Source organism: Manacus candei, unplaced genomic scaffold, assembly GCF_025592945.1.
Source record: "Manacus candei isolate 608988 ecotype Guabito, Panama unplaced genomic scaffold, ASM2559294v1 h1tg000008l, whole genome shotgun sequence".
Taxonomy (NCBI): Eukaryota; Metazoa; Chordata; class Aves; order Passeriformes; family Pipridae; genus Manacus; species Manacus candei.
In genome coordinates, this window is record NW_026138056.1 from 10,143,336 (window position 1) to 10,360,203 (window position 216,868).

The 216,868-nt window shown below is 39.4% G+C and overlaps 3 protein-coding genes and 2 long non-coding RNA genes across 15 annotated transcripts; 2 read left to right on the forward strand and 3 right to left on the reverse strand.

Moving 5' to 3' along the window:
* Nucleotides 1-5,527: 5,527 nt before the first annotated feature.
* On the forward strand, nt 5,528-142,878 carry GREB1L (GREB1 like retinoic acid receptor coactivator). 6 transcript variants are annotated; one of them, XM_051774617.1, is made up of 34 exons: nt 5,528-5,734; nt 64,134-64,236; nt 79,751-79,922; nt 80,183-80,380; nt 87,879-88,055; nt 92,099-92,275; nt 94,174-94,296; nt 97,422-97,556; nt 99,410-99,547; nt 99,884-100,003; nt 102,111-102,248; nt 104,008-104,193; nt 109,927-110,253; nt 111,067-111,195; nt 111,794-111,928; nt 114,257-114,454; nt 115,897-116,077; nt 117,489-117,681; nt 119,069-119,202; nt 120,572-120,911; nt 123,024-123,139; nt 123,506-123,750; nt 124,759-125,321; nt 125,807-125,909; nt 128,805-128,960; nt 129,164-129,303; nt 131,060-131,221; nt 131,521-131,728; nt 132,409-132,574; nt 133,535-133,762; nt 135,185-135,326; nt 136,422-136,622; nt 138,370-138,508; nt 140,119-142,878. In XM_051774617.1, the coding sequence occupies exons 3-34, from the start codon at nt 79,754-79,756 to the stop codon at nt 140,280-140,282; spliced, it is 5,931 nt and encodes a 1,976-aa protein (XP_051630577.1). In that variant the 5' UTR covers nt 5,528-5,734; nt 64,134-64,236; nt 79,751-79,753; the 3' UTR covers nt 140,283-142,878. The 6 variants fall into 6 exon arrangements, with proteins under 6 accessions (XP_051630577.1, XP_051630586.1, XP_051630593.1 ...); XM_051774626.1 differs by having other exon boundaries at nt 131,524-131,728; XM_051774633.1 differs by having other exon boundaries at nt 79,751-79,910.
* On the reverse strand, nt 40,864-53,039 carry LOC127465179 (uncharacterized). The gene is made up of 3 exons (XR_007901909.1): nt 49,852-53,039; nt 45,082-45,154; nt 40,864-43,224 (listed from the first exon to the last, which is right to left on the reverse strand). It is a non-coding gene; the product is annotated as an uncharacterized LOC127465179 (long non-coding RNA).
* Nucleotides 142,879-143,518: 640 nt separating the features above from the next.
* Nucleotides 143,519-175,639, reverse strand: ESCO1 (establishment of sister chromatid cohesion N-acetyltransferase 1). Of its 4 annotated transcripts, XR_007901522.1 has the most exons (13): nt 175,517-175,638; nt 173,114-173,215; nt 172,772-172,970; nt 170,839-172,210; nt 170,075-170,186; nt 168,837-168,900; nt 166,655-166,769; nt 157,303-157,434; nt 150,682-150,771; nt 148,070-148,213; nt 147,068-147,248; nt 145,529-145,691; nt 144,402-144,513 (listed from the first exon to the last, which is right to left on the reverse strand). XR_007901522.1 is itself a non-coding variant. In XM_051775149.1 (12 exons), exons 3-12 carry the CDS (start codon nt 172,966-172,968, stop codon nt 144,366-144,368), a joined length of 2,562 nt encoding a protein of 853 aa, XP_051631109.1. In that variant the 5' UTR covers nt 172,969-172,970; nt 173,114-173,215; nt 175,517-175,638; the 3' UTR covers nt 143,519-144,365. The 4 variants fall into 4 exon arrangements, 2 of the variants coding, with proteins under 2 accessions (XP_051631109.1, XP_051631120.1); XM_051775149.1 differs by lacking the exon at nt 145,529-145,691 and having other exon boundaries at nt 143,519-144,513; nt 147,061-147,248; XM_051775160.1 differs by lacking the exons at nt 145,529-145,691; nt 150,682-150,771 and having other exon boundaries at nt 143,519-144,513; nt 147,061-147,248.
* A 6,271-nt stretch (nt 175,640-181,910) lies between these two features.
* Nucleotides 181,911-206,443, reverse strand: ABHD3 (abhydrolase domain containing 3, phospholipase). 3 transcript variants are annotated; one of them, XM_051775283.1, is made up of 9 exons: nt 205,898-206,443; nt 204,179-204,342; nt 201,652-201,834; nt 199,873-199,918; nt 196,959-197,071; nt 193,106-193,279; nt 192,397-192,445; nt 192,147-192,312; nt 181,911-184,020 (listed from the first exon to the last, which is right to left on the reverse strand). In XM_051775283.1, the coding sequence occupies exons 1-9, from the start codon at nt 206,426-206,428 to the stop codon at nt 183,842-183,844; spliced, it is 1,605 nt and encodes a 534-aa protein (XP_051631243.1). In that variant the 5' UTR covers nt 206,429-206,443; the 3' UTR covers nt 181,911-183,841. The 3 variants fall into 3 exon arrangements, with proteins under 3 accessions (XP_051631243.1, XP_051631253.1, XP_051631249.1); XM_051775289.1 differs by lacking the exon at nt 181,911-184,020 and adding an exon at nt 184,027-191,146; XM_051775293.1 differs by lacking the exon at nt 201,652-201,834.
* LOC127465220 (uncharacterized) lies at nt 206,442-208,439 on the forward strand. The gene is made up of 2 exons (XR_007901948.1): nt 206,442-207,060; nt 207,828-208,439. It is a non-coding gene; the product is annotated as an uncharacterized LOC127465220 (long non-coding RNA).
* The last annotated feature ends 8,429 nt before the right edge of the window (nt 208,440-216,868 follow it).

Consider the following 216,868-nt stretch of genomic DNA (forward strand, 5'->3'; position numbering starts at 1 on the left):
CTCTAGGCTATAAAATAATTTTATTAGATTATGTGTTTGGCAATGGAGAAGTCATTTAGGCATAAAGGCTCTAAGTTTCTGCAGTGTCTCTGAGGAGTCAACCCATGGTGAAAAATCCAGAGTAGAGCTGAGTATTTTATCAAATAGTCAGTATTATGCATACTTTTCCATTTTGTTGAGATTGTTTTTTCATATGCTCTTACACTTTAAAAAAAATTACTCCTTCCAATTACACACAATTATCTAAGTAGCTGTGGCAAAATTATTAATTTTTTTTTTCAAATAATATTTCCTGATGAACAAAAGACTAGCCTATATCTAGATATCCATGAGGGGAGAAAGGAGTCATCAGATCTATGTACCTCATGAGTGTTGTATCTATGCATTCAAAGATACATGGAAATTCTTTATAATCTAGGCAAAGTGAACAAATCCAACTACAATCAGAAAACTCTTCTTGAATGATTTCAAGCAATCTGTCACCACACTTTTGATTTTCCTTTTAAAAGTGATGGGAGTATTGATAACATTTTGTTATATAGTAAAAAATCAGTATGTATCTTCCCACTGAAAGAGGTCAAAACGGATTGTGCTAATTCCATAGTGTATAAAAACCATGCTCCAGTCATAAAACCTGAATTCATGTTGTATAATTAATTTACATCAGACACATTCAAAAGTAATGCACAGATTAGTTAATAAAAATGATTCAACTGAAAAATAAGTGAATTCTGAAAATGAAATATGAAATAAAAATTTGTACAAGAAAAAAGAAAACATGAAAACATAATAACTATGCAGATGGTCAGCTTTGACAAGTGGTAGCTTACAGGGTTTTCCTTAACAGAGAATATACTTTTTCACAGTAGATCTGATAGTACTTAATAGAGGGTGTCCTCTTACACTTACCTGAAACAAAATTGAATGTAACAAATTATTTAGAAAATTATAAAGAGAAACACTGTTACAGCCTCTCATGCAGCACAGATACACAGGTGCCAAAAAGTTCTTCCTGTTCAAAGTATGCCTTTGATTTAGGCAGGGTAGCGCATTTTCCCTTTAGCTGGAATACAGGCTGCTGTTAAGGACAGGTTTCTTAGCAAAGGAAATGACATCTTATTGTGTCTTGCATGATGGATGATGTACAGTTGCATACGCCTGTCACTGACCATGTACTTATGCTGAATTTCCAGAAAAGCCTGCTGATGAGTTGCTCAATTTCCATGGAGTGAGTAACGGAAAGATAAAGCAAGTATGTTCTTGGGTTGTAAGAAACACTCCTGTCTCTTTCCTCTTACTGTGCACCATCAAATTTTTTTTGTAGTAAGTGCGCTAAATATTCATACTAAAAACACCGATGACGAAATATGGATTTCAAAAATATTTCTGTAAAAGAATAGAGATAAGAAAGCTTATATATGATGACATTAGAATTACAGAATCAGGAGGTCTGAATCAGATCTGAATTCAGTTCGTAGTTCTGCCCTCAGACTGTCTGCATTAGAAACATCCAATTTTATGTACTTTGGCTCCCCATCTCCAGCACTGCATCTTATTTAATCCTATCCACCTGTTTCATGCATTTAGAATAAACGTTTTTTAGGAAATAACTAATTTCATAGATGCCTAGACATTAAATAGACCGAATAGAACTTTACAATATTACAAGTAGGGAAAGGATAATTCACATCACAGTAATAAAAGGATAAAGTATAGTGAATCTTAAAAAATCATGGGTGATTCATACAGAAGGATGAAAGTTATTTGGAAGGCTCAAACCAGAATTACCCATCAGGATGGTGGGATTCACTTTAGCCCCAGAAAAAGAAGTTAAAGTCTGCAATCAGATTTTAACAATGACAACACCAGGTCTGTGGAATTCAGATGCTTGATTCAGGCAAAGTTTAACACTAAAGGTTTGATAGGCTGGATCAAATAAAATATTGATATTAATGTTTCTAGGACAGAAATTACTGGGTTTAGTATGTATGAAATCAGTAATTAACGAACAACAAGAAATTAAAGCAGAGAGTTCTCTTGTGGGACTATTTGTTTATATTTGTTTATGTTTTTGAAACCTAATTTCTGAGGTTGGACACATCAGATTATCTGTGAGTATTTAAATGTAGCAGGCATGACAACTATAAATACAAGCTGGAGTTCAGAGAATGATCTAAGATGAACTGACAACCTTCACTTGCAGGAGAAAAAAAAGTTGAAATCTGTTAGGAAGTTTGCCTTCGTGGCTTGGAAGTGGGAAACGGTCAATTCCTACTATCCACAGTATTTAGAACACTATATCCTGAAGGACCTGATCTCTGTTGCTCTCAAAACCAGAAAATACGAAAAAAGTGAAGAGACTTTCATTTGAAGACAGAGTGAAATGCAATACACAATGAAGGCTCAAGACTCAATGATGCCTATCAACTTCTGTAGTTCCACTGGTGGCCCATCAATCTTTGCACAAAGTGTAGTATCATATAATATTCTTATTTAGTCCTTTACAACAGAATATAGGTGATGGTATCTTGCCTTGTGAATATGAAAATGGCCAAAACCCAACCTATGATCAACAACTTTCTTCTGTGTTGCCTAGTCAGTGATCAGAAAATGCTGTTTGCTAAACCAGGTGCTTTTTTTGATGCTGCCTCTTTACCACAGTATTAATTGACCTTGCTTCCCAAAGTGAACCTCTAATTGCTGTGTGACTGCATGACTGCTGTCAATAATTCCTACTGATTGATTCCAACTGCTCACTGCTTGAAGTTGTGCTTTCTTGTTCTCTCAAATGTTCTTTTGTTCTCAATGCCTGTATGTTTCCCAAACTGTGTGGTCTCTTCTTTATTTCACTCCAGCAGCTGCTTTGGCATTCTGCATCTTCTGTTTCAGATACTTGAATGGCTCCACACATTTGTGTTGTGAATATCATGGCTTCAAACCCTGAAAGACTTTTATGTCCCTAAATGTTCTTGTTACAGATTTTATCCTGCCATCTGATGTGCAATATGGCCCACAGATGGTACAGATGAAACTACCCTAAAAGCTGTAAATGTTGGTAGTCAAAATAGAAAGTTAGAAGAAAACATATAATTAATCTCTTCCTTTTTGAAAAAAGCCAAAAAAATAAGTCCAAATAGGAAAAGAGTTACTGCATTAAAGCTATGAGAATAATTCTCACTCATTTGGTAGATAACTCTAATTAAAATCAAAGAGTTTGAAATTTCAAGGGAAATCTAGACTGCAATTACTGGGATCAATCTAGATATAACTAAGTAATCTGGGTTAGAATTATCATATGCTATAGTAGGTGTTATACAGGTACCTTATATACTTTCAAATCTCTCGCTAACCTTTAACAGTAATAACAGTTACTGTCTAAATCTGTCAGAGTCCCATGGCAACATTATCTCAAAGAACTGATATTGCTTAACTCTGTTATATTTTGCAGAGTATCAGTATTGGAGTTGACATACACAGCAAACACGTATATCACTTAGAACTGACAAAGTGACAAAGTTTGATCCTAATGCCTGGCCTGACCTGTCTCTTAAACTCTGCTTCAACCAAACTTCTAGCTTCCTGTTGTTAAGAGTCATATTCTTAGCAACTTTATAAATACAGATACCAAGATGGTTAGGCTAATGGAGGTAGCATGTCTTTAGGTGATCCATAGCTGAAGCCCAGCCTTAAGCATTCAAGAATGTAATTAGCCCAGTCAAAGCCAACTGATGTAGCTATTCACATAAAAATGGCATGATCTCAGAATCAAAGTAGCCAAACGACCTAGTTGCAATGCTTTATTTTGGAGATATCTTGGTTTTTGAGAAGAACTGTGACATGACAATAAACATAAGAAAATTCTGGAGCTCATGGTTATGGCCAAGAGTGTGATTAATGCAGAAAAAGGCGAAGTTTGTTTAACGTTCAAAACCATCTATGTTGTCTATTAGACACCCATTTCTCATTTATGGACTGAGCAGCATTACTGCAGTGCCACACTGTTACTGTGCCGTCTCTGCTTTCTCAGAATCACAGAATATTCTGTGTTGGAAGGGACCCACAAGGATCATCGAGTCCAACTCTTAAGTGAATGGCCCATACAGGGATCAAACCCATAACCTTGGCGCTATTAGCACCATGCTCTAACTACTGAGCTACCTCCAAGAGGTGTGGACAGTTTTTCCCCTTCCACCTTTTAATGGGAAGTCTCATTATGTCTAGTAATAAGAACAGTCACTTTGTGAGTGCTGGATGGATGCTGGAACTTAATATTTTAACCAGCAAGTACAAAAGAAAAGGATGTGAGAAAAGTACTGGACATTTTTTCTCAGTGTCACACTGCAGCAGGTTCCTGTCAAAGAAAATGAACAACACTACCACTTTTTTGTCACTCTACTTTTTGGTTTTTTTCCTCAGCTGTTGAGGCAGAAAGATAGGACACTTCATAGGATTGAGCCCTACGGTCCCAAGAGATAAAAAAGGCTTTTTGAAAGGCTCTCAAGAAATATGTCCTTTGAAAAGTGAAAAAGAGAGGAAATGGTTCATATAGTCACTTAATCAAGGGTAAAAGGAAGAAATGCAAAAGCATTTTTTCCCCAGTTCAATGGATGTTTATCCTCAGAGCATCCGGTCGTATTTCTAGCCTCCTTCCCATGCTCCTGATAAGTCTGAGCTTCATCTTTACACACACTAAGAATCCAAACCCACTGCTTCCCCACACACTCGGGCTCCATTTACAGCTGTAAATGTTCCAGATCCTTCTGTTTCCCTTCCCTCTGACACACTTGGATCCTCTCATCTTTACCCACCTTTCTTTGAGCCCTATTCAATTAAATATCGGACACAAGTATAGTCAGAGCACCCTTCTCCATTTTGTCTCCAGCATCCTCCTAGCATGCTAGGCCCCATCGGCTTCTACTTCACCACTCCTAGACCAGCTCCATTGCTAACTAAACTCAAACTCAACATAAGGGTATCCCCCTGCCCAAATTTCAGCTCTGCCCACAGCCCTGAGGAGCCCTCACCACAGGGCAATCTCTCACAGGGCAGAGCAGATGGCACTCCCAGTGCCATCTACTGCTGCCCCAGCCACCGAGCCATGCTGGACATCCGACAGGGTTTTGATGCTTCCCAGCTTGGCTCCCCTCTGTGCAGGGCCTCGTCCCTTCCTTACCAGACTAGAACCACCCCAGTTCGCTCTCTCCTCACCGAGCCCCGGCTGTCACGTCCCGGGGCCTCACTGCTCTCCACCTGCCTTCTCCACTAACTCGCGTCCGCACCAGGGCCCGTTCCATCACTTCAGTCCCCGGCACGACGCGGGAGCCTCCCCTCCCAGCCCCGCCGCCCTGGGCCACGGCCTGGATCGCCGCTGGACACTCCCGCACCTCAGCACCGCGCCCGCCGCCCCCCGACCCCTCTGCTCCTGCTGTCAGAGCAGGAGGGGCGGCACCTGCGGGTCCGCCCCATTCTCCTCCCCTCCCCTCCTCCCGCCGAGAGAGAGAGAGAGAGAAACCGAGACCCGGAGGGAGGGAGGGAGACGGTGGCACCGAAGGCGCCGGGCGGGACTGCCTGAGCGCAGTGCTCGGTGTGCGGGGAGGGAGGGGGAAATTAAAAAAAAATAATAATAAAAAAATTAAAACATTTAAATTTAAAAAAAAAAAAAAAAGAAAAGAAGAAGAAGTGAGGGAGGGGTAGAAGGAGAGCGCTTCAACTTTTTCTCTCTCTGTCCAGCAAGGTAAGGGAGCGGCGCGGGGCTTTGCTTCGCCTTCTCGCCGGTTTCTGTGAGGGCACAAAGGTAGCGGGTCGGGCGGCGGCGGCTCCGCTCGCCGGGTCGCGCTCGGTGTTGTCACCCCGCGGGGCGCAGCGGCGGCACCGGTGGGCTGCGGGCTGCCAGCGGCACCGCGGGCAGCGCCCTTGTCACCGCCGGGCTGCGGGCGCCCACCCCCGGACGGGCTCCAGCCCTTTGTTACCGGCGTTTTGGTCCGGGGCCGGGGGAGACAAGACCCCGAGCCCACGGGGTAGGGTGGGGATGGGAGAGCCTTGGCCGGGGGGCTGTGGGAGCAAAGCAGGCGCTGTGGGCGGACGGGCGGCGGGCAGCCGAGCCCGGGGGCGGGCGCGGGGGGTGCAGGTGGCTGTGGCGGAGAGCGGGCGGGCGGCGAGCTCTCTCCTCAGCCCGGCGCTGCCGTCCCCGCCGCCGCCGGCAGAGGGGGCTCGGCCGCCTCGCCCTCCGCGCCCGCGGAGCCTTCGCCCGGCGTGAGGCGAGCCGGCCGTGGGCGGCCCGCGGGATGGGGTGTTTGGGGGCACTGCTGGACGTGGGCAGGCTGGTTTTGAGGAGGAGAGGTCTCCTTCCCGGCCGTGGGGGGCTGTCCGTATGGCGAAGGGGCGGCGGTGTCCCCTGGGTACGCGGCAGCCCAACGGGGGTCGGCCGCCCCTCGGGCCGTGTCACCGGCGGCCCGCTGGTGATGCTTTCACCGCGGTGGCGGCCGGTCGGCAAGGCTTATTTGCTGCTGGGAAGTAAAGATAGAGGGGGAAGAAGCGCCCAGGATGGAGCCGGCTCCCCGCGGCAGCTGACAGATGTACGCAGGGGCCGTGAGGTACCGCTGGCGTCTGGCCCTTCCCTCCCGGCGCTTCCCCGGGCTTTTCCGAAACCTCCGAAAGACGAAAACTTCGCGTGAACCATAGGATTTCGGCCAGCCCAGCGGGTGGGCCGAGGGTTGCTGTTTGTTTAGGCCCCAAGCCTGCAAATATTTATCCGTATTCTGAAATTTAGCAATTATCAATTGTCAGATGTGTTTGAAGTGCAGGAGACTCCTTAAGTTAGCCGATGGAAAAATACTTCCCGTGTCTGCTGCTTGTCAGCGTGTTTGCTTTAAATACTCTGAAGTTACAAACTTTTCTACATAATTCCATTTGATTTTCTTTGAAACAGTGGCTCTTCCAGCTTTTCCACTGACTGATATTTTAAGTATTAGTGAAATAATATTTCGTATTCTTCTTACTTCACTAATACCTTGTTACAAAGAGCTTTTTAAAAGACTGAAATAAAAGGCTGTTGAGAAGAAAGTGCTGTCTCTTATTTCCTGAGTAGGAATAACTGAAGCTTTATTTATTTATTTACCTTTATTACCGTTGTTTTAGCTGAGAGTGAAGCAAATAGGTGCATATTTCAGTTGTGGGTATAGTTACACATATGACTTCTGAGAAGACATCTAAGGCTTTCCACACTTTTAAATACTGTAATGCACACTTAAATTTGGTTTTTGTTAAAGGATATACCCTCTAAAAGAAACAAGAGTGTGTCTTATACTGATTGAAAAATTTATTACATGTGTGCTAGTGGGATTAAAAAAGCAATCTTTGCAAATATTAAACCTTATCCTGAAGAATATGTTTGTGAATAGGACAAAAGCACTTATGGAACTGGTGGATTAACTTTTTAAATACCCTTTTGCAAAGGAATAAGGATTTGTGAGGATTCTGAGAGCTGTTGAGAAATATTTAGTTATTTCTTATTTTTAGCATTTGTAGATTTTGAACATGTGCCTACTTTTTCTTATGTATTCTTGAGTATTTACAACAAAATGCTCAAGAAAGTCGATGAATAATGTTCAAAATGTGCTTACCTGTTTAAAGGGTTGGGGCCCAAACCCCGAAAGTTATCTGTTAGTACGTGTAACAAATACTGTGTATGTTTTTGCTTACTATTGGTACTGTTCGTACAAAACAAATTTTTGGCTAAGGTGTTTAACAGAAAAAAGAAACTTAATTGTAAAATCCAGTTTGTACATACTAGGAATTTTTATTAGTTGGGTTTGGCTGTAGATAATGTAACAATTAGAATTTGTGAGGGGGTTTTTTGGTAAGGCAGTTTTTAAGCTCAGGATATAATACTAAAGGAAATAAGCAGTACTAGACAACCGGATTACCAAGATTTACTGGGATAATTAAAATATGTGAAGTTTAAGATCTCATGAGGGCATCACAGATGAAAGGAGAGGTGATCTGACCGTGTGAAAAGTTTGTCTAGAATTCAAAAAAGCACATTTGGTTCAAGGTCTTCTTAAACTCATAGCTATTGGCATTGATATTTGGCAGTTCAACAAGTCATGTCCAAAGTATTTTGCAGATACAAGGGAAAAGAAAACTTGGAGTGTAATTTAGGACAGTCTAATTAGTTGCTATGGGATATAGAGAATGAAACAATCCTTTAAGGGAAATCTGTACTGTGAAGCCTATCAAATTATGAATACTGGGCTGTTTATTCAATGTAAAACTAGATTCAATATAATGTCAAAAATATACTCTAGGAAATCTTATCATTGAAAGCTAAAAAAAAAATTTAAATGCATTTCTCTCTAATTTTCACTATTTCTAGGAAATTTGGAGTGGGCATAGGACTGTAAGGATTTTACTTTCGGTGGTGTAACCGATTTTGTAGTACCTTTCATTTTAAGCATTTTAGACTCGTTTAAAAAGTACTTTTATGCTTTGTGTGGTTCTGTACCATATGTTTTGTATTTAATTCTTTGAATGACTACTGAAGTGCAGCCAACTTTGGGTGAATGTGGCAACTGTTAACTAGCGCTTAGCAACAGTGCACAATAATCAAGACGGGAAGTGAGAAGAATACCGTGTCTAATTGAAACTACAGGGGGCATTTAGCTAGGTAGGACGTAATTAACAAAACATGGAGCTTGGACATGATATTAAGGCATCACGTCTTGACTTGTAAAAAAGGACTGTGAAATCATTAAGGTAAAAAATATCTCAGATTTTTGGCTTTGTGACTCAGATGGATAGCCCCTTTGAGATGTGTGTGTTTTTCCTATTCCTGCATAATCATTTCTTGCATGCAATGCAGAAGACTCATTTTCTTTTGCTTCTGAAACAGAATTGTGAGAAGGATGACTGTTGGGAAGACCAACAAATGAAGGAGTAATAAGCTGTGACATTCTGACAATCATGTCTTTTAGAGAATTAGTCCTGTGAACTAGAGTTCATTAGATATAGTAAGCAATTAAGATATCTCTAATATTCTGGAACAGATTACAGTGGCAGTCATAAAACAACACTAAATTTTTACAATTAATGTGTTATTTTCTCTGAGAATAATTGATTTTCTGCAAATCCTGTCTTGTCATTATTTTCCTTAAAGTGTTGAGAAAAGTATTGCTTGTAAGAATATGTTTCGAAAACACTTTTGCCTAATGTAACTTCAGTTTTATTTATTTAAAAATTCCAAACCTGATCATTTTGTTTCATGCTATTTTCTGTGTGGAGATACATTCATAGACCAGTTTTATATCTTGTATATCCCAAATACGTTTTATTTCTAAGAACTCTGAAAATATCCTTGTATAATAAGGAGGGAACTACTAAGTTAAGTTTCAGTGAGTCATTGCAAAGGCTTATCTGCAACTGTGAGCAGGGCTAGTATAGCCTCTGTTAATGGATTTGAACTTGTGGGTAGGTAGTAGAGATGACCCAAAACCAAGGAGCCATTCTGTGAAGATGCTTGCAGTGGCAAACAATCAAGTAACATTAGATTCTTAATAATTAAATAGGATAATTAATGTTTTTATCATCCAGAAGAAAAAATACGGAGTGTATATTGGAGGAACATGTGGATGACAGTGTTTTTAATCACTGCGGGAACAGCCAGATTTTGTACACTGTTTTTGTTGGCTTGGAAGTAACAAATGGAACTATGGAGTTCTTATAGAAATGACAGACTGGATTGATGGGCCGAGGCCAACTGTATGAGGTTTAATCAGGCAAAGTGCCTAGTCCTGCACTTGGGTCACAACAACCCCATGCGGCGCTACAGCTTTGGAAAGAATGGCTGGAAAGCTGCCTGGTGGAAAAGGACCTGGGGGTGCTGGTCAACAGCAGCTGAACATGAGCCAGCAGTTTGCCCAGGTGGCCAACAAGGCCAATGACATCCTGGCTTGTATCAGAAATAATGTGGCCAGCAGGACTAGGGTAGTGATTGTCCCCTTGTACTCAGCACTTGTGAGGCTGCACCTTGAATCCTGTGTTCGGTTTTGGGACCCTCACTACAAGAAGGCCATTGAGGTACTGGAGCGTGTCCAGAGAATGGAAATGAAACTGGTGAAGAGTCTGGAGCACCAGTCTTGTGAGGAATGGATGAGAGAGGTGGGATTACTTAGCCTGAAGAAAAGGAGGCTCAGGAGGGACCACCTCACCCTCTACAACTACCTGAAAGGAGGTCATGGTGAGATGGGGGTCAATCTCTTTTGCCAGCTGACAAGATATAGGACAAGAGGAAATATTCTCATGTTCTACCAGGGAAGATTTAGGTTGGATATTGGGGAAAATTTCTCCATGGAATGGGCTGTTAAGCATCGTTAACAGACTGTAAGGGAAGTGGTGGATTCACCATTCCTGGAGGTATTTAGAAGATGTGTAGATGTGACACTTAGGGACATGGTTTATTTGTGGACTTGGCAGTGTTGGGTTAATGGTTAGACTCAATGATCGTAAAGGTCTTTTTCAGCCTAAATGATTCTGTGATGTTAAAATGTGGTTTAGTTTGGATGACTCCTGAAGCCTTGTCAGATGGTTTCTGTTGTCTTGCTCTGTCACACAGTAATGTCACAACTTGTGTGAAATATTTTTGGGACATGAGAGGCCATAAAGGACTGTGTAAATCACGGCTTTCATTGAATTGTATTTAATGTAATTCTCACTGAGTTAACATTAAGTTCCATGGCACTTCAGAGGTTTAAGAAAAAAAAACATAGATCTGAAAATTTTGCATCATATACTGTCAAATGCTTTGGTTAATTTGCATTTAAATTCTTTTTTTAGCAGTTATACTTCACTAGATAATAAAATATTCATAAAATACAAAAGCTAGGAACAACCATATGTTGCGACATAAAAATCACAGGAAGAGTAAAATCGTAGTGAGCAACCTAAGTCAATATGACAAGATCTGATAGAAACCTTCAATTAATACTCCTCATGTAAAGTTTTGGAGAGGTTATTTTGAGGTAGTTTTTCGAACTGATGGAGCTATGAACAGCAAAACAGTGTGGGCAGACCTAAGATACTGTTACTTAAGAGATTACCAGACATCTGTTGCATTGGTTCCGTCAACAAGCCTGGAGTGACTGGTTTTATAAAATGCTGTGCAGAGATCCTTCTGTTCTGTCTCCTATCTCCATCATTGTATGTAATTAGCTCTTTTCAAGACCCTTGGCATGATCTTACCAGAGCACTTTGAAGCAAGTGAACAAGTTGGTTACTGAATGTAACTGCGGTCTGAAATACCCCCTATTAATAGTGGTTTTTTTCTTTTTTAAATGAAGACTTATCTGTACATCTCACCAAAAGTAATAGGACCTCCCTAGAACATAAAGTGTGAAATTGTTACTTCGATGGCTGACTATTTTCAGCTGTTGAACATTTTACTAGTACTTCTGTCTTTTGCACTGAGTTCTGCTGCACATCCCTCTGCAGCACTGATTTCTCTGTTGAATGGCGTGTACAGCTCCAAAACTTCAGAGGAATAAGTAGCTTTCTTTGGAAGACCATGTTTTTCTATAGAGCCATACTAATTTTACATTTGGGTTCATAAAAAAGTATTAGTGTGAATAAGAAACACTTTTTTCCTCTTACGCTCTATGTATTTGAGAGATATTAGGATTTGGCCCTGCCCCTTTCTTTTACAATGCTACCTCCAACTTCAAAACTTGCTAAGGAGAATTTTTCTGGGAGTTTGATAGTTAAAATATGCTTTTAATTTGGTAGAATTCTCTTTCATACCCCCTTTTATTTCTAGCTACCTTTTAAAAGATAGAGATGGTTCACATGCAATTGTAATGCCAATGCTCAGTGAGACTGTGTGTACTCAGTTGTATGGTCCCTTGTTGTGTTATCAGTCGAGAGTAATTGAGTAAGTAGAGTGCTTGGAAATTGCTGTGTGCCTGATCCTCCACAATCTTCCTAGTAAAGAGGAAATAATCACTTCTTTAGAAAGCAAAGTGTGTCACACTATTCTGGCCTTAGTGAGATCTAAGCTCTTTGGAGCTTTCTCCATCATACCCCCTTCAGAGAGATGCTGTACTGGTAAGGGAGAGCAGATCCAAAAAGTTGAGTTCAGCTGCTTCTGGTGATGTAAGGAATCTGGGCAACTACTTCTTTACACAGGCATCACTGGTGAAATGGGGACATTCACAGCAGTTTTATGAGCATTATTGTTGCCTACCCATGCTACTGATGTCACAGAATGAAGAGCATCTGTGAGAAAACCTCATCTTGATGACTGTCAGTTCAGGATTTGCAGAGAGCCAAGTGCTCCATTTCCTGTCCTGAGCCTTGTGTCCTTCTACTGCTGATTCAGTATTTTGTTGCTGTTAGTTCTCTACTTACTATCTCCTTGGTGATACTGTGTGGTTGTAGCATGTTTTACAGTGTACGATTGCATCTCAGTTTTGCCATTCAGGAGAACAAGCTCTACTTTTACTGCTACAGATGATCCTGCCTCATTGATCATCTCCCTGTGGCTTGCCAGGAAGCCTCCCAAATACTGCATTGCTTTGGAGCATTAGGTGGCTTTATTCTCCTGCCCTTTTACACTTTCAGTCCACTTGGAGAACAGCTGTTTCATAGAGGAAGCTAAATCTTGTAATTTCTTTAAACCACTTACATAGAATCAAATTCTTAATGCAACTAGGTGATTCCTTTGAGAAGACTGGGAAGTAGGTCTTGACCTACAACAGTGCACTGCACCAAGAAGAGGGAAACAACTTCCTGCCAGTCATATTGTATGTGACATTTAAGAACATGGTTGTTTCCTACTCTCATAAAAATACTTTCAAATATTTATTTGTAGATGAAATGTTAAGACATTATTACTCTTCCTAATCTTAGTCTCTTAAAGGGAAATTTCTGACTGTGAGAACAGTAAGAAATTAGGTGGATTAGCCAAGTGATCAGTGCCATCCCACAGAGGAGCAATTTTGAAGAAAAACCTAAGGAGAAGGGAGGGAAAGGCAAAGCCATCCAAGAAGACTTTAATGCCTTGGATAGAGACACACAGAACTACCAATGGGGTATTTAAAGCAGAAGTTCAGAGTGAAAAATGTGCATCTCCTCACAGTCCTTTTTGCAGCAGTTTCAGCAAATTTTGGAGGTTAGTTCCTGCCATTTTTTTTTTCATTAGGAGAGTCAGCACGTGGTTTCCAAGACTCTTGAGGAGGATGAAGAGGACTTGCCTGCCGCATTGTTATTTCACCTTTTTCCTCCAAGTCCACAACCATGGTTACAGCAGATATGGGAGGCAAGGAGGATTTCAAGGACAGGAAGATTAAAATATTAGCTGTTACAAGTTTTTGTGTCAAGAGCTATGGAATATTTTCTATGAAATTACAGGACATTTAAACATACAGAGGTTTTTTTTGTTTATAGCATTAACTTAGTAATGTTTTTCTTTCTTACTGTATGCCTGTGAGTGTTTTGGGTGCTACATGGGAAAATACATGGGCAGTTGTCTCCTCCAGAAACCTTCCAAACTGTAGGTTTGACAAACTAGAGAGGATAGTGTGTATATTTGTACATGTACACATACATGTATGTGTATATATGAAAGAGAAATGGACATGCTGGCATCTAATATCACACTGGTCAAGTATCTTAATGGGTCTTTAAACGATTCTTTTTCTTTAATGATTGATTGGCTGAGATGGTTTATAGTGGTCTGAACTCTAATATTGTGTTCACACTTTGCCTTTATAGTCCAGAAGTTGTTAGTGTATAGTAGATGTGCCATTAATAATGTTATTAAAAACAGTATGCCTTGGAAGATCTTAAACAAAGACCATCACAAAAAAAACCCCACTTTAATTTTAAACAGCAGATGTGACCTTGTGGCAGAAAAGCCTGAGAAGGAAGGAAAAATAAAAGGCATTCTTCTGGCTGCTCTCAGATATCATAATGAACAGTGTCTGCTTGCTGACTGTCCAGCTTGGTTGTTTTATTGAGAGATGCCTGGTGACTGTGCAGATGGATGCTCAGTTTTCATTTACAGCAAAACTGGCTGGCTTTCTGTCAAGCTTGGCTTTGGGGTGATTCCAATTGTCATGTGGATTTGGTGTAGAAAGAGGGAGGCTGTATTTGAGATAGGGGTTAAGCACTCCCCTAGACAGTACAGTGTAGGTTTTCAGCTCCATTTGCTGTCACTGTAGTAAATCCATTTCTGATTATGTGCTAAGTCCAGACAGATTAACTGCTGAGTTGAACTTGTGAAGTTGCATGTGTGTGTTGCCAGAGTTCCTTCTGCTGAAAAAGGCAGATCTACATAACCTGTAGGTTCAGAACAGTTGAAAATTCATCCTAACATTGTTGCTTTGATGTCTGATTGAAAGCAAAACAAACAAACAAACAAACAAATGAACAAAAGAACCAGGTTTGCATCACTGTGTTTAAAGGATGCTGTCCCAACAGTGTTATAAATAAGAATTGGACCTGGGACTTATTTCAGTAAAAGACCGTATTCTTCCAGATGCTTTTCAATTGAATTTTCCTGTGAAAGTGGGCTCAACTTTGAATTCAACAACATGCAGTTTAGGCTTCTAAGGCTGAAAAAGAGAGGAGAATGCAACAGATGCTGCATAGTTTTGATACTTCTGATGTCTGATGATACTGGTATCATAAGCTTGTGTTCTCTGTTCTGATTCACTGTGTAAACAAGTACGGCATGAACCTCAGTGTATAACCTTGACATGGCTGGATCTTTGCTTTGTAGGTCCCAGTGGTTTGTCCAAATTGCAAAAACTGTATATTGAGAAACAGATAAAGTATTTGCATTGATAAAACATTTAATTTTCTTTGAGAAAAACTGTTTTGTGCCTCAGCCTTTTTATTTCAAGAAAGAGACCTTTAGTTCTTGTTTCATTGTAGTCTGAGAACTACTGAGAATCTCACATTTAGATTTGACAGGATAATAAGTCAAAACTATCAGTGCAGATCAGCCATGAACCAAAATACACCAGAATAGTGTGTTGATTTCCAATGTGGCCCTGCGAAACTATGAGGTTGGACTGGTTGATCTTCAGAGGTCCCTTCCAACCTGAAGTATTCTGTGATTTTTGTTGTTTGTTGTAAAGTGGGGCAGTACAAAACCCATAAAACTTGGCAGTGTTCCCTATTGGTAAGATACAAATTCCTGAGACAATTCATCTGGCACAGTGATTTTGCAAAGATACTCAAGGAATTGGCTAGTGGCAGCATGAACTGTTTTGATAACCTGCTTCCCACTGTCTTCCTTCTGGTCATTTTTCCACTGTGTGCCAGATGTGCTTTCTGTATACTGTCAGAAATTAATGCTGATTGCAGATCCAGTCGCACACATCAGTGGAGGGGCCCTCTGAGTTCTGCTGCTGACAGCTCTCTGCTGGTCTTGTCATGTTAGTTGATGGCAACACAGAAATGGTCTGGTGATTGAGGCATTGCTGGGCACATGTTAATAGGAAGGCTGCAAAGCTTGAGTGATTCTGTAAGAGGTTGTTTGGCCTGTCTGGGATGGAAGATTGAGCATCAAAGGGTAATAACAATACCTGGTAGATTGACATTGTTACATTGTCTAAAATCTGTCTGTCTAGATTATTGCTCATAATCGAATATTTTACTCTACAAAAACTTGAAATAAGCCCAGTATTATTACTTTTAAACCTTTTTCAGGACTAAAATAAAGCATGCATTAAAAGGAGATATTTGTTTGTTATTTCAATCAATTGCTTCTACTTCTTATTTTGTTAATTGGTGAGGTTTGGGAACTGGAGTTCTCAATGACATGCCCTTGAGCATCTTTCTGATAATTGAGTTGCATGTGTGTCCATATGTTTTATATTTCTGGACATAGTGGTTCTTATGTGATGATTCACTGTGTGGGTAGCAGTTTTGCTCTAGCTGAACATGCTCCATGTGTAGAGGAAAAACAGCCAAGTGTGGAAAGAAGAGGGTTGTGCTTTTTGGTTCCAGTTATGAAGAGAGGAATAGAGTCCGGATGATAACATACCTTTTCGTGCTCCAAATGATTATCTGAATAAATTGTGGGGAATTGAGGTTTTACAAAAAAACGCAGCAAGAGGGAAAGAACTAGAAATTGGCAACTGCATGTTGAATGTTCTTTGAAAAACTCCATCTTAGGAAGAAGTTGACTGGCAAGTTAACAAGGGTCAGAAAGCATATCTGTTTTATGATTCATAACTAATCCTTTGCCCCAAGGACAGAAAGTGTATTTGAGACCATATGCCTGGAAGGAGGTTGGCCTCAGGATAAATTAAAACAAATCTGTCCTACCTGTTCCAAAGTGCAGTTCATGTTGAGAGGGACTGATAAATTTCTCCTTAAAAAATGCATGTTGAAAATGACGTCTATTCTGTGTGTTGTCACAATGTCTTTCAATCTGGAATAAATCACGTAAACTGTGTTTCTTTCAGCCAGTGTGCAAATATAAGAGAATACACAGGTGAATCTTATGTCCATACTGTCATTTTGTGTGCCAGGAAAAATAGCCCCAAACTATGAATACATAAGGAGAAAATAGTTTTAAGAGAAAGGGCCTCTTTTGAAATAGGTTGATATCAAAATGGTGAGTAAACAGTTAAATGCAATGTCACCATAGAGCCTCATGAAGGATAATGTTCAGATTGAGATTTTCTTTGTTTTGGAAATGAGGCTGGCAATGTTCTATTTGCAGTTATTACTGACTTACCTATCCCTGATCTTTTGTAATTCCTTCTCTGTTTCTACAGATAAACTTATTTTTACTTAGCAGAAGTTTTAACTGAGGATCACTGTTCTTTATCATTCTATTCCTATTCCTAGGAGAGGAGGACTATTATGATTTTAATAAGATTTTTTTATTCAATTCATGTTTGGGTCCCACTTCTGCTACTACTGAATTACTTGTTATTGAGAAAACATGTTTTTGTACCTTTAGCTTAAGCTTGATATGTCTGACCAGAGCAAGTCAGAGGTAACTGAAAAATATTCTCATGTTCTGAACACAACCAATTGCTATTATGTTCCATGGCAAAAAAGATGGGGATTTGTTTGGATCACTTACAGAGACATGCTTTTTTTTACTGAAGAATGGCTTAGTTCAAGGTAAAAAGTCAAGTTAAAGTTAATACAATAATAGACTGAGTTAGAAGACCTAGAGTTCTGAACTAGCAGTTCAAGAGCTAGAGAATCTAAAGAAAATCTTTTGTGATTTTTCTAAAAGAAAATCTTTTGTGATTTTTCTAAAAGAAAATCTTTTGTGATTTTTCTAAGAAAAAGATACTGGAAAGCAGGTTTCTCAAACCTCATTTAATAGAATCATGGAATTATTGAGGGAAATTTGAGGTAAACTTGTGTCCCTTTACATTTCAACCAAAAAATGTGCAATGTATCGAGGGATTCCATCTTGGCCAAGGAATAAGGAAGTTTCTTTGGTCACTGAAAAGCATGACAGTTTACTTAAGAGGGGAAATGGAAACAACCTTCCTTTCCCATCTTAGGTGGTTATCTCTCTCTTACCATGGCAGAGCAGGGTAAAGGACATACATGTGAATGTAAGAGAAAAAGCCTATTCTAAAACTGTGATAAATGCTTATGCAAGATTACAATGTAGATTTTTCTCCTGGATAATGGTCTATATACTAGCATGTAAAGAGTATGGGGCTTTTGTTGCCATGGTACATTTCGTGCCATTTACACTGATGTTCAAAAGAAACAAACCCCTTGTATTCCGTAATTCATTTAATGTTTACGAGAAATTACTAACATGCATTAGAGAAGCATTGTAGGTCCATGTCTTATTTAGTCCAATTCTGACTGTGTTAGAAAAACAAGTATATTTATTCCTGAAGAACTCTGGGATAACTATCATTGCCTACCTGATCGGAGAGACTAATTTTGGTAAAGAATTGGATTTCAGCTACAGGTCTCTTGCTAAGCTGTGAAGAGGCCAGGAAAAACAGCTGTAAAAATGTTGATGTTGGCCATGAATTTACATAAATAACAACTTGCTTTCCTTTGAATGCGCAGGGTGATATTACAATGTGGACTTGGGTCTGCAGAAGATCTTGTTGCTTCTGCATTCTGCCACTGAGAAATGGCACATGGCTTCTACATGCCTCAGTTTCCCTATCTCTAAACCAAGGGCGGTGTTTGTCCTGGGAGCTTTTGAAGCACTATATGACAGTAATGATTTGCTCTATGGCTGAGCCTAAAGGGTTCTGAGTTCAAGTCTCCTGGTCAGATTTATGCTTCTGTCAGTAAGCTTTAGATCTCAAGGAACAAATTTTGTTCTTGTCATACGTACAAACAGTTATTTTGCTTTTATGTTCAAACCTTCTGTTTAATTTCAATCAACTTAATTTCAGTTAATTGAATTTAAACATCACAGTCTCCAGTTTCCCTGTGAGAACTGTTTGCCATTTGTAGAGAGCCAGGGCAGAGTCTCCACTGAGGTGGCTTTGCAGTGAAATGGATTCAAAAGTCCAAGGCCCGTCCAAGGCCCTTGGTCAGTTCAGCAGCCCGTGGCCAAGGCTCTGTTTACCCACCACCGAGGTGCTAAGGGGTATCTGTGTTGGTGTTACAGGAGCGTATGAAATACCCAGTGAAAATAGCCTAGGCTGTGCCTCGCAGTAGGTCTTCAGCTGGTTAAAGCAGGTAATAGCTGAGGAGAGAGTAAATAAAGCCTTTGCAGACCGCATGCTGTCACAACCTTTCCCCTCCCCCCATACCCTCTCTCCTTTTTTTTTTTTCTTTTATTGGCCATATGTTTTAGTAGTCTAAGTATGTGTCAGTGGTAATCCAGGCTCTGCGCTTTTAAAGGATGATTACCCAGTTTGTTGCCCAAGTGAGACTTTTTCTTCCTCTTAATTTTTGTGAGGGTTGTAATTGTAAACCTTTCTTTTTTTTTAATTTTGTTGCAGATTGCTCTTTGTATGGCTAAATTTAACTCCATCTGTTTTTGCAGACTGCTGGTCTGTTTCCAGTTTGTATGATAGGGGGGGTCAAGCAAACTGATTTGTTCTCTGGATGCTAATCTGAATTTCAGAGGCGCTGTCCTTCACCCCCGGGCTCTGTTCCCCTCCCCCTCTTCCCTGCTTTCTGCACACAGCCTCTTCGGGTCTCTTTCTCCCCTCCATTCCCCACCACACTTCTTTCTTCCCCAGCCTTCCAGAACAGTAAATTTTGATTACCCTTTCCTACTCTTCCCATACTCCAATTGTCACTTAAGGTGGTTGATGTACTAGATAATTAATCCTCTGAAAATTCTAATGGTTTGAAAGTCCTCTGGTCTGTATGCTATATTAAAGATACCACAGTGCTTTTTTTTGGGAATTAAGTTTTATGGATTTTTAGGAGTTACAGCAAGTACAGCGTTTCATGATGATTTTTAAAAAATGATAACCTCTCTTGTCAGGGTGTGATGAGGGTCTGTTGGTTTTATATAAAACAGTCATCGAGAATTCCCCTCTTTGGGGAGTCATTTCTCAGGTCTCCAGTGAACCTTGGCCGAACACAGAGGGGTTTCTAACTAGCATCGGATCCCTGCTTGTAACCCAGCTTCAGGGTAGCTCTCATGGCATGGTTACAGTTAACCTCCTTTTTGCCTTAAAAAAGAGAAATATGTCTAGCGGGCATGCAGAAACACGTTGTCGTCACAGGGAATAAACCCTCCTACCTGTTATGTGGAAAATAAACAAACCCACAAACGTACTGCCCTACTAGATTGAAATGTATGTGTGTTGGGGAGGAGGGGAATAATACGTAGGAAAAGATTTATGCCTTCCTTTGGGCTGTTGCTTGGTAACAGAAAATGCCTCTTAAGCCTATTTTTGGAGAGGGGAGGGGTGAAACTTGATTCAGTGACCATCTGTCCCAAGCTGGTTGATTTCCTGTTGAGCTCTCCTTTGTTTCTGTCAAACAATTGATTCTTACCCTTTACAGATAAGAGTACTGTTGGTGACATTGCCCTGAATCAGCAGGTTGGCTTGTGGCAACCAAAAAACAGACCTATTAATTTTAATTTTCTTTTTTTAATGTTTAAGGGATTTTGGTTTTTCTGAGGCTACTAACTGTGGTTTTACTGGGGTTTATTTATCTATGTTGTGGTTTGGGTCTTTGGTTTTTGTTTTCTTTCCTCTTGGGAAATGCCTGCATTAGAGAAGGCAAGTGTAATAAATGTAATTGAAATGTTTTTAAAGAAGACATAATAAGACATTTTTTCAGCCTGAAATTGTTGGGAAAAAGCAGCCATGGTTTTGAGCCCATTAAACCTTGTGATGGTGGGGGGGAGCAGAAGTTAATTGAAGTTACTATTGAAGAAATCCCCACTGTTTCTGTGAAAACAAAACCCAGATTCTTAATTACAAATGGAATATTTGCTATTGTTCTTGCTTAATTGTCAGAAAATCATTCTCTGTTTGAGTACCTCCTGATGTTTGCTTAGTGGTAGGGTGATCAGTAGATTTGAATTCAGATTAGTTTTAAGTCATCTGTTTTTTTAATGTTGCAGAAGCCCATATTTTTCCACAAAAGCAAGAGTGTTTTATGCATGCAAGGTACAAGGTGCACGCACATGCAAATCTCTGTGTCCTCTGTAGCTGTGATTGTTTATTAAGCATTCTGGTACTATTATCTCCCCTGCCCTGAATTTCAGCATTCAGAGAAGCAGTTCATAGTTCCAAGTATCTGATAAGGGAAAATAAGGCATATGTGACACAAGGAGACAGGTAATATCTACCAAAAGATAGTGAAGTTCCCCAGTGAAACAGGAAAATGATGGTCACTGTTATTTCCTTCAGTCAGTGAAACTCTTTCCAGGAGCATTTACACAATGCTGTGTTATGGAGGAGTGTGAGAAGGAAAGACCTTCCATACAAATGTCTTGGCATCTTACAAGTCTTTGCTTATTTGAGTTTAGCCTACTTGTCACTCAGAAGATGAAATTTGGAGGTAATTCCCAAAAGTCACTTCACAGTCTTGAAGGTGTTAGAAAAGTTAATTTCCTTTTCTCTTCTATTTTTCCCACATGCTTTCCAGATTGCTTTCCACAGGCAGGAGAGCTGTTGTCTGCAGCTTTCCAGCACAGTCCTGGATGTATGTGGGATTCAGCTCTTTTTGAATTTGATGGCAAAGTCCCTACTGAACATTCATTTTGTGAAGTGTTGGGTCAGGGATACTTGTCAGATTTTCATCCTATTAAGAGAAAGTTGCATCTGTGATTTGACTTAATAAGGAAGGTTCATGTGAAACCACATGAACGAGAACGAGCCTGTGTGACAGTGCTGTGGCTCGCTGGTTGATCAGCCCTTGCATCCTCCTTGTTGGTTGCCCATTTCCTCATCCCACCCTCAGCCTTTTCCCCCTATTTTGCTGCTTTTTGTTTGGCATATGCTGGGATTTGGCAGAGGAACTTATCCACTTAAAAAATGATTTCTTTTTCTAGGTTGCTTTTTAGAGCGGTGAATCCCTTGATCTAGTGCAGTGTAACACAATAGGGTGGAAGTGATCAGTACTGAGTAGATTTTGTTTTTTCCCAAATCATTAATGTCAAATATACTGTGAAGTCTTTTTAAACATGCATCCTCTGTTAGGTAGAGAAATCCTACTTTGGGATTGGTTTGGAAATTTTGTAAACTGGACAAGTGTACAGACATCGCTTCTGTAAAATTAATTGAATGTTCATATGTGCTACTTTTTACCCTTCTTTTGGTAGAAAGTGATAGGTACCACCAACATGCCTTTTGGGTATTTTCAGTCTGTTCTGAAATTACACTGAGATCAAAAAATCACTTGTAGAACTAGTGCCAACTAGGTTGATGTTGGCCTGGGAGCTTAAACTTGGCAGTGAAGGAACTGTTCTGAACTGGTTTGAGTACTGATTAAATTCTATTTCTTCCTGCAGAATGAGTTTCTGTAAGATGGGGAAAAAACCCCAAGAACTTGGGAATTTTATTTCAGGTTTGAAAACCCTGTTCTAGATATTTAGAACACGTTTTTGTATCTGGCAGAGAGAAACTGATGAGTGTTTGTTCTGATCCAGGTTTTTTCTATTCCCGTAAAAGAGCATTACTAAGGTGTATAGCTCAAGTTGTAGGGAACTGACAAAAAGTCCAGTTCTTTCAGCATCTGGGGAAAGCAGCTGAGTTCATGGTGTGTGTAGATGACAGAGCAGTGAGAATACAGGCCTGCACTTATCTTTGTGCTTTCTCTGCTTGGGTTGTACTGTACTTCTCCCATTAGAACAGGTCTGGTGTGTCCTCTGTTCCCAGATAAAAGCATCTACAGATCTGCCAGTCAGAAGGCATAGCACCTGTGGCTTGCTTTACAGACAGGAGGGCAGTAATTCTAGAAAGGGAGGTCTGTACAAGACTGGCATCTGCTTGCATTCACCTTCTCGTGTTGCTGCTACAAGGATGGAATTATTTATGTGTATTTTTTCCCTTCTGAATGCAGTCAACCAGAGGCAGAGGAACTTTATTCAGTGTCAGGGTGCTGGGCAGGGGTTTTCTTTTGGGAAGGGTAGGACAGGGGTAGGGTCATGATAACTGCTTTTCATGTATGCTCTTCACGGATGTCATTGTTACAATGTTCCTATTGCAGTTCTGACCCAGCCTCCATTTACAGAACTGGCATCTGTGTCATCCTTAATACCAGTTTGAGAAATCTTCCTCTCCTGTGATAAAAAGGCCTGTTTGTGGTTTGCAGGACAAAGTTTGGGCACTGTAGCAATGTTACTCTTTTCACCCCAGCCCACATCCCCAACTCCAAAATCACCTGCATCAAAGCCGAAAATGCCAAGCTTCCCTTCTTGTAGGAAGGTCTGGCCATCAGCACCACTGACAGGCTTTCCAGGGAATAAGTGCAAAGCAAAGGTTTTCAGGGAACCCTCTGTTTCCAACAAATAGCTTTCTGAAGCCACGAAGTTGAAACTTTGACTTTGGGGGAAAAAAACCAAAACAAACCCAAACACACGTCCTCCCTGGAGTTACATGGCCGACTATGTCACAGTCCATTACAACCTCTTCTGTGTTAGAAGTTACTGCTCAGGTAAACACTCACCTTTAGAAGAGCTCAGGGCCTTGTGCGTACTGGGCTGCTCTCATCCTTTAATCTTTGCTTTATGTTGAGTTGGCTACTGGCTCATCTGCTCTACTTAGGTCACTTCTGGAAGCTTTATTTACTTTTCACCCTCTAGAAGTGTGTTGCAGAAGAACAGTTGTTATGGTCCCTTCTGCCCTGTGGTCTTCCAGTCCTCTAATGTGCCTATTGGATAATTGCTGTGGGTGATGGGACTGATTAGTAGTTGGCAGCACTCTCTGTAAAAGATTGAAATTTCTGGGGTTGTTTGTGACTGCTGCTTTAGCTGTTTTTTCATCTTCTGCATTGAAGAAGTGGGATTCAGGGAGACTGTTCATGATGGTTAGACAAAATGGACTGATTTTAAGTTAACTTTGGTTCCATTTCTACTTCTTCACTGGAGAATCTTTCTGGGTGTAGATACTGCTGGGAGAGAATCTGCCTTCTTCCTTGCTGGAGGAACCCTTTCAACAGCTGGCCAAGCAGTGGCAAGCAAACCAACTCTGCTCAGGTTGGCAGTCAAGGCTATGCCAGGCCAGACAGAAACTGTGTGTGCCACCAGTCTTAAAGAAATGAAGCAAGATGGGGTAGATTACAGGGAAGCTTGGAAAGAAATTTTTTTATTATATATGCAGACTCATGCCTGGTTTTAATAATATTCTGAATTTTGTTTGTATACTAAAGAAATTAATTTAAATAAATCTTTTTAGGAAACTTTTTTTTTATTTCTTAGAACTTATCATTTCCTCTCACATCCTTTCCTCCTAAGAAATGTTTTATGGTTGTGCTTATTTTTCCTCGTTGCCTCAGAGAACTGAGCCACCAAAAAAAACCCGAGCAGGTGGTTGACCAGAAAGCTGGACTTCTGAGGCCTAAGCTAACGTCTCAAAACCTGGGATGGCCTTGCTTCTGTATATGTCTGAATAAAATGTTCTGTTTTGTAACCTGCTGGCTCATTGCTGTTATGGATGTCCTTGCAATTGTGGACATGAGCTTGTTTCCCACTCAGGCACTCAGGAATGGGGAACAGCAACTCCTTCATATATATATATGTACAAAATGTTTGAGTGTATCATGCAGAAAGTGTTCTTCCATATATAAAATACATATATATTCCATATATAGTAACTGATTTGGTTTAATCTAGATATTCGGTTTAACTTGGAAGTTGCAGTTGCCTGGAGATACACTGCTGTTTTGCTCTATAAGCAGTACTTTGAGGGTGTAACTTTGGTGTTTATTAATGATGATATTAATATGATTAATATGATCAGTATGATCCAATGTAGTGTAAAAAAAAAAAAAGACAATCTGGACTACTGCATGTGAAACAAGTGTTGCCACAGTGTGATACTACTTTATATATGTATGTAAATGACTGCAGAAAACTGCAAATATGTGGAGGCTGTAGCTCTTGCATATATCAATGCTGTCCTGGAATGGTAATTTCTGTGAATGGAAAAGAAATACTTTATCAGTTGAAAAAGAAGTGAACCAATGTAAGGCAAGGTAAGGCTAGTATCTCTGAACTACAGTCTTTTTGATGTAAGTATTTTTGTCATCACATGATGACCAAGTAGGCCATTATTTTTACTTTTTTTTTTCTTTTTTTAATCCCCTCCTGAGCAAAAGTATGTTCTTTTCCTTCCCTACTGTTTTCCTCACAAGTTTGAGTTTCTTGCTCATTTTTCCAACGGTTTTAACTGGAGCTTTTTTCCAGATTGTTTTCCCAAGTGACTAGATAACAGCAAAGAGTAAGGGGATGGACCTAAAATTAAGCCAGCTAAAGCCAGCAGTTGGGAGATCTTTGTTCTGTTCTATCTTGGCCACAAGACTCCCAACAGACATTGATGGGGGTGGGGCATGGATCTCAATTCTTTATCTTCAATTTCTTTTCCTCCTCTATGAGTAAAGTGTAATGAACATAATGAACTTAAATGAACAGCTAAATTCTACTTAGTGTTAGTGTTGAATTAACATACTTCATAAAGCCTGTAAATAAACTGTGGGTTTATGAAAATATCCTGGGAAGATATGTTGACTTTTTATATTTCTTGCAGTATGCTTGTTTAAAGTGAATTAAGTCCCATGAAAGTGGCTCTTCATTTTACTCTTCTTTTTGGAATGCAATTTATTAGTGATATCCAGAGGGGTCAGCAGCATAAATGATGTTTGTTTCGAGGCTTGTTGGGTGCAAAGGAGGGGGGTTCATAGCGAAAAGACCTGTTTTGTTTGGTGTGGCTGATCAGGAGTGAGGCTGGAATTGCTCATAGTTGTCATTCAGGTTTTGTTTCAAAGTCCAAGGACCTACTGGGAAAAACAAAAAGCTAATGAAAGCTGACTGTATTTCAACTCAAACCCTGTGGAATCCAGAATGATGTCCTGACACTCCTCGTATTCTTATTCTCCTGCATTCCCATGGTTACTAAGGTAACAGGTTTTTAGAGGCTTTACATCTTCATTGTCAAGTATTTGCTACACTTATTGTTGCTGTTTGCAGATTAGGGCAATTTAAAGAATGCCTTTTGAAATGGGGACCAAAAAATACAAAAAGAAATATAGTAGAAATAGATGTAATTAATCAATTACCTTCTCTTGTTTAAATTTTCACTGCTACTTATCAGAAGCTACATACAAAATGTCACACTGGTTTAGTGCTGGGATTTTAGGCATGGGAAAATGCTTTTTTAAGGCATGTCCATTACAGAACTCTGAATACAGATGTGAGGAGTACCAGATGTGACTTAGTGCCTTTTCTGACAAGAGAATCATGGATAAATTGAAGTTTGTATTTGCATCAGGGTATTGCCTCTCTGCTTATAGTACATATGAGACAGTTACTTGAGTCTTGTAAGCTCTGTTACTGCATCTATGAAATCGTACTTTAAAAATTAAGCATCTGGGGAAAATTAGGAAATGATGTTTTCTAACAAAATTTGGCAGAACTCTTGTAGTCAAACAGACATATTGATGCTCCTCTGTGTCGATTTAGCTCAAGCAGAAACGTGATTGTTCACATCTTCCCTGGAAAACTTTTTTATAGAGGAGATAGTCAGACTTGTAAATATATTCCAGGAATATGACATTTGATTTAGTACCTGCTGGCTTCTTGAAAGTTAGTGTGTTGCTGCAGCAAACATCTTTGGCATCTGTGCTAGGAGAACTGTTTTTTAAAAAATTGGTGTAAATGTTGACTCTTGAATGTAGTGAGGTCTTTACATCACCATAATTTGTGCTGTGTGGCAGAGTTATGGTATGTAATGAGTCCTTTTTGCCTGACAGAAACGAAATGTTTCTAGTTGAGAATAATCCTGCCAGACCAAATATAGGTGTTGTTCTCCCTGTGTGTCTTTGAAATTAGTCTGTTGTCATATAATCCAGAGCCCTTTACTGGACAAACCCACGTAGTGGGTGAGATCCCCATGCTGCCGAAATAAATCACCACCAGTGTTCCTGCTGTCTTTAATGAGGCAAGACTGAGAGTATGCCCTTAGATTACTTTCTTTATAAAAGTAAGTTGTATAATACAACTTTATTGCTGCTCATTTGCAGCTAAATACAGTTTCTTTGGAGTCACAAGCAGGAGGGGCCCTGTTGAGCACCATTTTATTACAGTTTTGCAGATGCTGCTGACAGTGGTTTGTGCTTAGCCAGGCAAGTATTTACCCACGTTGGTTACGACTCTCACTACACCCAATATCAGCGAGAGGCAACTTTCTTGAGGAAGGCAACACTTATGAGGCCAGTGTGCAGACAAGTACAGGGCAGATTACCCCAGAAAAAGAGAGGTAACAGATGGGTGGCTGACGCCACAGGGGTGAAGCCAAATGCAGACTGAATTACTCCCTGCAATGAAGGACAGAAGGTGCTTGGCACGCATCTCTCACAAATTATCATTTTTAGGTGTTTGTAGGGAAGCCTTTAATTTGATTAGGTCCTTTTCTTAACAGTTCTGCACTTGTGGTCGTTACATTGCCCTGGGCAGAGATGTGATTTGACATCAAAATGTCTGTCAATATTTAGCTTTATAATAAGCTGTTTATAATAAGATTTAAATCTTCCTGATACATACAAAACACTGAATGAAGGAATGTATATGCATGTATGAAAATATGGATACTTCTGTGAGGTCACAGCAGGAAAAGTCATCTTCTATCTCACTTAAAAATGTGTACAATGCATAAGAGAAATAGGGTATGCAACTCAAAAAAATTATGCCGTGTGCATAGAATTATAATTGTTTATTAAATTTTGAATTTTGTTTTCAGGATTCTTTTCAAACTTTTTTAAACCTGTTGTCACACAGTGCTTCTTTTATTTCAGTATCCTGAAGGTTGTAGAACAAGAGGGAAAACAAATTCTTTATACCTTGTGAAGCTTTTGAGAACCAAACCTGCTAGTATTCAATGTGTTGTAAGCTTACTAGGGGTGCTTGTAAATTCCTTAGTTGAAAAAAAAAAAGTCACTAAAGCGTAAGCTTTTTAAGGACAGACTTGAATGTGGAAGGGTCCACAAGAACTTGTTTTTTTTAAAAAAAATAAACCAGAAAATTCAGACTGCTCTTTCACAAACTTGAAATAATCATTGAAAGTTAATGTGGAAGGAGACTCTAGTATCCCTCCGGTAGAATTTTTCCATTCTGTAATTTGTACCTTCCTTTCCTGTTGGAGCAGGGATGAACACCCACTCGTCTCTAAGGTGCAGAGCCCTCAGAGCCCTTCAGAGGAGTCCAGAGGGGGCCTCCACTATAGGGAGCAGGGAGGGTATCAGAGTACTTTGTGTATGCTTTGGCATTCCAACTATAACCAAATATAATTTAAAAGTTGTACCTGAAGGAATCCTTGCACTTTGTGAATGAAAACCAACCTTGCTCCTTCCTTTTTCTGCTACACCATCCTAAAAGCAGGAGCAAGTCTTGCACAAAAATGTGGTTTTTAATGTATTTTTTTTCTTTGATTCTACCTCTTCTTGTAATTTTAGCATGATTTTTATCCCTTTTGGTCAGCTTTTTCCATTATGTTTTTAATTTCTTCTGAAAACTTCTCTTTCATGATAATCTTAAGAAAGGAGTCTATCCAACAGAAACCTTTCTCTTCAAAATAATTGTTTTGGACAAACTGAAATATGTTAATACAATCATATGAAAGTTAAACTTCCATGAATCATTTGGGACATGGTCTTGCCTTCAACATGCTGGTCACTGAGATTCCAGGACATTCTACTAAGTGCTTCGTAAGCAAGGGTGCCAGCCTTGACAGTGAATTTGAGATCAGAATTTTGCAACTTTGATTTAATTTTTTTGCTGAAATCTGTTGTTTGTTGTTGGGGTTTTGTTGGTTTTAGTTTTGTTTTTTTTTTTTAATGGATGATGTTCGAATGGCCTTATTTTTAAATAGCAGTCAAAAGGATTTAGTTGTTACATACCTTTAGATCTTTCAATATCCTTTAGTGGGGTAGAGTGAAAACAGAGAAAACAGGTGTTTGGGTTTTTTTTCATATAGTTGGGCTGTTAAAAGCAAACTAAACTTTGACTTGACTTAGCTGTTTGCATTCTTACATATCGCATGCATTTCTTCAGTTCTTTTAAAAGATTTTGAAAACTGGAAGTATGGGTAGAACCAACAAGATGAATTAGTTGCTGGAATGTTTAGTGTGTGCCAAGTTCAAACAAGGGAATAATTTTTATTCTTTGTGGATAAAAAAACCCTAATGCTTTAGCGGGCATATGATTTCTAGATTAATAGCACACTATGAAGCAGGTACAGGTTATAAATTTGCATAATCTGGACAAGATGCAAATTCTGTTCTACTGACCCATCAGGCAGCCTAGCAGTTTGTTCACATTAACAAAGATGGCTGATGAAGAGGCACAGACATTACAGGATCAAGCTATAAACTTCATTTCTGGTGCACTGGCAGCTCTTGAAAATGTTTTTTGTTGGCAAACAGGAAAGCTATTGCAGTGTAAATTAGTGTTTTGTCTTGCAGAGAGGGAATGAAATGTAAGAATATTCTTTGGGTTTTGATGAAGTGGTTTTCTCTGGGACAGCAGAACAGAGAAATAATTGATGAACCCTTTTAAGGCTGCATGATTTTAACCACTTTATATCTTCTTAAAGCAGCCTGAGATGAACACCATTTGCTGTAAGAAACAGCGATTGAATAAGATGGGGGGGCTCTCCTCAATAACTACATAAAAGAGGGATCGATAACAACCAGTACAAAACTATTCTTTTCTCATCCACTTTCTTTCCTATAAACTGACTTCGTGGAATTTCTACACACAGCCCTTGTAATGAGATGGTCTGTGGACTCACAAAGTGTAGAGCAGATTTCCTTTTCACCCTGAACATGCATTGCCCAGGGTGGCTTTGCAATCTGCATCCTTGGAGATTTTCAACGCTTGACTGGGCAAAGCCTTGAGCCGCCAGGTTTGCTGTCACAGCTGATCCTGCTGTTAGTAGGAGGCTGGAATAGAGACCTTCTGACATCCATCCCTACCTGAATTATTCTTCTGTTATTGCTTCTACAATTCTGTTATTGCTTCTGTTGCGGTTCTGCAAGCAATGGTCTTGGATCTTCAGCGTAGTAACGTTGGAGTGGATTAGAATTGGAATGACCCAATGTTATTGGTGGGACAGAATTTCTGTGTATTGTGAAGGATCTTTGTAAAGTATTAAAGTTTTGGGAAAATTCTTGAGGAATGTCCCATTTTTTGACATGGTAGCTCTCAAGTCTGAGTGGAAAAACTGTAGACCATTTAGTAGATATAAAGTAAATTATTTGTTGAGTACCCTCCTCTCTGACATTTAGTGTTATAATAGGAAAATTATTATAATGTCTCATTTATTCTGACTATCCAAACTTAATGTATCCAGTGATAATTATATAGACAATTTTAGTAATATTTGCATTAACCTATTAATCTTTTTCATCATTGAGTATGTGGAGGGCTACAGCTTCTGATTAGACAGATATTGCTTGAACAACCTGAAAGGAGGAAAATTTGCTCTTTTTCAGCTTTGTTTCACAAAACTAAAATTCTCATAAGGCCAAATAAGTACAAAAGATTTGTTGTAGCTAACTTTGGTTTGTAGCAAGGGATACAGTGGAAAGCAGAAGGCCAAAGGGGTTGTCTTCCATCTGTGCTGAAGATGCAAAGTCATGCTATCTATAGGAAAAGAGAGATGACATTGCCCTTTAGCCTGGACTTAATGTAGGTCAGTTGGGTCACCAGATGACATGACTTTAATGGCCAAACTGCTTTTAACAATTGCCTTGGGCAGTGTTTAATTTCACTGATCTTTGCCAGCCTTTGGCAGAAGAGAGAGGAAAAATCCACCTTATCTTCTGTTTTTCACACGGTGATGGTTTAATCCTCTTTTGTACTGAAATTTCTCTAATGAAACCTACTACCTAGTGCACACTTTCTTGTTATAGTTAAACATAGCATTGGTTTGTATGAAATTTTAGAATGAGTTGCCTGTGAGGTTTCTTAGTGTTCTTGGGCTGTTCAGCTACCATATGCAGAATTTCTAGTCTGCTTAGGACGACCTATGGTTTATTATCTCTGTTTCACATGCAGCATCTTCCTTCTCGCTGCAAAGCACTGCAACAGAATCACTCACATACCATAACAGCAGAAGAGGAAGGATAGAGCTGATTTCAGATTGTTCTACTACTTTTCCATCCTGATGATGGACCGGGAATATACAATGTCTCTTTCTGAAATACCTCAGTATATATCTTAGAAAGTGCATGAGTGTGTGTCAGTTTTGTATAGATAGGGTGAATGGGCTATTGCTCAGAAACAATGTCTCAAGGTTGTAATGGAGAGTGCTATTAACATACTAGCTTAATGGCCTGTAATGGCGTGGGGGGAAAGACAAAGGAAAGCAAATGTTAAGAGTCATTGGGGGGGAAAAAAGGAAACCAAAGCAAAAAAAATGATTATACCATGCACATGCATCTTTAGTATACCTACATCTTGAAGGTCGTTTGCAGTTTGTCTACTTCCTCTTGTTTCTTCAGTAACAGATATTAAAATTTGAAAAAATTAGGAGAAAGAAAATAAGGTGATCCAAGTGCTCTTATGTAGGGAACAACTACACTGACTAGACTACAGCCTGGGAGTAAGACATTTGAGGTCCATAAAATACTGTGGGGCAGAAGAGAATAGCTGTTGATGTCTTCTGGAGAGAAAGAACTGAGGAGCATCAATTGAAATTATCAGGTGCCATGCTGAATGCAAATAAAATGTGATAACTGCCAGTGTGAGGTGGGTTGTGGCACACCTTTCTCTGGACTGTGCTGGATAAATTTATGGTTGCTGTTAAATGAGCCTTGAGCTGCAGATCAGTGCAGACTGGGAGAACATTTTGGGTTCTTATTACTGCAGGCACATCACCGAGTCTGTATTATTCTCTGAAGATCTGTTGTTGGCCATTGTGACTTAGGGAAAGCAGCTTGTGGTTTGACACACCACGTCTGTTTTTAGGTTGTTCCAACCACCCTTTTGCTCTTCTTTGATTGCTGTGGGACACTGGGTTGGATGAGGTGGGCTGCAGTAAATGTTCCCATTCTGTCCTTTGCTCACAGTGCATTTTCTGCAGGCAGTGAGCCAGATGAAGCAGCATATGGGTTTCTTTTCTGCACCATATTGGTTTTATAGGTAATAAAACTAAATATTAACAAGCAATTCCAGGAGTGCCAGAATTGAAGAAGCCCGGTTTCCTATAGATTTGGATTTTTTTGATTTATGAACTCTAATTTAAAATGTTTTCCATATTTGGAATGTTGCTAGGATCAGCCCTTCCAGCACCTTGCTTTTGTACTGCTGTTACCTGTAGCTGAGACATGGTTGAATGTCCTGCCTAACTGGCTAAGTTTCCTCTTCAATATTGAGAGGCTGAAATATCTTTCAAACCTCTGTTCCTCTGTCTCATTTGCATGGAATTTTGTGTTTAAGGGGTGCTTGACAGAAAACATGTAATATGAGCCATGTTTCTCTTGGAAACCAGACAAAATGAAATAGTACAAAATAAATAAAAATAATATGAATAAGCCAAATAATCCTTCATCTTGCCCCAAAGTAGTAATAATATAGTCCAAAAAGTCCCGTGAGTATCAAAAGTAGATTAATTATAATCTTCCTAAAGTTTTGAGTGTAATACAGGTTAGCTTCAGTGCTCATGGCTGTGCACAGGAACAGCGGGGTGTGAGTGTGACATCCAGTTTTTCTTACATTATTTAGTAAGCGACATGCATGCTGTGTTCTTGCTGGTTGTTAACAGCATGCGAATTATGAGGCCAAAGGGGTCTTCCTCATGACAATGGCTAATGTTTGCAGAAATGCAAAGGTCACCATCATGACTACTTTTTTTTAATGCCAACTGGATACCAATGACAATTACTGAACTAGATAGATCTTAAAGGGTCAGTTTATTGACTTACCTTCCCTGCTTTGTGAGGGGTGATGAAGTCAATGCAACTGTCTGACTTCTGGGCTGTGCCAGTTTGAGTTTGGCTCTGGATGGTTTTCCTTCATATTTCTGTGAAAAATAGGTGCTACTGGCTCACTAGCTTTATTTTTCTGTGAGATGCTACTTGATTAGCAATATTATTACCATCTTTAAAAGAGAGAAAAAAATCAACTTCTTAAAACACATTTTGTGCTTTTGAGATAACTTTCTTTTCCTTCTAACCTGTAGTTTAAACTTTAATGGAGAAAAGAATGGTAGTTTTTTACTTCCAGACTATGTGTATTAATGGTGACTGTCATATTTTTGAAAAATAATTTTTAAATCAAATTTCAATATTGACATCTTTGAGGTAAGATAAGACATTGAAAACAAAGCTCTTTACTTACCCTTGGCTGAAAATATATTCGTTTTTAAACATACATGGTGTGTTTGGAGGGAATTGCAGCTGTGGGCCATGTGGCCATGGGTTGTAGCTTCTCTATCCCAGCTCAAAATTGAATGTCCATGAACTTCAAATTGATTCTGAACCAATTCCTCTGTAATACAATGACCTTACATCTGCGGGGTGTTGGAAGTCTGCACTGCACACTGAAGTGTGTTTAGTCACCCCTTGTGATGATTAAAAATTAGAAATGGAGACACAAAAGCCATTATTTGTCTCTTTGGAAATCATACTTTCCAATTACTGTACTGGGTGCTTTTCTGGAGTAGTAAAATACTAAACTAGTATTTTGAGAGAGGGCAGGTCACGCATCAGGAAGCTGAGTCACAGCTGGAGTGAATACAGCACTAGGAAGTATCTTCCTTAATAGCCTGAGAAAACAAGAGCTATTAGATGACCTAATCTTTTTAATGTGAAACTTTTGCTCTTGTGACTTTATTTTCCTAGTTGCCAAGATTAAGTGTGGAGGTCATCTTCCCCCTCCCCCCACCCCCTTACACAGGAAAGTTTCGTAAGTGTAGAGATGATTAGTTTGAACCTTGCCTGAATTTGTGGCCTTCTGATGCAGGTGTGGTAGGTGGATGGTGGATGTGATACTAGAAAGTAATTTTATCGTTTTACAAAACTGTTGATTTATTACTGAAAAGAGGAACTTCTCTTTATGATGAGAATCTTTGTCTTGAAAGAAGCTGGAAATTATGCAGTCAATGACTTTGTGTTTGGTAATAGCAAATCCATATGAACTTTGAAGTTAAAGGAGTTGGTCTAAAGCCAGATATATCAATGAGATAGTCAAGTGTAAGCTTAAAAGTTCTTGTTTGAATCTTCTTGGAAGCTGGAGGGTAGTGGTGACAAGATGAAGGTTAAAAGTCTTGCTGAGATTAAAATTGGCAGTGAAGAAAGAGTGACTTTTAGAAACAAATGAGGAGAAATAGCAAATACTTTTGGACAAATTATTTTATTGTATTGTTTTAAGTAACTATAGATGAAATTTTTAACGTAATCTGCTGAGATTTGCAAGTGGTTTCTGTTACACAATTTGCTATTCCAGTGCTTTACCAGGCTTCAGTCATTTGTGTGAAACTTGGGCTTGTTAAACAGCTGTTGCAGACTAGTTTTCCCCCTTATTTCAGGTTGAAGTAGTAGGCAGTTTTTAGCATCAGATACACACGTGGAGCAATTGCTTTGTTGACAGAAGGGAAGATATTAGGAAAATGTTGCTCTTGCTTCTTTTTTTTTTTCCAACATCCTTGCTGTCTAATTATTTTGTACTTGGCAGGAGTAGATTTAATCTCAAGATTGCATCTTTGCTGTCCCTTCAGAAGTCAGCCAAAGCTATCTCAGTTAAGAGCCAAAACTTCTAGTTTATTCATGCTCAGAAACTTGCTAGTGCTTCACTGCTAAAATTCGGCCTCCCCCATGGTTCTGTTACAGCTTGTAGCTGTACAACATTTAGTCATACTCCCTGATCGTTGCAACCCCTCTGAAGATCAGGCACTGAAACTGAGGGGGTTTTTAGGGTTGATGTTGTGCGTGTGGCTGTGTGTGACTTTACTGGTTGGATTTCGGCAATGTGCAGGGGGAAGCTACTTGGCTTATATGGTGGGGAAATGGAAATAATCATGGGAGGAGTAAAGAAGGAGGCTGGGAAAGATAGGGAAGCTTGGAGTGAAGCATGTAGAACAAATTGAGAAGCAGATTGGACTGGCCATAAAAGAATCTGAGGGCTTGCACATATTAGAAGAAACCAAGATAGGCTTCATGAGGAGGAAGTGTATGAGAATCAGAAATGGAAGTGAAGGGGCATTAAAGGCAAAGGTGGGCAATGACACTGAGAATATGTTGGCAAGGAGCCTGAGAACCACTGAGGTGAGGAAAAAAGATGTGATGAAACAAAATGTTTCTGACAAATTCATATACAAATATGGGATGTGGTTTGTAAGGAGTCTTTGGATGATGGGAGAGAGTTGCTGTGCTGGGATAAAACTTTAGGAGTGGGATGAAAATCCTATGGGATGATGAGAATTAACCTAGTATGGGCTAGTAACATGACTCAGATTAGAGAAAGGAACTAGTCTGGAGTTGGACAAAACAGCTGGGAGCAGAGTAATATGTTTCCCCAGAAGTTTCTCCATTGTAATGCCTAAAATAGAACTAGAGGTTTTTTTAACATTGTTGCTTTTCTGCTGTGTGTTGACCCTGACTGGAAAGCAGATGCCCACCAAAACCACTCTATCACTCCCCTACTCAGCTGGACAGGAGAGAGAAAATACGGCAAAAGGCTTGTGGGTGGAGATAAGGACAAGGGGAGAGATCACTTACCCATTACCTTCATGGGCAAAACAGACTCAACTCGGGTAACTTAGTTTCAATTTATTACCAGTCGAATCAGAGTAGGTTAATAAGAAAGGAAACCATCCTTTTCCAGCATTCCCATGTTCTGGTGCAGAGTTTGAGTCCAGCCTCAGCCCAGTCTATGGGCTTTGATGCATACTCTGGCACACCAGCACTTCCCACGTTCCACATCACAGCCTGGCATCCACATACCTGCTTTGTCCTCAAAATTATTGTGTTTTTACTTCTTTGGTCTCTGACTTTGTGTTTTCCTGACCCTGACCATGACCTGTTTGTATTCCAGCAGCAGCCTGACCCAACCACTAAGCCAAACCCACTCATGTCCTAGCCACAGCAATATGTGATCACATTGCTGTGAGTATCTGTGGGGATAATTAAGCCCCAGATGGGGGGAGGAGGTGGGCATTGGTGAAGACAAGCAGCACTGCCGGTATTCCTACAGATCAGTGAGAACCCTGTGGTGTTCACTTTTCCCATGTCTACTTTGCAAATGGGAGCAAGAAAGGTCTTTGGAGCTCCTCCCCTCAAGTCACAGTGCTCCATGGGGAACACCGGCAACGAGGCAAGACCCTGTCAGTCAAAAGATTTATGATATTTACTGACAGTATACATTTGGTTTGTGTGGAAAGGTTTTGGTGGTGGAGGGGTACAGGGGTGACTTCTGTGAGAAGCTGCTAGAAGCTTCCCCTGTGTTCAGCAGAGCCAATGCCAGCTGACTCCAGCAGACCAGCTGCTGATCAAGGCCGACATCAGTGACCGCAGTGGCGTCTCTGGGATAACAGAGCTCAGAAGGGGAAAAAGTTGCTGTGCAACAGCAAGTTAAGTCAGAGAGAGGACTGAGGATATGTGAAAGAACTCTGCGGGCACCACGGTCAGTGAAGAAGTAGGAGAAGGAAGGAGGTGCTCCAGGCTCTGGAGCAGACATTGCCCTGCAGCCTGTAGTGCAGACCATGGTGAGGCAGGCTGTGCCTCTGAAGACCATGAAGGTCCAGAGCTCAGCAGATATCCACCTGCAGGCCATGGAGGACCCAACACAGGCGGAGGGAGGTGCCCAAAGGAGGCTGTGACCCCATGGAAAGCCCGCACTGGAGCAGGCTCCTGGTAGGACTTATGGCCCCATGGAGAGAGAAGCTCAGGCCAGAGCAGGTCTTCTGTCAAGACTTGTGACCCCATAAAGGACCCACGCTGAAGCAGTCTGTTCCTGAAGGACTGCACCCTGTGAAAGGGACTCTATGGTGGAACAGAGGAAGAGTGTGAGAAGTCCCACCTGAAGGAGGAAGGAATGGCAAAGACAATGAGTGATGAGCTGACAGTGCTGCTGGAGGGCGGGGAGGAGGGAGAGAAATCAGGAATGAAGTTGAGTCCAGGAAGAAGGGAGGGGTGCAGTGAAGGTGCCTAGGTTTCACTCTGTAAGGAGACTGTGCCACAAATGTGTTTGTAGTGTGTGGTGGTACCCTCGTGTTGTTCTGAGTATAGCAGGTACACTGGCACAGAGGGAAGAAAAATACTGTTATGGTGAAATCACATTCTGAGCTGTGATTTTACAGAGTTTACTGAAGAAGGTCCTGAGAGCACTGTTAGGAGACTAAAATCAGCTTTCTGGGAAACAGGTAAAGCTCTAAATTATTACAATGTACACTCAACTGTTTCAGAAAATCAGAATTTCTAAATTTTTGTTGAGGAAAAGGAGGTGTGCCTGAAAGATGATCTGAAATGTTAAAAGAAAAAAAAAAGTAGTTAGTGAGCTTTCATGTAGGTGAAACCAATCTCACTTACGAGGGCTAACCAGCCCCTCGCTTTCATGACTGTAAGAACACCCATTTGATCTCAGCTGCTGGGAACAGAAAGTAGCTTAACAATTAGTGTGGGATGGGCTCATCTGTGGGTGGCATGTGAGGTAATAACAGCTATTGCTGAGGAGAAAATTCATGCCTAGTTATCTAGGCTGTTTTATTTTTACCACCACTGTCAGAGTCAGTGGACCAGAGTCCTGGCTGGTAGACTCACTTGTCGCTCCAGTTTAGCCATGATGGAGTGAGTGTAGGATTTTGAATCTGAATTTCTATGGGACTACGGCTCAAACAAATCAAGCGGCTTGCAGTGTCTTCTGAAAGGGGGAAACTTGGATAGAACTAAGCTCAAAGACTTGTATAAATAAATACTGATGTGCAGTTCTTTAGCTGTGGTGAATTCTGTTGAAATATTTAGTGTTAATTCAGTCCTGTGTGTGGAAGGGGAGGAAGTAGGAAAAAAAGTGACTTGATGTTCCTTCAGATTGTCTTAATGTCTAACATGGTCAGAGGATTTTCAGTGGTTTTCACAGTACACCTTGGGTCACAGGAGATGCATAATTATTTGATTTGATTTAATTTTGTTTTCCATCCCTTAAACTTAATCATTGTCATTGGATAGTTTTTTGCTTGTTTTGTTCAATTTTGTTCAATTTTGTTCAATTTTGTTCAATTTTGTTCAAGCACACACAAGGTGCTTTCCTACAATTTGTTTCACAAAACTGGATGATGTTCTGGTGTATGGACTTTAAAATTTTCTGGGTTTAGGGTGAGATTGCCTTAAAAATGTAATCTCTTGCCAGTATGTCAGATAGAATCTGAGAGGCATTTCTATGTTAAATACAGTAAAATTCATCGAGGGAATATTTGAAAATAAAGCAATTTCTTTTCTTTTCTTCTCTTCCCAACCCCACTCTCAGCACTCTAGAGAAAGTCTATTAATGTATAAAGCTTCATTGTTCTTTCAGGGCTGTATTTGGTCATATTGTCAATTGTGAAGGGACACATCAAACCCTACAATTTTTATTTCTTTTTTGTACTTAGTGTGTCCATCTCTCCATGGAGAGAGCATAGAGTGTTGCACAGGATGGGATAGGGAAGGTAAACAGGGCTAAGGGAAAATGGAGTGCTTGATTAAATAAAATTTACTTTTCTTTTTTTAAAGCCTGAATCTTTATTTCATATTTTGTGTAACACTGGATTTAGAGGAACATTCAAAAAAAGTAAAAGAGAATCCATTCCCTAGGTTGTAAAAAAAAAAAAAAAAAAAAAAAAAAAAAAAGTGCAGTCTGCTAGGCAGCAGTCACAGGAAATGGTAGCAATTTTTTTGAGCCTACACTCATACACAATATAATAAGGTTCCAATAACGGTAAAATTTACTCAAATATTCAGTATTACTTAGAAAACTGCCAATCCACAAATTTCTTAAGTATGAAAATGTGTAGTTGATGATGCTGTTACTTGTTGTATCTCTCCCTCCCCCTGCCCTTTGATTTACGAATAACTCTGATTCTCTTGAAAATTTTCTTCCTACCCCACCCAACAACTGCTTTATAGCTGACAAAAATAAGCCATTTCCTAACCTTATCCTCTACCTATAGAGGTCATAAAAATTGCTAATGGAAACGCTGTTGCCTTCTGTTGTGTGATTCTAATAGGAAACGGATCACTGCAATTTATGGGGTACTTACCCTTTTCGGTACATGATGAATGGCTCACTTCAAATGATGTTTCGTCATTGATTTCTTAGTATTTATCAGCAGAAACGACAGAGCAGGAAGAACAGCATTTAAACATGAAGTTGATTTTGAAGATGTCGTCTTTTCACTACGGTGTGAATTCATGGCAATATAGCATTTGCTGTAGTAGAGCAGCGAAAGAAGTGAAGTCAGTTCTTTACATTACTCTTAAGATTAGGTCTCTAAACCTACTTTTTGTTATGCTGTATTAGCTTTCTTGCCTGTTCTTTGGTAGGGAGAGTAAGAGGCTTACTCTATGTATAGGTTTTCCTCACACTGCCTATTTGTTGCCATGTTCTTGAGAAAGTACATGTGATATTTGTATGTGAGTAGTCTTTTTGTCTATGTTGTCAGGCTCTTTGAGATATTTACATTTAATTCACATGAAAATCTATATGCAAATAAATTCCATGTGATATTTAGCAGATAACTCTGAAATATTTGTATTGCTGTGGCTTTGTTTTATTTTACTGCATGGGAGTACATGAAGTATTAGAAGAATCCCTCTGAATCTGCTCAGTTTCTCTCTATTTGGGCTGGATTGACTCAAAATGAAAACTATCACTTCAGTTTCTTCAGTGTCCATACAACCTTTTTCTCTGTGTGTTGCTATATGAATCACTGGGCAAGACCACATGTAACAAAGCTGGATGAGGGGCAGATACAGTCCTTCAAAACATGTTGGTTTTTTGTTTTGTTTTTTTTTTAATTGCAAAGAGTAGAAAATTGATACATCCCCTTGCCAAGTAGGATGGCTTGTTTTATTTTAGAAGGATATTGCAGTTTTGCTGCTTATAAAACTGGCTTAAATGTCATTGACTTGACAATCTTTAAATACTGCAAATGGTTATAGCTCTGCAGTAAATAAAGTTTTCATCTTCTTTAAATGATAGTGTTAAAACTTGTTTGCATTCTTCATTTTCAGTGAGTCCAATGTTAGCTAGCAAAAATAAGGTTATGTTGGTTAGAGATAAAAGCATGGAATTTCAAAAGTCACTTTGGTAGCTACTACTGCAATTAGGTTTACTTTTAAATGGATATAAATGGACATTTATTTTTTAAAAAGGCCCTATGTGAAACCATTGAGATAAAATGTACCTATTCCGGAGAACTTGTAATAATTTTAACTTTCACTATGCAACAGCAAATCTGTGCATCATTTTGTTACATTATTTATCTGTTTCTTGAGATTTGTAATTTTAACTTTGCTATTTTCTTTCTTACTGTAGTGTGCTTTACAGATTTTTTGTTTCAACCCATGATGCAAACAGTGCCAGTGAAGAATAAACTCTGCTGACTTTGAAGCCTCTGCAGTTTCCATTTTTTTCTCTTTTTCTGAGAACTGTTGCATAAATCTGCAAACAAGCAATCAGGCTGCATGCAGATGATTGACAAAGAATATTTCATATTGTCTACTTCCATTGCTAAGCATTATAAATTGGCCTTCAAATGTCTCTAGTGTAAACATGCTGGATGTCGAATGAAAACAAGTGAAGACTATCATACCTTTCAGATCATATTTGCTCTGAAATGGGCTTCATATAAAGCATAAATTCTTTCTAAATGAGAAAGCACTTTTCTTTAAAAACATCACTTCCAACTGTCCTTTCCAAAATTAGTATTTTCAAATGTTCTGTGCTTAACTTTGACAGCTTTTTCATGTCACACTGCAATTACTTCTAAAGAAAGAGCTCTGAGATTTTTGTGAGATGTCTCACATAAAAGAACAACAAAGAAAATATTTACAGGCTTTGCAGACCACTAGATAATATGTTAATTCTTATTCTGGGCTAAAAGTTGTCTTACAAAGGGTTGCCTCCATTTCTGTGGTGTTCAAGTGGAGCCACTACAGTTAGTGATTAATCTGTGCTCCCTTTGGAAGAGTATTAATTGGTTGGACACTGAGTAATGTGTGATCGTGTGAAGAATAGGTGCAGTTTTAGATCTTTGTAATATTGGAACTTAAAAGATAATTGGAACTATATCTTTGAAACACGAAAATATTATCTAACTTGTTAGAAGGCAAGGAATAAACTATATTCTTTACCTTGGGTATGTGTAAGGATATGGGTGGAGAAAGGGAAGGAAAAAATATAGTTGGTTTTCTCTACTGTACTTTATCTCAGTGAAAAACAACCATAATTCCTTTCAACATATCTGCTTTTCTTTGTAACTTAGTGTTGAGTGGCAGAGAACAAAATGTACTTTTTGAAGATAGGAGTGTTCTAAATGTTCATGATGAGAACAACATGGACTGAACAAGCACAAATCATTCAGACACCGCTTTAGACTTCATATGTTGAATTTAAGTGACTTAAAATTGGGCCGAAGTAATAATCTAAAAATACATGGAACTTTTTTTTTCTAAATCCAGCTTTTAGAATTTATGTTCTTACTGTATATCAAACAGCTGTTGATGACAAGTCTCGAAGTGACTGGCCCAAATCTGAGTTTGATAGTATTTTGGGATGAACTGTTCCCAGTCTAAACCAGCCTTGTCTCTGACAATGATAAACATCTATATCTACAGTGTTGGTTTTTGCTCTTGCTGGTGGCATGGCCTGCGTTGAAAATCTGCTGTCTAGAGACCCTGACGTCTTGGTGCAGCTAGACAACAGCATCTGAATCCTGATAGGCACAGAGCTGCAATGGGCACATTTCTAAGGTTGGAACGATACTGGTTTTGAATAGTGTGAGTTGCTGGAAGATCTGTCAGGAAATTTCAAAACAAGTGGAATACAATAAAACTTTGACAGAATTTTAATAAAGTTACAATGGCTAAAGATGTTCAAACCAATTTAGCTTGTATTTCTACCTTTTTATTTTCTACCTCACATTGTCAGTATGTGAATGGTAGAACTGATTACAAAATACATGGTGTAGGTTCATGAAGTATTTTAGCAATGCTACCCAATTCTTTCATTACCTTTGCAGTAACTTTTGACAGAGTTTCACGGAAATGTAGGCCTCACTGAAAATATTTACCTGAATTATTAAAATAATGTATAGCTAATAATAGTCTTATGAGAACTTTGGATATGATTTTGATTTTCTGTATTCAAATAACTTGTATAAATCACCTTCAATTATAAATCAGTAGTTTGTAGAGAACTTTGAAAAACATTTGTATTACATTGCTGTTTGTCTTTTAGAGGATCGGTGAGAGAGACTCTTGTAATTGAGAGGAATCGTGTTTTCATCAGTAATTCTACTGGGGGGTTATTTTTGGTTTGTTTTTTTTTTTTTTTGTGGGGAGAGAAATTAAATGGGTGATTAATAAGGCTATGTTCTCTCTAAAAGCAACTATACTTTACTACTGGTCATGGTTGAAAGTCTTATTTAAAGTAATTTATAAAGCACTGGGTTTGTTTTTTTTTTCATTCAAACTGAATATTTGAGGAGAAGCTTCTGTTGTAAATAAGAATTGCGTGTTGCTTTGAGTTCCAAAGGGGCAGGTTTCATTTAGTCAATGCTGGCTGTGTACCACAGAAGAGCACTCCACTGGGCTTCCTTTATCAGGTACCAGGTTCTGCATTGCCAGAAGGTGCAGCTGTGGCTGTAAGCAAAAAGTCAGAGGAACTGCATTAGACAGTGCTACCTTGCAGTTTGTTCCTTGCTACTTAGTGCTGTTAAATAAATATTGACTAGATTAGACCTGTTATATGTGCTGGGCTTTTATCTGTTTATTCTATGCCTTGCGTTTTCTTTCTGTGTTGCTTTCTGCTGTATCTGAAACAAGTATTAGTTGTTTAGTAACTACAAGTATTAGTAACTTGTAGTTTCCCAACTTTTTTTTTTTTGTGGACAATCAAAACTCCTGGCATATAAATGAGTTGGCAAAGAAAAAAAAGTTGCACAACCTGTCATGAAACTTCATCACTCTCACTCACCTTTAGTACAGAAATACATGTTGTTTCCAAAAATGCAAGCTAACAAGTATTTGCATATTTAGTACTCACAGACATGACTTTTATTTTTGTGTATGAGAACTGTAATCATAAACTCTATAAAATTCTCTGCTTGGGTAAAGTTGATAGCAGCTTCTTGTCCACTAGTATAGGGATGGAGAGTCATGTCCTTTGCTCTATGAAAGGAAACAATTGGTAGCATCCCACAAACAGATGACTGGTGAAACCCCCTTAAAGGGGTCAAGGTGGAAAAGCTGTCAGTCAAAATACTCTTTTTCAGTAATCTGAGTCATTTACCTTCAGGATGGAGCTTCCCACTGGAGTCAGCTTTCCCTTTAATGCCATTCCAGAGACAGACACATAGCTCCTGGTGTTAATAGGACTGCACCTCCATCTATCTGCAATTCAGCCATCAGGATGGGAAGAAGTACTTGATCTGGTTAAAACTTGTCGTGGTGCTCTAAATCATGACTTAGAGCCTTAAGCAAGCCAGAAAGTACTAGTGGAGGTTGTTAATAAAGAAGGAAGCAAAGATTCTATCAATAGCTTTTTCTTCACTGAGATAACTTGGTTGCCCAACTGCCCTTTGGTCTTCTCTTGCATGCTGTAATATATGAAGAATACACCTCACTGTGTTATGTGCTTTATACTCTGTTTGGGCCTGGCCAGGCTGGCCCTGCAGTCAGCTTCACAGCTATTGGGGAGGCTTTCTGCTGGAGCTCCTTGCTTTGGCTGGTCTAAGAGACTGTGGGACACTGCCACAGTGGGCTACTGCTGTTTTACTGGACTGCACCTTCCAACCATGTCCAGCCGATAGCAGCTATCCTCTGTTCAGCGCTCTGCCGTGGGGTAAAGGCACACCTCGTGCCATACCTAAATGCTTCTACTGATTAAAAATTATCGTGCTCTACCTTGGATGAGCTTGTAGTGGGGAAGCCTGATGTATGTTTGGGTCACTGGTATTAATCACCTTATATATTTTCTAGCAGAAGGATTTGATTAACAAATAATATTCTATTCACAATGGAATATTTTTCTGTCAGCGCCAGAGATTAACTATCCCACGTAAATCCCTAGCATGGCACTGAAATTATTTTTGTATCATATATCACAGCATCTATTTGTAAGCCAAATGAGCCTCATTATTCCAAAAAAATTCCTTATTTCTAGTGAAGAGCACCTTGAAATGCCTAAGAGGAATTTAGAATGGTGAGAAAAATGTTTGTACTCACTGTTGTGACTATTACTTCCAAGAAGAAACCCTCAACATCTCTGCTCCATGAATTTGCTTTAAATGAATGTACATATACTAACAATCTTCTATTTAATATGTACAGGGAGAAAGCATCAGTAACAAACGGACTGCCTTCTTTATAGTAGCAGTTTACTGTAAGGCATTTACAGTATGTAAATGTCCTGATCCATTCTACCACTGAATAGAAACCCCACGAACAGGGTATTTCTACATGTGTTTTTTTCTTCAGTTCAGTGCAAAGGTACCCAACCCTGTCTGTTTAGAGAAGTATTGAACTTCGATAGACATTGACCCAAGATAGCAGGAGCTCCGTGTGAGCTATCCAGTCCACTGCTCAGAACACACTGCCCCACAAAGCTGCCTGCAGCTGTGGGTGGGCTCTTTCTGGTTCTTAAGCTGCCTCCTCCCTCCCCGATATCTTTGCTCTGCATGTGCTGGGAAGATACAGCCTGGTTTGGGCTGTATGTCAGCTGCATGCTATGTTAACAAAAGAAAGAGATTCAATGGTGCATCTTATCTTTGCAGGAGCTGCTGCAGGTCCCAGTGCTCTCCCATTCTACCACTGGGGGGGAACTACTCCTTTACTTTCAGGCATGTAATGTAAAATTCATCATTCAGATACTGAAATTGTTATATTTTTTGTTAAACTTCACCTCTGACTGCCAGACCTCTAGCTTGCTTTTGGTTTTTGCAAAAAGGAAGGGGAATAGAGACCTGTTAGATGAATAGTGCTCGCAATTCTTGCATAGTTGAAATCTCATTGAAATTATTCTTTGCAGTGCTCAGATGATCTTTAATGCCCCTATCTAGTTCCTGTGATCCAGTAATACTCTATATTGTGGCAATAAACACAGCAAATTTTTGCCACTGACTTGACAACAGAGAGAGGGAGTGTTCAGCTTAGGAGTAGAGAGCTTTTATGGCAGAAAGCTCTGTGATCTCCTCTGCTCTGGGGAATTCACCTTTGGCTGGCCCAGGCATTTGCAAGGCTGCAACTTACCATTTATTGATCCACATTTTTTCCCCTCTCTAGTTCTGACTCAGCATTTCCAATCGTAAGGCAATGTGTGGGACTGCAATTCAGAAAAAAGCATCATTATTTCTGAGAGCAAACAAGGTGGCCTGGGTATGAATGAAAGCAACTATTTTGGCAGCTCATACTGGAGGAGAGGGAAAGAAAAGGAGAGACAGTCTTATATTTATTTTCACATCCCTTAAATGAAGATCTGCATTAGTGGTGCTTGACATCTGGATCGGAGAATAGCCTCAAATTTTGCACCCTGAGGTCCCCATATTCCTTTTGTTTCCTTTAGCCTTGTGTTCCACAGCCCTTTGTTCATGCTTGCCTTTCCTCTGGACTCAGATTGCTTAGCCTTGTGCCTCATCAACCCCAATTTAGTCCCTTCCAGTTTAGAAAGTCCACTTTCCTCTTTAGCAACATTCAGCAGAGACCCCCTTGCTTCTCCCACCTGCGACCCTTTTGCCTCCCAACAGGAATCCTCTCTGCATTTAAGCACAGGTCTTTGGATTTGGATGGTTCTGTTCACTCATGCCAGTGTTCCCCATCTCTGCTTTATGTATCATGTCCCAAGGACCAGGAGTTCTGTTGATTCCTGCAGCCAGATTGGGAAACAGCTTGAGGAAAAGTAGGAGACTGCAGATGGCTGTTCCTACTGCTGCCTTAACATCTGCAAGAATAAAATGCCAGTAAAGAGACAGGGAGATCTTTCTCTGGGTTGTGGCCTAGTCTTTTTGGCAGAAAGAACAAGTAGTTTTTTACATTTGCTGACAAACAATATTTAACTCCAGCTCCAGCCTAGTTGGTATCCCTTGGAATTTTGTGCAGTTTATGACAAGAACACCGTGTTCGCTTTTTGAATGGCTAATTTTACTCACAGAGATAAATGCTGGTAGTTTTTCTGGTGTAACTGAATGAAAGAAGACTGCTTGGAGAACCGGTCTGGGCCAGGTAGCACAGGGAGTTATTTCTTTGGAGGGGTAAGTCCTGAATGAAATAGTCAAGGTCATAGTGGTGTAGCTACACCCAGAGTTACCAAGTTCCTGTGACTTGGATGAAGGTGTTTTTCTTGGCAACTTCAGTAAAAGAGCACTGGCTCTCGTATGCCTTTGCCTTGGTTGTTACGTTGGTGAGGTAGAGGCCTGTAGAGTCTGTGGTCTAATTTAGTTCTTGGTCATCTATTTCAAATAATGAGTCAGACTTGCCCTGTCTGGCAGCAGTTCACAGAGTGCCATGCCCTGGTCCTCTCTGACCTGAAATGGTTCATGACCAGCAATTATCAAAGAATTAGAGCTTTGAAAGGAGTGATTAACAGAATTTGCACCCTCTCTGTGAGTGCAGAAAATAACTAAGTGAACATATAATCATGCCCAAATATTTTGCTAATCTCTTTTTGGGAAGGTGAGGAAGATGACTGGAAAGAAACTACAAAAGAAATGTAAATGTATACAATGTGTATGTAAGAAAAATATCTATATATTTTTTGAAATTTGCATATGAAGTATCTTTGTGAGAGGCATGCAAAATCTTCTTTACATCGGGACCCCTGCACTTTGGTTACACCAAATTGGCATCCTCAAAGATGTGTCAAAACTGCAGAGTTTGATGGGTTTTGCAGTATGTAGTATCCTCCTTTTAGAAGCCATTTTATAATGTTTTCCCCTTAGAAACTGAAATTCCTCACAATTTAACAGTCAAATATATTAGAACTTGGGGAAAGTAAGGAAAGAGGAGGAAATTTCAACTGCATTATAACAAAAAATGCCTTTATTTTGTTTAATTTGAAATACCTAGCAGGCCCAGAACTGGGAGAGAGGGGAAATCTATGATCCTGCTCACAAGGAAGAGTGAGAAGCAACCGTAATTCAATTCGCAAAGCATAATATATGCAAAACTTTTTTCCTTAACTTTTTTTACTCTTTCAGTGCACATTAATGCTGACTATCTCTACAAATTGTCTGTATTTTAAATCAGATCAGTGTAATTAGCTAACTTTACTTATTAGCTTGAGCTGACTCTAGTGGTACAATGGTTGAATTGGTTGCCATTATACTTGTTAAACTGCTGTAAAGTAAGATTCTAACAATGGGTTCCTACACTTAAATAGCACTGTGAGCACTGGTGCCCTATCAATCAGCCAGACCTTTCCCTCCTGCTGTCTGCTCTGATAGACAGTTCTGCTGATGTGGGGACTCTGGAAGAAGAGATCAGGAAGAAGGGATGATGGATAAAGACCATCTCCTGTCTTGGGAGGAAATCAGAAAAATCCTTCCTTTGACTATCAACAAGCTGCTTTGTCAACGTGTCAGAAGATTAATTATGCTCATGCAAGAAGCGAGAGCGACTGTTTCTCCCCCCTGGTTTTGACGTAATGGGGTGGCATTCTTCTGAACTGTGGCAGAGAATTGCAAAGAAAGAGGCTTAAGAGATTTCAGTCCCCTAACATCACTGTCCCATAAGCGTTTCTAAAGCTCTTAGGCATACATGCATGGTACTGTGAAGTTCTGCCAGTAATTGATTAATCAAAGTGTTTGTTTCAAGTGCAGTATGGACTTGATCTCCTGAAACATTTGGTGCCAACCGCTGTTAAAGTCTGTCAGCATTACGGGTAGTTAGGGTTCTTTGTAAAGAACAAACCTTCAATGAAAACAGATGCAGAAAACATTTCCACAGCATAACTGTGAATGTGAAAACACATAACCACTCATTATTTTTTGAAGTTTATAAATCAATAAAAGGGAAAATCTCCAGTAAGTGTTTGGAGTATTTTATATTGAAACTGAGCAAATCTGCTCCATGTTTTCTTTTACTCTTCATACTTTTTTACATTTTTTAATAAATTAAGTATAAAGCATAATAAAAAATTAATGATCTTACATTTTTAATTAATCTTTTGATGAATAAATTAAATGTGCTAATGAATTCTGACCAGATTAGGTTGAGGTAAAAAACAAAAAGTGTTTTTTCTTAGAAAAAAATATAAATCAGACACTTTAAGAGAAACACTGTTTCAAATATGAGGCTGTTTTGACTTAGCCACTCGATATCTTCAAAAACTCTCTAAATCTTGAACAAACTGTCATTAAAAGGACTCCTTCCATTTGGCCTGATCTTTCTGACTTAATCCCATGCTCAAATGGAGAGCATTTTTTTGTAATCTGCTGATTTGACATAATTTTGGGTTTTTTTCTTGAAAGGATCAAGTTTTGAGTTCATAAAAGGGAGAGTTAAAGAGCCACATCAGTTCATTGGTTTAGTTTCTTTGAAATAGTTTTTTCTGGTTTTAATGTTTGAAATGCTAAACTATCAATGGGGGGTTGAGGGGTTTTTTGTGCTTCTGTGCAGCCTTCCTTGAGATTAATATCACTTTAAGATATGTTGAACTCTGATACGTTGTTGTTGAAACTGTAACAAACCCAAACATTTTGAACATGGATGTGCCTGACCTTGAAATGCTGCTGATAAAAGCTAATGCTGTTAAATTGCATGCCAAATTAACCCTCATTTCCAAATGCTTTGTGTGTGTGTTTCCTGTAGGATAGGCTTTGATCCTGCCAAGCAACACTTCTTTTACAATCAGTTATTTTTTAATGAAGGAAAATCAATGAACGAGTTTCAGTACCTGATTTCAGCAGTAGTGAAATGAAATGTTTTCTTTTGTATCCTTCTACCACTATGCTTTGTCTACCGTATCAGATGTCTGACATGATATAGTGTTTTTGTGTAGGGGTAATGATGATTTTCAGCTTAAAACTTTATTTTCACATGTGTAAACCTCATCAAGGATTACAAGTTCATGTGAGAAAGGCACAGGAAACTGGCTAATGGAGTAGGCAAGAAATACTTTCTGAAGCAGTCGTTTTGTTTTTTTTTTTTAAATCTTACTGAGGCTTAGCATCAATAAAGACAGGTTTTGATCTAAATCAAGATAAAAAAATGTTATTTGCCTCACAAATACTTTTTCCTTGAAGTATGCAGATTCACACGTAGCAGTTGTCCATTTTGGAGCACACTTGGTACTGTTTTGTGTTTGTTTTCAATTCAGAGGTTATGTTACAGGGACATGTGCCTGTACAATCTACATTTTTTTCATTTGCATCTTTTGAGAAGTATGGACTTGGTATGGATTTAATGTCCCTTTTTGGACCAGCAGGCCTGTGTAACTCAGATGGTGTAAACTCCCACTGAAATTAGAAAACAGGCATGAGCAGAAACCACTCACATATAGACACTGGCTTTTTGCTTGATTTTATCTGCTGAGGACCTAGAGTGTTCTCATTTAAAATGAAAGTGCATCTTTTTATCCTCTGACAAATGAACTGCCATCTGCATAAATTCATTTGAAGGGGACATTATCTTCCTGTGTGAACTTTGGTGGGAAGTGCTTGCAGGCCATAAAGTGAATCATTAGTCTCCCTGGGCTGGAGCTGATATCTTGGCCTCTCTCTCTGGCATCTCCTTCAGGATGTTTAGCTCCTGGTCCTCCCTCCTCTGTCCTTTCTCTGCTACTGTGTCTGGGCCACACTGTCAGCTGGACCCATTCTTGTGCCCACCCACCTGCCCAGGCCAGGACTGTGTCCTCTGTAAGGCCTCTGTAGCAGCATTACTCTTTCTTTTGGAGAGGGAAATACCACTATCCAAGCTTTCACCTTCCATCTTCACCATATCAGGAATGCGTTCGCTGGACTGGGCAAACTTATGCCTGGTCTGTGTGAAAATTGTTTTCTGAGCCTGTCATCTTGACTGTGTTACCTTTTCTTTTGCATTCCTCTGCCAGCATGTTCTTGACTTTATAGCATTGGACCTAAGCTCTTTATCTTTTCTTTCAGGGCCCTCAAAAAAAAAAAAAAAAACCCTGGGGGTTGTTTCTCTCCATTATCTGCCCCTTGTGTTCCCTTGTTATTGAGATGTCAGCCCCAGGACCCAATCTGCCTAATGGGACAGATGCAGCTGTCCTTGATCTAGGGCCAGCCCCACACCAGTGAGCCCTGCTGGGTCTCAGCTCCCTGGTGCGAGGTGCTCTTCCATCTGATGAGGCATTTTGGCTGCAGTAGTGAAAGTATGGCTGGATGGAGCCATCTCAGCCAGCTCCCGAGCCAGGGTGGATGGGCCTTCTCCAAGCCAGAGGTGGCCAGTTGCTGTGCAGGCACCAGCTCTGCTCTGGGATGAGCTTTTTTTCCACCCTGGCTCTGACCTGACCTTACTGCTGTCAGACAGAGCCACTCAAATGTCTCTGCTCTGTGGTCCCACTCTCCGGAGTTGAATTTTTCTGTTACCCAGTGTATTCCAGCACCTGCTTCTACGTGGGGTAACTGTATTCCCCTGTGAAGCACATTGTCTCGTGTGGATCCTTTGGAAAGGAGCCAATCTGTAGGTCAGGGTATTGACTTTCCTAGTATGAATACTCTCAACTCCAAGGCAACACAAACCATTACAAAAGTATATTGTGCTTCATGTACATGCTTTGGTGCAGGTGTTTGACCATTTTAGAGAATCCAGGGGGTGGGGAGGTGTGAAGGGTTGGGAGTGAGCAAGTCCAGAGCAAGAAGACTTTGGATTTTCCAAAGGCTCTGTTTTGTTTGTGAGCTTTTAAAGCAGCATCCCCTTTCCACTCTAAATACAAGAATTAATGTTCCTTCAGTAAACCTTGATGCACAATTGTTTCTTTATGCAAGCCCACATTGCTTTCCACCTACTTTGAAGGACCCTGGGTTTACCTCCAGGAAAAACCAGAGGCAAGGTTTCTAGTTTGTGCCTAATGGTGGGGGTTTGCAGTGGTGAATGGAAATGAGGGGAGGCCTTCCCTCTCAAGCAGCAATGGATACAGACTGTGGGCAAGTGGATTGCTCATGGCAGTGCTGAGGGGGTGTCTGGAGGTCCAGTCCAGCTCCTGCTCTTAAGAGGTCTGCTGCCAGCATTCGTATTAAAATTAATTTTAGAGGAGAATGAAAAAGGTGATAGGGTATAACCAAAGGTATTGCTGTATTATAACTGAGAGAACCTTAGGAAATGCTAGTAGTTAGAGGAAAAGGTGATGGATTTGTTTTTGCCACTTTTTAGCAGCATTTCTCTGAGAATTTAAGAGAAAATGAATTCTGTTGAAGTGACCTTTTTTTCACCTCATACTGGCTCTCGAAAAGCCTGTGCTCCCGGAGCCGTCCACACAAACACTTACACAACTAATGAAAAATCCAAGTGCACATGCTCCAAGGGATACTTAAGCATCTCTAAAAAAGATTCTTGTTGCTGCTATTATGTTAGAGGGCAGTAGTTCCTAAGGAAAATTGATTTTTCTTCCCCATTTTAATACCTTCCAAATGCTTTTAATCTGACCATAAGGAAAATGTGAGAAGTTCTAAATAACTAACTAGAGGCTTTTTGAAGCCAGGAATATCTCTGTTGTTCTCCTTTTGCATATGTTTTCCTGCCACTAAGGGCTTTGTTAAAACTTAAAAATAATATTTAGAAAGTGATAAGGTATCTGATCTTGCTCAGTCCTGTACTTTTCTGTAGAAATTCAGTGTAATTGAAGATGCTACTTTTTCATTTTAAATTTGAGTGTACAACAGATAAATGTGAGCTTCGAAAGAGGCTGTTCTGGAAAGGAAGTAATTTGAGAAAAATGGGCAACTTAGTAATTTTTTTTTTTAGCTTTCCTTTTAGCACAAAGTGTTCTTGTTACACTTGCTGACCTAGTTGTCTTAGTGTTCTTTCAGAGTGTACTTATTTTCTCTTTGGTTTTTTTATTTCTATATTCTTGGAGGAGTAAGGTACAGCAGTTGCCTTCTACCTGACAGTAGATCAGTCATATTTCCTAAATGAGACAATTTCTGTCTAATACTATTTTATTTTTTTGAAAAACGAGAACCTATTCTGTCTTGACAGATTAATGGCTGTGAATGACACCTTGCAATAAAATCAGCATTTTGGCACTGTCCCTGTTGGGTCTTTTGTATTTACAGGGGAGGAATCCTTGATCACCAGGTTGTTTTCTGTGCAAACACTGGGAGAATGCTGGGACCAACAAGGTTGAGCTGACCTTATGTGCTGGCCTGTTCCCTGCCACTGACTGTCATGTTTCAAAGGTTAAACTAACTGTGGATGAAATGTAATCAGTAGTGCCCTGGATCCTTTCCAGAGCTCACTGGAGGAGTGCAATAACCGGCATTGTTAGCTCTGGGAGAGCAAGAGACAGAGGTCATTACCTGTGTGCGTCTGAGCATGAGGAACCAACTGCCTTTCCTGCTACCTCCCACATATGTTTACTTAAATCTTATCTGGAATTGTTATCCAGCTGACCCCTGCTTTTTTAAAAAATACATCTGTTTATTCTTCGTACACTGTAATTTTCATCTTTCTGTTGCTTTCAGACTTTCTGTGAGAAAAATGTTTTTCTCTCAAATCCTGTCATTAGATGGGATTTGAATCAATACCTGGGGAAGCAGAAAAGGCTGAAAGAAAGTATTGCTGTGTTTTTAGATGACAGTCCAACCTGGACCAGGATAAACCAGACACTACCCTTAAGACAGAGATGTACTGCACCAGCAGAGGAAAGATGATCTCAGTAAATTTTTCTTCCTTTGCTAGTGGGTAGCTAGGAGGAAAAGAGCTGGTATAATAGAAAGCTGGCAAGGGACAGAGCAAGCGTGGGAGGAGAAGGTGAAACAGAAGCACTGAAGCAAAGATAGCAACTCTGAGAATTGATTTCCTGTTTCTTTCTATACTCAACCACTCATTTTCTCCAACTCCATGTCTCATTTGTGGAGAACTTTCAGTCCTCGGCATTCAGATCTGCAGCAGGAGTCTGTTCTCAGCATGAGATAAAAAGGCTTTCTGAAAGGCATCAGAAGCATGTAGCATATGGAGGGGAAGTACTGCTTGTTGTCACATTAGGGACGTTGAAGCCAGTATTTTTTCTGCCTATTTAGTTTTTACACAACCTGCCCTCTGAAAATGTCTGTACAATAGCAATAGACTTAAGTGAGGAACAAAAAAAATGTCTTCCTTTTGCATTCTGTGGAAAGATTCTTACTCCATCAAAGCATGTTGTTTTCTTTATAGATCAATGTATGACCTTGAAAACCAATACATTTAGCAGAAATGGAGACTTTTCCCTTGAAAGAAGAGGGAGGCAGACTTCCGTTTCAGAGCTAATCAGACTTTAAAGACCTGTATTATTTTAATATATGTTTTTGTATACATTCCTGATTGTTGTGCTATAATCAACTGGTGGGAATATAAATGCCTTTTCCAGGATCTTTCTGTATTGGTTTTTCAGTTTATGCTGTAGTTTCTAAAGAAACCCTGACAAAAACAGGGACCTGTACCAGTTTATGGGAAAGTCAGCTCTGTTTGGAGTAGCTCGGTATAAGTTGGTTATGATGTTGTGAGAAGAAAATGCCATTATCCTCCCTAGTCCACCTTTATCAGACTCTCTCAGGTTTGTAATCACAAGCAGAGAGAGCTCTGGTGTTTCTATCAGTTTTCCTCTCCTGCACTTCAAGAGTAGAATGATCTTTTCCTTATTCTTGAGTCTTCATGAGATCTCTCTACTTCAGTGTGTGTGAGAGAGGACAAGGTGTTCTCTTTCTATTTACATTTCTTGTGAAATTCTTATTGTTGAAAGGCTTTTTCTTCCCTTGAACATTTTTTTCCTTCATACCAGAGCACTGGATAATGGGAAAAACTGAGTAAAAGTACTAGCAACTGTCTTATCCTTGTGAATCCTGAGCAGTATTATTTCCTAGTCCTGAGTCTTTAATTTATCTTTCTCTATGCTAGATTTCTTTTTAATTATTCAAAGAACAGCTTGGTTTCTCCACCAGCCTTTAGGTAAAACGCTTCAATGTCTGCTTTTGTAAATATTCCTGGACTTTTAGCATGACAAGCTGTGTCTGGATTAGGCATAATTTCTGTATGAATAGTTTCTACTCTACTGACACAACTATTCTAATGTTGAATATTTGCTCAAGTACATTACTTCAGGGAACTCTGTGGGCATTGTGAAAGTCTTGATATAGAGAGCTTTTCAACAAAATCAGTTTTGATATGACAGAAGATGTAGGCCCAAACTGCAGTCACAGATGTTATAGATCAGCATGAGTAGTGAAGATGTCCGGATCTGTTTGTGGTTTTCCTATCAGGTCTATAAGGACCCCATCAATTTTCCAGTGCATGTGGAGGTCTTCTTTCTAGGGACCTTCTGTCAACTCTGCTGAATGTCCTTACGAACAAGAAACCAGTTTCCTCCACTTCCCAAGTGTTCAGTCAACTGCATAGAACTGGGTCCATGGCAATCCCAGTAAAGGGAAGACTTGTGCTTGCTCCTGTGTAAAAATAACTAGAAATCCTCAAAGAGAGAAAAACATTTTGGGAAGGCCAGGCCCCACTGTATCTTTATGCACAAGCACCAGCCATTAAGCAGGACGCCCTGGAAGAGTTTCTGTTTTGTTGGAATATTGTAGTGATGAGGGAACCCAGCCAACAAAACTGGAAATAGCCTTGCTTGAAAAAGCCCTTTGTAACTGAAAAACAAGGTCTGCTTGGATTAAATATTTAAAGATTTTTTTCAATATTCTGAACTGATCAGCTTCTTTATTTAGAGTGCTCTGACATTTTTGTTAGAAAGATACTGTGAAAAATCTCTAACCATAATCTAACTGTTCGTGACTAACAACCATGTTGTTTTCTCTTTGTGATATAAAGGCCAACTGCATTGAAGCAGATCACTGTATGTGATTACTAGCTGCATCCATCTTTGTAATCAGGCTGGCAAATTGTTATAAATACAAACATTTAAGGGTTTCTCTGAATGGTGACAGGCTGAATCTCCTCAGTACAAGGATTCAAGATGAGCCTGATGTTCAACAGTATCTTGTGCTTCCCCTCCATGCAGATTTACACAGCATGTCTGTTTGCACATTTTGGCCACAAGTCATATCTCTTTTTGAAATCTCCTTCCTTCTTGATTCTGTTCCTCACACCTTTCAGTGCATTTTCCTTCTGTGAATTTATGAAGGCATGTTTGTGTGTGAGTGCTGTTTTGGAAAAGAAGTTATCTTTAAAAGAACAGTAATAGAGAGAGGCTTCTACTCTATTTTCTCTCCATCCACCTTTGTACCCCTGGACATGTATGCAGCAAAAATACTAGGAGCATTATGGATACCATAGTGGTACTCCAGAGCATACTGGTTTGGAACCAGGGGAAAAACACATGTGCACAGAATCTACTTTATATCAGTGAACTTCTGGGCTCTAATGTGAGTATATTGGTACAGATGTCCTTGGAGATGTCCATAGTCTATAACTAGAGGTCTGCATTATGTCTTTCCCCTTTCAGATGTGTTTAATGGCTTTGTATTTTAAGAAGTCACCAAGTAGAAGAAGGTGTTTGCAAAACTTTTTAGCAAGATTTTGGAGTCAGTGTATACCATATATTTGTATTTGGACACAGCTGTAGGTTGTCCTTTTGTGCTGTCCCAATCAGACTCTGTTGAGCTGTTTTTCTGGGTATATTTTCTCTGCACTTGTCACTGACAAGAATCAGCTCTGGATGCATATGCTTCATATGTGAAATCCCATCCTTGCTGAAGCTAGCAGCTTTAGTTGCTGTATGTGTGCAAAAACCAGGGAAGAAACGTTGTGTTGCACCAAGGCCTGTTTCCTCGTGTGTCAGGTTTCTGCGCTGTGTGCTAGCAACAGGAGATGCAAGGAGCACAGCTAGCAAGCTGAAATGCTCCCCCTGTGCCTCAGCGTTCCTCAGAAATTTCTTCTAGCTCATGGATATTTCACAGCAGGACAATTTACTGTCCCGTGAAGAAAGGTTTTGCGTATATAGAATTCTTAATTGTCTAAGACAAAATTGTAGCAGATTTTCCAATTTTAGCCTGGAAAGTTTTGACTTCTCTCTCTCTAGTGTCTGCATATTCTTATGGACTTTTGTGTCTGAGTTTTGCAGTTTGGTCCTCTTGATTATAGTATAACTAGACTTGTTTCAGGAAAAAAATCCTGTTTTAAGCTTCTGATAAGGAATATAATACGATCCTTTCTTTTCCCATATTGAGCGTGAGACATACATGGGAGGAGATGGGGACTGTGGGGAGAATGCAACTTTTTTGTGTAATTACATAAGAATTACACATAATATGTGTGTTCTCTGCGTGAGACTTTTAAATACAGATAAAACTAACGAATCTTCTTTTTGTCAAACCTAGCAATATGTGTTAAGTCATCTAACTGAAATCTGTACAACAGATGTAAAAATCATTATCAGACCTTTAAAATGTCATAAAGATTCAAAGACAAAGAGGCCAGTTTGCCTCTTTAAATTATATTGCGTTCAGGGATGTGTTATTTCAGGAGCTTTTCCAAGACATTGCACTGTCACAGCTTCATTGCTTCAAATGTCACTTCAAGTAGGAGCAGTTTTTATAGCTACACAGTAAACTCAAGATGGTTTAATGGAAATGATTTCTTCATGTGTCAAAATGACCCCTTTGTTTCTCATTTTACTCTTTTGTTGCCTGCAGCTAATCTGGTTTTTGGGTTATCAGATCTAAGCATCTTACAATGCTGACTCTAGCAGCGGCATTCAGCTGGAATGCTGCCTTTTGTTTACTGGTTTCACCAGGCCTCCAGTGCTTTCTTTGGTCATCTGGTGGCTCCACTAATGTGATTTGCACTCCCAGGCTCTGCAGGTAGTCGTGGGCTTTTAAAGGGAATTAGTGGAAAGCCTGCCACCCTGGTTGCTAATGAATCCACAGGGTATTTCTTGTTTGTGTTTTGTTTTTCCAGATTCTTGTGGAGTTTTTTTTTGTTTTGTTTGTTTGGGTTGTTTTTTGGGGTTTTTTTTGTGGATTTATTCAATTTTTCTCCTCTCTGCTTGGACTTCAGTTTCTGAAGTCGATTTACCTGGCTGTGGTGTGGTGATACTCATTTTGCTTTAAATGGAAGTACCAAATCCTATTATCAGAGTATCCATTTGAGGTTTTCTCAGGAATTGTAAATAAGTATGGAAAAAATAGAGGGCTACACAAATACTCAAAACTTATTTGTTGCAATAAATGATACACAAAGCTTGTTCTTGGTAATAGTGGATGTGGTAAAAAGAGACAAATCTCCACCTTCATGAAAATTCTTACTATTAAAATAGCAAATGTTGGCATACATAGGGAAGTTGAAGTGTTTTGCTGATGAGGCTCTCGTTGGAATAATGAATTTTTGCAAGCACATCAGGAATAGAAGCAAGTTTATAAATGCCCTCAGCACGGTCTTATAAATTTGAGCCAGTGAAGGACAGTCAAATAAATAGCCTATTACAGTTTTTGCAAAAAACCAAGTTATACTGGAGGAGTTTTTTTATTATGAAAAGTGTATATACAAAAGAGGATATATACTCAAAACATCTGCTCTCTTTCTGAAGCAGAGGAGAGTTTCAGACTCTGAGGAGTTAAGTTGAGTAACATGTCAGATGCTGAGTAAGATGCCATTCCTTCTTACATCCACAACCTCTTACTGAAGTATCCTTGTGGATTTGAGTGGGGATTAATAGAGTCATTAGGGTGGTTTTTTTTTTTCAGATTAGTCCTGCAGTTTTGTTAGGGCCAGTATTTGGCTTGCACAAAAACAAGCACAATGTCAATGTTTTTAAAGCTTCAAAGTAGTCTAATTAAGACTCAATCTACAGTGGCAGGATGTCCATATTTTTATGTTTTCAAAAACGATTTTTCATCCATTTCTGTTGTTTTAGAATTGAAGATACCAGATCTGTGACAAAAGCAAAATCTGAATGGGACTTTTTGGAAATAAATGTGCCCTTTCCATGCAAAAATAGATAATATAATTCTTACTCTTATTTACCTTGAGAGCAAATCTATCTGTTTACCCAAGTCTGAAGAATTTAGACTGATAAGAGTTGTGTCACTGATATATTGCTTATAGGGTTGGGTCTTAAGAGTAGAAGAAAGCTTTAGAAAAACTGAATTACAAAGGTGTGTTTCAGTGCTCGCTTTGTGCTGTTCTGGGATGTTGGTGCTGAGGATTTATCTGTGCTGTTTGGAGGAGGTGTATGTTTAATTTATATATGTGTGTTTATGTTTTTAGCATATTTACTGAATATCACAGCACTAAATTCTGTTCAAGAATGTCAAGTTCCTGAATTGGTGTTTTTACTTCAGAAAAAATAATTTTGAAATTCAGGTGTAGGGGTTTTAATAGTGGACATATAAAACAAGAGTATATCGATTGAGTTTTACTAGGCTGACAGCAGGACTGAAGGTCCTTGTGACCCAGAAGTTTGTGACCCATGAAATCTCCATTTTCCTTCTATTGGTAATGTATCTTGATGTACAGAGGACTGCAAAATGCATCCTGGGTGACCTAACACATTGATTATCTACAAACAGAAAATTATTTTGGGCTTATTGCTAAAAATGTGTTTGATACTAGTAAATATAAGGGATAGGTTTAAATTAGATTGTTTAAACAAGTATTTCCTCAGCAAAAATTCACTAAGGCAAGAGCTAATCCTTACAGATATGAATAAAATTTGCCATATTTTCCTTTAAAATACTGATTTTAGATGCTCAACCATTTTGCTGATTCAGCTTCATCAGCTTGCGTGCCAGTCCACAAAAATCAAAATTTCACTCTGTAAATGGTACTTACATCAGATTGAAGAAGATGAAGGGCAGTAAGGAATTGGGCAGAGTTATTTCTAAAAGGAGCAAATATCCAAGGTTCCTGAAAAGAAGCCTATAGCACACAGGCACACCAGCAGGCAGATTTTACAGCTCTGTCCAGAGCACAGAAGGAAGATAAATCATTGCCATCCCCCTCTCATTTTTGAAATGGTTCAACCCTGGGGTTTAGCTGAAGGACTTAAAGAGTTTTTGAAGTGCAAATAGACTGGTGAAGGGTAAACCTTTTCAGAGTTTCATTTAGATGGATTTTTTTTTTTCTATGTGGATTTCTGGCACCAGCTGAGATCTGGAAAGCCACAGGATTTTTTTTGTTTTTGATCAATCAAGCAAGCAGAACTTGCCATGGGGGTGTACATTCTCTGCATACATATTGATCCTATTGTGTTTAAAAGTAGTTAATTTAATCGGGGCTTTTTGAAACCTTCCCTGGTAAAACTTGCATTAATGAAGCTGTCATTTCAAGGTCATGTTTCAGTGTCAATAACTTAATGGTAATGACAGAAGTTACCTGTAAGTTTAGTATCAATATTTCAGTTATTCCATGATAAAATTGCATTGAATGAGGACTGATTTCATATACATGCGTGTGAAAATGTTTGACTTAACTGCAAAATGTTACTTTCATTAAATGAGAGATTTTCAAAGCAGTCTGGAGCTCCTAAACACATTAACACCAACAGTTGTGTTACTATTCACTGCTGTTTGGATCAGTACCCTTGGCCTGCCCTATTCCATAGGGAGTTTGACTCCAATAACCTATTTTACACCTTGTCTCTTCTAGCAAAATGGTTGTAATGTCGGAGTTTTTATTTAGGGCTCTTTCTGGTAGTTTTGGCCTTTTACCTCACATTTTGTTTTATTTAAAAGCAGCAGCATGCAGAAGACGGATTGCATATTAACTATAAACACTTCTCTCTACTGGGATAAATATTTGGAGATCCAGCCATGTACATCCATGGCTGGATGTAAGATAAGAAGCCTATTTGAGTGCAGAGTACAGATTTTATAAGGCAGGATGCAGTTTACTACTTTTTCCATCCATATCTGATGCCAAGATCTTCAAGTATTTTGAATGAAAGCATTATATATTTTCAAGAGTTTTTCCTGTGAGGATGTGAAGTGCGGACTTTATTTCTGATTTGTTTGGGTTGGAAGGAGTTTCAGGAAGTTTTTCTGGGCATCATGACACTCAAAGTACAGCAGAGTTGGTGGCGAAAACTGGATTCAGATACCATGGCAGAATGTGCCTATACATCTCCCAAACTCAGTCTTCTCACTGCTTTTCTTCTTGGTAGTTGCAGTGTGCCTTGGACTCTGACATTTGCCGAGTACTGGAATTCCAGGGTGATGTGTGACTGAGCAGGCTGGCACATGAGGTGGAAAGCAGAGTCTTGCACACAACTCTTTCAATCATGTATCAATAATGGTCTTCTGTAGAGTTTCCTATTTGTGTTTTCCCCAATTGAATGATATTTTATCAAAGATTTCAGTGTCAGATCACTCAGTGGCTCAGAGAGGAACTCTAAAGGTGGTGTGAGGTCCAGAGTTGGGATTCTCTTTAGGAAGGACCAAACTGGTTGTTAGTTTATTTTCCTTATATTGGATGTCCAAAATGGTACAGTGTGGGAAAATAGCCTATATCTAAAAATGGTGTATTTTTACCTTACTTCTGTATTTACTCTGGTGGTTTGATGTTGTCTGTGCTATGACAGCGCAATAGAAAGAATCCACATCAGAATAGGGACCTAAAATCGTGACATATCACAAATTAATAAATATGGCTAAATACAATCAATAAATAAGGCTTAAGAAGTCCATGTTGTGATTTTTCTCGGACTTTACACTGAACAGAAGATGTTTGGTTAACAGGCCCCCTATCTTGGTCTTTGTTTTACAACTCTAGCTTTTATGTCACATGCTGTCAATCTCATGTACTGTAATGATGGTTATTAACGATGGTTATTTCCTGTAGTGTTTGAAAACTGAACATGAGATGCTGTTTAAAGCTTTACTGAGAGACAAGGGAATTCTTTGCATCTCACTGCAAAGAAGGGATGTCACTTCTGTGGTGTCACTTTTGTGAGCATGTTACTGGGAGAAGTTAATATCACGTTTCCTTTGTTGAGTAAGAGTTTTCTAGCAACAGCCAGGACTCTTCTCACTTCAACAAGTCCCATTCCACCAACTGTATAGAGAATTTCTGGACATATTTCAAGTCAGCAATCTTAGTTCAATCCTATTAGGCATAGAGGGCAGATTTTCATTTAGAAACAGACATTGTTCTGTAGATGGATATGTGGGTGTTGGCTGGAAAATCCATCATTCAAATTTAAATTTTTTCTAACTGATATGTGCTCAAATGTCAAAACACTGAGGGGCTGTTACCTGCAGATTGCAGATTTATCAAGCAGCTGTGACATTAAAGTAATCTTACTCTGGTTACTGTATGTATTTGTCAAGGGCACAGACTTGCATGATGATTCTGAATTCCTGTGGAATTTAACTGAGCAACAGCTGGTCTGTAGGATGTGCAGATTTTAACAAGGTAACGTCTGTGTTTTGTTGAAGGGCTTGTGTGACCTTCTACTGAAACTGTTCCAAAGGGCCTTCTTCCTCCATTCAAGTCTGTGGGATCCCAAAATAATTTTTGTGTGAAATTTCTCCATTCTCTCTGAGCCTCTTGATTTTATCATGGGTAAATTCTACAAAATTCTTCAATGGGGTATTAGGAAAAAAAAAAAAAAGGAAAATAAAAAGGCCATCAACACCACTGACTGCAGCTCAGGACAGAAAGGATACTATTTTTGGCCTTTAATTGTGTCAGATTCCTTTTCTCCACAGTTGTTGGTTTCGTTTGGTTTGGTTTGGTGTTTTTTTTGGTTTGGTTTCATTTGTTTTGGTTTTTTTTCCACTTGGGAGACGTTTATGGTGCCGTGTCTGGCAGGATAACCGTGTCTTAGGGTTGAAGTTGTATTTCTTCCCGAGTTCTTAGAGGTGATGTTATCTTTTGTTCACTCAACAGTATGGTCCTTCCTGAGAGCAACTGTCACTTTAGGCACTGTAAGATGGATGAGTCTCAAGTGAACTGCTAGTTGAAGCAAATGGTGAAAATAAGAAAAGACAAGGGGGTTGGGGATCTTCAGAGGGGACAGACAACAAGGAAGCACTGTTAGAAATCAAAAGTAAGCCAGACGGTAGTGGAAGAACGAGCCAAGATGTTAGCAGATCATACGTTAGCAGATTCTGCAGGTCTTGCAAATGAAGATTGGTGGCTGACAAATTCTGAAGAGAACTTCTGCATCTTGACAAAAATGCAGTTGGTTTGTTTCCTTCTTCATTTGTAAATAAGAAAGGATCAGAAGGAGATGATCTGAACATCAGATGAAGAAATTTGGGTTTTTTTGTTGCATTGTATTGTAAGGTTAGGACAAAGTAATCAGGAAAAGGATTAGTGATATTTTGTGTATCTTAAGTATTAGGTGACAATCTGTCCATTTTGAATGGGCATGTAACAGTATAAAACCAAAGCAGCATATCAACAGTTTAGTTTTTGGAAAAAAAAGTAAACTTAAAATTTGTAGCTGATGGTGTTTCAGAAGGTACTTAATGTTTTTAAAGATTCACTGCATCTCTGATGCAGCTGAACTAATTGAGTTAGACTTTTTAACAGAATGAAAGTGGTGTAAAAAAGCCCACATGTAAACCCTGAGAAAACTCCCTCGAATCCACTGACAAGCAGGTCCTTACCCCCCACCCCCAAGCTGAGCAAAGGTCTGTGTTTGCAAAAGCAGCCGGCAAAGGACAAAAGGCACTTACAGCCCAGTGTGTGTCAAGGTTTGGGAAGGGTCCAGGAGGATCTTGGCTTGAAAAATTATTTTGTCACACTGTTGGCATTGGTCCATAAGGGGAAGCACTGGTTGAAAGGCGAAGAAATTAAGATGATTAGAAGCTTTAAAGCTTCACAAATGGTAGAGTATCTCTCTTCTCAATGGATGTAAATAATAGATGAAAGACTGAGAGTGACAACAAAGGATCAGGGCCTTTAAGAGAATGTGTGCAGCCTGAATAGAGGTCTGTGGCCTAGGGCCAAAGGTCTTAGCTTTGAGTGTAATTAGAAGAAAATACAAAAATGTCATTACTAGCAGGTGAAATGTTCAGCACGTGTCTGAAAAATACCAATTTCAGAGCCAGGAGCTGTTGGAATTGGATTACTGACATTCTGCAATCGTTGGAGTCTCTGCAGAGCCCTACAGTTGGGTGGGGAGCTGCGTGTGTTAACCTTGTTGGCCATCTGTGATGGGTTCACTGTTAGCGGGGGTGCACAGGGCGGGGCAGCATCGCTGCTCCCTGCCAATAGAGTTGTTTAGCGTCTTTCTTCAGAACGCCACAGTCCTACCTGAAACCTTGCCTGAGCCAGAGGTTATAGCTGCCCTCCTAAACAGACTGATTTTTGGAAATGAGACGAAGGGGAGGAAGCTTAAAGGCCTTTAATTTTAAAACCTGGAGTTTGAATTCTAGGTGTACAGCTGCGTTCTGGTTTTGACAGTGGGCCTGTGGCTGTAGTCCCAGCAGTAAACCCTTAAAATCCCATTTGTGAGCAACAGAGAAAATTCCTTTAAATCTTTTGTCAAAATATGGTCTGTTTCTATTGAGGAATCAAACAAGTTTGTCTGCCTAAGAAAGTTTTGTCGAAGTCCAGTCAATGATAACTTAATTTAAACCTTTTTTTATGTTAATTACTATTCTGTACAGTTTAGGCAATACTCTCCTGCCTGCTATACCATTTTTGCCACTCCTTGGGGTATTTCTGGTGTATTTTCTTTTAAAACCTGCAATTTCTATTAGCTATGTTTTCACTTCAATACTTTTATGGAAAGTCAGATAGAAGAGCAAACAGCCAAATCAGATTTAATTTTGAACACTAATCTCCAAGGTAGATAACTCCTCACCCATTTAGTTTGCTTCTTTTTAAATGAGTAGTAAAATAATTACTTCTATTTTATAATCTTTTTCTAAATATTTCTGCAACAGTTAATTTTCTCATATTAATGTGCTAAATTCCTAATCTGTCATAGTGACGACTGCAGTGCCAAAAATGTGCAAATTCTGTGATAAGCTTGTACTTCTGGTAGAATATAGAGAAGCAACCAAGCATTTTCAACCAAGTATTCCTATAAAGAAAAAAGTGCTTTTTGAAGTGGTTGGCCCTCCTTTCCCTACCCCAGTTCAATTTTCACCCTAAACCAGGTTTCCACAGGCAGGTTTTGTTGGCTTGTTATAAACTATATGCTGGCATGAGTAATTCTAATTTTTTTCTCCCTTTTTATTTTTCAGGTGTTCTGGAGTTTTAAACGACTTTGCAGCAAGGCTTCACAAACTCTTAGCTGCATCCTTTAATCATGACTGCATTTCAGATAGGTTAAAAGGAATCTGAGAGGTACAGTACTTACACTTCCTTATAGGCAATAAGTTGTGTGTTTGTGTTTCATTTCCATTAACTGCCTTTTAGGAACAATGTGGACTGTAAATAATGAATTTATTTTTGCTTAAAGCATATAAAAGATCCAAGTTCTTAAAAAAAAATCTTGAAATCCAATTCATGTAATTGAACAGCTTTCACCAGAGAGAGCTGATTTGTGCTTCCATTTTTTCTTATGTATTCACAATGAGGTAAATTTCTTTATTTAATGACAGTTCTTTTGAAGCTGTAACAATTTTCTTCTGCTGTTTTACTTAGAGGCTCTGCAAATACCTAAGTCACTAGCTAAATATATGCTTTATGCTCTTGGAGGGTGAATGTTTGTTTGTTTATTTGTCCTCTCAAAGGGTTTAAAACAAATGGGAAGAAGAATGCAGATCTTTGTAATGATTGGGATAGATTTGTGCTTCCAACTGAGATTCTCACACGTCTTCTTTTTCCTGACTTCTACAAGGGGGGAGGCTTGTCTCAGTACACAATATTGGGCTCACATAGTTTCTTGTTGCATTTAAATAGCCAGCGTACCCAGAAGGCTGAAGATCTATTCCTGCTTTATGACCTGTTGTATCCCTGGGGCAAGGGCAGCCCTGAGCGGAGCAAGCGGGTCATGGCCACAGCCCGGGTTCTGAGTGGCGCTTGTGGGTTCCCAAAACCTGCCTGCCTGGCAACATCTGGAATATGGTATAAGTCTGGAAGAGGGGGGAACCTCTAGGATCTTGCTTCGCCAGGTGCTAGGAGGAAGCAACATTAGCCTTTTTGATAGGGGGGAGGCAGATTCTGTGGCCCTGAAGTTAGGCTAAACAATTGCAGAGGTCAAAGGACAGCTGAGTGCGGTCAATGAGACACCCTGGGGTGTATTTTGTTACTTAGTAAAAGGAGCAGCATCCTAAAACCCTAAAGGATTCTCTTGAAAATCTGTGTTGTGAAAAGGTTTTATGAGTCTGATGGCAAAAAGTGCTGATTTAGCTAAGGAATGCTTGCTTTTGTCTAAATGAAAGGCTAATCCTCACCAAATGTTGGCAGCTATTATAGTGCAGTCAATGCGGGTCTGAAAGGACAGTTAGAGTAGAAGTGTACTTTGGGAATCTCAAATGTTTATCATTTTAATGGCTCTGAAAAGATTTCTGAGCTTTTACCTTTTATCCTAAAATTTATACCATGAGCAAAATATTTCAAAAAGTAAAAAGTAAAATCTTCATTTATGATTTAAAAAGCTGCTCCTTATGGAGCTGCACCTGCCCAGTTATTCTATATTCCCTGATAAATTTGCTTTTGATTTTCAGAGTATTGCCTGGCTCAAACTGTAATCTACTGATTACAGTTATTTTAATCTACTGATACTTAGTAATTGTTTAAAAGAGAGTGTGGGTTTTTTCTGGTCTTGAGTAATTTTTGCTGTTCTTGTTTCAGTGCTCACAAAAAAAACCCAACAAAAAAACCCAAACCAAAAACCAAACCAAAAAAACAGAAAAGAATAGGTTTGGGGTAATTAATTCCTATAATTTGTTTAGCATTATCTTTCTTTAAAAGGACAGCTTATTAACACTTAACATTTGTCATAGAAACAGATAAGAAATCAATGTCAGAGCCAAGACCTTGTAAATAACCCGCAAGGAAATGTAATAATGGCTGTCTTCACCACAGAGTTGGTGGGGGAAGGACTGGGCATGTGGCAGAAAAGGTTCAGTGCTTTTTGTTTTCCTTTGAAAGGGGGGGTTGCTGCAAGGCACAGCCCGGGGCCTCCGAGTCTTTGGCCTTACTGTCTTACGCAAACACTCATTGTTGTTTAGGAAGAAAAAGGTGCTTGGGAGCCAGCAGTGGTGCCGTTTTTATAGTGACTAACCCGGGGTTTCATCATGATCTTTAAAAGGACTCTATAACAAGAGTGAAAAAGAAAGGGGTGGAGGAAAAGGAGCAAAAAAGTTGACAAGTAGGTTTGGTTTATTTTTGAAGGAAACCTGCTTGCTGTAAAACCTATAGCTCCTTGTTGAGCTTAATTTTTAAACTCTTCAGAAGTACTCTAACAGATGCTTAGCATTGATTTACATCAAGGTTAAGGCACCTTTAAACAAATAAAGTTGGGAATGGATAAACCTACTAAAATACAAATCGTCTATTAAACAGAGAAGATGTTTGTATAGCATTCAGGTTACTACAAAACTGACACATGTCTTGAAATTCTCCTGATAACCCCTTCTAAACTCATCAGGAAATGATAGCATGTGTGTTTGAGGGGTACACAAGGGAGCAGCCAGATAGGATAGAGATGGAAGGTCAGGCCATAACTTTGACTTTCTAGGCTTCAGCTTCATGCTTGTGCAATAAGGCAATAACAGATGAAGAAAGGACTAAGGTGATATACTTATCAATGAGGTTGGACTAGCATTTGCTATAGAAATTCAATGAGATGTCTCTTTGAGCCTATTTTTAGCTTTATCCCTGTAGATAATGACTATCATATTTTACATATATATCTATATAAAATTAAGGGCTATATAAAATAAACTGTCCAATAAAACTGCTTAGATAAGTACATATTGTGCTATAATTCTTAATTTTATTTGCAATTCCAGAATTTAACTACTTAAAGTATGTAAAATTAATTTATATGGGTTTTTAAGATTTTTTTACTCGTTTACCAGAAAAAAAATGTTCTGTATCTATGAAGTGTTTATTTATCTGGTGTTTGGTTGGTTTTTTTCCTTTCAAGTGGATTGTAGCCCACAGGGACAGCTTTATGCATAAAATTTATAACCTGCTGTGGCAACAGTCACAGAGAAATATTTTGAGCCCTAGTTTCTTGAGTATCAGGATTTACTGGAAGTTTTATATGCATGCTGTCAAGAATGCATAGAAAATGTGAATTTTTTGTGTTGCTGACTCATTAAACCACAATAGCAGCTTTGGGAATCAGGATTGCCTCTGCTAGCATGTAAATTAAGTTGCAGGTAAATTAAGCTCAGCCTGTAAACAACATTAATACTTTTGGGAGAAAAGAAAGTAGAGAAGCACATATAATGTCTACAAGAAGTCAAGGATTTTATGATTATAACCCCCATATGATCAAAACTCCCATACACAATTTTTCTGGATGGCTGATGAGTTGCATCACAGCAGAAGATAAGCATTAGAAATAGAAAATTACTTTCTTCTCCTACTAAGTGTTAATAGTATGTCATTTTGAATTTTTGCATTTCTGTTTGGAGTAAAGATAAAGGTGGGGCTCTTTTTTTGACGTAAATGGCATTATAAAAATGTCTTTTGTGGACGTTTATCCTACAAATACATTTTGGGATTCCTAAGTATCTAGAAAATGTAGTTTGAATGTCAAAACTCTTCTTTTTAGATATATCCTTGAAAATGATGTTCCAGTTTTGTTCTGTTGATTACCCGTTCCTTGCAAATTTCATCCTAACTAAAATCTGGGATGTTGCAGAAGGCCCAGTAATGATGTGCATCTGTGATCTCAAACGGGGTTGCCTCTGGTAATTTCAGAGATTCTGGGCAGAGCTTTGTTTATTTTATAGAGGAATTTGTGGTATTCTGGGGAGGGGAGAAAGTAGAGTCAGCTTTGACACATGACAAACACATGTTGTGGAAAAGAAAGAACTCTACAAAGCACTCCACACTTGGAAGTTCATTTCCACTAAAATTATGTATGAGAAGTTCGTTGGTTTTTCAAATAGAAATTCTATGAGCAGTTTAGATACTGTTTCTCAGCAGCAGAGAAGTTGCAAAAAATGTCCGAATTGTATTAAATTGACATTACTTGTAGGTTTAAGCTGATAGTTATGGTTTTGACCAGCGCAGGGTTTGTACACTGCTTTGCTTTTTGCATAGAAATGACCATGAAAGCAGCTGGCTTTGCTGTGTTGGGTTTTTTTCTTGTCACTGCATCATGGGCTAAAAGTGACTGCAGAAGAACAGTGTTACATATGCCTCTCTGTCTAGAGACTACATGGAAACTTCAGATAAGAAAATACTTGTTTGTTCCTTTCTAAAACATATGTAGAGTTCAAAAGAGCAGAAACATGATCATTTTGACTTATTTGAAGATGGTGTTTTTGGAAGAGCTGTGCAGGAATGTGCTCTGAGTAGACTTGATAGACATTTTGACACAACCCTCTGCAAAAGAAGAGGGTCTCGTTTCCACCTTTGCTGGTTCCTTTTTAGGGATGATGGTTTCCAAGCCTTGTAAACTAAAGAAGATTTATCTTTCAGGCTTTCCTTGTTTTCAGACAGGGCTCTAGGGAGGAAAACAGTAATTTTTCAGAGAATGTGAGGAACGAACAACTTACCTAACCTTCTATCCAAGTGCATTAGTGAAGGCTAGTTTGATTACTTAAGACTGACTTTATTTCACCTTGATTTAATTTTATTTTTCAATCTAGAAATCTGTGTTAGGGATTTGTTTAATAATCTTCCTGCAGAGGGAGAGGAACAAAAGTTGATGGTGCTTTTGGCAGGACTATGCACTTTACAGATGAGGGAAATGACATGTGAGAGGCATTTGGATGCAGGGTGTTATCTTTTATACAGAATCATGGATGCACTCTGACTGCAGAGACCATTTTTTTTCCTTTTTTTTTTTTTAATTGGTAACCCTGAAATTACTTTCAGGTTGCGTATTTGAAGAACTACCATGGTACATCTCCAACTCTGCCAGCTTTGGGATGGGGAAAAAATTACTTGTAGCAAAATAAAAGGTTGAAGTTAACAAAGTTTTACTCCAGTGTTTCATTTTTGCCCTATTATAGCTGTCAAAAACCAGAACATGCACCAGATAAAATGAATTCTGTGGAAAAAGAAATTACTAAGTGGATATTCCTGAAGAATTGGGTCATCTTTGTTTGGAAAGTTTTAAGAGCTAATATAATCTGTATTACCATTATGCCTATTATTCAAAAAGATTTATTTTTATTAGCGTCAGTTAGTACATGCTTTTAGAGTTGAGAGTTTTCAGAACAAGTAACATCTCTGCAAAATTAATAGCAATTCATTTATATTGCTTGCAGTAAAATTTTCTTTGCCTCTCCTATTTAGTAGCACTTTCACATGAAAAAACTTTAAAAGAGAAGAACATGGGGAAAACACCTTTATTGCAGACATAGATACCTAGGATGATCTTTATTAAGAATTTTCTTGTTAATGCTCTACTTTAAAGTCTGATGTTGAGATGTGTCAGAATGGATTACATTTTAGCTTCTATTTTCTGTATCTTAGTGGTGAATTTTTTGCTGCTTTCCTATCAAATAGCATCACCTTGGTTAAAAAACTTTAAAAATGTCAAGCATAAATTCCTATATAAATGGTAGCTTGTGCCTGCAATATATAAATAGCATAAGCTATGATGTTTAAAACTTAAATTTTGGCATCCTAGTGGCCCAGGAATTTACAGTAATTTAGTTACATGGTTTGCTAAGCCATAATGCACAGTCCTAATCCACAGTCCTATTGAAAACAACACCAGGCAGGTGAATATGTGCTTACAGTACTGAGTGGTGAAGGAACTACAGGAGAAGCAGTTAGAGAGAATTTGCAGGGAAAAAAATGAACACAAAGAAGTTGAGCAGACTCAGTGGTTGGAAATTACTTTAATATCATTAGCTTCATATGGTGGTCTTTGTTAGTCCAGTCGTGTTGAAGATTTGGTCAGAAAATTCATTGAGAAAGCATTCAAAGTGTGCTTGGGATTGTAGGTGAAGTGCTCATCTTCTACATACCCAGACCACATATGCTTAATAGGTCATCATCCCTTTCTTTTTCATGAGCAGTGCCAATTGAGATGCCATTATAATGCTCCTTTTTATGGCATTATATGGCTCTTTTGAAACACTGGTAACTTCCCCTGTCACTTTCTCAAGATAAAAGCAACCCCTCAGGAAACAAACAAACAAACAAATCCAAAAAATAATTCATAACAGCAATTAGGGATAATTACCAGCATTAAAATGGTTGACAAGTATGGGCTTGTGTTTCATATTTAGAAAGTTATAGTAAGACTATTCAGTGAGCTTCCCAGTCATAGAAATTATTTTTCTTAAAATGGTGTAATATTAAACAATGTTCCATTGAAAGAAACTTTAAATCTCCATTGAAAACAAAGCTTTAAATCAACTGATGCATCTGAGACGATATAGTTTACTTTATAGATTATTGTAAACTACATAAATAGATTTTGTCTCTAATACTTCTGAATATTTTTTTTTAATTGGTAATGTAATTGTTAGCTAATAGCTTGCAGTAAGATCTGTGTATTAACAGAGTATGTGTTGTCAGCGAATGACTGTACAAGTATGTATGAAAAGTATATAAAAATAGTAAAGTTTCAATAAAAATATGTTGGATTTGGGAACAGTTACCAATTTTGAATACATTATTTGGGAAACAACTTTGGGCTTATGTTATAACGTTAACTGCTTATATACTACATTAATTTTATCTTTTGTGTTATTAAGAGTGATAGCTGAATGAATTCATGGAATCACAGAATAGATTGCGTTGGAAGAGACCTTAAAGATCACGTAGTTCCAGCCCTCCTGCCTTGGGCAGGGACACCTTACACTAGAGCAGGTTGCTCAGAGCCCCATCCAGCCTGGCCTTGAACATTTTCAGGAATGGGGCATCCACAGCTTCTCTGAGCAACCTGTTTCAGTGCCTCACCACCTTCATAGTGAAGAATTTCTTCCTAATGTCTAACCTAACTCTATCCTCTTTCAGTTTAAAGCCACTCCTTGTTTTATCACTTCATACCCTTGTAAAAGTCCCTCTCGAACTTTCTTCTATGCCCCTTTAGGGTGCTGGGCCTTGAGCCTTCTCCAGAATGAACAGCTTCAACTCTCTCAGTCTTTTCTCACAGTAGAAGTGCTTCAGGCCTCTGATCTTCATAGCCCTCCTCTGGACTTGATCCACAAGGTCCATATCTTTTCTGTGTTGGGGGCTCCAGAACTGGACACACTTCTCCAGGTGGAGTCTCACAAGGGTAAAGGAGAAGGGCCGATTCACCTCCTTCGACCTGCAGACTGTGCTTCTTTTGATGCAGCCCAGGATACAGTTGGCTTTCTGGGCTGTGAGAGCACGTGACTGGGTCGTGCTGAGCTTCTTGTCCACCAAAATTTCCAGATGCTTCTCCTTGTGGGCACTTTCAATCCATTCTTCACCCAGCCTGTGTTTGTCTGGGTTTACCCCAATCCATGTGCAGGAACTTACACTTGACCTTGTTGAATGTCATGAGGTTTGCATGGAATCACCTCTCAAGTCTGTTGAGGTCCCTTTGGATGACATCCTTTTCCACCATGGTAACCCCATTGTAGGGTTACCTTCTACCAATGTAGAAGGTCACCAAATTTCAGACACAATTTGCCCTAAGTGAAGCCATGTTGGTTGTCACCGGTCACCTCCTTATTTTCCATGTGCCTGTTTCCAGGAGGATCTGCTCTCTGATCTTGCTGGGAGCAGAGGTGGTTCAAATGCATAACTACCTGTCTGTGCTAACATGCTAAGTTGTTAGAAGAATAACTAAGTGCAAAATCAAAATTACACAGTAAAAATATGCCTTGACCCTACAGCTAGGATTAAGGACCATTACTGATTTGGTTGTATTGCACTGACATTAATAATGTGGTGAACAGTCATATTGATTTAGGGCAGAGAACATAAGTGGAGAAAGCTATGTATGAGCATGCATGTTTTAAGGAAGCAGGCTGAGATTTTCAACAGTGCTCCTTAGTGATTTTTTTGTGCAGTCAGAATAGGCTAAATCCACATAATTAACTCCTGAAAGCTTTTATATCATGAAGGATATAGACCTATACATGTAAGGTTTGTAGTTCACTATATAATCTTCTCATTCTTAGTTATATACTAATGAACATTTCTTTTTGTGTTACTGGCAATTCAATTTTTGTTAAGGCTTCTATTCTTTCATTACCTTTATGATCAGACAGTTACTTTTTGCATTGTCTACAACCCTGTATCTTTGACATTTCGATGATAACAGTAGGGGATGCAATGGGAGAAAACTAAAAAGGATATATATTTTTTAATACTATAAATACAAAATATGGTTTATTTATGGTTTCTAATTAAGTTCCTTTTTTCATAGTAGGAAGGCAGAGGAGGAATAATTAGGTAAATGTTATATTCACAAAAGCTTGGGATGGAGGGGAGGGTTGTGTAAATAGGTGTGAGTGAGTGAATGAGAGTGTAAAAGAGACAGTATTAATGTATGGGTGCGTGTTACTGGTGACAGAACATATAGTGCCTTTTTACACACAAATGCTCATTTGCATAAGTCAGCCTTTGCCCATGAAAACGAGCTATGCATTTAAAATAGTCATCAGAAAACATTCCTTTTTTCAAGTACCACACCAAATGGTATCAGCTACAGTTTTGCTCCATTAATGTTCCAGTCTCTTTATAGTATTTTTTTCATGTAGTTCACCATATCCAGGCAGGCATATATTACTTTAAATGCTTCTAGCATAGCATCATTTATTCACAGAAACTAGTTTTCCATAATTTTTATGTATTGTCTAGTCAATGTAGGTGAGTTTACATACATGAAGTAGTGAGGTCATGTGTTTTCTTTCATCTGCTTATTGTATCTGTTTTCTGAGGAAAGGGCATCAAATGAAGTTTGGCACACTCTTAATCTTAAATCATCTCAGTCCTCGCTAGAGGAATGTGTTGAGCATCCCCAGTGCACAGACTACACTGTTCCATAAGAGTTCAACATACGTGGAATCTTTTTTTCTGAGTGAGAGCCATAACCTGGAAAAAAGTAAAGCAAGGTCTTTACAGTTCTTCTCACAAAGTCTCATGTGCACCAATCTTGTCAAATGACTTCGAGCTCCATTTTGGGGATAAGAAGAGCTGACTTCTGGGTTTTAGATTTATGTAGTTTGATTCTAACTATACAGACTTAACTCTAAAATAGTGTTTTAAAACCTCAGGCTTCGAAAAAGATCACAGCTAAAGATTCTGAGAGGGTATTATCAGAACATTTAAAAGATGAAGGAATATGCACTATGTTAGGCAATAAACACAAGTGCTGACCTTGTAACTTAAAAATATTGAGCTGCCATTTTGTAAAACTTGAGCTTAACTTGCTCAACTTGAGCTTAACTTTTGTACCATTGCACCTCTCAATATATTTTTTGATTCTATGATTCTATGATTTTGTGATCACTGCTAGTTTATTCTGCGAAACTAAAAACCTCCTAGATCACTGATTTTTTAAAAATGTAATCCAGACTTCATTTTTGTAGTATTTGGGGGTGCTTCAAAATTGATGGCTACATTAATATAAATTCAACTTAGTAACACCATCCTGTATTCAGGTGTTAATTTTACCTCTATTACGTTTATTGTTTTGTGAGCTGTGTCTGAGGACTGTGGGAATAGTCTTGGTGTGGAAGGGATGGAGCAATACGAGCATAGCAGCCTCCATGTTAACACCACTTTTGATTTGCTTTCTGTTTCATATTGTGGGCAAACAGCTGCCCTGTTCCACCATCCTGCATGTAGCTCTGTTTTGTATGCATTTGTCTCTCTCTCTCCAAGAAAATTGTCCAAATTCCAGATTATCTGATGTAATACTCCAAGTACAGATACTATTGAACAGTAAGAGGAAGAACCTTGTCAGGAAAAATAGGTGTTCTTGATCTTTCCCATTCCTCTGACATAGCAGTGGCAACATCTGACTGAAAGAGGAGGTTCTAAATTGTATTGGATGCTAACAATATTTTCTTCAAAATAAAATGAAAAATAAAAATGAAAGGAAACTGCACTGTAAATAGAGTCAATGCAAACTACTAATTCATTTTTCTTGAAAGATGTCGTGAACGAGTTATTTGTCACTTGCAACATAAGATTGTAAGCTCTTTTAAAGTTGAGTGTAAATATCCCTAACCAAGACAAAAGCAGGGTCAGAATCTCAGGATCTTGAAAGGACTGGGGGGAAGGAAGGGATCTTACAAAGGCTGTGAGATAATGGACCTGTTAAGGAGACTACTCCATCTTGCAGTCTTGTATTGACTCACACATAGGTCTTCTCCACTGAATGTCACAGTTAATGCTGTACATGGACTTCTGACTTTGAAGTCTACACTTGCAATTAGCGTATACATTTGGTTTTGTCATTATTAATTGACATCCTTTCTGCTACGTGCATGTTCATGATACATCCTAGTGATGCTCTAATGGGAAAAATAATACTACCAGAAACTGAATGAGAGTGATGTAAAAAATAAAAAATGCTAGTTGTACCTGAAGCAACCAGTTTTCAAACAATTCTACAGTGCAAAGAGATGCCTGGTCTCTCTTTGCCTGAGATAACCCTTTCAGATACAGGAGCTATGCTGGGCCCAGCAGTGCCTTTGTGAAGGAACTTGCTTTCTTTTCCTTTGAAGAGAAACTTTCCTGTGGGGTTAGGCCAGATCAGAAGCCAGATTATGTGTTTTGGAGGACACAATTACATTATTAGGTTAAACACAAAGTAAGGACTTGATAGAGCTGACTTAATGGAGGGTGTTTGCATCAGATTCATCATTCACTATCAGGTAATTGTGAAATTGCTTTAAGCCATAACAACAACACTCACCCCCTCCCTCATCCTCCAGTTCAGTTCCTCTCCTTTAAAGTCTCTGGGGTCATGACCCACCTGGAGGCCAAATATGTGGTATCTGGTGTACTGAATGATCTGATTATATTTTTACTAGTAGAGCCTTCAACTCAGTGTGCAGTTCTGGCTCCGAAGAGTTACTGAGTAACAATCCACTTTTCAGGGGTTACTTTTTTTTTTTGTATGTATGTAAATTATCATAGTCACCTATTTTCTTAATTAGAAGTGGGTAGTGTTTACTGTACCAGTCTGCTGGACCTAGGCTCTGGTTCTTCTTGAGTATTCTGTGTCACGTTTCTGCATACATCTCTTGAAACCTGGATGACCACAGGGAACAAGATTATTTGCTTGAATTGCTAAGGTTTTGTTGTAAATTCAGCTTCCGGGTTTGAACAAATGATCAGAATTTCCTTGGGTCTTTCACTGCACAGTTAAGTGATGCAGTATTAAAATCAATCCTCTTTGAAATTTTGCTTTCGTTACTTCCATTTCTGTCTGCTTTGATGGAAGCTCACAGTAATCGTAGTTTTGCTTTCCAGAGTGAATGCCCATATTAGTTTTTTTATTAAAAGCTATAGCATGGATACTTTTTTACTTGTGGTCAGTAAATGATTGCCTTGTTCAAATATCTTTGTAAGGAGACAGACTGAGATGTGAGGGCTGCCTTCCAGCTCTGTTGTAAGGCAGCTCTCACTCTAGCAAATCTCCTCTAGTTCAGTGATGGGCCACTGCAAAGAAGACTTGAAGTGGGATTGGGAAATTATCTTTGAAGAAGCATAGCAGTAGTGGAGATGTGTTGGGTGGTAATCGGGAGGCCTTAGTAGCTGAATCATTGCAGAGAAGTACCCTGAGTTATGATAGAGCCTGGAGGTGCAGGTGATCTAAATTTTAGGAAATTCTCCTATTGTTATTTTATGTTCTACTGCAGATTTAATTCTGAAATTTCTCTGTTTTAATAGTGTCTTCTAATCTCCATAGTAAGTTTTAAGGAAATTAAATAAAAATTGTCTGTATAGAGTGGCAAATTTGGTGAGGTAGAGGGGAGGCCTGAGAGTGGCCGTTACCAACTTGAACTTCCTTCCTTGTTATGGTGGTGGGGAAGGAGAAGGTATAGCAGCTAAATTCATACATACTTTGTGTATACTAAGATTCTGTGGAGTTCAATCCAAAACAGACCTCAAAAGGTTGCCAAGAGAAGTAGGCAACTTAAGAATTATGCTGGTATCTTTCCAGTTGTGCAGGTTAAAAAAAGAGAGGGTTGGAATATGGTATTACAGATGTGCAGATTGCTCATTGCTGGGAATCTAATGAGCTCTGTTCCGAGCTAGCTGCAATTAGTGCACATGTAGATATGGAAAAAATTATTTACCCTCATACCAAACCTCCTGCCCATTAGAAATCTCTCAGTGCATGAAGATAGGCTCCAGCACAGTTTGGTGCAATATTGGTGGGTATAGGACAGTGGACATGAGGGTGAGCACTGATGTGTCAGTACTGATAGCATAAAAACAGGCGTGTGAGATCGGGGAGGAGCTGCTGAGTCAAGTCCAGCTCCGTTTTCTCTCAGACACTGCATCAGATTGTCTCAACTGCATTCAACCATGGAATGTGAAGATATTTAAGAAAAACTTTCCTTAATTTCACTCTAGAAAGCAGCAGGGGTTGGTTTATTTGTTTCATTTTTACTAAACGACCTCATATAGGAATGTTGGATAGACGAATTATTTGGATAACTTTTAACAATGAGCATTAATTTAGTTATGTTAAATAATTGGGTTTGGTCACATTTAAATGTAGATATGGCAGATACATGTCTTAATAATAGAAATGGATTTTTCCTCTCCCTTCAAATTCCCCCAATTTATTTTTCCTTCAGACTCTTTGCTGCCTCCTCAAGCCCCCTCAAGCACATTTGAACATGTTTTAAACATATTCTGCTCTGCTATCTCCCCTGCTGCTGCTGAGGTGTGCTCACTGGGAGCTGCCTCCCGTTTGCACAGGGAGGAGGAAACTGAGGAGACTGAAGCACTTCCTGGTTGCACCAGGCATTTAGGGATAGAATCAAAAGCAGAAACACTAAAGTGTTACTACCTTGAATTGGTGCTCCTGGCTTTTGGGGAGGCTGGGTCAAAGTGGCTCTACCTGAACTAGGCAGTAGCTCAACCTGAACCAGGCAGCAGCTCACCGTTGGAGGGTCCTGCCACCTCCTCTCCCCTGCAGAACGAGAGCCCCCTACTCTCCCCCGCTCCCCAGCTCCCTTGAACTCCAAATGAGGCCAGCTGCCCTAATGGCCTCAGGCGGTGTTAGGAAATCAGCTGGCCCATGCTGTTCTCCAGGGCTCCCAGCTTCCTCTGCCACACAGCAGGATCTGGGACCACTCTGCCCTCTGGTACCTCTGCCTGCCCCATCTTGCATAAGCATATCCCCGACAAGCCTTCCTCCTGCTCTGCTTCCATGCTGCAGGGACAAGAGCTCACACAGGTTGTGGTTCTTGAGCTTTTCTTTACTTGACCTTTCCACCTACAACCTTGTTTTCTCATGGCAAGCTAGAAACATCCTACAGTGATTTTAACCAGCTTTCTCAGGCAAATCTGCGACAATCCCCATCCACAGGCAAATCTCCTTCTACAGATTCCAGGGAGGCAAATTAAATAGTCTTGGCTCACCAGCCTTTGTGCTGTGTGCATCCTATGTTTTATTAATAGTTTCCTGTCAAAATGAAAATTGTTGTCATGGATTGTATACAACACGTAGCTTGTAGAAAACATGGAGGATGAACAGACTGCAGGCAGATGATATGCTGTGGAAATTCTGATTCTTAAAGATTGATTAATTTTTATTATGGTATTTTAACTAAAGTCTTTTCACTTGAGTACATTCCTGAAAATTTAAGCACATCATAACTGACATAAATAGCACAGAAACGAGATTTTATGGCATGAAATTTGTTGATATAATAGTTTGTTGTGATTTCACTGACATTTATGGAAGTATCACTGATTTCAGTAAAATCAGGATTTCAGTCACTTAGCTGATTTTTATTAATTCTTTGTTCAAAGGCATCTGACAGGCTTTAGTGTACTGCAACCTTAATGCTGCTTCAACATAACTTTTCCCTACTTCACTTTGTAGTTATGTGTTTGTACACAGTCCCTACCATTTCCAAATTTAGTGAAAATTTATAGAAGAAAAAAGGGAATCTACTTTTCTTAAGTACTTTATTGCTGAAATGGCAGAATATATCATGTTAAGAAATTGTGTTTGTCTTGTATTGTCTCTGGTTGGGTTAGGGAATTGCAGTTGCTGTAAAATTTATTAAAAACCAGTTTAAGTGAGAGATAGGGAATTATTTTCCTGAAGTTGCATAAAGTCTCTGACTGAACAGGGAACTGAGCCTCTCTTCCAGGTTAGAGGTGAGGAATTAGATTTGTTTTGTGTCTATGTATCCAGTAGAATAGCAATATTTAGCTCTTAAATATTTGTCTCTACCAACAGATCTGAAATGCTGCTGGAAGTGGCTGTCATAATTATTGCCCTTTTCCAGTTGCTCAAGGCCCTGAGGACCTTGAGCAACTGAGTGATAAAGCAGAAGTGGAGCTGTAGGTATTCAAAATGCCAGATTATCTTCTTGACCAAGGTCTCTTCCTGGTCAGGGCTAGGTGACATCTAGTGAAGGGAAGTACAAAGATAATGTTATAAGGCTTTGTACTTTTCTATCTATTGATTTAGCTGGGAAAAACTTTGTTGAAATAAATTTCTCAGATAGTACAGTTTTGTATTCAGAATATTGAAAAATGTTAGATTACTGTTCTTTGGAACAAATGTCATATGGTATAACGATCTAGTAAACTGGAAAATTTCAGGTTTCAGTGAGTCTCTCTTAGCTCATTCTAAAACCTTCCATGACCATCCTGTTACTAAATGTTTACATTTATGTGTCTGCATCCTAGTGCTGGGTGCAAAAATACAGCAGTCAGTGGGCTGTGTAATGTCATCCAAGGAGAAGAAATGATCTGTTTGTACTTGAATATTTAATGAAGTTCATAAATTCATCATTGATATAAACAGAAATATTAATCATTAAAGCAGATATTTAAGAGATTGCTATCACTATACTAGTGTAAAGCATAATTTAAAATAAAGACACTTCACTGTATTTGTTGCATATGGTTTAGAAGTTATTTATTTCTCTTTTTTTACTTACATCCTTTGTTGTAAGAGTATGATTAGGTCCTTTGATGGATCAGACTACATGTAAATCATAGTGTTATACTGAAGACAAGAGGTGAAGACTCTGAAAGGACAGAGACTGACCTTCCACGTAATTTCAGTTAATATTAACAAGATCAAAAATTCAAGTTATTGGATGTCTCTGTGTATTGCTTCTCTACAGATGATGGCATACTGACAAGTAAAATCATGTAAATGCACTGTTTGACAACAAGTGATGAAGTCCAACTTGATTTTTTAAATTTTCTTTTCTGTGTGTATTATTGTGCCCCTCTGTATCCTACTCTGAATACCCTAAAAAAACCCTGATAATAATGATTTTATCTACCCTCCGTTAATTTTTATACCAGGCGGGTTCCTGAGGGTGTTGAGAGGCCATGTATGAAAAGACACTGAGCAGTGTGTTGGAAATGTGCTAAAAGCTTATTGGAACAGAAGGAGAGATTGAGAGAGAAATATGGATACGTAATACTAGTTAGAGGTGTTGTTTTCATAGCATATTTTCTTGCAAACTTTATATCACTGACACGATGGAAGACAGTAAGACCTCATTCTTCATTTGTGAATTGTGTATACCCTTTCCCATCCCCTTATCAGCTGTTTCCTCTGTGTTTTTAGATCATGGGGAATTCATATGCAGGGCAACTAAAATCTGCCCGTTTTGAAGAAGCTCTTCATAACTCCATAGAAGCTTCTCTGAGATGTAGCAGCGTTGTCCCCCGACCAATCTTCTCACAGCTATACCTGGATCCTGACCAGCCTCCTTTCTTGCCGGAAGGTAACCATGAAAGTATGGCACATTTCAGTTGTTTTTCTCTGTGTGAAAAGGGGGGGGATGCGTTTTAGTTTGTTTTTTCTTGGAAAAAAAAAAAAAAAAACCAAAACTGCACAAAAGTTAAATTTGTGACACAAAATCTGAATCTGGGGCATCATTAAGGAGAAAAAACAGCATGCTGGTTATTTTAAAAGGAGATAAATGCAAGTACTGTTGAAAAGTTTAATTTATTTTTTTTTACCTAGCTTTTGTTCTTTTTTATTTTTCTTCTTCAGATGTGAAGCCAAAGGTGGAGGAGTTGGATAAAGAGTTAGTACATCGCTATTCACAAAATGGAAACCTGGACTTTTCTACCAACCAAACTGTTAATGAAATGGAAGATGAAGACGAGGATGAAGATATGTCAGATTCAAGTAGTCCACCAATCCCATATTCGCAAAAACCTGCCCCGGAAGGGTCTTGCACTACTGATGGTTGGTATCCTTTTTTTTTAATTGTACGATCTTTACAACTAATTGTAATTATAATGTGCACTCTCTACGGTTAGAAACTCTTAAGCTAGAAGGTCTGAAAATACAGTTTATAGTCAAAGCCTTAAATCTGATGGGATATGGATTAGAAGGACTTGTTTCAGGACATAAAGCGTAATTTGTTATTTGAAAGCAGTGTCTAGGACTGGCTGTGGCCCTTCATTAGTTTCTGAAAGCCCTTTATTTTCTGTGGTTATTGTTGGTTTACTGTCCTCAAAGAGGTTACCTAAGTTGGCGTCAGTATGGCTGGTTCTCAATCTATGCCTAAATTATTCTCAGAAACATTGGCAAAGCTGGATTTAGTTACTTCCATGGGCAGAAGGAAGAGTTTGGAAAAAGAAAATGGAGAAAAAGCTTGCTGTACTTTGTGCTGCCAAGGTAATAAGAGCGGTTGGTAGCGGAAACTTGTCTGTTTTGTCTTCCCCATATGCTTGTTGCCCATTGCTTGCTTACCTTGAACTGACCTGATTATTGCTCAAGATGAGCAAAATTGTTGACAATACTATATTTTTTTTTGTTTTAAATTGTTAAAGAAAGGGTCAGATCATTATGCATATACCTAGTTGGACAAAGTAAAATTGATGTAATCAGTTTACCTTATCCTATAATTGTTCTATTCTGAAGATTTAACTTCCTCATAGAAGGAAGATCTAGTTGTATTTATTAGATGTGTTTCTCATAAAAACATCCCCCTGCTCCCTTCAGACACTTGAAAACGAGCATCTGTTCCCACCAGGTCCAAAAGCCTTTCTTGACATTTTATTCAATATACCCCTAAATCGTGGAATTCCTTGTGCAGAGTACATCGAAAGTTGTAATTTGTAAAATGGTTTCGTACCTTGCTGAAGCGCATGGTTATATGCAGTGATAGAAGTAAGAACTCATCAATGGTAATTCTTTGACATTTTTGGAGGGGAGAGAGAAGGAGAAAGCATGAAATTATGTATTCCTAGAAAGGTGTTCTCATTTGAGGACAAGTATCAGTCAAATCTACAAAATCTCCTGTGCAGAGCAGGAATAGTACCTTTGCCACCTCTGCTCAGGATTGTTTTGTTCAGCTGCTCTTTCTGACGGGGCACTGCAAGGAGGTCCTCAGCTCTCATGGCAGTGCAGACTTCTCTCCTGTGGCTGCATATTGCATATCACAACACTATGCCCAGTTACATTAATATATGCTCAACTATATATATATATGTAATATTAAGCTTTTTAGCATGTCCTGGAAAATCTGACCTTCCAGCGGGACTTCTGTGCTCTGATTTTTATCTATCAGTCTTTTATTATCAAAGCACTCTAGAAGAAAGTTTCCTGTGTTACATCTCCAGAATTTCAGGATTGTTCTTTATTCATTGTTAAGGTTACCATTCTGAATTTACAAAATCTGCCTTGCTCTTCAGTGTTGTCAAGGGCCTGATTTAAGAAAGCAGTGGTTTTGTATACGTTTTTTTCCAAATACTGCTAGTGATCTGTGAGAACAGTTTTACATAAGTGCTTGAAACACACAGGTTTCCAAACATTGACACTGCAGACCGTATCTCAGCAAGATAATTATCTGATAGCTCATCTTTCATTGCATGAATATGCCCTTCCAGAGATGTAAGACAGGATCACTGCCATTGTTTACGTCCCTTATCTCAGTTATCTAATTGGAAAGATAAATAATATTATGAAAATATTAAAGAATATTGATATAATAATTGAATTCACTGTGCTTGGATACTTTAAAATAAGCTTGTATTTAATTGCTTATCCAAGAGCAAAATATTGGTACTAGAACCTGCAGTTCATAGCTCTGGTGGCTGTAAAACCCATCTCCCACCTTTTAGCGCAGATGGGGTGAAGTCTTTTTTTCCTTTAAGGTATTTCTGCTGTTTGATTTTCCTGAGTTCAGGATGTGTGCCATAACCATCGTATTATTTTCTGTGGTGACCTGTTCTGTTATTCGGATGGCTTTGTCAGTCACATGGGTGCAGAAAGTAGAACTTAATGTCTTCATTTGTGGGTTAAAAAAATAAGTGCCTCAAAAGTGACAGTTTGTTTGAGGATCCTTCTCAGCTGGTGACTATATTAGATCCCTTAATTCTCTTTAGCCCATTGGAAAGAGCAACTGCATTTGCCACTTGCCTTACTACTAGTCATACAAGGAATTCACTTATTTTCAGGGACTTTTTTTTTTTTCTGCTCAACACAAACTTCTATAACTAACTTACACCTTCCATGAAAAGAGAATTTCAAGAAAAATAATTCTTCCTTTTCGTACAGGTACCTCAAAATAGGCAGCGAAATAATACAAGCAGCTGTTCTGAACCACTTGCTTGCTGTAGCTTTAAAAGAAGCTGTTTCTAATTTGTGGAATAACATTTTATGCAAGCTGTGGGAAGCAAAATAGTATCACCTTCCTTTTGTTAGTAAATCCTCAATTTATCTGATGCTTAAAGAAAGGCCAAGGTAGTTTCCGAAGCAATTAGGTAAGCAGGTACTTAACACCTGATCAGTTACTGTGAGGTTACAATGGCGAGTGACAGTGACCCGTAATTCGTATGTAATTCTTGGAAGCTAATTCCTTATGCAAATACCCCTTTATTACAGTGCAACAACGGGCTGGTACCCCGCATGGAAACCTCTTCTTGTAATGGTGGGGAAAGGGAGGATATACACAAATTTAATTTTTAAGAAGATTTCAACACTTCTGGGTGTTGAGAGATGTGGGGATACATTTGCATTTTCAGAAAGATGGGACTGGATTACTTTATATGAAGTGAAGTTAGAGAATGCAAATGTGCTTCTCAGAAGCAAAAACTAGTTAGTGAATTTTCCTTCAAAGAAATGCAGATAATGTCTGTAAAAACCATTATGATTGTGGTTGTTTGGTGACTGCTCTTGGTATTTGCAAATCTTTAATCAGAATATAAGTGCCTGTTATTCATTTGAAACAAAGCTGATATCCTGTGAGAAGACGATTTATTTTTTTTAATGGAGCAACTCAGCTTTGGGCTTTTGCTTTTTACTATTACATGTCAATAAAAAAATCTCATAAAGGGAAGTTGGTTTGGTTTAGTGGCTCATGAGTTTTCTCCTCTTTGTGCTTGGATGTCCATAAACAATACACAAGTAAATGCAACACTAAAGTGCCATTCTTTCTTCTTAGGAGTTGGAGGTGTTAGTGCTGTTGACTTAGAAATTTAGCACAATTATAAATGAATATTTATGAAATGTAAATGGATTTTGCATGTTCTAAGTGTTAAAAATGGACAATACAAGTTCTGCTAGTGCTGAGGCACTGTGTCTTGTCTTTCCTAATGTGGAAATGGTTATTTCTAACAGATAATTAACTATCAATGCGAAATCTTGCAAAACAGGAAAGTAAATAATGTTGAGGCCTCAGTGTTGCTTGCTAGTTAGAAAAAGACAGAGAGAGGGATTAATCCCCCCTTTCTCTCCCCACAGTCAGTTACTTGCTTCCAAATCAATGTGTTTTGGGTGGAATTTTGTCAATCAGTTTCAAAAAGCAGCAGAAACCTAAAAAAATTCTTTTCAGCCCTAAAAACCAAGGGAAAGAATGATAATGAAGGTTCTTGAAATGTACCATCTGCGTGTCTTTGAAGGAAAATTCAAGACTTCTACTGCACAGAAGCAGATTTGCATCCTGTTCATATCTACTGATGGAAGTAAGCCCCAGCTGTACCTGGCCAAGCTCTGTAGACCTCCCTGCTTCTCTTGTGGCAGCTGTTGACTAAACAAGAGAAGAGCTCATGGAGGCTCTGAGGGTCTGTCTGTGCTATGTCTCTCACCTCTCGGGATAACTTTCCCTCTGCAGAAGGGGAGCCAGAGGAAAGAGTTCAGTGTCAACCCTGTTTCTTGTCATGTTCCCTCAGAAAACAAGCTTTTGGCAGTCACCTGTGAACTCTGAGCTGGTAGCTGCTTTTTGCTGGTGCTGGCAGAGAGGTAGAGATCCTAAAAGTAATGAGTTTCAGCAAGATTTGTGAAGTTCAGGAGCTGGTTGTATGACATCAGTGTCCCCAGATATAAGGCCCCTCTGGCAGAAAAGTAATTATAACTCTCACACAGTGTGAACATTACAGAGGCATATGCTGGCCTGCCAATCTCTCATGCATACCTCTCTGATCCAGAGATGTCGCCAACAGCAAAGCAGAGGAGGATGCCAAAGGAGATTGTGCAAGGAGGAAGGGGAGCATGGAAGGAGTCTGAGAACAGTCTGGGTAAAGTAAAAGATGATGCAGAGGGTAAATCTCAGGTATTGTTTGCAGATTAGGTAGGATGCAGCATTTCTACAGCACAGTCCTCCATATCCTAAATGATGGGAAATATGTAATATGTTCAGATCTACAGCCTCTCAGATAAGAAGCTGCTGTTTCTATGATAGCAGACTGAGATACATCATCTTGTTTCAGTGGCTACTGCTAAGATGTTACTGAGTAAAGCTTGTAAACTTGTTAAGATGTTGTGGTACCTTTCTTAGGGTTTTTCTGTAGCTTTTCTCCTGAGGACTCAATGCAGAATGGTGATGTGCAGCTGTTCAAGTGTAGCTGAAGTTGTTTTGCTTCTAGACTGGATAATAACTGAGTCTTTGCCTCCATCTCAGATGTTGTGGAGCACTGCTTAACTTCACTGGAACATCAAAAGAGGGCACAAAAGGGTGTCCTCTTGGGACACCCCAAGAGGCTCTAAGCTTCTTACATGATATATGGTATTCAACCTTCTCAGTGTTGTGTGCTCCTTCTGAAAGCAAGTCTCTATTGACACATAATAACATTGATGACCAAAATCTTGCTTTCTTTGGTGTCCTAGTATTGCTATTGCTAACAATTCATTCAAAAGCCTCTTACTGGTCACTGTTTGTGCTTCTGGGCATTTCCTGAATGTTTTTAGGTAGAGGCAGAGCTAGAAACTCATTGTGTAAAAGCACAGTTTTCAATCTGTCTTGAAATGTTATTGCACTTGCTGTTTCATAATACTTATCTACAGATTTCCTGTTTGCCCACATTGTCAGCAGTGGGTTTCTATTTTAAATCTAGATGTAGAGGGGTATTTTCTAAGCACGTCAACTACTTAGATTTCACTGAATGCCTAAAAATTTAAGGTCAGTTTTGAAAATTCGGGACATAATACCAAAATGGCATAAACATTTGAATAAGCAATTTTTATTTTGAATGTGAGGGAGTTTTTTTTCCTAGGTTTATCTCTAACAGTTTCTTCTAAATTACATTGAAAAGTCTACATAATATTTAGCCTCGTACCTAACCTTCTATTTGATCAAGGTCAGTGTGCTTTTAAAGAATATACCTTAAAAAGAATTTACACAGAAAAATCAAATGGCATCTAATCAGAAAAGAATAAATTTTACTTTAAATATGCTGGTTTAATACCTTCCCCCTAAAACATTTCTCAGTGACAAGTTATTGTTATAATCCTTTGATTCATACATGAAAACTTCAGGCGCTTCATTTTAATTCATTGGCTGGAGAAAGGAATGTGTGAGGGGAGAATCCAAGACAACTTTCAGCTCAAATGAGCTGCTGCTGGAACTGAGCTGATTGAAGAATTGACAAAACTATTCAGCCAAGAACTGGTTCAACAGACTCTGGGTGTAGGCACAGGACTGAACCTGTATTGGACCCTGTTTTCAGCAAGCTGCTGCTTGCCAAGAGATTCATGCTAGCTGCTTCTGTACTTTCTACTTTGCACATGCTCTGTACCTGGTATAGTTTTGAGATAAAACCAAAGAACATTAACTTTCATAATTTTTGAAGAAGTTTTAAACTAAGTTTTAGCACATGAGCAGTGCAGACATACGTATTAATAATGGGTGAGGAGGCTCTTGGTTAAGTTGTGATCACATTGTGTTACCAGATGCTTAGGCAGTGTCTTTCTCCAGTGATTTGGTTTTGGGTTTTTTTTCCCTTAAAATTTCTGTGTTGAGTGAGGACTACATGAATAATATTTTCAGTTAAGTGTAAGTAATATATATATTGATCATCAAAGTCTTAATAGATTTTGCAGTAATCTCAAATTTAGTTTGATGTGTTTGCTTTTAACAGTAATATTGATTATTGTGATTATGATTTCCTTAATTTTGAAATACTGATTCATGCAGATATATACATGTGTTGTCTACATTATGGTATTTCTATGGTTGTAGCAGAAGAGAGGTGGTCAGTGGGTAAATGTGTGATGCCTTTGGATATCCTGAAACATGGGGAGGAATCTGCCAGCTGCTGCTGGGAAATGTGTGAGGCCAGACTGTAGCACTGATCTTACAGCTGGAGAAGTGTGAATTGGAGGAGAACACAACAAAAGAGTCTAGTTGTTCATAAAACTTGGTAGTACTTTCATTGACTTTTGCCTAAGGGAAATTAGAAAGCCTAGAAATCATACCCATTCCTGTGGAGGAAGTCACATGACTGTTGCTTTCACTCACACCTGTCCTTTCCTTTCTTGAGAGTAGAAATTACTCAATAAACTTGATAAGATGGAGTTTTACAAAAAAGTGGAATGTGATTTTGATCCTTGTAAGTCCAGTGTTGAAACTAATGGAAGAGTCTTTGAATGTTATTGTAAATTACTTAGTCAAAAAAAATCTAACTTTGCAGTTCATTTTGGTTTGAGCAAAAGATTGGACCAGCTGGACACCCAGAAGTCCTGCAATTGCACTAAGTTGTCCCATTCAACCTACCCAGCTCACTCTGAGTCCTGAGCTCCCAGGGGCCCCACTGGGGTGCTGAACAGTGCTCTGGGCTGCCTTGCTATGTTTTTTGTGTGACCCAGCCTGCTACCTGTTCATTGCAGGATGTAGAACAGCAGATGCTTGCTCAGGTCCCCAGTCTTGCCCGTGTCTGCTGCTGGCTTTAGCTCTACATTGACTAGAAGCACAAGGGCCAACCTCACGTCCCTATTTCATGTTCATATGTGTATTTGGGTGGGGAAAAACCTAACTGGAGACTTGGAAGTCATGCAGTCCACTGAGACTTCAGGAGACTTAGTTGAAGACTTAGAAAAAAACATGGTGTACATCTCTAAAACCAGTGAATTCATCTTTTATTTGCTGGAATTTCATAAATTTTTATCATTCCTTTGTATTACTTACTGGTGTTTATTTATTGATGCCAGCCTGTTACAAGCAAGAAAGACAGCATTGTTTCTCTTGAAAAGGCTGTAAACTAGTGTTTGGACACTTAAATATCTTCTCTGCTTGTATATGTTCAGGATCTCTTTAAAATAATTTTATCTATTGTCTCTGAAACCCTGAGCTAGTAGATCTGATGAGATGTTATCTGAATTTCCTCTATTTCCCTTGAAAAGGGTATATTAAAATTCCCAGTTACAGCATCCATTTGTGAAGTCCCATTTGCTTTTTTAACTGATAAAAAGAAGAAAGTGAAATCTTTTGAAGAGTTATCATTTGTTTTGCTTTGTTTTATAGGTTTTTGTCAAGCGGGCAAGGATTTACGGTTAGTATCTCTATGCATGGAGCAAATCGATATCCCAGCAGGCTTCCTGTTAGTAGGAGCCAAATCTCCCAACCTTCCTGAGCACATTCTAGTCTGCGCTGTTGACAAGCGGTTTTTGCCAGATGATCATGGAAAAAATGCACTTTTAGGTAAGAGATTTTTTTTTCTTTGTACTGTAATAATTCAGAGAAAAAAGTCAGTTCAAAATTATCCAAAGTAATTTCAGCTAATAACCTTCTATTAGAAATAGTTGAGGAGAGGAGCGATATCATTAAATTAAATCTGTAGATGAACCCGCCTTAAAAACCCATTTTAAAACAAGTCCCTAATTCCACAATTAACCACAATTGATATCTCAATGATTTCTTTGTGGGCAGAAGTCAATTGCAACCCTGGCATTCTAAATGTGAACTATCCATATACTCTATCTCTACTGAAGCTTACAGCTTTTTCCTTTTAGAAGAAATATGCTCATGCAAGTATTGAAGATGAACTATCAATTTGTTTGTGGATTAAGGGATGAATTCTGCCCTTGGCTCCACTGGGAACATTGTTCTTAGTAGGACCTTTGAGAGTAATTTGCTTCTCAACATCCAATACATAAGGAAAAAAACCCCACCAATTATGTCGTGATCGGTTACATTTATGAGCTTTAAAATTTTAATACAAGAATGCTTCTTGGTGATTGAAGACAGGCATATGTGCACCTAGATTTCTTGCTGGGTCACAGCTGGTACACATCTGAACAGGCTAGTAAAAGTGATTTAATGTATTTTGGCTCCTTTAACCTGTTTTGAATTTACTCTCTCATTTCCCCCTCCAGTCATTGTGCTACCTAGAATATATTCAGAAAGACCTTTCAACAGGAAAGAAAATACAGCAAAAGATAAATACTCTGATTTAACTACACTGCTCAAAATCTGGTCCAGGGCAGCAATTCTTTGCGTAGCTATAGAAAACACCTTGGTTTTGTTACTTTAGTGTTATTTCTCCCTTAAATCTATTTACTATGCTACTACACACTGTAACCCTTGGACTTATGGCAGAAATCCCACAGGCCTGAGTTAGATAGAAGCTGTAATGTGATGTCCCCTCACTGGGTACGGCTGGGGATGTTGAATTATAGAATCATAGAATCAGCTGGTTTGGAAGGGACCTCTGAGATCATCAAGTCCAACACTTGATCCACTACCACCGTGGTTACTAGACCGTGTCACTAAGTGCCACATCCAGTCTTATCTTAAAAACCTCCAGGGATGGAGAATCCACCATTTCCCTGGGCAGCCTATTCCAATGTCTGATTACCTTCTCTGTAAAGAAATTCTTTCTAATATCTAACCTAAACCTCCCCTGGCACAGTTTAAGACCATGCCCTCTTGTCTTACTGAGAGCTGTCTGGGAGAAAGACCAACCCCCACCTGGCTGCAACCTCCTTTCAGGTAGTTGTAGAGAGTGAGGAGGTCTCCCCTGAGCCTCCTCTTTTCCAGGCTGAACAGCCCCAGCTCACTCAGCCTCTCCTCATAGGACTTGTGCTCGAGTCCCTTCACCAGCCTTGTTGCTCTTCTCTGGACCTGTTCCAGCACCTCAATATCCTTCCTGAACTGAGGGCCCAGAACTGGACCCAGTACTCCAAGTGTGGCCTCACCAGTGCTGAGTACAGGAGGAGAGTCACTTCCCTGGACCTGTTGGCCACACTGTACCTGATCCAGGCCAGGATGCCATTGGCCTTCTTGGCCACCTGGGCACATTGGTGGCTCATGTTCAGCTTCCTGTCAATCCAAACTCCCAGGTCCCTCTGTCTGGCTGCTCTCCAGCCACTCTGTGCCCAGCCTGTAGCGCTGCATGGGGTTGTTGTGGCCAAAGTGCAGGACCCAGCACTTGGCCTTGTTGAACCTCATCCCGTTGGAATCAGCCCAACTCTCCAGCCTGTCCAGGTCCCTCTGCAAAGCCCTCCTGCCTTCCAGCTGATTGACAGTCCCCCAACTTGGTGTCATCTGCAAATTTGCTGATAGTAGACTCAATCCCCTCATCTGGATCATCAAAAAAGGTATTAAACAGAACTGGGCCCAACACTGATCCCTGGGGGACACCACTAGTGACCGGCTGCCAACTGGATGCAGCCCCATTCACCACCACTCTCTGGGCCCGGCCCTCCAGCCAGTTCCTAACTCATCACAGAGTGCCCCTGTCCAAGCCATGGGCTACCAGCTTTTCCAGGAGTATGCTATGGGAGATGGTGTCAAAGGCTTTGCTGAAGTCCAGATAGACCACATCCACAGCCTTCCCCTCAAGCATCAGGCGGGTCACCTGGTCATAAAAGGAGATCAGGTTGGTCAGACAGGACCTGCTTTTCCTAAATCTGTGCTGGCTGGGTCTGATCCCTTTTCCATCCTAGAGGTGCTGTGTGATTGCACTTAGGATAATCTGCTCCATAAGGATACTCCATACGGGATCATGGGGTACTCTGGTGTATACTTCCAGGATTCAGAGGAGCTTCTCTCATGAGTAGGGGAAGTGTCGGGAGTTGATCAATAAGAACTACCTGATAGTCTGGTAGATGGTGTTTAGTCTGGTTAAATGCGGTACTACTTTCTTTGTTGCTACCTTCCCCATGCCCCAGCTTTTTATCCACCTACCATCTCTGGTATAATTTGATAATGAGCCTAGTGACTTACACCTCTGGCATTGCTGATGTTATGTATTTAAATGCCTCTAGGCTTTTGTAACTGGTACCTGTGAGCAAAGAACTGACTCAGTAGCTCTGTGAGACCCTGATAACTATTTCTAACAAGTATGGAGATGCAGTAGTAGCTCCTGTGGGTTACAAGGGAGAAGGGAAAGAATGATTCAGTCCAAGGAGAAACTGGATGAAGAAATCTGCTTCTTGGCACCCTCATCCAAGATGATAATGAAGCCTAGTAAGGCAAAAAACAATTGCCTAATTAATGAGAGTTTTATGGAAAATGCATTTTGTCAAAAACACTGAATATCTTTTTCATAAAACAATGCGTGTGGCTAACAGGTGAGTGTAGGAACCAGTGTTCTCCAAGGTGCTTGGCCCTATGGAAATAATGATAGTAGCGAGGATAAAAAACTGATTCTGTTACAGATCTTGAACTGATTCGTAAATGGAGAAGAACCCCAAACAAACAAAACTAAAGCATTTTCATGAGGGAATCTAATCTGCTAGCACTATTATAAATCATTATTGATGTTTCACAGAGAATATTTCTTCATTAAGGGTTGAAAGAAATTCAGAGATGAGTAGAATGGCAAGTAAGCCAGAGGAGTTTAATTGTTAAACATTAGGTAATAGAGGGCTGATTCAAACAACAAAGGTTTTAAGGCAGACTCATTTCAGAATATGCTCTGTGCTTTGTTCTATGAAATTTTAGACTGGTGCCCTCTATATGCAACATTCCCATTAACATAGCTGTGAATGGCACTGGAAAACAATGATGCTTAGAATGCTTAGTCTGGATTTTATCCTCCAGACCGTAACTCAAAATTGCATCCCTTTCTGTGAAACCATCTTGGAAATACAGCAGAAAAGCCGTCTTCTGCCTTTGTTGCTAAATTTGTTACTTTCATGGGAGGTCATATGTTTTTAAAACTATTCTGAAGCACTCCTAACTTTAGCCATGAAAATCTTGATATCAAATGATTGCTTTTAAGACTTTTATAAAATGTAAGGTCCAACTTACTTGGAAAATGCTTTGTGTAAGGAGAAAATTTATTAGAGGTTGATTTCAGTCACATGAAGTTACTGCTATGGATTAGCCACTGTTTTGAGACACATGCATGCAGTTTGGAACCCATTGTTTTTTTATGTAGAAAAAATGTCTATTTTTTTATCCTCGTGAAAATTTCCTAGCCTGGCATCATAGCTCTCCCCCTGCCAAGTAATTATTCTTCTCTGCACTGTGTGGAGTGGAAAATTTGTGGTAGGATTCTGTCATAAGTTAGTATGCCCCAGAAAGATGGAGGAGTTTCAGAAAAACTAAGACTAAAATCTGGCTCTCTTTGGCCTCTTCCTGACACACATGTGCTGTGCAGGGTGTCTACAGCAGCTGTCTGACTGAAGGCCTCCAGTCACTTTGAACTAGATGTGCAGGTAGGTTAAATGGCCTTATCCCTAGCAGATAGTACAAGACATTTAATCTGTATGTAATCTTCTGCTTCACTCTCCCAGGATTTTCCGGGAATTGTATAGGCTGTGGAGAAAGAGGATTTCGGTACTTCACGGAATTTTCCAACCATATCAACCTGAAGTTGACTACTCAACCAAAGAAGCAGAAGCACTTAAAGTACTACCTAGTAAGAAGCTCCCAAGGCGTACTGTCAAAGGGACCCCTTATTTGCTGGAAAGGTAATAAAGGCACCCATTCAGTTAGGGGTTTTTTTTATATTATTGGTGGGATGTTGAATGAAAAATTGAAAGTTGCTGCTGAAAATGTATGCATTCAAAACTAACTGCTGAAGGAAAAATTCTCCCTGTTTTCACTGAAGTCTGGATTTTGCCAAAGAGGTTTATTTAAGTCTTAATAGTAGCCATGCAATTGTAAAAGTTCTTCTTCCATCTCCTATACTTTCAATGGGAGCCCTACATTTGCCTGTCTTAGGCTATGTAGTCATCTTTGTAGAATAAATAAGGTTATTCAATCAGATGATTCTTTTATGTGCCTGAAGCAAGGTGACTCACAGCCAGAGCTGCAACATTGGTTTTCCACTGATATTCATCTTAGCAGGTGCAATTCAATCTGTCTAATGCCTGAGGATAAGTAGCATGCCATAAGATTAAGAAAGTTCAGGTCACTGATCTCAGGGAAAGAAAAGACTTGCATGCTCCTGCCATTTACAGTGTTTTACACTTGGGCTTACCCTCTACCAGAGCAGCCTGTGCAATATTGTCACGTGCTAAAGAGATTGCATTTGTGACCCCAAGGCAAGGTAGCCATGGGGTCTCTTGTTGGAGGATGTAGGTATTTGGAGCGAGAGCCATGAAAAGACTCAAGGAGAGAATGGTTTACCTACTTGTCTGCTAAGCTGGTTTGTATGCAGACTCCTGACTTTCTCAGCTGTGGTCTCACTCAGTAAAAGACAGAGTTTGATCTGTTCCCTGTTGTTCCAAAAAGGTTGATGTGAGGAGAGGAGAAGCTCCACAGGAGGATTGACAGATATCTGAAGAGTCACATCCTCATGTGAATAGCAGCATGACACCAGAAAGAGATGGTTATCACCAAGCTGTATGAGTGATTATAGTTTGGATCAGTTAGTGGTTCAAAGCGAGCCTGCCTTCAGCTTCTTTTCTCTGTTACAAGTATAATTTACTATTGCTTTAGAATGGATGTGGTTTTTCAACCGCATTTTTCACAAAAATGACATAAATATTTAATTTGGTAGCGAAGTTCCAAATACAGAAAAATAAAACCTTATTTTACTTTTGCAGTTGGATTTCATATGTGTCCTGGTAAGTGCAGTCAGGAGTAATGCATATGTGGGAGAAGCAGATACTGTTTTCACTTTTGGTCATATGCTAATCCCAACTGTTCTGGGGTCCCATGAAAGTCTGGAAAATCAACCAAGAATCAGCCTCATGGGCATTATTTTGATAGGTTCTATCCACATATTGCTATCACCCATCTGGTAACCTTTTACCTGTTACTTCCATTATAGGTCTAATTAGAAGAAGAGAAATCCTTTTAAACACCCCCTTCTCTTCAAACAAAACCTGATTAGGTCTCAGCTTTAAAAATGGATTAATGTGTGATTTTCAAGGTGACTTTCTCCTCCTCCAGATCAGTTTTCATACAGACAGACACTCACAGCACTGAGATCTCCCTGAAGGTTTGTGGAGACCTACTAGGAATCTGGGTTTCAGCACAATTTCTCCTTTTAAAGGGCAACATATGACAGTTTGTATACAGGTTGTGCCACAGAAGTCGCTGAGTGTTTCCTGGGACATCTCCAATACCTTTCAAATCTCTTGGAAGCTGCGAAATGAGGGCTCTTGCCATTTTGAAGCATCTGGTCTGTATTTGTTTGGCCCTCTGAGTGGCCCCCAGGGAAGTTTTCTTAATTAGAAGACAAAGTTGACTAAACTGCAAGATCCCTGTTTTCATTGAATGCTGCCATTTGCCGCTGTTTGTTGTACGTGCTGTGTGTACGCTTCTAACATTTTGTCACCTTTTGCCACCGCGTTGCTGAACTTTGCTAGAACTGGAAGGCAGGCCTTGTTAATATGTACTGTAGCTGCTTCATTTGCAGAATGTAGAAGCAGGCAATCATCTGCTGCTAGCCTCTCTGCTAAACCAAATTCTTCGGTGTCACCGTCCACGACCCCAGAGGGTGGATCAGCTAATGGATACAAATCAGGGTTCACTCAGACAGGTAGGAGCTGAAAGTGCTGTAAAGATAACCATTGGGGGTGGTAAGTTACCTCAGATATTGGTGGTTCAGGGATGCTGTAAACAACTGGGTATTTACCTCAAGCCATGTGTAGATTACAGTGGGGGCGATGCCTTTCAAAATTTGCTTTGGGAAAGATTAAGACCAGGTGAGGCTGAAGGTTAGCTTAGTCCTCATAACAACTGTTGGTTTAAAAGTATCAGATGATATTTTGATTAATTTATTTGATTCTGTGCCTCCCTGTGTTTCTTTCATTAATTTTTTTGTGGCTCCTAAAAAAACTTGAATTACACGTTTATAAGGAGGTGTTTACTTAGTATGTAGTCTAGGCTATTTATCTTGAGAAGGAAAATAATCTCCTTTTGGGGCTAGGGGAGCAGATTTTAGTTTATTTACTTGCTTATTTCTTTATTAAATTTTATTACACACAAAAGTGTACTTACGACAGCAATTTCCCCGTACGCATACAGTGGTTTTGTGTTATATGAGCTATCGTGTCTCACAACTATTCTGGAAAGCTCTTCATCATATACTTAAACAAGGAGAAACTATAAAATCAAACAGACATTGACAAAGAAGCAGCATCTTAATTTTGTGTATATATTTATTTATTGTGAATAGCCAAGGTGCTTTTCTTTGAGCTTTTTTTTTCCTCATTGCTTTATTGCAGCTTCATCTATGCTCTTGTATGTTTTTGTGTCTGTCTGTACTATTTCTTGAAAAATTAAAAACAGGAAAAAACTTCCTGTTAATTGATATGTATGTCCCAGAACATTTATTTCTCTAGAGGAGTATGAAATGCAGATATAAAATAATATAGTTAAAATAGTTTTTCCACTTAGAAAGTATGTTAAAAGGAATAACAAACAAAAGCTGAACATTCTTATGAAATTTTAATCACTGATTAGTATGTTCAGAGGCCCTTTCCCCAGGTGTCTCTGTTTAGGAAGCTATATGCTTTAGACTTTGATTAAAATTAAATGAGAGTGTTGTTTAAACACATCTGCATTTCATTGCATGATGCCTTGGCTTCCAGATCCTGGCATGAGAACCTATTTATTTGAAACTACAAGTAATCTAATATTTGCACAACTTTGTCATCTATTGTACCTGCCAAGTTAATAGATACACCTTTTATATACTGCTTTCTCCTTATCACTCCCTGTGATTTTCAGTCTGCTTGGTGTTTCTGTGTGTCACTGTTTGTACTCTTAGGTCATGCTTGTCACAATCTTTTCATCTCCTTCTACTGTTATCTTCTAGTGAAGATAATGCTACATTACATAAACATGAATCCCCTGTGTCTGGAAGAAGGGGGAAGAGCACCTTTTTTTCAGTGGCATGAATTCTGACATGTGTCACCTATGATGGAGGAGGTCTGACTTTTTCACTGCTAGGCTCTGCATAGCTCTTTGTACTTGAGTTTGCTTCTTGGTTGTTTTAAAACAGCACTTTTTATTAGCAGGTTGTTTTCTGACATAGTTTTCAGTTCATTGTCGACTCATACCCCTTTCTTCCTTAAAAATGGTGTAAATATTTCTGGTTTCTGCCCTTGTAAACGACCAGTTCTAGAAGATACCTGTAGGTAGACAGTTATGGGCACACAGTAACAAAAATTCAGTTTTAGGCAGACACGTGAGAGGGAAAACTTCAATTCAGGTGTTAAAAGGGTGTCAAGCAACTAGAAACAAGGTTTTACAACAGAAAGATGAAGAATTTTAATAACTGGTAGGACTACAAGTCCTGTTTAGGTACCGGTGTGGTGTTTAAACATATACCAGCCACATCTGCACTCATAGATAAAATTTCAAGAAAACATATTAGAACCAGAGATAGGAAAAAAAAACATGACTTTAACACTACATATTTGCTACCTCTTATTTAATGACAGACCAGTGTTTTCCTCCAAAGCTCCTGCCCTGGTGGTCTATTTTGTTAGCCACTCAGCATATTTCCTGTGAACATGGACAAGATTTTCTGATGGTGGAGCAGCAGCAGAGGCTTCTGTGTTTGTTCCTCATCTCAGTTACTCTGCCTGGCAAAGCAGACCTTCCTCTCCACCCTCCTTCCCCAAATGGTGTATGGCCTGAGGTTGAATGTATTTGGCAGATCAAGTTGGCCTTTGTCTTCTGTTTTCTTTAGCTGGCTGTTTTACTAGGATTTTGTAGGTGAACTTAGCCTATGTTGCCTACTTGTTGCAAACTACTTTCTGGACAGATGCTGAGTTAATATTCTTTAGCTCCAGTTATAAAAATTTGGATTTGTCAGTGCATCAGCATCTGAATGTCAAAATTTTCTTGAAGTAAATTGTGAATATGAAATGCTTAATGTTAAAGTAGTGGCCTGCATGCTGAGAGGTTTGGAATCAGTTCTGATTTATGGGTTTACACTGGACAAGTATTAAAATTTGTTTGTTCTTCAGTTTATCCTTCTATAAAATAAGGTTTATAATTTTTAGCCTTGGTAAAGTGCTCTATGGAGTTGTCATTTGTTAATTCATGCAAAGTGTTTGGGCTCAAATACCCTTCATTTTTAGCCAGATTTATAAATGGGCATACACTTTTCATAGCTTTATAGACAGTAGTGCTTTAAGGAGGCTGTGGTTTTGGATCTGGTTTTTTCTGCCCCATGTCAAGCTCAGCTATGTCTGACAGATGCAGTAGCTTGTTCTTTAAAATATGAGGTAATGGAGATTCCATAACCTCTTTAGGGCAACTTATTCCAGTGCTTTTTCTCTATGCTTGCTGGTGGCAAGTTACATAAGCTCTTTGTCTTAGCTTTCTCATGTGAAACATGGGATAAATGTGTTTACTTGCCTATCCCACAAGGTTATTTTGAGGAGCAAAATTAATGAAAAATATTGTGGAAGAGATCAATCATGGGTTCAGTAGATTATAAGATTCTATATAAACACCCAGTTAAATGTTTGTTACAACTCCTAAAAGATAGCAATGCATAGTAATTTCTTAGGAGTGTAAAAAAGTTGTTTGCATTACGTGCAGAGACGAGTTTAGATAAATGCATATGACTGCTCATGTGTATATAATAAATGTTATATATATGTGTATATAGTTTTTCATAATTAATCGAACAACTTCTATTCTCAGATTCTTCAGTATTCAGTCCAGCAAAATCATCTTCTGCTGTTAACTTAAGTGGAACGCAAGACCAATCCCGAAACAAGAACATTGTGAAACCTCTAGCTCTGTCAGTTCAGCTTGTAGGAAAGACATTTACTGCAGGTATGGCTTTGCTTTCCACAGAGAAAGACAAGGGAATGATCAGCTTAACAGTCAAGAAAGGAGAGTGTCATCTTTTTGGTGGAAAAGAGAAAGGAAAACATTCACTAGCATCCCGCAGAACTCTCATGTCTTGCAGTCTTTGGCACAGACATTTTTGCAGTTATTACTGTCCCCACACTGGGGCCACACCTAGGCTTTCAGATTTGGCATTCTGGTAAGGGTGCATGTGATATCCCTCTTTGCGCTTCCTAAGACATGTAAGAGAGCATAAATTTTACCTCTTGATATCACACTGATTCTTGCCTTAGTAATTGAGAGCTGTGTGTAGTTCTGCATTTCTAACAACTGTAGTTCTCCAACATACATTTAGTGGAATTTAATCTCATTTAGAGGAGCTTTAATATCTCTGCTGTTTTAATTACTTATTTCTGTATTTTGTGTTTAATGAATTAGAACATTCAGCTGTGGCAACTAAATCCCTCGCTGACACTGTTGTAATATTCTGATTGTTTTTTACTTTCACTGGTTAGCCCTTTAAGCAATGAAAGAAAAAATCGTCATATTTATTACAGGGCAGTATGCTTGAATAAGAATATATATCAATTTATTTGGTTTATATATGCACATGAGCATTACATTTTATACATGATGTATTACATCTGCTATTTAATACAACATACACTGTTATGGTGCATAATATTATGTTGTATCTAATGAGTCATTCTTTGTGTAAAATACCCTTTCCCCCTCCATATCTATGTAAGTGAATTTATTTTGCGCTGAAATTTCTTCCCACCATTTCAACCACTTCTGTGACTGACCCATGTCCCCCATATCTGTCCATACTGAATTGTTGACTCAGAGTACAAATGGGAGCTACAACAGGCAAGTGAGGTTATTCATGTTTTGTAATTGGCAACCTGAGAATCTTGTGCCCAAATTTATTTGGATGTTTGCAGCTGGAGAGTTCCACGTGGTGTTGTTTTAAGCCAAATAACACTTCCTGTTGCAGCTGACATCAGCAAGCTGCTACATCGTCTCCTGATGTTGCTCCTGGAATATGCTCTTGGTAGCTAAATCCTTGTGGAACTGGCAGATAACAGCAAAGGGGTCCATGTCTGCTCTATGCAGTTTATTCCATTTTTTTTCTTCTGCAAAAAGTAGGTTCTGAAAAAGAGTGAGAAGGAGCTCAGATGAGAGAAGGTAGCTTCTTGTAATCCTTTGATGTTACAGTTTCATTTCAAGGCCTGGATGTAGAGGGTCTTGCCAGTCCTTGCTGGGACTGGAGGATCATCTTAGGCAGAGGTAGCAAAATTAAGCGTGGTTTGCCTCAGCAATGCTCAGACCATGTATACTTTATGGCAAACTGCCCTGTCTTCCCTGCACACTGTCCTTTGCTAAAGCATCAGATGAGAGCCCTGTTGTGTAACACACTCCGTGTGGATGACTGGGGAAAAAAGGTACACCAAAGTGGCTTAAAAATCTTTACAAACTGAATTCGTGATATGTATTTTTTGAAATTTTCAGTGTCTAAAAGAAATGTATCATGAACTTCTCGATAATTTTTTGTGCGTGTAATGTCCTATTTAATTTTGGTGGGATTTGTTTTGGATTTTTTATTTTCCCCACCTATCCTCCTCACCGAGAAATCTGCACGCCCCGTTTCAGGGCTAGGACTTTTCAGCCTGCCCCCAAATGTTTCTCTGCCAAGTGCGCTTCATGCTTTCCCTGGAGTATGTTTCTTTCAGTCGTGCATCGTGCCCCGTTCTTTTGTGTCTGCATGTGGCTGTATTATTTTGTTTGTTTTCAAGAGTGTCTCAAGCCATGCACTCTCTGTATTTTATTATACTCAGCTCCTCTTTCACTGCGTGCCACTGATGTTGCTAATGGAAACGCTAATGGAGGAAGAAATAACGTATTGAGTTCTACAGTCTCCCGGCCAATGCCTCACTCGACATCTCCAAGTCCTGGCTGTGCAGCTGGAGACCAAGGTAAAGAAAACCTCTCTGTTCTTTTATTCTAAGCTGCATTGGATGTTGAGCCTGAAATTTGTGATTTTGTTGTTCTTCCCATCATAGCTGTTCCTACCATTCAGTCTTTACAGATCCATTTGCTTTTTGGCATGACCATTAATGATAATGCTGGAATTTTTAACACAGGTAACGATAATTTTCACATCATAGTCTGGCTTTGTGTAAATCTAGGTATGAACCTCTGGTGGTCTGTGATGTGACTCCAACTCAACACCAATGTGAAATGGAAATGTGGACTGGAATTTGGTCATTTGGGAGGATGGGGTTTAGTTTAAATTTCTGCTCTCCTTCCAGCATCAATGTCCAGTACTGGACCACCAAAGAAACGTCACCGGGGATGGTCTCCTGGGTCCCCAGTCCCACCTCCTGGTTTAGCAGTACCTGTTCCTACAATTCGACCTTCAACGAGAACAGGTAAAACTTGAATAATACTCAGATGTCATTTGTTAAAATGTGTTCTCAGCCAGACAAGTAACACTCTGCTGTGTTTCAAGCGTTGTACAGCAAACATAACTGAACTTGTTGAAGTAGTTAAGGGCACCATGGAGAGATTTTCAGATGCCCCAGAAAAGCACACATGTTGCCTGGTCCTTGTTGTTGTAATCTAAGATGGGACACAGGGAAAGTAAAACTATTGGGGGAGAGAGAGGAAAGGAAGATGCAAATAATATTGTTAAAATCCAAGGCTAAAAAGAAATCCAAAGTTCCCCAGCTGTAATTCAGTTGTTCTAAAACTGTGCAGGTGTATGGATATATGAATATATTTCAAGGATTTTCATTAGCCTTCACCTTGGATGTTATGTCTCAGTCTGGTGTGGCATGCTACAGAAACCGTACACTCTGTTTCTGCACAGGAAAAACAGCTTTATATAATTTTGGCCTAACGAAGGACGCTGATGTCCACTAGGTCATCTTCATTTAAAAGCACAAAGTGAACCCAAATGTTTGTTGTGCATGGAAAAGCTGTAGGAGGGGTATATAACATCATGACATGAAATAGAATTAATTACAGGTACTCACCAATATCCATGTCGGTACCTCTTTATACATAATTGTTAATAAAACTGTTCATTATTTGAATACTTTTCAGTTCATAGAATCATAGAATCATAGAATTAGCTGGGTTGGAAGGGACCTCTGAGATCATCAAGTCCAACCCTTGATCCACTACCACCGTGGTTACTAGACCATGGCACTAAGTGCCACATCCAGTCTCTTTTTAAAAATCTCCAGGGACGGAGAATCCACTACTTCCCTGGGCAGCCCATTGCAATGTCTGATTACCCTCTCTGTAAAGAAATTCTTTCTAATATCTAACCTAAACCTCCCCTGGCACAACTTGAGACCATGCCCTCTTGTCTTGCTGATAGTTGCCTGGGAAAAGAGACCAACCCCCACCTGGCTACAATCTCCTTTCAGGGAGTTGTAGAGAGTGAGGAGGTCTCCCCTGAGCCTCCTCTTCTCCAGTTGTGAGATTCAGCACACTTTGTAAAAGGGATTAAAAAGTTACTTATTCTTACCTCTATAGAGTGAGAGAATAAATATCCAAGGAAGTAGAAGAGCCAATATGCACAATGTATTTTAACTCTGCTTTGTAGAGCTTGGTTTTGAGATATTTTGGAATTGTTTTCAGAGATATTCATCATAGGAAGAAGGATTACATGGTAGTGTAACCCTGTCTACCCGAACACCTCAAATAACAGCTTTTATCAGTTTCTAGCTTCAGAAACCTGCTGCAAATACATGATATAAGGCAATCTCCCCCTTTGTCTTGAGTTTGTCTTGAGTTTGTCTCCACTAACCTTCTACCTCTGTTGTGTACTCCATTTTCCATGAGTTTTTAGTAGTGGTTTTTTTCTGTTGGATAAACAAGTTCCCCTGGTAAAACATATGCATTCAGTCATTCTGCCTTTGATGCTTTTCTGTTGATGGTGTTGTTTGAAAAAACCACCAAATGAAGCCTGAGAAACTTGTGAAGCAGACCTTACTTTGAAACCTGATTAAAGATTATGAAATTCTTGCACTTTGTTTCTTTTTACTTAGGAAAGCTGCTCATGCTCTTTTGTGAGTAAAGCCTGATTTTTATTCTTGTAGCAACTATCTAAGGACAGCTTTGAGATTTTGTTTTTACTTTCCTTATCTACATGTATTCCTGGTCAGAATTCGGAACAGTTTCTTCCCCTGTGTTGAGAGGCAGTATTGGGGGGTGACCTACATCTTAGAGGTGCCCTTTTGGTTTAGTACTTGGCTTTGTTTAAAGATGCATATTCAAACCTGTGTTTTCCTCTCTCATTCTCACCAACAATACAGTGGTCAGAAAAAGTTTTATTTTAGGAATGGGGATACAGGAGGATATAGGCTCTTAATTTAAATTGCTTAAAACTATAGCAGGAAATGCAGAGACCATTTGAATTTTATTACAGTTAGTGATTTGTGGTAATTTTTTTCTTATTTGTTCATACGGCCAAATCACAGTATGAGCCTTTTAGTAATGGAAGTTTCTCTTTTCTTTATTTTATAGAGCCTCTTTTGTCAGTCCCAGTTCCTCAATCCATGTTAACTGGAATTTTACAGCCTCAACCCATCCCAGCAGGGGAGACTGTAATAGTTCCTGAAAACCTGCTGAATAACTCAGGAGTTAGACCAGTGATTCTGATAGGTAAGTCTTATGCTGTGGATGAGATGCTGCATTTTGTGCTAATACATACTCCTTAGGAGAAAGAGGGGTTTTAAATTCCTTTTTGTTGGTTCTGGCATTCAGTACAATACAAAGTCAGTTTGTTGCAGATAGTTTTCTTTGGTTACTCAACATTTAAAACTGAGAGTCAGGTGATTTCTGGAGACCTGATTTGCAAACAGGTCACAACTAGGTCAAATCTGTGCAGAACCACTGGCCAAATCAAGGTTTTATACAAATAAAATTTTTGTCAAATTCAAGAATAGAAATATTTCCAAGTAATGAAAATAACTTTCTGGTATAAACAACTTATAAACCAAGTAAATATTTCCTGCAGCATTTATAGTCCAGATCTTGAAGTCCCAGGATTTTACGTGAGAACCAGAAAATTGATTTGGACTGACTAAACAGAAATAAATCATACTAGATTTTTGTCATTTATAGTCCATACTTCTTGTAAGCAATTGAGATAACAGATCAGGCTTCAGGCTTTTAAAATCCTTTAGCTGTATAAAGTACACTTTTAACCCTTAGAAAGATGTTGTTTTTACTTTAAAAGTATGATTTGTAATGCCAGTATTCCTTTCAACCTTAACTATATGGGTATACTATGTAAAAAAATTTTGATGAGTGATTTTTTTTTTTTTACTCTAAATTTCTTCTCGGTCCAGTATAGTACAGATGGTTGTATAAAGTAGCTTCAGTGTTAACAGAACATGCTTATCAATACAGTCCATGGAAAAATTTAGCATTCCTGAAGAAATGGAGAAGTTCTCCAAGTCCTCACTTGCACAGATAATTCTAATACAATTCCTGGAGAATTAACGGGGCCATCTACACTAGTAAATTTGTCAAGGATGGGGTTACACTTCTGGTTTGTTTTGCTTAGTGTTGTTTTCTGGAAGCCAATTTTAAAGCTCTAGCATGGTGCTTTAATGGTTTTCAGAGAAACATTTCCTTATTAAAGATGAGGGTGCCTGCAGCCATCAGCCTAAGTGCAAATTGAATGCAGCCCTTAGGCTCTTGGAGAGCTGCCAGTAAGTCCTCAGTTAGGCTAAATGTTAGTGGCCCTGAAAAACAGTGTCCTATAAATAGTACAGAACCAGATGTACCCAAATGGATGGATTTGGCAAAATCTCCGTGGAAATTTTTTTTTAAAATGAAAAACATTTTGAAGGAAAAGATGAGTTAACCTGTGCCCATGTGCTCTACCTTACAGAATAGCATGTTTAGTTGTTGATGTTTGTTTAACCTGTTTATGAAAACAGAATGGAAAGATGGCAAAAAAGTGAAATCAATCACAGCAATACCACAGTGGCTGAATCAATGCTAATGTGACTTATGCTGCTTTTATAATGTTAAGATCAATATACTTTTGCTTTCATTGATTTTTCTTCTTTGAGCACTATATTATGGAGAATCTGTATTTAAAGGTCAGAATAAGACCCAAACAGATAATATTCTCATCTGTATTCAGATAACAATAATTATTATCTTGCTGGCATGCAGTCAGTGTTAGTTCTTGCAATCTATGTGATCACTTGTTGTAAAAGACAGCGAAGAATCCCTAGCCTATCTCATTTATTTTATAAGCAATTATAATGCCAAGAACAGCTATTGATGCAATATGTTTTACCAGACAACATTAAGGAAAAGTTTGGAAATGCAACATTGTGCAAGATTTCATACAGTGGCAAATTTCGTGAATTTCTGGGGGCTTTTTTGTTTCTTTTTTTCATAGGTTATGGCACTTTACCTTATTTCTATGGGAATGTTGGTGATATTGTTGTAAGTCCCTTGCTGGTGAATTGCTACAAGATTCCACAACTGGAAAACAAGGATTTGGATCTCTTGGGTTTGTCCAGCAGTCAGCTTCTAAGTGTGGAGAATATGATACTCCTAACTATTCAATATCTTGTCCAGCTAGGTAAGCAATTTGTCATAAGCACTTGGTTTTATTTGTAATAATCCGTTTATTCTCCATACCGTCTTTCTGTCCCCTTCAGGGCCAATTTTCTGGCTACTTTTGTGGCTGGAAGAGGTTAAGTGGCTCCATCTAGCGTGTGTGACTTTGCTACTTTATTCCTCAGATCGAAGAAGCAAAGTGAATTTAAAGGCTGATACCGCTTCTGCTCTCCATATGGGGATTGACCAGGTCACCTTTGTGAAATGGATTTGCAATGCAGATAACTCATTTGCTTAGGGTATCAAACCATCAGTTATCACAGCCCCTTCTAAGGACACTCGGTCTGTTTTATTCAGTTTTGTGACAAATGCTGGCAGATGTGTGATCGTTGTCATTGTTTTGGTGACAGCACTGTTTACATGAAAACCACATTTGTTATTCAGACTAAAGCAAGTGACTCAGTGAATATCTCATTCTTGTAAATGTTTTTGAAATGGACTCTTTGCAAGTTTGAGAGCAAACCAGCAAACCACATTTTCTTTCTCTTATTGCAGGCCCAGACATTTTCCTCTACCTTAAAGTAAAAAGAGCAGTGGTAACAGTAAGGTTTTAGGAGTTAATAATGCAAGATAGTGTTGGGAAACTTCCATGGCAGTCTCAGTCTTAACTTTTGTATTTAAAAAGATGCTACTTACCATGGAGGACTGTGAAATGACTTTTGTGAAGAGCATGCTGCATCTGTAATAGCTAATGGTGTGAAATATGCAGATGTTTCAAAAGCAGCACAACTGGTCATAACCTTACGATTTGGGGAACAAATGTGCTCTGTGCAAGTTTCACCCATGAGTTTTTATGCCTTACTGCAGTACTGTAACAGACAGGAAGGAAGCCACGTTCTGTGTTGTAATACTCTCTAAGCGACATGGTAGTTTTATTTATCATTCTCTGTCTCAATAGTCCAGTGGATGCCATGTTAGAACTGACAGAGGGTTTATTTTTTACACACTGAATGTTTTTCTGTTGCTCTTCTCTCGGTGGGCCTAAATCTCTAATTTGAGGTTTCAATCTCTGTTTGTAGGGCCTGCATGTTTAAACCAGCTGCTTCACACAGTTCTGGATTGATACAGGCAGCTTGCAAATTTCCTTCAGAGGAGCATGTACCAAACTGATATAGCATGTCCAATTAAAAACAAACTATTTCTTGAAACTTATGAGTCAGTGAACCACATTCCATGAGCAAGTCTAACCTTAGATGGATGCAGCAAGTCTATACTTGCTGCAAACTAGAGCAGGCTTCATGCAAAGCTTCTGAAGCTGAGCTGTGTCTAGTGAGCACTATGCCTTCAGCATAAAGCAGTTCCCTTATTAGCAGGTGTTTAGTTTGGCTTTTGTTCTTAACTGTGCAAAGCTGAATAGTTTTTCATTTGACCTAATGTGGAAATGGGTGCCAGCACTGTAAGATGAAAGGACCTAACAAGGAGAAAAGTAAAAACATTCTGCAGAGCATGGGGATGAAAACATGTTGCTGGTTTGAATATTGCTGTAAACTTAAAACTGTTGGAGCTGTGACAGCTGTACTGAACTGTAGCCTTTGTCCCATTTTATTACATCAAAGCAGATTAAAGATGATTGGAGGGCAGCCAGCTTCAAAAGTTTTTGATGAGAAGAAGAGAGCAATACACACGTAAATTAACATTTATTCATGTGAGCCTCTTTTTTTTCTTGAGAAAATAGGACTAAAATATTTGGGTTTTTTTCCAGAGTATATTGCGAAAGAGTAAGCTAAAAGCAAAGATAAAAAAGCAGGCAAAAGGATGATAGTCAGTCTTGCCTAATTTTTTCAGATCTTACTACTTCTACGAAATATGTTTGCAGATGACTGTGATCGTAGATCATAATAATACTATTTGTGAAAATGCTCCTTTTTTGAAAAAAAAGACATAGCTGAGAATTCCTTTCATTTTTCATGTAAAATTGTGACATTATTGTAGGATGATGCTGTTGTGTTTTCAGAAATCAGCTGAGCAACTCATGATATTACAAATCAAAGCAAACAAAATAAATGCATTTCTGATGCTTTAGACCTTTTATGAAGACTATACACAGTTAAAGCTGTGATTGCAAGCCATACCATTTCTATAAATAAATTCCACTGACTGTGATAAAGGAATAAGCAATAAAAGATAAAGAGATGTGTTTAAAATTAGTGGTTTTCTTAGTCTGCCTTCTGGACTTATTTGGATTTCACATTTGTTATCTTTGGCAGCATTCATGGTGAAGTATTCTCAAAGGTTTTTTTTTATCATCAAAATGTCCATATTTGCAGTTTGGGTTACATTTTATCATCTGTAATCATCAGCTTTTTACTATTGCACCACCATTTCTACAAACACAGTCTATGCAGTGCTAAGGTCTGTGTTTTGGTTTTTCAGGAAGTTTCTGGACCTTCAGTTATACCACCTGTGTAGAATTACAAAATCATTCTCCCTCTTCTCTTGTTGTGGCACATTTGAATCACTTTGACTGTACATGTTGTATGTTGTGACACTCAGAGGTTTTTTGTAGTTTTAATATCTAAATGTATGCCCAGACTCAAAGCAAGAACAAGTCTCTACTTTCAGTGGAAGGGATGGTCAGACACTCAAAGCAAGAGCTTATTCCAGGAATTCTCCTGGTCTGAGATGGTTGGAGGAGTAGTGAACTGTGAAGTTTGTCTACGCAGAAATGTGTGTCATCCAGAAATGGATGATGCTTCAATATGTTGACTTAAACTGTACAGAATCATAGCACAGAATCATAGCAGCACAGAATAACTTAGGCTGAAAAAACTTTAAGGTCAGTGAGTCTGACTGTTAACCCAGCACTGCCAAATTCTCCACTAAACCATGGCCCCAAGTGCCACATCCACATGCCTTCTAAACACCTCCAGGGATGGTGACTCAACCACTTCCCTGGGCAGCCTGTTCCCATGCCTGACCACTCTTTCAGTGAAAAAATTTTTCCTAATATCCAACATAAACCTCCCCTGGCACAACTTGATGCCTTCTCCATCCGTCCTGTCACTTGTTATCTGGAAAAAGAGACCAACCCCCACCTGGCTACAGCCTCCTTTCAGGTAGTTGTAGAGAGCCTCCTTTTCTCTAGCCTACAAAAACCTCAGCTCCCTCAGCTGCTCCTCATAAGACTTGTGCTCCAGACCTTTCACCAGCTACGTTGCCCTTTTCTGAACCCACCTCATCAGCTCAGTGTCTTTCTTGTAGTGAAGGGCCCAAAACTGAACACAGGATTTGAGGTGCAGCCTCACCAGTGCTGATTAAAAGGGGACAATCGCTACGCTAGTCCTGCTGGCCACACTATTTCTGATCCAAACCAGGATGTCATTGGCCTTCTTGGCCACCTTGGAACACTGCTGGCTCATGTTCAGCTGCTGTTGACCAGCACCCCCTGGTCCTTTTCTGCTGGGCAGCTTTCCAGCCACTCTTCCCAAGGCTGTAGTGCTGCATGGGGTTGTTGTGACCCAAGGGCAGGACTCGGCGCTTTAGTTTGTTGAACCTCGTACAAGTTGGCCTTAGCCCATTGATCCAGCCTGTCCAGATTCCTCTGCAGAGCTTTCCTATCCTGTAGCGGATCAACACTCCCACGCAACTTGGTGTCACCCACAAATTGCCTAATGGTGCACTCACACAGAATCACGAATATTCTGAGTTGGAAGGGTCCTACAAGGATCACTGAGTCTAACTCTTAAGGGAATGGCCCATTGGCATTCACTGCTAACTTGGCATTTTTAGCACTATGCACTGACACATTGAGCTAGTCTCACTTGATCTGCTTGTCCAGACCATCAATTAAACAGACTGGCCCAAACACTGAGCCCTGGAGAACACCACTTGTGATAGGACACCAACTGGATGTAACTCAGATATTAATATTTTATGGTATTGTTTACTTTGCAGTTTTGTTTTTTGAGGTCAAGATTATCATTTGTGTACTCATTTCTATAGAGAAGCTTCCATGTTCCTTTTTAACTTTGACAGATATGTTTTTTAACCTTGACATATATTTTTTTAAGAAACTGTTCACAATCAATATCAATATCTATCATTTTGTCTTCCATCTTATCTGATATTAGTTGCGTTATTTTTCTGGATAGTTGTAGAGAAAGACTGCCATGACCCAAGTGTGGTATTAAACACTTCACTAATTTCACAATATTTCCTTATCAGTGTCTTTCTGATAGCTAGCTGTTTTTAAGTTTTTCTCATATAAATAATCTGAGGGAAATTCTGTGTGTTCCCATACAGAGAATCTGTCTTATCATTCATACAATTATTTTAATGTTCTTGGATTCATTTAATATTCTTGGACCCTTGTGTCTAAAAGCCTGTCTCTTACATAGCCTCCCTCAATCAACACAAGCTTGCTTTTATTTCTCTTTATTTCCCCTCACATTTTCATGGGTTGAGATGCAGATAAACTTCATTTCTGCAGAGGAACATTTTTCTCTGCCAATAAACGTCTAATTTTTTCTATTTTAATATCTTCAAAGACCTAGAATGCATGTTTTCTTAGAAGGGAAAAGAAAATATATTTCCTAAAAAGAGAACTCTAAAGAGAGAATTATGCCCATGCTGTGTTAAATTGGACTCTTCAGAATTTTTCAGTTTGCATCAAAAATGAAAACAACCTTGCATTTACAAGTCTATAGTTGTCCTATGATAATCGGATGGTGACACTTTCCATATGTTACTTCTCAAAAAGGCAAAATGACAACGGGCAGCAGTTTTTACAAATTCTGTTATTTACCCACAGCCTGCTTCTCACACAACCTTTCTGTTTCCTGCCTTGAAAGAAAACATAAAACCTAAACCAGCATTTCACATATCTCTGGTATTTAAGACCCCCCTGCCCCATTTTGTCATAGAAAAACAAGCTGCTGAAGTGTGAAGTTGCCTCCTTTCGCACTGATATGAGATCTTAGCAATTTAAGCTATAGTTACTTTTTACTCTGTGTTCATGAATGTTTTTATCTGTTCCTGAGTATCTTTTACAATGAGACAAATTTTACTGAGCAAAATTTTAATTGAAATTGAGTTGGAGGACTGATGCTAAAATCGGAAATCTTGTATTTCTGTTTTCCAATTCAAGTTCACAATATAGTTTACAAAGTCTGGGGAATGTAAAGATCTAAAGTTGCATATTCTTCTTTATGTTGATGTTTGAAGATTTGCTAAATGAATTCACTTTAGCTAAAGAAGAGGTTAAACATGTTTATTTGCAACCATGCTTAGCTGATTAGTATGCATGATGAGAAAAACCAAAGCAAAGACCACTTGACAGGCTTTGTCCTGCTGCACGGTTGTGATTAGCCTACAAGTATAAGCATTTGTGTTTTCTGCTGTAAAAACATATGGCTGCAGGATTAATCCTTCTGTTCCAGGCAAAAGGCACATATTTTCCCACTCCCTTGTTCATCCCACCACTTTCTGAATGCAGGAAAGCTAGGAGTAAGATGGAATACTTCACTGTTAATTAAAAAAAAAAAAAAAAGGCGATGGTGGGAGAGAGTGGCTTCTAAAATGAAAAACCAAGAATAAACTATGGGGTTAGATATCCATTGAGTAGTGAGTGTTTTTTTAAAATATAAAAAATGTGGTTGAAGGAGCTTTTCAGATCAAGACAGACCTGTGATTATTCCTGGTTCAATAACATTTTGATATGAGATACCGTTCTTCTGTTTGTTTGTTTTCAATGTAGGTCCTGACCAGATACCCCTGAGGGAAGAATTTGAGCAGATCATGTTGAAAGCTATGCAGGAGTTCACTCTGAGAGAGCGATCCTTGCAAATGAGCGCACAGTGTATCTCTGTGTCACCAGGTCAACTCCCTTGGCTTGCCAGGTTAATCGCTAGCGTGTCTCGGGACCTCGTGCATGTGGTTGTTACCCAGAATTCCCTGGCAGAGGGCATCTCGGAGACCTTGAGGTCTCTCAATGAAATGAAACATCAGCAAAAGCTACCAGATTATGTAGTTGCCATTTGTGCATCAAAGATAAGAGGAAATGAGTTCTGTGTAGTAGTTCTAGGTGAGTATATTTGCAGATTGCTTGCGATGCCAAATTAATTTTCTCAATTTATTGATCCAGTTTTTAAATCCCTTTTGTTCTTTTTGTTCTCCTTTGTGTTGTTACACTGCAATGTCACAGTTTATTGTTTCTCCATCAAAACCTGGAGTACTGATGTCCGTGAGGATCTAGAAAAATATATTTATGCTACTCATCGCTGCTCTTTGAATGGCCTGAGACTTTGTTTGTGTGATTACGTTAGAAAATACCTTGAAGTGACCCAGTGACAAAATAGTTGGTTTGTCTTTGTTTTGTGGAACAGCTGTGATATTGTACGTGGCAGAGTCTTCTGCAGACTGCTGTAAAACAGAACATGCATTTTATCCTTTCTATCACCTTGATTTTAAATTCTGCATTGGTGACTGGCTCTGATGTTTGTGCGTGCATGAATGTGTCTTCACGGAAGTGAATTTTGTCTAGTCATCTTTCCTTTGTAGGCAGATGAATCAATAATGCCAATTTTTTACTTTTTTAACTTTTTTCCCCCCACACTAGGGATAATTGCTTTTTCATATTTACCCTGAATCATATCATTTGTCACACAAGCATACAAAATGATGGGCAACAGTTTGCAAAGAGCGCGCTAAAGTTATAGCAACTAATTCATCAGTCACTAGTGAAGTAGACTTGAGACTACTCTCCCAGTCTTCTGGGTAAAGGCAGCAGAGATCCATGACTGAAGATCAGAGTGGCCCACATTTCTAGGATGAAAAGGTTGTACTGACAGTACACTATATTAAGGTTTACTCTCACTTTTTTCCCCTTCTTCTCCAGGTCAATATCAATCTCGGGCACTTGCAGAAAGCATGCTTACCACCAGTGAATTTTTAAAAGAGATCAGTTATGAGCTCATCACAGGGAAAGTTAGTTTCCTGGCATCACATTTCAAAAATACATCTTTAGGTGAGTGGTTCTAAGAAACAGAAGTTCTAGCCAAGACAGTCATGTCATTAGGGTTGGTGTGTCTCCCGTCCAGCAGTTAAAATGCACTGAATACAGCTCTGCCCTCTCCATCGAGAGCATTCTTTCCTTCTCTCCATTCCCTGTGTGTAAAGGAGTGCTTGTCTCCTTCACTTGTGTAGTGCCAGTTACTAATCCTGTAGCAAAATATTTTTAAGAGTTTCTGCTCTTGAATGTGATGGCAGGGCACCCATGAGTGCACAAGTTTTTAGCAAGGGTTTAGAGATTGTTTTATAATGTGTGTTTTTTTATAATCATCAGTTGTTATCAGTAGCTGTAAAGGCACAGAGCTGAAACTATTAAGCTGTGGTTCCTTTTTTTTTTTGGAATTAATTCAACCAGCAAATCAGTAAATTGGAGTAAAGAGAAAAATATTTTCCCTCCATCTCTTCCCTGTATCTCCTCTCTTCCGTGTACCTCTACTCCCTTGCCCCCTCACAGATTTGACATCAGCCATGTGAGAACAGCTGTGTGTGTAATGTTCTATGTCCTTTGTCTGAATTGACTTCCAGATAATTTGGTGTTACTGATTCTGATCTAGGTGATGATTTGGACAAACTGCTGGAGAAGATGCTACAGCAGCGAGGGGAAAGTGTCATTATACCTTTTAATGGAGATGTTAGCGAGTGTGTGTCATCTCAGGAGGCGATTGCCATGGTTTCTACACAAGAACCAGGTAATTTCTCTTACGTGCAAGATGTGAAATAAGTGAGTAGCTTGTTAAATGTCAAAAGGCATACACCTCAGGGATACACCTCAGAAGAATCTAAGGGCATAATTGCAGTCATTGTGTCAATCTTAAAATACTAATACTGCCAGCTGAATGTAGCAATACAACAGTCTCTCAGACAGAAAATCTCTGTAATAACCTTCAGCAACTTTTTTTTTTTTTTTAATAATTCCTAAGATAAAATATGCTATCTTCTGTTAGATGTTAGGCAGAGTAGAGATGTTTCTTTGTTACAGTGTGGATTAGTCTCACCCTTTTGCACCCAGAAGAATGTAACCTTGAGTTTGAGGCAGAGGGGAACTGTGTTCATGACCTGATCTCCCAGGTGTCCTCCTGCTTCTTAACTTTTGATACTCCTCACTTTCTGCATGTAAAATGGTAATACACACTACAGACTTGTGCTCTGGGGCTTAAACTTTTAGGGAATGTGTTTTAAGATCTTGGACTGAACATGCTAGGCAAGCATAATCTATAATTTGTTGACCTGTGTCTTATTCCACCTAATATGATGAGATGCTAAGGTGCAAAAGACGAGCTAGGATTTCTTGTCTAAAAATGCTTATTATAATTTCTCCATTTCAGAATTATTTAATTATTCAGAGTTTTAACCGTACTTTCCTTTTCGTATCACAGAAATGGTAAAAGATGCACTGAGCTGTTGTGAACACTGAAATCCTTTTAGGTCTAGTATCAAAGAAAATTCGTCCTCCAGTAAAGCCTTTTTTCATATTTTTTTTTGTTTATATTAGTTAGCTTAAATTCATCAGCTCAGTGCTAGGTCTGAATGAAAGCAAAATGGTTCATAGTCTCCACATGGATCAGGAGATCCAATTAGAAGGGCTGCCAGTTACTTTGATCTGGCACCCGCAGAAGGACAAATCTTGAGCTTCCTCACAGGATTAATTTGAAGGGAGAATTATCTTTAGATTCTGAGAGTATTTTTTCTTTTTACTGTTTGCTTTTATTAAAATCTTTATATTTTCTCAAACAATTATTCTGAGTTAGTTTTGTCTTTAAAATATGGCTGTACAATGTTTGAAGCCACTGAGAGTCTGTCTGAACAAAAAAAAAAGGAGAAGTAAGTCTCCTAGGCAGCGAGATGAATCTTTCTCCCATAGCAGATGTACTGAAATGGACACTGAGGCAGGTTTGAGCAGGAGATAAGTATGTGCATATGCACACACAAACACATGTGTCTATGTAAAACTAACATAGTAGAAAAAATTACTTAAAAAAACCTGTAATGCCATTATAGGATTTAATTTAGTAATCTGCAGTTCGAAAATATTCAGTGGTTAATGAAACATGGACTGTTGGGCATAGAATTTACCTAATGGAAATACTGTAATGGAAAATGCTTTTAATTATGAGGAAACAAGAGTGCTCTGGTGCGTCCCTCAGTTCTCTGCATGTAGTGTTATACTGACATTTATTTAAGTATAAATAAATCTGAGACTAAAATTTTGTTAAAAGTCAAGGAACATCCAAAGAAATAAATGCTCCCCTCCCCCAATAATTGAGATATATTGCCTAGTTGTATTGTTCATTTTCCCCTCACAGCATGTATCACTACCAGTCAGTACACAGACATATGGCTATCTTAGTCATGGCTTAGAGTGGGGCTCCGTACTTTAGAGAAGAGATGATGTACAAATGAACTTGCAACAGACCTGCTGTCTTGGTAGAGTCTTTTTGGCAGGATTATCAGCATAGGCTTGGTTTCCTCAGATTAATAGCTGTGCTGGCTCCCAGCCCATTGTGCCCAGAGCACAGCAGCCTCAGCACCATGGCTGGTTTTCCCAGCAGGATTGATGGAGGGAAGCTCCTGAAAGAGAACTGCAAGTTTCAGGAGAATATTAGAGCGCTCTCTCTCTCTGTTTTTATTTGTGTACACATGTACATCTTTATATATATATATGGATGCATATTATGTATGCGTTGGTTCATTTAATGGAATGCTTTTCACTACGTTGGTATTAAGGCTTTCTTGGGTTGCATTGTTAAAAATCCTCGAAACACTCAGGGCATTTTAAAAAACAAGCAGTGCTGTACTTTAGGTCATCTCATATATTACCACATTTTAATCAAAGAAAGAAAGTTGACATTTGTGATCTGGACCCACCTCTCCAGTGTTGAGATTTATTCTGGTGAGTGGTTATTTTTTTCTCATAGTAGAGGGTGGGCTGTTTGGAGGGTCATGTTTACTGGGGGGATGGGAAAGTAAACATGTTTCTTGTTGTGTTTTGTTTTCTTTTTCAAACGAACACACTCCAGATTTGGATGTTGATACCTTCCAAATTTACCAGCCACAACTTACAGTTGCCAGAAAGCTCTTGTCCCAGGTTTGTGCTATAGCAGACAGTGGCAATCAGAGCCTGGATCTGGGCCACTTCAGCAAAGTGGACTTCATCGTTATAGTTCCCCGTTCCGAAGTCCTGGTGCAGCAGACCCTTCAACGTATTCGACAATCAGGTAAAAAGGGAGGGGAAAGAGACTGATAAACTAAAATATGTGATGTTATTAAATCACAGCTGGTATAAATGGGTTTGTATAAATGTATTTTGCATGTCCAGTATTAGCTTCATTAGTTGGTGTAATTGATGAATTCTAAACATCTTCCTTTCTTAAGAGAGGGGTCCAAGGTGTACCATGTAAGTGTCAAAAGAAAGTGCCGTATTCATGGAAATCTAAGGAATGTATGACCTGGAGAAGCATTAGCAAATGCCACTGTTCAGGTCTTTTATCTCCTAGAGCTGTTAGTGCTATTTGTTCTAGGTACACATTTGTGCATACGCTCTCGTATGTATTGGCACAGATGTATGTGCAAGAAGCTCTTTTATGAGTTCAATAAATGCCTGAGTGATACATGCAAATTGGCACACAATAACTGGCATCCTGGTTCAGATGGTGATTTTTCCTGTCTGGGCTTCTGTGTCAGGCCATGACTGGTGCCAAATGTTTCCAGAGAAAGAACAGGTTATGTTCCTCCTGAGAATGACCTCTGTCATCCACTCTGTTAGTGACTGACATGTTGAGATAAGCATAAGATTTTCTCTGTGGAGAAAATTACTGTCTAACAAAACTAGGAACTATCTGTGTAAATATTTGGACCTTTGTTCCATTCCTTGTTTCTTCAGACATTGTACTTAATTTGCTGTTACACACTAAACCAGAGGTTTTCTGGTATCTATTTGCAGGTTTTCACATCTACTTTATTTTATTTTTTTAAATGAATGAGTTTTATTTTACTTTTTTTGAAACTATTTTTTGAAATCATTAAGACACTGGAAAATACATCAGTAACTCAAATTTCAGAGTAGTCTGTTGCTACTTTAATTTAAATGCCATTCAAGGTTGTATAGATTATATCATACCTACTTTTTGAATATGATGGCAATATAGCATTACAAAGACTGCTAAAGAGTAGTTGTATTGACACAAATGTTGCAGAGAAATGCATGAGAGCATGAAAAATATTATATGATACTAGCGAGAGCCAGTTTTATATAAATTTATGATTTTTGCAAAGGAAAGGTCAGGATAACTTCTTCTGACTCAAACAGTATTAATATATGAGCTAAATGTGGGCAGGTTTAGCCTAGGGTCATGGAGCATAGCCAACTGAGTGCTGCTCTGGAAATCTTTGTGGAGGCCTGATTTTTTCCCCCCCTTTTTTGGTAAGGTGGTTTTTAAAGGTCTTCAGGCACTTTTTGGAGGAAATCCAGAAGCCAAGAAGTGCATTTCGGCCTCCACTGGGAGTGAAAATGAATTTAGATAATCATCTCATTACTAGGGCTTATCAATGGTTTGGCTAAATCCTGATATTGGCAGACCAAGTGGCAACCTGCCATTGACCCTTCATTTTTGGATGCACTCAAAGGAAAAGTTTTTTGTTGTATTCTTATTTTTCACAGGTGTCCTTGTGGACTTGGGTCTAGAAGACAATGGAACAGCATATCAGAAAGCCGAGAAATATGTGGTTCGTCTAGACAATGAAATTCAAACAAAATTTGAAGTTTTCATGAGACGAGTGAAGCAAAATCCCTATACACTCTTCGTGCTGGTTCATGACAATGCCCACGTGGATTTAACAAGGTAGCTGCTTCAATCTACCAAAGGAAAACCTTCCTCTCCCAGTGTCTTCAGTTAGGTTTTTCAAAAGACCGACCATCTTAGACACCCAATGCTTTCTCTAGGCATTTTTAAGGCGTTTTGTGCCTTAAAATTGGAAATAATCTTTTTTGTTTGCCCATGATATTTGCTAACTAATTCTGATTCAGATGAAGACAGGTGAGACTAGTTTCAGATTACTGGATCCCTAACAAGACTGTTTGTAGGAGTATGTGCTATGGTACTGAAGTCAGGAAAAAGGGTTGAATTTTTCAACTTGCTTTGTTGTTCTTGTCTTTTGTTCCTATTCCTCTCCTTTTTCTGTTTTCAAACCCAAATGTCTCCCGTGTTCACAAGCTGATCATGCTTTAATTCATGTTTTTATACTTGATGATAGTGTTGCGTGCAATATAAGGAGACTTAGAGAGATTTAACTCTTTTCATTGTATGAAAGATGCCATATGCCATAGGTACTGTAAGAAAAGGATTTTAAAAAACAGCTGTACTGAATTTGGCCAGCTTTAGGTCTAAACACAACACGTACACATTGCAGAGACATTTCTTCACACTGAATCACAACCTTACCTTGGAAGAAGAAAGAAATAAATAAAGCTAATTATTCTGCTCTTTTTCCATGTGTAAGCTTAGGAGAATAATCTTAATGTGATTCAAACACAGCATGTAAGGTTATGGGATTCATTTCAATATCAGAGATAGTGGAAGATATTCCTGCCCATGACAGAGGGCTTGGAACTAGGTGATCTTTAAGGTCCCTTCCAACCCAAACCATTCCATAGTTCTATAATAAACAAAATAATGTCCTTGAAGGACAGCTGAAAATAGACAAAAGCAAGCTGATTTTCCCCATCACATTTTTGTTACTGTCTTTGCTGTACTCTGAATTTGGAAGTCCTGAATATATCCTGGAAGTGAAGGTAGGTCCAGGAGCTGGAAATCAGGACATCAGACTTTTAGGTTTCCCAGTCTTAGAGAAATTTGTTGTTTCAGGCTGGGAAAGCCACTGGATTTTGTAAAATCAGTACTATACCTCCACAGCTCATGGAACAGTGTTTTTCAGTGAAAGGGAGTTCATCACCTTTGGCTTACTTTTGGTTTCCTCCATCTGATGCTTTTTTAAACTGGCACACTAATCTACCTTCTCATTGTTGGCAGATTTTGATCCTTTGTTTAGGTGTTTGTTGGGTTTTTTTCCTTCTGTTGCCTGAGTCTACCCACAGAGAATGCTCAAATGGTTTTTGACACCTTTTACCCTTACAAAGAGATTTTTTGAGCTGTGATTCTCAGTGGCATGGTTGATCAGAGATTTTTCTGCAGGAAGAGAGGATTGAATCTCAGGATGTCAGTAAGGCAATTCTTTGCATTCTTATTTCTGCAGTGCCATTTCAAGTTCCCTGTCACATGGTGAGCCTAATCATGGTCTGGCTGATAGAGTTATTAATTGCAGGGAGGTGCTTGAAGCATTCAACCTCCTTGTTCTTCAGGTCAGCTCTTTTCCTTATGCCTTGCAAACTCAGCAGTCCAGGATCAGTTCTAGCAATGAGGTACATTGGATACAATCTGACACTGTGGTAAGTGCTCGTTAATTTTAACTGTGAATTTTAATGTGGACTTCACACCTACCAGAAACTAGAAGATGTGTGTTTTAGGGGAGAGCTCCTCCTCTGCTGGAGTTTATTCTCTCAGATTCCAGATGCACAGGCCTGGAACACTGGTGGTAGAGGCAGCACTGACATGTAGGACCAGGAGATACACATCTTTGTCCAGTCACATAAGATGAGACCCTACTTTCTGTGCTTTGGTCAGACAAAGCTATGTGGACTTGCCATAAAGCTCTGGAGCTGGCTTTCCCTTTTCAGGCAGTCTGACTTTTGACTGTAAGCTCTGTGTCACACAACCTGTCAAGTCTGCTCATTATCTTTCTGGTACTAATAAAAGTTGTGTGCTAGGTTAACAAGTTTTGGTGTAGTGGGTGCTGTCATTATGCAGAGGAGAAAACCTGTTGGATATTCTGCACCATTAACTTCTTTTATAATTTCAACTAGCTGATTTTGAGGATATTTTGGCTAAATCTGCATAAAAATAGCTTTTTTTCCTATTTCTTGTTTGGGATATTTATATCAAATTTGACTTTACTGTGTTGAGTGGACCACTGGTTTCTGCAAAGTGTATTAAAGTGATAGCTGTAAAAAAATAGTTAAAGTAAAACCAGGGAGTGAATGAATATTTTAAATTTGGGTTTTGGTTGATTTGGTTAATATACGCGATGAGGTGGCCTTCTGTAAAATGGTCTAGACAATTTTTTGTTTCCCAAAAGTAAAAAATCAACAACTTTCAGTCTTCTGAAAAAAAGGGGAGACTGTATGCGATTATTCATTCCTAGAAGTTACTGCTGATGTAAATGCACCAGAGAACATGCTGTGCTTCCAACAAAGACCTCATGAAATTTGAGACACAAATATTCTGTCTTTCTGATAGCTGTCTGCAGATTTACATTCCAGGAAAAAAATTATTAGTTTCTGGTTGCCATTAGAGGTGTATAGAATATGAAAATCAGGAACAACTTTGGAAATTAATAATCCTTCTCTTTTCAGGTTCTGCTTTAAATAGAAATGAGATGACAGTTGTCAGTAGATATAAAGCCTGAGTTAGGGAGTCAGAAAATAATTAGTAGGGTTCTAGAAAGCCCCTGCAGTCACAGGTAGGAGATATGTTGAAAAATTTGCAAGGAGCAACGTCTATCTTTGCTAGCCATAGACAAATAATAAGCTAAGTAAAAAAAAAATTACGTTTTATTATATTCTTTGAAACAAATACATAGCATCACTAAGGCAGAATGGATAAAAGGAAAGGCTACTTTTGTTTGGGTTTGCTTTCCACCTATTTTTTTAAAATTAGACAAGAAATTAAATTTGTACCTGTTTTCCTTATATTTTTTACTATTTGTGTATGGAACAGGATGATGCAGCAAGTGAAGACAAGCTATACTTTGGTTTGAATGAATACAGCAAATCCCTCCAGTGGGGAGTCACAAGTCCCCTTTTGAGATGTGATGAAACCTTTGAAAAAATGGTCAACACACTTTTAGAAAGGTAAATAGTAACGTGGGAACTTGAGATTCTGCTTATTTGGGATCTTAGATATCTTTATGAACCCCATCACAGGGGATGAAGACATGATGACCTTTGACACTGATCCTGGAATCCATGAATTATGTGCAATTTTTATTTTAGTGACAAATTTAGTGCTGTTGAAGAAGGAGGGGATATCCTTCATTTCTTTAGACAAGAGATTGGGCCTGTTCAGCAGCAATATGGGCTCAGCTGTGCTACTCTCCTCTTTTGGCTAAGCCCTGCCTATGCTGAGAAGGTACTAGAGGTCTCATAACTCACCATTTCTGGTGTCTCTCTTGTTGGGACTGCTAACACACTTGGCAGTGGTGGCCCAGGTGAGGCACATAATTTCAAAAATGTCATTTTTGTTATTTCACTGATTGGCTATGATTTTAGTCCCTGCAGCTCAGAGCTTGTTAGTACCCTGCAATTGCCTGAACAAGCTACTTTCCTGGCATATCTCCAAGATATAATTTCAGTGCGCACATTACAGGACTGAAGGAAACACTGTCATTTCCAGCAGTGTGGAGTTAATCAGCTCTGCATATCAGCAGGACAGATCCCTTTGATCTGTAGTTCTCATATCTTGATATTGTAACTGTAACAGGGTTGTTCTGTCTACAATATCTACAATACTGCTTTTCCTATTTTAATTAGATCAACATAATAATTATAAATATACCTATATTTATTAAGTAAAATACAATATCAAATGTGTTAAATTTGCAACATAAATAAATAATTAAGCACACCATTAAAATTTATTATTATCTAAAAATATGAAAGTAATTAATATGATGAGTAATAATAATAATAAGGTCAGTTCTTTAGGCTTCTAGTATTTCTGGTCAAATCCAACAGAATTGGTCACAATGACTGTTTCTGTTCTTAAAATGTGGATGGGAGAAAGGGTGAAGGAGGATTTGTGTATGTACAAATAACAATATGAGATTAGGATGAGAGTAGAAATTGATGGCAGGATATGTTTTTGTGTCACAGTTTATCAATTTAGCCTCTGTTTTTAAGAAACTGGGCTATTCTGTCTGAGTGGGTGAGCCACTCAAGCTTACAAGCTGAAAACATTGCAGACATTTTTGTATAATAAGAAAGGCTCCATTTGTTTTAGTTGCAGAAGTGCAGTGGATACTTTTATGGCAGGAAGAGTAAAAAGTGTTTTAAAAATATACTGATTTAATGACTGGCTTATGGTGTCCAAAGTGAATTACTGTACCTACTGGTTAACACAACACGAAACTTTCTTCAAAGCCATGAGGTCCTGGGCTTTGGCTGATTTTTAGACATTACTGTGATTTTGTGTGTGCTAATGTAGAGCTGTATCTCCTCAAAGGTACCCCCGGCTGCACAGCATGGTGATTCGCTGCTACCTTCTCATTCAGCAGTATTCCCAAGCTCTGATGGCTCTCACCACAATGGCATCACTGAGAGATCACAGCACGCCCGAAACGCTCAGCATAATGGATGACCTTATCACTTCTCCAGGAAAGGATAAGAATGGCTGTGGCCACATGCTTGTCATTAGGGTGCCATCGGTGCAGCTGGCCATGCTGGCCAAGGAGAGGTTACAAGAAGTAAGAGACAAGTTGGGACTGCAGTATCGTTTTGAGATCCTCCTTGGGAATCCTGCCTCAGAGCTTACTGTTGCGAAACACTTCGTGACACGGCTGAAGGTAGGCAGAACCTGAATATTTGCTTGTATGCTCACTGTGGTCATCTGACTGTTGTAATTGCTTTGTGTTTATTCCCACATGTTTATAGGTTAATTATTCTATAGGAAAAGGATGTGTGTCCTGTATCTGTCTCTGTTGAATGTATTTCTGTACTTTTGAGCATAAGTGATACAGAAACTTGGAACAAACCTGAATTGTTACTGGTCCATGGAGTCAAACACCAGATGTTATCTCACTTCTTAAAGTTGAATAACAGCATGCATCAGATAGGGTTCATCTCTGAAAGCAGAGCTCAGATGTCTGTAGGTAAACTAACTATTTCCACCAACTTATCTGTCTGCCCAGTGTGTCTGTTATCTGCTCTGTCCATCCATCTTCTGCCCTTCTGATAACTGGTAAAGTATGCTGTTTGCCATAGACTTCTTTTCTCAAGCTCCTGCATGCTGAAAGCATGGATTTACAGGAGCATGGTTTAACTAGCCAAAACCACTTCCTGAATGAACCTCACTACATTAAACAATGTATGAATTGTTATATATTAATATTAGTATACATTAAATATGTAATAATAATATTAGTATACATTAAACAAAGAAATGGGTTGCCTACCTTAAGTATCAGGCTGAAAGTAGTACTGGTTATCTGTCCTGAACCTTGCTCTGTCACAGAAAGATTCTGTTTCTACTGTAAGTTATACAGTGTATTCAAAACCACACAGAAGAGGAAAGAATTTTGTAAGCCTTTCCTAGAGAGCTTGGATACAGCCAAAGGCAGATAAAATGTCCTTTAAAGAAGTTACGAACACTGCTTACCAAACCTTATCTGCAGTGGGAGAGGGAAAAGAGGGAAGTAGTCATAAAATGAGAAAATGACAGATGAGATAGCAGCTCTGTGCTGATGGATTTTTTTGGATAGGCATTAATTCCAACCTTAAATCATTCTGGATTGAGTCCTGTGAGGACTTCTTTGAAATCCTTTGCTGTAATGGGTTGCAGCCCTTACATAATGCTGGAACAACCTGTGAGGCCTTTAGAGCAGATGGGGATTGACTGTGGAGCTGTTGCAGGTGAATATTCATGTAGATATTGGTCTGGAATAGAGGAATTTTATCAGACAGAAAATGAAAAACCTTCTAAATAATTCTTCTTATTCCTCTCTCCAAAACATAAGATGCATTTTTGGACTAAACAAAGCTGTAGGATTCTGGACTTGTTTCTTTCTTTGCAGGTTTCTAGAAAAAAAGCCCTCAAATCTGTACCATGCATATGAAGAGAGTGAGGAAAGGAATTTAGTTGCCCAAATATAAGCCTGTAGTGTCTTTTTAGGTGGGGTGTCAGCTTTGTATCTTCCCGTATTTCAATTTCTAATCATGCACTTTCACAGAAATTTCCATCATTGGAGAGGCAGGGTGACACACAGCCAGACTAACCCCATTGAGCCAGAAATTATCTCTCTTCTACCAAGGCTGCTTTACCGAGTCAGAAGATATTGCTAAGTCACTGGAGAAATAAATTTTTTCAGTAAGCTCTGCTGAACCAAGGGCAATGAAGGGTATAATGACATGGGACCAATGCTACCAACCTTTCCAGTGCTAAGGGAAAATGCTGCAGTTTTGTGGTCTCGGGCCTTGGTAGACTGTAGGTGAGGAGTCCTTTCTGGTGGGATTAACCCCAGTGAAAGGTAAAATGTTTTTCTTTCATGCAGTCTTTCATTATATAGAATAATTAGGCAAGGTTCTTTGAACCGTTTTCACACTCCACTTGAAAGTCTTTCTTTAGCTTTACATTAATTCAAAGACCTTTTATCTGTGCCAACTTGAAATTGAGGGCATCAACTGCATTTTTCTCTGACAGATCACAGTAATACACCAGATGTATGTTTCCAGCAGTGAATAACATATGCTATACATCCTTTTGCTTTGTATTTAATGCTTAGCTAACAGTTGGCTACCATAAAACAAATGCATGCCTGTACCCAAGGTCTCCTTTCAGTTGGCTGTTGAGTAAGCAAACCCTGTATACAAAGAAAAAAACTGGAACTGATGAAGAAAATAACCAGGTGAATATTTAGAAGAAGTCATTTAGAAGTTACTGCAATTTTCTCTGTTCACAGGCTTGGAGGGGCAATGAGCAGGATGACTGGATTCCTCGCACCTATCAGGATCTGGAAGGTCTACCTTGCATTGTTATTCTAACTGGCAAAGACCCTCTGGGAGAAACTTTCCCCAGGTGCTGTTATTACTCTTTCAATATGATTGTTTTCTAGCATGTTTAGATGAGTTGGGGGGTGAATAAGTGGTTTGATACCATCTGGCTACTTTTTCACAAAAAAAGTGTATTTTTGAATACTTTATTTGGTAACTTTAAAGTTTTGGAAAGTGTAGTTTGTGAAAATTAATGCTACTATACTGTGTGGGTCAGTGTCTCTGCAAAGTACCAAGGAACATAACTTATGTGATGAATATTTAAAAATATTTTTATATTTATGGGCTAATAAAATAGTTCATGAATATTTAGTAAGCAATTACAGATGGGGAGTATTCTTCAAAGCCAGAGAAAACAAAATTTCATTTTTTCTTGTGTTGGGTTTTCTAGGTCGTTGAAATACTGTGACCTTCGGCTAATTGACTCAAGCTACTTAACTCGTACTGCCTTAGAGCAGGAAGTAGGCTTGGCATGCTGCTACGTCTCAAAGGAGGCAATTCGAGGGCCTATTATTGCTCTTGACCTCAGTGAGAAGGAGCAGGAGAAGGCTAATGGTAGCGAGAATGACTCTGATGAGCTGCTGATAGACTTGGACCGACCCCAGAGTAATAGCAGCGCTGTCACTGGAACCTCAGGTCAGTTATTCTGCTGTTGGTCTGAAAAACAAGTTTTTATTCCTACATCACTGGAAGTTGAATGCAAACATTAAGATGTTTGCTCAAATGCTTAGCTGTGTCCTGCTGCAGGCTAGACAATGAAATGTTAGTTGCAGATTTTTCCCACGGTGAGCAATTTTCCTGTCTACTGCTAAAAGAAGATGGTGTTTCAGTGGGAGGGATGGTATGCCATAGCTAAGGGTGCCTTGTGATTTTTATTTTTAAACTTACATTTCATGTTTGGTGCTAGCTTTGTCCAGAGGATCCTGAAAAGATCTTAAAAATCAGAATAAAAAAGGCTAGTATAAAATTCTAGCAATAGAAAAATGGTCTGTAACTGGAAGTAGCTATGGGTGAGAATGGATATTTGCCTCCTTGCCAAGACCAACAGAATGGTTGGGTCTTGCCCTACCTCTTCAGGCATCAGTGAAACCTCACCTCTCATCAAACTTTCTTTTCTTTGCATTCCACAAACACTTCTGGGTCCTTCCCTTTGTTTCCCTATGAGTTTGAGGTATTAAGACAGCTGAACTGGATCTTTGCCATGCATCAGATCTTCCCATACACTAACTAAACGTGATTGGTATGGAGGAGGGAGCAGAACCCAGTTCACATGAAATAAATGCTCTGTTCTTCATAGAAAGAAAGGTGAAATGGGTCCATGTATACAGTGGTTTGTTAAACTTGACTTTCAGAAGGTTGTGCCATGAAATTCCAAATCCTAGATGCCAAATGATAGCTCTCATACAAAGCTTAGGATTGAAGCCTTAGACTCTGAACCCTGTAGCAGTAGGGCCTTTGCCTCTCCAACAAGAGGGATAGATGGATGTAAATGATTTCTTTTTACATGGTGAAACACTGACCTAAGCCCCAACAGCACTCATTGAACAGAAGTATTTGTGGGTTAGCATTGTCTCATAGATCAAATGAATCGTGGTTTTCTTATGTCAGTCACCATCTGTTCATTGTGTGCTCTTTGTTTCCCAGGTTCCCTGGCTGACAATGGCGTGAGCTCCTCAAGTGCGGCAGACAAGTCTCAGAAGCAGGCACCATCACTTAACTTTCAGGCTGTGGCACACAGCTCAGTAGATGAGGGAACTTACTCCGGTTTTACGGCTGGAGAGACCCTGAAACAAGAATGTGACTCCCTGGGTAACCAGATGGCGAGCAGCACCACTTCGAAACTGTCATCACTGTCTTCAGTCTCCCAAATGTTTCAGTGGCCTGCCCATTCCGCCAAAGACAGCAAGGCCCTCCGCGTTGCCCTGCCACGCATTGTCATCCTGTCCAAAGCTGCCTACTGTCTCCTAAGCTCGCAGAAAAGTGGGAACTTGCCTTCCTCCTCTTCCCTCCTGCCTCATGCTGATGTGTCTTGGCTGAGCTCTCTAAGGCCTCTGCTTCACAAGGACATGAACAGTGAAGAGCAGTCTCTGTACTACAGGCAGTGGACAACAGCCCGGCAGCACCATGCGGACTTCAGCAATCAGGGTGAGGCGTCTGGCGCCAGGAGCTTTCACCCCAGGCGACTGCTTTTGACAGGACCACCACAGGTAAGAGCACATCTCCTTCCTCTTGCCTTTTTAGCAGTCTGAGAGGGCCAGCGATGAGGACTGTAGGTCGTACTGTAAAGTTACCCACAGTAATGTGTTTCAAGGTCAAAAGTCAAAGTCAAATTTTAAGGCTAAGTCCATGCTGAAAGTGGTAAGGAGAGGAAGGGTGATGCTGTATGTCTTGTTTTAGCCTAAATGAAATACACGTGGATGGCACCTGGTGTAACATTGCCATGAGCAGGTCAGGAGGGAAGCAGTTATCACTGCCAATTTCCCTGCGTACAGAAGTGACACAGGCTGTGGGCCAGTTTGTGCAATTGAGTAAAACTGCTCAGCATAATGGGGAATATTATGTCTTGCAATACTTTCAGGCAGAGCTGAAAACAGAGCTTTGGAGTAAGCCCAAAGACATTTATCCTGAAATTTACCCTCCCATTGTAGTAGTTTGAATTGGCATTTAGGCTTTTTTTCCATCTCTGGCTCAGGTTGGAAAGACTGGTTCATACTTGCAGTTCCTAAGGATTCTCTTCCGCATGCTGATCCGGTTGCTGGAAGTCGATGTGTATGACGAAGAAGAGATTAATGCCAGTAAGTATTTAGTAGGCATTCTTAATATGCATCATAAGGAGACTGTGTTATGCATTATTTAGCAGTGAAATTTTTAGGCTTACTGAAAGACTAGAAATTACACCTACTACATGTCCCGTCTATTGGTGTGTAGCTAGATACCTTGCTCTAGGTGTCTGCATATATTTCAATATAGATTAATAAAAAAGTAAATTTTATATTGGGCTTAGCTGAGAGCTATTAAATGTGTTTTGGATTGATATATTTGTATAGCACTAAAATGAAAGTGAGCACAAAACCGTGAATGTAAATGGGCATCTGCCCATGTTATCTCCCCTTGCAAGTTTTTAAGAATTGAGTGCTTTTAAGCAGACAGGACATTTAACACTTGTGTTTATTTATAAATTATATACCAATTTTCAGTTAGACTATTTCCTGTCTGCAATTTGCAGATCTTACGCTGAGGACAAAAGGCAAGAGGAGTCTCTTTGGATTTGTGCTCATTTGACAGATCTCACAGATCAATTAGCTGCTGTGACAGGACTTTCCTTGAGAAGAACAAAACCTTTTAAAAATTATTCCTCTCCATGGTGTTCTTTACAGTACTCTGTGGTTTTGTGGTGAAGTCTCTATGGTGCATAACTCTCATGACCATTAGACTGGCATCCTGAAAATGTAGTTGTTGTCAAACCCTTGAAAAGGGTAATTTGTATTTCTCTTCATACAATGCTATTAAAGGGGGTGGCGAAGGGGGGAGGAGGGGAGAAAAAAAAAGTATTTTCCTTTGGTTTGGAGCTTTGAGGGTGGTTATTCTCTCATTATTTGGACTAAAGTACTCCAGAAACTTGGGATGAAATATCAAAATTTAAGAGACATTCTGCCTGTTGTGATCAGAGCAATGTGTCACACCCCTGCCAGGAATGCATGGAACTCTATCATGAGAGCAATTTGGGTTTGGTTGGGATTTTTGGCTGTGGCTTTTTTGCTCCCACTACTTCTCTTGGTATGCTTCTCCAGAGCACTATTTTCTCATTACTGAAAATATTATTTTATTCTCCAACCCAAAGGTGTTTCTCTCCCAATTATAAACATTCTCCTTGGGACCAAAGAAAATACTAATTTAAATTAAAATACTTTTTCTCTTCTTGGAGGCTTGCTTCTTTGGTGTAGTCAGGCAGCTATCTTACCCTCTCTCAGCATTCATCTAGGTAGCCTGGATCTTCTTACAGGATCCTCACAAATGACAGACCCTTTATTCTCCTTATCAGTTTGGTATTCTTGCCTGCATATCTATTTTCATTTTATCCTTCTGGTGCATGGGTGAGCAGAACTGAACAGGGTATTCTGAGGGATATTTAACCAACTCAGCCTACAACAACTCATGTATTCCCCTGCCCAGATTGAAAGCCCTGTGATTGATGAAACCAGTGATTGCGCTGGTCTTTTCCATTCTCCCATTTCACTGGCATTGATACATAGCTTGTACTACTACGTTCCCCAGCAACTCAGCCATTTCCAACTGAAGTGCTCCCAACCTGCTGCAGAAGTGCTTGCTATTAGTCCATAGGACTCACATTTTTTCTGCTAAATATCACCAGGTTTTTGTTACAGTTTTTGAGGGCATTGAATTCTTTCCGGCTGATCTTTGATTCCTTCTTCATGTCAACAGTGACTCTTAAAAGTGTGCCACCAGCAAACTTAAGCAAATTTTTTGTTTAAGCTGGTGACATTAGTGGCAATATTAAACAGTGTGCCCCTCTACCAATCTTTTAATTTCTTCTGTAATCTCCATCTGCCTTAACGTTTATGATATTACATGCTGCCATCTTCTGTTTAATCAACTCTTTCAATTCACTATCTTCATTTTCTTCAGTTGTATTAATAATTTGTCTTGTAGTATCATACCAAATATGTAAGTCCAGAAGGAGAAGATGCATTGCATTTCCTTTGTTCAGAGAAATAGGTATCTCATAGCCATATAATGAAAGTAACACAGGACTTCTTTAGTCAATTCGTGTTGAATTTTATCACATTTATCATTTACTTCAACAGCTTTAATTATTTCCTTAACCCTAATTTTGAATATTACGGAGGTCAAAGTAATGGACTCAGAGCTCTGTAGATTATTGCGACTTCTCTTGCATCAGACAGGGTAACATGAGCATGTGCTCATCTGTAGACCCAACCTTCATTTCACCTGAATTCACTTTTCTAAAATCACTAACTTCAGTTACATACCTACTTCTGTGTGTTCTTCCATCTCATTTTAAACTGAGTTGGCTGATATTCAAGCTACATTCTGAACTTGTTTTCTTTAACCAGTGCTTTCTACTGTTCCCATTGCTTAAACTTGGTTTTCTACTTCAGACTTATCTCTGTTGGATCAAAGCAAAAACATTTCAGATTATCCTTGGTGGCCACACCCCATTCTGTAATAGGAGTGTATCTTTTACTGCCTTTATCATGTACCACCAGCTACTAGTTCGTATATTTATGCAACCTCTTTCCTTGCTTTCTTCTGCCTTTGGATATTTTACTTCTCATTTACCCAGTGCTCTTAATTCCATCACAAAGAGGCTCAAAACTACACCTGTACCTTCTGCACAAATAGCACCATTCATTTGAGCATGTTATGCTTAAACCAGAGTGCATAATACCTCAGCTTGATGAGGAACAGAGCTGAAAAATACCTAGAAGGTTCCTTCACCTGCATGCAGTTTCTAAGAAATTGCCATTTCTTTGAAATGGCTTTATATGGATTGTAATTCCAATGGTAACATTTATGATGTTCAAAGATGTTGCTGCACGTGTGTGTGTGTGCGTGGTAAGTTCCTGCACAACTGAAAAGCAGCAAACATCACATAAATATCATTTGGTGGGTATCTAATACTGCTTACCTGAAGTGTGTTGTTGCAGATCATACAGAAAACAGTGAAATTACTCAGTCTAGCAACGACCACTGGCCAGATATTGAGATCTTCAGCAAAATATCTTTTGACCTGAGTGTACATGACCCCAAGTACAGGAATATAAGCCCTGTATACACAGAACAACTCTCAAGAGTGAAACAAGGTAAGCAAAATGCAAACTTTTTGAGGAATACTTTCCTACAAAGAATCAGTTTTTATTGGTTCAGTTGAACATATGAGTTCACAGGAACCTCTACAAAATTATATAGAACAAAACAATTTGTGAGTTCTTTACAGCTGCTCCTGGGATCACAATCTCTGTTTTTTCACCACTCTTAAATTTCTGTTTCTTTTCTTTGTGCACAGAAGCCAACAAAGAAGCAAAATCAGAGGAACCTAAGAAAAGGGAGACTGTGTCCATGATGCTGACTAAATATGCAGCTTACAATACATTCCATCACTGTGAGCAGTGCCATCAGTACATGGACATTAATCCTGCTGCACAGGTTGGTGTTGAGGCCTAAAGGTAAATTGCATCCTCATTTTTTTTCTGTGGTCTCTCCAGGCATACTGCTCTTCTCTCAGGATTCGTGCTTCCACCTTCCCTGAGATGGAATTGTTTAATTCTTCCGTTCTCAGGGGACATATTGAGCTACAGACCCAGGAGCATTAACTGTGTTTGTTATGTTCTGAATGAGCAGTTCCCTCCAGCTGCCTCTGGCAAAGGGTGAATATTGTGACAAGTTGTCTCAAGCCAAAGCATTATTCAGCCTGCCCAGAGGGTTTGCAGTATCTCAGGGGAGAAGACTGTAAAATTAAGAGAGATGCTTGTCTTACCTAAAAACCAGCCATCCATGTGTGTGATCGGAGATGGGAAGGCCTTTCTTCCTCCTTTTGTAATTAACTGTGCAAGCTTCTCAGCAGTAGCTTATGAGTCACTGCACACAAATAAAAATTTTTAACTGTTCAGTTAAAAAACTTCTGGTTTCTAAAACAGTTACTCTCGCAGGAGACTGGCAAGTAAGATTATTCCTGGTTAATAGCTCACACATTATTCCTTCACCGCCAACAACAGTTTACTTGGAAGTTTCTTATCTCGAATCATTCTTTCCTTGCTTGCTGATCTTTTCCAACAGCTTGCTATTAAGCTCTCACAGTGTGGACACACCGACATGGCAGTGTACAATGTCAGTAACCTCGGCGCAGCACCAGCAGGTCTGACTTAAACCTCGTGCTTCATTATGTTGACAGAAGCAAATCCTCCCCAAGGACATCTGTTGTTCCCTCCACTTATCTTTGTGCATGTGATCAAACATAACTGGTAGTAATAAATATAAACATCTACTTTATGTGCAAGTGCGAGCTGTGTACATAGAGTTATGATAATTGAGCTCAGGGAAATTACACATTCAAAGGGGAGATGTTGGACAGCAAGCATTATGAAGGGAGAGAGATTCTTAAATGCTTTAACAGAACCTAAATAAAGTCCCTTGCTTTTTCCACCTTTATTTAGGCTAATTTCAGTTTTTCAGTAAAGATTACAGAAAACTCACTGGTAGGAGTAAATGATTCAACTTTGTAGTAAGATAGATGTTTCTGAAGGATGAAATCTTATCAGATATTTAGGCACTTTGTATACACTTACACGGTTCAGTGAAGTGCTGTGTAAACTTAAGCTCACCCAAATTCTCCGTAGCCTTGTTAATGGCCTGGTCTGCTTTGGTCACTCAAAGGAGAGTATTGCCACAGGAAAAATACCATACTAATGCAGCTGTGCTGCTGCTGATCTGTCTGTATGGCAGTGCATGCTGCTGTGGAGGCACACCCCCATGCTACACTGCTCTTTGAATCTTTTGGGGAAATCTATTTGGACAGTTTGTTTCCTAGTATGTATGTGTGCATGTGTGTATGTATGTATGTGTGTGTGTATATATATTTATTTATTTATTTATGTATATTTGACTTCTCCTTGTAAATATTGATAAATAATTCCTAGCTGAAGCAGACTTCAGAGGAGTCCAGTTTGCCAAAGATAATTACTGACAGAGAAAGCTGATTCTTTCAACAGCAAGGCCGGTTACATTCTTAAATAATGTGCCTTATGGTGAGGAAAATAAGAATATTGTACTGTTAACTTCAGCTACTGAAAGAGAATGTTTTGGATGTTCTTCTCTGATGGCTTTCAGCACTGTGGCTGTAAGAACAGGTTGCCATATACTCCTTATACCTGCTTGCAAATCTTTTTTGTTTGTTTGTATACAGGTATCTGATTCCACTCTGCATGCATTCACATTTTCATCCTCGATGCTAGGAGAAGAGGTTCAACTGCATTTTATAATCCCAAAGTCCAAAGAGAACCATTTTGTCTTCAGCAAGCAGGGAAAACATCTAGAAAGCATGCGACTCCCACTCGTTTCTGACAAGGTGCGTGTGCTGCTCTTACCCATCTGCTGAATGCAGTCAACCAGAGATATATTTGCAAATTAATGGGGGGAGATTTTTTCTGTTTTCTTTTTGTTTTAAAATGTGTAATCCTTGCCTGACTGTCCTTAGAACTGGAGTTTTTGAGGACAATCATCCCTTTTTCCGGTCCTAGTGTCCAGTTCATATGTGTTGCAATGATCAGTAGTCTTAAAACCTAGTATAAACAATAAGTAAATAAAAATCTCTATCAGGAATAGCCTGCCTTTTACCACATGTTGCCAAAATATGTCCTGTTCCAGCAGAATTTGAATGCAGTCAAGAGTCCTATCTTCACTCCATCGAGTGGACGTCATGAACATGGCCTCTTGAACCTCTACCACGCCATGGAAGGCATTAACCACCTGCACCTCCTTGTAGTCAAGGAATATGAAATGCCTCTCTACCGTAAATACTGGCCCAACCACATCATGCTTGTCCTGCCAGGCATGTTCAACAATGCTGGAGTTGGTAAGAAACACTATCCGTGCATTGCTGTGAAGGTGTCAAAATCCATGTTGGACAATGTGGATGATGTTGTTGAAGGAAACATTGCAGCAGCCCTTCACATTCATGCTGTAATAATAGCAGGAATATGTGTGGAAAATACAGTGATGGGGAAGAACTGCTGTCAGGGACATGTATTGATCACTGCTTTCTCAGTTTAAAATCTGATGTTTTATGGGCCATATTCACTCATTTTACTCAGGCCTGCTGTGTGAATGTCCATTCTATATGTTTTACATGTGATTTTTCAAATTGCAACTTTTTAGTTAGCTGAAGGTAAATATTAACTGCAACTGAACACTGGGGCTTGAACTTTGGAATTTGTTTTCATGGATGCTGAGTTTTTTCTGCAAAAAGTTTTAAGTAGCTTCAGTTTTAGAATCTCAGTCCCTTCTTGGTTTAAGTTACTTTATTAATGCCCACAAAATTGTGTTCTGCAGAATGTCTTAAAGCATCCAGTCTTCTTGGCATCTGCCTTTTAGATTTACTCGCACTGAAAAAGGGACATACTGATTTCTTCTTAAACTAAGGTGTTAAGAGCACTAAAGTTCACAAAGGGTAATGACTGCAGATGTTCATGTAACCTTTCTCTGGGAAGAGTGATAAAATCTAATAAAGATGTCTTCTTTATGGTATTTTGTCAGGTGCTGCCAGGTTTCTTATTAAGGAACTTTCCTACCACAATCTAGAACTGGAACGAAACCGCTTGGAGGAACTGGGAGTCAAGCGCCAGTGTGTGTGGCCATTCATCGTGGTCATGGATGACTCCTGTGTCCTGTGGAACATGCACAGCGTCCACGAGCAGTCCAGGTAAGTAACCAACATGTTGGGGTCCTTGCACTGATCCAGCACAGACAGCAGCACATCTGTGACTTAGGCTCATCTCCAGCATCTGACAGGGTGTGAAAGACCAGGCAACTGGAAGAGGTGGGGAGCTGGAGCTGCTGGAAATGTACTCCAGATATTGCCAAGCAAAAGCAGTTTTTGGCAGGGGCTTTGATGTAGTAACACCAGGCTGCCTGTCCAAAGGGCCTCACAAAGGTCATTATTCACTCAATCATTATTACTCAAGTAGCACAGGAACTGTACACTTACATGTATTTATGGTGTATTTTAGTTGTATTGTCTAAAATGCAAACCTTCAGCTCTTTCACTCAGAGCAGTAGGAAGGCTGTACCTTTGTCTTGCTGACCACCAACATTCAACCTCCTGCTGTTGAACACTTCCACCTGATTGTACCCTGACATCTGTGTCAGTACCATCAGCAAAGCTCTGCTTGTGTTTGTTCTTTGCCTAAAACCACTCTTGCTTTTAGTGACTACTTGAGTGATTTCTCAATATGTTACTTCCCTGATTTGTTTTGATTCAATTTATGTGTCTCAGTGAAAACAGGTATTTTGGGAACTTCAGCTTTTTAGAAGGCATTAAGCTCTTGCCCTTCTCAGCATTTGTACTGTCCATTACAGAGAAAATACCCTTCCAGAAATGATGTGTAAGGGGATTCCTTTTCCCTTCCTAAACTGCTGTGTAAGACCTTATTCTGCTGAAAGACTGATTTTCTTAATGGCTACATTGATGGGATAAGATTAGTTGTCTGTTGTTTATAAAGTCTGCATTTATGTATATATTTTTACAGCATTTGGAGTAAACATTCTCAACTGTTACTGGAATTTCCTGCTCCTTTTTTACACATATACGTATATATATGCAGTGTATGTTATAGAAAAACAATAAGGTATCCTTTATGTTGTATATGATCATGTTTTGCAGCCGATCCCTGGAGCCTGGGAGTTTCAGCAAGAATGTGTCTCTGAAAAGTGTCCTCCAACACATTGAAGCCACCCCCAAAATTGTTCATTATGCAATACTGGGTGTTCAGAAATGGAACAGCAAGCTGAATACCAGGAAAGCAAAGGCTCCATTCTCTAGGTGCCATGTGCGTGATTTTATACTGCTCAACATAGACCTGACCCAGAATGTGCAATATGATCTAAAAAGGTAGGTAATACATATATATATTGGGAAAATAGTATGTTAACATGATAAGAGTCTTGTCACAATATTTCTGAATGCTGTTGAGATAAACAGAAAGATCCTGTCTAGGTAATGAGTGCACAATCACAAAAATAAAACACAGAGTGATATACATTGCATCTGAATGAATAAGCCAAAAAAACCCTGGGAGAGACAGACCATGAGGCAAGGGCAGGGGAAGGTTTCAGAGAATTGAAAAGATGAGGGAAAGAACAAACTTCAGAAGAAAAAAGTAACCGGGAGACTAAAAGTAGAAGAAAGGAGCCAAAATTACATCAGTTACAGAAGAGTGTGGAGCTTCCACCATTCCTCTCTACCAGGCAAGAGCCTGTTGTGTCACTAAGAACAAGCGTATAGGAAATATTTGAGCCATTCCTATGTCAAATGCTGTGAGGCGGGATTCCTTGTGTTTCCTGCAGAATCGGCTGTCCTCCCTGTTGCCACTTGGGTTTGCGAGAAAAGCAGATTAAAAAATAATTTTCCACTATTTCCTTCCTTCTTCTTCCCAATCCTCACCTAACTTCATCCTAAAGCATTTGCAATAAAGCACTGACATAATGTGCCTTTACTGCTAGTTCTCATCACAGATTGAAGCAATAACCAATTCTCCTGCTCTCCAGATTAGTGAGTTCAAAAATAAACTTTGTCTCTGCTGGCCACAGATGGCCCTGGGGCTTCTCACCCTGGGCTCCTGCTGCTGTTTTCAGGGATCCTGTATATTCGAGCAAGGAATTGTAGCCTGTCCGTGCAAGCTGGTGTGGCTTCCAGAGCTCTTGATTTCACATTCTTTGTCAGGTTGAATCATGAGATGGGAATCAGCCCACAGAAGTGAGCAATTACATTGTAAATAGCACAGGACAAATGTTACTTCTCAGCTGCTTTGTCTCCCATAGCCAAATATTTTTTAAAGCCACATTTATCCCCTGATTGCTGTTTATGAAGAAATATGTCATATCGAACTGGCTTGTTCAGAAATGGAGGTTGGTCACTGCAGAGCCTCTCTCAGTTCCAAAATATATATATAAAAAAACAACAGTTATAAAGAAACAAAAAAGGAAAGGGTGGACAGGAAATGGTTGATGTCGGTAAATGACGAGGATGAGAGGATGAGCCAGATTTGGTATGGGGAAGAACTATACAGGCACACTGCAAAGTGAAGACTAGTTTGATTTTAAGATGACCAGCAGTTGCTTTCCTACACCAGGAGCACATCGAAGGAATGAGTCTTCAGAGGTCCGTAGAGAATTTGTCCTGGCACCACATCAGATGGTCTCCAAAAATCTCTGCTGAGCCCATACCGGTGCATTTCCGCAGCGGGTGTGTGAATGCTTGCTCATGCACAGCAGCCACACAGCTGGTTTAGTGATCTTGTGTTTTAATGTCCAGGTATTTCTGTGAAGACGTAGATTTTAATCTGCGGACAAACAGCAGTGGCCTCCTCATCTGCCGCTTCAACAACTTCAGTGTCATGAAGAAACATATTCAGGTTGGAGGACAGAAGGACTTTGTCGTTAAGCCAAAAATCATGGTGAGTGTGGGAGTATGCTCCGTAATACATAAGGGGTAAAATCAGGACCTGTTTCCCCTCAAAACAATGAATTTTCTAGTCTTTTAGATTTATTCTGTCCTTATTTGACATCTGACATTCATGGCTTACTCTGTGGTAGGGCTGCCACATCAAAAATAGAAAATTATAAATATTTTGCCAATTATAAATTACTAACGAAAAATCCTATTAGAAGATGGACTGGAATTGGAAAGGCTTTGGTCAAGCTATTCAGTGGTATCTCTGATGGAGGAAGAATTTGTAGACATACACTCTGATCAAAAGCAGGTAAATTGTACTGGACTCAGTTTAAAAAATGTTAGCACAGCCACTACTTTCTGAAGTTTGCTAGTCTGTGATGACTTTCAGTCCTTGCGCTTCCTGACAAGAAGAGGCCTGAAGAAAGGCTCTGAAAACTGGAACCTTTTGAAATCCACCCAAGGAATCCAAGTATTTATAAAAATATACCACATATTTTATGCAGAGTATGTTGCACCTATGCTAGCTTTAAATGGAGATGTATTTCAAAGGATTGGATTTTATCTAGGAATCTTGTAGTTTGTGGTCCTGGTAGTTTTAAACACATCCCACACCATCCCTCTTTTATAAAACCACCTCCATATTTCAAGATTTAACTGACTAAACCCTGGTTTTGAATATTTTTGAAATTAATTTTCTGATTTTCCTTTTTCTTGTGGTTGCAGTGGAATCTGTAGTGATGGATTGGCCTATGAGAAAACTCCATAGAAAACATTTTTTTATGGATGACTCCACACAAGGAGTCTGTCATTTCCTGTAATGTCCAGGAGTAAGATAGGATGAAGGCAATTTGAACTCCCTGTTTTCTATCCCTTTTTTAGGCAAGCAGATATCCACGGAAGTACTTAGCAAGCACAGAACAAGTAATTTATTTATTTCTATGCTGTGGTGCTGTCAAAATCGAGTGATGATTTTTGATCCTTTCCCCCAGCTTTCTCTCTCTACCTGCTCTGTCATGGCGATCCCTTCCCCAGGTAGAGGAACTCCTGCAGAGCAAATACACTGGGTTAAAAGGGGTTCCCCTTGGTTTCACCGCAGGTTTCGGACAGCGTGGCACCAATAATGCCTCTTCAGTATGTCTGTGCCCCTGACAGCGAGCATACATTGCTGGCAGCCCCGTCTCAGTTCCTCCTGGAGAAATTCCTTCAACATGCGACATACAAACTCTTCCCAAAGGCCATTCATAACTTCAAGAACCCGGTATTGGCCATCGACTGCTACCTGAACATTGGGCTTGAGGTACAAAATATTTACAGGGATAATGGGGATGAGCAAATGCAAACTTTTGCTTCAGTATCTTTCTTGTGTTGAAAGCCCCTTCTATTAGGAACCTTCAGCATCAAGGGTAGCGTTTGAAGACTTTGGTCTCAAACAGATTCTGCTGTTGGAGGTAAAGAACCAATCCACTGGAGGAGCTGGTGATGAAGCCTCCAGCTGGCTGGTGTGGGTAGAGATGAGAGGTCTGTGATGAACTAATGTGACTGCTGGATTGTGCAGTCCAGGTCCTTCTCTTGGGTCACAACAACCCCATGCAACATTGCTATAGGCCTGGGGAAGAGTGTCTGGAAAGCTGACTGACGGAAAAGGACCTGGGGGTGCTGGTCAACAGCCAGATGGAGATGAGCCAGCAGTGTGCCCAGGTGGTGAAGAAGGCCAGTGGCATCCTGGCCTGTATCGGTAATAGCGTGGCCAACAGGGCCAAGGAGGGAATCGTCCCCTTGTACTTGGCATTGGTGAGGCCAAACCTTGAATCCTGTGTTCAGTTTTGGGCCCCTTACCACAAGAAAGACATTGAGATGCTGGAGTGTGTCCAGAGAAGAGCAACAGAACTGGTGAAGGGTCTGAAGCACAGGTCCTGTGAGGAGAGGCTGAGGGAGCTGGGGTTGTTTAGCCTGGAGAAAAGGAGGCTCAGGGGAGACCTTATTGCTCTCTACAACTATCTGAAAGGAGGTTGTAGCCAGGGGGGTGTCAGTCTTTTGTCTCTTTTGCCCGGTAGCAAGTGATATGACAAGAGGAAATGGCCTCAAGTTGTGCCAGGGGAGGTTTAGACTGGATATTGGGAAAAATTTCTCCATGGAAAGAGTTGTCAAGCATTGGAACAGTCTGCCCAGGGAAGTGGTGGAGCCACCATTCCTGGAGGAATTCAAAAGATGTGTAGATGTCGCCCTTAGGGACATTGGTTTAGTGGTGGGCTTGGCAGTGCTGGATTAACAGTTGGACTCTGATCTTGGATCTCAATGAGTCTAACCTAAACAATCCTATGATTGTATGATTTGTAAAGGAATTGTGTCTGTCTGAAATATTATTTCATACAAAGTAAAAACCTGAAAGCGATGCCATTCTTGACAGAACTTGGTATTCATCCTTTTTTGCTTCTCTTTTTATGAACACGGATTTCTAGGGAAACTAAGATGCAAATACATCTTAGGTGTCTTTAGGCTGGGAGATTAGAATCTTTGAACCCAATGGTCAGTTCGAAGTGGGTCCGAAGCAGGGTGAACATCTAACAGGGGTATGGTTCTGACAAATTTTACGAAGGTCAGTGGTAACGTAGAGAAGATACACAACAGCTATCACGGCACTGAGACACAGGAGAGCTGCAGTGCTGCGAACCACAAGCTTCAGCAGTTTCAGTACTCATGGAGTTGCTTACTGTGTTTGACAAATGCATCCTTATTGGAGCAACCCATGCAGTCTTAACAGTCATTATAAGCAGGTAATTTTTAGAGAAGCAGAAAATGAAACTGAATTGCAGAGAGCCCTGAAATAACGTGTTGCAGACTTGGTGACCAAATCAGAATCTAGAAGTTTGTCCCATGTGTTATTTCCTCAGGGAATTTGCTCAATACTGTAGTCCTCTTGGACTGTATTTTTACCAGCACCACCCGACTCGCCTGTTATCACTAAGTTATATTCCATTCCCCTTAAAGACATCCTTAGACCTTTCCAACACGAGTGCTTCCTTTCTTTCCCCTTTCTGTTCCAGGTGGCTATATGCTATATTAGTTCTCGCCCACACTCAGTCAATGTCAACTGTGAAGGGGTGTTCTTCAGTGGACTTCTGCTCTATCTCTGCGACTCCTTCGTTGGTGCAGACCTCCTCAAGCGGTTCAGGTTTCTGAAAGGTAATCTCATTGCTCTGCTGGGCATCCTGGGTGTTTTCCTGCCAAGTAATAATAGCATGGAGGAAAAGGGAAACGCAGAGGAATAATGAGCTTTGTTAAACAGCTCCACTGTTTTCACAGTTAGTGCTGCCATTGTTTTCAAAAGAAATAGATGGAGTGGTTTTCTGGGAGTGTATCAAACCTGTTCCTGTTGGTAATAAGTGCAGGTAATTGAACCTTAGGTAAGCTTTGACAAATTACATTCATTAAGTTATAAGTGACATCAAATTAAATAGGTGCAGAAAAACCAAAATCCATGGAAATCAGGCAGAGAGCTGTGCAGTCAGCAACCTGAGAGTTTAGAACATAGGTGTTACTGATGAGGACAAGAAATTCTGCTCTGGCAGTCAGTCCATCTTCACTACTGCAGATGGGGACAGCTCTTAACTGGAGGATTATAGGGTCTACCCCCACCAGAACTTAATAAACCTCATAAAAACCTTTCTTCATCTTTTTGTCTTAATACTAACAAAGAGCAAATTGCCACAGGTATTCAGTAGTGCTGAAGTGTCTTGCAGAGCTCCAGTGCATTTGTGGTGCCATAGCTGACCTGTTTCCCATCTTGTGCTGACTGAGGATGGCACGCAGGCAGGGATGCCATGGGGATGACTCTCAGCCAGTCCCAAGAACTAGGTTTTGAAGTTTCCTCCTGTACCCTCTTTGGCCCTCCAGGGCAGGGACAGAGGAGGAAGGCACAAAGATGTGGTGGAGGTTGGTGCTGGCCACTGCCAGTTTCCCAGAGCCAATGTGTGCCGAATGCAGCCAGAGAGGCCATTTTCTCTGTTGCTTCTTGGGCAAGAGGTGGTTTCTTCACAAAAATGGGCCATGGATGCCTGGTAGGAAGGACATTCCCTTGCTTCAACTGAGCAGAGGAGGGATCTGCTCCTCTGCAGAGGAACAGATGAACCAAAACTTTCTGTGTGTCAGGTGCATGGGCTGGAGCACAGAACAGAGTAAGCCCTGAAGGTGTCCAGCCCTCCTGCTTATTAAATGTCTCTGTGCAACACCAGGAAGTTTGCACATTTGTTAGCCACAGAGAAATTAAGGACTCTTACAGTGCTTTACCAAGGGCAGCTCTCATACTTAAGAAAGTCATAGCAGATTTTCTTACATCAGTTGTGGGACTGATTTGGCTTAGTAGAATTTCATTATTGACCTTGTACAAACCCATATGTCCCATGAAACAAACAAAAAGTAGGCTTTATTCTTTTGGCATAATTATCAGTAGTAATGTAAGGATCTCTCTGATATTAGCAGCCGATGATATTAACACTGGCTGATTGTCAGTCAGTGAAATTCTGTGATATGGAGCAGACCCAACACCATGTTTACTTTTCCCTGTCTGTGCCTTCCTGCAAATTCACAGAACTCACAGATGGACACGATTTGCTGTTGTCTTGAGGCTCACACAACTGATCTGAGCCTCGACTGGATGGTTACTGGTAGACCCTTCTAATCCTACTTTTTTCCTACCTAGTAGCGGAGATTTCTTTAAAATATCTTAGGAAAATGAATGAAGGAAATGAGTTATTACTGTACCCCTGAGAACCTAATGTACTTTTCAATTGAAGGTGCCACCCTGTGTGTCATATGTCAAGACAGAAGCTCATTACGGCAGACGATAGTCCGGTTGGAGTTGGAGGATGAATGGCAGTTCCGACTTCGGGATGAGTTTCAAACTGCTAACAGCAGTGATGACGAACCACTCTATTTTCTTACTGGACGCCATATATAAGCCTTGCTAAGACACTGCTAAAGAAAAAAAAGAACTTTTTTTTTTTTTTAAAAAAGTACAATCACTGTGGAGCAAAGTGCAACCGATATTTATCTAGACTGCTCTAAAGGATTCCCCACAATTCTGAAGTAGGCTTTATTCCTTGGGATAAATTACCACATCAGTTATGATTTAAAGGATCTTGGATTCCAGTTATTTTCACATCAGTCACAACTGCCAACACTAACCACACAGCCAACCAAGCTGTAGGATCTGGGAAGAGGATGTTGTTTGGTTGAAGAAGAATCCTTTTAATATTCAGCTGATTTAGGGGAAGAAGCTGCTCTCCTCTTGCAGCTGCTAGCTTGAATGTGTTACATGAAATGCACCCCAGCATGTGGGATTTACTGAAGATAGGTGGAGGAGAGCCCACCGTGTCTCTTCAGCTCTGTGCTGTGGTACAGGAATACTCAGGGGTTTGAAACTACAATATAAAGTAGATATTTGTATTAAGAGGAATAGCCTTGTTCTCTGTGCAGTGTTAGTTTAAAATTTGTAATTGTGTACGTATTGAAACTGTCTTTGGCAAAATTTCCACAGGTGTTCAAAGTTTACTACTTAAACCTGAACAAATGGGCAAACACATGATAGGCACTGTGCACCCCAGTTCTCCTAGCAATGGTATTTTGCCCAGTAGGTGCCCCCTCCTCAACTCCAGGGACGAAGCAAAGGCTTCTTGTAGCTGCTCTCTCTTCACTTAGAGGCCAGAGTAACTTCCCAGCAAATCACCTTCAGTTTCTCACTCTCCTCAGAGCTTTGAAAACTTGCGGTCCATCCTCCTTTGCATATGGAAACGTGTCCTCCTGTCCGTCCGGTGCCTTTGTGGTGGGCTGTGCGCAACTCACTCTCCATTTCCTTTACACTCAGCTCCAGTTGGCTGCAGAACCGAGATCAGGTCTGTTGTACCCATATATGAAGCAACATACCAAAAAACGTGCAGGACACTAATGATGCCTGAGCTGGATCCAAGAGAAACAGAAGGTATTCTATTAGTAGTTCCGAGGGGAGCAGGGGAGAAGTCTAAGGGAGCTGGGACTGCTCACGAGAGACTCTCCAGAAGCAAAGATGTGTAAATGCATCACCTAACACCGTCCTCCCTGTAAATCTGTAAATACTGGCCATGCAGCAGCCACACATTATTCTACTTACAAGCGCAATACTTACTGATCCTTGTTAAGGTGTTCTGGAAGGAACTTGGCGCCGTTGCATTTGTTTGTCAGGATTAAATCGTAGCGGTCCCCTGTTCCCCTCGCACAATTGGCAGGCATTACCTTGACGAGGTTTCCATACACACACAACAATCTTTCTGCACATCATGGCCCCTTTATTAAAAGGAAAAATGCAGAGTGTTTGTTTTTTAAATGCTATTCATGAATACAAATTTACTCCCCAAAAAGCAATGAAATTACCACATCTTTATACCTGACCTGCAACTCATTGGAGAAGGACCTGCCAAAGCTGCATTTTTTTAACACATAGTGTTAATTAAGCAACTTTTTTTATCTTGTGAAAAGAGATGTTTACAGATGAAAAAACATAATATATTTGACAGAGGCCAAAGGAAAATGGTTTGCATATGTCTGTGTTGACATAGCATATCTCTGATGCTGTAAATTTAGCAAATCTCAGATGAACACCCCATCTCTGTAAAGTTATTTTTTATTTTCCTTCAGACACAACCTGCCTTATCTATTTTAACACTGGGAAGAAGCAGGGATATAAAAGATACTTCTTGAAGCGCTTGATACACACATGTGAATGTATTCCAGTAGTTCTGGTTTTGCCAGAAAGGCTTAAGGCCAACCCCGACTCTTAGTGTGGTTTAGAAGTGTCAGGTATTACATGTTGAAAAATGGTTTTCTTTTTGTTTGTGTATTTGATGTTTGCACTAAGTTCTTAAAATTCCAGGTGCTGAGACTACTAGGAGGAATTAGCCTGCTGGTGAAGCAGTGCAAAATTTTCCTAAAGGTTGAGAGTGCATTTAGAAAATCAGCATATTTGCCTGCCTTTACCAACTAACAGTAAACCCATTTCTTCAGTGCTCTCCCCTGCAGAAGCAAGGAGTTTTGGTAATGCTCTGGCCAGAGCACACTACACCAGCCCAAACAGCGCAGGCCTGTCCCATGGAACACTTTAACCGGCTGCCTATAAATTCCTGGGAAGGAGACCCTTGTTTGACAGCCAGATGATTGCTATCCATCTTGGTTTTAAGCCTCGCCATCAAGGCCATTCTTATGAATGTAATAAATTGGCTAGCATTATATCTTACCTGTAGATGTTCTTGTCTATTCACAGGTTAAAACTGAATGTAAACTAAGATTTAAAGAATCATATGCAGATGCTTTTTGCTTAACTTATGTAATTGCTTTTTGTGACTTTTGGAAGAGGGTTAAAAATGTTGCTTTCCTAGTGTAAAGTTTTCTTAACCAAAAACTTGGTGAATTTAGCTTCACTAGTCAGTCTACCTCATGTTATTGTTTATGAACTGAAACTGTCTGAAGTTGTGGCTATGGTATGTTTATAATGTGCTTTCATTAAATTTGATTATATTAAGTTACCATTTCAGACTGCCTCTCTCTTAATGGGTACTGCTCTTGCTTTCCAAGCCCGCCAGAGCTTTTAGATTTCCAGTGAACTTGCTGCACCATTTTTCTGACAAAGCCCTTTACAGGCAGCTCACAATCCCCTTGAAAATTACATGTGGCAGCTTGGAAACAAACAGACTCTACAGACCAGAATTCATCACCATTCTGCTACTCCAGCTTTAAGCACTCAAGTATTGTTTCGGAGGCAGTGCAAGTTCTTTACTTTAGCTCTAGCCCAAGGTTAAGGACAGTACAACATAAACAAGTGTATCCTAACTGCACAGAGGTTCCAAAATTGAAACAAACTGTAAGTTTAACCCTAGTTCTTTCCCATCTCAGAGTTTTAAGCTATTACTCAAGGCTGAAGGCATTCCCCTCTCACCTTACCACAAATCCTGTATAAGGATGGTATTGATCTGGAGCTACTGGGGCACTTATCCTTGGGGTTTGATACAAATGCATTGTCACTAAGGGAATTCCTATCCAAGCAGGTTTGAATGCCACAACTGTGTTCTCCAGAGACTGCATCAAAACACACTCTTAGCCACTTTTTCCCCCCAGGAAAAGTATGAAATACACTAAAGATTCATTCAGACTTAGTATCATACAGAGTAACTTTAAAAAAGCTATCAAGTATTTTATTTTTAATCTATCTACAGTATGTACAGATCAAGAAAGGCCACAGCAGTTTTTCAACATACAAACCCTTTAAAAGAGAGATTTATGAAGGAGTGACAAGTATCAAAGTGAAGTCCACTAACAAAGGTATATACTCAGTACAGTACTTGAAGAATGACGAGTACACCAGTCCTTGGGGTTTTCATTCCACCTTTTACTCCACAACTAGTCTGGGGGAGAAGCAGACAGAGGGCACAAGATTCTGATGCTGCTGACACCAAGCAGGTGCCCTGGCATCTAGCAGGGTACAGGATGCACCCAGAAGCCACTGTGCAGTCCGTGAGGGTTGATGCCCACCACGACTGTACCGTAGCGCTTCTTGCCTCAATGCAACTGGGCACAGCCTTGAGCTCTGTCAAACAAGCAACGAGTAGTGGCTCCCCTGGCTGCGGGAGCTGGGGCAGGAGACCAGTTACAGTACCAGGAAGCACTGGTATATCACCTCATTAAGAACTTCAGCATGTACTCATCAGCGAGACTAGAGTCTTTGCATTAGTTTACAGTCCACTATGAACAATTTTCTGCTGCATGTAAACATGACTAACTAGATAAAATACAATCAAACTTCTGTAAAAGTTAATAAAATATCTTTCTTTTAAAAAAACAAAGTTAGCCTATTACTGCATTGTTTACAATTTTAATAAAATAGTACAACCTTTCGGTTGTTACCAGTCCTGAGTTCACTGTAATAAAAATGGCCCTGGCTTCTGCTGAAAGTCTGCACCCACTCAGTGCGGTTTGGCAGAAGTCTCCCAACAAAAATGGAATTCCTTCAGAGCAGTTAAGTCTGGTGCTGTCCATTGAGGAAGTTGTATACCAGGAACTGGCCGGTGCCACAGTACTGTGTTGCAAAGAGTTTTCCATCGGGAGTGGGGTCAGAGAAAGCGATTTCTTCCTTACTTAAGTATGAACCATATATGAAGTTGCTCCTGTTTAAAAGAGGGAAAAAGGGGGGGAAAAAAAAAGGTTATTACTCTCAGGGAATAATAAAAAATATTTATGCTACTAGGCCACAAACCATTAATTAAGTGACACAGACACCGAAAAGGAAGAAACTCTATTAGGAGGAGATGGCTCTACTTATAGGATCTATCTCCTTCCAAACAGCAAGGAGGATCACTTGCTCTGGAAGGAGTTTTATAAGGTTCTGGTGTTCTAGAAGAAGAGTGATTGTATCAAGAGTTCAAATTCAGAGTTTTTTAGAAAAAAAAAAGTTTGAATTCATTCCAACTATTTTTTTCATGGAAAAGAGACTGCTAGGGCTGTGACTACAATCCCTAAGAATGAAAACACAAGTTACAAAACAAGTTGGGGTGATAATGGAGGGGGCTGAAAGACCAACCTCAAGGCATAATTCCTAAGTACACATTCAGTAATAACTATACAAAAAGAAAGAATCAATTTGCTGAACTTCATGAAAAATATTTTATGTATGTTTTATTCTTATTTTAAGTAAGAATGGGAATCAAGAGATTCTGTTCTACTTCTCTGGCTCGCTATGTGAGCAAATTTAGAAAACTGCACTCAGGCTTTAAGACTTTGATTAGAGGAAGGAGGAGGTAATGTTTATTCTTGGAAAAAGAAGAAACTCCCTTTAAACTTAAGGTTTTTAGTTTCTATAAAATAAACTTAAATGCAGTTGAAGACCAAGTATAAGGTTCACTTGTATGGACATCTCCATTAAATACTGAGGAAAACATAACAAGGACAAAATCTGTTTTAATCACTACCAGTTTTATTCCCTTCTCTTTCATATATTTAGGAAGATGATTTTTCAAGGTTCTTAGACTGTCTGACTGGGTTTTTGTGACTCCAAGCCAACCATGAAAGCTTGAGTGAAATGGGGTAGACATTCTCAAAATGGACCTAAAAGTCTGCTACAATGCCTTCGACATTTTGAAGTCAGGATTTAGATGGCTACTGGAATCATCCCATTCAAAGTACCTTTTGCTACCGAAGACATTTAAGTTGAAGTTTCACTGGCTGCTGAGCGGATCTAACTGCCTATTGCCATCCCAAATCAAGTCTCATTCCTTTCCTTTGCCTCTGAACTGTCTGGGTTCCCTTGTCCACACCAGCTCTAGAGCTCATCAGACCTTCATCAGACCTTTCTGCAAACCAAGAGAGCACCAGAGTAATGTAAAGCTCTTTTTGGTGAACTTGTTTTCTACTAATGCAGCAATGGGCTACTGGAAGGCCGAACAAGCACCAGAGCACAGCAAAAGGTGAGGTGCAGTGCACAGCTAAGAACAAAACTGAGGCCTCACTAGCTGCAACAAACCATCAAAATTGATTGTAAAAATCCTTTAGGACTGTAGCTGGGGGAACAACTCCAGCATCGATTTGGGGGAGAAATCACAGAGTCACAGAGTATTCTGAGTTGGAAGGGACCCAACAAGGATCATCGAGTCCAACTCTTAGGTGAATGATCCCTACAGGGATCGAACCCGTGACCTTGGCATTATCAGCACCATGTTCTAAATCTTTCCTTTAGAAATAGTTTCTAGGAAGCTACTATTAAACACACTATTAAAAAGCTGTCAAAAATATAACCAAATAATCAAGTTACTACACTCATCTGAACACAGCTTTACAGTCAATAGTTCAGACAGAACATGATCTGATAAGAACTTTCTAGTTGCTCCACCAGCCAGGCAAGATGCATTCTGCAGAGCAGAATAGCTTTGCTAAGCTCTCCAAATAACCAAGGGGCTGAGGACTGGCAGAGACATCAGCACCTGTGCTACAAAGTGCAGCAAGATGGCGCTTAACGCAAACCTGACAGGAGAGCAATAGTAACATTTGGGCAGTTCTTGGCATTACTCAGAACTGATGTTTAAACTTCTAGGAAATGTCTCTGAAAGAAACCTAAGGTTTGGAAAATCAACATTTTTAACACAGATGTTTGAGTCCTTTTATGGATCTAGCACTTAGCATTCAGTTGAATACACTCATCACTAGCTACTAAAGCTCCATGGAAATTGAAAATATCTCATAAATGGCTCAGTGAACCTGAGTATATATTAAAAAAACAAACCACCAAACAACAATTGGAAGGCACCAAACTGTATCGAATAGCTTGATGCACTGGGTCTCTGTTCCCTCCCTCTTTCTACCTCTAAGGAATGGACAATCACTGAGTGGTTCAATCCCAGTCTGTAACACTTTGACCAAAACCAGTCTTGCATCCTTTACTCATAACTACTCCAGAAGAACTTCCCCCAAGCTCACTGGAAGTCTGCCAGGTGACTCATTACAATTGCACCTAAAGATTTCTGTTAAAGACAAGCTATTGCAGAACAATGATGTCAGTTTTTGAACTCCATCTAATACTGGAACTGTCAACTGTGCTCAAATCTACATCCTCAGTATCACCAGCAGCTTGAAAATACAAGCTTGAGACACACAAAGCAACCAATGGCTTGGACTGAGTTCTAGCTAAACCACGTGTAACTGAGGAACTTTTTAAACATTACCTAAGACACTCTATCATCCGAGAAGCGATCTTCTTTCGACGCATCATGCTGAACACCCATATTCGACTAATCCCACAAATAGCAGGCTCTGGAGAGGTTGAACAGCACCATGCTTTCTGTCTTTCAAATATGACTTTCTCATTTTCTGAACTGACTTCTGGAACCTTCTCTTCTATAACTCTGTAGCCCTGCAAGTGATGTAAAAAAAAATTGTGTCTTTATAAAAGTATCATTAATGACTTAAAAAAATAATTAATGTTATCAATGTTATTTCTTTCATACTTAGTTGCTAAAATGCCTTACCAAAAAGATTGTGTATTTGTGTCTCATTTCATTTGTCTTAATTTCAAAACAGGAAGAGATAACAGAGGTGAAACAAAAATACCCACCTCGAAAGCTTATCTGACTTAAAATAATAGCAACAAATAATCCATTTCTTACTACCACCTGTATTAAAGTGTTTGCCTCAATTTCTCTGACTTTGGCTAAGATTGTTTTGCTTGTTGTCTGCTACTCCCAAGGGACACTAGAAAAGCAGCAGGACAGTTTACAAGGGAACAGACAGATTATGTGACAAAGTTCTGACACCGCTGTTTAGTACCGCCGGTGGCAGCATGACTTCTTGTCCTGCCCTCTGCTTCTGTGTGCTGTGGAGCTGTTCAATCCCACTGTAATTCAACCCAATCATACAGAACACACACTTTTTCATCCATATTGGATTTCTGCTGGGTAGGAAGCTCAACCTGCTTGTCAACAAGCAAGAGGAGAGCCAGAGCTTGCACAACAGCTATAGCAAGTTCTTAGGTGAGCAGGTCTGAGCCAAGTATGACACCATCCATGTGTCTCAGCTCAGAGTCAACCACATAAAAATGAGCAACTACATTTCAGAATAGTCTACCACCCAAAGTCTCTTCCTCTGTGGAAAAGCCGTACACAGAATGCTTATTTGCTATGAAGAACAATCACTAAGCATAGACACAGACTGCCCTCCTCCAATTCAGTCACTTACCCACTGGATATGTTCTGCAATTAAACAGCCGATAACTTTTTTGTCATTAGAAATAAAAAGAAGAGTTTTAGTTCTAGAGTAGCACATGAGTGGAGCTTGCTGAAATCCCAAGTCATTGTCTACCATTTCTCTAATTTCTTCGACCTGTCAAAATAAGTTTAAATGCTGTGTAAGAAAAACACATAAATGTACATTTCTATAAATTTACATTAAAATCACAGATTTGCAAAGATGGAGAATCTAGATCTAGAATACTGAAAGCTATTCCAGAAGTTTAGGATTATCCTAAGTAACTTGCAACACATTGGTCCACAAAAATGTTCCTTCAATAATACTCGTCTGGAAATAGGAAGAGTAGAAGAGATCTCTCAGTCAACTTCCATTAAATTCAAACTTGAACGGTCAAAGGCTAATAGAGAAAATTCAGATAATCCAAGTGTGCAGTATGGTATTTTAGAAGTAAATGAGACCCACAGGAAAAGCTGAAAGAGTTTAGTTCAAGATTTTCTGTTAAAGTATTTAAAGAACTAATCCATTAAGGGTTTTGAGAAAATGAAAGCTGACAGTGCCAAGGCAGGTAGAAAATGTATGCATTTGTTGTAAAGGAATAAGTAACTGTTGTCTCTTTCCTCCAGCTTCCTACTCTTCCACTGGGTTTGCAAAGAATAACTGAAACTAAAAATAAAATTTTGTTTAATATTAGCAAGTTTAGAAGAAACAAAAACTTCAGCATGAATGCAAATAAAAGCTTATGCATGAGCTGCTATTTTACTTGTGGATTCTTGTACCTACAATTGGATATTGGAAGCAGCCTCTATAATTCCTCATCTCCTGTGAGACAGAAATAAGGTGGCCTTTCCCATGTGGTGCATTAAATGGCATAAGCTTCTTGAATGCATGTTGTAATTACATTAGTAACTCAAACGTAGAATTACTGATGCTGTGAAGGAGACTCCAAAGTCTCTCTGGGTGATCTTTTCCAGTGCATGGTCACCCACAGAGTAAAGAAGTTCTTCCTCATGTTCATGTGGAATTTCCTGTGTATCAGTTTTTGCCCATTAGTACTTTTAAAATGGAAATTGTGTAAAAAAAAAAAGCTTTAAAAATAACTTTTAAAAGACATGGTATTAGTCACTCTTGATTTTCTCATCTAACCTTCAGGTACCAACCATTTAATGACAAGTCCAATTACCTAGTTTGAAACAGTAAGTAACCATTCTTGAAATCAGGCATCCACAGTGGTGACAACTGTAAATTCTCTCAACTTTAGAGAACTCTATCCTAAATGGCTTAATTTGCTACAGTCTTTCTTCTGCACCACTTAGGTATTTTTTTTTCTTCAGCCATTATATTAAAAAATGAATGTGTAACAGATGTACTAAAATTAAGATTATACTACCAGAGAAGTAAGCTTGAACAAAAAAACTTATCTGCATTAAATGTTGTAAAAAGAAAATTCATAGTTTCTTTTCAATGTAATAACTTAAAAAAATTCTAATTAGACTAAAGAAAAACTCCTACAGTCATGCCACCAGCAAGACCTCTCTCGGGCATCAATTCACCCTCCAGAGATCCCTTCCAACCTCAGCCATTTTGTGACCCTCTGATAGTGGTACTGTAAAAAAGTTCCTGTTAGTCACAGCAAATCCCAGGCTAACCCGAGTCAGTGCCAGGCTACAAATGTAATGACATACTGAGATGTATGAACACAGGCCAGCCAGCAAGACACCAAAGTACCCTCCTGCTCTAAGTCTCTGCTAGCATGCTGTGTGCAGTTTTAGAGAGTTTCAAGAGGCATGAGTCATGGCACAAATGGAAATAATCTAGAGGAGAACATGACAATGAATAGAGCTCTAAAAAACATTACTTAGGAGTACAAACTAAAAAACCCAGCACATCTGGTCAACTTCCTCAAAGTGAAAAAAAAAATCAGAGTTTGTTCAGGCACAAAAAAGCTGTGGCAAAGAGGGAAAGAAGGATGTTTTCTACAGCGACATCAGTATGATTAGTACTAATGAACTTAAATTGCAGTATGGAGATTATGGTGGACATTTAGGGAAAACTTCCTAAAATTATGGATGCATTGTAACAGAGTCTGAAGAGGTCAGACAAATGCCTAGTGGTAAAACTTTTACAAAGTTGTCAGATGCAACATAACCTGAGCAGATCCTGCTTTGAACATGGGAATGGACTAGACTTTGAGGCCACTTTCCACCTCAATATGCTTTTATTAGAAAGTCACCTAGAGAATGACGGCTGTATAATAAAGTTAATACATTTCAGTTCGTTTAAATACAGTAGGAAGTTTATATTACACAAAATATCTGCCAGACATTCAGTAAGTATATTTAAAAATTGTATTTTAAAAAGTCAGTTGGTTAATACTGTTCCCACCCCTTACCCAGGCCCATCTCCTCTATGAGCAGAGCAGCAGCACTTAAGAGTAAGATATTTAACCTGTTTGTGGAAAAAGCTACAGAACCATTGCAGTTTTGAGTCCAACTTCAACTGTTCATGTGTAAATTATACAAAGTTTACCATGGACATTTTCATTATTTATTTGAAAAGATCAAACAAAGCAAAATATACAAGTCCAGTCCTTTTCGCCATACCTTTTTAAGTGCATACTTTGGGTCATCAGGAAGAACCATTATTATCTTTCCATCAGGATATTCAGCCAAAATTCTCTCCTTTTTCCAACCCTAAATAAAACAAACACTTATCTAAACCATATACAAGATACACTTTTACAAACAGAAACGGCAAATTATTGTTCTAGACACTGAATTTATGCAGAGACTTCACATTATTTAGCAGCTGCTTTGCTAGAGAAGGAAACTTCAGCTAGCTTTCTAAAAGAGCACAACAGATATAATATGATGTTATTTATACAATAATTTACACAGTAACCTAACTTAATCTAAAAACAATTTGTGAAAGTGTCTTATAATTTCCCAACTAGATGTTTTTCCCCCAGGACTGCAATGCAAACTCAACTTTAAAACAGAAGTAGCAAAGTCAGCTCACATAACTGATTTCCAAACCTATGTAAATATTTTTTTCGAAGTCCAGTGAATGGGAAAACCCTAAGTTTTATTAAAAGATTTCTTTTTAACATAGTTACCTCCACAAATACACACTCAGTTTTAAAAGTTTGGCATGCGAAAGACCTCCAGGAGGTTCTAAGTGAACTGATTGGCATGCAGTTGCCCAAAATGTAAGGAATAATTTATTTTGTTACTGATCATAACTGTTAAAGCCACAAGAAGGATACTAGAAAAAAATTTATAACTACCTTCTAAGAATCTAATAGGGAAGGAGACTACGTTGTGTGTATCTGAAGTATAAACATACTCAAAAAAATAGAGGTAATTAACTCTTCTTCAGATCCACACTCGTGGTGAATAATGAGCAGTACCTGCATGGAAAAAAACAAAACAAAAAAAGCCACTTAAATCTAGCAAGATGGGACTGGTAGATATTAGAACTCAAGTTGCTTTGATGGGACCTAAAAATACTGAATGCAGAAGTAACTTCAGCCACTGAAAAGGCTGATCTACAAGTCTTACTTCAAAGCAACTTTAAATAAAAAAGTTTCTGAAGAAACAATATTGATGGAATAATTCTCATTGAAATTTGTACCTTCTCACAAAATGATGTTCAACTAAAGACCAAACAATGGAATTTGGCACTGTATGAATGCCATATATACTACCACAAAAAAATGTCAAGTTCAGTGTTATAATACTTGATCTGTACTTCATTTTATTCATCCTGATTTTACTCCCTTACCCCAAGCAAGACACGAAGAGAATAATTTTAGAAATTTACCTACTTGCTACTAGCCCTGGAACTATCTAAGTATTAGTTTAGCAGCTGGCATGGCAATGGTTCCAACACAGACACCATTTTAATCCTGTCTGCTTTTCTTCTCAGTAGCAGTTGCACAAATGAAGAATCCTGCTTGAATTTATATACTTTATGATCTGAACACTAAGGGCAGTAAACAGCAGTATTACAATATTCAGGGAAGTAGAAAAGTGCAATTTGTGGGATTATGACATGTCTCTTGAGACTATCAGAAAAGGCATCAAAAGGTTCAGGAAGGGATTACTGTTCTCCAACCTCAAACCCTACCTCTCTCAAATTTTTGTCTTTTTCTGCCTTTTGGCTTCCTGTTCGCCCTGCAAGAGCTTTTTATAGCCTATTTTAAACCAACTGTGACCATCACTCAGGAAATAAATACAACATGTTTGATAATCCTGCCAATAAAGCATCCAGACTGTTGCAAGCCTAATGCAGAAAATTCAACACTAAATTTCAGATTAAGGCATCCTGTTAATGTTATAGCCAGGCATTTCCACAAAATGAAATCCAATAAAAAACCAAACCACTTCTGAACATCATAGTGTTGTTATGCTTTTAAGCAACAGTATATTAGCACAAGTCTAAAAATAATTCTGTAAAAATGCAATAATTGACTCTCTAATATGTAGGTCTCATTATTTTCATTATTGTCCACCTATTCATCTTCTTAAGTGCTTTGTATAATATGGGGACTGATGATATGCACAGGAAGGGTAGTTTCTAAATTGAAGTATTTTGGAACTTATTCAGAAATGTATCTTTTAGATGCAGCTTTCCAAAAAGTTTCTGCAAACTCTAAACTCATCCAAGATCACCTAGTTCCAACTCCCCTGACATGGGCAAGGACACCTTCCTCTAGATCGGATTGCTCAGAGCCTCATCCAGCCTGGCCATGAACTCTTTCAGGGATAGGGCATCTGCCACTTCATTGGACAACCTGTTCCAGTGCCTCACCACCCTCACAGTGAAGAATTTCTTCCTAATATCTAATCTAAACCTACTTTCTTTCAGTTTGAAGCCATTTCCCCTTGTCCTTGTCACTGTATACTCTTGTAAATCATGACAAGCATGAAATCTTTCTAAGATTATATGAAGTTCAGCATCATCTCCAATTCCAGTATCCTATCAAATTTAGGTGCCAAGAAGTCAAATATTGCCTTTATTGTTTTTAACCTGAAAATCGTAAGAAGCTCACAGATAGACTTGGGTGCAGTTACAACAAAACAGCTGTAAACTTATCAGATTAGACATTAGCTTTACAGAATCACAGCATGGGTCAGGTTGGAAAGGACCACAGTGGGTTATCTGGTCCAACCTCCCTCCTCCAGCAGGGTCATCCTACAGCAAACAGCATAGGATTGCATCCAGACGGTTCTTGAGTATCTCCAGCAAGGGAGTCTCCACAACCTCGCTGGACAGCCTGTTCCAGTGCCTGGCCACTCTCACAGTAAAGGAAGTTCTTCCTCATATTCAGGTGGAACCTCCTGGCATCAGTTTCTGTCCATTACCTCTTTTCCTATTGCTTGGCACCACTGAGAAGGCTCCATCCTCTTGGTACTGCCTCTTTAGATATTTATACGCATTAATGAGGTCCCCTTTCAGTCACCTCTTCTCAGGGCTGAACAGGCCTAGCTGCCTCAGCCTTTCCTCATAAGATAGATGCTCCAGACCCTTGACCAACTCACTAGTTCTCTTCTGGACCTGCTCCAGGAGCTCCATGTCCCTCTTGTACTGTGGAGTCCAGAACTGCATGCAGTACTCCAAATGTGGCCTTATCAGGGTTGAGGGGCAGGATCACCTCCCTCAACCTGCTGGAAGTGCTCTTTCTAATGCATCCCAGGATTCTGTTGACCTTCTTGGCCACAGGTGCACACTGTTGGCTCATGGACAGCTTGTCCACCAGGACCCCCAGGTCCTTCTCCACAGAGCTGCTTTTCAGCAGGTTGGCCCCCAGCCTGTAGTGGCACCTGGTGTTGTTCCTCAAATAACAGTTTCTTCCACTTTCTTCAGCTCAAGATATAGGATGAGCTTGAAATGCAAACAGATTAACTGCATTCACATCAGGCACCTGAAGTTAGCAAATGCCCGTGGATTAAGTTTTTGGCTTTGCAACTTCAAAACATCATTAAAAATGCCTCGCTCTTACAAAAAAATTTACAGAAGTACTAAGTTGACACTATGAGGTATCACAGGGAGGGGACACAACTGATACTGTGTGTATCACAGTTAGGAGATTTTATAAAACTGAACCGTGTGTCAATCCCACAAAGCATCCATCCCAATGGAGTTAACACTTATGTGTGTGTCATCACCCAATCCATGCACATGCTCGACAGGCATAACTTTTCTGGAGACTTTCAGATGTCTGATACCAGAAGAACCACGAGACAGATTGCTTCATTTGTCTGCAGTAGGAGACATCTCTCAAACCAATCTATTCCTGCTCCAGTGCTACCCTTGACCACCTTACCTTCTTGCTAATTCAGTTTGCACACTTCTATTAATAGCAAATGTCATCCTTCAGAAAACCCATCGGTCTTTGCCAATCTTCTGTTCCCAAATTTAGAAAATGTCATTAAACTTTCCCTCTCTGCACGCAAGGCCTACAATTTCCTTATTGTCTCTATCAGCCATCCACGATAAAACAAGTGTCCCAATACCATCTCCCTGTAAGCCTGCCCTTCTTCTGGGGGCATAATGAAATTTCTAGAGACCGAAACAAAATTTTTTACTAAAAAAAGCAAGACACGTCTTTAAAAAAGAACAAACAAAATTTTAATTTGTTGAAGGCAGTAAATAATTTACTATTTACAGGCAAACTACCTTCTGGCTACTCAATACTTCAAAACAGCCACAAAGCAGCTGCATGCAGGTAGGCACGACACTAACAATAATGTCCATTTTCACAGTTCGCAGCAGGAAGCATGATAATGCACATAGACCCACTTTTTGTGAGTTTGTGAAACAAATCATTAATAGAACTATTAAGCACAAAATAGGAGACGCTCAAAAGAGAGAAAAACTGAGAAAAGTCTTCTCAAGTCAAGACTGGGACCACGTCATATGGCACGAAGAATGTGAATGACAAGAGAATGAAAAATGCTTGTAAGATACCTTAGAATGGCCTCCAAATCACAAATGATGCCAATGCTGAACATATTAACTACACAGAAAAGAGTATCTGGAGAGCTAATAAACTAAAAGACCAACACCAGACGTTCCTGGACCAGAAAGTCTAACCAAGGAGTTACTGAGACTTTCTCTAGTACTTTTTTTAATTCCATGATGCTATTGCCCAGTTAACACTCTCTGTCAGGGAAAGGAAGGCAGGGAAAGGAAGGCAGTTACAGCCTCAACACAGTAACTACATACAAATATCTAGAAACCTCTGAGCCATCCTCCCAACAATCCCCACCAGAAACCTCCTAGAAAAACCAGGATAAGTAGCAATCATTCTGGTATTTCTGGATGACTAAGAATTAACAAGTAATCACTTGGTGTACTAATTTACTGACAAGAAGGCTTATCTTAAACTGAAATTATTTTCTAAGAGGAGGTGAGAATGTTTCTGTCACAATACTATCAACCAAGAACCACTGACTGGATCAAATGACTAGTGACTTATCTATTTATCATGGCAAAAGTTACTCACCCACACAGAAAACTGAGTGCCAAACTGTTACGAGGAAAAAACAAAATCTGAAGGGAATTAAAGACTTAGAAGAACCCTTTTTTTACCTTTTAGTCTACTGTTTCTACTCCAGAATAACCATTTAAATCATCGCTCTACAGCTCTCTAGAATGTCACAAAAAGCAACTAGAGTCTCAAAAGATTATAGAGATAGAGCTGACAATACAATATTTTGCTTGAGTACACATTGTTGGAAGTTTTAAAAAGATGTCTAGCAACTAAGAAAACAATAGGAAAAGTTTTTATCGAATTAAGAGCATACCTAATTTTATACAATGTCATTTATGACTGGTTTAATACAGTCTGCTCTTTCACATTTATGTTAATTATGTTGTTACTCTAGACATGCATACAAGGGAGAAATTTCAGCTCTTCCGACTTCCAAAATATTCCAAACTTCAGTTCAGCTTCTTACCTACACGAACATAGCAGCTTTAAGCAGCTATTGAACTCATCTGCCAGCTTCTGTCCAAAAGAACTAACATCATCTTCTGTAAATTATGTTTACATCTTTGGTAACATTCAAGATCTGAAAGTACTTGGGCGGGAGGGGACAAACAGGAATAAAATGGGGAAATGTATTTTATGTTGCCATTATAATGTACTGCTTCCCATCACACTTTCTGCCCAGTCCCACCCTATAACGTAGCCAATGTGTATCAGATCAGATCTTTTAAGATGTCTGGATTATTCAGCAAAAACTAACCAAGAACAGAACAAATACCAGAACTATTTTACCAGACAGTTTCAAGCATGAAAGTTTTAGCTATGATGATATATCTTAGTATTTGCAAACAGTGAGATAAAATTGTGCTTGAGATTTAAGAGTAGCCCAACAGCCATTTGGTATCTGTATGGAATGAATTGGTGGTCTCAGTTCAGTTATCCTGGAGGTCTTATCTACTCGAGTGTAGAGTACTGAAGGTAACATGTGTGATAAAGAAAACAGACTTTGTGGAGTCTATTCTGGATTTCAGACATGCGAACAGGCATTTCCTATGTCTTGTAATATCAGCTACTGTGAAGCAGCTGATTTTACAATATAATTGAAATTGTACACATTTTTTCAAATCTGAGCTTTAATATGAGAGATATACTCAGATATAGCATATATAATGAATAAATAATAGTTTGTATTTTAGAGGTTAAAATCTCACTAAAAATTCAGTAAAGCTTCAATATACTATGAAGTTGTATCAGCTGGATTTCTAGGCAGTCTCTCTTCAAATTACACATAATTAAAGGTAAAGTAATTTAGAAGTCATCTAAGATTACAAAAGTCATCTCAATTACAAAAACAGTACAATCAGCCCTTTATCTGGCTATTAAATTAACTGCTGCAAACACCAGTTGTACTGAAACCTGTATTTAGTATTTTCAGAAGTGATGTTCCTTTGTTTTCCTATCACTACCCTCACACCTCCCCTAGATTAAGTAATTGTAGCAGAAATAATACAATGGTGATGAAACACCATTCTCCTACTAACAAATTTTAAACATTACAAATAACCTGTCTACCATGGCTGTTAAAAACATTTATTTCCCAAAGTGGATGATTTATGGCCTACTGCAATAATAATTTATTAAAACACAACTTAATGTAACATGAATTTTAACTAGTACATATCAAACAAAAGATACTGTTTATGCCTTTAAAAAGAGAAGGTTTTCTTACCACATATCTAACAGCACTTATGAACTGGTTATGAAACAACAGGTGTTGGGTTTCATCCTCTGGATTTGACACGGTGTAAAGCATTCCACAAATATTACAGGAAATAGCACCAAATCTCTTCTGTCCTCCATCCTATTAAAAAAAAAAAACAAAACACCAAAACCAACAAATAACCCACAAAAAAGGCATTTGTGAATTGCTTGCACAGTAAATACAGTTAAATAGAACTTTTATCCAATCAGACATCCCTTTTATAACACGTGTTCTGGAAATTCAACACAAAGGCTAAAATGGGGTGAACCAGGAGAACCAACAAGCACAGAATTTAGAATTCCATCTTTTAAAAACTAACACAGCCTCAAAAGGCACAGGCATCAATCACAGAGCAAACTCTACCTAAAAAAATTGTCTCCATCCCCCCCACTACTTTTGAACAAATGACTTTTATTTTATGAACACAAAGAACAGAGAATTCTTCCTTCATTACAGCATTTGCAGTAAATATCTTCCACAAAGAAAATTCCCGTATCCAGCCCCACACTCCTTGGTTTTCCCTACAGTTCTGCTGCTGCTGTTTTGGTTGCAAGTTGCTTTGAGGTGGGCCACAGGCGAGCCACTTTCTGAAACTTTGGAAGGATATTATAAAAACCCAAAGGTTACAGAAATAATTGGTAAGATCAGCAGTATATCTGCAACAGCTGATAACTACCTTTACATTTTTCATGAAAACTAAATATTCCAAGGCAATTTTTCAGACACTGCATGGCAGCTACACTGCAAATGGAAAAATCATACCATTTTGCTCATGATCCTCTAGGTTATCCTCCTACTCTATAACCAACTGTTACCAAACTAAGGGCACTACTCAGTACCTATTGTTTTATTGTGTATTCATTACAAGTGTTACTAATTTGTAAGTATGCTCAGATTAAGGAGTCAGTGCCTAATAAAAAGTATCAGGTGCTGGGGTTGCCTCTTGTAAAGAGCAAAAGAATACCAGCTAGAATGAAGTCTCTATCCAAAAAGGAAAGTTTTAAGCTACAGCTTAATGTTCAACTACTTTTTTTTTTTCTTTAACTACATTTGGGAATGGAGTTTATGTAACCAGCAAAAAATGTCACTTTTAATCTATTTTAACATATATCACAAGCAATGGAGAAACAAGAAGTTATTCTATACTCTAAACAAGTATGCTACCTAAGCAAAAAAGATTTGAGGGTGTTTTTCAAAAGGAAATTCATCTGTGTGCACAACGTGCAAGAAAACAGATCACCTGAAACTAATTTTGTTTTCTAAGAGCTGAAAATATTCATAGCAAAAAAAGCCTATTTTCTATAAGAAAGCATTTTGCAACGCAGGAAGAAGTGTTTACAAATCACTTCCTATTCCTTCCATCTTCAAAGATGTGTCTAAGGGCTAAGTGACTCTTCAGTTCTCCACACAACAGCAACCTATTTCAAACAGACATTAGTGTAATCTAAACTGCAGGTATCAGTTTCTTTCCAAGAAGAGACTGAAGGTACAACAGGCCAGACAAACTCAGAACTGAACTTCTCTTTAAGAGCACAAATGTGGAACTCAGCCAAAAAAGAAAGAAGATGAGTCTGAGAAGTCATTGCTTTAACTGTTTGTCAGTGAGTAGATTCCTACAGAAGGAGAAACAGGAGTAAGTTCATTTTCTGAAGGAAAAAGGAAAGATGAACCCTTAGGTTAGATTTGTAAAGTCAGATTAAGATGAGCTTTCCAAAAGCGCAAAAACTGAATCTAACACGTTTTATTTTACCTGCAGATTTCCTTGAAAGCAGCAATACAGTTCAAAACAAAGTACCCATTCTGGCCACCAAAATATACTGCATTTTCAAGGTTTATACATGAAAGATGAAGAAAAGGCAGTTCAGCAGGAAGAACGATGTATGCTGACTACCTAAAGATGAACCAACTGAACCAAACTTAGTAATCCTACCTTGAAGATGGGGAATATATCCCCTGTATCTAGAGTAGGAAAAGTAAAAAGGACGTGTACTTTGATGCTTGGAATATATGCCAAACAACTCCACCGTGTGAATTAGAAAATCAGCTACATAAAGCAAGTCTTAAAATAATTAGCACATGACAGTACTGCGTAAGTCTCATGAAACAATTTCTGTTCGAATCATCAAGAAGCTAAAGGTATTTAGGTCAACCCATCTATTAGTTTACTACCAAAAATCTCAAGCCAAAAAAACCCCCTAGCTATGCAGGAAGTCATCAAAAAGTTCAAGGCAAGGATATCCTCAAAGTTGTCTGACTGCTTAGCTCATCCCATCTTGACTTGTAAATACATATGCTCTTTTGCAAGTTTCCAGGAACAGATTACTTCCCTGGAATAGTACTGCCATATTATATTTTACAGTCTGACTTTCTCAGATGTTGCTAGTATCAGTGGCTTTGAGTTTTGGGGGCAGAATTTTTGTTCGGATTTTGGTTTTTAAAGATTTTACCGATGCTACTACTTTACACACATTCAGTTGTATCAATGGGCTACCACAGAGGTTAATACAAATAACACGTTATGTGAGCTATCAGAAAAAGCACACTGTAGTATCTAAAGCAATCTTCTGAACTCTGTAGCCCTGACAAATGTGGACTATAGTTTTAGGAAATATTTTACAGTATCCCAAGGGCAATAAAGAAGATTTTTGTATAACTGAAATACTATTTCAAAGCCACAGAACAGGACATAATGCTTCAGACAAAAAATTAAAAGCAGCAGCTTTGGAAATCCAATGCAGACTACAAAAACAACAAAAAAAGACATGCAAAATAATAAAGTCAGGAACTATGAAGAATGCACTTTTGTACTTCAACAAAACATCTAGAGGATCTGACTATTTTTAAACTGATGTCATTGCAAGAGCTAAAGTGGAAAGGGCATGCATCCAGAGGGAAAAAGAGCTCTCAAACAATAATACTGCATTAAGGGTTGCCAGTCCTTCCTAATGGGAAGAGATAAAAAACAAACAAACAAACAAAATCAAAAAAACATAACCAAAAAAACCCACCTAGGAGTACCTTATGCACCACATATGAGAGTAAATAAAGCTGGGATTTGAAAGGGGAGGGCTGGAATCTTCTCAGCAAACATCAGATATTGTGTACTGAAAAATAAACTGTTGGCTTGCCAGAACTAGAAAAACATGCAAGAAGCTTGACTCTCACAGAAATGTTTTTCAGAGCAATATTCAAGAAAACATGCGACTTCAGGAACACAAATGCGTTACTCTGCTTAAAATCCAGTTTTCTAAAGAGTAACAATAAAGAGCAAAGATACCTTCCTAAGGAAATTCTGCATGTGTAGATGGCAATTAAGTAAGCATTCCCAACATCTCAGGCAATCCTCAAATAAATACAGCATATCCACTGTTTCAAGGCTAACTGTAATTGAACATTGAGACAATACTGCCCTAATCTCCAGAAGGGCTTCTTAATTCTGTGTTAGACAGAAAGAAAAGTCTTACCAACATCTTCTTTGAGAAGGTGCATGTCTGCTGATCCTCCACATGTGGAGTAAGGAGCCCTGCAAGCAAAAAAGGCATTTGGTGCCTCTGTAGGAGATAAAAAGGGGCCCTTTTTGTTCTTTTTTTTTTTCCTTTCTCTTCAGGCACAGATTAGGTCACCTCCTTCTTGATTACTTAGTATTGGTTAGAGGAAGACTGTTTTTTCCCCTAGTCTTTGCACAGAACAAAGAATAAATCCCAGCCACAGAAACAAGTGGGCTGGAAATACAAGAAGTGCAGGAAGAAGCAACACAAAGATTTTGGGGCTCTCCACAGAAAATGAAAAGGTCAAAGAATTCTATTTCAATGAAAGATGCATTCAAGACTGAGGCTGCTAGGCAGATCCCCTTGCTGATCAGCAGGACCAGAAGACATGTCCCAACTCAGAAAAAATCCTGCCTTCATTTTGAACAAAAAACCAAATCAACAACAACAGAAAACCAACTCATTGCCGGTATCCATCTTTCTTTTAGCAAAAGGATACAAATCAACTTGAAACTTTCAGAACTGCAATGTATTTAATACTACTTAACATATTTCAAAAATGAAAATGGAGACTCATTATTCATCATGAAATTATATCCTCACTGGTCATTGGCTAAAGCAATATGAAAAAAAAGTTAAAAAAAATCTGCACTGTATTTACAATGGACTAGTAATCCACTCTCAATACATATAAAAATATTATTCAGGAATATTGCAGAGTGTGTTCTGATGCACACTGGTTTTAGCTGGGATAAGGTTAATTTCTTTCACAGCAGCTGCTGTGGTGCTGTGTACTACATTTGTGACCAAAACAGGGCTGGTAACACAGGGAAATCTTAGCTATTGCTGCACCGTGTGCACACAGAATGCAAGGCCTTTTTGGTTTCTCACACTGCTGTGCCAGTGAGGAGGATGGGGGTGCCAAGAAGCTGGGAGGGGAAAGAGCCAGGACAGTTGACCCCAACTGACCAGAGGGGTATCCCATGCCACCTGGCATCACGTTGAACAGTAAGGGCCAGGGGAAAGAAGGAGAAAGAGGAGGGTGTTTGCAGTTAATGGCATTTGTCTTCCAACTGTTACACATGATGAATTCCTGTTTTCCTGGAGATGGCTAAACACCTGCAAGCCACTGGGCAGTAGTGAGTTATTTCCTTATTTTGCTTTGCTTGCATGCACAGCTTTTGCTTTATCTGTGAAATTGTTCTCCCCCATCCTGCCTGGGGGAGCAGCTGCATGGTGCTCAGCTGCCTGCCAGGGTCAACTCAAAACACCATGTTAATGGCCTTGGTGCCTGAATTCCTGCCTCAGCTCCCCAGCTAACCTCACAAAACATTCTCCCCCACCTTCAGGACAAAGTCTATCATGCACAACCCACCTGAATTTGCTAGACAAAGCTGTGTTGCAGCAGTGAAGCAAAAATTGGAAGAAGTGATAATAAGAAAGGATGGCAGCCACTACCTCTCTGTTAGAGCAGAGGTATCCCAAGGGATAAGATTTGTGTTGGAAGAAAAGTGACTGGTCTCACGCTTTTGCAGTAGTCACTGCCTTGTTTTCACTGGGATTACAGGAAAGGAGAGAGGCAGTATTTAACTAATGTGAGCAATGAAATATTGCCCAAAAGCCTTTCTCTAATTCTGCAGAGAAACTGCCCAACCAGACTGTACCAGTTTAGGGAAGAAAACAGCAACTTTAAATGACTGCTACGCAAATTTCTTCAGGCTCATAAGAAATCATTTTTACACTTATTATTTCCACTAACTTCTTTCACATATCACCTATTTCAGTCAAACGGGAAACCATGTTCAAGTTAAACCAAAATATATGCATAGAGAAATTCAAGTATGATATCCAAATGTGTAAACTGAATTACTGTGCACACTGCTTCCACATATAGCCCCAATTCAAACCTCAGAATCAGAAGAACCTTCCATCAAGCCATCCTGATCCATGCATTTTCTGATACTTATAAAGATCAACTAAATTTAATCACATTTGCTAGCAAGTAGGTATAAACTCAGATCTCTAGAAAGGCAGAAAAGTCTCCATAACTCTGTACTATCCTTTTATAACTTCAGTGACTTGTTTTCTCTGTTCATTCATTTTACACGATTTTTCATAAAACTGATTATTATAATTTTCAAAATACTAGCTTAACTCAAAGGAACACATCTCCTCAGTGGCATAAAATGGAAGAAGTATCCCTGCATTTCATAGGTAATTATATATAACATTCCTTCACAGCATTATTGCTTTTATCAATCCTCATTTTTATGGTCAACATTTTGTTCTGACAGGGAAGCAGAATTTTTACAAGAAACAAGCAACTGACTTTCCTTGTCTTGAATGTAAAGCAAATCTCATTTTATGAAAATTGAAAACATATGCTTTGCATATTTGTATTTCTTTCCGTTTCAGAAGTAAAAGGAACAGATGATTTCATATCCAAGTTCTCATATTTGCACATCAGACTGAAGTGAAAGTAAAGAACAATTTTAGCATATTACTCTATAAAACTTCCTAAGGAGCTTCATGTAATCTTTCAACCTACCAACTGAACATTTAAATGAAGTGTAAGAGGTTACAGTTCACAAATATTCAGAACAGACTACTCTCACAAACACCAAGTCATGGATGTGGAACATAACATATTTTTAGCCTCAATCTTAAGTTTCTTTCCTCTCATACTCTCTTCAGTCTGAACCTAGATCCTTGCACATCACTTCAAACACCATTGTTTCCTGGCACTGTTTGCTTTACAAAGTTTGTTGGAGCATTAGATTCTTTACTGTTTTCAGCTGAAGTTCTATGCTCTGAAGAGACCTGATTTTTAAGATGTGTGACAGCAAACAAGTCTGAACAGAAACAACTCATCTTTTGTCTTAGTTGTACTTTTACAAAATGAAGATAATTTTATGTTTGAAAGCTGCTCAGATAACTAGATGATGTGTATCAAGAAAGAGAATGGTGCAAGTGCAGCTATGAAGTATTTCTTCTACAAGAAGAATTTGTGTTATTTCTGTTACAGTCAAATAGCCTTAAAGCTTGTTCAAGATTATATTACTTAAGAAAAAAAGAAAATTAATCTATTCATTATAGCAATCACATGGGAGAAGAAGGAAACTCAGATGTATTTTTAAGGATTAAATATAAAAAAACTCAAAGCATATTGTGAAAAACAAAGCCTAGTTTTACCATAACACCTTTCTAAATATAGCTCAGGAATGAAAAAGATTAGAACTCACAGACAATATTGTAACATTCCAGACTCTGAGCCTTAAATACTGTAAAGACAATTAAAAGGACGGATGCCAAACTTAAATACAAAAGACTAGGAAAACTCAGTAGCAGAAGAACAGCAAAAGATATTCCATCATGTGGCTAGTCAAACAAAGCACAACTAGTTTTTCTGCTTTGGTTACAGAAAGAAAAAAGGATTCTGTACACACATTGAGATGGACTGGGTCGACAGATCTCCAAAGGAATCAGATCACACAGTAGAGAGCCCAAAACTGCACCTTTCAGGCATTTCATTTTTTGAAAAAGTGTAGTAAAGTGCAAGTTAAATGTCTCTTGCTAAGAACAAAAGCATGACCTCCCAGCTTTGCTCAAGAAGGGATAGGAAGAATAAGGAACAATAATGAAACCGTTTCTCTTAAAACAACATGCCAGAAACTTGAAACAAAAATGATTTCTAGCTGCTAACTATAAAAGTTTTTAGACACTATAAATGCTAATTTAAGTGATTTGACTTGCTCTCCAAAAAGGAGAAATGTCAACCTCAACAGTTTTTAAACCAAATTAATAATTTCTCCTTTCTCAGAGGATCATTAGAGAACTGCACAAACACCTTCGAAAATATTTATTACTACTACTAAAAAAAAAACCTCAGCCGTTGAGAATCCACATTTAAGAAAATCACCGTGGTTTTGCAAACAAAACTATTAATAACAAATTGTACCTTATTTTATTACATTTAATCCCAAATCTTTCGAGTATTTACCCTCCGAAAGCTAGAACAAACTATTCTAGGCATAATTATGTCTCATCTTCATAACCAATGAAGTAACCAATGCCAAGGATAGTATTATACAAAATAGCTTAACTAATATTTGGGTTCCTCTATATGTTTTGACAATGCTAAAAGAGCAGTTTACCCCAAGGTAAAAGAAAAACAAATCAGTATCTTTCCTAATGCTTTCTGTGTAAAGTGAAATACAGGCATTACCAAAATGCCTTATCAACACAATAAAAAGCCTGCTCTGAACTCAGTGAAATCAAAGTGAATTAGATTTGTATGAAGTGCTGAAATATATAAGATATTGTGAAGCTATTACTTTCACATTTACAATTGAAACACAGTGCTCAGTTGCATTTTCCAAAAATACACATACAAAACCAGACACTAAATCTCTCCCATTTTTCCCGGTGTTCTTCATTGATGAATCTTTCTTTATACTCTGAAATTTTGCTTGGTAAATAACTTTTACTGTTGCACATCTAGAGAAAAGAAAATATTACTCTCCTAATTCGGGTGGAATACAAGGATACTACCAGCATAGTCGGTAAGCTCCAAGAAATTTCTTTGTATGAACACCTCAGAGGAGAGCTACACAACCTCTCTTCAGTAACCAAGCAGGAAGTTCCATATTTCTTCTTGTCAAAGATCCTAGCAACTTTTCAGTCAAGTTCTATGAGTCTATGAGCAAAAATTAAGTTAGCTTTACTGAAATGAAAAGGGATATTACTACATTCCTTTTAATATAGTTAAGATATTTAATAACTCACTTTAATTCTGTTGGTAAAATGAGTTTCAAAGAGGCAATAACTGAAATGCTAGATCCAGATCAGTTATCATCCTGTGGCTGGGCATTCACATGCCTAGATTTGTAACTTCAGGCAATTCAAGGATATGCTTATCCATTTAGTTCTTGGAAGCTCTGATTTTAAAATATTTCAGTATGGATATAAGAGTGTTCAGAATTCACCTGCTTCTATTTAGTCAATATTTTCATGTGCCTAATCCATTTATTACATGGGAAAATTACAATTTAGCATGACCTCCAATTATGTATGTGAGAGGTGTAATTTCCTAAGAAGCTTCCTTCCTTGTGGCCTGGATTCCTCTTCCTCTGTAGCTTCCCAGCTCTAGCTTTTCATTTCTCAAGGATTATCTGATATGTGGATGACTAAAAACACAAAACAAAACACAACCAAAAACTCCAACTGTCTCACTACCAAGTAGTGTGATTCTACAAGACAGAAAAACAACTGTCACTCCCTTCTCATTTTGCATTTTCTTGTTACCTGTATTTTGTAGCTAATAGCAAAAAGGATAAGAATAAATAACCAAACCAGTATTGCTGCTAAATATTACGGTGAAAATAAGGACATCCACTGGAAAATCTTGAAGTTTATTTCAGAACAAAGGACATTTGAATGACACAGGAACAAATCCGTTGGTATTAATATTGCACACAATCTGCCAGATGCAGCTCACCCTGTAATTCCGAAATTTTAGGAAACCGTGATTTTGCACATAAGGCAAATTCATTAGCCCTAAAACAGCTGTATTTTCACTGAATAGCCATTCTATTTTAAAAATGCAGAAATTTGTTTTAACAAGAATCAGCTTAAGGCTGGTTGCCACCATTTTTCCATCAACATTGAATGACAATCTAGTACAGCTTCTACTTTCACCAGTCATTTACAATGGTAGTAAGTAGTAGGTATAAGCAATGATTTTTAGACAAGTCCATAAAGACCACAGCACTGCAAATTCAAAAGTAATTTCTTCCAGCATCTATAAGCCTTACTAGAAGAGTATTACTTACTGTGATCAGCTGCTTATCACCATCTTTTCCTGCTTCTTTTAGCTTCTGAATATGTTCCTCAGAAGATGGTAAGTTACTGCATTTGGATGCTAATGAAGGATTTGACAATGGAACCCTTGAAATACAAATATATTTCATGTTAAAAATGGAACTGCTTATACATGTCATATTAGATATTCAAAGCTGTTGTGGATAGTATAACTAAACTTCAATGAGATGCAAATCCAAATTTATTACCCAAAACATAGTCCTATATATTTTAATCTGCAATTCATATGAAAAATAAGGAAATAAAAAGATTAACCAAAAAATATGGTTTGTGACTAGACCAATTACAAAAGCTTTTGTTTTATTAAAAAATAAAAAAAAATTATGATGAAGGGGGAGGTTAGTCACAACCATTAACACAAGCCTTTAACTGAGGCACTTTCAGAGTATGACAAATGGTGCCTAACACTACATATTTCCTACATAAGATCTAGGTATCATACACCAGGCTGATAAAGCAGACCATGTAAATATTCCCACAAATCTAAGTTTATTCCCTTCTTATGGCTAGCAGTGAAGGGCAGAAGAGGATCCATGGAACAAATGCATGGGTATCACTGGAATCTCCCTTGGTTTAAGCTTTCCCTTGTCACAGTTGAAAGAAACACTGGAAAGTACTATAACACATCAACAAAGTTATTCTATGAACTTGCTACTATATTTTGGGGGAAAAAAATGTCAGTAATTCCAGGTTTGGATAAAACTCGGGGAGATCACCAAAGCAAAACATACACAAAAATGCACATACTTCAACTAGGTATTTATATATTTTCTGTTTCTGAGCAAACGAAGGGTATAGGACCGAACACTTAATTATGGCAGCTGCTGCAACACAGGTAGCAGGTTAATCCAGTGAGCTTTTCAAAAAATAAAAATTCTTGCCACACACTTTTAAAACAGCATTTTTTGTGCTAAATCAGAGCTAATTTTTTTATTCCTGTCATGTGCCCTAAAACTTGCATTTTTAAGTAGCTACTTCAAGGTTTGCCTTTTCCTGCTGCAACCTTTGATTACAAAACCCTAAAGAGAGCTATAGTATAGATATGTACATAGGTAACATAGATTACTCTGTTATGGCAGGATTACCACAGAAAGAATGTGTGAAAAGTAGGGTAGGAAAGGTCTCAGAAGAAAAATATATATCCAAATAATAGTCAACCGATATGGGCTTGTCAGATAACAAAGGTAACAAATTTAAGTAGATAACATAAAACTGTTCAACAGTTGGGAATAAAAATATGAAAACCCAAAAGTTACTGCAATGTTTATTGAAAATTCTTAAAAATCCCACTCATTTAACCAGTTTTGCATCTACCTTACCATGCACCTTATTGTGAAATCCCATAGTAGCAGAGTTTTTCAACATGTTCAAAAGGGCTGGTTAGTGAGAATTGTTTATCTGGCCTCAGATGGCTGTATTGAAAATTAGCTCAAACATTCATTTTTGTCCCCATTATGAATATAGAAACCAGTATCAATATACTAACCACTGTGCCAGCTAGCCTGTTGTTCAAGGTATCGGGTACAAAGAAGTTTTTGTATTTAGCCTGCAATTGGCTAAAACCAGAGACTATGTCAGAACTGTTAAAAAATACAACAGTCAACATGACCAATGATAAAACGCATATTTGAGCTGTAAGAAAAACTTAGTTAACACTAAGAGCTTTTTTTTTTTAAATATGGCTGCTGCTGACACCTTCATTTCACAGCAATCACAAAACAATTCCAAATTAAATCCCCTCTTCACCACCTAAGAAGATTTCACATGATTTCACAGACTCCTATAATTTAAGGATAAGAAAACTCCTCCGGATGTAAGTGAAAATCATGTGGTAAACCCTTCCCATACTCTCTGGTTATGTGATTTAAGGAAGAGACCACGATAAATGTTTTCCCAACTCTTAAATAATACTTTTAAAAATAAATGTCCAGTTAAAAATATCTTGTTTAATGATTTTCTTAGCAAAACAAAAACATTCCTTAACTACGGGGCAAAATGAAAGTCTGTTTTTACAAAGGACAAGTCACTTGAAACTGAAAACTGAGCCTGGGAGACAACAGTTAGTCTTATAATAAATCCTCTCGTAACTCTATGGAAGGTTACTGTAATTTCATAATGCATGAAATACTATACCTGTTCTCAGTTTCAGAAGTTTGATTTGTAGATGAAGTTTGCGTCAACTGCGTGGGAGCCAAATCTACAATTAATCAAAGATTATAACTTCATTATAAAGTTCTTAGTTGCAAAGGAAATTCAAGCTACACAAATAGGGATTTGCAAAAAACATATTCAAGACAATGCTGCAATTTGTTCGTGGCCAATAAAAAAAGATTCAACCCTGAGGCAGTCTTCAGATATTTCTCCACAATACTTCAAAAAAATATGATTTTCTTCAACATTTCCAGAGCAGTTCTGCAGAGCAGTTTGCCAGCAGCTAAACAAAGCCAAGAGTGAAACTACATAGGAGTTTAAATATGTTTATACTGACACACACATAAATAGCTCCATGTATAGTATTAGAATCATGTCCCCATCTGAGGCACGTTCTATAGCACTTAAGGAAAAGAAACAACCAGCAATTGCAAATGAAGGAAAAAATACTTTTTACATTCTCTAAGAGAACAAGTATATTATTCTGCCCTTCAAAAGTATCCTACAACAGCAGAAAAAACCCCCCAAATTAACTATTTAGTAAAGCTAAATAGTTAAACAGCGCACTCAAAATAAGGTTCAGACTAAAAAACAAAACTAAAACAAAACCCCAAAACAACCCTACCAACACTAGAAACAGAACAAAAAAGTTAATGAAGAGACAGGTTAGTGATCCATTGATAATATTTCTTAGTCAAATGTACTTCAGTCAAAATAGTCACGTTATACTCATCATAAGCTTTGACAAACTGCATTCATGTGCTGAAGACTATGTAATAAAAACAAGAGAGTGATTACTCAATTAGTAATTTGGTCAAGATCAAGTAGAACAATTTAGAAGAAAGAAATGCAGATACTTATTCATAGGAACCAGAACAGAGAATTAAAAAAAAAAAAACAAGCCAAGAGAAGTCAACTGAAATACGGAAATTTTATTTTAAGTTCTACTGCTTTATTACATGGAAAAGGAAAGAATTTGCTTGGGTGTCCCCTCTCTCTCCCACTTCACAGCCCAGAGATGAAAGAATATTTTGGTGCTGCTCAAGTGGCCTTGGGTGTGACACAAAACTATACAAAAACCCTGGTGAACAGTTCCAACTCCAGAAGTTTAGTTCTGCGCCAGCTGTACCTTACTGTGTGAAATGCTTCTCTTAAAAAAAGGCTTATGCTTCCCATAGAACTGGTCAAAAGAAGTGGAGAAATTACTAGTAAACAGTTACCTTGAGGTTCACTTTCTCTGGGTTCTTTTTTAACTTGTTTTGGTGGTGTAGGAGCTGTAACACACTTTACTGGAGAACTTTCTGGACTTGATTCCAAATGTAATCGAAAGTTCTAAACAAAACAGGAAATGTGAAATAAAAAAAAACCAAATTATTTAAGGCCTTTAACCTATTAACAAAATCACTAATTTAACTAAGTATTAACATCTTGAATACAGCACCAGTTTTCTGATTCCTACATTATTTTAAGCAGACAAAATGCAACTGATTGGCTACTCCACACTGAGGTTTGTAGAACTAATTTTAAAAAAAATCTTTTTCATTTTATATATAAGCTTGTAAAATACTTCCTCTAGAACACAGCTCTCCTTAAAATCTTAAATTTTAATAGAAGCTCATTCAGATAAGGAAATGAGAGGGAAACAATGTTCCTTTAATACACATTTCTAGAACAGAATAGCTATGGAAGCTTAAGTCATGAAAAAGTATACATATCAATCTGTACAGTCTCTGGCTCTAGCAGAAAATTTTACTGATCAACATCTAGCTAACAACAGAATTTAGGAGTGTGGAATTGATCATTTTTCAGCTTGCTATTATCCTACCTATGACAACACAACAGTAAATCTTTAATACATTTGAAAATTTTAAGTTACCGTAAAATAAAGTCATTGTTAAAATAAAGTTTCTGAACACAGGATTCTCAGAAAACACAACAGATTTAGAACACCCTCCCACCATACACCATAATTAAAATAACTTACCTCATCTGGTCTTGGCTCACATATATGTTTTGTCAAATTAGGCAACAAACCATTTTCTGCACCTTTCCTCGTGGGCTGTTTTGTTTCTAATGTCACTTCTTTAACTCCAGCTCTTTCAGCTGAAGGATCTGATTTCTCCTGCACACAAGTTGTATTTTCATTCTCAGAGAGTCTTGCTGACAGCTTGCTTTGTGCCTTCGAAAGCTCTGCTTCTGTAGCTATTTGACTTGCCTCTGAAACTTCAGGGAAATCTTTTAAGAAAGCAATCTTGGGAGCATTTGCAGAATTTGAGTTGCTTTGCTTCATATTACTAGCTTTCAGCAACTTAATTTTGGTCCATTTAGAGTTTTTGTTTGAGGAGTTATTTCTACCATTCAGAGTACATTTGACAGGCATTCCTTTTTTGCTAGGGAAAAAACGTTTGCACTGAGTACTTTGACTAGGTTCTTTCTGAGTAAGCACTTCACTTTGTTGTAACTGCAGGTCATCCTGCTTTTCTTCTGTTTTGCTATCCTCAGCATTAGGGGAATCTTTTTTCACTTCTACTGTATCTGACTCAATCTCACCTGCAATTTCTTCACACAGTTCGAGGATGCTCACCCTTTTGGATTTCACATCGTTCTCTGGTTGATCAGCCGCACTCGTTTCACTTACAGATGGCTGTGAAGTAATTTTTGGTTTTGTATTGGGTTTTATGTTCTGATGCGTTTGTTGCTTTTCCTTAGATACTGTCTTAGAATTTGGCTTAAGAGAATCAGTTTCCACTTTCTTTGTGTTGCTAGGATTAGGAGATACAGACCCTGTTTGGTCTTTCTTAACTTCCTCAAGACTCTCGTCAGGACATAATGAGGACCCTTGAAGATTGCGTTGAAAGCTATTGGAATTACCCTTTTTATTGTCTGCTTTACACTTCTTCTCCTTCAGAGAGCTGGTCACCTCTACATGTATTTCTTTATTCTCATTAGTATTTTTTGGCTTTATCTTTGTGTTTTTCTGTTCTGTTTTCTCTCCAGCAGATTTAAGTGCTTTTGCTGGAACACTGTGACTGTTTCTTTTTGCTTGGCTACTGTGCTTAACTTCCAAAGCTTTTTCTTCTTTAACTTCTCTGTTGCGCAGGGATCTTGCTGGAACATGTACATGTGTTAACTGCTGCAGTCTCTGTGATCTCCTCATTACTGGCTCATTTGGTGCAATTATGCATTTTGACTTAGGAGCTTCTTGCACAGATTTTTTCTGGCATGCCTCCTTATTTTTTGCAGATTTAGGCTGCTGCTGCTGGACTGTTTTGCCAGGTATTGTCTTATTATCTGAGTTGAATGCTGACGATCTTGTAGTCATGCGCGTTCCTAGTTCAGGTTCATTGGTGTTATCACTGAAAGATTCAAATAATTATTTTTTTCAGCATTCAGAAAGTAGAATTTGTTATAAGATTCTTTTCATTCCTACTAACTTCTGCCTTATTTTTTATTTTCTTTCTTAAAACACTAGATCTTACATCCTCAATACTTTTAGAGGAATTTTCTCTGGAATCATTCTAAAAAGAGTTCGCTTCTACTTGGTTACTCTCAAGTGTACCCTTAATGCTTTTTATGCATGGCAAGACTGAACTATGAACCCCAGATGAATGCTTTTTAACATCTCTAGCAGTTTTTAATAGTTGACACTTGTGGCTTTCAAAGGAAGCATTAGCTTAATTTTCACTTCAGAAACTTTTTTCAAGGAAGTCTTTCTGGATTTCAAGACACTTACAGGGTTCCAGAGAAAGATTACATAGCAGACAGCATACTTGAAGATTTAAGTCTGATCTCCCTACTAGTACTATTTAACTATTTAGCTGTATCTTTAACTCAGATTCCCTCCACTTAGATTTTTTGTGCACCAATGTAACCTATGAAGATAACCTAGAACGATTACATAGTTTTTTGTCACTGACCTGTTTGATTTGACAGAGGTTTTGAGGACAGTTTTCTCCTGCACTGCACACTGATTAGGCTTTGACTTATTTGAGCCATGTTTTGTATCTGACACCTCCTTTTCCTTCTTTGCTGATGACTGTTTGCTGTTCTTGTCCAGCTTTGGACGTTTAGCAGAAGGCTCTACTAACGTAGACTTCCTTTTCTGAGCTGCCATTTCTGTAAAACACAACAGCTTTCAGAGTCTTTGTCAAAAGTTGTAACTTTTCACTTTCATATATTCACTTTTCCTTCTATAGGCAGATCATGCTTACTGTGATCAGAAAGCAAATCTCAAATCATATTACACTTATTTTACTTACGTTTTTAAAAGAAGCAATAGATGTTTAGGCCAAAGTAACTTATCAAGGTGTGCCAAGAGCATTCCTTATGCATATGCTTACAAACAAGATGTTTCATGCCACCTATGAAAAATAAAAAATGTTTATGCAGTAAACACTTTATTAATTTCCTCCTCAGACTCTGAATTCTCACCTTCTTCCATCCCTGCAGACAATGCTTAGCTTTAAAGTTTCTTTGATATGGAATTAAAAAACAAACTAAGAAACATTCAAAAAACAACATACAAATTTTATTTTTTCTTTCCATACCCAACAATTTCACCATTTTGCTGTCTTAAGCATTACTCTTTTTACCTTTCGAAAGGTGGCAGATAACAGCACCATTCGAAAGGAAGTTTCTCAGCCTTTCACCTTTTTCCAGAAAACAGTATGCTGCTGTCTTTCACAACCAACAAAAAAATGGGCCCACTGTCCATCCTGTGCCTCACAGCAACAGTGAATAAATCCATTAGACTCTACTACGTTTTGTGGCTGCTACAACAGAACTTCACAGACATCAGCAACCATCTATAACTGTTCCTTCTAATATGACTTAAGCTACAAATCAGAGATGGAAAATGTAGAAAGCAGCATTATTTGAGACATTTGCCTTGGGTAGTTAAAGCCCATGTCTTCATGAGAACTTCTACATTACCTTTTTCAATCAAGGATTACGTATTAATTTTTGTCACTGACAGACTGACAAAGAAATATTTCTGCAGCAGAACTATACTGCTTTTCAAATCTGAACTGACCTGATGTTAAATCTGACAAACTATTAAGGTCAAACAGGAACTTCGAGTTACCAGTTGCATAACACAGACCAGATACTTTCAGTTCATTACAACTACAGTACGACTTCCAGTATTGACAAATGTATGTCTTTCTCTAACAATTTGAAAGATACTTACATTCAGCTCCTTTCAATAATTATTCATTATCCAAAAGGAAAAAGTAAACAGCTGCACTTCTTTTCTTTAGGCTTTAAATTCTCCTTAACCTCATTTGCATTTATCTGCTCATTTATGAAATGCATAACTAACCATGCAAAACTGATAATTTTCATTAAAAAACTGACAAAAACTCAGATTCCAGACACCGGTGCTGTCTGCCGACCTTTAAAGAAGCTGCGTAACAAGCAACTCATATTTAAGACATACTTTTTATTTCTATCCAGGGAGTAAATCTCTGCTAGCACTTTTCATGGTGCTATTTCCACATTTGTCCCTGAGGAGCAGGTAACATAATTTGTGTGCCTAAATTCTAATAGCTCATGAGGTCCATGACACCTCACAAGTCTACAGGTTTCCAGTAGTCAAAGCCAGTCCGTCAGAGCTGCGGCATGGCCACTTATCATGGAAATAACAGCTCTAGTTGCTGAATAAGCCTCTGGTCTTCTAGAGACTCTCGGAATTTGAGAACACCATGACACGTACTGTATATACCTGGACTTTCTTGGCTTTTTTCCAGAAATATACGGAGCTCTCAAACACATGACATGGCACACTCGGGAAAGACTTTCAAGTACAAACCAGAAAGTACAATCCTTCCCTCATCGACATTGCTTCTGAGGACACTGACAAATACACTCTCCTCCCACAGAGCTCTTCAACAGCAATTTCTTTCCTACTAATACTTTGCACAACAGAGCAAAGTCTTTTCCAGACATTCCAGAACTGGTAGTCTCTGCCCTGGAGTAGTCGCCCTCTAGTAAAAGTCAGATCATGGAAAGAAGGGAAGACCCAGAAATGCAGGAACGAACTAGAACACGACCAAAGATTTTGGTGCAAGAAGTAGAGAAGAAAAAAAACAAAGCCAGAGAAACGCGAGTCCCACATCCTCCAGTCCTGACGGCAGGGGCTGAGGATGGATGCCCGCCTGCTGGACAGGGTGCGGGGGTCTCGCACCTGAGCCGTCCCGGCTGACGGCCAAGGCAGAACTCGGGGGGACGGCAAGGGAAAGGAAGGGAAGGCCTCCAAGCGTGGCCCGGTGTCACCCGCCCCAGTGCCCCGCCGTGACACCCTCCTGGGGCAGGGCCTGGCGGGGAGACCGTAGCCCCGGCCAGGAGCTCCCACGGCCAGCGCCGCCAGGGTAGGGCGGGGGTACCGGGATGGTGCCGGGATGGTGCCAGGATGGTGCCGGACGCCGCTGGGCGCCCCCCCCCGGCTCCCTCCGGCGACAGGGCACGGCCGGCCCGCTTCCCCCGTGGCAGCGGCGGGCAGGCCTGGGGAAGAGCCGCCGCCGGGCTCTCGGTCCCGGGCGGGGGCGCGGGGGGCACCGGGCGCGGGGGGCCCGGGGGCCACGGGAGCCACCGGGAAGCGGGAGGGGCGGGGCGGGGTGGCCCAACTTCCTCACCCGCTCCCCGGGTTCCCGGCGGGCGCTTACCTCGCGGGGGTGTCAGAGACGTGCCGGCGGAGGCGGCGAGCCCGAACCTCGAACCGCCCACAGCCGGGCACCGCCGCGGCACCGCCCCGTCCCGCCCGCCGCCGGCCCAACCTCCCGGCGGGGACGGGGCATCTTCCGGCGGGAATCGGAACGGGGAGGGGGCAAGCGGCGCGGTCTGCGCCTGCGCGGCCGCCTGTGTGAGGGCGTCTCTGCCATATGGGAATGTTAAGCAAGGAATCCGGAGACAGTGCTAATTAAAAAATGCATCCAAGGGCTGGGGGATACAGACAACAGCATTTACTGGCAGGACAAGGGGGAATGGCTTCAAACTGAAAGTAGGTTTAGATTAGGTATTAGGAAGAAATTCTTTACTGTGAGGGGAGGTGAGGCACTGGAACAGGTTGCCGCATCCCTGGAAGTGTTCAAGGCCGGGCTAGATGGGGCTCTGAACAGCCTGGTCTAGTGGGAGGTGTTCTTGCCCATGGCACGGAGTTGGAACGGGATGATACTTAAAAGCTTCCCCCCGGGCGGCGATATCCCGGCGGCTCAGCCCGCTCGGACCGCCGTGCGCCCGGATGGGCTGTCCCAGGCTCGTCCCCTGGCACTTCCCTCTCCGCCTGCCAAAAACGAGGAGAGAAAGCGGCGCCGCATGCTGTGGGGCCAGCGGGAACAAAGTGACTTCGGTGGCAACAGCGAAATGCAAAGTGAAAAGTCGACTGAGAGGGGACCTCATCAGTGTGTATAAATATCTAAAGAGGCGGTGCCAAGAGGATGGAGCCAGGCTCTTCTCCGTGGTGCCAGTCAATAAGACAAGAGGCAACGGGCAGGAACTGATGCACAGGAAGTTCCACCTGAATATGCGGAAGAACTTTACTGTGCGAGAGAACAGGCACTGGAACAGTTTGGCCAGAGAAGCTGTGGAGTTTCCCTCACTGGAAATATTCCAGAACTGTCTGGGCGCAATTCTGTGCAATGTGCTTTGGGATGACTGTGCTTGATCACAGAGGTTGGACCAGATGACCCACTGTGGTCCTTTCCAATCTGACCCCTTCTGTGATTCTGAGTCTCCCCAAGTCCCTGGTGGTGTTGCAGCAGTGTGTCCTCGCAGCAGCATTTCCTTAGCCAGCATTTCCTGCAGGCCCCTTCTCACAAGTATGTTTGGAAATGCCTCTGAAATAGGTTTGGTGCTGTACTGGAAGTGATCTTCTCTAACATGACCTTTGGAAACTTAAAAGATGCAGATACATTCTGGGGTTACTGAGGAATTCCTGCTGCTCAGCTGTGTGTTAGGTATGCAGACAGCAGTCAGCTCCTTTGACATAGGTGCAGAACAGTGACAGCATGTGTCTCTTGGTTGTAAAAGCAGGACAGACGCTTGTCTGTGTCTTGGAGCCTAAAGATGATTGTTGGGTGTGTCTTGGTCCTGTGCCGCATCCACTTCTATCTCCAGAGCACTGAATTTGCTCACTGAGCTGCCTTTTTGAGTCCACTTGTCCAGCTTGTTTTGCTTTCCTAAGTTCAGCAGTAACCTTGCAGGTGCCAGCTAGCTAGTTTTATTCTGTGTATTCTGCACAGTGTTTTATAACTCATTCTATGGCATGACCATGTATTTGTGATTTTTGCCATGGTCTGGGATATTTCAGTCCTTGCTACACTGGTAAGGTGCTTATACCTCAACTAATGTTATGTTGTGGCTTCTTTGCCTCAGGTTGTTTCAGTGTCTGAGCCTGTGTCTACATTGGCAAATAAGAGAAGTTCTGAACAAGAGAGGGGGAACTGAGGATCCAACATCCACACCACTGATGTGTCAGTCCAGACCAGCTTTAGTCTAGTCCTGTGGATGCAGTGACTGCTAGGGTTGGAAGATGTTGTGTATGTTCTGGGGATGTAACTGTCAGTTTGGTTTCCTTCAAAAGGAATCCGTAATGAACACTCCAAGACCCTGCATGACAAGTGGGAGTGATCAGAAGATGAATGCCTCATGCATACTTAGTGCGCTCCATCTGTTAGCACTAGGCTAGGGCTAACCTGAGGTAGGTCCTACCTGAAATGCATATAGTATGCACGTCAGGATCTCAGTATTCAGCAGCTTTGCTGTGCATATCCTCTCCCAGCAGTATGTTCTACTTGCCAATATAGGCACAGTTTCAGTTTATTTGATCATGAATTCACATAGTGATGTGTATACACCCCTGTGTCAGAACGACTGGAGAACAGCGTGATGAACCTCATCCAACAACCGTAGAAGATGGTAGAAGAAAAGGTTTTGAATGGTAGTAGGTGACAAGGTTTCTCTCAGAGACCTCTGATTTCCTGTACAGCTTTCTGGTTACAGTTTGTTGATCTAACAAGACCACACAAGTATTTTAGCACTTGGTTCTGTAAATATTCGTTTGTTAATGCTTGAAGACTTTAAAATGGGGTTATTTTTATAATATATATTTTATCATTTCTAAATGTTTTAGTGATTTCTGTAGCCATCACATTCATGGGATTAATTGTTGGAAATTGCTGTCAAGTTTTCTGAATAGCATAAATTTGTTTGTATAGAGCTAATGACCTGGAGATACTTTGTTCTGCATGTAAAGTTTTTTGTCTCTTTGTTAACTGAAACAAGGAACAGCCTGCTTGCTAAGTCCTGGACAGACTTCATTGAAGCACAGTTTGTACTGGACAAATGGAAATTTTCAGCAGCTGCAGTTTTTTTAAAAAGCTGATAGGAGGAGATGTTATTTATAACTCCCTGTAGCAGCTCCTCTTTAATGCATGATAATCTGCTGTGACTTTACAATGAAGGCAGCAACATGTGGTCTCCTGCTCTCCTACAGTAACCAACAGAATCCTTTCCAGATGAAGGGTATTTTAATCACTAGGATGCCTGTAAATTTCCTGGAGGATGATAAAAGCATTTCTTTATGTTATCATTAACTTTATAAATTTAACATGATGTTTTCCCATCCCTCTTTCTTAGGAACATGAAGCAAGTAAACCTAGATTTTCTCACATCCTTCCACGAAATAGTAATTTGCTGTGCAGCAGGGAAGTAGTAAAGCAGCAGGCATTCTTATAAAGCATTAAATTCTGAAATTTGGAAAAATTCAGTCCATGGGATAGAATACCAGTAAATTTCCAGTTTTCCACAGAAGGTGGCAGCATTTTGAAGCACTGATGTCAGTGTGAACTTGCTAGCAAATGTCACTTTGCTGAAAGAAACAACAGGAATTTACTGTCCTCGGAAGTTGTGGTGAATATGAACAGGAGTGCTCGGGCACAAATTTGCTGCAGAACTGGGAGGAGAAACTGCATTCACATAGGTGGAGTATGTGGATAGGACAGATTTAACTCCAAAAGGATTTTTTGTTAATTTTGCCTCTTTTTAATTTACCAGTGCTGTAATACTGCTGGAGTGCCTCTTGTCTGCAGCTAAGTGAAAAATACTTGCTTCTAAGTTAGGCCTTTTTTCACATGAGTAATAACTCAGCTGATACATGGATCATCCCCACTAATTGCAGAGAGTGCCATGTTGCACTATGGCTTCGGGAGATGACTGTCTCCAGAAAGGGGAAGTCTCTCCCACTATTTTCTCCACTTTCTTTCCCCACTCTCAGCAGTTTTCTCTAGCTTCTTACCTCATGCCAGCCTTCATCTAGTACCTCAGGGACTCCCATAGACAAGCAAATTTAACTTACTGAGCTAACAAAAAAAAAATAACCCAGTGGAAAAACTGAATCATATTCTGCCACAGTAAGAAAGGCTGAGGACCATATGACTGGAATCTGGGAGGATAAGAAAAGGCAGGGGAGGAGGAAGAGCAAGCCTTCTCCTTTTGGCAGGAGGGTGCTGTTAACATTGACAGCTGCTTGTGGAACTGCAGCCTTAGGGCAGGCTGCAGAATTACGGGATTGAGCTCTTGATCCCAAACTAAATCCCAGCGGTCCTGCTAGCACACAGATCTTGGAGCCCCATTTGACATGTGAACACACTCCCAGCCTGCCCTATTGCTTATCAGACATCTCATCTGAGCAAGGAAGCAGTGACAGACAACCAAGGGGCAGTAGCTGCTTAAACCTTTCACCGGTAATTAACCTTGCAAGCACTGCCAGTGCCTCAGAGTGCCTCAGACAGGTGAGGTAAGGCCACATGGGAAGCTCATTTAAACCAGTGGGTTTCTAATCACTACATATATAGAACCTTTAAAGAACTGGAGGAGCAGCTGAAACAGCATAGGGCCCTTATTTCCCTCCCTTCAGCAGATTCAAAAAGTCCCTCTATCATCATCCAGGAAGAAGGGAGAGGCTGATTTTTGCATCTCCAGCAGAAAGAATGAGACAGGAAAATTGGATCCCTCAGAGGAAGAGATGTTTGCCAATGGAGAACCGCTGTCTGTTTGGTAGATTTTTCCTTTTCTTCTGTTGGAATGAAAATGAAAAAAAAAATCCTCCAAACCAGGGAAAAAAAAAAACCAACAACCCCCCCAAAAAAGTAGAAACATGGCTGAGATATTTCACAGCAGATTGGCTGCAGGAGTTATTTTGCTGGCTGTCAAGAACCACCACTAACCCGTTGTGGGGGGATCCAGCATGTATGCTGGAGGTCAGTGGCAAGGCCCCAGGGGAGTCTCTTGGGCTCTTTTATACATTTCTCTTTCTTATTCATTGCCTTGAGCATTCTAAGCGTTTTTTGACCAGCTGGCATCCAGGGATGAGAACTGTAGCAAGTGGCACAGGTTGAAGGGTGCCTGAGTGTGACAGCAACGTGATGACTTAGGGAACAAATGTTTCCTTTTTTTTCCTCAAGGTAATGATGTGTTGAGCAGAAGAGGCTTGGGGAGAGGTATGGTGTGCTTGCTCATGAGCACCATATGTACACTAAAAGTCCTCTTCCTGGCAGGTAGGAGTCATTGGCATGAGCCAGGTAGCTATAGGAGTTGTAGGGGAAGAGGCAGTTCCCCTCTGAAATTTCTATGTAGACAGCACGTGGGACAATAGGGATTGGAGGGTGCCCTGACTGCCTGGAGTTAAAGAGCTTTACAGAGCATTTAGCTGAGAAAGCAGAGGGGCCATATTCAAAATGGGGAGTGTGTGGAATTTGAATAGCTCATTTTGTTTTAGTGTTTTTCTTTTTGCAGAGAGGCGGGAAAAAAACTTGTCCGCTTTGCTCACATGCTGAATGTGAGAATTTTTTTTAGGGGAATGGTGAGTCTAGGCCTCAGAGTGACTGCATCCTGCAACAGTCAGCATGTTAATGTCTGAAGGGTGACACTCAGTGCCACATTGACCGGACCATGTTGACCCGCCTGGAGTCACTGCTGCTTTATTGGCATTTTCTTGACATCAGCTCCTGTGGAGTTGTAGACTGTCCTCCAAGGCCCTTTCTGCTAAGTCTTTTAAACTCTTCTGTTATGTGTCTGGGTTTCTAAAAAGAGCATTTATTCTTCTGTTCAGTGTGAAATATATGCCATGGGTTAGTTTCTCTGTATATAATCATAGGACCATATTTTGCTATTTTAAATTTTCAGTTCTCTCTTTTTTTTTTGCCAAGAGAGGATATAATAAATTACGCCTTAAAACTTTGCTCTTTATGATCTGGTACTAAGACAGCTGAGATCACAGGTGGCTCTTGGATGACTGAAGGCCTCACAGATAAAAAGAACAGTACCATACGTTGACTCCAAAGGCAAAGTGAGAAGAGGTGGATGTTCTGGAGCACTTTTGTAGTATGTCCTGTTTCAAGCAGGAGGGTTGAACTAGACAATCTCTAGAGATCCCTGCCAACTTCAGCTACTATAAGGTTCTGAATTAGGAAGAGTTTTCTTTAAGACGTAGATGTCTGCAGCCCTTGTGGCTTGGAATTTCATTTTCTTTCTACTCTACCTTCCCAGTGATGAGTACAACGATAACTAACAATTTCCTCCCACCTTCAACATTTCATATTCCTGTTGATGTCTGGATACTCAGATCACATGAAAAGCCAAATTAAGACCCTGTAAATTCACACTGTTTTCAATAGAGGGCACGTTGTGAATTTTGGCTCACTCGTGAAACTCTGTGTACAAGGCACACAGATGTTACATAGAAAAAATATTTATGGCACTTGTTTCTAGCTTGTGTGTCCCTTGCAAGATCTGAGGTAAGTGACAGCATTATTTGTTTCAGAAAATCTGACTGGGAAAGCTTGAAGATACCCATAGTAAAATTGGATTGTTACCACTTTGCACACTGTATTTCTAACAATGCATTTTCCCTAATAGATTATAAGGAAAAACACTCAATATTTGGGGGGGAAAGAAACCAACTTTAGAGATTTTTGTTAGATACACCTTTAAAGATAAGTGTCTCATGGGGATTTGTATGTGGGATTGGACCTAAATGAAGACAGTGCAGAGAGACAGAAATTCTGCCATTAATCATACTACTTTTATTTAAACAGTAAGGTGTGATTTAATGTAAGTGGTTTTATTTTCATTCATACTCGATGGTGAGTTTTGAACAGTACTGTATCCCAACAATTTTACAAATATAATGCTAAATACACTGTTTATTGCTCATTGTTTTTGCATGAACATAAAACCTGGACATGAATACAAGAATAAATAAGGCACCCTACTAATATGCTGATTTCATGTATTGCAGTAGCATGCACAAAATTTCATTTTGCTTTTGCAATTCACTTTTCTCATTTTGCTTATTAAAGAAAAAATAAGAATTCATTATCTGGGCAAGGACCAGCACTTGTCTTAAAAGTCAGAATTTTAAAGCACTTTCCATTTTTTTTTAATTCAACCGTCCACCTTACGAAACAGCTTTCGTATAGCATGTCCCAATTTCTTTTTCTAAAGACAAAAAGTATTTTTGTTCTTCCTTTGCTGTTACTAGGAAACATGCCTTGCAAGAGGAGTGTTCACGTACTGCTTGAGACAAAAGACCTGACTTGCTTTTTTTAGCCGCATTTTCTTCTTGTACTGACCCCGCTCAAAAGATAAAAATAAAAATGCAGAGGCATCTTTGCTGACTTCTCTTGTGTGGCTGGGCCCAAATCAGTGATCAGCAGAAGGCAGGAGCTCCACAGAAGCCGCTTAAGAGCCTTGTTTAAATTTTAGCATGCCCTAAATTTGGACTTCCCAACAGTTTCAGAATATATTCTGTCCAGCTGTCCTTTTTCCTCACAGGCCCACGTTGCTGTCACTGTACATCAGGGCTGAGGAGAACAGCAATGCCTCGGCCAGCCTCACAGACTCATAAGCTGCGAGGGCAAAAATCGGTTTGCAGTGGCTTCAGTGATTTGATAACCTACTGCCAGAATGCTGACAAAATGATCAAATAAACAAACCAGAGAGTCGGAACTTTGACCTTCATCCCAACTTTCTTTAAACAGTTTGTTGTATTTTTTTCAGAAATTATATGAAACAGTACCAGAGACAAAAGGTTGGGATTTTTTTTTTAATTTAAAGCAGATTATATAATAATTTCCCAATGCTCTAATGTTTATTCTTTAAAACTGAAATGTTCTTGCAGGGTAATATAAACATAGCAGGTTGAATCATCAAGTTTACCAGTTATATGAAGCATGTATTACTTATATGACAACACCCAGGTTTACATAAAATTTGAAATGCAAGATGTCTTTTAATTACGTAAGTTATTACAGTACTGTTTTAAAGGAATATTTTGGTTATATGTAAACACTATAAATTAGCTCTTTAAAAAATAATCATATAAGACAAGGATGGCATTGACATAGTCTAAAAAACAATAACCAGCCCTAAATCTGAATACTCTCAGGGCAGAACAGCAAAAGCAGGTATCAATCTAATGCTATGGAATAACATGCTGGAATTTTGATTTATTTGCAGAATCGGTGCTTTTTTTTTGTTCCCTCCTTTTGTTTTCATATTTTAAGATTTTCACTATCAGTGCCCTAAGGAATGGGCCAACTTGTACTATGTGTGACAGGATAATAGAAGCTATTTTGAGTGTCGCCATTCTAACATTAAAAGCCATCTAAATTAAGTCTCCTAAATACATATTGGTTTAAATTACAATCCTGAGGAATTATAATCTCTCTACTTGATAGTTTTGGTTAAGTGCAATTTGACGTATGCAGAATGCTGTTTCATTTAAGGTCATTCTTAGTAAGGCATATTAAAAATAAATATAAAAGTGACAACATAATATTTAGTTTCTTGCTACAAAATCTTAGGCAAAAATATTTTTGCATGTAGTAATGGACTTTATCCATTTGCTGGCTTACAGGAGTTAAAATTTGTGCACTAAGCTTAACTGCCCTTGTCAGAATGTGCCACTGTGCTATACTAGTGGTCCAAAGCTACATGCTTAAGATCTTATTTCCATGCTCAAACATAGCTTGCACAAACTGCTTGAAGACTCTGTCCATGTAAGTGCACTTCCTTGGCCATATTCCTTCCAGAAAACCAATATGGCCTCCACACGAAGTCAGAACCAAAGCAACGTTTGCATTTTGTTTGGCAGTTTCTACTGGTATAGCTAAAAGGGGGGGAAAAAGTTTTAAGTCCTTATCCTTCTAAGAAATGCCAGACATTGAATAATTTCTCTTAAACCTTTCTCATATTATGTCTGAATAAATAGGCACAACATGAACATACGTTTAAATGTATCACAGGATTTAGAACCATAGCTGTGTTAAAAGCCATTTCTCTCTTCATCATTAACTGACCTTATCTGTGTGATTTTTTTTTTTTCTGGCTGCTGTAAAAGTTTCAGCTTCACCTTTCTTTCAGTCCGACTGATGAAACAGCACCCATGTTAATGCATACTTAGGATTTGCTATAAATAGTGTAAGTAAAAGGACAATCAAGCCTGTAGTTTTTAACTGGTATTGCAATATTCAGTCTTGGAAAAGCTGAGGAACTGGGACCTTAATTGCAAATCCCATTCTTTTTGTATGAGACTCCAAACACAAAACCTTTAACATCACAATAAGATTTGGTCTGTATGATATCCTATCAGCTAATATTAAGGATTATCCCAGGTTATTATCATTACATCTGATTTGCCATACATTTACACCCGCACATTTAGAGCACACAATGCAAACACACTGGGAGATGGTTCTTGCCCTGAGGAGCTCATAATCTAATACACAAGGTAAAGAGAAAAAGAGGAAGGGAAAACAATTGTACAAGGACACAGAAAGCTGCTCTGTGTCACCCAGTGGGTTAGTGGTTCTCTACTGAATAGTGACTGCTAGAAATTACTTAATTTAGAATTCAGATTATTAGAATGGGCATTACAAGGATTTTTCTTTTGCTGGGTTAGTTTTCTTGCTCAGCTTCCTGGTCTGGTTCCCTTTGTTAATACAAACATATGAATGGTGGCAGACATTCAGATGAGACCTTCGATGAGGTGGCCATTTCAGTGATGGCCTACAGTTAGCTCAGAGCCACCAGTGAGTGACACCTGAGATATGCACTGATCTGGAAATGTGCAGGAGGGGAGGCTTCAGTGCCTCCTGTTATGACTATGCATAAATGTGTGGCTTAATCAATGCTACACCTGGCCAGTTCCCTTTGTGAAGGAAAATAAAGGTCAGCTAGCACAGACTGACAACAGAGAAAGCATATGACTTTACAAATGGTATTTTAGTGTGATGGAATGATCCTGTTACCATATGAAGTGCTTGACATAGCAGTGGAACTGTATCAAGAGTGCAAACACCACAGATCCATAAAAATTAAGTTATTTAAGCAAATTCCTCTGGCATTTTAGGTATGTTAAATGTACTCCTGAACAAGCAGAAATCTCAATACATTTCAGTAAAGAATGCCTTACTAAGTTCCGGTTTTCAAGTAATATATGAAAGAGAAAAAACCAAAAATCATAAAGATTTTTTGATTATTCAGGATTGACAGAAAAAAAAACCAGCAAAAGAAAAATGAAGGGAGTAGCAGGAATTTCACTGTGTTGTTTAAAAAACCTTATGACTCCACAAGAAAATAAATCTGATTTTAAGTCATACACTGCTGAAGTAAAAATGCCTTGGCACTACAACACAAAGCAGCAAGTTATTCAAAAGATCTCTATTGCTTCCTCAATTATTTTAAAGTATTTTTAAAGTGAGATTTTTAATCAGGTTCAGCTGGGGGGGGGGGCACAATTCTCCACATCCCTTCCTGACTGCAATTCCTTCAGAGACATCTCCCACTCACTCCTATTTCTAGGAGTCTGTTCCTTTACCCCTTTATATATTTGCTATCTCAAAGGTCATTATCCTTGAACAGTCACTATCCCTGCATATTACTACCTTCTTCATAGATGTTCTTTACTTTCATCTGGATGTTGGCAGACTCACTGCTGTGTGCTTCAGATGCCTATTTGCCTTTGTTCTCAGCAACTAGAGTAAGAGCACAGAGTAACCCCTTCCTTAGCTGAAAAAGGACCCCCAGCCAGAATAAGTCACACAAGAGCTTGAGTGCAGTGACTGTGGTGAACAGCTGTGCAACTTAAAATAGATCAGAGCAGAAGCACTGGACCCATAAAGTCAGGGGAGCAGTCTGTGCCTCAGAGGTCCTTACTAGCAGTGCCTGGAATGACATGCTCTGTTCCACTCCAGGGCCTCAGTATGAATGCTAAACCGACTGTCTGCGTAGCAGGGTTAGTGTCTTTTATGAATATGTGTTACAAGGTTCCTGCCCATAATATAAGGTACGTGGCCATGGCCTGGTGGAGCGCAGACTGGGCTCCAGAGAGCAATGGGGATTCCCTCGCGGAATACGTGAGGTTCTTTTCTAATCAGTGCTATCCAGTTCTTCCACTTTGTCCCTCCTTTCAAAATTGTGTGCATTTTATAGATTCCAGCATTTACTAAGTGATTCTGATTCTTTAGTATGTGGAAGGAGCCACACTTCTTACTGCCTCTATAAGAAGTCCTTGGCTTTTCCTTTGTTCAGCTGGAAAACTGGAAATACTGTGTACAGTATCTCAGTCTTTGAAAGCAGTGCTGAGGTAAGACTAAAAACAAAAGTCAATGAAGTAAAAGCCCAGCCTGAGGAATAGCACAGGCTGAAAACAAGAGATGCAGAAAACAGTGTATTATTTCTTGCAATCCAACACATGCATCATTTTCAGACTCAGCAAGTGCTCATCTGGAGTTTTGCCTGAGTTAATCTGCTAAGCAAACTCTGATCTGCCTTTCTTGGATTCTGTGGATGAACACATTGCCCATGCACAAAGAGAGTGGCTGCAATTCATGTCAGCTTCTGCCGACTGCATAGGAATTTGCCCACTTATCTGTACCAAGCCATCTGCTCCTCTTCCCTCCAGTAGCGTGTGGGCCATGTTAAACAGAATCCCAACAGAGAAGTGGGGATCAGACCCCAATCATGCTTCAGGCAATGAATCAAACTTTCCACAGCCATTCTGCAGCTGTCTCCCGGTCACTGAGGGGACTAATAAATAGGCTTCTGTGCAAGGGTATGGGGAGGAATGTGTGAGGAGGGACAGACTTGACCTCCAGTAATCAGAGAACTCCATCGATCCTAAGGGATTCAGGATCAACTGCTTACTGGTCTGAACACACCTCTTCACTGGCTAAGACTGTGCAAAGACATAACAAACACTCATTGTGGCAGACTAGTGTCAAAAGTGTAGAGAGAAACATCCTTTCCGAGTAAGAAACTGCTTTGCTGGGGGATTGGAAGGGAGATGATAATAAATATCTCCTAAAGCTCACTGTGACCTCTGCATACCTGTCATTCAGAGGTTGCCAGCATAACCATACCTCCCAAATTGGTTTGCTGGTGGTTATTCATTCCTAAACTGCTTGGCAGTACTGCAGGGGGTGCCATGTGATGCCTGCCTCCAAACAGCTACAGCAGCTCTTTCCTAGAAGCCTACCAATCCTGCACTAGGCTGCTAGTTATCTTCTGTGCCATGTAAGGTGCAAGCCACACAGGTCTTCATGAATGTCATCTTCCATCATCCTATCCTGAAGTTGTCCCTATTCATCTGTGTAACTCCTTCCCAGCAGAGTTTCTTCCTCTGCAGCTTCTCGTGAGAGAACTGAATATGCTGTGTTGCTCTCCAGTGCCAAAATGCAAATGATGCTTGGCAGTGGTGTGGTACTTCCCTTAAGGCTGCTTCTAGGGACTGTTAGCCATCCAGTAAATAAAAACACAGTGCAACAGAGCAAATTCTGCAATGTAAAGGGCAGATGAATGGAGCACTGGATGTGATGCACTCTAGGATATAGGATGGCATGCCAAAAGATACCACTGTTCATTGTTGTCAACATGTAACCTTGTACTTCAGTTTCTACTGGCCAAAATTTGCACTGCTGTTTGATCCAGCAGGCACAGGTCTGTTATTTGTGATCACAGAACCACAATGTAAATACATATATGCAGAATTACTTAATTCAAAACCAATTTGTTGTACATTCTTTGTCCCAAAAAAATTATTTTTTTAAAAAGAACAAAAGAAAAACATACATGTGAAGCTTAAATAAGTCACTGCTGTCAAACACTCCATTTTTTGGTTGATTTCTCTCTATTCCTTAAACTTTTACCCTAATTGTTATTTGTCTGCCATTCCTTGGCCCTTTTGTCTCTCCCAACAAATTCATTCAAATATGCTGTTTACATAACAGGATGCAAAATAACACCTAAGAGCAATTACTTCAAGTTTGGATTCAGGGGAATAGAAAAGGTTCAGAGAGTTCAATAAAATGTACAACTGAGCTTCAGACATGCACTTATTTGTCACAGTGGATCAGGAGGGAGCTGGCATGGTACCTAGCTTCAAGGGCAGGCTTCCAGCTCAGGCACAATGCTCACTAGCAGCAATTAGCTAAGCATTAGTATAGTGAAGTTTAAGTCAGATGCCTAATACACTGCTTAAAGTCTCTGAGGAGAAAAATGCCATGTTGGATGAAAAGCTAAATGTGACACTGATAATGAATGCTATTGTTCCATCTTCCTGATTTATTTTTCACATTTACAAAATAAAAGGTCTTGACTTGGTTTTATTACATATTTCCTGCAACAATGGCTTGTTTAAATTAGTTATGGTGAGAGAAGTGTCATGCAATGAAGAAGGCATTTGAGAAATGCATTCCAGAATTAAAACTACAGATACATCAGCTGCCAAGCTCTATGAACTTTTAAACAGCAACATTAAGGAAATTAATGTTTATTAATTAATGCAAATTAACTGTTTCTTCCTAATACTGGCTTGAGATCGAATGGTACATTTTCACAATATATTTAAAAATAACTGCTGGGAAGTACAAAGCGTACCAAAATGTACATGAGAAGAAATGATCAGGTTGTAAGAAGCAACAGAGGCAGCCTCTGCACTTTTTAAGGGAACTTCAGGTCCACATTGTGTAGTGACTTGGTTTTGTATCCCTCAAGCTCTGTTACAGGAAGATAGATGTGTCTGGCTTTATGGAGACTATTTAAACACAAAGGAATTCTGGCACGGCTTTCTCCCTGATGAGTTTTCTAGGCCTGTTTCCCAGCTCTTGGAAACTACAGCTATCTACAACAGAGGTGGAAGGTAGCTTAAAAGCTGGTAGGTATTACTGGGAGAGATGAGGAATGAAATAACCAGTTGCCAAAGTCAGTAAAAGGCTGGGGTCTGGATGAGAATGAATTTTGTGGCTTTGAGTCCATTATGCAGTTGTGAGTGGAAATTGCCTCTGATTGTGACAGGCTTACATGTTTCCACACATTTTTAAGTCAGAAAAAACCAAGCCCATTGCCAGAATAAAGTCTCTTCCAAGAGTAACACCAGCCCTTTATGTTTGCTAACATAAAACAGCTCACAGAAGTGTCAAGATGAATGAACTCCAGTAACTAATGGCAGCAGACATAAACCCTAGGCTGCTAATCAGGGTGCTCTGTGTCTCCTGCCAGTACAAGGATTCACATTGAGGGTGCCCAGCACAAATGAAAAAGGACCCAAGATAGATGCATGGAAGTACTATTAGCTGTAAATCAACACTGCCCTGGTGGCACTTTCTAAGGGAAACTAGTCACCACAAGGACGAAGGGTTACGGCTAACAGCATTAACTCTGTGAACAAGGAACAAACGAATGGTTAACAACACAAATATTTTCAGGGAGAAAGGCTGCTTAGGGTCGGAGTTTAGGAGAAGATGGACAGTCATTAGAACAGATTCTAACACTTCTTGTTTCAGAAGTGCAGGTGCTCTACCTGACCTCCCTCTACACTGCAAGACTTCTAAGGCATTCTCATAATAGGTTTGATACTAATCTTACACGAGCAACCATCCCACTGTTCAAGAGTTGTGTTACTTTTAAAAACAGCTTCAAGGGTGGAAAGATCTGCTACAGCTGTACTTTAGGGCACTCATCTTTTGACTAGTCAAACTACACAGTTGCAGAACTTTTGAGGCTGTAGGAGACTTCTTTGAGGACATCTAGTCCAACACCCCTGCTCAAGCAGGGTTACCTAGAGCAGGTTTCCCAGGGCTGTGTCCAGTGAGGTTTTGACTATCTCCATAGATAGAGATCCCACAACCTCTCTATGCCTCTCTATTTGACCACTCTCACAGTAAAAAAAAGTGTTTTCTAATGTTCAGATTGAGCTTCATAGGATTGGATCAATACTTGGCTCTTGAGAGCTGGAGGTTGTATTCTAAAATTAAAAGGGGATGGAGTATCTGTACTAGCTTTTATCTAGCTAACAAATGTCCCAGTCTCAGTGATAATAGGCTGGAAAAGGGACAGAGGCACCCTGTCTGGTTCACTGCTGTTGCTACCATGCTAACTAGGTAGCTTACTCCTGCCACAGTTACTATTTCACTGCAAGACACAAACCACAAACTAAGCTCGAGCTAAGCATAGAGGTGAAGCCATTGTTCCCTCTCTCAGATACTTCATGAAAGAAACAAGGCACAGCAGATCACCCACCTTGCAGTATGATGGGGAAAGTCATCCCCAGGGTCATAAGACCCATAAAATATTATCTTCAGAGTCACTAGTCAGATTTTATATCTGCACATAGATTTTAGGGTCACCCATCCATTCTTATTTCCAGGCCATTACAAGCTTGTAAGAGAACTTGCAACTGTCCAATTTCAAGGAAAAAAAATAAACCACAGAGGCTTGTAAATATAAAGGGACTAACTCTGTCTCACAAAGTCCTTGAACCAGAAATTGTTAAAGGTGTATGCAGTATTCTGGAATAATATTGCTGTGTTGACTCAGATCTTACTGTTTTTTAAGCCTCTGTTTCGGCCAATGTAAGGGATAGGTAGTTTGGGTAATCCAGAGTTACCATTTTTTCCTTCATATTAGATGGCTGTCACCTCTTTATATTGTTCATGCTTTTTGTTCAAGAGGAGAAGAAATCCGACTGTCTTTTTCTAGTGCACACTACTGGAGTGGTCTTTTTATCTTCATGTCACATTTGTCTCTAACAGGTCTTCGAACTATAAATAGTAATGTGTGTGCCTGTTTCTGTATATGTTGTACATCTGCACGCAGATAAAGCAGTACAACACACACAGAGTCTCTTCCAATTCCTTCATTTTCCACTTGTTCTAATATGTTTGCCTGCTTACATTGGTTTCATGACTCATTCTGCAAGAATCTCACTTCGCTTGTGGTGGCAGAAGAAAATTTCCCTGAAATAAATCAAGTGCCTTAACTAAGTTTTAAAGGTGTTAGGTGTTCACAGCTGGAAGACTGTTGCCTCAACCAGCTGTTCATTTTAGTGGTTTTCCTCTACATTAGTTTTTGTTCTACCTCTCTTCTCAGACACTATAACCAACACACAAACTGCAGGAACTAGCATATCTTTTTAGGATAGGTAGCCACATGGTTTTGATCTACAGAGCAAAAGTAAAATGTTCATAATGATCATGTGTTTGGCAGAAAACAGAAGTCAAATGGAAAACAGAGTTTTCAGCCAGTTATTTAGCTAATATTGCTGTTTCATCGTCTAGTTAGATTCTTATTAATTTCAATGGGCCTCCTTCTAGGAGCTCACTTTGTGTATATCTCTTCCCTTACCCTAGATTTTGGCCTACGTGCTAACTTAGATTTTTTCTTACTTTTAATTTTCAGGCACTGGAGGTGGCACTGCGAACAACAGCCGAGAATTTAATGTCATCTGAAACATAAGCGACTCCCAGATATTCTTTGTAGGGACTGATTAAAAAATAGCAATAATAAAAAAAACTTGTTTTCACTTGCATGGAACTCTGAATGTCTACAATCCAGACACCTGAATCTGAGTTCCTTTTTCTAGGTTCTCTTCGTACTTGATGAATAGGAATGGATGCTTCTGAGAGGGTACTATATCTGATGTCTTCCTTACAGTGAGATAACTCACACCCTAAATATGCATATTTCTTTCTTTTGACTGTAAAGATTCCATTAATGGTTAATGAGGCCACCCCATATACTTTTGCATTCTGTACTAATCAGGTCTCTCCATCATTAGCTGTTTTATATGTGTCTTACACCTTAGGTAAACTGTAAATCTGTGGAAGTTTTGATCCTATGTACAAGTCACATTTAATAGACCTCTACATGTAGGTCTTGAGTTCATTCTCAAACCTATGTAGTTTGTCTTAATGACTGCATATACAGATAAATATATTTTAAAAAGCCTAAACTTACCATGACCTGGTGAGAAAACATCATCCACAGAGTTTAGACATAACACTGGAATTCCTACTGACTTCAGCTTGCGACATGGACTAGCATCTTCATAGTAATCATCAATTGAACGGTAGCCAAACATGACTGAAGTGAACTGCTTATCAAATTCTCTAACAGTTCTAGCCTGAAGTACAGAATTCAAATAGGGAACTATGTCAGCATTTTGAAAACAGCATCCAGCTAAAGCAGAAGTAACATTCTCACATACCTTCATCACAAGATCCATATCAAATAACTTCTCCAACATTTGTCGATGCCTAAAAAGAAGGAGAGAAAAATCAGAGGGCTTGTTTTTTGTCGTGTTAACAGATGCAGAAGTCCTCTGCTTTTCAGATACATTATAGAAGTAACTTTCTAACAAGAACATGCTTGTTTTTAATTTTCTATCATAATAAAAATCTGTCAGGAATCCAAGAGCAGAAGAATTATTCATTCATATGCAGGCACATCTAGCAACATAGTAAAAGTCTGCATAAGCCATGAGAAAAATGCCATAGATAAGAGAACTTGATATTTCAGAACACAAAATACACCCTAGTTTTATCAAGCAAAAGATGAACTAGCCCTTTCTGTGCTTTTGCAGTCAACATTGACTTAAAAGAATTAGTATATATACATATATACTCCTAAGTCAATATATGCATGTCTAAAAATTTAAAAAATCCATTTACTTCATCTATAAATACAGAAGTACATTGGGCTTGTGCTGAGCCCCTTGAGAAGCAGATAAATTTAGCCTCATTGATGACAATCTTTCTTGCAAAGATCCTTTTGATTTCAAAACTTACCGAAGAATGCACACAGAACAGCTATGCAAAGTGTTGTTACAGCACTAATTTTGCCCTGATTATTATACCTGCTGTAGATCTCATACTAACATCCTTCCACCTTTCTAAGTAGTTCAGAAGGCAACTCACCTGCTGATAGAGGACTGTAGACAAGTGGTCAAGTAATAGTTGAAAAGAAGCCAGTTTAGTGGCTTCTCCAGAGATTCTACAGATTCAAAAACATTCCAACCCGCAGAGAAAATTGCAGCTGCCATTAAAGGAGTGTCTCTGCCAGTTTTGCCCAGGTAATTTAAAAGAAGCATGCTACAAACAGAAATGAAAAACAGAAACATATATACTATCAAATTGTTTGCTTCAATTTAGAGTAAATATAAGTCAGCCACCTTTTCGTCTGTTTTTCAGTAGTTTCTTGTATCAGCCCTAAAGTTGTGCCTAATACAGCTAAAAGGTAGTCAGTGTAATCAACACATGACTCATGAAGTTTACTTTCTCCTCAGAGAGAAGACTGGTGCACTGTGTAGGGTGTGGGTAGGAATGCACTTAGAAATAAAGATGTACTAGTCTCATTTATATCACTAAAGGGATGAAAAGGTCAAACAAATGATTCTTACTCATGGAACAGGTATTCCCAAGTTGTTAGTAAGTTTTACCATCTTAAAAGGCCTTGGTCTTCCTGATGTGTTAAATCTGATAAATGTGCCTGAAAAATGCAAGCTGCCCCTGGCATGCCTGTCTCACTATGAAGAAGTCTCTTGAGTTGAAGGGAGTGCCATTACCCCACCTCACACATATGAGAGAACACAGTTGTTTTATAACACACAGTATGTAAAGAATGAAGTGTTGGACAATGAATAAAACTAGAGAAACAAACTTATGAGCCAAATAAATGACTTAGGTCTTGTCTTTCTGACCAATTGCAACTTACAGTCTCTACAGTATCTGACCCTTCAAATGTAGAAAAAATAAAATAGCAGGAAACTGTAAAAGAAAAATACTAATAGAAAAGCTGTCTTTCTTTACTGCCTGAGACCTCAAAGTTTACAACCACCATTCTAATACCAAGCCCTTAACACAAAGCATTACAGTTAATTGTTAATATAGCTCCCTGGACCACCAACACTCTGTACCTTGGCTTCATCTTCTGTACTTTAGAAGATAGCAACCTTTAGCAAAGACATCATGAACCAGCCTGCTATCACAGAGACTTTGTCCCTATGCACTACCTAGCAGATCATAAGACAGCGGTCCAACAAACCAATAAAAAAAAAAAGTTGCAGTAGTAGAAGAATCCACTTCTCTAACAGAGTGCACAGAGTGTATGTCATAGGGAGAAGGTTTAGGAATCTTTATGTTAGAAAATGAAGTCCCTTTCCAAAACAATTCATATTGAAGATCAATACAACAAGTGGCCTTTAATTTACATTTATATGTCTGTGAAGTGAATGTTTATTTTAATTCTTAACTGGACAAATCTGTCCTGTATAGATTATTACAGAATCACAGGATGTGCTGAGCTGGAAGGGACCCACAAGGATCATCGAGTCCCACTCTTAAGCCTCCACAAGCAAGGGATATGCTGGACTACAAAAGAAAGGTTTCTGCAACAAGAAAGGCTTCTCTAAATCTTTTGATACAAAAAAGACTCAGAACAGCATCCTCTTCTTTCTCCTCATCACTGAAGCCAGTCATTTCATCATAGGAGGCAATCAAATCACTTGGGCATGCTTTGTCCTTGATGAATGCCACCTTCTTATCCTTCATGTGCTTGCAGATGGCTTCCAGAGGATCTTTCCAAAGAACTGAAGTTAGGCTGACCGGCCTTTTGTCCTTCCTGGGATCACTATTCAATGGAGCAGGAAACCTACTGACTAAAGATTTGTAAAAAAGGAGTGGCTACCTGTCTTCCCTGTCTTTACTGCTGAGCTCGGTTCTCAGGCCTACCAAGTCCCTGTGCCTAGTGGCAGAGTATGGGAGAATGGCAGCAGAATATCAAGTTAGGGCCCAAATTAGGGCCCAGTTATCCAAACCTGGCATGGACATGCCAATAGGACCAGCTGAAGTGCACCAAAGCTCCAGAAGGAGGTAGCCAATGTCATCGTGAGACTGCTGTCTATCACTTTTGACAGGTTGTGGCAATTGTTGAATATTTCTCATGCCTGGAAAAAAGAGGCACCCATCTACAAGAACTGCAAGGAGCAGGAAATACAGGGTGGAATGCCTAATCACAGCCCTTTGGGAATATCCTCTGGAAGCCATTTCTAAGCATGTAAAGGTGAAGAAGCTGACTAGTAACAGCCAGTATGGATTTATCAAGGGCAAAGCATGCCTGAGCAACATGATTGCCTTCTATGATGAGCTCACTCATCATTCGCTGATTAGGGGAAAGGAGTGGAAGTTGCTTATTTTGACTTTAGCAAGTCTTTTGACAGTCTCCATGGTCTCCATATAGTCCAATTGGAGGAGCATGGTTTGAATGGGTGACCTGCAACATGCATGGAAAAACGACTAGACCACTAGGCTCTGGGAGTTGTGATCAGGAACTTGAATTGCAACTGCAGTGGTTGGTCCGATACTAGCAGTGTTTCTCAGGGGGCAGTAACGGGGCCCATACTGTGTAAGTAAGTCTTCACTAACTGGATGATGAGATGGAATGCACCCTTAGGAAGCTTGCACATCAAACTGTGGGGAATGGCTGCTGAACTGGAAGACAACGCTGACATTCTGAGGGACCTCAACAGGCAGAATGAGTTGGCAGAAACTTCATGAAGTTTGACACAGGAAAAATCAAAGTCCAGCACCTAAGTAAGACTAATGACAGGACAGAGAGCAGCTGAAAAAGACCTGGGCAAATAGAACAATGCATTCTTGCAGCAATGAAGACAACTAATGATATGCTGTGCTTTGTCAGTAAGAGCACAACAAGCAGGTCTAAGAAAATTATTTCTTTCCTGTATTTGACACTTATGAGACTGTATTTGGAGTACTGTGCCAAATTTTGGACTTCCCAGCAAGATAAGACCCTCACATACTGAGGAAATTTATGTCTTCATACTGAAGACATTTGCAAAATCCCTGTAACATGAATGGAAAAGGATTGGCCCGATTTAAAAAGCTTCCAAGTTAATTATTTGGTTATCAATAATTACATTGCTTGAACAAACATTTATTTATCCCAAAGCTCCTACAAGTCGTTAGTAGATTAATGTCAATATACAGGGCCATATCTGCCCACCCTCCATAAAATTTATCAGAGAGTGGGAAGTCTTAGGACTTTACCACTGTGTCTGTAGTATTTCTAATGAAAATTCTCCTCTTCTATGATTTCTGTAAAATAGGCTGCCTGAACATTTCTTCTAGATTCTAGCAGTGATTTTTTTTCTAAGAAACTGTGCTATCATTGTCTGTTCTAGCTGTGCTTTCTGGACAGCAGCCAGGACACAGCAAGTCTTAATACCACACGCTCTATCAACCCATACTGGTTTCAATAACAATACTACTTCTTGGTTCTGAGCCAGACAGAGCAGATACCCACATCTCTTCCAGCCTAATCTACCCACACACTGCAGAACCCAAACAGAGTGAAGACAAATCTTGTCATTTCATAGGTTGCTATGAAACATGGTATATTAGCTCTAGTTCCTATTTTTTATTCCTCTGTTCCAAAGACAGCCTCCATAGTTTCCAAAGATTGTACTGCCTACCTATTTGGCTGTCAATCTCTCTGCCATTGTTTCCTGTCTTTCTCCACCCCCCTCTAACTTTTGAATGTTGGCTAATTTTGACTTTCCCTGACACAGAGCTGAAAGGCTCAAAGACATGAAGAACTTTCTGAAAGTCTTCTGCATATTGACTGTTGGAGGCAGACCCAAGTTAGCTGCAGTTCAGTAAGTAACGCAAGTATTGCAGAGGAGTAATTTTAAAGGCTACAACAGTCTTATTTTACAACCACAGTTAAGCTGAGACTTGTGTTACATAACCTTACCCTCCCATAGAAACACCTGCTGCCATGAACGGAGCCGAGGGGTGCAAGCTGTGCACATGATGAATAACGGCCTCTAAATCCTCTGTGTTAGCTGCACAGTAAGTCCTTGGTGTCTGTAAGGAGTCAAGAGGGAAAAAAAATGCCATCATAAGCTTTTGTATTATCCTTTAAGGGCAAAGCAGACTGAACAGTGGATCATTTATATAACAAGATAAATTTAGCATTTATCATGAAGCTTTGCTAAGTGGCAAATACAAACCCAGAGCATTTCACGAGTAGATTGACAAAAAGTTATACATGTTATCATTACAAAATAAAAGAGATGACAAATATCTTCAGCATCTGCAACCTCCAGGTCATTAGATGAAATCTGAACAGAGAGCAGTGAGCTAAACTAGATAGAACTAGATCAGAGCTAGATAGGCACTGATATTTTTAAAATACCCTGAGGAAATGGTAACATATCATAAAGGTTGTGATTTACAGAACAGGAAGTTATAATGACAATTTTACCATCTTCACCCACATCCAAATGCAAAAGAAAATATTAGATTTCAAGTTCTGACAGCCAGCATTTGAAAAGTAACCAATATTTAGATTCTACATACAATAAAACCAAATAAATAGATAAATAAATTCCCCTGTGACATTTACCTAATTTAGTAAAATATCCTATTAACTAAAGTAATGAAACACATATATTATCCCTTTTTTGTCTATCATTAGCGACTCTTTAAATCCTGAATTGAGGCTAGGAACGACTTCCAATGGTATCAGTAATACTTGGGTAACCCCTTCTCTGCTACTGAAGGATAAGCACAGCTTTTTAGCTTTATCTGCACAGATATCTGGAAGAGGCCACAATCTGAGGGACTATCTGGAGCAGTATGGGGGAGACAAATCCATTTAGCTGCAATAAGAATCACAGTAAAACAAGTTTTTGTCTAACAGTGTTGTCCAGATTTCATCTACAGCAAAAGAAAGCATTTAACTTAAGAGTTGTTAGTAACATGTTAGTGATATTGATTTAACTATCGGCAGTGACTGACCCCCCAAACTTCAGTATAAACATTAAAACTAAGTATAAAAATACATAATTATGAATTAAGGGAACTTATTTGTTGCCTGAAGCAACAATGTATTTCAAGGCTGGTTTTTAAAATTGTTTTCAGTTAAACAGCCAGGATATTTGTGGGTGATTTTAACAAGTTTAATGAGATGAAACTAATTACTTAAAATACATTTATCAAAAATATTGAAATGTTGAAGTCAAAGATCAAAAAAATTGAAAGAAAAGCTAAATCTGGATAATTAAAACTGAAGACATTTTAATTTCCATTTATGTTGCATTGCCAGTTCTCATCCACATGAATCACTCTTCACTGTTTTACACCCTATTAATTATAAACAGTGTGAATGTGTTTTATTCTAATTAAATTGTCAAGTTTACATGGAAAAATAAATTATTTTTGGCAACTAGGGTCTAATGTATTCTAAGTGAAAGTGTATTTGATTAAAAGTTTATAGAACTAGAGAGATATCTTGCACTTTAACTTCAGTTAATTCCTGACAGTTTAACATCTCTCTCTCTCTACTCATTGTATGAAGATATTTTAAAACACCATCTTAGTTTACACTGGCTGCGAGCAATCTAATACTTGATTATTCCATAGCAATAATTCACAGTAACTTTCAATAACCAATGAGAACAGCATTCTTTAAGTAACTATTATTTGGTATAAGTTTGAATTGATCTTTAAAGAGACTAGAAAAAGAACTGTTTACATAACTAATTTCTATTGTGGTGCTCAACCATGCTGCAAACTCATTAACTAGGGATTTTATATTAAAATGTAGAAACCCCTTTGCAGAAAATGTGATAATTTCAGCTGGTTTGCTTCACTGCAAGACCTTATAAAGCTTAAAGATGTAAATCCGATTACAGTAAAATACACACAATGCATCCAAACAAGAGATCTTTTCTCTTAATGATTCAGAAATTCATCAATAAGGACTTTGTGTGTCACAAAACTGCTTTGTAGATCCATCTGCAAAAGTATGCAGAAAACTACTCTTAACATGGCAATGTTTGCATTGAAATGCTTTATCTGATTATGGGAAAACATTCTGAGCTTTTTAAAGTTTGAAACTAGGGGATTAAAAAATGCAAAACAATACCAAGCATTATGCACATTCATTCCAGCTGCAGAACTGTCAACAAATTGCATATGAAGAAACAAAGCTTATTCAGCAATATTTCATCATGCCTTGTCCCTTGCTGCAGAAAATGTTTAGCTTCAAGACTTTTTTATCTGAGGAATGGGCAGTTATTTCTGAGCAAACATGATATGTCTGTCCCAAAGACAAAAATTTGTCTTCTGTAGCTGAGTTTCTGTCAGAATTGCTGAGAAAAATATAAGAACAAATTTGACTTTTAGGATATGGCTATCCATATAAATCTGGTTCATTAATTCACTAACACACAGTATGGATTAATTTTAATGGCACAACTTTTTTACCATATCAAAATCTATTTTAAACTCATGTTGGCAACTGGGAAAGTAATTACAATTGCTTATATTTGGATTTGTATGGTAAAATATACTGCAGTATTTTTTGAAAGAAAAACGTAAGGATTGTTCATTTTAATGTTACAGATATTAGTAACTGAAAATATTTCATAAAATGAAACGCTCAGAAAAACTGTGTGTTGACCAGTTGATGTCTTAGAGTTTTAAAATAAAAGATGAATATTGGCACGATTGATCTACCAGATGGCTAGATTCTCTTCTCTGGATTTTCAACACATGCTGTGAATTTCTCTCATTTAAATCCAGCTGTACAAACAGACACAAATGATTCCATATATACCACTTTTAAGTGAGAGATGTTTTATCTCAGAAGTCATCCTTACCAACAGATCCTCACCAGCAATTCCCCGGTTGTTAAAAACCACGCATCTAAAAATTGAGACAGTAAATTCAATTATACACATTGTTTATTTCACTAAAAAGATAACTTAAACACACAAAAAAATGAAAATGCATAAAGAAAAATGAGCCAGTTCTGTGAATAAGTTCAGCACATAAACATTTAAAGACCTACAGATCCTAGAGCCTGACCTGTGTAGAACAAGCTTTATACCAAAATTGAGTTCACTGAGGTCAGTGGGACTCTATATGAGCCCCTTGATTTGCTGGTCAAGGTCAAATTGCAGGGTGAGAACCCCAGGGTTTACCTGAAGATGGTACAGACATGTCCTGCCTGCACTCTGCCATGAGCTCTGCCAGTGCAGGGCTGAGCCCAAAGCTGTGCTCTGAAAAAGAATGTCAGATATCTGTGTGCAGACATCCTCCAAAGCTACATAATTGTATTAAATTGTAAGAAATGAGCCAAATCAAAATTATACTGAGAGCTGCATCTAAGTTGTAGGTTCTTGGGGATTTTTTTTGTCTGGTACAGCATAAGTTTCTGTTCTCTCCATGTTGGTGGGAGTCTCTGAATCTTCTAGCAGTATTACCATGATTTAAGGATCTATACTTTCTTAATAAATCTTTCCTTTCTATTACTCTAGCACCATCTCGCTGTAACAATGTTGTTAAATAATATATACATATTTTAGATGAGTTAAAGGCATGAAAATATATCTATTTTGGTATTTTTCTCAAATGGTGCTGATTAAAAATAAAATTATAGTATTCTCTTGAAATCCGACCTAAAGCTCTCCTTTTTAATGCTATACCTTCTTTTCTTAGGTGATCAAATGCAGATATTACTTTCAGGAATACTTTAAAACTTAATAGTAACAAGTTGTTGATTTCAGGGCTACCTCTGATATTTTTTACTGCTAAGTTTTAAAGTGATTTTAAAAGTACTTTGAACAGTCAAAGTGCTACTTTACTTTTATAATTTAGTAAAGTAGTTATCCAAACCTCCAAACAGAGAAGAGATAGCCAGACATGTAGATAAAACTCTCATATGTACATATTTGAAGAACTTATTATAGTCAGTACCAGAAGCCAATCTGCAAAGACAAAATGTAATATTCCAAATACAGGTTCTGGAACAATGACAACTTATTTTGACGTGCAGCAGCAACAGCAATATGATTACATAAAGGAGTCTACTCATCGACTAATCCACTTATTTTACCCAACTCTGACCAGAAGCCTCAAGAACAAAACTAAATTACACTGTGACAATTAAGAAGTGACAGATCTCCTCCTTAAACACCAACAGTAAGAGCAGGCTAGCTCTCCTTTCTGCACGCAGGAATTTGAGGCTGCTGAATAAGCAATTTTGGCATTCAGAAGCTGACCTCCTCCAAGGCCTATTGATAGCAACCCATCCATACAAGTTTTCTTGGAGCTGAATATAAACTCCTTCTCTAGAAAGTGTAAAGGTTAACACAAATGCTGATATCATAATTTAAGAAGCAGCAGTGAAAGCCCTATGCAGACTTAGCTTACTTTCACTGCAATCTCTCGGGCACATCTGTAGATACTAAAACAGCCCTTCCAAATGTTCTGCCTGTTACATAATTCCACTGTGATTGTTATTACTAATAACACTTCCTTACATAAACTAATGTATTTAGATCTCATTTGCCTTTGGAAGGCATCTTATACACATACATAATTATATTTGATCCTATTAGAAGCAGCAAAATACTAGCAATGAAATACAACAGCACCTATATCCCAGCGTTTCGCTTTGATGGATCATATGAAGAATGTAGGATTCCTTGCTCGTTCCTGTCAGGCCAGGCAATAACAGGACGGTGGGTCTTGTGCTGGCATCCGGATAATATAAGCTGTCATTATTATCAAACCAATCCAATGAAATCTGTCCTCCATCTGCTGTTTTAATGAGCTCACTGAAAGGCACATTTCAAGACAACACTGATTAGATTGAAAAATACATACACACTATTTATAAGAGTGTTTGCAGTGTACAAATTACCAGGTGTGAATTCTGCATTTTTCATTATGTTTTAATACTCAAATTGCCACATGTCTGCATGTTTACCATGCAGAAAGAGTCACACCTAACAGCTGACTAGAGTTAGAACAGTCAATTTGTGGAGTAATTCCTGTTCACAGTAAATGAAGAGCTGGCCTTTTATAAATTGCTGCTGATGTACTGGAAGCCTGTTACTAATGTGACTTTTGGCACTGCCTTCTGTTTTATATAGGCTTGTGTACTGCAGATTTCCTTTGGATAATCTGAGAATCTTTTGATAGCACACCGGACAACGTGATAAACATTTATCACATTTTTTTTCCTCTTAATCCAAAGAAGCAGAATATATAATGGATGGCACTTTGTTATGTTTTAAACATGTGGAGCACAGACACACACTACTGTATCTTCCACCCTGTATCTCCACAAACTTTGCTAGAATGCACTTTTAAGCCATATATCTTAACAATGCAACAAATATTATAATGTCTCAAGAAGTTAAGCAATGACAAAAGCTAAACAATGACAAAAAGGTTTCATTCCTTTTTTAGAAACATACAGTATCTTCCCTCTTCCTGGCAATGAAGACACTGTTCGAGAGAGCTGGTGTAGCAACTACCAAAATGTATGCCTACCTTGCAATTGATTTTTCATTTTAAAGTCTTGGTAGCAACTACTCCAGATTTTAAAGGCAATCACCCTTGTTGGAATCTAGCTCAGCTTCGCCCTTTTTCAGTAATAGGAAGTAGATTAAATGCTAGTGTGTACTGCCAACACAATCTCAAATGTGCAAAATAAGCATTGCCCCATGGAATTATTTCTTCCCTCACATACCTTGAAATAGAAATATGCAAGAAGGACTAGAAAAAGTGGACATGGCCATGCCACTGAAATGTTCCCTAATTACTAAAACTAAGGGAAGCTGCTAAATGCTAAATCTATTCTACCATGCAAGCAGAGCTGAAACAACTTGTGTTGCATCCAGGTTCCGGTGCATAAAAGTACTTCTCCTTAGGTCTTGTGCCAAATGCCTCATTTGCCAGGCTAAGTCTCATTTCTCTGTGAGAGAGATCAGCTGAGGGCAAGCAATAAATATAGGGGGTTTTTTCCCTCTTAGAATTTAGGCACCAAAGAACACAACATAAACCCCACAGGTAAAAGTTACTCTGAAAAATCCATGAAGTTCTGTATATTCAAAACAAGGCTGCAGAAATGGATTGACAGGAGCTTCATGAAGTTCAATAAGGGGAAGTGCAAAGTTCTGTATCTGGGAAGGAACAACCTGTGCACTGGTACAGGGTGGAGGCTGACCATCTGGAAAACAGCATGGCAGAAAAGGACTTGGGGGTTCTGGTGGACACTGAGTTGAACATGAGCCAGCAGGAAAGAAGACCAACAGCCTGGAGGCTATGGAGGCTTAGGGGTCTTGCTGGCACGTCAAGGGAGGTGATCCTGCCCCTCTATGGAGCACTGGTGAGGCCACACCTGGAGAACTGTGTTCAGCTCCCGCCTCCCCAGTACAAGGAAGACATGGACATACTGGAGAGAGTCCAGCAAAGGGCCACAAAGATGATGAAGGAACTGGGGCCTATCTCCTCTGAGAAAATGCTGGGAGAGCTGGGACTGCTCAGCCTGGAGAAGAAAAGGCTCAGGGGGAACTTAGCAATGTGCTTACATACCTGAAGGGAGGGTGCAAGGAAGATGGAGCCATGCTCCTTTCTGTGGTGCCCATTGACAGAACAAGAAGCAGTGGGAACAACCTGAAACACAGGAGCTTCCCTCTGAACATCAGGAAACAGTTTCAATGTGAGGGTGACTGAGCTGATGTTGTGCAGTCACCATCCTGAGGGAAATCCAAAAAACCATCTGGATGTGGTCTGGGGCAACTGGCTCTGAGTGACTGACTCTGCTTGAGCAGGGAAGTCAGACAAAGTGACCTCTGGAGGTGTTTTCTGACCTCAACCACTGTGTAATCCTATGAACATATAACCACATCAGTTTCTATATTGTCACTAATATTTCAGTGCTCCAAAACTCTCTGAGCTAAAATAGGGCCATTTGGAACATTGACCTTTTAAACCTACTGCATATTGAATCCATGATGAAGACAGTTTCAAGCCTATGATGGAGTTGTAAAGGTGGGCATAAAGCAAAAACACACAAGCACAAACTTGAGCAATGACAGTAGACGTGACATGATCAGAGTAAGGTTACAACTGGCTAGCAAATCAATCACTTAAAAAAAAAGGGGCACTTACTTCCTGTACTGTACTTGGGGTCTAGATGTGATAAAGGGGCGCAGGAGCGTCTGTACCCGACCTTCCCAGCACCAGATCGTGGGATAGTAAGTTTCTGTCACAACAGGGCAATATTCCTCGAGAAAGCGGCAGAAGCGGTCATTGCTGGCCACCAGCTGGGGTTTCTAGGAAGAGAGACTACAGTCAGGCAGAGGCATTCATATAAAATAAACTAAAAAACAAATAAAGAAAGAAATTAATAATTGCTTAAATCCTCTCTGAGTGAACTGATTTATTTCATAAAATCATTTGCAATGCTTTTTCCTTCCATGGTAAAGAGAAAAGTAAATGAAAATCAAATGAAATGCCAAGATGCCTGACAAAAAAGTGAAACCCACTAAACATAATGGACCCCTTACCTACTTCTAATAACATACTGATCTAGCTCTACTTTTACCAGCATTGTATCTTCACTGACAAATCAAAACCCCACCATCTCTCGGTAGGTGAGAAAGATTTGACCAAGTCCATTTTCTTGGTCTGCGCAGAAATAACACTTAATTCTTGCACTTTGACCGTGCACCTGCAGTACCTACTTTAACCTGGTAGGACACTCCTCCTTCTATCTCATACTACAGTACAAGACTGCATCGGTTCTTCATCTCTGATAATGCTCTGCATGCAGAGAATTTCCTTACAGCTTCCATTTGTATACCAACTAATGTGGAAAAATCCCTGTATAGCAAACATCTTATGTTTTAGTAACCATATTTCTTAAACTTCTATTTTACAGTGACTCTCCAACATGCAAGCATTCATACGGCAAACCCAGATACTTTGAGGAAAACTGTTACATATAAAGTGCAGTAGTGTCACATCCTCACTTCTTTTTTTCTCCTGTGACCAAAATCAAGTACCCTCTTCTCAATGAAGAGGAAGGCTATGTTCTCAGTGTTCTCTGAAGGACTGTGGCAATACTCAGGTCCTCAGCAGTCAAAAACCTTTTGATATGCGTATTTTCAGCTGATTAAGCATTCAACGAGGCGCTCTCACCACGGGGCCACTTTAGATCTGATCAGGCTCACTGTATCCAAGTAATTTGCGATTGCCTAATTTGCCTATGAAACCATTACTGATGAGGAGATGTACGAGAGTGCTCTAGCCCCCCAAACACTGCCATAGTGGCTCCAGAGGTACTTAGGATGGTACCGACGGCAGTACAAGAACAGAAAAATTACTTTATCACCTGCCCTGCTAGTAAACCAAATAGGTCAGGTTTTTTTGTGGAAGGAGGGTTCCTGACCTCCCTTTCCGAACCATGGCATCCAGCCAAGCTCTCTCCCTGGTACAACTGCATTTTGGGGACGCACGAGGCCAGAGTCCCTTATCCTCCCAGACCACAGGAGCTGTCCCTCACCTCTGGCCGGTGGTCCCGGGGGTCACCGGAGGCCCCCGCGGAGGAAGCAGCCCCGGCGGGCGGGGGTGGGCTGCACTGGCCGGGGCCGTGCGGGGTTTCGGCTGGCCGGCACCCCGAAGCGGCTCCTCCACAGGATGGACGGCGGGTGTGAGGACGAGGTGGCCGCAGAACCCTACCCCCGAGCCGCTCCAGATGCCGATCCCCTCGCCTGAAGGGCGCCGGCGGCTCCCCTACGGGCAGTGGGTCGCGGTGACCTTCCCGGGACGGTTCCCCTTCGGCGGGACACCTGCGGAGCCCGCCCGCCCCGCCGCCCTCCCGCTCACCTTGGCGATGCTGTTGAGGTAGTAGCAGGCGTAGGCGACGCCGAAGCCCAGCACCAGGGACAAGCCCACGCCAGAGCCGAAGAGCCCCACGCGGACCTGGCTCTCCAGGTAGAGGGAGAGCTCCCTGGTCAGCACCTTCCAGTCCATCGCACACGGGGGGCGGCGCGGCACGGCACGGCGCGGCACGGCACGGCACGGCACGGCACGGCACGGCAGGGTAGCGCACACCGGCTGCCGCGGCCGAGCCCACCCCACGGCCGAGGGAGGAGAAGGAAGAGGAGGAGAAGGAGGAGCTGCCGCCTGCCTCCCGCTGCCGCTGCCCGCGGACCTCTCCGTGCTGCAGCGCCGCCGGCGGCATCCCCGCACCGCCCCCGCGCCGCCCCCGCGCTGCTGGCCGGGCCTGGGGCCGGCTCGGAGGGGTCGCGACCGGGCTGGGTCGCAGCCCTGCCCGCAGGGGAGGCAATCCTGGGCGGCCCAGGGTGTCCCAGCGGCGGCTGCTCCGCGGCACGGCGGCCCCACGGCAGGTGCCATCCAGGGCCGCCTTCGGTGTCGCCTTGCCCCGGCGCTTTCCCTCAGGCAGGGAGGGTGTGGGGAGTCGGATAGGAGCAGCTGATGCAGGCGTGTGGAAACTCAGTCATTCTGGGGTAGGCAGCGTGTCCCCTTCCCAAACGCTGTTATTTGCGCAGGACAGGAGTCCTGTATCGTACAGGAGGAAGAGGGGACATGGAAGCTTCCAAAAGCAGCACTGGTTAGTCAGCAATAGCTCTCTAAATATTTTACGTGAGACTGAAGAGTGCAACTGCTTTTCCACTTACCACTGCTGTTATAAGGCATTAGTGAGGAACAGAGAGGTGTAGAGGTATGTCTGACTCCCAAGAGAATTTCTGCCTGCTCCCTTTTCAGCTGTATGGATTGTTGCTTGGAGGCCCTCATATGTTTACTAACTCTGATGCTTCCCCCGTTCAGCTTCAGAAAAAGATGCACAGTATCTGCATCTTTTCTTTGGCAAAGTCCTAGGAGCACAGATGATAACACAAAAATCTTGGAACTGAGCATCTGCTATTTGAGATGCAGGCATGCAGCATGGGACACAGAAGTACTTTGCCTCTCCTTATTTTATGGCTTGGTTCCATGAACTGCTGAGAGAAGACAAACCTTGCTTGGTGAGACTCTTCACTTCTTACCTTATCTGTGTTTTCTTGCTATAACCAAATTTTAAAATCTTAAAAAAAGAAAAGAAAAGAAAAAGAGATATGGCCTTTTTCAGTTGTTCTCCCTTTCTAGGACAGATCTTACCATAGAGATTCTGCTCTGACATAAAGCATTCTCAGCCCAACATTTTCTTGTTCACTATGAACAAGCACTTGGATATTGCACCACAGCTTAACATAGAGAAATACTGAAAGGGACTTCAGCTTTCCATAGAGAAAAATGCTGTCATCTTCATACTGTGTAACCAAACAGTCTGCTTGGTGCAGCAATGGGGGATTCCACTCCTGCTTTGACAACTATCATGGAACCCCATTGTAATATCTAAAGACTTTGCAACCAAATGGTTGTTTCTGATTGCTTTGCTTATTTGGATTTGGGATTTTGAAACATCAAGCATGTTTTACTGTTCAACCTGACAAGCAGAAATCTTCTACTTATCACCTTCTTCTCAAGCAAAAGCAGTTTGTACAGTTTTAAGGATTTCTCATTAAAGAATCAGCATGATCAAAGTATGCAGAGTAATTAATTGATGTGTTAAGAAAGGTGAACTAATAAGAGCATATTGCAGAGATCTGAAGAAATTTTAAAATATCTGTCCAGTCAGCCGTCCAAAGCTTCTGGAAACATGGGGGCAGAGCTACTGCAGCCATTGAAAAGAGTATGGGAATTGGTAAGCAGAGGCAGGAATGATCTAGGGTTTGTTTCTTTTTCCCTTCAGCTGTTACAGAAACAGGAATCTGAATGGGTGGAAAACCTACTGTCATCAACACGGTGCTTCCTCTGCTGATGGAGAGCACCCATATTCAGGTCTTGGTCCTGACTTGCTGGGAATGTGTGTTGGACACCACAGATAAAAGGATTTATCATGAAGGAACACTACAGTGTGAGCAGCTGGAGTGGATAGCTTAATTCACAGAACATGGAGGCTTCATCAACAACATGAATTTAGGAATCTTTGGAGAGACTAATTTGGCTGAACTGAGGACTAGACTTTAGGATGCAGAGGAACCTGCAATGTCCAAAGGAGGAAACTGGTTGTTCCTTGCAACAGATTGTTCTCCCGCATTCAAGTCCTATCCCCATTAAGCTGAAGAATCCTCGAGTCACCCAAAAACTAAAGAAAAGAAAAATCTCAAACATCTGAGAAAGAAGAGGACGCAGACTGTCCTTGGGTCTAGAAGGCTTATAAGTGCATATACACGTTTGACTGAGAAGTGAAAGATGTGGCTGTTGATGATTAGAGAAAGCCTTTGAGACATACAAAACCAGTAGTTTAGTCAACAATTAAGAGAGATTGCGTGCCTGAAAAAAAGATCCACTCGCACAGGTTGATGAGGTTTGTCTTTGCATTTGACTCCTCCCTGCCTTGTGTTGGTTTCTCATGGGAATATTAACAAGGTCAGATATGTGACATGCCATAGGCAAACTGAAACAAATTACATGTACTGAGAAGTACTCAGCTTTTTGTTTTTGGGGTTTTTTTGTCTACTATGTAAATATGTTGCTACACTGACAATAGCAATAATGTTAATAACTTCCTTCTATTTCAAGCAATCCCCATCAGATCCTCCAGTTCCAGTATTGGGGGTTTTTAAGTCTTTAAAAGGTTGTCCTCTGACCTGCAATGCATTCTGCAGAGCTGATAAAGAGAAGGCTGTATGCTGCTCATATTACAAACACTTCCAAGCAATTGAGTAATTGCATATTATATGTGTATGAAAAAACAAGGTGGTCACTATGGTGTTTTGAACTCTAACTGCATTTTTTTTCAGAGGAAGAGAGTTCTACATTCTCAGAAAGTCATGCTATTTGCACTATGGTCTCTGCTCTCTAAGTGCTTCATAAAACGATTGCCTCAACCCACCAGTAATGGATTATAGATTAAGCAGAAACGAAAGGGCACAGGATTGTTCTTTCATGTTGTCTCCCAATTTATTTTGCTTAAGCAATAGATAATAATTGACAGAAGCAAATGAAGAGTCACAGTTTGATTTGCCTTTTTTAACTAGGAGGCTGCACTAGGTTGTCTTTATGTTATTTTTTGTTCTGTGATCATTTGGGGTTTGGAGTAGAGTCATTATGTTCTTACTGACATTCCAGTGGACAATTGCAAGCTGGTCCCACCGCATTTCTCTGTAGCCCTGCTCTTGGAATGGATTTCAATAGGCAGCACTTCTGAGGTGGGGCAAAGTGACTTTAAACCTCAGAGTTTTAAATTTGATGTTCTGTTTGATTTTATTTTTTTTATATTTTTTTACCTTTAGCATTCATATGACAAAATGGGAAAAATATCTTTTGTCAGTGTGACCTATCTTGGGAACATTTAAAAAGCTCCAAATCCATGCATAAAACATCTTAGAAGTTTTCCATTAGAGCAGGGAAGAAGGCTCTTAATGTTGCTAATATTTATTATCAGCAGGGAAACGGGAAAAAAAGCGCATTTGAAAAATTCAATTCAGCATTTCTTAAGCCTCCCTCATGCATATTATAGATTTTTCTTTCCTTAAAGTATGAATGAAGTAGGGAATTAATGAAGTCAGTGAAAGTGTTCGATGTTGGAGGCTCTTCAAATTTCAGAGGAAGAAAGCCAGGCTGTGTTTATGTTGGTACTCTTAGTGCTCGTGAAAAAAAATCAGTAATTGTGGCACTAGGAATAACTGCTTCTGCTTGTCCCCTTCTTGAGCTTTACTAGTCTCTCTATTCCTATGCATCCTTATGTTTTTATTCCATGATTCTTCACTCCCTCAGGAAGTATTTCTCAGCCCTTTACAGTGGTAAAATTGGAAGGAACATAGGATTCAAAAGGAATTTTTTGGGTCATGTGTTGGTGGATGAGAAACTCAACATGACCTGGCAATCATTTGCATCCGAGAAGGCCAACAGCTTCCTGGACAGCACTAAAAGGATTGTGGCTAGCAGGGAAGAGAGATGGTTCTCCCCCTCTACTTTGTCCTTGTGAGACCCCACCTGGAGTACTGTGTCCAGCTCTGAGGTCCTCGGCACAGGAAAGATGTGGTCCTGTTGGAGTGGGTCCAGAAAAAGGCCATGAAGATTATCAAAGGGCTGGAGCACTTCTCCTGTGAAGGCAGGCTGAGAGAGATGGAGTTGTTCATTCTGCAGAAGAGAAGGGTCTAGGGAGACCTTACAGCAGCCTTTCAGCACTTAAATGGGGGCTACTTAAAGAGAGCTGGAGAGGGACTTTTTACAAAGGGTAGTAGTGGTAGGACAAGGGGAAATTGGCTTTAAACTGAAAGAGGGTTGATTCAGAGATTTTAGTAAAGTTGTGGATGTCCCATCCGTGAAAGTGTTCAAGGCCAGGTTGGATGGGACTTCGGGCAACCTGGTCTAGTGAAAGGTGCCCCTGCCCATGGCAGGAGGGTTGAAACGGGATGATTTTCAAGGTCCCTTCCAACCCAGGCCATTCTAGGATTCGATGATAATTTGATTTAACTTCTTCCCTTAAACTTTGATTTAACTTCTTCCCAATTAAAATGTATTTCAATTCAGCAGGTGTAGCAGGTGTTGTTTCATTCTCTGTTTAGGTGGTTGAAGATATCTTCAACAGCTGCTGCAACAGGAAGTCTTCTCAATATTTGTCTCCCTTGGGATGACTCTTGCAGGATCTAATCTACATGAAACCAGTTCCCTGCCTTTGAATACAGGTGGAGAACTGCTAAATACAAAATTGTGGTTAGTAGAGCATCAGACCAATTTGGTTCATAATATAAAAATTCTAAAACATTTATTTAATATTAAATATTATTGAAATAATATTTAAATATTTCATATTTAAATAAAACTTTGTTTTGTATAGTGTAAAATGCTCACAGAAGAGTTACAACAAATGTTAAAATTCTTTGCTATATAGCTGAGTGTAACTCTCACAAATGTCTATTAATTTAAAATTGATTGTTTTGTTCAGAAATCAAAGATCCAGGACATGTTGAAAACTGAGAATATGAGACAGTACAGTATAAAATAATTTGAAAGCGAGCAAATATATTGAGAGCATTTATCTTACAATTTTTTTTCATTAAAAATGTTAACAGAAGCTACTACAGGACTTAGAGAATTTTTGTAGGAGTACAGTAGAGTACAGGGTGTTGAATCTAGGTTAAATTTCATTCTGTCTCCAAGGAGTATTTACTGTAGCATAAAGTAAAACATTCTCAATTTCATTTACCTATTTTCATTCCTTCATAATCCCTTCAAAGAGGATAAAAATTTGTATCTGGTATTTCAAACACAAAACCAAAGCATTTTAGAATGCTTTATAGTAATGTCACCCACCCCCAACCAAATAACTTCCATATACATTTGGTAAACTCTTGTTCTGCCTACATCAACAGTATGGCTCCAGCTGAATTCAGCAGAGTCAGAAATATGTCCAATTAATCTTTTTCCTTTAGACAATTTCATACATTTTCTTTAGCATGTTAAGGGTGAAAATTATTTAGAAGTATTGGACACAAATTTAAATGAAACATATTTTAAAAATGTTTACTTTATGCAAAACATTTGGCCTTGTTCAGCAACAGATTTTTTTTTTTTAAATTTCTAGCTGTTTTTTTAATAAATACAGATTTCAACAAGTCTATTAGAGTGTACTGGAAATCTTACTTCTTAGAATTTAGGATTACATAATGATGTGACTGGGACTATTTTCTTGTGACAAAACATAGAACGTTTAGATTCTGCTTGAGTTACTCAATGTTTGTTACTATTTTGGCAGATTATTAAAATTAAACATGGATATTATTCGGTGCTTAAGTCACCTTTTAGGTATTACTTAGGGCATATTGAGTGCCTTTGTAATACAAGACAGACCTGTACTTGACTGTAAGCACACAATCAGCCACAGTGACTGCAACAAAAATTATCACGCAAATGAATTAGGAACATTCTTAAAATATCTTGATGAGTCATGGAGACAGTTTATTTTCCTATCAGTCTAAAAATATAACCTAGCTGGTTCTGATTACATCTGAGAATTTTAAGTGAGTACTTTCTTTACAATCTTTGCAATCAGGAAATTTAATATCAGGAAGGAATTAATACCTCCTTTCAATGCATCGGTTAATTTAAAAATCGTCTATGAATAAAACACCAACATGTGGCTAAACCGTTGAAAAGATCAGTAAAAGTATACATTTTTTAATCCTCTGAGCTATGCTGAAGTAGGAGAATTTGTATAGATATTCAAACAGGGGTACATGGTATTGTAGTGTGTACGGCCTAGATTGCTACAGAATTTTTATTTATTTTATTTTGTCTTTGAATATCTAAAAACAAGCTTAACCTCACAGATATGTTGTTTTCTCTCCACTCAAAATAGTTCAGCGTAGTAAAACTTAAAGCGTTAACCAAGGAAGAAGATTCCAGGATGCTCCTGTCACAGAAAAGTAATTTTCTTTATCCTAAAACACTTTTTTTCGACATGTGGAAGTTTTTAGCTAGATGCAGAAAAAAATTTCTTCTTTTTTAGCAGATCTCTGTGGGATTACTGTGGTTTCACAGCAGGAAGATGAAGTGACGTATGTATTATCTGTTCTCTGCTCAGCTGTTTTTCCTTCCTAGAAAAGAAATAGCAGATAGAACTCCTTAGGGAAAGAAACAGCGTTATGGACAAGGTGGGTTAATACATTAACCCACTGATTACCAGTTTCATAGAGGGATACCAGTAGCAGAACAAAAACCAAACCCACCAAAGCAGTTTGTTGTGTTGCATGACCAACTTGCTCACTATCTGGCATTAACAATATTTCAGTCTCCAGAAACTAGGAAAAAAAAAAATCAACGTCAATTATTCATGATATTTCTGAAAATTGAGGAAGAAAATTAGATTGTGTTATGGGTAATGAACCTGGTAAATAAAGCTGAGGAAATACAGTGCAACAAGTTAAGAGGATTGGGTGAATTTTAGCATTAATGGATGGTTCATGGCCACGCGATGGCAGCAGAGGCTGAGGAATTAGGGTTGTTTTTGACTATAAACTACGGATAAACCAGATATGCCCTGAAGTTCTTAACTGGTACTTCAGGTTCCAGAAAATTACATCATGTACATTATGTACATTTTCATTTTAAAAGATGTGGCATGTTCATCAGACCAGAAGTTTCTGTGGAGAGGGGTTACATACTTTTCTTTTAAAAAAGCCCACAAAAATGAAAGACAAATACATTTGGGGCAATTTTTTTTTTTTACAGTAAAACCGTATTTTTCATCTCATTTGCCAATAATTCCATCTTTCTTCCTCACTTGTTGAGTTAGTTCCACCCAGAAGAGTGGGTGTACTTCAATAAAAACAAGGCAGTTGCTTACTTTTTCCTAATTTCTTTTCCTGATACTTTTGTCCACAGGAAAAAACTCCATTATAAAACCCCCTTTGGGGAAACCATAAAATTAAAATCTAGAATGCCTTCATTTTTCAAGGGGAGGACTAAAAAAACTTGCTTGTTGAACTGAGGAGGCAGAATTTTTGGACTCAGAGCAGTATAAATAATTAAGCTCTTTGTATTTTAAAAAGAAAACTACAATCTTCTCATTATATGTAAACTAGATGCTCTTTCTCAACTCCTAGGAAACTATTTATGTATGCCCTTCATATGAAAAATTATAAGAATTCAGGGTTTGTGCAAGATAGTAAACAAAACCTCAGAACACCACAAGTTAAAAATTATCTTTCCGAGAAGTTGAGATTTTTTTCTTCTGAAATGTATAAAGGCAGGCCTTTCACATGGAATTCTCTACTGGAATAGGCACAGTTCCCTTTCTGCATTGCATGTTCCAGATCCTACACTACAAGTTTGGGTTTAATCAAAAAAGACAGTCCAGAACTTCTACCAGAGTCTCTCTTCAATCCATGCAAATACTTATATTATGATTTTCTGCTGGAGCATGACATTTTACAGAACTCAAAGGCAACCAGGTAGAGTTTAGGCAAGCAGCCTTCTGGAACAGCTTAGATGGATAGGATCATAGACTGGATGTCCTCCAAGGTCCTATTTCTTGTGACTCTCTGAAGGTTGTCTTGAGGGCTGCCCTACCCTCTAGGAGGGTAGCAGCTGCTCTTACAAAAAGTCAGTATGCTCTCCAACAATAACAAGATGTTTACAGGGACGTCATTAGGGTATGCACAGCACTGAATTCTGCATAAACCAGAGGTCTTCTCTCTTGGCCTCTCACTGGATTGCTCTAATATGGCAGGAAGTGGTGAGGAAGACCATAATCACCAGCTGGAGGATGGCATGACTCAGCAATATACATAATTTCGGGTAGCCAGAAGGGAACTCTGTTCAGTAGCTCATTTTGGGCATCCAGATTCCTGCACTGAATGCATGTGAATGAGTCTTTGCAATTGCAGGCCAGTATGCCTAAAGCTCTCTGGACTTCCTTCCTCCAGCCTGGGATTCAACTGCTCTGTCCCGACAACCCGAGGTGTTCCAGGCAAGCCCTGCCTCACAGGGCAGGCAGCAGCACTGTTCAGGTAAATCAGGCCTTTGGCAGGTGAGCTTCTGCTGCAGCAGCTTAAGGCATTACTGCTCTGCCAGTCTGCCCTGGTGGCCTCCTCCTATAACAGGAACAGTGGGAGAAAACTACCTAGTCCTATTCCTCTACTGGTGCTAGGTTTGAGGAGGGTTATGAGCAAGCATGATTTCTAGACTGTAGACCCACAAAGCAAAGAAAGCAAAGGAAAAAAAAACCATCTCCTAACTTTAGTAGTGAGGTTTTACATGGCATTTCCCCCCCACAATCTGAGGACTGACAGATTAAATTACCTGGAGTATGAGCACATGGGTTCACAAGGGAAAGTCCTGTTTAACCAGTTTGATACCCTTTTGTGATAAGGTCACACATCTAGTGAATGAAGGGAAGGTAATGGTTGCAGTTTTTCTGGATTTTAGTAAGGCTTTTGATATTGTCCTTTACAGCATCCTTCTGGACAAGTTGTCCAGTGGTGGGATGAGTAGGTTCACTACACAGTGGGCAAAGAACTGGCTGAAGGACAGAGCTCAAAGGGTTGTGGTGAGTGAGGCCACATCTTGCTGGTGGCTGGTCACCAGTGACGTCCCTCAGGGCTCAATTCTCCTCCTGTGCAATGAGGGGCAAATGCAAGTTTAGGAGATGTGATAAGCTCTCAGCACACATTACAAGAAGAGAACAGTCCTAATGAGAGACCAGGGACTTGTTAGAGACAACTGAAAATCCACACGCGTCTTTTTTGTGTGCAACCAGCCAGCCAAGGAGCTAACCCTTTCTGCCTCACAAAAGGCCTTAAGCCAACAAGGGTTTTTCCAGCTGAAAAATTAATATGAGTTCTTTCCTAGAGGTGTTACTGTGACTAGTTTCCCAGTCTAAAGAAAATGCTGATCCGTATCTGAAAATGATGTATTTGTTACTTTTCTTGTCACAACATGGTAATTGGATCCAACTTCCTATGGAATCTTCATCTTGTTTATACATTTGCTTGTTTATTTATCTCTAATTTTACTTCAGCTTCTTTTCAAAAAGCTCAAAGCTCTCTTTTTTGTTTTTGCTGTCATGTTCTGATTCTTCTATTTCCATCCTTCTGTGAATCTCAAATAATCTTCAGGTGCTTACTCAGAATTAGATTCTGTTAGAATCAATTAGAATAATTGTTATTATTCTAGTACGAATGCTGATATATATTCTTGTGGCTGCTACCAGAAGAATATCATAAAGGATGACTAAATGCCCAACTTGACAAATAAATCTGTCCCCAAAGCTATATCTTTTTCCATTCTCTGTTGTCACTTTTTAAATCTCCATCTGAAACTGGTATTTATGGGTTATTTTGAAGGCTAATTCAAATAAAAGGTTTAAGAGCTAAATACCCTTTTTTTCTTACTGGCTGGTTAAAAACCAAGCAGGTCCACAGAATATATAATATAATGTTTGATTCAAAGAGATAACATTGTAAAATATTTGGGATTCTGGAAAACCTAATCATGTAGCCAATGAGAATTTTGCAAGTTCCACAACTTTGTGGCCGTATAGGGCTAGAAATGACAGGAGATTAGAGTGCAGAAATCAGTCATGTAAGCATTGGCAAGTGAATATATTGGATCAGTCTATCCAGTCTTTATTTTCCACCACACAAATAAAATGGGACAAGCCTCTGTATTTTGAGCAACGGAGGACTTTAGGGGAACATTCACATTCAGTCCAAGAGATGCTGGCTTCCAGTTATTACCTATATTTTTGTTTGTCTAAGACACCTCTGAAATAATCCAGGCATCTTTAGAGATTTTGTTTTTTGCAAGTAAATCATCTGATAGAAAAAGCAGGTAAGTAGGAGGACACGCAGGGGATTTTGTGATAGACAGAGCATGAGTCGTCAGTAGGATTATCAGGAGAGAAGAAGCTCCAGGATAGTATCTACCCACATGCATGGCTGCTGAACTGCAGCAGCAGCATCAGACTCTCTTGTGGTCTGTAATTTAGGAGATATCCTTCTTGGAAAAATAAATGTAACTCTTCGGATTCTCTCCAGGAGAACTAATTCCGATCTCAGACTTTGATGGGATTTTCTGGCATACATTTTTTATCCAACTGTATCAAAGAGTAATCAAAAAAACATGCCCTGGGTTATCCTTAGATATGCATGAACCAAGGCATGAAAAAGTAGAATGAGGCAGATGGGAAAATTATGCCCACAAGAGCCTAGATAGATCCTTTGATAAACCAAGAACTGTCCAGAATTTCTGGGAAATTCTGCCATGCACCAGTGCAATAAG

Excerpts from the sequence above, each read along its gene's own strand:
- ABHD3 (XM_051775283.1), bottom strand. The coding sequence starts at position 206,428 with ATGGCACCTGCCGTGGGGCCGCCGTGCCGCGGAGCAGCCGCCGCTGGG. Across the intron at positions 193,280-196,958 it reads GCAGGTGTTTCTATGGGAGG|CATGCTTCTTTTAAATTACC; the intron begins GTAAGGTTATGT and ends TTCTGTTTGTAG. Across the intron at positions 184,021-192,146 it reads TGTTTTCTCACCAGGTCATG|CTATACCAGTAGAAACTGCC; the intron begins GTAAGTTTAGGC and ends CCCCCCTTTTAG.
- ESCO1 (XM_051775149.1), bottom strand. The coding sequence starts at position 172,968 with ATGGCAGCTCAGAAAAGGAAGTCTACGTTAGTAGAGCCTTCTGCTAAA. Across the intron at positions 168,901-170,074 it reads CAGAGAAAGTGAACCTCAAG|ATTTGGCTCCCACGCAGTTG; the intron begins GTAACTGTTTAC and ends GATTAATTGTAG. Across the intron at positions 148,214-150,681 it reads CAAAGTATGCACTTAAAAAG|GTCGAAGAAATTAGAGAAAT; the intron begins GTATGGCGAAAA and ends TTATTTTGACAG.
- GREB1L (XM_051774617.1), top strand. The coding sequence starts at position 79,754 with ATGGGGAATTCATATGCAGGGCAACTAAAATCTGCCCGTTTTGAAGAA. Across the intron at positions 120,912-123,023 it reads ACTTCGTGACACGGCTGAAG|GCTTGGAGGGGCAATGAGCA; the intron begins GTAGGCAGAACC and ends CTCTGTTCACAG. Across the intron at positions 133,763-135,184 it reads GTGCAATATGATCTAAAAAG|GTATTTCTGTGAAGACGTAG; the intron begins GTAGGTAATACA and ends TTTAATGTCCAG.